The sequence below is a fragment of the Athene noctua genome, chromosome Z (assembly GCF_965140245.1).
Source record: "Athene noctua chromosome Z, bAthNoc1.hap1.1, whole genome shotgun sequence".
NCBI classification, from domain to species: domain Eukaryota; kingdom Metazoa; phylum Chordata; class Aves; order Strigiformes; family Strigidae; genus Athene; species Athene noctua.
Window position 1 is genome coordinate 73918100 of NC_134077.1, and position 288358 is coordinate 74206457.

Consider the following 288358-nt stretch of genomic DNA (forward strand, 5'->3'; position numbering starts at 1 on the left):
GCACCATATTGGAACATGCCTGTTCCAGCTGTATCTGGATCGATGTGCTTTGAATTGACATGAAATTAAGACTTTTACAGCATCCTACCTGTCTGCACATCAGCATATGTTCTGTTGTCCTCAAGCTCAGTCACTTCTGCCTCCAGCTGCTCCCACACTTGCTGCTCAGCCAGAGCTCTTCTGTGGTTTTCTCCGTGCCTTGGAGTCTGAGGACAGTGATGTGGAATACTCTGTGCAGGTGGGAAGAAAAAAAAAATCCATTCCAGATTACTTTCTGTATGTAAATGGTACTCCTTCTCCCCACAGGTAAATGAAGATGATCACCTCTCACCCCACAGACTCGCAGTTCAGGGCCCTGACCCTGATGAGGCAGTCGTGGGCTCTGTGCCCCATGGGGGTGTTTGCTCCCAAGACTTGTGCTGCACTCAGCTCCTCGGGACCTGCCCCACAGGGCACTGCCCCAGCACCCTTCTCGGCTGCTGGGTGGTCCAGAAAAGCCACAGCCAGGCACAGAGCACCGGAGTGGAACACAGGGAACACAGGCTGCTCCTCTGTGCTCTCCACCACAGCACTGGAGATTTCTGTCCCAACTCCTCTACGGAGAAAGAGGTCTGTGTCTTGATGGAGTCCCATCCCAGAAAGGCCAACCTGACTCTCCCACCCATATACAATGCCAAGATGGAGAAATGTAGCCACTGCTTACTTTTGCCTGGCACACTGAACCAAATCCTGGATGGTCTGGGCAGTTAATATCACTGGCTAGAAAAGACAACAAAGGCCAAGTGGGAGAAACTCCTCTGATGGTCTGTGCTAGAAAGCAGAGTCACTGCCTTGACCCAGCTGGAATAACAAAGACACTTACAGATCCACTGAGGCCCAAGATGTTCACAAGGAGATGAATTGAGGGCAATGGGGTCACTTGCATTTCCTGGGCTCTGCTCCTTTGCCTGTGCACAGGGAATGGACAAAGAGCTCTGTATCAGTGAACCTGGCTTTGCTCTCTCCCCTGCCAGTCCATCCATTTACATCAGAAGTAGTCCAGGCACAAAAGGATCAAGTGGTGACAGAAGAACTGTCCCTGGTGGCAGAAGAACTGTCCCTGGAAGAACTGGCGAGGAGAGCTGCGGGGATTGCTGGGACATGGGAGATGGACATGCATGCTGACGTCAGGAGTGCTTGATCTGCTTGGGTTAGAAAAGCAAGTGGAAGAAGAGTGGGGTGACTCCTGTAAATGCTGAAGAGGGAAATACCACTTAGGGAGGACAGCTACTAAGATTGAAGGATGTGGGCACCAGAAAAAATGTGTACTGCCTGGCCCTGAGTAACTTTAAGCTGCAAACTGGAAGAAAACTCTTTAATGCTTAGAAGATTTGGGTTCTGCAACAGCCTTCCAAGGGAAATAAAGAAAGGAGAAAGCAACCGGCCAACCCCTCATTGCTTACTATGGACCTCAGAAAGCTTTTCATGGGCCTGGAGATCTCTTCCAATCTCTCCTTCCTCCACATTATCTGCTTCTTCAGGCATTGCCTTTCAAGATACATGTTCCCTCTTCACTTTTTAATTGCTCTGATGTCATCTTGTTTAAAACACTGAACTGTTTCTGATCAAGTCTTTTGATGGCAAAAAGTGCTATGCTGATGGTATCATTTTTCATATAGAAAGAATTATACTTTTTAACCAGTTAACAAGCACGGGAAGGACTTTACCATGTTTGAACTCCTCTCCCATTACTGGCGTTGATGCAGATCCCTTGTGTGTAGAGTTCTGCTGTGGAGAGGCTGGGGCGAGGATCTACATTACATGGTATCGGTCTAAGGGGTTCACCTGTGATGTTAAAACAATGGTGCTTAGCATCAATTTAGGCTAGAAAATAGTTTAAAGACTTCTGAATTCAACGTTTACACACCCTAGGGTCTTACACTGGTAAATTAAGATTGCTGTCTTTGGGTTGTTTCAGCAATACAGGATTTGGCCATTCCCTATATAAGAAAAGCCAGCAACCATCCATCTAAAACTCTGCCCTGTAATTCATGGTAGGACTGAATGCTGTCAATGTAAATCTTATATAAAGAACTACCTCTAAAAGTGTTACTTCTTGATGCAAATTAAAATAAACAATAGCTCTTACGTTTTGGGAAAAAAACAAAACAAAACAAAACCAAGAAGAACTTGTTCACAAGAGCAGAAGCCAAGGCATTTGGACAGAGTGGACATGTTCGTGCTACCAGCACTGCCCAGGAAACCCCACCAAGAAACCCCAGCAGGTTGGAGTAAATGCCATGTCCTAGAGTGGATACACTGCAGTTAGCCTGCAATACCCAAGAATATTCCTTCAAATCTGCAGCACCAACCTCACAATCTATAGAATACTCAGTACACTTCAGCCTCAAAGGTCAGTTGCTACTGCAGTGCAATGAGGCCAAAACAGTTGGTCCTTAACAGCAATGACAGAAAGAATCATTACCACACCACTTCTCAAAGTACTGCTACTCTGAAATTTGCCTACACTGCTACAGCTATTGCTTCACTCCAACTCCCTTAGGAAAAAAATTCTGCCATTCTTCTAGTACTTGCTCTAGCCATGCGCACAAACACTACTTTCTTATACTTTATGTATCAAGCTTTTATACTTGACTTGGCTTTTTTATCATCTGTAGTCAGGTTCCTGATAAGCAGTAAAGCACCTTGTCTTGTAGGCCCTCCCCTCTTCTCCCCACTCTACCCCCATTAAGAAACACATCACTCTACCCCATGGATAGACCTTGAATCTAAACTGAAAAACAGGGTTTTGTTTGAAAACTCATTGAAACGGCTATCCAAAGCTGAAGTACTTCTAATGGTCTTATTTTTTCAGCATAAGGTATCTCTGAAAAGCTTAAAGATTATGAACAATCACCTTACGTTTTGCCCACAGTTTAATTGCACGGAGCGTGAGCCGGAAGTTCTCTTCCTTTGGCACTAGATGTAGCATTTCATTGGTAACTCTGAGAGAAAAGTTGAAGTACAGAAGTTCCTAGTAAGAAGTACTGGTCTGGTTTTTGCTACTCTGGATCAAAGCTTATAGTTTATCGTTCAAATCTATGAAAACAAGTTTGCATTACCCGATTTGTAGTACGTTAAAAATTAGAGATTACACATAACATTCAGTATCCCTTCAGGTAACTGGTGCCCTCAACAGCTTTGTCATAGTTTATAGACTATCACCAACCATTTTTAATAGGGCCTGTCTAGAGGATTCTGAAAGCTAGGTTTCTTTTGACAGTCAGTCACTGTTAAACAGTGAGCAAGTTAGGCTTCAGGTATTTTAAATATTTTTTATTTTTTTTTTAAATGAACTACCACACGTTCTTCTCTATCAAGTGCTCTACCTATTCATGCGAAGCAGTCTCTGTGGCAAACTGGAACAACACACACACCCTGATCAAAGAAACACGAAATACAGGTCTATCTAAACACACAACTCCTTGAAACATCTACATTTAAGCCCACTCGCCACCTCCTGAGACCTCAAGTATACAGGAGATCAGTCTATGCACCTTGTACAGAAACTGGAGTTGTGTAATGTGCATTCTATATCAATATCAGTAACACTTTCGTTTTAAAAATGTTTAAATATACTCACCATTTAAGCTCCGCATATATCTTGTATCCAGGCTTCTCAGATGCCAGTCATCTCCGAGACCAAGATTAGCAGAAACAGTTTGCACAGGGGGTCTTGCAAACACCAGATCAATCTTAAAGAGGAAAAAAAGTGCCAACCCTGAGTTAGAATGCTGCACCATTTGCAAAGAGCAAACTAGTGGGGGACAGTTAGTCAAGTCTAAAAAAGAGTGGTTAATATTTGTATTTAGAACTATCTCCCAAGAGATTTATTTGCCAAAAAAATCAAGAAAACTGGTAGAAGTTCCATATTTTATTTATAAGACTTTCATTGTATGCCCCCCTTCTTTTTAAGCTAGGGAAAGGAAGGGTTTTTTAATTGAAAAAAATTACTCTAAACTTAAAATTTCCATTAAAAGGGAACTTAAAATTAATCACAGAATTATAAATCCAACCACCTCAGCTACACTTCAGCAAAGGAGAGAGCATTTTCTCTATGCAGTACGCCCTTTTGATCCTGAAGCGTCTGGTTCATAGTACAGTCTGAGGCAAGAAAGTCATTCTGTGAATGTCTGCACCAGAAAAAGGCCACAAGAAGGTCCCGGAATATGTGTCTTCATGAGAGCGGTACCAAGCAGTAACATGCTTAGGTACTATAGCATGCAGTTCTTCATTCACTGTTTAAGAGGTAGTCAAGATACAAGGATTCCTGCAGCTGACAAACCTAGGCAGGAGACAAATTACTATTTTACTTTTCATTTTCCAGATTGCTTGTGTCATGACCATTTCATTTTTGATTCACAACAAAACATTTAGTTTGCTGACATGATTCACACAGTGAACTACACCATACCCATCCCTCTGTAGAAAGCCAGCTTGTCAGAGCCAGGAGGAGTTAGCAAGGCCACTGCCTCTATTCCCATTCTGCACAGTCCTTGTGAGATAAATGCTGCTCAAGTACACTACCCTGCTCTACAGCACAGGTTTAGAAAGGGGTATCCCTGACGTTCCCATGCCTGCCAGGCTTCCTAGGGGCTTATTTAACTCATAAACTCCCATTTTACTGCAGCGTCTTCTCCTGGGATAGGCTGTGGTCAGGCCATTCAACTACAGTTTCCTAAATACACTATAAGGTACCAATAACCTTGTAAAATAGCATGGTTACAGGTCCCTGGAGGAGTTATCCTATTCCAAAGGAAGAAAAAAGTATTTCTCACAAAGAAAAAAAGCAAAATGCTTAGCTCAACACCATCAAACTCAAACTTGACAACTGGTACACACGCAGCTTCAACTGCCTGTAAAGGAACAGATAACTGTGTAAGAAAATATTTTTTCCTATTTCATGTTTTTCCTAAACTGTGATAAACTACAGAATTTACACTGCTAAACTACTTAGTATAAAGACTGAATTGCTTCTGAACAAAAAAAAAAATTGTTAGTAAGCTGCAAGCAGTAAGGCACTAATACAGTCTAATACTGGCTTTAAAAAGTTACTTAGCCAAGAGATTCAGAGGCTGATCCTGTGCTGTAATGAGCACAATGAGCCATCAGTGTCAGTGCTTGTAAGGTACTTACCTTGGCAGTGAGGAAGAAAAGCAAGAGATATCTGTAGCTATCTTACAACTGGCTAACATCCAGAGAAATCTAAAAAGTTCTGTCCACATCTAACAGCGTGCACTAGCCCTCCTTATTTTGATTTTCTACCGTGCCTGAGGGGCTGTCAGGTGGGACAGTTTTCAGTGCTGCAGACCCCTTGTCAGAACTGTGCCACAGCCCACTGAGAGGCTGTTCTCAGGTGACAGTCATTTCAGCAAAGGCTCATTCGCTGTGCACATGAAGTCTTTCAAATGCCTGCACGAGGAAGACCAGGCTAAGAGGAACACTTCTCAGGAGCTCAGTTTCACATGCAAAGTGCGAAATACATCACCTGAGGGTGATTTTACAAAGCAGTTCTGTGCGTTCACAGTGCAGCCCCTACTCACTTCATGTAAAGCTGACAGCGTGTGTCCCTTCCGCAACATCTCAGGCTGAGTGGCCAGAGAGGAACAGGCCCAGGGAAGAATGAACTAGAGGTTCTAAAGTACATCCAGAGGTACACCACTGTTACTGACTGTTACTGATTTGTTATTGATGATTTTTGGTGATTTTGATAAGAAATGATTAGGACAAATCAATTAAATGGAATCTCACGGAAATACTGGGTTTTATAAAGATAGTGGTGTAATGTTTTAAGTAGTCATAGAGATGTTGTATTTAGTTTAAAGTTACCCTACAACCAGTTACTCTGCTAGATGAGGTACCATTGTTAGACTGTCTGGTGAGGATGATTTATTGCCCTGTAGACCAGGTGTTTTAAAAGTTGTATTGTGAAAGGGCCTTGAGGCATATTAAAATTGCAATGTGAGCCAAAGTCCTTGAGTCAAGGACACTGGAGACTCTTTTAGGTCCGTAGACTGTGGTTGTCGCAAAAGCAGCCCCCCGACTCATTTCAGGACTCAAGTGTGCATGACCAGAAAGAGGTGGGAATATGAAAATGAGTTACGGGAATGATCATGAATTCTTGTATGTACCAGAATGTCCGAATGACCCTTGTTGGGAAGGGATTTGTTGTGCAAATTAAATGCACAAATTGCTTTTGAAGAAGGCAAACTGTTCCTAAAAATACCTGAGTCAAAGACAGGAGAAATCCTGATGATACAAGAAAGAATAACAGAAGAAGAAATTCTACAGGAAGTAGATGTACCAGTAATCCCTATAGCAGGGGAAAGTGATAAACCTGGTAAAATTAGCATTAGCTGTGAAAATACAATTGAAGGGGGGTGCAAGACCAGTAAGGATTAAACAGCACCCGATGAAATCAGAAGTTAGACAGGGAATTAAGAAATGAATGACAAATTTTTGGAGTATAAAATCCTTCAGGAATGTGAATCTGAATACAATACTCCAATTTTTCCAGTTAGGAAATCTTCAGGTGAATAAAGTTTAGTACAAGACTTAAGAGCAGTGAATCAGATAGTTAAGGACACTTATTTTGTAGTGGCAAATCCATATATATCGTTGATAGCAGTAAAAGAGACCCATCAATGGTTTACAGTACTTGACTCGAAGAATGCTTTCTTTTGCGTACCTCTGGAGAAGGGAAGCAGAAAATTGTTTGCCATTGAGTAGCAAAATCCACAAACGGCACGAAAAAAAATGCAATTGACATGGACAAGACTACCCTGAGGATTTTAAAATAGTCCAACAATTTTGGAAACCAGTTGGCAAAGGAACCTGAGATATGGAAACAGGATGATTCACAGCCAAATCCTGGGCACTTACTTTTGCAATGTGTGGATGACATACTGATTGATACAGAAGAAAGATCCACCTGCATAAAGGTAACTACAGAACTTTTAAAATTTTTTTTTGGACTAAACGGCTACAAGGTATCCAGAAATAAAGCCCAAATAGCCAAGCCACTGTATGAAACTCAAAAGAACTTTCCCTTTGTATGGGGCCCACATCAGAAAAAGGCCTTTAAAAATTTTAAATGAGCTCTAATGTCTGCACCTGCCCTGGGACTTCCAGATTTAACCAAAGATTTCCAGTTGTTTGTTTATGAAAGACAACATCTTGCACTAAGTCTGCTGACCCAGAGAATGGGACACTGGAAGAGACCAGCTGGATGCTTTTCCAAACAGTTGGACACTGTGAGTAGAGGATGGCCTACTTGCCTTCAAGCAGTTGCTACAGTGATGCTTATTCTCTTGAATTCTCTTGGCCCAGAAATTGACTTTGGGAAGAACAATAACAGTATACATCCCACACATGGTGATAACTGTTTTAGAACAAAATGGGGTACTTTGGTTATTCCTGAGCAGAATGATGAAGTACGAGGTGGTCCTGACTGAACAAGATTATGTGGTTTTAAAACCAACTAACCTGGTAAACCCTGCGGTTTTTCTGAGTTCTACACAGGAAGAAGGGCAGCTGGAGCATGACTGCCTGACTACCACGGAACATGTGTATGCGTCAAGAGGATCTGAAGGACACACCGTTGGAAGATCCTGACTGGGAGTTATACACAGATGGCAGAAGCTTTGTGGAACATGGAGTTCAATACTCTGGATATGCTGTAACAACAGACAACTCCATCACAGCGGCAAATGCATTGTCCAGCACCACTTCAGCTCGAAAGGCAGAAACTCATTGCCTTAGCTAGAGCTCTTGAACTAAGTAAAAAGAAGAAAGTAAATATTTGGACTGACTCAAAGCATGCTTTGGGGGTAGTACATGTCCATAGACTTTTGTAGAAAGAGCGAGGATTATTGTTCTCCCAGGGATCAAATATTAAACATCAGGACGAAATTTTGCAATTATTGCAAGCAGTTCAGAAAACTTGGGTGGCAATCATGCACTGTAAAGCACATTAGTTGGTAATACAAAAGACCTTGGAGAAAATAACTTAGCAGATAGGGCTGCCAGAAAAGCAGACAAAGAAATAACATTACAAATGGCATTGACTCCAACCAAGACAGTAATTCTCCCAAGGGAGAAACCTAAATATTCAGAAGAAGATGATAAATTGGGGCAGTTACTGAACACTAAGAAAAATTTAGCTGGATGGTGGGTGACATCCAAGGGACAAGGTGGTCCTGCCTCTCTTGATGAGAGAGATAATTCAGACAAAACACCAAGAATGTCACTGGGGCATAGATGCCTTAAAAACCCTTTTAAGAAGACAAGTCATACCAGTCAAAATACTAGGATTAGCCAAAATGATAACTGCAAAATGTGATGTGTGTTTGAAAAATAATTCAGTAATAGAGAAGAGGGTCCAAATGGGTAAGCTCAAATCTGGAACAGAACCAGGAGACTATCGGCAAGTAGGCTTTTCAGAGTTACCTATACAAAATGGGTATCAATACATTCTGGTGGGGATTGATACTTTTACAGGATGGCCAGAAGCCTCTCCTTGTCATACCACTCAAGCAAAAGAAGTGGTAAAGTGGTTACTATGAGAAATAATCCCTAGATTTGGAGTCCCTACTGGGGACTGAATATTTTTGAATTTGAACAAATACCAACTATTTGTTGCTGAAATACTACAAAGTGATTGTAAAATTCTTGGAATTACTTGGGATTTACATACACCATGGAGGCCACAATCCAGTGGAAAGGTACAAAGAATGAATCAGACTCTAAAAAGGCAACTCAGTAAAATATGTCAAGAAACTAATTTAAAATGGCCTCAGGCACTTCCATTGGCATTGTTGTGTGTTGTGGGAGGATATCAGACTTGCACAACTCTATGAGAATTATATCCAGCAAAGCCATTTATTTTTCTAATAGTACATACTTATGCTCTCGCCAAAGCTCTTACTTCGTAATTAGCAAATCAGCAATTAGACAGCTATCAACCTTTTCTATCAGCATAAGACCACTCTAACACGCGCTGTGCAGACCAATCAACTTCTTGTTCACGCACTGTTCACACGGCATTAACTCCTCACAGTTCAGTACTTCTCCACAGTTCAGTGTTGCAGCTGTCTGTTGTTTTTCCCTGCCACCTTGGCACAACTCAGCAGCTTCTTATCTTTCTCCCACGGCCTCTTTCTCATCAAAGCCTAGCTGCTTCTGAGAGGCTGTGCAAGGCTGACAGGCCAATGTCTCCCACAGCTGCAAATCAGAGTACAACCAAAAAGTGGCAGATTATGTCCTGGGCTCGGAGGCGCCCTCCCTTTCTGGCACTTACATGGCCAGGGCCCTGGTACTGAGCCCTCCTCACAGCCCCATTTCTGCTTCAGCCCTGCCCCAGGAGCACGTAAGTCTGGCGGTCATATACTGGAGCACAGCCCAGCTCCGCAGCCACGGTGGTGTTCGTCTGGGCTGGTTTTGGACACCCACATCTGTCACCCCCCGGGCAAGGAGGTGGCTGACAGGCTGTGAGATGGTTGGCCCAGAGCCTGAGGCTGAAGGCCAGGCTGCAGCTGGGGAGCAGCAGAGCTCACAGCCCATCTTCCCTGATGTCTCTAGGAAATTGTCTTCTCTGATCATTCTGAACTTGTAAATAGAAGAATGGCAAGGGCAGTTTCTGATTTAAGACTGTTGCAGTGAAAAGAAGGAACCAGGAGAGAGTTACTCCAACTCTGCATAAACAATGCGTGCCTTCGCTAACAACTCTACCTTTGAAGAGCAGCTACAAGAGTGGTAAGAGGGGAACATCCTGCCCCAGAAGGTGCCAGATGCTTGGATGACTGTCTGAGAAGCATGAATTCAGTGAGAATCAGCAATAACTGGGGGGTACAGTAAAGGTATTGGGGGGGTGGGGGTGGGAGGGGTAGGCAGGGGGGGCAGGGGCTGGGAGACCGTGACCACTGACTCAATTCAAGACTAAAAAGACTTGGCCCCCCCATGCCTGTAAGGAGCATGCGTGCTAATTTACACAGCAAGCGAGGGTAATTTAAATAGAACTAATCAACAGAAGATGGAATAGTAATTACGGACCCACGAGCGTAATCTTTGATAGGTTTTTTTCTAATCATGTAACAAGATAAATAAGCTGCAGTTCCTTTGTGTAGCATGCTAGCTTTGTGGAATTACCACCTAGCCCCAGTGTTTGCACAAATACGGATTAAACTGATATCTCAGCTCCGTGTGTAAGATTGGCTTTTTTGCACACAGGGTAATGAAGCCTGTTTGAAGGAGAACAAAAAGCCTGTAAGAGTTAACAGGTGAACACACTACTCCTATTACTGTAGCAACTAAACATGCTGGGGCGGCTCAGGGGAGCTCTGGGAGTCGGGGTGCCCAGTGCCTGTGCCCGGGGGGGTCTGTCTCCTTCCCCCTGCCCTCCCCAGCTCTCACTTTACACCCGGGCCTGCCCTGGCCGGGCCCAGCTCCAACTGACCAGGAGCGCAACCCCCTGTCCCCAACGCCAGGCATCCAGCAGGCAGGAGAAACCCCGACACCCTTCCCAAGGGCCTCACTCCTCACGGGTGACCCCAGTACTCACCTCAGCCGGGCCGCAGCTAGAGCAGAGGCTGCACCTCCCGAGACCAACATGGCCGCCCGGCAGCACCTGCCCCAGGACTGCAGCTCCCAGCATGCCCCGGGGCGCCGGTTCTTGCGGTCTGACCCTGCGGGGACACCGTCCCCCGGCCCGGCCCCGCCCCCCAGCCCCGTGGCTGCTGCTCTGGGCCGGCCGCTGGTGGAGGGACGGGTGGGGGCCAGACAGACAGACAGAGCGAGCAGCAGAGAGAGGCGGGACAGGGAGTTGGGCTGGCTGGAGAGGGACAGGAGGTGGACAGAGGGATGGGAAATGGGCAGTGGGGAAATAGGCAGTGGGATGAGGAGAGTGGGGGGAGCGGGGCAGGGAGTGGGGGAAGGAAAAATACTGGTGAGGAGCGGGGCAGAGCTGGAAGGGGATGGAGGGGAAGGGGACAGTGGGTGCAGGAAGAAAGAACGTGATAAGCATCAGGACAGAGGGACAGAGAGAGGAAAAGGGCAGGAAGGAGGACAGAGGGAGGGACAGACACAGGCAGTGCAAGTGAGTGGGACAGGGGACGAGAGGCAGCAAAGGCACCAGGAGCGCAGAGTGACAGAGACATGGGACAGGGAGCAGGAGAGAGGGATGGAGGGGAAAGGGTGAGAGGGAAGAAGGAACGGAAAGGGAAGGGGAGAGGCAGGGACAAAGAGCAGGAACAGAGCAAGAGAAGGATGGGAAACAGTCCCGAGAGACTGACAAACAGAGGGTGTGGATCAGGACAAGGAGGAGAAGGACAGAACAGGGATAGCCTCCAGGATGGAGATGGAGGAAGAGCAAAAGGAGATGGGGAGCAGGACAGAGGCCCAGAGAAAAGACCCAGCCAGCTGAGCAGGGGAGACAGGCAAGAGAGGGAAAAGGCTACAGGAGAGAGAGGAAAATTCCACTGTACATTTCCACCTGATTGGCTTTTTTAAAAATAAATAAATAAAGAAATAAAAATCCTGATTGCTCACTTAAGCCTGAAATAGTCACATTCCTTGTCCAAAAGCTACTGTGTGCATGGCTGAGGACAGACACAATCCACACAGAGACCAGTCCAAGCTCAACCCTGTACTTCCTTTGATCACATTTCCTTAGAATACTTCTCTGCTGGCTTGTTTAAAAACCTGCAACTTCAACAGCCAGGAAGGACAGAACTTCCCAGCTGTGGTGAAACCATCCGCCCTCAGTACCCCCATTTCCCAAAAGCTGGCAGCACAGCCTGGGTGGGGGAAGGCACAAATCAGGGGCCAAAAGAGGGGAACAAGCATCTGCCAAGGGAGCTGCATCCAACAGGATCACTCCCCACTTGCTTCTCTGACAGCAAAGCCCTGGTGCGTGCGCCCACCCGGCAGGAGAAGCAACTTCCATGTCTCCAAATTGCTGTTTAGGAAAGGCTGTCAACAGAGATGGGGCTGTCTATGACCCCAGACCCACATGAGGGCCTGGGGACAGCAGAGGCACCTGGTCTGTCCCCACCAGAGCACACCTGCTCCAACACTTGCAGCCTCCTGTGGGAGAGGAGGCAACTCCACCTTCCCCTGCCCTGCTGGTATCCAACACCGGTTTGCGGATGTCAGGGCTCGGGCTGGTGATGCTTGGGGCAGCAGCAGGAACACTTTGGCGTACGGGCAAAGTGTTCCCAGAGCTTTCTGCTGGCATCCGCACAGCTCACGGCCCAGGACAGGAGTGTCTGTGGCACATGCTTTTCAGTTTGCCTTCCCAGAACAAGCCAGGCTGGGATACAAGAGCTTTGGTCCTCCCTGTCTCCCACAGAAAGCTACAAATGGCATCACCATTGAGCTCCCGGGGGATATAAAGAAAACTTGCCAGGCAGCAGTTTTGTCCTGCTGCATAGGCTTTGAAATAGTCCTGGTGTAAAAGCTGATCAGCAGACTGTGGTACATAAGAAACAGCTCCTATGTAAAGACAGCTTTGAAGACATGTGCAGGAGAACTTGGCCAACTGTGACACAGCCTATACAAGTCGGTCTATTGTTAGAAGAAAGCAGATGGAAACCACTGGAAGTGGCAAAGATGCAACAAAACAGTGCAAACTGAGCTAACATGCATTAGGCATGCTTGCATGGGGGTTATGTGGACAAATACTGAAAAGTGAACGGTAACAAGCGATGTCATGGCTGAAGCCAATAGATTTTTTACACTGTAAAAATGAACATGTGAGTAGCCTTAAGACTGCATATAAGCAATCAAGAATAGTAACACAGGGTCCTTCTTGGGCTCCCAGCCGAGAGGGACCTTTATGGCTGGCAATAAAAAAGGGTTTTAGGCTTTGTGTACATCTGCTGCCTTCTTTCCTGTACCTACACACAAACTAGAAGAGAAGTACAAGCAAATCCATTTTGGTGAAAGCTCAGGTCAACATTTAAACAGTCAAAACTCTGAATAGCTACTCTGGCAATTACTTAGATACTTATTTTATCTTCCTTTGGTATGTAACTAGGCCCATTCCCTCCTACCCAGAGTCTTTCCTCCTAGCCTCACAACTCTCCTACAAAAGAAACATAAGCTACGCAAGCTACAAAAGAAAAAAACTCCTTTAGTGAATACCCATGACTTTCGTCATTGGTCACTTGTACTGCAGCCACTGGGGATTTTGCAGACTGTGATGGAATGGAACCCATGATGGTAGTTGCAGTTCTGGCTTTCGTCCCGATCTGATATCGGGGAGGGTTCTTAAACAATCCCGAGAGCGAGATTAAGACACAAACGAGGTCAGATGCTGCATAACCTTATAAACTTTATTTTCTATAACAACTGATAAGAGCAATAGGACAGAAAGGAAAAGAAAGGAAAAGGTCGGAATTCCTAAGCAAGAACACGGTAGAGGCGCAACTAATTACCACCGCCACGATGGGGGATCCGGCGATGTTCTGTCGGCCCGATGACGCTCCACGTTCCTGGCTCTGAGCTGGTTCTCCTCTCCAAAGGAGTACGCAGTCTGTCCTTTTTATAGTCCCCGTCCCCACAGTTTGTCCGCCCATTTCCACGGGGCTCATTGTTGTAGGTGCCACCCCGTGGTCCTCCGTGCGTGCATGCCCGAGTGTCCATGGTGGTCGTGCTGGCGAGGGGCCGATCTGTCTCGCCGTGATTTCCCCTCCACCCGGCTCACGCGTAGGCACAGCTCGATGGGTGACTGCTGAGACTGCTGATGTTCTCGTCTCGGGCGGATGTGGTTTTCATCGGGGACTATGTGTCTCCTTCAAGATGTGCTCCTTCATGCTGAGTGAGGAAGTGGTCGTCGTGGAGACAGCGATGTTGAGACATACTAAAAGTCCAAAAAGTTCCTTACAGCTTTGCACAAAAATACTGCTGTCGCTCAGACCCTCAGCATACACTCCCCACCAACATAACAGAGATGAGCACCTTTGCCAATATGCCACCTAGTGTTCTCAGTGGTGGCATTGCGGTTAATGTTCGAGAGCAGCCCCAAGTAAAATCTGTTCTTACTGTTTGAAGGGTCAGTGAAGCCATCCACCAAGATGCTGGTGGAAGAAGCATAGAATGCCTCCCTGATGCGATTATTCAGCTCATAGTAGACAATGGAGCACCAGTGCTTTGGCTCTTCGTAAGCAACTGCCTGAACATCTCTTCTGTGTACGTCAGGGGGAATTGCAGGTGCCATCATGTTGGTATCCATTAGCTGGGATGTATCATGTGTCATCTGACCTTCCAGAGGCAGATAAGCAGGAGGGAGAGCATCAGCTGGCATCTGGAAATGATTTCCCGTGTTTGAGCTGGTTGGAGAATGTGGGTAGGTGCTGCTGCTGCTTCCAGGCGAGTTTGGACAGCTGCTGTTGGGTGAGTGAGGGAACAAGTGACTATCGGGTTGCTGGAAAGAGTCTGGGGAAGCAGCATTGTGCAGCACGTGGGGTTTGTTTTGTCCCAGGTTGCAGAACTGGGTCAATAGGCTGTGCTGGGGATTGTACTCACTGTGTCTCGGGACCAGCACCAGAGGAAGGACAGGACTCTCTACCTGCTCGTAGTAGTAGGGATTGATGCAAACCTCCTTCTGTTTTGAACCAAAGGGGAACTCGCAGCACTCCAGTGATTTCAGTTTGTGATGGCTCTGCAGGTCCGGCCAGCGCCACACTACAGTAAATGACATGTGGGAGTACTTTCCGGTGTGACACCTGAAGCCTGCCATCCGAGGGACGAGGAATTGTGACACAGTTGCTGGGCTGACCAGAACAGCTTAAGGCTTTTTCTGGCTCCTCCATAGCACCCTTTTTCTTCTTCAGTTTTTTCAGTAGTGCATCAACAGCTTTCTCTGCCCATTTTTCTTCTTCATCGCCCTGTCTCCATCCCAACAGCCTCTTCATTGCTGGGCTGGTAAAGGAGAATAAACTGGTCATATTCATGGTGACCCACCGCAGTGATATCCCAGAACCGAGCAGGAGAGTCTGTTCTGTTCTCCCACCATCACCAGCAGACTGTGTCAGCAGTCAAAAGCAACCTGTATCAAATGATTCGGGCTCCTCTTTCTTTTCAGTCCTCCAGTCCAGGAAGGCAGCACCGATATCCCCTCTTGACGGACACGACCCTCTCATCATTTTAAACCCTTCTGGCTGAGAACCTCTTCTGAGGACATCTGCCAAGGCTGGAGTCTTAGTTGAGTTTGATGGGTGAGGTCTCCGAGGTGTCTTCATCGTCTCCAGAGGATGCGCTCCTCTCTGGTGGACATGCAGCACGGGTAAAACGACTTGGTACCCACAGTGGCCCTTCACCTGTTGAGACACACATATACCCTCGACCATTAAACAGAACTGGAGCTGGTCCCTCCCATCTTCCAGGGCGTGGGTGATTATAATGCACAAAGAAACCACGTAAAGAGTGAGGTCGGCCAGCTTTTACTGTCACATGGTGATTAACGACAGGAGGCTCTTCTCTTCCTTCTGTAATACAAAGATAGTTCAAGGTAAACAACACTTTGTTTAGTCTTTGCATTGGGTCAAGCTCATCATTATTCTTTGGTATCTCTAGGTGTTCCTTTACAATCCTGTTAGTCCGTTCCACCACGGCTTGTCCCGTGGGGGAATTGGGTATTCCTGTGCTATGTTTGATATTCCATGTTTGCATAAAGGCTTTAACACGTTGGCTAGTGTATGCCAGGCCGTTAGCAGTTTTTATTTGTTCTGGAGCACCCGTAACCGCAAAACATGCTGTTAAAATGTTTCTTCACATGCAATGCTTTTTCTCCAGGTTGGGCAATGGCCCAAACAATCTTAGACAAGGTATCTACGGACACATGGACATATTTTAATCTCCCAAACTCAGACACATGGGTTACGTCCAATGGCAGAGGCAATCATCGCCACATGTGCATTTTGTTTGGCTCTAGACACTCGCAAAAGCATCTCATCAACTGGAGCTCCATTTGGTAGGCCAGCTAAGATCATTTTTGTGCAAGCATTTGCATTCTCGAAAGCTAATAAGTGAAACATATAGCCCTTCATCTCCTCTGGTAACTCCGGTTGCTCCTCAATTGCGTGAGACAACCGGTCAATAAAGGAGTTGTATGGTTCAGTAATTCCTTGTCTAATGGCTGCAAATGGTAATGGCTGTTTTCATTCTGGAATGTGTTGGAAGGCTTGATGGGCTAATTGTTGTGACAACTGATGAAATGTCGGAGGAAAGGCAATTTGTACAGCTGTGGTTGCATAGGCACCTTATCCTGTTAATATCCACTGTAACTGCATAAAGGGTGTCATTGGGATCTTGCTGATGTTTATTCAATTCCACAATGGCAAGCTGTTTCCACATTCTTTCCCATAGTAAACACTGCGATGGTGTCAACAAAAGAGTAGCTACATTTTGGCAGTCAGCAGAAGCCATTAAATCGGCAGTAAAGAAATATTTTATAATGTTTCTGGCTGCTTCAGACCTTAAACCATAAGTGACAACTGCTTGTTTAGCTTGTTGCAAGATTTTCCAATCATGTGGCTCCCATTTTCCAATGCCATTCTGGATGATCACCGGGCAGGCAAGTGTTCCAGCCGTGTGCCAGTCCCCTTCTAACAGCACGTCTTTCATCACTCTGGACCATCGGTGTTGTAAAGGATCAGCTCCAGAGGCTTGAGAAGAGTTTGGTGTACTGCACGGAAGGGGGCGCTGTTCTGCCGCAGCTGGTGGGGGCTGAGGAGGCGCTGAGGGGTGTGACAAAGGATCTTCATGTGTGTTCCTAGGGCCCCACCATGGGATAGAAACAGGAGGGTTTGTATCCGCATGTGACGGTCCAAGCAACTCTTCAAGTCTTTTTATCAACAGATGTATGGTTTTGTCAGTCTCTAAATTGCTGTTCAGTGGCACCTTCATGGGCGTATTACGTTCTGACGTGGGCTTAGATGATGTAGAGGAGGAAGTAAGCGGACACAAGGCAGGAAGGGGCGGAAACAACTTGGGGCGGCGACCCAATGCTCCAGTCCCAGCCTCCTTTCCCTCAGAAACAAGCCCCTCCTTGGCCACTTCTACAGTCTGTACTTCCCATCTCGCTTCAGTCAGCTCTTGGACTTCACAGCGTTCACACCCACCCTCTACTTGTGCAGCGATCTCAGCCGCGGACGCTGCTACCAGACCCAACATCCCACGAACAGGAAACGCTGCTGAAGTAAGCCCACAAACCCTCGCAGCACGCCCCGGTCTCACTTTAGATAAGTCATTATCTAAATTGCAGTTTCTGGCTGCAACGCCTCCACGGCGGCTGCGGCAACCTTGCATCCCACTTCCATTTCGTTTAATGCATTAATGACCTCCCACCACACGGGTCCCAGTTCTTTTGCCTTTATGCCGGCTTTTCCGCCTTCTATGGTACTCTGCCACAACGCATCTCCCACTTCTCTCCATTCTTTGGGTCTGAACAGCAAGTCAGAGCTAAGGCAAAATTCTTGCTTCTGAGCCCAATGAACTAAGTCCATTAAATTAACTCAACTCACATTGCTCCCTCTCTTAGAGACAATACTAGCAAGGAGTTGAATTGCCACGTCAGTTTCTAATGCCATCGCAGCTTACCTTTGCAGAGGACAACCTGGCCAGCGTTGTCTCCTACTCCAGAAGTACATCTTTCCATCCCGCTCCTGGATTACTCTGCACCGCTTCTACCCTGTCTGCCTTCTAGCACCGCCGATTCCCTGGTCAATGTGTAGTTAAAAAGGGAGGCGTCACTGTTTGCCTTCCAGAACCACCAATCCCCTGGTCAATGCAGAGTTAAAAAGGGAGGCGTCCCTGTTTGGGCGCCATTTGTCACGGCAGGAGTAGAGCCCAAGTAACAAGCGTACACACCAATAAGATTTACCAACTTGTTCCAACTTTATGAGGCAGCTGGCCGGTATATATAACATAAATGTAGTACATGTGATGATCACGCACGCAATAACAACTCGTGACTGGTCCCTGAGCTCAGTTCACACGCCACAACTGACTCCTCATTGGCACAGCGTAAGCATCCCACGAGGCAACTTTGTCTGAGGGCAGTCCCCATTGTGGCTGCAGCATCCCGTTCTACATGCTGCTAACACTGTTGTTTAATTAAGGGTTTTGCCTTAAGTGGCTTCAAAGGTGACTTCAAAGATAACTGTAGTTCAGCAAGCCAGTCAGGATTGTCCAACTTGTCTAGCAATACTGTATGACCATTTTCCTTCATAAATTTCCCTACATTAACTCTTGGAGGAGGAGAGGGAAAACCTGCTGTTTGATTTTATAGATGGTGCTGTGTATGCTGCTGTGCTTCCCTGTTCTGTGACAGGGTCATCACAGCCTGGCCTGTAAAGATGGAAGATGTCATCCTGGTGCCCAGGAACCTTAAGGCTGATAAGGAAGGGGAGGACAAATCTGCCTGGTGCACAGGACCTGGTGAGGAGGGGGAAGGGGACTGACACATGACCAGCTTGGTCACAGAGCATGGCCATTTGCCTCAGAAAATGGCATTGGTTGTGATGACCATATTACCAGGGATCAGGAGTACACGGTATCCATCACAAGTGCAATTGTTAATTGCCTTTCTTAAGTACTGGGATGGCAGCAATACTTTCTGGGATGGCAGCGATACTTAACACGCTGTCATGGTTTAACCCCAGCCACCAACTAAGCACCATGCAGCCCCTCACTTACTCCTCTCCCCTGCCACTGGGATGGGGAGGAGAATCAAAAAAAAGTAAAACTCGTGGGTTGAGAGAAGAACAGTTTAATAATTTTTTTCTTTTTTCTTTTTTTTTTTTTAATGAAAAGGAATATAACAAAGACAGAAATAAAACCCAAGAAAAGACAAGTGATGTACAATGCAATTGCTCACCACCCACTGACCAATGCCTGAGGAGTGATCCACTCCTCCTGGCCGCCACCCACCCCACCCCCTAGTTTATATACTGAGCATGACATCCTCCTATGGTATGGAATAGCTCTTGGGGTAGTTCGAGTGAGCTCTCCTGGCCACGCTCCTGTCACATCCTGTTCAGATGAGGGAGACAAGTGACTCTGACTCACAAATCCCCAGCAGAGTGGACAACAGTGAGACAGGTCTCAAAGTCCAAACATTTATTAACTTCACACAAGCTACTAATTGGATACGTGATAATTGGCTAAGTATATAATGAGTTGTGATGACCAGTACAGTATGCCTTGCATTTCTTAATGGTAGTGAAGGAAAAGGGGAAAAAGGAAAGGAGGGAGATGGAGGGAATAGAGGAATAGAGACCACCGGTCTGGGTTCCTGCGTCGATCCCACCAATGAGGGTTCCAGGAGGCAGCCGTCTTCTTGGCTTCACTGCACTCTCCAGGCCCTCCCAGCCCCGTTTTCCTCCCTCTCAAGTTATACACACTTCCCTTGAGTCCGTCCCCTAGGTCGACCCACATACCTACATATCCCATGGATGGGGAGGGGTAAGGTGCTTCATGGGATGATGTAATTAGCAGGATCTTGTTAGCCTTCGTTATCATATTCAGGGTGTTAACTTTAATATGCATTTTGTGGATAATGAAGCAAAGGTCATTCACCAGACAGATGGCCCTTGAAACTTGCCCAGGTGCTCCAGAGCAGAGCCATCCTGTCTCCACAGGGGTCACCCCTCCAGTTGCATCCTGTGTTATTGGGGCAGCCTTATCAGCTTTGATCTCCAGAGAATTCACCCCGCGACTATAGTTTCGTTACTTGCAAGTGTTTGAGACATTCCTTAGCTCAGAGGGCCTATACTCCCCTGCTAAATTTTACCTCTTTCCCAGGCTATTTTTCTTGGTCCTCGTTTATTGCAGGCCTGTTCTTTCAGGAAAGGCCTGTTTCTTACAAGTCATCTCTCACAGCTCCCTCGCACCTTCTTGTGCACCTGCTTGCTGACAGAACAAGGAAAACAGAAAAATCCTTAATTTAGGATAAGCACTACTTAGCAACAACTAAAACATCAGTGTGTTATTAACATTATTCTCACACTAAATCCAGAGCACAGCACTGTAGCAGCTACTAGGAAGAAAATTAACTCTATCCGGGCCAAAAGCAGGACACACACATAACATACTGCTGTTTTACAAAGCAACTCCAATTCTGTGGCATCATCATCCATCTGCTTCTTTCCTGATGTAGAGGTCCCTGGAGTCGATCTTGCTGCAGTTCCTTATCTCTGATGCCAGATGAGGGGAGGGTTTCACCAAGGTGTCAGAGGGGCTGGGATGCTGCCACGATCTGGATACCCAGGGGTATCCTTTCTTCCTCAGGGCGGGGGCTGACCTTCTCCTTGAAATGAGCCAGGGTCCTTTAGTCATGCTGACTGAACCATGGCTATGCAGTATACTATGTAAACTATATATATTTCTTCAGAAAGTTCATACAGTTTCATACTCTAAAGACTAATTGGTACATTAGTTAAGAAATAAGATTTTCCTAACACTCCCTCCTTTTCTTTTGACCGTCAGGGTCACACTATTCTCTCCATTATTTTAGTCGCGAGTCAAGCACATAAGGTAATACAACTCTGTAAACACACATACATAATTGCAAAGCAAAGCAAGTGCAAAGCAAAACAAAAGCGTGAATACAACCACCCAAATCCTTTTAGTTCCCCGGAGTCTGAGAGGCAAGAGGTTAACCATCCAAACAGATTTAGTGGACCTCCCTGCCTTACTTCATGTAATACTTGTAAATGAGTCTTTATTTTGTTTCTGTCAATCAGTTTCATTTTTCTGGTCTTGATTGTCATAAAAAGCCATCAGCTGTTATTCAATGCTGCACATACTCTGTCCTGTACTTCTGAAAGGTGGTCTAGAGCTAATCGATTCTGTATCACCATTTGTGATAATCGTGATTTCTTCCTGTAAGGCGGTAATACTGTCTGTGCTTTCATTAATGGCTTTTTCTAATTCTCTTGGCATATTTGCAATAGCTCTTTCTAGATTTGCAACCCCTAGCTGTGGGATAAAAGCTGTTACAGACAGGTGGAACTAGTTCCACGTTCTGTCAGAGCGCCGTAACAGTCTCCCCCCAGGTATCAGTAGTTAGGAGCTACAGAGGCAGAAGAGGTCCTGGTTCTAACCTGTGGATGGTATTAATGCACTTAGAATGCACTTTTCAGCTCAGGTTGAGGGTAAATCCTTGCATGCCATTTCTCCACCTACCCAGTATTACTCTGGTTGATGTGTCAGTAAGTACTACAATCTTCATAGAAATCTGAATCATGTCAACTATTTCCTGTAAAAGGGTTAGCGTGTGCCGGGTTTGGTTGTTCAGGTAAACCAGTAAGGGTCAGACCCAGGGTGGATGACCCAGCACAATCAGGATCCTCGAGGCCTATAGTGAAAACAAAAATTATGTCGTTATCTTTAGTTTGATTATGGCTTCCTGCAGAATACCCAGTTAATCTATCTGCAAATATTCACATAATGTCAGAGTCTTCAGGGCCTGATAAACTCCATCCAGGAACAAATGTACAGCGTGATGGCCCATTAGAACAGGTCTTATGTAAGGGCTTCTGCAGACTGTCCTGTCCACCGCCCCCACCCCCTGTGCCTCACCTGCCTCAGCACGTGTAGACAAAAGTCCCCGTCACAGCGTGGGCCTGTCCCTGCCCAGTGTCCCGTCACACCCCCAGCTCTGTGGTGTCCCTCCTGTCACCCCCTGGGCCTGTCACTGCCCACTTTCCTGCTAACTCCTGAGCCTGTGGAGTCCATCCTGTCACACTTCTACAGAATAATATGTTCACTGCAGTAACTGTAACTTCAGCCCTAGCCTTTAAAGTGATTGGATCTAAAGCTCACCGTTTCTCTACAGATATTTAAATTATTTCCAGGAGAATGTCTGTGAAGACACTTAACAGCATAATGTTAGGCATCTTAGGGGTGCCACTGGATTGTGTGACACGTGTAGGTAGAGATGCATTTCAGCAGTCTTGAAATTTTTTAGTAGTATTGAATAAATTTGCCAAGAGCTTTTGAAAATTGTATAATTAGCTTTAAGGGCTTTGCTGCAGAAGGCTCTCTGCATTTTGTCTTCAGTTGCTAATGTACTTTCAGCTTCACAAATGCTAGCAGGCTGAGTGGCCAGCTGGCTGACGTCACTCCTGTAATAGTTGGGTCTGTATAAAACAGAGCCTTAAAAACAGAATGTTGGACGTTAATAAACTGTGATGGAGCCTGATAAGTATCACCAGAAGGAAAAATGTTTTGAAATAGGCCAAGCACATGGATTCTGTTACAGTACATGAGGAACAGAAAGCAGAGTTTCAGAAGAAAAATTTATGTTCATAGACTTGTTACCCCATAAAGTGTTACTCAATAGATGTAACGCCAGTTTCACAGTGTGTTGCTTTGATTTCATTCAGAATCCAGTGAAGAAAAAGCTTCTGCTTCACTAGGTTCTGTTAAATGTGGTGTTGCCCAAAGGTGAACTTACATAAGGAATATCTTTCATACTTTAAAGAGCATCACTTATTTAACGGTGACAAGATCCTCCTCTAGGTATGTTGTGTTGTACTTTGGCCTTTGTAAAATGAGTCTAAAATTTTAAACTTGGTATATTAGTGTCACAGATGCTTTTTGAAGCTCTTGTAAGGGTGTTTTCCATGTGAAAATGCAAAAATCCCCCAGTGGTTTTCAGAGCAAAGCTAGGGAATACATTTTGGTGTAATATATGTGTATGCTGTTTTGTGTTGCAGTGCTAGTGTAGGGGAGTTACTTTGGTTACATCTCAGAGTGCAACGAATTCTTGGGCTGCCATGCAGCATTATTGCATGGAGCTTTCAGACAGGGGATGGAGTTCCCTGTTTCCCTGGCTGAGGTTCACAAAATATGCGGTTACAGTGGAGCTCATGCACTGCCTGTCTGGGAGTCAGATGCTTTGACTCTGTCACCAGCGGGTTGGGACCTCTCCGGGGTATGCTGTCAGCTTGGGTCGCGTCCCCTGGCCAGGTGCTCAGGCCAGGCTCAGTTTGGTTCATTACCACGTTGTCTCCAGCATTGCTTTTGCTTTCCCAGTCACATGCTGAAGTGGCAAGCAGGGCCAATAAGACATTCAGGCATCAGGTGGTTTGTATAATCAGATTAATGACTGAAAGTATGTTATATTTTATTGACTCATCCTTTCAAAGCAATATAGGTGATCTTTTGGAGCACAGCACTGTATGATAATAATGCAAATGAACTGTTCAGCCTACTGAACTCACTAATTCAAGAAATGATGATACAGAAGTTGGAGATCAGATCATTGGTACCTATTCTGGTGGGAGCTGAAAATCCAGCAATAATAGCCCAGTCTATTAATCAGGATGTTTTGAGGCAGTGCTTTCAGTGCCAGCTGCATAGATGATTTCTTTGTCAACAAGTGATGTTAATTAGAACAGAGATAAAAAATCACCTAATGAGAAAGCACATTTTTAAGCGTGAGGGAAAAATGTGTTCTTGGGAGTTCCCCTGTTTTCTGGTAGAGGCAGTCTGGCAAATTAGTAGTCATTTTCATCTCATACTCTGCAAATCCTTCCCCCAGCAGCATAACAGCTGGTTAGCAAAGCACCTAAGCCTAATAAATCTTTTCACTGTCATTTCACATACAGGCTTGTCTTCTGATGACTTCTTCTCTGATGAGCTTCTGTACTTTTGTCCTGGTTCAGCTAGGATAGGGTTAGGTTTCCCCAGCAGAGAGAGAGGGGGAAGGGATCTCCAGCCGGGTTATTCATACCATGCTGGCATCAGGTCCAGGGGCAGAACCTTTTTACCGGGCTCTTTGGCGGGCTCAGTGGCGGGAACCTTTTTCCGTGACCATTTAGCAGTATTTCTCTGTATATCGTTTGTCTTGTTCACTGTTATTGCTGTTTATTGTTGTTACCATTGCTACTGTTGTTGTTCACATTGTTCTATCACTCTGTTGTATTAAATTTCTTCTTATTTCAGCCTGGGGTCTGTGCTTAACTTCCAGCCTGACTGGCTGAGGGTGGGGGAGGGGCAACAGCAACGTGCTCTCCAGTCCGGCAGGGCTTAAACCTGCACAACTTTATCTGGGTGAAAATACTTCTCTGCATAGTGCTCAGAGAGATCTTTTTGCCATGTTGTCAGACTCAAAATAGTGGACTGAAGCAGACCATAAAATAAAGTAGGAACTTTTCTCTGTAACTGGGTTATAGCACACATATGACACGAATTTTTAAAACTAGCAGATTTTCAGAATTATACTTAAAAATAGGGTTATTAAAGTGTTCGTTAAATGGGAAGCCGTATAACTTCAGAGCATAACCTCAGCTGTTTGTACTTTTTTGCAGAAAGAAGGCTGTGGAGACTAATGCACCGCTGATTTAAAATTTCTAAGTCGGTATGAGGCAGCAAAGCAGCCATTGTTTAACTCATCTTGAGACGGGGAGTCTGAACAATCTTAGATTGATGGTGCAAGGCCTGCACAAAAACAAGGGGAGGCGTATGGGACTGTTCGAAAAAGACATACCAGGTACTGATAACGTTGCTAGGCAACTACCTCCTAGCCCAAAGAGAAGTCTCCCCTAGTCCTTGAAGTTGTGGGTATCAGCAACAGACTACCCAGACACCAGCATAAACTGGCCTGGCAATCTGGATAAAAGCCAAAAAACAACTGAGACTGCGCAGAGCGACAGGGTGAAAAGTTCATCAGCAAGGAAGAAGAGGTACTTCATCTTTATGACCCCTCCCCAGGAGGTTGCGACCCCAGCGCGGAGCTTGAAGACCTCATCGCGCAGGCGCAAGAGGAGGAGACTTGATTACCATGAGAAGCGAGGGGAGGCGGAGGCAGACTATGTATATGTATAGGTGTTCTATGAATATGCACTATTTTGTAACATATAAGCCGGACGGGAGCTGCAAATGATGCGCATGCTTGTGGTGGAGCGATCCCCCATGCGCCCAGCACTGAATAAACATACCCACTTTATAACTCCAAAGTTATAGAATGATTTCTCCACAAATCAGTCTGCCTCCATTCATTCCTTGAAATACTTCTTCCCCTTGACTCTTTCAAGCACACTGTTTTTTGTAGAATAGATATCAAGTTTTAGACTGTTCTCTTTCTTCTGCTCTGTAATAAACATCTAAATCTTCCTTTGCTTTTGCACGCTTTCTGAGTTAATCGAATCCTTATTTTGAATCACAGGTCAGATTGGCAAAAGCCCAGTAGCCACTTACTGGCCATCACTGTCAGCAAAACAACCTTTGTGCTGTAAGGGAATGGGAATCAACAATGTTGTTACCTCCAGCTTTGTGGAACATTTCTGTTGGAGTTCTGCTTGGACAACTGTGAAAAGTAGCCCCATTGAGCATGATGTCACTGCTCAATCTGCAGATGTGGAGTCATGGCGAGGCAGAGTGACACTGCTTCGCAGGTCCTGGTAGCTGCCAAGTCTCTGCTAGGGGATGTTGCTGCTTGAGAGGAACAGGCTCCTGCTGGGAGATGCCAGTTTAGTCTGAGAGCTGTTAGATGAAGCTGGCATCTGTTGAATTCAACGCGAGCAAACAGAAATTCCCAGGGACTTCAGGAATAACACTCCAGCTTTAGTCCTTTCCTATTTAAAACAAAAAAGTTAGCTTTTTAGTCTAGGTTGTTTGACTTCACCTCTAATAGAATTTAATCACCAACATTATTTCAATTAATTGAGATGAAGGAAAAAGAAATTTATTAAAGCCAACTGGTATCAGGTCCCTTCACAGAACTAGCTCAGCAATGTATGTAAACCCTCTTCCACAAATTCTCTGCCTCAGTGACCAAGCAAGTGGGATACTTCAAGTCCCGCATACAAATGTGTGCCATGTTAAGTGTTCTGTACAAATAAAGCCTCTCCTTCACCAAGCTATTGTCACGCTTCAGCTGATCCACCTAAATGTGTAGTGATTGACTTTTAAGGTGAATTAATTTTTCTGTCAATCTGTTACTAGATGGCTGGATCTCTCTTCACTGTGTGCTTCACAAGCAGATTGAAAGCAAGTATATCTCTATATATACATGTAAGGACAGTCCATTCAGAAGGCAGATGTCAATGCTTCTCTTCTAATGGTCAATGAATTGTTACAAAGTACTAAAAGAGGACTTATTCCTCTTTCTGCATTGTATACCTGCTGTGCGTGTTCCAACTGACCCTTGCAGGCTTGCAGAATTGGTGAATAAGTTCACTAGTTGCTGTCCTTATATACACAGCTTCGCTCTAGGAGAGGTGCTGCCCCCTGCAATCTGCAGACCTACCACAACCCTCAGCTGGGCACGGGCATAGCAAACTCCTGTCTTCTGTGGAGCCACTGTTGCTTATCCTGTCCTCTGAAATCTCAGTCCATTGGTTTGTGATCTGGACCAGAAAGAACACACTGTATGACTCCGTTCAGCAGGTGGAAACCGCTGCTTTGGGCTTCCAGAGCTGCCACTGGCATCATCTCCCAGTTGCTTGTCTGGGCCTCAGTGCTGTCTGAGCTCCTTCGCCATCAGAAAGTCCCAGCTCAGGCCTTTCTGTATAGGTGGCTGTATAAGACTTAGATTTTCCTTTTGAGAAGAGCTCTAGGCATTGGTTTCAGGATTTGACTTCTATAAAAGCTTCTGTTTTCATCATTAGTAGTCCTTTTTCCTGCAGTTTGAAACTAGTCAAGTTCAGAGGATGCTTACTGTTCTGTTCCCTGAGGGGAAAGATCAGGAATTAGTTTCAGCTAAATGACTTCTCAGTTTTCTAAAGAAGCATTCTGTCACTTGAAAATTGAAGTAAAATTTTAATTTCGCTATTGAAATAATGTCTTCTGGTAGGTGTGTTTTGGTCTAAGAGAGGTTCCTGCCTGTAGGAATAATATACTGATAAATGGAGCATAAATTGTGAAAGGCTCCTATTTTGTGTGAGATCACTGAGCAAAGCCACCCTGACAGAGCTTGACTAGATACACAGCATCTTTCATTTTCAGACCATCATTCTGATTCAGACTGCAAAGGTAAGGGCTTTAATAATTAAAACTGTAGCACATTACAGGGAATGGCTGCTGATAAATGGTGCTTTAAAATATTTAGTCATATCCAAGTTGTGTTAAGTACAATATAAAAACCATTCTCATGGAGAGATCTTTGCATTTTATCATCAGTTTGCATCATCATCATCAGTCAAAGTGTCTCAGGTAGTTGCATTTTCTGTTTGGGCCTCATGTAAAAGGTCAGAAGGTTTTCCTCCTCTTCAGAAGGCTAACATGGTGTAAGCCAAGGCAAAGCATGGAGAGCTTCAGGCACACACTTGTCTAAAGGCTTTTCAAGGCTTTCTTCATGCATAATTTTGTTTGAGTCTCTCTATTCTGCAAAAAGTGAGTTATAAGGATTCACATCTCTGGTCAATTCAAACCAGATGATTAGCTTGAGAGGGGAAATACCACTTTAGTTTGAGCCAATTCTGCCCTACTTGTGAAAGCAAGCTCAAAAACACCCCAGATTTCTGTGATCCAAAATCTAGCACTGCCATCTTCATTTCCATTTAAGTGTAAAGCAGTAAGCAGCTGACAGGGGTGGCTGTTGATGGATGAAGCTTCAAGAAATAGAGATGGTGGCTCTCTTCTGTCAGTCTCGAGCACTCTGCATAGGCGAATTGTTTTTACTTAATAGCTTGGAAAGCAATGGGGCAGAGTTTTCATGCTTAAGTCAAGTGCAGTTTTGTTGCAGGGCAAGCCAGTCAGACTTTAGAATCTGGTTTATGCAGGTGAGATTTTGCTGTGGCTTGTTTCTCTCCAAAGATCTCTTGGATGTGCAGCCTAACAGGAGCAAAAGCAACTTAAACTAAGTCAGGAAAGAACCTCATGCATTAGCAGGCTCTGAAACCATTTTGCATTCAAGCTATCAGAAAAAGGATAAAGATTTTGCTGCTTGTGTTTAATTCTCAAACCTGAAGATTTCCCGAAAGGTACTGTTAGTGGGTTGAGACAATACAAGCACTACATTACTATAAAATTTTGCTTTTACATCTGTAAAGGAGTTCTCTGAAGTGCTATGTAATTACATATTAATATACATTCCTACGAACTGACTAATGTTTTCTTCTGTACTGGTGTTGTTTTCAGAATACTCAGCTGATAATGCCCCGATTCCTAAGAACTAATCAGTAATTGTTTGAAGAATCCCTGCTGGAGGAGTTGAAGCTAACAGCAAAACATGTGTTATGTAAGTACCCATGAAACATGTTCTTTGTGAGGGTTTTCAGTGTGTTAACTTTTTAAATGGATATTAGTTTACAGGGGCATTTGGAGTGCATCTTCCTTATTAGAGCTGTGTGGGGTGAGATTTTAATAGCCCTGCTGGGACATGGGGTTCAAACTCCCACAATGGTGACTTTTAAAATGATTCTATTGGTTTAGTTCTTGGGGCTGATTTTTCTGAGAGCCAGGTTGTAGGTCCTGTTTCCTCTGTGTGAAGAGATTCCTTATTATATGGGGGGGGGTTTATTGCTTTAATAGTAAAGACATCTACACATTGTAGTGTAAATATATAAATTGTTCCCTTCTCAGAAGAGTTTGATTCTCACAAGAATCAGAAGCAGCTAGTATCAGTTATAAAATATCAGCAGGATGACTTGCAGAACATATTACAGCCCAGTTACGTCACTTTTTGTTTACAATAAAATTTTTTCAGTGAACTCTCCAATGTGATGAGATTTCCAGTGATATCTGGAGATTAGCAGAGAAAAGACTAGTGATAGAAAGAAGCTACCAGTAAAAGCTTGCTGATAGTTAACGTGTATAAAAATTATCAGTGGGTTTAATTTTGAAAAGACAGGTAGAACATTAAATCTTTGGAACTGATGCAATGTGGGGAGGTACTGATACAGTATACTTCATATTTACTAAATTTCATGGTCAGTGATTATGCTAAGAGCTATAGTTACTGCACACCTGGGGATAATTGTAAAATTGATCAGGTGAGACACTGAAATTTATAAAGAATAGGCTTTGTTCTTCATTCATACCCTAGAAAATAACTAGAACGTCCTGGAACATAAAGACAATGTATAGAGTTGTGTTGAGAATGAGTTATTTGACAACCTGACAAAGTGATCCATCAGTTAATTGGCAATGAAACCAACTTTGGGGTGTCCTGAGAGTGAACTGTCTTCATTATAATACTAAAAAACACACCTGCCAGTCAAAAAGACCTCTGCCTGTGTCAAGACCCTTGCCCCGAACATGCATAGTAGTAGATGCATTAGGTAAGCCGTATTATAATTATATGTTAATCAGTAACCAATCAGTACCTAATAGGCGTGTTATGGAAAAGTACTAACTTATGATTTTTGTGTATAAAAGGAGCATGAAAACCTACTGTTGGTGTGCTTGATTTGTGGAAAAGTCCACTGAGCACCCAGGTCTGAATAAATACAGTAAATACAGGCCTGAATAAATACTTCTCATTGTGCATTAAGGGCATAACATCTGGTAATGATTGAACTCCGTAGTGAAAGTCCTTGATTGTTTGGCTATGGGATTTGCCCCAAAAGCATTCTGTTTGAAAGTACTCTAAATTAAAGCAGCCTTTTAGGGCGTCCTTCTTGCAGAGAGTATTTTGTTCAAAAAGTGCCGTTGTTTATAGGTACTATTGCTGGAGTATTTAACAGTACAGAGATAGTAAATAGTAATAGTAATAATTCACCTTGGTTTTCAGTGGAGGTGACTATCACATTTTAAATACTGTGTTAGAGCTTGATCATCCTGTACTTCTGATGGTTAAAACAAGAACAAACCAAAATTAGTATTGGATTTCACTTCCTGTGCATGTCAAGGTGTTCTTGGTGGACTTCAGGAGTTTTTCTGCACAAGGTAAAACACGCTTTCCAATTAAGGCACTCAGATGTTTACTTCCCAGAGTCAAAGAGCACAGGTCTGTAATAGTCATGAAATGTGCTCATCTAGCATTTTCTAAGCGTGGTCCAGGGAACTTACTTAGGTTAGAGCCTGTTTGATAAGACAAATACTGAAATTGGCCTGAACTGCCTCTGGCAAAATGCAGTAGTGAAAACACACACCACCTTATTCAGTATGACTTATGTCAATCTATCACATGTCAGAACCTTCTAGAATAACCATAAGGCTGCTTGTGTGTTGTGGTAAGGCATTAGCTGTCTTTTTCCATCTGCTAAGCCACAGAAATGCAGCATTCAGATCACAGCTAACCCTTGCAGGAGGTTAACCTTCGCGGGAACGAAAGCACAAACACCAATATGGTGGATGCTATCTGTTCGGTTTATTAACTGCGCAACTGCTTTATATACGCCTTTCCGTGCATCGCGAGATCTTTTCATGTGCCTCTATTGTACCCGTACATCGCGAGATCTTCCGAGCGCCTCTCCCTACACTTGTGCTTCATTTTCTTTCGTCTGCACTATAGATACCTGATAGTTTTCTATCATATGGGGCCTTGCATGCCTGTAGGAAGTTGTATGCCGTGGGAAACGTCACTTTGAAAAATAAGAGGAAAGACACCATTTTGCATATGTTTATACTGTCAGGGAGTTTCGGATGGATGTTTTTGTTGTTTTTAATATATTGACAGCTGAAGCATAGCTTGGTTGGGGAAAAAAACGGTTTTCTTATGGATTATCTTACACACACAGGATTAGAATCATGGCAGAGTGACTCTTTTGGGTCTAATCCTCTTGCATGTGCCCTTTTAAGTAGTTCAGCTGCAAGGCTTCCTCACTTAGTTTTTACTTTCTCTCAGCCTTGCGTGCCTGACAGGGTGGGCTGCTGATCGGCATCAAGGTTTCTCATGCCATGTTGCAATTGTTTCTTTGTTGTTTCAGAATTATGTCTCCTGGAGTAGCTGCCTTCTGAGATTTCTATTTCTTCTGATATAGAAGAAGGAGAAATTCTGAGGTTTCTCCTTCTGAGACTTCTTTTCTAGCTCTGTAGTAGCAGGAGAAGAAAACATGCCCCGTCTGATTTTTATCATTCTTCCCTTGATGAATTTCCGTAGTAGCTTTATTAAAAACCTTGGGAAACGTCTAATATAAATAGCACAACCTTACAATGACAGAGCCCTCTGGGCTGCTGGAAAGCACAGAGAGAAGGAGAGAGGTTTCTGCCATGAAGTTAGTCGTGAAAGAAAGACTTGCATTTCTGAGTTCATCTCTAAGTGTGCTGTACACAGGCAGATTGGTTGCTGATTCCCTGCAATAAAGCATGTCTAACTCTCTGAGATCACACAGTCAATATGAAACCAAGGCCTCAAGCTACAGCATCTTCAAATTGAGTCTTTCTCACTGCTCGCTGCCTCCACGAGGTGTTTTAATCTCCTTTTTGGGTATTTGTACCCTCTCCCAAGTCAACCAAACAGGAAGGCAGTATATGTGTAAATAAATAAGACATCTCATACTTCCTTTCTGATATCTTTTTAAACTCAGCCTTCTGTTTGTTAGTGTGCCTTCCACATTAGATTGAAAGTTAATTTCTGTCTTATGTCCTGTTTCCACCTCAGTGAAGGAGCTGGAATTTGGAGGGGCTCTCTGGGAGCAGCCTGAAATCTGTCACAGGGCAGGGCTGCAGCTGAGCTCTTGTGAGTGCACCCCTGCAAGGGGACCCTGACTCGGCTGTGGAAAGGATCTTGCCTTATACCCACTTGGAACAGGAAGGGATCTGAGCTGCTGGGTTGGGTGGCTTCTTGTTGCCTTCCATATTTATCTTCTCCTAATTAATCCACAGGATCTCTTCCAGAGCTGAACAGCTGGTCTTCCCATAGAGCCCTCCTATGTCAGGAAATAACTTTCCATAATGATGGAGTCATCTTTATAAGAGATTTTAACAAAATAGGCATCTGGAGTCTGTCTGTAAACTGTTCCAGTTAAAGATGCTCACTAAGGATGAGCTAACTGAACATGGCTTCCCTCGAGGTGTCTGGCAACAAGGATCTCTTTCTAGTGATGCTCATGCTTTTTAGAAAGTTCTTGAAGTTTGGCAACTCCCTGAAAGGAGATTCAGCCTTTTCTCTCCCGAAATACTTAGCACTAAGCCCAAGAGTCTGGAATTCCCCTTAGCACTGAGATCATCTGTATATCAGTAAAACATCTTTTGGCAAGTGAAGCCAGGAGGTGCTTGTGTGCTGTGTTTCCAGTCGGGATTTTAGCAGTTTTCACAGCCTGGCTTCTCACTGCAGATACTTCTACTGTTCCCAGTGAAGAAACTGAATAATCAGGCTAGTTCTGCAACAATGGAACAAACACAGTCAGAAAAGATGGTCTGCAATAAATGCTTGCAGGATATTCAAAGTATATGCCTGATGCATACTGTATCTGTAGAGATCAATTGCAGAGGGGACAGGAAGGAGAAAATTTCTATCTGAAAGGTTAATAAATATGATAACATATTATTAGATCAAAATAACTCTAGGCCATGCCTAGCAATTAGATATCTAAAGCACCCTCTTTCCCACCACCACCAGTGGGAGAGAGTGACCAGTATTTTGCAGCCTGAGAGTTAGAAGGAGAAGCTGGCTGCCTTACTGGATGTTCCTGTCTGTCTCACAACTACAGATTCCTTTTAACTGAGAGAAGGAGAGACGGTGAATGAGGTGACAGGGAGAGATTCAGGAGTGAACATGTTCTCATCTAGTTCTCTTCACCTTTCTTGGTGATGAAGCAGTTGGTTGTCAGGACAGTTCTGAACTGCCACTTGAAGGAAATCCAAAGAATTAAAGAAGAAAAGTGACTTCTAGACCACCAAATCTACTAGCTGTGATCCTTAGGATATGTGATGTACTACTGATGGTTTGGGCCCAAAACCCCAATGCTCTCACACTAGTGAATGCCAAAGTACTATAATGTTTGCATTCCCTGTGCAATGCATGCTGTACAAAGCAGTCTCATGGAAATCGGTGGGACCAGCCTGCAAGAACAAATGTCATTTTCAGTCCCATTTCAACAGAGATGCTCTATCATGAAAAGATGAAGGAAAGAAGAAAACACGCCAGCAAAGGAGAGTACCCTCTTCTGTCCTCAGGACAGATTAAAAAATCTTCAATTACTTTCTCAAATTAATAAAACATGGTCCCACCAGCGGCAGGAACAAAATAATTTTGGCTCCATTGAGAAAGACAAGATCTGATGATTGCCTGCCAATTCATATGGCATGTGCAGAGGAGGAAGAGTAAGGTGGAGGAAAAGAAAAATGGGTGAGGAGAGGGGCAACGCAGGAGAGCTGAGCACGCACATGACCAATGTGATCAATCAATGCCCGTTCATTACAACTAAGAAAGCCCTTTTATAATGTTCTCCCGCACACGTGAGTAACATGCAGTACAAGTCCTCGAGATTGGACAGTTAACTTAGCCCGTGCTTTAAACCTTCTTATGATTGGATAAAAGGTGCCACATCAGCCTTGCCAGGCTTCCTGCCTCGTGTAACTTCCTCTTCCACCCCAACCCCTTCCGGAAGTTGTTTGTCTTGTCAAGTTTCTCCCCCCTCATTCAGGGTCACATCCTTATCGCATTCTTGCTCAGGCTGAGGCTCTTATCAGTCTTGTTTTCACGCAGGATTGCTCATGTCCATTCTCTCACAGAAAGTCCTCTTGAATCCCAACAGGGCAAGAAATAATAAAGGCAGAAAGTATTTCAGTGAGTTGTCATTTTAAGCAGCATGATTTTCTGAATCCAACATAGAGATGTCTGCCTTTGTGGGTGTGTAGGAAAACGTTTTAAGAATCCCGTCCATGTTCTTTACACTGACTACGGAAAACATGCATCTAGCTTAAACAGGTTTGAGATAATGAGCTGAAATATTATGAGCAGGAGGAGAAGTTTCTTTCTGGGTAACCTCTAAGAACTCTTATCTGAAGTTTTTTTTTGTGCAGCCATAAATACATGCATTCCTGCATTTCTGATACAAACCACGGATGTATTTGACTCTGAATTTGAACTGATATTCTTAATCAAGAGTGTCAGAGAAAAGGTGAAGAAGAATTAGTCGAAGGTTGGATGTTTTAATTGTCCACAATCCCTCCTTGTTTCTTTGATTCCTCTCCTATCCATTTGCAGGTCAAATTACCATTGTGCTTCCATCATATTCATTGTGATCCCACATAAGATTTATTTAAGCTGTTGATGCATATGACTTGTGTACTTATGATACCTTTTGAAAACTGACTATATAAACAAGCCACAGCTTTGAATTGAAAGCTGACTGGAAGTCTTGAAAACATCAAGGTACTCAACTGTGAATCACGATGTATAATTTAACATTTTGCAGTTATTAGATATGCTTGAAAAACTCAAGTAACACTTATTCAGAATAAATCTCTGCAAAGTATTATTGTCATTTATGAACTGCAAGATCCTACAAAGTTGAAATACTTGTGACTAATTTTCTAAAGTGAGAAGTTTATTTTGAGCTTAAACTTCATTTGTGTGCAACAGGTCAAAAGCTCAGAGCCATGTTGTTAGGACAGCTAGATAGCAAAAGGCACCAAATCCAATTAAAATAAGGTATTGTAGGACAGAAGTGGGCCTAGTAACTTTTGAAATAAGATCAAGCCTCTAAATTACCAGGGCTTTTATTGAAAAATTACATTGGAACTATAATCTATTTTATGGAATAAAATGAACAGAGCACCACTATCATAATACCTGTGTTTTCTAATGAATGCAGCGGATTCTGAGATGAGACATATGACTAGGGCAATCCTGAGGGGGCCGGCTCCTGACCACAGCCTTCCAGCTTGCTCTGTAGGCAGAATTATATTGTTCGAGCTGGTTCATATTTTCATCAGTAGCAGATATTTTTCCTGACATTCTAAAGGAGTAATTAGCAGAAAGGAAGGCTGAGTAATGATGAACTATAAATGATGAATACTGCTATTGGGTTGTATTGCTCAATGATATTGCCGCTCGGTCCTGTTTCTTCATTTGCAAGATTGGGATCAGTTCTTAGGAAACAAACCCTGGCTCCTTAAGAAAGCAGAAAATGTTTCAAGATGGGCTTCTCACTAGAGTACAATTTTCAGTCTTTCCACTTCTTGCCTGTGCTGAAAAAAATAGAAAAAAAAAATTTTTTTAAAAAATTAACTCAATTACCTGTCATAGCTTCAGCAAAATATTCTGTTCAGTTTCAAACTGGTAAAACTTTCAATTCAGTGTAGAGATATTATAATGAAAATAATGCAGGAAAATGCAAACTGCCATATTAATCCTTTCAAAATGTTGTGCTTAAAATAGGAAAATACAGAGCTTTCGATTGAAAAAGAATGTAATTTGTAATTCCATGTCATCTACGTTGACTCGGTGACAGTTTTGGTGTGGATGAGTTTCTGCTGGTGAAGCAGAGGTTTCTTGCAAACAGTCCAGCCTATCCTAGAATCTAAACTTTTCCTTACTTGTAATACATTTTGCATTTACTTAAGCTCATTTTTATTAATTTTGTAAATAATTGCAAGGCCAGTTTTCAGAGATTTGCTCCTTTTTCTATGGACTTCGGCTATGTGTTTGCTTGGTCAGTGTCCTGGTTCAACTGGGATAGGGCTAAGTTTCCCCAGCAGTGGGGAGAGGGCTCTAGCCGGGTTATTCAATCCCATGCTGAAGTCAGGTCCATGTGCTAAGCATGGGAACAGTTTCCTGTGGGCTTTTGTCTGGGGAAGCACGCGCAGCGGGCTGGCTGTGTCCCTTGTGGTATATCTCTGAATATCTTTTGTCTTGTTTACTGTTATTACTGTTTATTGTTGTTGTTATTGCTATTGTTGTTGTTCAGTTTAATATTTCTCACACTGTTGTATTAAACTTTTCCTTATTTCAACCCTGGGCTTTGTGCCTCACTCCCAGCTCTGCCTGGTCCGAGGGTGGGGGAGGGACAACGGCAATGTGGTCTCTGTGATGAGATGCCCTCATCTTCATCGACTCCTCCCTTTCCCCGCCCTTACCTCCTCTCACACAAGGGACCCACCTGTGGTTGGTTTTCCCCCTTGCTCCCAGGTTTGCTCCATCTGTGAACAGATCTGGTGTTTCAGGTGCTGTTAGCTAGGTCACCTTGGACTTCCATGGCATTCCTCATGTGGTTTCCTGGGTACTGCTGTCCCTGCCACATTCCTCTCCCTAAAATGATCCCATCTCTTCCTTCAATTATCTGTGAAGTGTGGCCATCTCCCACACCATTCTCCCTAAACCACCTGCAAAATCTGGTGCTGGAATAGCAGAGGATCCACAGAAGACAAGATGCCTTCTCTCAGGCCGCATTCTGCCTGCTCTAAACGGATCTGGGGCACCACCTCCAGGTCAATTTTCAGAAACCGAAGCAGCTTTGAGACCCAGTCCTGGTGCCTCTGAAGCCATGCTACTCCTCAAGGGCCCTGAGAGCAGCTGTTCCACTTTCAGACAGAGACTGCCCTGGCATCCTAGGGACCAGGTTGGATGTTCAGCTGTGTGCCTTATGTCTATCCACACGAGTCAGGATGCCAGCAGGAAGCTCCCCACCTTTCATGAGCTTTGAGGCTCCACTCTGTGCAAGTTTAGCTCCTGCCGGGATCGGAGAGCACGTTGCCGTTGCCCCTCCCACACCCGCAGCCGGTCGGGCTGGAAGTGAGGCACAGACCCGGGCTAAAGTAACAAGGAATTTAATACAACAGAGTGATAGAACAATCTGAACAACAACAGTAGCGATGATAATAACAATAAACAGCAATAACAGTGAACAAAACAAAAGATATACAGACAAATACCGCTAAATGGTCAAGGAGCAAGCCCGCCGTGTGTATGGCAACCCCCAAAACCAGAAGCGAAAGTAAAAAGGCTCCGCCCCTGGACCTGACGTCAGCATGGTATGAATAACCCGGCTGAAGATCCCTTCCCCCTCTCTCTCTGCTGGGGAAAAACTTGACTCTATCCTAGCTGAACCAGGACACACTCTTCAAGCCACAGCCTCCAGGGACCCAGCCCTGCTCAGCAAATGCAACGCGGGCGCAGCTGGCCGCTACTTTTCTTCCTGTGATTTCCATTTACTGACAAACCAAACACTGAACTGTAATAAGGACATCTGTGCTTGGTGAATGCAAACTGTCATTTGATACTCTCACTGACTTGGGATGTTTAGATAGAGCCCAGAAGAGCTTTTGTCATACGATGATAATGATAAATCTCTCCATCCTTGCATACCTATGGTGCATACTGACATAGCCCAAATTCCCAGTAAGCAAAAAAGACAAAAAGTAGTTCTGATATCATAACAAAAACCCTCGGAGACCAGGGCTAGCCTGGTACTCGGACCATCTGGATGTGCCTCCTCCTGTGCAGGCCCTGATCCCTCAAGGATGCTTGCCATGGCACACAAGAGCCATCCACGGCCACTGAACTCCTAGGAACATGGCAAGACAGAAACAGGGACTACCTGGATCACTAAATCTCAACTCCTGCAGATGCATCAACCACGAAATGAGCATATATTCCAGAAGAGGTCAAAGGACATTCTCCAGCCACTACAGAGGGTGCCTTCAGCACTCAATAGCAGATGAAAGGCCTGTCATAAAAGAAAAGCTGCCAAGTCTCAGTGAACCTTACCCAGGCAGCAGACACAGGAAAACCCTCAGCAGATCTGAGACAAGTCAGTGACAGAAGATAAAGGGGAAGATAAAAGGAATTCTGAAAGACTCTGAGCCATCTGTGAGAGACGAGAAACCAGGCCTGTGAGAAACTAAGACAAACAACCTGGGAAAGCAAAAGTTGAGGCTGATTGAAGAAATGCCTCAAACACTCGCAAGACAAAACTATGAGTCACAGGGTGCATTCTGTGGAGGCCCAAGCTGATAACGCTGCCCGATGTAGCTGGGGGAGAGAGCCCTGTGGAGACAGGACGGCTCTGCCCTGGGGCACCTGGGCAAATTTCAAGGGCCATGTGTCCGGTGAATGAACTTTGCTTCATTATCCACAAAATGCATATTAAAGTTGACACCCCTCAATATGCTAACGAGGGCTGTCATGATCATGCTAATGACATCATCCCATGAAACACCTTACCCCTCCCTGTACATGGGATACGTAGCTATGTGGGTCGACCTAGGGGACGGACCCAAGGAAAATGGGTATAAATCAAAGGGGGGAAGAAAGGGCTCTCTCTCTCTCTGCCCCCCCCCCCCCCCCCCCCCCCCGACCGTCTGGAGAAAGCAGTGAAGGGAAGAAGACGAATGCCAGCGAAGAAGACGGCCGCCTCCTGGAACCCTTGCCGGCAGGATCAGCGCAGGAACCCAGACCGGTGATCTGTATCCCCCCATTCCCTCTATCTCCCTCTTTTCCTTTTTCTATTAAGAAATGCAAAGCATATTATATTGCTCACCACAACTTGCTCTGTACTTAGCCAATTATCATGTGTTCAATTAGTACATTGTAGGTAGTTAATAAATGCTTGAACTTGGAGACTTGTTGTCCGCTCCAATTGGGGATTTGCGAATCTGAGTCACTTGTCCCCCTCGTCGGAGCGGGACGTGACACCATCACACACACAGATGCACCCAGGTACCTGTTTGGTGTCCCATCACAGCTCTGCACACAGATTCGATCCTCTGTGCTTGCTTTGAAGGGCATTTCGGGGCTGTCCTCACAATTGGTTTTGGCTGAAACCAAGGAAGCTCTATAGCAGGTGCCGTTCCTTGTCTCTAACTCCCACGAGAGTAGGAGCAATGCCAAGACAAGCCCTGGATCTTAGGATGCACCAAGAAGATCTTATAATTGAAGAATGGTTTTCACATGATGTAGCAAGTCTTCAGGTTGATGAAAAGGTATTAAACACCCAGATGGTGGTATCAGATGGGGAAAGGAAACAGCTGCATTTGAACAGGCATCTAATTTCCACATAGCAAACAGTATCTCCTTTGATGTGGCTTTGAAGCAAGAAAGGTTCCTTTTTCCCTTTTTACAGACAAGGCAGTGGACCAGAGGAGGGCAGATCCTTCTGTCACAAGTCCCTCCATGAGCTTGGGGAAGGGGCTCCAAGCGATACATGTGTCGGGCTATGGAGCAAGGCTGTCTCAACTTCACCTCAGCTTCCAGATCCCAGGACAGCACTGCAACCCTCCTACCTACTTGTGAAACCTAAAAACCCTCAAACTTGGTGTTGTTCAATTTTCAGCCCACACAGATCTGCATGGCTGGTATAGAATCATAGAATCGTTTAGATTGAAAAAGACCCTTAAGACCATTGAATCCAACCATAAGCTGATACAGAGAAATGATTACTTGTTTTGAGACTTATTTACTTACTTAAAGAAAACTGCTTAGCAACTTATTTACTTATAGCAAGTTATAGTATTACTTGTAGTATTTTTAATATTGCTAAGAATCCTGCTTGCCCAGACTGTTCTGTGGAATTTTACCAAAGACTACTTACTAAAGACTACTAACTAAAATTGTTACTAAATGGCTTATGCACCTAGATTTTTGAGATAACACAGCTTAATAGTCAACTCCTGAGGCTGGGTAGTGAAGTGCTGAGGCTTGGACAACTGGCCCAAGCCAGATTTGACCTATAGATGAATCCTGTATATTTTATAACTGATAACCACTGTGCTAAATACTAAGTTATAACGAACTACCTATTCTGATGTGTATTGAAGCCTGAACAACAGGCCCTGAGCTTAAGCTGCTAACTCAGTATGTAATCATTAATGTATGGAAGACGTAGCTATCTTGAATGTATCTTTTATCTTTCTCTGTGTGTGGATAAAATAACAGGGTCATGGAGGCAGTTGTCCGGCATCGTGGCCTGATGTGTCACCTTGCGCATAATCCAATTAGATAAGCAGGGAAACTCCCTTTGCTTCTCCCTTGAGCCCTGGCCAGGCTCTGGGGGAATCTAATGTGAGATTGAAACCAGGTATTTCTGCTTAAAACAAAGGTGCCAGCTATTCTGGCTTGCTGATTTTGGGGTATATAAGGCTGGACTTGCTTGCAGAGACTCTGGATGCCTCATCTCTGGGTGGACGCACTGCATTAAGACTTCCCACTTGCCAGGAAATCCTCACTGTAATCAGGGCTGCCCAGCAACTGTGGGTCTGGATGATGGTAAAGTATGCAAGTGGCGATGTACCTTTCTTAAGCACTATTTTCTCTCATGAAGTAATGATTTGATGCATTACCCTGTATTTTCCTATTTGATCGAGTGCACTATTCTGTCTTTTCTTACTGTATGTTTTCTGTATTATTCTGTTACATTATTTAGTTATTTCCAGTAAAATACACCTACTCTTTTCACTCTGGTGTCTGAGTTTCACTGGTATCCCTAATCAGCAAAACAGGTAGACAGGTACTTTGAGTATATGTTTTCTAGGCTGATAAATAATGCTTAGCGTGCTCTGTCAGGCACTCTGAGTAAAGATGAGATCCCACACTTTTTATGTACCTCTGACTTCAAGCTCCACTTGTGCTCCCTTGCTCTTCCTCCTCAGGACCGGTGTATATGTTGAAGTTGGCTTGCGTGTTTCCAAACTCCATTGCCCTAATTCATGCCTGCTCTGTGGCTGGGCTTTGAGACTTCTGTTGAGAGGCGATTGATCTTACACATAGAGAAAGAAAAAGAAATCCAGCCTCGAAGAACCTGCAGTCTAACTGGCATAAAATCAAGGACTTGGAGGCGGCACACTCGTTCCCACTGTGCAGGCAGGAATAAAAATGCAGTATTTAAGAACTGAATACATACAATTATTTAAGGGCTTCATATTCACGAACAGAAGTCAGCATCATCTTCCTTTGAAGTCTGGTGGTTATCATAAGGCCAAGTGCAGGGAGGGAAACAGCAGCTGAAGAGAGACTGACCCTCAACTGCCTTTCCCCAGATGTCTTGTAGGACAGCATTTTCTCCTTCAGGATGCTGTCCTAGTTTCGTCCAGGATAGAGTTAACTTTCCTGAGAGGGAGGACAGCTGGAGAGCCAGGCCCGGATTGGTCGCTGGAGTATTCCATATCATGTGATGTCATGCTCAGTATATAAAAGAGGTGCTGTCTCATACCTGCTTCCAGTTGGCAAGGCAGGATTTTTTCATGCGGTCGGGATCGCTGCTGGGGGTGGGCTGCGTGCCTGTCGCTGGGTGGTAAGCACCTGCATTGTGTATTGCACTTTTGGACTTCCTAGTGTTACTGTTGTTTTGCTCCTATTTCTAAACTGTTTGGGGTTTTTTTTATTCAGTGTACAAATTCTCCTTTTTTTTGTCCATGACTGGCTGCATGATGATTGGCTACTGGCTGAGTTCAAACCACAACAATGCACAGTAGGGAGACTTAGCAAATGTGCTAAGTAGGTGTGCTAAATGTGTGTTTGCCACCACAGATCAGCATGCTTCTTGTTCCTCCATGGAACTCAACAGGAGCAACCTCTGCTCTGTGTAAACCACATGAGCAAGATGATACCCCAGTTTGTTCTCCTTGCCCATGGCAATTTTCTGGTCTCATGGCATAAAATTCTCGTTAAAAACTCTGGCAGTTTGACTTGGACATCAGAAATAGAAGAAGAACAATAATAACAACAATAATAACAATAAGGAAAATAGTTTTCTTCTGATTTTGTGGCGTTCAGTTTTAGCACTGCTTCTTCCAAATGGAGCTATCACTATTAGGCATGCAGAGGAGGATGAGCTGGTTGGCAGCACAGTCACACTGCAGAGAAGTGACAGGAAGGTAGAGGAGAAGTTGCAAAAAAAGAGGGTATTTGGACAGGGATGTATTAGAGTTTTTTGCTGCACTTTTGAGTAAATATCCATAGCAACCAAAAAATATGTTGTCCTCTATATAAAAATTGAAGGTATAGAAGAGAAATGGATTGAGTGAATTTGTTTCATAAGAAAAGAGTTTGTCTGCAATGTGTTAAACTTTTATTTCGGTGTTCATAATCCCTTGCAGCAGTATGCTTAGTAAAACTTCCTAATTTCATGTCTGTAGTTTACCATTTATGCTTATAGTGTGATCGATAAAATACAGCTTTGTAGACTTTTACTGTAGGTTTAAAATTAGCAACACATTTTTTTTTGTAAACTCTGAGTGAATCAACTCTTTCCATTTTCATTGTTGCTCAGAAATAAGGATTGATGATGAAAACCTACTGAACATTTATGGTACAAACAGGTAGAAGAGGAGGACGTAGTCTTTTTAGCACTATGGGCGTGCTCTGTAAGTCCAGACTGGTTTTGAAAAGGGGTCAGATCTGAGCTGAGTGACAGATGGGAACAGGCTGTCCTTGCAAATTTGCCAGAGAGGGACTGACGAAAGCGAGAAGGAATCACCCATCATTGCACAGTACTACACAAGGAGTACATTAGAGCAGGTATCTCTGTTGCAAATTCAAAAGGAAAGTAGTATTATTGAGAGGTTACTTGCCCTGAAGGAGACTTATTCGGAATGTTCGGCAAGTGGAAATGGACAGTTGAACCATATCCAAGTGCAGTGATGGAGACTGCTATCAAATCTGTTGGCAGTTTCATCCCTGCAATGGCCAGATGCCCAAGCGAAACATCACAGGGAAGGCTTAAATCATCCTAATGAAACAGAAACAGTTACTGAATAAGTTTATCCCAGCATATTCAACTGCAGATCTTTTATCAGTAGTTTGAAAGTAACGAATTTATAGTAAGAAAAATGTGTCAATTTCTAGTGAGATTTAAACATATGCAGTTTTATCCATTCATTTAAGAACTGGTGTAGTCCCCATGACATATTATCTGAACTCAGCCCTGGTATTTAGAAACATTTCTGTCACAGATTCACAGATTGTTTTTACCTTCGCATGTAGGTGAAGTATTTCAGAATTACTTCAGTGGGGGGAGAGTCAATGATAACAGGATTATCCCTAACTATTCAGAGAACTCCCCAAACCACTAAAAATCTACAGTGGGATGGAAAATGACATTCTGGCATGGTTCCCAATAGCTTTAGTTTCATGCAGTGTATGATGAAGCAGAGCCCAGTACAGCTGGGTAAATAAAGGAATAAAGCCTGAAAGAGAAAGAGCTAATAAGGTGTGATTTTTCTCAGTCTCTCTGAACTTGCACAGAATTTCTGGGAAACGAATGCATTCGCACAGGCAAGTTGAACGAGATGCAGTTCTGCTACTGCTTCAGTGAAGTGTAATGTAATAGAAACTCTTGTCATTATGTGCAAAAAGATGCACCTGAACACAGCTTTGGCATGGGTAAGAGGGGAACAGATCCCTACTCCAGGATATTTCATGCAAAATTATTCTACTATTAGTAGGGTTTGTATGGTTTGGGTGGTTTTTTTCCTTTTCTATGCAAAAATACACTTCAGAAATTGCTCAGGGCACTGCCGAGATGAAAACATGGGAAACCCTATTAAAAAGGTCACTATCAAGTAACAGCAACTGTTACAACAAAGATTTTCACCAAAGTCTTTGGTATGACAAGTTCTTAACTGAAACCATAAAAATCTGCAGAGTGAGAACAGATGAAGGTCCCTCCAAAGTAAGACCATCACAGTTTTACGCCCAGACATGATCCTCTTCGTGAGTCTGCACACTTCCTATCTGTGAAGTTCAATGTAAAATAAAATGCACCGAGAAAAGCAAACAGCCCATGTGTGTGTGTGTAAGTGTTCATAAATGGGAGTCCCCAGGCTAGTTTTACACACACAGAGGGAGGGATGTGTGTATGCGGGGGTGTATACACACATGAATGTATATATATACCTGTGTGTATAAATGTGTGTTATATGCATACAAAAGGCTGTGTGTGTAAAGTTTCAGTTATACATATGTCCTGGTTCAGCTAGGATAGGGTTAAGTTTCCCCAGCAGAGAGGGGGAAGGGATCTCCAGCCAGGTTATTCATACCATGCTGATGTCAGGCAGCGTGGGAAGCTTTTTCCTTTGTGGCTTTGGTCATGGGCTGGCTGTGTTGACTGCAGTATTTCTCTGTATATCTTTTGTCTTGTTTACTGTTATTACTGTTTATTGTTGTTATGATTGCTACTGTTGTTGTTCAGATTGTTTATCACACTGTTGTATTAAATCTCTTCTTATTTCAACCCCAAGGTTTGTGCCCTACTTGTGTCTGAGGGTGGGGGAGGGACAACGGCAACGTGGTCTCCGGTCCCGGCAGGGCCTAAACCACCACAGCCTTTGTGGAGCACCAACGTGGGGCACAAGAGGGCTGAAATAAGAATCAAAAAGAGACAGACCCTGACCAGAGTGTGTTAGAGCAATCTGTTGGGTGTAATTTTTCTGTTTGTAGTTGTATTGTTTGATAAGAAAATGTTTGCAATGCTGGCCCACTTGCTTGCGTGGTGGGGCTGGATTAATCCTTATATCCAGTGTATGATCCCAGTGCTGGTGTTTGTTATCGGTGGAAAATGTGTAAAGGGTCTCTTTTTGCTCTACTGGCTCCTCACTGCTTATACTGTGTTTGTATCACTGTGTGGGGGGGTGGGCCAGGCTGGTACCTGTTTGCTGCCTGGGCTTTTGTTAGGGGTCTCACCCCCTCTATGGGTGAGCCAGGGGAAGAGATCCTCTCGGTTTTTGGAGTTTCAATTATCCTTGGGGCATTCAGGCCAGTATATTTGCGGCACAATGTTTTCTGGGTGTCTGCCAGATCTTGTTCTGAGCCATACGGCACTTCTCTAACAATGGCAGTGCCCGGAAACCTGCCCTGAGATCAGATAACAGTGAGGGGCAAGGGGTGTGGGAAAAGATGGGCAAAGGCCTGAGTCGGTGGGCACCTCCAATGCTCTGGAATTTCACTCCCGAACAAATGCAGAGCCCTGATAAGCTGATAGAGTGCTTAGAAAGGGTGTGTTACCAAGCTGGCAAAACCCAGAGATACAAATCGCTGCAATGTGTTGGGGACTTGCCCATGCCTACCGTGTCCTCTTAATACCACCCACTGCCCTCAAGGGGGAAAAAGGGCTGCAGGACTTGAGAGTGAACTTACTGGTACAGCAGCTGGGCCGGGGGAACAGGCAGAGCCAGTCTCAGTCGCCTCCACCAGCACAGCAGCTGAGCCAGAGCCAGCCAGTGCCGGTATCAGTCACCCCGATACAGAAAACAAAATATACCAGAAAGTCAGCTCGCAAAGTGGGGGATGGGGATGAGCCAGGCCCATCACAGGAACAGGAGGAAGGGCCAGTGGTGATCGTCCGATCTCTATCCCCGACTGAGCTGCGAGATATGCGGATATATTCAGCCACCTGGAAGGCGAGCAGATTTGCACCTGGCTGCTCCGATGCTGGGACAATGGAGCCAGTGCTTTTGTGATGGAGGGGAGAGAGGCCAAGCAGCTGGGATCTTTGGCCAAGGATGCTGGCATTGATAGGGAAATAGGGAAACAGACTCAAACCCTCAGCCTTTGGAGGCGACTCCTGCTCAGTGTAAGGGAGAGGCACCCCTACAAGGATGATATCCTATGTCAGCTAAGCCAATGGACCAGCATTGAGAAAGGCATCCAGAACCTCAGGGAACTGGCTGTGTTTGAGATGATCTATGGTGATCTGAATGATGAGCAGTCACCCATGGACCCAGATCAGGCCCCTTGCACACACCTGATGTGGCGAAAGTTCCCGAAGAGCGCACCAGAAGCACACTCGAAAGCATTGGCAATAGTGTCCTGGTGGACAGACACACAGACTCTGACAGTGGATGGAGTGGTTGGCAAGCTCTGGCAATAGGAGGGAAATCTCCCTTCATCTCAACATTCCTGGGTCTCAGTTGTGGAGGAACTGTCTCAGAGGATCCAGAAAATGGAAGAGGACATGTCCTATGTTTCACCTGCAGGGGCCGATGTCTCAGCCATTAGAAGTAAATGTTTCCCCACCCAAGAGAAAGGCAGCAGAAGGCACACACCATGAGGCACCCTGTGGTTTTTCCTCCGCAACCATGGAGAAAACATGAGGAGGTGGGATGGACAGCCCACTGCTCCCCTAGCTGCACGAGTAGAGCAGCTGAAAGGGAAGATCATCACAAAAGGGGAGTCCTCCAAGAGGAGCGCAGATCCAGTGTCCAGTCAGAAATCCCCCAGACAGAACAGAATGGCCAACGTTATGTCTGACCGTCTGGAGGGGACCAGTAAATCATTCTTACAAGAAGTGAGTGATGATGAGCAGGATTAGAGGGGCCCTGCCTCCAGCCAGGTGGAGGAAAGGGATAATGGGATTTACTGGACAGTGTGGATCCGATGGCCTGGCACGTCAGACCCACAAGAGTATAAGGCTTTGGTGGACACTGGCGCACAGTGCACCCTGATGCCATCGAGCTACAGTGGGGTTGAATCCATCTGCATCTCCGGAGTGACAGGGGGATCCCAACAGCTGACCCTACTGGAAGCTGAAGTGAGCCTGACTGGGAAGGACTGGCACAAGCACCCCACTGTGACTGGCCCAGATGCCCCGTGCACCCTGGGCATAGACTACCTCAGGAGAGGGTACTTCAGAGACCCAAAAGGGTACCGGTGGGCTTTTGGTGTAGCTGCCCTGGAGGAGGTTGAACAGTTGTCCACCTTACCCGGCCTCTCAGAGGATCCCTCAGTGGTGGGGCGGCTTAAGGTTGAGGAGCAGTGAGTGCCGATTGCTACCAGGACGGTGCACCGGCGGCAGTACCACACCGACCGAGATTCCCTGGTCCCCATCCATCAGCTGATCCGTCAACTAGAAAGCCAGAAGGTGATCAGCAAAACTCACTCACCCTTCAACAGCCCTATATGGCCAGTGAGAAAGCCTAATGGCGAATGGAGGCTGACTGTGGACTACCGTGGCCTGAATGAAGTTACGCCAGCAATGAGTGCTGCAGTGCCGGACATGCTGGAGCTCCAGTATGAACTGGAGTCGAAGGCAGCCAAGTGGTACGCCACGACTGACATTGCTAACGCGTTCTTCTCCATTCCGATAGCACCAGAGTGCAGGCCACAGTTTGCGTTCACTTGGAGAGGCATCCAGTACACCTGGAATCGATTGCCCCAGGGGTGGAACCACAGCTCCATTTGCCATGGACTGGTCCATACTGCACTGGAGAAAGGTGGGGCTCCAGAACACCTGCAGCACATTGATGACTTCATTGTATGGGGGGACACAGCTGAGGAAGTCTTTGAGAGAGGGAAGAAGATAATTGAAATCCTCCTGAAGGCCGGCTTTGCCATTAAGCAAAAGAAAGTCAAGGGGCCTGCAAGGGAAATTCAATTCCTAGGAGTAAAATGGCAAGATGGGCGTCGCCACATCCCAATGGAAGTGATAAACAAGACAACAGCCATGGCCCCACCAACCTCTAAAAAGGAGACTCAGTCTTTCCTGGGCGCTGTGGGCTTCTGGAGGATGCACATCCCCAACTACAGCCTGATTGTGAGCCCTCTCTACCACATAACCCATAAGAAGAACGATTTTGAATGGGGCCCTCAGCAACAACAATCCTTTGAACAGATTAAGTGGGAGATTGCCCAAGCAGTAGCCCTCGGGCCAGTCCGGGAAGGGCAGGAGGTTAAGAACATGCTCTACACCACAGCCGGGGAGAACGGCCCTACCTGGAGCCTCTGGCAGAGAGCACCTGGGGAAGCCCGAGGCCGACCTCCAGGCTTTTGGAGCCGGGGATACAAAGGCTCTGAAGCTAATTACACACCAACTGAGAAGGAGATACTGGCAGCGTACGAAGGAGTTCGGGCTGCCTCAGAAGTGGTCGGCACTGAAACACAGCTCCTCCTGGCACCCCGACTGCCCGTGCTGGGGTGGATGTTCAAAGGAAAGGCCTCCTCCACACATCATGCAACAGATGCCACGTGGAGTAAATGGGTTGTGTTGATAACACAACGGGCTCGAATAGGGAACCCCAGCCGCCCAGGGATACTAGAGGTGATTACGAACTGGCCAGAGAGCAAAGATTCCGAGATGTCACCAGAACAGGAGGTGACACGTGCTAAGGAGGCCCCACCATATAATGAGCTGCCGGATGAGGAGAAGCGATATGCCCTGTTCACTGACGGGTCTTGTCGCATTGTGGGAAAACATCGATGATGGAAGGCTGCTGTGTGGAGTCCCACACGACGGGTCAATGAAGCTGCTGAGGGACAGGGTGAATCGAGCCAGTTCACAGAGGTGAAAACCATCCAGCTTGCTCTAGATATTGCTGAGCGGGAAAAGTGGCCGAGGCTCTACCTCTACACCGACTTGTGGGCAGTGGAAAATACCCTGTGGAAATGGCTGCAGCAATGGAAACAGAACAACTGGCAACGTAAGGGTAAAACCGTCTGGGCTGCTGAAGTATGGCAGGACATTGCAGCCCGTGTGGAAAACCTCGTTGTGAAGGTGCGCCATGTGGATGCCCATGTACCCAAGAGTCGGGCCACTGATGAACATGGACACAACCAGCAGGCAGACCAAGCTGCTAAGATCAGAGTGGCTCAGGTGGACTTGGACTGGCAGCACCAAGGTGAACTGTTCATAGCCCGGTGGGCCCACGAGACCTCGGGCCACCAAGGTAGAGATGCAACATACAGGTGGGCTCGAGATCGAGGGGTGGACCTCACCATTGACACCATTGCAGAGGTCATCCACGGATGTGAGACGTGCGCTGCAATCAAACATGCCAAGCGGGTGAAGCCCCAGCGGAATGGAGAGTGATGGCTGAAATACAGATATGGAGAGGCCTGGCAGATCGACTACATCACACTACCACAGACCAGCCACAGGAAGCGCCACGTGCTCACAATGGTGGAAGTAACCACTGGATGGCTGGAAACTTACCCAGCGCCCCACGCCACCACCCGGAACACCATCCTGGGCCTTGAGACCCAAGTCCTGTGGCGACACGGCACCCCAGTGAGAACTGAGTCAGACAGCGGGACCCACTTCCGAAACAACCTCAAAAATACCTGGGCAGAGGAACATGGCATTGAGTGGGTCTACCATATCCTATGTCCTGGGTTGCAGTATTACCATCCTCATGATCTGTTGAAATCAGGTGGGGCAGTGTTTCCTTGCCTCCTCCCCCCAGACTATCTTTCTGCTAATGGCCCATCAATGCCATGCAGCATAACTCAGAGATAACTCCCTCTGGACCATCTTCTGTTAATGAGCTTAATTTGGTCTCATGACTCATTATCCCATTGTGAGATGCTCCACCCAATGGGAGGAACCAAGCATTCCATCCTGGATATAACCTGAGATTCTGAATACCAGAGACCCTCCTTTTCCACTGGATTTCCAGAGGACAGGAGCTACTTAGCCACCACTGGACTTTTCTGAGGAAGAGCAGACCTTCTTTCTACAGGATCACCGCTTCAGGGGGACTGCAGCCACCATTCTACTGGACTTCTACCACCACCCTTATTAACAGGGTGTCAGGTTGTATCCTGACTCTGTCAGTTTAACCCAGTGTTATCTGCCCTTATATTTTTTTTCCTCTTTTTATTTCCCTATTAAATTGTTATTCTGACTTGGTGTCTCCCACTAGTTTGTTTTCAAACTAGTACACCCCTACCACGCACCAGCCTCTGGGAAGATCGAGCACTACAATGGACTGTTAAAAACCACACTGAAAGCACTGGGAGGTGGGACCTTCAAAGACTGGGACATGCATCTAGCAAAGGCCACCTGGCTAGTCAACACAAGAGGATCTGCCCGTCGAGCTGGCCCGGCTCAGTCAAAACCTCCACGTGCTGCAGATGGGGATAAAGTCCCTGTGGTGCGCATGAGGAATATATTAGGAAAAATGGTCTGGTTTAGTCCTGCGCCAGGCAAAGGCAAAGGCAAACCCATCCACGGGATTGCTTTTGCCCAAGGACCTGGGTGTACCTGGTGGGTGATGCAGGACAATGGAGAGGTCCGATGCGTACCACAGGGGGACTTGATTCTGGGTGAGAACATGCCGTGAACTATGCTGTGACTTTGTTAATTGTTATCTTCTTGTTATTAACTGCTAAATGGCAGCTGGACATGACACAGATGGTATAGAATAAAGGAGTGGATTATGTCCTGGTTCAGCTAGGATAGGGTTAAGTTTCCCCAGCAGAGAGGCGGAAGGGATCTCCAGCCAGGTTATTCATACCATGCTGATGTCAGGTCCGGCGCGGCAGAGTGGGAAGCTTTTTCCATTGTGGCTTTGGTGGCGGGGAGCACACGGTGGGTTGGTTGTGTTCATTGCGGTATTTCTCTGTATGTCTTTTGTCTTGTTTACTGTTATTACTGTTTATTGTTGTTATTATTGCTACTGTTGTTGTTCAGATTGTTATTTATCACACTGTTGTATTAAATCTCTTCTTATTTTAGCCCCAGGATTTGTGTCTGCTTCCAGCCTGTCTGGTCTGAGAGTGGGGGAGGGACAACGGCATGGTCTCCGGTCCTTGCAGGGCCTAAACCACCACAACATACCACTGTATGTCATTATGAATGTCTTCTTTCTTACAGACACTTGCAGTAAGGTCTGGCAGGTGTGAGGAAACGACTGCATGATTGCTACGTAGACTCTCAATGATACTGTCCCAGCAACCTGCCAGAAGGGTTACAGGAGGATAAGTATGCTGAGCTACAGTAAGAGACAAGGTAGAACCTGACAGGACCAGTGTCCACGTCATGCCATTATGCCATGCAATAGACACTTGTTTCTGTTGATGCCACCACTGCTGTAGGCATTGCCTTAGTGGGAAGGGATTCCTTCTACAGTAAACACAGAGTCACTTAGAGAAATTGCCATGGAAACAGATGCTCTCCTTGTCACTCGCAAAATACCAAAATTCAGCTTTCAAGAAAAAGGGAAGGCAGTAAAGCAAGTACACACGTAATGCCAGTGACCTGTCTCTGAGATGGGCCCTTCAGGCTGCCTGCTAAATGGGTCAGTGGCAACACCTCAGGCACAACAGCTCCACAAGCTGCACATCGATGGGTGTCTGCCAGTCAGCGGAGGAAACAAAGAAAGCAAGCAGACCATATTGCTGCATTTTAGTCAGTATGACCCTCCAATTCACAGCCGAAAATCTCAGTCACTCTTGCATTCTGCCAGGTACATTTCTGAAGACAACATGGGTCTGTCTCCAGCCATTCTCCCACAGCTCCCACTGTTGATCTCCCTCTCACTTAACCACTGGCAAACCCTAAATCCTACCTAGAAGATGAGATCTTTAATCTTGGACCAAGTGAAGCATCCTTGAACTGCCCTGAAGTCAGCCTCTGCCTGCTGCAGCTCATCATTGAGGAAGAGGAATTAAAAACAAAGGAATAGGATAGCAACACAATATCACAGAATATCAAGCAATGACTCACCAGAACAGGTAATATGCTACAACAGCCTTTGTTAAATAGAGCACAGTTTGCACAAAAGTCACCTTCTAGGTGAGCTAGAAGGCCAAGCCAGCACCAAGACAAGTTTCCTCAGCTTCTCCTTAACTTTGTAAGTTCAGACCTAGGCTGAATCCTAAATCACAACCCATTCCCTGCCTGATCTGAGCTGTAAAAGTTAGCTGTATTTATAAAGAGAGGTAACAACAAATTAAGACTAGTAGAGCTAGAAAGAGACTGTACATGGTTAGTGTCACTCTTAACATTTTTATTTACTCTGCATCTGTACAGCATGTTTCAGGTATCCACCTTTCATAAGTTGTCAGCATTTGAAAGTTTTATTAAAATTTATACCTTAAAAAAACTGCTGTTTCAAAGTTTGAACTTTCTGAAAGACGAGACTGAAGCGTGTATATAAAAAATTTAATATCCCACACTGACAGTGTAAATAAAATTTCTCCTGCATCAATGTTGTTTTGTACTCTGTCACAAATTATTTATGTGAACATAATTTTTTTTTTTTTTTTAATAATGTAACCTGGACACATGTTGGATGGCATTGTTTTGGACTCCTTTTCTGAAAACCATTTCCCCAATTTATCAGTGGGAAAATCTAACAGTCAAGCAGAAGTCCCCGTGTTCTCTGCGTTCTGTACAAGTTCACAGTGCAGCATGCCGGTTTCCTCCTTAAACTGCAGTTTTGCAGGGGGAAAGAATAATCCCGTGTTTGAGGTATGACACGAAAAAGCGGTTTTCATTTGTCCGAACAGGTTTCGCTGTGAGCGGGGCGCCCCCCCCCCCCAAGTCACCAGGCGCAGCTCTCCCCGCGGCGCGCAGCTCTCCCCGCGGCGCGCAGCTCTCCCCGCGGCGCGCAGCTCTCCCCGCGGCGCGCAGCTCTCCCCGCGGCGCGCAGCTCTCCCCGCGGCGCGCAGCTCTCCCCGCGGCGCGCAGCAGGCCGGCCGGTGCCGCCTCGGGAAGGCCCGCCGCTGGCCGCCACGGCCGCCCGCCCGGAAGCTCCCGCCGGAGCGGGAGGCGGAGGCGCCTGGGCCGCCGCAGGTGAGGCCGCCCGGGCGGGGCGGGGCGGGGCGGCGCGGCGCGGCGCAGGTGGGGGTGCCGGCGCGCAGGACGCGGAGCGGCGCGGCGGGTGCGCCCGGGCCGGGTCTCGCCAGGCGCTCTGCGGCGGGATCGTCCGTTTTCCTCCACCCGGCGCGGCGCCGGCCGCACTTTGGCGTCCGCAGCAGTTTCCTTCTGTCGGGGGCACGAGAGGCGGCCGAGCGGGGCCGGGCGGCGCCGGTCCGGGCGCCAGCCATGTCGAGGAGCGCCAGCTCGGGGGGCGGGCGGTCCAGCAGGTCCCCGCTGTCCCGCGGGGCCGGCCCCGGCCCCGGCTGCCAGCTCCCGCGGGACGCGGAGCTGGGGGCCGCCGCCGCCCCCTTGCCGCCGCCCCCGCTGCCGCTGCAGCCCCCCTGCGGCCCTGACGCCAGCCCCGGGGAGGGCAGTCCCGGCCCGAGCGGGCCGGCCGAGCTCAAGCCGGTCCGGCGGTTCATCCCGGACTCGTGGAAGAACTTTTTCAGAGGGAAGCGCAACAACGGCTCCAGCTGGGACAGCGCGGCCTCCGACATCAGGTACGTCTCGGACGGGGTCGAGTGCTCGCCGCCGCCCTCCCCGGGCCCTGTGCAGCCGGAGCCCCGGTCGGTGCCCGGCTCCTACAAGGATCCTTACGGAGGATCGGGCGGGAGCTACCACTCGCGGAAGGAGGCCGAGGCCATGCTGCCCGCGGACCCCTTCGGCTCGCTGGAGAGGCGCGCTGCCAGCGGCCGGGCGTACAGCGAGCGGGTGGAGGCCTACAACCAGCGCTACGCCTACATGAAGTCCTGGGCCGGCCTGCTCAGAATCCTCTGCGTGGCGGAGCTGCTGCTGGGCGCCGCCGTCTTCGCCTGTGTTACGGCCTACGTGCACAAGGACAACGAGTGGTACAACGTGTTCGGGTACTCGCAGCCCTACGGCTACGGGCCCGGCGGCGCCTATGGAGGCTACTCCTACAGCGGACCCAAAACGCCCTTCATCCTGGTGGTGGCGGGAATGGCGTGGATAGTCACGATCGTGCTGCTGGTGCTGGGCATGTCGATGTACTACCGGACTATCCTTCTCGATTCCAACTGGTGGCCTTTGACCGAGTTCGGCATTAACGTCGCCTTGTTCTTTCTGTACATGTCGGCTGCCATAGTGTACGTAAACGACACCAACCGAGGTGGGCTCTGCTATTACCAGTTGTTTAAGACGCCGATAAATGCATCTTTTTGCCGTGTAGAGGGAGGTCAGACAGCAGCGATCATCTTCTTGTTTGTCACCGTAATCATCTATCTAATCAGTGCTGTGGTTTCTCTAAAGCTATGGAGGCATGAAGGAGCCAGGAGGCACAGGGAACTAATGGAACAGGAGGTGAGTCCCGAGTTACTATTCTGTGTCTACTGGGTATGCTGTGATGGGGAGCACTTGGAAGATCTTTTCATGCCGTAGACACAGTCCTGACAGGTGTCTTATCAGCAGCAGGTCTTGGAGGGTGAACTTCCACCAGTCTTAACAGTTTTTGATATCACCAAGTGAAAGGCATTTTTAACATGCCTGATATAAATTTTTGGATTTTTTTTTTAATTCACTTTGGTAAGGATCTGGTTCTGTTCTGTTTTTAATGCTCAGCTCTTCCTGTATCAGCTGATGAACTACTTCCTGGTGTGATTTTCCAAACAAAGGAAGAAGTGAACAATATGTTTGTTCATCCGTTCGGTAGAGTTAACCTTAAGGCCACCTAGCATTTATTTGAAGGCTAGACTTTCAGCACATTAAGTGCTAGTGTGAATGACTGTAAGAACATGAAATACTGATTTTTACTTTGCAAGCAAAACTCCAAGCTACTACTTTATTTTTATTTTTCAGCTTTCTTTACAATAGTTACCAGAAAATAATAGTAATAACACAGAGTTGACTAGATTTTTGTGTCTCAGATTTCAGTCAATATCTGTATCACATCAGGTATTTTGCATTGCTGATGGCCTTGACCTTATTAGAAGTGTTCAATACTCCGCTGGTTAATGATAAACTGTAATTGCTCTTAGCTTGAGAGCTCAGTCATTTGTGTAAAACCTCCTTCATGCGAAAAGACCACCAAAAAATCTTAAAAAAATTAATAAAACTTAATATAGCGTAAAAATGAACGTATGTGAAGCCTACGTAAACCTAATTTAAGGAGCAGTCAGCATTTAAGTGATTTTTAGTAGGAGAGTGACTTCAGACTGCAGTCACAGAGCAGAGGAAATGCAACTTTGATTTGCAGCATTCTCATTTAACACTGGTTTCCATTCCACCATCTGATACAAAACTGAGACTCCCCATTTGAAAAGTATGTTGCAGCTCTTTGACAAAAGTTTTTTAATCTAACTTTTAATATATCCAGCAAGAATGAAATGATTGCTGGAATTATACGGAAAGTGTCTGATTGCTCTTCCCTATTAGTAACCACGTCCATTTATTCCAGTCACATAACATTTCTAAAGGGAATACTTGTATAATACAGTTTAGGCTCTGGAGAGTGCTGTGCAAAACAGCTGCTGTTGAGCTACTGGTTAGTGAACTGTTGTCTTTTCAAGGCAATGAATTAGCCTGCAGAGTGTCAGTGAGTTAATACGGACTGGAATGTGAAATAATGAAGGAGACTGGGAGGTGAATGGAGTATTTCCTGCAAGCTGTTCGTTACAGCTATGCTCTGGGAGATCGTGTTGTTGTTCTGCATTTTGGGTAGTTGTTTTCGTTCCACCATTCTTAAACAGTCTTTACATCAATTAATCTGTAAATATTCCTTATGCTAAATTTCTTTAAACCTAATTATAATGTAATTCTCTGTGCAGCGTGATTTTGAAAATTTTTAGATTAAGAGTGTGTCCCTTAGCATACTATTTTTGCTGAAAACAACAAAACTTACAGTTCTTTCCATTTTTTTGACAGATGAAAACACAGTCCTCTTTTCCAGAAAAGAAGGTAGGAAACAGGAGTTTATTTTTCTGTTTACTGGTATTGAAAAATGGTGGTTAATTTTCTTGTGACTGTTTTGATTGACTTATCTCTTTATTTTCTTACTTGGCTTGGAAGAGATCAGGTTTAATTCTTTATTGTAGTCCAAACAACATTCTCCTAGCTAGAAGATTCAGAAGAAGCTTGCTAAAAAGTTAACTATTAGTTAGGCTAGGTTATAAAATCTACTGTAAATAGCAAATCTGATGACTGCCTCTGTGCGTTCTTACCCTCTTTTATGAAGTGACAAGTTCTGTAGCATTTGTCACAGAGTTTGGCAGATGTGGCTAGATGCACTGTAGGTTTTGGAGACTTTCCTGCAGGCTGGCTGCTTAATTTGGAGGAAAGCCAGTGGAAGCAAGTGGTATGTGCTCTGTGAGTTGAGCTTGTTCCTGTGTCTCTGAGACTTCTCCCTCCTCCATCCCTCCAAAGACCACCTTGCTGGTTTTGAAGTATCAGCGGTGTTAGTGCTTCTGCTGCACAAAGGTACAGTTGCGTAAAGACTGTATAGAATCTTAACAGCAGATGTTGATGATTCCTAAAGAATTTATGGTCTTTTTATTTCACTCTTAAATGTCTCCTGTTAGATACTGCGAATTTCCCCAGTTGCTTCAGTACTGCATCAGGATCTTTTTTTATGTGTCCTAACAAGACTCCACATGCTTTTATTTCCGGATCAGGAAATAAATTGTGCAAGTGGAAAAGGAAACTCTGGAGAACTGACTGATTCCTGTTCATTCACAAATTAGATGGATATCTGAGGAAACTTCCTTAAATTGTTTTTTTAAGACATACAAGACAAATCTTTCCAAGCCCCAAGAAGTATTTAGCTGTCAGTGGTACTGCTGTTAGGACAAACTGAAGACAGATACTGTGTGAGAAGCATTACTGTAACTCTTTACTAATTTCCTAATTGCAATAAGGATTGTAAGAAATAGCTATGATTTGCTTCTACTGCTGCTCAATACTTGTATCACCGTCTTCAAATGAGTTGGGTATTTTGTGGTTTATGTATATTGCGTTTGAAGTAAAACCATTAAGAACTATTTTTTTTTTCTTTTAAAACAGTATGAAAGTGATGACAGACCAAGAGAAGAGGTCACTTACAGGCAGCTTAAATCAGTGGAAAGAAAACCGGAACTACTTAATGGTCATATACCTGCAGGCCACATTCCTAAGCCTATTGTGATGCCAGACTACTTAGCGTAAGTGACTTGATTTTGATGAACAAACCTAATGGAGAATATTTGAATGATGTTTTTCACTCAGCATTTCTCATACGCACACTCAACGGTTTCTCTGCCATGCATGTGCTATGGGAACTCACAGTTCTTATCAAGTTAATGTTACAGATAGAGAGGATGGGGGCTGGTATCAATGGCATAGAACCAGTTATATAAGTAAAGGATCTTAAATCTAAAAAACCCCATCCAAACCTCGTCATGAAGCAAAATGTTATAATCTGTCAGGTGCAAAAACTGCCAAAGGAATAGGAGACCACCACACAGACAGTTTAGAAAAAAATAAAATACTTGGGAAATTACTTGTCTTTTTAGCCCCTGAAATTTTACTGGTTTTGTACTTTCTAAGTGCTAAATATGTAACGTGCTTCCTTTCAAAGGGTAGGCCTTTCCACGGTGAAGTATGAGATCATACTTTTTTATACTACTTGCTGTAGATTAGGGTACAAACGAACACAAGAAGTTTCATCTGGATATTAGGAAAATCTATTTCACTGTGAGGGTTAACACAGGTTGCCCAGAGAGCTTAAGGAGTTTCCACCCTTGGAGATACTCAAAAACCATCTGGACGCAATCCTGGGCAAGACCAGATGACCTCCAGACATCCCTTCCAACCTCAACCATGGTCATTCTGTGATTTCAGTGCTTCGTATATATGCAAATTTCATCAGGTTACGAGATTAGCAAACAGTACAGAAATATACTATCAAGATGAAGGGTCCATGTGTTTGTTGAATTCCTATCTCTAAGACTAGTCCTTGAAAATTTTTTTTAAGGAAATACCCAGCAATTCAAACAAATGAAATGCGAGACCGGTACAAAGCAGTATTCAATGACCAGTTTGCTGAGTATAAAGAACTGTCTGTGGAAGTTCATGCTGTATTAAAAAAGTTTGATGAGCTGGACGCATTGCTGAGACAGCTGCCTCACCATCCTGAAAACATATATGTAAGTACCTGTGAAGTGGGCTTGTGGAAAACAAGCGTGGTATTAGACAGTTTCTGACTGTCTTCAGCTAGGGCACAGTGTCTTGTAGTGCTGGAGGTGACTTGGTGGGAGAGAAAGTTACCCTGAATATGTTACTCCTTGTTTGGTCATCAGCCTAGGTACCAAGTTGCAATTAAGTTGTATAGATGATTTTTTTCGGGTTTTGTGGGCTTTTTTCATGCTAGTAGCTTTCGAGTGAGTTACAATTAGTGTACTTTCGTTGTTTTTCAACTACAAGATTTACAACTAAAATGTTACAACTAGAATGGATTGATTAAATAAAAATTCTACTTCTGATTAGTATTTTGTACAATTTACATGAACAAATGGAGCACACTGAAGGCGTTTAAAAATGTGTGGTCTCTCTCATTAGGAACAGGAAAGGATATCGAAAGTTCTGCAAGAATACAAGAAGAAGAAAAATGTGAGTGTTTTCAGCTTTACATTGCTAGTGAATCTAATGAATAGCAGGGTGTAAATAGCCAGCATGTCTGACACTAGATACAGTGCACTGGCTCAGGGTATCTGTAGCTCCTACAGGTCTTTGTATTTTGTCTTATAAAACTTCAGCAAAGTTAGGACACAACCCACTCCACTCATGCCAGCAACCTTTTTTGGGAATAATGATTCCATTAGCCGGGGGGGGGGGGGGGGGCAAGCTGACCCAACAGTTAAACGTTTTCATCTTCTGAGAGTATGTCTCATGTTTTAGCATTCTGTATTTAGAAGACTGGTTATTTGAGGGGATCCAGTTCATTTATATACACTGACTGACAGAGCCAATAGATAAGTTAAAAACAGAAAACAGTCTTACCCTTGAATAGAAGTTCAGTATTTTCTTTGTGGTATGCAACTTGGACAGACACTCAAAAAGTAACTTTCAGTGTAATACAAGAGGTTTCGCTTTGTATTTTTAAATGTGGGCAGTAAATGAGTACCTGTGTTCCATTGAAAACGTAATACGTTACAAGTGCCTTTTTTCTCCATGGAAGTCAAATTTTGTGTCCATTTTTGTTAAACTTCATTGCATTTTTTGGAGGAAGGGTTTTATTAGACATACCGCAAGACACGTATAAAATCTAAATTATGTAGTGGGATGTCATTTATATTTGCAGATTTCTGTTTACTAAGTAACTACAGCATATAAGAGCAGAACCTCCTTTTCCAGCCTTTCATGAAGGAAGGGGAAGCAGGGAATAAGACCAAGAAAACAGAGTGCCAGGGAAAGAGAGTATGATTTTGGAGAATATTTATATATTGTCCTTAATCAAGAACATAACTGATAATAGACTATTCTTTGAAGAGTCTGAAAGTGTAATATATTAATGTAAAGGTTTTTGTATTTTTGGCAGGATCCTGCATTTCTGGAGAAGAAGGAGCGTTGCGAATACCTAAAGAATAAGCTTTCTCACATAAAACAAAGAATTCAGGACTATGATAAAGTTATGAATTGGAATGTACAAACTTAGCTGTGCCTTCACTTTGTGGATACTATTTTCTATTTTTTAAATCAATATGCATATTTTAAACTATTTATTTACTCTCGGAACAGTACACCTATGGGGATTGCTTAATCGCTTTGTTGCTTACTTAGGTGTTGTACATTAGTAGTAGGTTTTGTTGATTTTAAATCAGTGTAATGAAGTTATCAGGTTTATAAAACGTATACTAACATTCTGCTTTTATTAGACAGTATACAGCCTGGCCTCTTAAATATGAATACTTTATTTGAAAATGCTGTATTTGTGAACTTGCAAAGCCCACCAGAGAAAGGAGTTCTAAATACCATGTCAAAAGTTTGCACAGAAATGCTGTTAACCATTTCAGATTTTATTTATAGGTTACATCTTAATGATACCAGAAAGAGTTGAGCTGTTCTTTCTGGCTGGGTTTTGGCAGAATGTTTAATCATATTGAATGATTTTGGCAAGTTGAAAATTAGTTTAATAAGACTTTGTGTTTTATTTCCAAATGCTCTGCTGTATGTCAGAAATTATTTGGAATTTCACCCAACAAGAGATGCAAAATAACTTTCTATTTAAACAGCCATAGTTGGGGGAGGATGGTGGTGTTGCTGTTTGGTTTTGTTTGGGGTTTTTTGTTTATTCCCCTCTTTAGAGGTGATGCAACAAATTTATACACGGTGTTAAAGAAATAGAGATACAGGATGAAACTCATTTTAGTGTTCCATTAGTGCTGCTATAGGCCAATAAGCTCTGCATACCTTTTCTGGGTCATTTTATTAGGAATCCATGGATTTAATTTTATTCTTCATCAGCAAGTAACAGGACTTTTTGTCTAGGCAGCAGCTGTTTGTGAACTTGGCATTCAGAGAGTAAGTACTGCAAAATTAATTCTCATTCAAAGTATAAATTATTAGTATCCTTTATAAGGCTAGGCAAACTGTTTTAATAGGCAGACTTTCCAGAGCATATCTGCATAATTTCAATATATATTTTTATATTTTATCTTGGGGATAGGTTTGTATATGCAGATGTTTTCATAAGCCAGTATATTTTCTCTTTGTATACTTTTCCACATCTTTATTTACTTTTTTTACTTTCTAAAATTGTTAGAAGCATTGATAGTTTCTTTGTACAGTTTTCTACAACTGCAATTTGTCCGTTCTGAAATATATTTTAATTTGAAAGAAAACCCACCAGTGTAGCCATGTTATTCTATTGCTTATAAAGGCAGTTTGTTAGAAGAAGGTTGCTCTGATTAAGGTTATTTCAAATTTTTGTTAGCAATCATCTTTTTCTTTAAAAGAAAGTTTTCAACTTTTGCCTTAATTTAAAGGCAAGATATCAGGAAAGCTGTTTCCAGTTTAGAACAGTGATGGTAGCACCACCTCTGTTCTTCAGTACTGGAAATGCATTAATATACCTCACTCTGGCAGTTCTATCCCTTCTGATTTTTGAGCCCTTATCTTTCACACAGCAATCCTGATGGCTTCATATTTATAAAGTTGACATTCCAATTTTAACAGCCACTTAATGCCAGGTGTGTTAGTGGATTAAGTAAATAAGACACCATAAGAACACTTGGAGAATTTGAGAACTTGGCACATCTTCATTTGAAAGCCTGCAGTCTCATCTATCTGGAAGGTGTCTCAATATTTTCGTCAGTCTGAAATCAGATAGCCACTGATATCCCTTGTTGTCCCTCTCTTATCAGGTGTATCTCTCTAGTTCAGGTTTCTGTTCTTTTCAAAGAGGAAATCTTTCTACTTTATAAAGGAACTGGGCCAAGTTTTATACCTATTGTGCTGTATACTTGTTAAACTTGTAAGAGAGGTCCTTGTCCAGGTGCCTTCAATGACCTCCCACTGTACACCCAGGTTTTTCATTTTTTCTTAGTGGGAGTTCTGATTAATGCAAATTAAGGATCAGCTGATGTCTATAAAGTGGTAAAAAGAAGCTGAGTCGTGTTTTCTTTGGAAGAGTGACTATCTGCATCCTTAGTAGGTCTTCCTCCTGTAGGGCACTGAGACACAGTTCCAGTCTGCCTTTGACAGTGGTCTGTTTTGGTCTCTGAGAAGCTGTCTCCTGGTCCCTCAGACAGTGTCTGCATAGCCTCCACAGAACCATTGCACTTTTCCTTTTCTGCAGTTCCCAACAAATGGGTTGGGAAGAGGCGATACTGTGCCTGTGGCTGGAAGGAGGAAATAAAACATGCGGAGACAGCTGTATGTGGATTACTCCACATTTCCCAGCAAGGTGCCACAGATGTGTCCAGTGGATTTTCCAAAAGCTGCTAAGAGAGGATATGTAGGAATATTCCTGTCTGCCAGCCCTTTTGGGTTTCAAATAGGGTTAGTGCAGTCATGGCACTGGGGTGTGCTGAGCACGGCGCCCCAGGAGAAGGCATTTACCTTCACAGTTTAGGAAGTCCCGCAGGGCAACATGTTGCAGCCATTACAGGATGTTACTTGCTTGGTCCTGGATCTGTTAGGACCTCACTGTAACAGGCACTTTTGGTGCATACAGCTGATGAGCTGGTTTTGCTCTAACCTGTCAATGGAGGACTGAAAACGGTCTTGTCAACAGTGTGCTGAACATGCCAAAGAAAAGTATTAGTCTAAGAAACTTTTTTATCTCTCAGAAATTGAGATTAATGAAATAACAGTTAATGGCTGGGAGTTGAAGCCAACAAAATAAGATAGAAATTAGGAGGAAATTGAGTGAGAAATGGTTACAATCAGAATTATTAGGGAAAGTGGTCTCTTGATATCCTTAAAGAATAGAAGGTATACTTCAGATAAAACTAAAGTTACTAGATGATTATCTCCTTGGTCTCTCTAGTCTTAGTCTCTCTAATCTAAATTTTGTGAATCTACATTGCTGCATGTGTGTGTAAACAGTCTGCTATGCAGTCTTAACTTGTGTGACTGGGTCTTTGCAGAAGGTAGTTAACATTTATTTGAGTATTACCAAGTAATACTGCCCTCCATGAGTGGGCATACAGTGTCCTCTTTCAATTACAGACAGTTCTCAGACACGGGGTGTACCCACCTGGCTCCATAGATCTACAAAGGGAAATAAATGTCAAAGAGACTTACAGTTTCGGGGAATGTCATAGTTTTTAAACTGGACTTGAATAAATCAATAAAAGGGTGCTCTTTTTTTTGTTTGTCTTGATAAACAGCTGGATATCCTTGATCAAGATAACTGTAGCAACATCTGCGTCTTTTCTAATCTGTACATTTTTACAGGGCAGATAAAGCAGCACCTAACAATTGTCACCAAAAGATTGTATCGCATAGTAGGGTGGACTGGCTTTCATGACAGCATATCAACTAAAAATACTTCTGGCAATGAAAAATCTAATTGATTTGAAATTGTAGAAGCTATCCAGTGATTAGTTTTATTAATCTCAAAATTGTGGTGGGATTTGAAGCATATGGACAATCATAATATACAGAATTATTGTATATCCTGCGTTCCTGTCCAGCGTTTAAGTTCTTGACCTTGACAATAAAAAATATCCCTGTTCTGAAAGAAGTCCCATTTGTCTCTTCTATTAAAATTGTCAGCTTGCACCCATTTTTCCATTTTCACATTTTGTAAATTGGACTTCTTCCTACTTGAGAAAGGATGGCATGTGATCTAGTGGGAGTAGATCAAACTACAACTTTGTTTTGGTTCCTAGAAGCAAATCTTGATTTCTTAAACTAAAGAATTCCACTTTTTCCACCTTCAGTAGTTTTCATTGCTTTCCTTCAAAATATCTTAGATTTTTCCCAGCTTTGGTTTCATTGAAAGCTAATTCATTTCTCCTCTGTTTCCCCTTTATTGAAGCATACAGAGGCAGTAAGTTTTTCCCCACTGCTACTTAAGGAAATGTTAATACTCTTTAAATATTTTCTTCCTCGTTTAGTGTCTTACTTGGATGCAGAGTGACACCCCTTAAAAACGGATGCTTGGCAACTTTCCTGTAATTCAAGAGGTCGAACCCAGCCTTGGCATACTTCCACTGTATCCAGTAAAGTTATGATTGCTTTGCAGAGAAACTGGCTAAAACTATTTCTAGATTGATTGAGGTAATCCTCACTGTGATGCTTATGAAATGGAAACTCCTCATGACATGAGATGGATCAGTGCTGCTCAGAATTATTTTAGGTAGAAGCAAAACATAATCACGTAACATCAAAATACCTATAACTAATTTGTTATCTCTTTTTGTATTTTGATGTTACCTGAAAAGATCTCAAATTCTTTCTGCACATGAAGAGTATACTTTTGCGTAACTGCATTTTATGCCTTCTTGTGGTAACTGCATTGTGTTACGGGAAAGCAAACATTTGCAAGCTTTTAAAACTAATTTGAGACATTCATACAGTTCTAGAATATGCACTGTAGTCCTGTTCAAGTATAGATAAAGACCTTGTGGAATTCCCAGAACATGAAAAGTGGCTGTGATGTATTCTTTCATCCTGAAAGACTGCTTATTCCCTATTATTCCTAAAATATGTACACTCTCTGGATGTCACTGGGTTTCTTCCTCTTTGCCTGTAATTGAATAGGTACCGTAATTTTCCTTTTCTACCACTGTGTGTCGTAGTCTGTTCTGGAGATACAAAAAAATTATGTATCAGCATGTATAAATTACACGCAAATAAATTTTTCCTTTTTCACAGCACATTTCATATCTTGGTAGTTTTGCATGTTTCATAGTTCTGATCCTGTTTTTCTAATAGCAAGTTTGTTCTGCTAACAAATCTGTCCCTCTATTCCCTTATACTCTGTGGTTTTTTCCCTGCTGCATCATTCTCACAAAGGCCAATCCATCCTCTGGCAACATTTTGTCACTATGTCATCTTCTCAGGTACTCTCAAGTATACTTGAGTATGCTTTTCTTGTGTTTAAAGAAATCATTCTCTAGGTTTAACAACATTTAACAACTTTCTGGTTTAAATTCCTGAATGTAGGGACCATGTAGTGCTTCATTTGGCATCAACTGATGTGGTATTACTACAGAATTGTCAATTTCTGAGCATAGCAAAGTAAGGGTAATAGAAGGTTACTGTTACATAGTTAAATGTAGTTTTGTAATATTTACTACAGTAGTTGTGAAAGGTGATTAGTTAACATCTGTAAGTTTAACAATGCATTTTCAGTGTGACAAGCACAACCTGTTTTCTGCCTGCATATGAAGATAATCACTATTACAAGTGCTTTCATATTTCTTGGAGAGAACAATAAAAGGCCCTCCTGGATCTATGTACCATCTGAACACCCACTGTTTCTACTGGGTGTTAAAACTGTGACTGATTTTCTTCCTGATGCTTTCTTTTAGTGACTGGTCAGAGTTTAGTGTGTGCAAACAAAATAGCCTGTTGCCCTATTTTGAAAAGCAAGTGAAAAGGAAATGCTGTAGCTTCAGGAAGTTTTTGTCTCCAAGAAATCCCTACATTACATCTTCTAGTCTAGACTTGTGCTGTTTTATAGACCAGAAATAAACTTTTTCAAAGTTGCATCAGCATGTATGGGTAAAACTCATCCAGCCCAGTATCTCAACCAGGCACCATTCTACTACATTCGTATTTCAAAATCTTGTGCTCTAATCTGTAATGCTAAAAGCTGCTGGATGTGAACTAGTCCTTCTTGTATCTTTCTGGCCACCTTTAAAAATAAACGGTATGCTTGCAAAGGAGTCAAACAGTCAACTTGAAGATACTGGAAAGTGGAATGTACACAAGATTTAGTGAAAAATAACTTCTTTTGGTCAGAGCAATTCGCACACTCACTTAATGGCATACAGAGCACCACCACCCACTTTTTAAATACAAGTGCTAGTTAACTGTTCACAGTTTTGTAGGGATAGCTTATTAAGAGAAAACCCCAAAGAAAGCTATCACAGTGAAACAAGAATGAAGCCTAAAGGGGGTAATTCTGAGTATGGTGAGATTATTCTGTGCATTTGCAAAAACTTGTATTATTCCACTACTTGGTTTGCTCCTGTGTGCACATTAAAATCACAGGAAATATGCCTTAAACTTCACAGCAATTAATGTATTCCAAATTCTGTATCTTAGAACAAAGTTAAAGTAGCACTTTGGCTGCCAGAATAGGCAGTTATTTTCATTAAGTAACCGATGAGCGTAATAATGCATTGAAATTCAGTGCTACAGTATATGTAAATAACAGCCTTTTTCCAGGCTCCTGGATTCTTCTGTTAATTACTGAAATTACTTCACATAATTACAGAAATGCCATGTAAACCCAGATAGTGCCTTAATTCTGTTAACTGGTCCGTGAAAAGTGAACGAGGGCCAGTTTGGCCTGACTACATTTACCGTGGGTCCCTGCCCATGCTAGTGATGTGCCCACAACATGTTTTAGCTACGCTACCATCCTTTTAATAATTTAATTGGTGTATTTTGATGCTGTCGTGGAAAAAAAATCTTGTATTTAACTGTAGCGGCAGCAAAATTTTCCTCAGTTTGAGATGCTGAGGGTCGTCCGTTCACAGGAGCCGCCGACGGGCCGGGTAGCCGCGCTCCGGCCTCCCCCGAGGGTCTGTTTCCCGCCTGGCGGTGAGGCTGGGCCGGGCGGGTGCGGTCGCAGAGCGTTCTGAAGCCCAGAGCAAGTTAAACCCGGCATTACCGGTGACCGCCACTGGGCCTCGCCTCGCTCCCTGTGAGGGGACCTCGGGCCCCGGGCTGCCGGCCGCTGCCGCCCCTCCTATCCGGAACGCTCGCTCCGCGGCCCGAGCGGCGGCCGGGCGGGGTTGGCGGCGCAGCGAAGCGGAAGAGGGTGGGCGCTGGCGTTTCCGGGTCGGCGCCGCGGGCTGGCTGGCACTGTCGGCGGACGCGGGCGGAGCGCGGCTCCGGTTCCCCTCAGCCCTCCCTGCCGCCCGCTGGGGGCCGGTCCCTCCTCATAGCGCTTTCACCCGTCCTGCGGCACCGTAACGGGGTTTCCCTTCAGGCGGGTGTTGCGGCTCCGCGGCCGGGGCCGGTGGCTGTCGGTGCAGCGAGGAGCGCGGCCGTCGTTGCCCTCCGCAGCGGCAGAGCGAAGCCGCGGAGATGGATGAGGAACCGGAACGGACCAAGCGCTGGGAAGGAGGCTACGAAAGAACATGGTAGGCTCTCCTTTTCCTTCCTCACCTTCTTCTTGGTGAAAGACGAGAAGAACCTCCCTTCCGCGTGGTAACAGTCTGTTTCGCGTAGGGAAATTCTTAAAGAAGATGAATCCGGATCGCTGAAGGCGACCATCGAGAACATACTTTTCAAGGCAAAGAGGAAAAGGTATTGTGTGTGTTGCCACGAGCCTGCTAATAATACTGTTTGGGTCGGTTATAAGGACTTAATCGTTCTGAAACTGGGTCCTCTTGGTTGAGTAAAACTATCGGCACGACTCCAATATTTTTTTATGTACCCCTTCAGAGCTCCAGATACATGCTTCTTTCCCACTACTTATTAATTGTGCCAGGGGAAAAAAAAACATTTTTATCTTTAATCTTAAGACTGAAAGCATATAAGCTAGATACCCCAGGTGAATGCTAGCCAGAGGGATGCGGTCTTGATTCGATGAAACACGGTGCAAAGCACTGCAATTGCAATTAGCACTGTTCAGAGAAAATCCTTCAACGTTTTTTAAATATGCGAATCGTGCTTTGAGCTGAGTTTTGTTATGATGGCACCAGGTTTGTGTTTCAGATTGTCAGAAAAATTGCTAGATAAAAACTAGATTTTGTTTTATTTCTGATTATGTAAAATGTTCAAAATTTGGATAAAGTTCCATTAAACCTGGTAGTAAGAAATAGTTTTTGTTTGTTTTCTGAGACATAAAATCTGTTATCGAATTGTCTTTTTTTCAGTGTATTTACACTGAAAAGTTCCTGTGCTTTGTTACTGCCTCATATTTACCAGAAGTCTAGTACCAGATTCGTTCCAGACTTTTGTTTTAGGAACTCTTTATTCTTTTGCATCTTACTTAAATCCTCTTGTGTTTTATTAGACTCTGCGAACACCATGGACAAGTTCGGCTTGGAATGGTATGTTAATGTTTTAACCCTTGTCTGTCCTGAGTCCAAAACTACTGTGCCTAAAGCTTAAAATACACTTTTGCTGACTTAATGTGCTTGAGACTAAAGCTTGCGTTTTTACACCAAACTTTTTTTTTCTAAAACATTCTTTGTTCATAGTCAGTGTGGGATGTGAAGCATGAGTATTCAGAGGTGGAGGTTTGGCATGTTCACTGTATCAGGGTGTGTTCTGCATAGCAGTCAAATCATACACACTTGCACTGTCAATTTTTCTTCACGTGAAAAATGTGCATAACTTAAATGTAAATAACAATGTTACTTTATACAACACAGCTCTTCTGAAGAAGAGGTGAAGGTGTAAACTATGCATATTTTATAGCTTACTATGGGAGGAAAAGAACAGTGCATTTTTCAAGACAGTCTTTTTTTTTCATTTTGAAGGAAAAGTGGAAAAAACGTATTACTCTTTCAGTTGCTGTTGGTTACATAGCCCAGTGTACTGAATTTTCCCAGTTTGAGAGAGGAAGTAGTTACTTCTTTAGTAAATGGGATAATAAACAGTTAATTTAAATATGTGTTCTGTGAGTGATTATCACTTCTGGTGAAATTGCAGATGCGTCACCTTTATGTGGTTGTTGATGGATCAAGAACTATGGAGGACCAGGATTTAAAACCAAACAGACTTACCAGCACTTTAAAGGTATTTCTGTACTCAAAAGTTTTCTCTTCTTAATCCACAGTTTGTCCATAAACCAGTCTGATTCTGCATTTAAAAGAATGTCAGTCTCTTGTTATTAGAGTACATGCATAGCCTCATCTGTCTTGTCTCTACTTTTTTCCCTTATTTCTGTTGCTAGTCTGTAGTCTTACTGTTTTTTGTATAGTAAAATCTGTGTGACATGAGTTTGCTTTGGATTAGTACTTCAGTATAGTAAAAGCACTTTGTAAGGATGTGTTATGTAAAGGCACTTTATGAAAAGTATGTGGAAATTAAGCTAAATGTTCACTGTAATAAGGGATGAAAGAACATGCTTTTGTTACACATCTAGAATTTTTTTTTTGTTTACAGTTGTGTTTTGATGAATTCTGGTTTGAATGGATTCTAGGCAGGAGTTAAATTGGATTGCTGCTTCAGGCTGGAGGACTTGAACTGTACATCTTGTACTATATGGTCTTCTCTAAGCAGAAGCAAAGCATTGAAATCCTGAGTTTTGATGATTTTGTACAGATTACTGTTCGTTCAAATTAAAGTTTACAATACACCAAGAAACAGTAATCTAGAACTTTAACATATGAAATGAATAAGGGGTGGCTAGTTTCTGAAATTTACATTGAATTGGTAACATGGGAGAAAGGAGAAAGAAAAAGGGAAGGAAGGGATCATTCCCTTTTTTTAAATTATACTGGATGTTTTTCAAGTACCATCTACTTAATGCATGTGGAATAAAACTATTCCGTTTTTAACAGTCTTAACTTTTCTTTGTAGTTATTGGAATATTTTGTTGAAGAGTACTTTGACCAAAATCCTATTAGTCAGGTATGTATAACTACACAAGAAACAAGTAATTGATAACTATTTTAACAGTTAGTTTTAGTTTTAACATATCTAGTAAACTGTTCTCAAATGATATTTTCCTTCCCATCCCTTCCTCAACAGTCTGGTAAAATTCTTGTTTCTGCCTGAAGTAATAAGAACCCACCTATTCCTTTTTCCCTAAACATAAATTCTAACACAGAAGACCTGGTTATATTTTTTTTTAAGCACTTGGAATTTTAGATTTCTTTTTATACCCTGTGGCAAAAGTACTGGAGAAACATTAATGTATGTTAACTGATGCATAGTCTTTTACTGCTGTTGTTAAACTTAAAAGTAAACCTGCATAGTTAAGTAATTCTGGTCCATAAAGAAGTATTGGGCAAAATACAGCAAAAATGTAAGCCAGTTTATTTTTAAACTTGCTAAGAAAAGTTTTGCCTTTTTTTTTTTTTTTTTTTTTCCCTCCCCCAGATTGGCTTAATTGTAACCAAGAGTAAAAGAGCTGAAAAAATGACAGAACTTTCAGGTAGGGAGGTGTTTTTTTTTTTAATTGGAGATGTTCTCATCTGTTACGTTGATGATGCAAGTGCTACCTGAATGATGCTGCTGAAAGTGAAATAGTGTTAACATAATATTTTTAATTTAAAAGAGTAGTTATTGCAAGTTGTCTGAAACCAGTCTTTACTTTGATCTGTTTTGGTCTAGAATTGTCAGCGTGTGCTTGTTCATGATCAAATCTTACCCACATAGCAACTAAAGTTTGTTTTGTTTCCCCTATAGTTGATTTCTCACCCAGCTTGTTAATTTAGTATTTTATAGTATCTGTGAGATCTGATCATATGTTAAGAAGCAAGGTTTCTGCGGTTCCTGCCTTCTCTCGCTAGCAACCCATGTGGCTTTAGAGAGGTCTTAATTTTTTGTCTTGATTCACCTGTTTCTGCTGAAACACTTTGTGAGACACTTCACACTCGTGTTAAGCACTTAATGATACACTACACAACTGATTTTATTCTTTTTGACTTCCTGAAGTGTCTGACAGTGGAATGCCTGCAGAATAAATGTCTTTCTGTTAATATATTGGGTTTTTGTTTTCTACATTCTGAAGAAGAGGTCAATTTCTAAGGAGAAACATCAAGTTACAAGTCACAGTTTAAAAACTATTGTTGTACGAGTACACTTCATTAAATATATAGTTTAAATATTTCAATTCTTTTAACACGTTATTTCAGGTGAATTGGTTTTTTCCCTTACAGGTAACTCAAAAAAGCACATAACTGCTCTGAAGAAAGCAGTGGATATGAACTGCAGTGGAGAGCCATCTCTATATAATTCCTTAAATTTGGCCATGCAGACCTTAAAGTTAGTATATACATGGAGGTGGTTTTGTTTTCTTTGTTTTCCATAATGAGTATAATGCTGATTGTGAATTTTTGGAGGGGCAGAGACAGTATTTTTAACAAGTAGCATCTTGCATCATGCTGACCTAAGTCTTTAAAAGACAGTTTTATGTTCTCTTACAATACAAACTGTTAAGAAGTTAATATGCTAGTAGTGCTGAATTTAATTTTCTAACATGAAATGCTTCTATTTAGAGGTGTGCTGCTTATAAAAACCAACACTATTTTAAAACAAAGTAGGTGATTTTATGTTGTGTGTGAATATGGTGACAAAAGACTGCAATTTTTTACTAGAGGGCTAAGTATGAGAGAGCACAGAGTTGGGGGTTAATAATGGTAAGAACAGGAAAAGAAACAGCATTGAATCACAGTAATCTGGTGAGAGTTCTAGCATACTTTAGAAAGGTTAGTTTTCGGGTAGCATAGATGGCAAAAAAGTTTTTATATGTGAAGTATTGAGAGGGGATAAACATTTGTGGAAGACTTTGTCTTAACAAATAATTATAGCAAGAAACACCAATAGAACAAAACTAGTAGTCAAATAATTAAATTATTTGAATGACTAACTGGAAGAGTTTTCCACTAAGAACTAAAAACCAGTAGTTAGCAGTAATGGATTTACACCAATGAGATTTTTATTTTAAGAAGTCAGAAAGACTTACTGCAGTGTTGCTAGTTTGAAGTGAATTTTACCTGTGAGAGTAAGGATAAGGTACAGGGATAACTTAAGCATTAGAGCAAACAATCTGATAATAACTACACAATCAGATACTGTATTTTAGATACTAGAAGGGTTTAGCTTTTGGAAGGTGAAATTCTGGTGCTCAGAGAAGGATCTTACAACAGTCTTTTATGATTTGTAAGACACTTCTTATCATGTTGTCTCCTGACTTTAGTACATTAAAGTCCTTGGAAACTTTAGCATACAAATACCTTACTGTACAGAAGTAAATTAACTATGTACTTTCTTTAGGCACATGCCAGGACATACAAGCAGAGAGGTTTTGGTAGTCTTCAGCAGTCTGACAACGTGTGATCCAGCCAACATCTATGATCTAATAAAGGTACAGAAGTGATGTTTGACTACTACATTGAATATCCAAGCTATTAGAATAAAACTGGACGGTTGCAGTGTCACCACCAATTCATTTTAATTTAAAACTTTGAATCTTTTTTCTGTTCTGCATATGAATTTGAGTATGCTTTCTTTTTCCATTTGAAGTGTTTAAAAGCAGTTAAGATCAGAGTATCTGTCATCGGCCTAAGTGCTGAAGTTCGAGTTTGTACAGTACTTGCCCAAGAAACTGGTGGTATGTATCCGAAGTTCGGTAATGATACTACTAAGTATACTACAAGTTTAATATCGAAATTAACTAACTAATCTTTCATATATTCATTAATGCATTTTGATACTTAAGGACAAATATTCTGTTACGCTGGCAGAAAATTTAAGGGTTTTCCAAATACACAAAATACACAGTATTGAGTAAAATTGTTATCACCTGGTAGCTGTGTCTTTAGAGAGAAGAAATACAAATATATTTTAAAACCTAGTGTTCCACATATAAAGCTGAGTGATGTGAAACTTGATTAATGTAACACATTAATAGCGATTACTACTACAGTGGTAACTCTTACAATTTCATTACTACAGTTGGAGAAATAGGTATTAGCCTTCATATCTAATAAAAACATTCTGGTGTTACTAGTTTTAAAATGTCATTTTCAGTAGCATTAACAGGAATGCTTTTTAGGAACAGGGTTGGCTAAATTATTTTTTTTACTTAAGTTGGTTTATATTATTTGGAGAATATGTTTGTATTCTTATCTGCCCATAATCTGAGAGTAAGGCATTTCTTTCTTTGTGACAGGAACATATCATGTTATTTTAGATGAAAGTCATTATAAGGAGCTGCTGATGCGTCATGTTAGTCCTCCACCTGCCAGTTCAAGTTCTGAATGCTCTCTTATTCGAATGGGTAAGGTATAGTTTTGCTGAAGTCCTAGCACAAGGTTTTCAAATTCATCTTTTTTTTTCTTTGCATATTCTGTGTTAGAGCCATAGAAGTAGCTAGAAGCATAATAAAGACATTGCACAGATCTTTTTTAACTTCTATTTTGCAAAATAGATAGTAATTTTCTTCATGTTGTTCCTGCAAAATAGTGAGCTATGAAATAAAGTTAAGAATTAAAACAAGTAAGACAAATAACTGCAGTTGGAAACAATAAAGTGGAATGATTGCTTGTACAGTAATTGGTATAAATATAATACTTAGTGAAATGAAGGATGAGAACCTATTTTGTTTGTCCCTCTTTTTTTTTCCCTGCAGAAGGCAACTATTATAAGCTTAATTGACTGTAAGAGCCATCAGTTTGGTCATGTAGTACCTGTTTGTCAGGAGCACTTTTGTCGTGTTCTTTCAACAAATGGATTAGGTACCTTCTCCTGATAAATTTATTGAGAAATGTAAGACAGGAGTTAAACCAGAATAGAAACTCCAATGCCACAAATAAGAGCACTGATTTCTTGCTGTCATCCACCTGTTTTCACAGATAAGAATGTATGTATTTTTATGTGTAGGTTTAAATATTGAAGAGATTTACTTGTTATAGGTAAAGCTTGAGCAGCAGTTGGAAAAATTATCTGCCCACTTGACATGAGTTGTAAAAAATAAGTTGCAGAAGGAATGGTATCTGTTACAGTTTCCATAAAGTGCTATACTTTCATCTGTCATATACTGCACTTGGAAGGTGAATATACACTTGGTGTTTGCATATAAAAATATTTCCCCCTTAATTAGAAACTGTTGTTCAAGTGAACATTCATGTGGTGCTCTTTATGCTTTCCTACCATTACACATAATTTTCTTTTTAGCTGTTCCTCAAAAATGAAATTCCACTGAACTTCAGTTAACATGAAGTATATGAGATGATTTTTTTCAGTTGGGGGAAATACAGTGAGGTATTTGTTGGTGTATGTAGGTGGAGACCTTTAGGAAGAATTTGATACCTAGTAAGAGTGTGTCATGGTTTATATCTGGCCAACAGCCAAACACCAAGCAGCCACTTGCTCACCATCCCCCACCCCAGAGGACAGGGAGGAGAATTGTAGAGGTAAAGGTAATGAGACTCGTAGGTTGAGATAAAAACAATTTGATAAATGAAATTTTTAAAATAATTATTATAACAGTAATAATAAAATATACAAACAAGTGATGCACAGTGAGATTGTTCACCACCTACCCACCGATGCCCAGCCTGTTCCCTAGAGGAGGGAAAGTCCTGAAACTGCAATCCCAAATGAGAGAGAGCCCCAGTTTCCTGGATAAACTTTATATGCTGAGCAGGATGTTATATGATAGGGAATATTCCATTGACAGTTTGGGTCCTTTGCTCTGGCTCTGCTCCCTCCCAGTTTCTTGTGCATCTACACACTAGCAGGACATGGAAGTTGAAAAGTCGTTGATTTCTTATCAACAGATCAACATTCTTCTCAACAAATTCCATACTGAATTCAAAACAGCACCATTCTAGCTACTAAGAAGGAAGATTAGCTCTATCCCAGCTAAAACCAGGACAAAATGTATTACTTCTCCTGTAATAACTAACAAACAAACAAACAAAGAGATATGTCTTAATGTTTAGAATAATCTTTGAACTTATTCATTGAAGTAAGAAACTGAAAGATTACTTGCATGTTTAAAATTAGTAATATAGGTTATTTTTCTCTTCAGGTTTTCCTCAGCATACCATTGCTTCTCTGTCTGATCAAGATGCAAAGCCATCCTTTAGCATGGCGTAAGTAAAGTTGATTAGAGTTCAATAATAATTAGTCATACTGTATGTCATTGAAAATGTTGCAAAATAACGTAAAAATAAGTACTAATATCTTGTGACTTTGCAATAGAAATTTGACTTCTGTTTGCACATCCAGTTTGTGTTGTGCAGTGATTAGAACACAAGGGTGCTGCAAGGTATTAATTACTACCAATTCTACTTGCATTCCTTGAGTCAAGTATTTTTATCACTATACAGAATGATGAGGATGAAGGGTATTATCTGGAATAAAGTATTTTTTATCTGTCTACTAGTGTGATTTTAAAGGGAAGCTTAAAATGGAGGCCTGATTTGATTAGTATACCAGTGCTTTTCTCAGTGGAAGGAATCACAGTTTTCAGGGATGATAGGGAAGTCTGAATTTTCGGAAGGAAACAGTGTCTGCTGTTTGAAAGAGTTAGTACTAATAAGCATCTTAAAAGTTAATACAGAATATTTTTGTGTGTAAATAGAAATACTAATGCTGTTACCTTTCATAACTTTATTTTTTAAAGATATATTGGCTCCTTTTTGTGGGAAGATTTGGTCTTTGTTCTGGTTTTTTGGGGAAAATGTGGTTACTGATATCTCACCCTCTCATCTGCTTTATGACACTTCCATACATGTGGAACTGCTGCATGGAAGATACTGAAACTTCTTAAACTATTTCTTGTGACAGCTATGTAGTATTTGTAATTGTGTAGTATTATGGTGTTATCTCTTGGATATTAAATTGTCTTTCTCTACTCTAGGCAATTGGAAAACAACAGTGAGCCAAGTCTTACACTGGGTGGGTATTTCTGTCCCCAGTGCAGAGCCAAATACTGTGAACTTCCAGTGGAATGTAAAATCTGTGGTGAGTAGCAAGAGGAGATGAGCCAATTAATTACGAGTTAGTGGTAAGGGTGTTAAGGAGTAGAAAAATTCAACTATACTTAGGAGTTAAAAGCCAGCTTTACTTTAAGAAGCCTGTATTCCTGTGTCCTGGGGTGTCAGCTTACTACAAGGGACTTTCAGGACTATACCTGTAACAGTAAAGCTCTATCCTGTTCCCTAGTATAATGTTATAAACTAAAAGCCCTAAAGTAGAGTGGGAAAGAAGGGTGATTCGTGTGTGAATGGTAATCATTTCCTCAAGAATCCTGATTTACCAGACACACCAATGTTTTCAGACTCCTCAGTGCAAGGCCATGAAGGTAAAGAGTGCTTTGGAGTAAAAGGTCAGAAGTACCCCTTTGCCTCTGGGAGTGTGTATATGAAAGCTTTCAAAGTTGAACCCGAGGGCAGTGACACTTGAAAGGCTATAGAGTTGTAAATTGAATCCCCTCAGGTCTTGCAAATGATAATGGACCGTGCAACCAATGGTGTCTCTCCCACCCTTAATGAGAATGGGAGGGAAGATTATAATTTCTTGTAGTACTAATATTGTGTGAGCAACAGCTGTCCTCCTGTTTCCTTCTACAGGCATATGACTAGAATGTGATAGGTATTACCAAGATGTATGCATTTGGCAAGAGGATGAAATCTAGTTTTGTGTTGCTTTGTCCTAGTTTCACATCAGGGTTTTCAAATCAGCATGAGTTTTGTTTCAGAGAGGTCATAGTGAAACAGATTCTCCACAGCTGCAGTTGTCAGCAGAACAAGAGCTCAAAGTTTACACTGCACATATGTGAGTGAGCAGTGGAGAAGTCTGTGCCAGCCCATGCCCCAGCTAACCTGTTGTCATGGTTTAACACCAGCCAGCAACTAAGCCCCACACAGCCAGTCGCTCACTTCAACCAGGTGGAATGGGGAAGAGAATTGGAAGGGTAAAAGTGAGAAAACTTGTGGGTTGAGATAAAGGCAGTCAAGTAGTTAGAGCAAAAGCCACACACACAAGCCGAACAAAGGAAGGAATTCATTCAGAACTTCCCATCAGCAGCCATCTCAAGGGGAGCAGGACTCCATCATGCATAACGGTTACTTGAGAAGACAGATGCTGTAACTCAGAACTCTCTTCTGCCTTCTTCCCCCAGTTTTTATTGCAGAGCACAGCATCATATGGTATGAAATATCCCCTTGGTCAGCTGTCCCAGCTGTATCCCCTCCCAACTCCTTGTGCACCCCCAGCCTCCTCGCTGGTGGGTGGTGTGAGGAGCAGAAAAGGCCCTGACTGTGTGAGCACTGCTTGGCAGTAGCAAATGCCCCTGTATTATCAACACTGTTACCAGCATGAATCCAAAATGTAACCCCGCACAAGCTACTATGAAGAAAATTTATTCTATCCTAGTCAAAATCAGCAGACTTGTGTTAGGTGAAACAGAGCTATGGCGTGACTTCAACAATGTTAGAACAGGCTGCAGGAGAGCTTTGTAGTTGGGCACCGTTTTAATAGTGATATGAAACAACAGAACCATCTTTGCCAAAGAGGAGTTGTACATTTAGATTTAACCGGAAGACTCTTCTATCGTTGCGTTTTGTTTATGGCATGAGGATGAAAAACTTGCTAACTGTACAACTGCATTGTAAATGTATTTCCAAAAGACAGAGTTAAACCGTTTAATTAGCAGCTTGGTCAATTTGCTTGTTCTTTATATTTGGATTTAATTCTGGAAAGGATTACTGGTTTGGATTATGGAACCTTAGTAAACAAATAATTTTATGGTTTTTAATTTTTAAAAGAATCTTTTTCCTTTTTGCTTTAACACAGAAAAGCTTTTCAGTAAGACCTCTCTTGTAATAATTTTGATGTCTGTTTATTTGCAGGTCTTACATTAGTGTCTGCACCTCACCTGGCTCGGTCTTACCATCACTTATTTCCTTTGGATGCCTTTCAGGAAGTTCCCCTGGAAGAATATCAGGGGGAACGGTATGCAAATCATATTTGTGATGATGAGTGTATTTGTGGACCCTGTAATTTCTTATCACAAAAGTAAGAATAGCCAGGAGCAGCTTCTTTGCTGCTGCAGAGGCACTGTTAAATGTTTGGATGATTTTGGGTATCTCTGTCAATAACAAGTATTTGTAGTTCCTATTAGAAGTTATCCTCCGTGTTCAGTAGAGTAGCTGAAATAGTTGCCATAAAATGTTACTACGTATGAGTTGTTTTTTAAACATCATTTTACACAATCTTGACTCTTTTTTTCAGTTAAAATACACAATTTTGTTTTTAGGTGTTGTCAGGGCTGCCAGGGAGAAATGAAAGATCAAAATGTAAGTACGTTGAACTGCATTGGAATTTGCATTGAGGGGTGTCAGCAGTAGAGATCCATTCGTGTGGTCTTCTAAAGACCAGAAAAATATTTGTGGAAGTTTATCTCATGGTTAACTGGAGTTCTCTGTTACAGAGTCACACCTTTTAGACTACAAGTCTGTAACAGCATGGGAAGGGGTTTCCTAGAGAGTTGCATAAGTAAGCTTCCACTCTTAGCCATTTGGAACTATCTACAGTGACTTGAGCTCAGCCCTTCGGACCTACTTGCTGTTAGAAACTTTCAGTTGGGTTTCTGTGATGTTAGCAATCCAGTGTGTTTACACTGTCTTGATGACACAACTGTTGCTCTGCTGTAGTGCTATGATGGTGATATTTTTTTCCTAATTTGACTTATTTCTCTATCTTTTCCACACAGGTTTACATATGTAAAGCGTGTCAGAATGCATTTTGCGTGGAATGCGATTTGTTTGTTCATGATTCTCTGCACTGCTGTCCTGGCTGTATTCACAAGCACACTGCTCCTGTATCTGTATGATGTCATCACTTTTTAGAAATTGTCTTATATATGTCATTCTTGCATAAATCTATTTTGTTTATTCAGCTATAGCTTTCACTGAGGCACCTCAAAACTAGACAATTACACAAAGATGAACACTGGCTTGGGAGCAAATTTTAATTTTTACCTAATGTATTGATGATTTTGTTACTGTTAATATATTCTTGGATTATCTGTATCTGATTTATTCTTGTCTGAAAAGTTCTGACTTCTTCTGAATGTTACTGTAACATGTATATTTGTAAATGTCAAAGTGATAAACTAGTTTGTATGATAATGTGATTCATCTCTGTTTCATTATTTGTTCAGAAAAGAAGCCCTGAAACTATATTTTATGTATCAGTTGTCATAAGCTCTTGCTTTTGGTGGATGAGGGAGTTCTATAGATCAAAATATTTTTTGATCTGTAGAAAATATCTATAGAAAATATTCTGAGAAAATAACAAAGAAGGTTTTGATCAACTAGTTGGGAGACCTTTCAAGTGTTGTGGCTATTCACCTTGTCCTTCAGTAAGGCAGCTCAAGTACAGTTCTCACAAATGTGCTGAAAACACATTTTAGGTTTTAATGGTACAACTCAAAATTAACTGAATTCTATTGCTGCGTGTCTGTAGTTGTGTGGTTTAAGTTTCACTTTCTTACAGGAGTGTAAGGTTACTGAAAGACAAGGAATTTTCAAAGATGTGAGACCAGAGTTCATACAAACTATTGTTTGATGGTCGCAGTATTGAACGTGATGCTATTTTGATTCTGAGGCTAGAATGAATTGCCAGAATTGCAAGTTTATCTCCCCTTGGCTGAACTTCCGAGTGACAGAAACTAAGTTTTGGGGAGAAGCAGGAGTATACGTCCTTTTCTGAACAATTGAAGAATGGAAATTGAGACAAATGCAAGACAGTCTTTGCCATTTTACAGTGTCTGTTCAAAGTGTGATTGCAGTTTGAACTTGTGACAATGTAACGTGCTCCACCTCGGTAAGAGGAGGTTGTGATGGTTTTCTGAAGTCATCCTAAGACGTTTGAAGTAAATCCAGAGTAACTCAGTTGCTGATGTAGCTGACGTAATTTTTAAAACTGAGCTGTGTTATCAGATTAGGAACAAAAGCAATCTAACCAAACCACTGAATCTTAGAAGTGCAAACAAAAAAGCAAACCCCTGTCTTAAATTAGTTCCCTGTTTTTCAGCTTACCACATACATGCTACTTTTCAGTCTTCACAGGCAGTTTTCAAGACCTTTAAATATGTAAATTCTCACTTGTTAACATAGCTCTTTCTTTGCTTTTTCTCCTGTTCATGGCTGCAGGCTGGCTAGAATGCAGTAATTCTACTGTGTTGGCAGAAAAATTACTGTTTTGGCGTCTGTGTTTCATTTTGTGCCGAGTCAAACAATCCAGATAAACTCTTTGTGCTATCGGGTGATAGCAGTGCCTGTTAATGTAAGGGTGTGCTAAAAACAAGCAGAAAAATGACATACTGGTTTTGGTGTGGTCTAGTACATCATTCCAACCCAAAGGAGTGCACTACCCATCTGGCTCTTAGATATTCTCATACTGATTACAGTATCTTGATATGGTTGTTTTCTGATAATATTTTCATTGACGTAATCATAATTTTGTAATGGAAAAGAAAGTTTTCTCAAAACATTTTAAATCCGTGCTAGCTTTTTCTCTTGCTAGATACCAAAATAACATACTTAGAAGTAGAGCCTCAGTAGAAGTTACATACTCCATTATCTACTTATGGTCTGAGTAATAATTTGGCTTGTCCTATTCCACCCTTCTCACTGGACAGGAAGAGCAGTTCAAACTAGGTCCTGAAAGATCCTGTCAGAGCAACATTTCTCTAATGTGTAAAGAATTCCAGCAGTGGCCTTTGTATTGAAAGCAGCAAGGAAGAAATCCTTCATCTGTACTCTGACTGGAATTTACTGGATCTCAGGTCTCCTTTGCTTGCTGGAAGCTACAATTTGCTTAATTCTTGTTCTTGTGTTCTCTTACTCGATCTGCCACAAGATTGGTCGACTGGTGAGTTTACTAGCAGGCCTGTGAGAAATTCTTAGACTTCCTGAAAACGTTGCTTGATATGGTTTGGACATAAAGTCTTGAAGGAAGAGACAAAAAGACAAACATCCTGTGGTGGTGTTGAGAACACAGCTGTGGCAAGAAGTTTGAGGCTGAAAGGCACAGTGACTAGAGAGCACGCTGCCTTGTGGAGTGAAGGAGACTGGAAAAGGCAGAGTGAGTGCCCTTGCTTTCCTTCCACTTTATACTTTTCTTTCAGGAATAAAAGTTGCCATCTGTATTAATGGTCATAACTAATTTCCAAGACTAGAAGTGCTGCAAATACATTAAAACATAAATAAAAGAAATGTCTGGGTTTAGTTCTGCATAACAACAGCAGCTTCTGAAGAACTTAGATGGCATCCTGCTCTGTCTTATGCAATATGAGGAACAGTTTTAATTGTAGGTTGTGATGTAGCTTATGGATAAAAAAATGCCATAAAATAATAACTCTGAAGCATTACTGGATTGTGCAGACTGCTGGTTGAAGGAATGAGAGTAGATTAAGTCATCAAATTTGAATGAGAATCACATATCCATATTTAAGAAAAATGTGTCCATAGTGCAATGCATGAAAGTATTTTTTCAAAATATAATAGAACTTGAAGACTTTTACAAGTTTTTTAGCACTTTTTGCCTTGGGATTCGAAAATGCTTAAATTGTTGAGCACACATTTTCCTATGAGAGAGGAATGTGATTTTTATAGCTAGTGAAAAGGAGTAGAAGCAGGTTGAAGATTGTGGATTTAGAATCACTTTCTTAAGGATTAATTTGTTTGGTAAATGTTGTAAATCTCTTAAAATCCCTCAGTTATTTGAGAAAACAAAGCTCTTTGGAGTTGGAGGGAGCAAAATTTGACTGTATGGAGCTGAACTGTAGGCACATTTGCTGGGTTCTGAACCATCACATAGCAAAATATTTCCTACAGTTGTCTTACCACAGTACTAAAACCAACAAAAATTCGTTACTTCTACAGATAAGGTATATTTGAGAAGCCTAGAGTGAATACCAAACATTTAATAAAACTTTCTTGGACAGAAGTATTGACGGTATGAGTTTGTCAATAAATTTAATTACCAAATTAATTTTGTTTTCTGATGATGAAATCCCTGTTCCTTTTCATGGAGGATTATGTAATTCCTGCCAGTAACTACTTATATTGAAACCAGTTGAAATTTAAAAATACTGCAATAATTGCTTGGTTTTATTCTTTTTTTTCTATTGCTCACTTCTATTTTCTCTCTTCCATTTGGCATTGCATGTTTTGCCACCAGGTTTTTTCCTAATTTAAGGAGAAATTCAAAATGTGCTAGCAACATTCAGTCATGGCTTTGAGATGGAAGTATAGAGGCATGCCGGTTTACTGGCACGCTCCTAGGTTTTTAAGCTACAGGATGAAGTGCTTGGGATCTGCCAGTCACCAGTGTCATCTTGCTCAGATCTCTGTTTATGTCTTCCTTCCCTCCATTTTGGCTGTAAAGGCTTCAGGATACTTGCTATTGCCATTATAAGGGCAGTGGTCAATGAGAGAAGTCTCAACTGGCTGGTCAGATTTAATAATACATCTGTTTATACCAACTCTACAGTTACCTTATCTCTTCTTAGTGAAATAAAATGTTTATAACCTGTGGAAACCATGTTAAGGTAACAGAGGTGATGACTGTTATCTAAAAGATGCAGGTAATATAATTTGGTAGTCATCTTTGGTTTTTTAGAGAATGTCTATCAAAGAGGACCCTATATTAGAGACCAATGACAATAAAATACATGAACTATTCTTCAGCGCTGCAAGCTTGTTTCCCACATGTTGCCTTTGATTTTCACAAATTTGCCAAAGATATAGAGGCAGAATTCCAAGAAGTCCATAAACAGCTGCAGAAAAGTTACAACCCTACCATGAGAAATGAACACAATAAAGTCCTTCTTGTCCTATACATCTCATTCATCATGGTCTTTGACGGAAATGGCAGCTGCTGGGTTTTATCACACACTTGTTAAATCCAGTGTGCAGTGGTTTTGCTGCGGATTAGTTTTATTTACCATAAAGGTTAGATGTACCCTGTACAAACAGCACAAGAAATTTTGGCCCACTTGTGGATTTGTCCTGGGCAAAGAGGTGGGTACTATTTCAAAGTACAGCATATGTGTTCAGAAGTTGGAGAGAAACCAGCAGGGTATGCCTACAGGTACAGCACCGGGGATGTGAACGAATGGCCGTTCTATGCCAGAGGGACAAATTCCAATTCACTTGCCAGAGCTGGGTTTTTCTTCACAGGTAATTGGAAGTGATGTTTGGAGGGATTTCTGGTTTGATTTATAAAATAGTGTAAATCTACTTAAAATACTTGGATGGATATAACTTTTTTTTTCTTGCCACTCATCATTTTGCAATGTATTGTATGCCCCATAAATGTATTCTTTCCTAGGCTGAAAAACATAGGCAACTCAACTGTTCCTCATATGGAAAGTGTTCCATATTTTTACCATCCTTGCTGCTGTTCCCTACCTTTTCCTATTCCAATTTTTTGATTTGAGGGGACCTCAATCACATGCACTGTTTAAGATGTGGATTAATCGTGGGTTTGTATGGTGGCATAATTATACTTTTTTTTCTGCTTATTTGACTGTAACAGATGCTAGACTTACAGATCTGATGTCTTTTCCTCTCCCCGAAAGGTGCAGACTGCTTTTTAAAGACTGGCGTTGGGTTTTCCCCACTCAGCCATAATCTACTGCACAATTGTTTGGATTTTGGATCCACTTTCTGCTGTATGGCCCCCTGAATACTCCTGAATTCTTCTGCTGTGAGCATTACCAAGTCCTTTGCAATTTCATTGTCCTTTGAATGGATCTTTTACAGCCTTGTTAACAGTTGACACTAGCAGTTGTCTTCACTCCTTTTTATTCCTGCGATCTGGAAGAAGGTTTAGATTCCTTTAGCTTGTTACTCTTGGACTTTGGTTTTTTTTTTTCCAGCCTGTCTGATTTTATTTTCACACTTCATCTGCCAGAGCTTTTGAGCCTTCGGTTTTCTTTGCTCAAAAGCTTAATCTTTTTGAATTATAACCTTCTTAATTCTCGTAATCTGATTTATTTTCATATTAGTCACACTCTTTTCCTGTAACTTTTCGTAAGAGTTTTCTAATAAATAGCACATGCTGGTATTGCACTTCCAGTAAAACACCTTTCTGAAAACTTTCAAATTCCTGTTAGACAGTTGTTGGGGAGTTTTGGTTTGGTTTGGTTTTGTTTGTTGTTTTGTTTTGTTTTTTTTTTTGGGGGGGGGGGGGGGGAAGGACTGTTATTTAGTCAACCATTCAGTTTCCTTACCTTTACATGATTAACACTGGTATAGTCGTGATCACGTGCCTAGAGTGTGAGCAAGTATAAAACACACAAGTGTGATTGTCTCCGAGATCTCTAACTTTTTATATGCAGGCAAGAAAGACACAGTGTAGTGTTTATTTGTGGTGGATGTGTGGGAAATTGGAACGATGGTGGTGATCCATGGAGAGAACGTGTTAAATGATTTCCCAGGTAAGTTAACTGACTGTCCTATAAATATTTCTATATGAACAAAAAGGTTGATTTGTTTTGATATCTCTTTTTTTCCTCAGCAACGATGCTGGAAAGCAAACAATCCACACACACACCTTTTTGTCTTCAAGGTGTTATATTCAGACAATTGATTTCAGCAGATCTTTATTTCTGAGAACTGCACAGTATAAGTCTGCTACTCCAACCTTACAATTATTCTAGATATGTATTGTTTTACATACTTTCTAGATATCTCCCATGGGCTTTTCACTGAGTGAAAGCCAGCTGATTATTCCCTCAGATAAGTCACCATGTTGCATGAACAATGCTGACGGCACCAAAAAGTTTGTCTTTGTTTCATTGTCCTTCTGTTGTGAAAAATCCTGAGTATGCACCTCTTAATAACTGAAACACTGCTTTCACAATTTTAATTGGAATTAATGCTTAGGAATAACGTTTTGGGTTTTTTTTATAGATGTGAATTCCGTCAAAGTAAGAAATAAAGTGAGGAAATTAAAAACTACATTGAAACCTACAGTGGATTTGTTGGAGTGGTGGTTATCTTACAATCTATTCCAAGTCTTCCTTTATCATGGAATACACTCCAAGGAGGCACTATCTGGGACTTGAAGATAGGCAAATTGGGAAATTCATCCTGATTTCCACCCTTTTTCTCCTAAAAAAATAAAACCAGCAACCCAAAAGCTGTATATAATTGTGTATGTAATTAACACTATGCGCTCTAGGTGGAATTTGTTTCATGTAAGTTTATTTTGATGTGTGCATCCAAGCTGCTAGGCTAGGCAGTACTTAAGCAGTCCATTGATAAAAATGGACTGTAACTCATCTTCATGTTCCCACCTCTTTCCAGTCATGCACACCTGAGTCCTGAAATGAGTCGGGGGGCAGCTTTGGCAACCACCACGGACTACTGACCTAAAAGAAAGACCCCCAAATACCCTTGACTCAAGGATTTTGGCTCACATTGTGATTTTAACATGCTTTTAGACCCTTTCACAATGTAACTTCTAGAACACCTGGTTTACAGGGCAATGTTGTCCTTACTGCTGTTCATTGTTATTATCATTGCTACTGTTGTTGTTCAGATTGTTCTATCACTCTGTTGTATTAAATTCCTTGTTACTTTAGCCCGGGTCTGTGCCTAACTTCCAGCCCGACCGGCCGTGGGTGGGGGAGGGGCAACAGCAACGTGCTCTCAGATCCCGGCAGGAATTAAACCTGCACACACAGTGCTGCATCTAAGCTAATTATTCTTTCCAGACCTTGGAAGGCCAGGGATTGTTGCACTGAGACACCAGCATGTCTCTGCACAGAGCTAGGTCAGGTCCATCAAAGCTTTTTAACTCAAATATATCACTTGATTATTTGCTACACACAAACTAACCCCACATTAAACAACATGGGTGCAAACCCAACTGAGTGGAACAAAGAGAAACTGGGAATTTGATTTATACAGAAGTTACACCATTTTTTTCCATTATCTAGGAAATCTCAGGTTCTTATTACTCCAATTTAATGGACAGCTGACTGTATTTGACTTTTGTGTACAGAGTCAATTTTTCACTTATTTTTATTACTTAATGTCATCCTTTTTGCAGACAGGACACTTGTTGAAAGTCAGTGTCTTCAAGAAGCAAAGAACTTGGCCGAACAACTTACAGAGGTTCACAGTGATTACAGCTTCAGTAAATAGTTTTCCTTTGGGAACTCAAACCATTTGGCTATTGACTTGAAATTACTCTGTAGGATCTTATCAGTTGTCTCAAAGGATATTAATGATCACTCACTACAGCAGCTCTTTCTTCATGAAATCCTTGCAAACCTTAACTCTGCCATTGTGCTGGAAGGTGCAGCAGGAAGTGAAAAACCAGCATTGTTCAGGAAGATAGCTCTTCTTTGAGCTTCAGGCTGCTGCCCCATTTTGAACAGGTTTAAGTTCGTATTTTATCTTTCCCTGAGTAACGCAAGGTCAGATGAGAGCATGGTTGATATTATATGCAATCTTCCAGTAGGATTTGTGGGACCATTAACAGCAACAACTCTAAGAGATGTAATTCAGCCACTGAAAAAACAGGTCTTAGTTCTATTGGATGAGTATAGTAAGATGAATTCAGTGCCCCACATTGTAAAAGAACTTTGCTACGACCACTTTAAGCATTGCAGAATTCCCTCTGTCCAGCACTGGGTATGTACTAAAGAAATTTCTCCTACAATATTGACCTTGTGGAGCAGCTTCTCTTTCAGCTGGTTGGTACTTGAAAAGTCTATGCAGACCATTGAAAAGACACCACTTTTTATGGAGTCTCTCGCTGCGTATTGGGTACAGCACCCAAAGCATAACATAATCAGTTATAAGGCTATTTTTAAAGCCTATCATCTGCTCTGTCACTTACTAAAATGCAGTGAAGAAAGAGAACATATACCGGCTATGTTTTCCTCATGTGATGAGCTTGCCTTAACCAGTCTTTCTAAGCCATCCTTTGACTTCACTGAGTGTGATCTCTCTGAAGCAGGAGTTGATGGAGATGAAGCTGTTAGGCTGGGTTTACTGAGCAAATTTACTGCTCAAAGGGTTCATCCAGTTTATAAATTCTTTCACCTCTTGTTCCAGGAGTTTGTTGCAGGGAGAAGACTCAGTGAACTCCTGGTTTCTGATGAAAAAGAAAAACTGGAGTGAGGGCTTCAGTACTTGCAGCAAGTCAACACATTTAGACTAGAGCTGGGTGCTATAGCTTTTTTATAGGTCTACACTTGCAGCTTTTCTCCAAAGCAGTCCCCAAAATTATATCATATTTATTTAAACTGATAGACTGCAAGGAGTCATTGGAAAGCTAGTCAGAAAATTAACATCTGCAGAACCATTCAGCCCTTCCCATAAGTATGTTCTTCATTGACCAGTTAAGTTTTATTGATCCAAAACTGCTTCTTCCAGTTTTCATTCAGTATTTACTGGACTTTACTAGTTCTGTAGTTTATGAGAGTAGTACTGTTACTCTGTGTCCCCCAATAATTTTTCTGTTCCTAAGAAGCAAAGGTATTTTTTTAAGTCCATTTTTATCACCACAAAAATCTAAGTTGTGGTTTTTTTCAACATTACCCAGAATCACTGTCTCTACTCAGTAGATTTCAGGTTGCAGGACAGGGAAGTGAACACAAACAAGAATTTAATATATATGAAATAGGTCCTAGCTATTTTTCATTGGAGATGCCAACAATTGACAGGGATTATGCTCCTGCTTTTACACATTTTAATGACATAGCACAAAGTTGGACTGGATGATTTTCAAGGTCTTTTCCAACCTAGACAATTCTGTGATTCTGTGAAAAAGTGAAAGAAGATGAAAAAAACTAACAGCTTTTTTTCACAGGTGCAAGAACATCTACCAGATTCCATTGTGTGTCCTCTCCTACTTACAACAGGGAAGATGCTGCTTTTAAAATGTACGTTCAGCAACATCAGTTCCTTTCAGGAAGCTGACCTCAGAAATTTGATGTTTTCTGTTTTGGGCTATATTGAACTTCAGCTGCAGAAGAGTCCTGGATTTGTAGAAGTTATCCAACCTGCTATTGAACAGTTCAAGGAACATTTTTAAAAAATTTAATTTACATCCTCTTAACTTGAGGATAACAGAGCAAGAATTAGTTCTTTTAATGTCTTTTGTGGAGTGTCTTGAGATACATGAAAAAGAGATGCCAGATACAGCATACTGAATTTTGGCAGAATGTAACTTTTCTTTCTAGTTCCTCTTTTCTTCCTCTCTGCTTAGTGCCTGACATCTGAACAGCTCCATATCCATGAATAATAAAGCTGTCTTCTACCATATGCATTTCAGAGGATAGGCAGCCGTTATGCGTTAATGGATTTCCATCCTGGCCCCTAATTTCAGACTATGACCTCAGTACTGGCTTTTGATCTAAGAGGTGTTTGTCACTACAGGGGCCGAACTGCACTTTATCAGTTCTCTGTGCAATACAGAGGGCAAGCTAGGAGGCACCAACAAACATGCGCTTTCTGCTTGGAGCAATCTGAATAGGTCTGCACTGGGCTTTCAAAACAGAATATTGGGCAGTACATGAGCATTTATGGGATCCTAGCAGATGTATGCTCAGGCTGCAAGCAGCAGAAGTCTCAGTGAAGAATCAGTTGGCAGGGAAAGGCAGTGGTACAAAGAGGATAGGAAGAAGCAGTCAAGAGAAGGGAAGCCAAAGATGTTAGGATGTGAGATAGTGAAGTTCAGATACAGAAACCTTGGCAAATTGTCAGAAGAACAGAGGGATTAAGCAGATCAACACAATTTCATTGTACATTTGTCTGGCTTCGTTGCAGAAATTCTTTTTTCAAAACTGGAAAAATTCATCTGCCTGGAGAAACTGTCAGTGAGTGTGCTAGGTTTGTGTGGTGGTGTTTTTGGTAGCCAGGGAGGGAGCTACAGCAGCGGCCCCTATGAGAAGCTTCTTGAAGCTCCCCTGGCTCCAAGTCAGACCTGCCTCTGGCCAAGGACAAGACAATTAACGATGATGGCTATGCCTCTGTGATAACACAGAAAGGAGCAGGGGGACTTTACGAAGGAGTTTCAAGGAGGACACCTATGCAAACATCAAGGACAGTGGAAGGAAGGAGAAGGAAGGGGGGGGAGGTGCACTGGTGCAGATGTAAGCCAAAACGTCTTGCTAACATTTTTTCTTTTTTTTCTTGATCTTGTTTTTTGTCTTGCTAAATTATTTTTTTTGAGAATGAAGTAGGTCAATGTCAATGTAGCTTCTGGAATGTGCAGCTGAAGGTTGGTGCTTTTGTGAAGAAGAAAGGGGTTTGAAGGTAAGACAGAAATAAATAAGACAGTTGGGGCCTATTCTTGAAGATAACAGGAACAAGCTCAGGACAAATTAAACCAAACCAGCTCAAGATACAACACAGCTGCCCAACTCCTCCTAAACAGACCTTTGTGAGCTTGTGTGAGCACTGAGGTCAACCAGCAGACACGGTGAGGAAGATTACCGATGACCACCAGGGACCCCTCGAGATCACCACCCAGCAAGGAAGCGCATGTGTAATTAGGTTGCAGATATTGCAATTAATTCCAGGAAATCTAATGTAACTAATTTCTTGGAAAAATTATGAGCATGTATAATCTGACTGTATATTAACTGCCACTTACAGATACAGGGGTGCACTCACCTTTGGGAAGCTATGTGCGTGTGCACCCAGCGCTGCAATAAAGAATGCTGCTTTCTAACGCTCCAAAACGAGTCTTAGAGAGTTCCTCTGACAGCTTTTAGAGTAACACAGATTCCCCCTGTATCCCATGGTGAGATGGCAGTGTCACCAAAATGGGATAGAAGAACTGATTGACACCAATGTGATGTAGATAAGCAGACAGTCCTTTATTAATGGCCGGGTGCGCAGGGGAATCGTCTCGTCAACAATGCACACCTAACTCCTGTAGCATGCTGATTATATAGGATACACTAATACATATTAATCAAGATCTCATACATAAACATGCTAATTCCTGTAACTCATCTTCATGTTCCCACCTCTTTCCAGTCATGCACACCTGAGTCCTGAAATGAGTCGGGGGGCAGCTTTGGCAACCACCACGGACTACTGACCTAAAAGAAAGACCCCCAAATACCCTTGACTCAAGGATTTTGGCTCACATTGTGATTTTAACATGCTTTTAGACCCTTTCACAATGTAACTTCTAGAACACCTGGTTTACAGGGCAATGTTGTCCTTACTGAACAGTCTAACAATGGTACCTCATCATGAATCTTATTTGAACAGAAATCTGGTTAATGATTATTACCAGCCTATGTGGCCTTAGCCTGGGACTTTACAAAGGACTGTATAGCAGCATAACTCATTGTATGGTTACTCTAAATCTTTTCTTATTTAAATCCAAATCATTAAAATCAGCTCAAATTAATAACAAAACAGTAACAGCAGGGCCACCTCCCTGCCAACCATGAAGGTCACGGGAAGAGCAGAGCTTCGCTTGCAGCCTGTAGAGGACCCCTGGGACTCTGTGGGTAGAAGAAGCCCGCATTGTTGTAGTTGGGCACTGGAAGGACTGCAACACGTGGAGGCAATCCATGCTGGAATGGTACCTGAAATAAAGACTCTGGAAACCAAGGTTAGTTTAGAGAGGAGATACTGCTTGATTCTGTGCAGGGTGCTAGGTGGAAAGCATCCACAAATCAAGCACACCACACAAAAGAACTTCAAAATATTTATACATTCCAAACTACAGGATTACATATTTACTATAATGATTATTGGTTAATTACTTATTACTTCTATCCCTTGTTGTTTAGTAACATACTCGCTCCAATTTTCTGTGCAAGCTTAAAGGGTGAGGGTCTTTCTTTGGGCCAGGATCTTAAACTGCTGATTTACACAAAAAATTTTAACAAACTTCCATGGTCCAGGATGTTTCTCTTCTTCAAGGACAGTAGCTTCTGATTAGATCCTTGTTAATTATTGTTGATCATTTGAAGAACAGACTGACCTATCTGATCCATCCAGTCTGTTCTTGTATTTGATGAGAAACATTTGTATGGACGATAATATACACTATGTGTCCTTGTGTACAATGAGAAACATTTGTGGGGCCTGCAATGTGTAATGAGAAACAGTTTTGCAGCCTACGATTCCCAGTAAACAATACATTATTTCCTATGGATAGTAAGCACATGAAATTTAAGCAACTCTGGACAAAGTCCTTTGTTCAGGGTAACAGGAGCATCTGGAGAAGAATGCACCCCGTGGGGAGGACTCATCGCAGAGAAAGTTTGTAGAGGCCTGTCTCTCATCACAGGGATGCCACGTGGGGTGGCAGGAAGAATGCAGAGGAGTGCTTCCTCCTGACCTTGGAAGTCAGACTGAATGCACCCCTCATCCCCTCCCCCTGTGCCACTGGGGAAGAAAGTAGAAATATCAGGAAAAAAAGCTGGGCCCAGGAAGAAGGGAGAGGTGGAGTGAGATGTTTTTAAGATATAGTAATTTTTCTCACTGTCCCATTCTGTCAAGTGTTGGTTTTGTTAGTGTTTGAATTAAAGTGATGTTCTTGTTTTCTTCCCCTGACGAGTCTGTCTTTTGCCTGCGGCTGTTTAAATGGGTGAGTAACACCTCTCTGTCCTGATCTTCATTCCTGAGACTTTTTTTGTTTCATTTTCTCCTTCCCAGCGCTGGGACTAAAGGAGTGAGTGAATGGCTGCTTGGTGCTCATTTGCCCTCTGGGCCTAAACCATGATAGTGAGTCAATATGAGAACTGCAGCATATTTGATACAATACCTGCTGACTTCATAAACCTCTGTAACATGAAGAAATTGTTGATGAGCAGAATGAAGCTTGAAAACTGTTCTAGGCTAAGGTGCACTTCAAAACTTCAAGTACTGTATTTCACTAGAACTTGTTAATACCAAGTAGCAGTTTTAATTTCTCCTTTAACAGGCATGTAGCTTCTCTGTGTTGTCTTCCCATTGCTTCTGCCCTACAGCTTCTACTTTGAGTTTACTACCCCAATAAAAAAAGAGGAGATGAATCTTTCAGTGCTGTAAATTCATTGACCTCCATAAGTTAGTATGGAGGAGTGAGCACGACTGTATTCTTTGTTTTCCTGGTGTGAATATTTTTCCTTCTTGATACTCACAATCTGCTGTGAGGGAAAAGGAGCACAACTGGCAACTGAGTCCAGATCATGTGCATAGCTGTTCTGACAGGTCAGTGAGTGGGTTGTGCCCTCTGTTTTAGTGGCCTTAATCCAGGAAGACGCTTACTTTTCAGTCTGAGGCCCCTAGATAACAGATTTTTTGTACACTATGATAATAATTACCCAGCTCTACTTCAATATAAACATACAGTATAAACCAACAGCATTCAGTGAACTCTACCCTCAATATCTCAATAGCATTTTACAATGTACCTAAAACTAATAATTTTAGGGGAAAGGTGTCCTGCTAAATGTCAAGAAATATTTTTTCACATGTGAAAGAGACCAGAAATGCATCTGTAGCAAATCATGCTTGCATTTTGGCCAGAATGATCCATTATGGTTCTAATTACAAAATAAAACACAGGCCATCTGATTTTAACATTTAAACTGAGGAATCAATTTGCTGCTCCCACTCATCTTTTTATCTGTCCCATTTGCTTTTGTTATGATATGAGACGCTTCCCTCTACAGTCAAATTCACAGGTGGAGCTAGGAGACCCTTCTTGATTTTTGACCTTTGTTCACTAAATTTCCACTGTTGCAACACTTTGTTTTGTGGTTGAATTTATTAAGCACTTCCAAGATAGCTCTGTTTTTCACCTGGACTTCTCCAGCTACTTCAGTTCTGAATTCCTTCTGGCAGGAATTTCTTCATGCAAGAAATCAACATAACTGCGTCATTTTTGAGAGATCAAGATTTTCTTTTTTCAGGTGTGATTTTTTTTTTTTTAATACAGAAAACTCACTTTAAAAAACTTAGTAGTTGAGAGAAACTTCTAACTTTCAGGTCCAAGAATGAAAATGTATACTTTCCTCCTAGTTGCTGCTCTGCCCAATTTTGTCTCTCTCAAAGGCTGGATCTTAAAAGCCAATATTTTGATGCCAAGGAAGCTTGTGAAATAATTGGTTTGTACATAGCTTTCATTTTGGCTGATCTAATTTGTGGCACTTGACAGAATTATTTTGTTTCAGGTTCTTTTGAAGATCTTAAGAAATAACTTGAACAGCCTAAATGCCATCTGAGATACTGGAGAGTATCTAGAACTAGAATGTTAAATCAGGTATCACAAAGCAGTTTGTGATGAAGGGCATGCATTCATGTTCTTCTGAAGGATGAGTTGAGTGAGGTGGGTGGCTGTCATAAACTATGGAATCAGAGATGTTCAGCACCTCTGAAAGCCAGGATGGTCCTCCTGCAAAAGCCATGTCTATAGGGAACAGGGAAATGTTGAAAAGGCTTGAATTTTAGGAAGAGAGGATTACCCTAATTTGTTTTTCTTTCCTCTGGATCCTTTGAGTTTGGCAACATGGAGGATTCCTTTTATCTTTAGAGGACTCAGTGAGACCCCTTAGACCCTTTCTGAAGAAGTTCTGCCTTATCTGTTGACAACCTTTACAAGATCTTCAGTTACAGAGTGAAGTGACCTTTGGAATAATGGGAGCAGCAAACCTGAGGAAGGAAAGCTGATAGAATCTAAATTTAACTGGTTGGTTTTTGGTTTGTTTTTTTGTTTTTTTTTTTTTTTTTGGCTCTGCTGCTGTCAGTCATTAACATTACAAGGTTTAGGAAACATATACTTGTTTAAGGTGCACATCTGTGGGACCTGATGAGATGCATCTGTGGGTCCTGAGGGGGTTGGTGGATGAAGTGGCTGAGTCACTATCCATCATATTTGAGAAGTTGTGGCAGTCCGGCAAAGGTCCCGCTGACTGTTAAAGGCAAAATATAATTTCCCCATTTTAATTAAATGAAGAGGACGCGGGGAACTACAGGCCTGTCAGTCTCACCTCTGTGTCTGACCAGATCATGGAGTGGATCCTCCTGGAAACTATGCTCAGGTACATGGAAAATAAGGATGTGATTGGTGACAGCCAACATGGCTTCACTAAGGACAAATTGTGCCTGACAAATCTGGTGGCCTTCTATGATGAGGTTACAGAATTCATGGCTAAGGGTAGAGCAACCCGTGTCATCTACCTGGACTTGGGCAAAGCATTTGACACTGTCCCACATGACATCCTTGTCTCTAAATTGGAGAGACATGGGTTTGATTGTTGGACCACTTGGCAAGGAAGGAATTGGCTGGATGGTTCCAATCAAAGAGTTGCTGTCAACAGCTCGATGTCCAAGTGAAGAGCAGTGGCAAGTGGTGTTCCTCAGGGTTCGATGTTTGGACCAGTGCTGTTTAACATCCTCGTAGGAGACATGGGCATTGAGTGCACCCTCAGCAGGTTTGCCAATGACCCCAAGCTGTGTGATGCTGTTGACATTGTGGAACTAAGGGATGTGCCATCTAGAGGGACCTTGACAGGCTTGAGAGATGGGCCTGTGCAAACCTCATGAAGTTCAACAAGGGCAAGTGCAAGGTCCTGCACATGGGTTGAGGCAATCCCAAGCACAAATACAGGCTGGGTGAAGAGTGGATTGAGAGCAGCCCTGCTGAGAAGGATTTTGGGGGATATTAGTTGATGGTAAACTATGAGTCAGCAACGGGCACTTGCAGCCCAGAAAGCCAACTGTATCCTGGGCTGCATCAAGAGGTGTGGCCAGCAGGTCAAAGGGAGGTGATTCTCCCCCTCTACTCTGCTCTTGGGAGACCCCCCCTGCAGTGCTGTGTCCAGCTCTGGGGGCACCAACATAAGAAGGAGATGGACCTGCTCAAGTAAGTCCAGAGGAGGGCTTCAAAGATGATGGGGCGCTGGAGCACCTCCCTTATGAGGACAGGCTGAGAGTGTTGGGGTTGTTCAGCCTGGAGAAGGCTCTGGGGAGACCTTACAAAGGCCTTCCAGTACTTAAAGGGGGCTACAGAAAAGATGGGGAGGAACTATTTATCGGGGAGTGTAGGGATAGGACGAGGGTTAATGGTTTTAAACTAAAAGATGGTAGATTTAGATTAGATCTAAGGAAGAAATTCTTCAGTGAGAGGGTGGAGAGGCACTGGAACAGGCTGCCCAGAGAAGCTGTGGCTGCCCCCTCCCTGGCAGTGTTCAAGGCCAGGTTGGACGGGGCTTTGAGCAACCTGGTCTGGTGGAAGGTGTGCCTGCCCATGGCAGGGGGGTTGAAACTAGATGATCTTTAAGGTCCCTTCCAACCCAAACCATTCTGTGATTCCATGAATCTTAACAGCAAAGGTTGTCTTCTTTCTGCAGCATACAATTTAGGTGTTCTTAATTTGGAGGAGCTCATGCTTCCTGCAGGGAAGGAAATGAAGCCTGCAGCCAAACTGAGTGTTGAGTGGTGTCTACACGTGCTGCACCTCAGATGCTTCTCATTTATCCTATGTCTGGATGATGACAGCTTATTAGAAATAGTTGAGTTTACAGGAGAGCTCTTCAAACATGAATTAACAGAGAAGTTACTGCTTCAGGATTAATTAATCTTATGTATTTATACATTAAAATTGCAAATTATTTGTAATTTTTAATGGGTATAATTTCTTCCTGTTTGTTATATACATAGCCCAAAATATTTCTTGCATATCAAAGTGTAATCAGATTGCTTATATACTAGACTTTGCTGAAACCTCTTTTGGAATGTCTCCAGAGTTCCCCTTGTCTTCTACAAAGCGATGTAAATTACAAGAAAAATAACTGGGGAAAATAAGTGTGACAAAATAGAGCTTCATCACTTCATTGTTCATTATATTAGCTTATATGTCCTAGCTGTTAAAACTGTGTATTACCATATTTATTGAATTTAATACTTATTTAGTATAGTCTTAAAACTACCATCTCATATATAGGCCAGGGAAAATGTCTTCTTTTGTAAGCAAATGCTAAGTATGTCATATCATCTTCCTTCATTTTTGACAAACATTTTAGTATATATTGAGTCCCATCCTGTAAGTAGGCTGACCATAAGGCAAGAGTGAAGAGCATTATGTGATGGTGCACAGGCATGGAGGAGATTGTTACACTCAGTATCTTGTATCTGTGCAAAGCTGATCTGGTGTCTGACTTCAAGTGGTTGCATAAGCTGGCACTGTATTTGCTGTGTCTGGAAGAGTGGTATTCAACACACCGGTATCTTATTCTGCTAGGCATTAATGTGCCTGCTAAAGTATCCCCTATTTAGTCTCCTCAGTCTGAGGTATTAAAATGCTTAAATAAGTTGAGTTTGAAGTTCTACTTTTTCAACCTAATAGCAACAACTTTGTTTTATTTTTCATGTACAGTACCTTAGCTTCACTGTATATTCATCCATGTTCCCTATGGGTTTGGAGCATCTTTAAATCCTTATTGATGTCTCTTTATTTTTGCAGCAAAAGTTGCAAACTGTGGAGGTTTCCAGGAGCTTGAAAGGCTCTCACTGTTATTACAGTAAATCATGATGTTACAGAAACTGGTTAGATAAACTTCTTTAGAACACTTAATAACATGCCTGCTTTAAAAGAGCTGGACAGTAGCCGTATATTCATACAAAACAAAGCCAGTGACAGCTTTTCTCCCTTGCCTTTCTCGATTGCCTGATCTTGTGACAATGGTCGGTTGGCTCCTTGATGCAGAGAACCTTAAAATATTTGATATCATGAAGGAGCAGCATCCCTAGTCTAGGAGTTTAAAATTATCTTGGCAATGGGTTTTGCCACTTGCACTGATTTTTCCACACTAGAATAGTTTGAAAGTGTTAGGATTTTGGGGTTTTTTCTTTCTTGATTTAGGAATTATATACCTGCATTGCAAGTAAACATACACTGTAAAATTTTCACCAAGATGAACCACGCCTGCTTCTTCTACAGCAGGGTTAGGTTAATGTAAAAGGACCAAGGGATAAAAGATAGGATTAACATAACTCTAAAAACCTGACTTGCTTTGCAAATATTGTTACAGTTTGTAACTAAGTGATATCTTCCAAAGAAAAATGTAGAATTTTGCTTAAAGCCTCTTTAAAATAAATTATTTCTATTCAGTTGTTTTACCTGCAATGAGATCAATTACATGAATCACTTAGGAAATAAAAATCAGAAAACCCTTTATGGTCAGGAATACACTAAGAATAGTGGATGCTAGATTTTACCAGCATTAAAAACTGTTAAAGGCCACTTTTTCTAATGCAATGCCAGATACTAACAGAGGACTAGCTGACTGAGGCAGATGGCGGTTGTGCCTCTTTAGCAATGAACAGTTGCTGAACAGCTGATGTAGAAGCTTTGTGTCACTGCAAGCAGTCTTAATTTATTTCAGCTAGACAATTGGAAAAAAAAGCCTTCAATGTGGTTTAGTGAAATTAAGATTATGTCTTTCTCTTTTTGCTCAATTATTTGTGGGAAAACTGATTTTCTGACACTTGACCACAGTAGGAAATGGAATTGAATGCAGCAAAGTTCAGGCATGTATTTGGCTAGTTTTCAGAAAACCACTAGCGTTAACTAAATTGCTGTCTAGATTTGTGGCTGCAGCCTCTATTCCACAAGTTAAGACTGTAACGGCTGAAATCTAAGTCCATATGCTATTACCCTCTCACAGTCTCCTTTTTCTAATTTGCTTTTAGCAATGGCACTCAGAAACACTGGTGTATTTCAGCCATTCATCCAACATAGATGTCTATTGAAGCTAAAAACTAAAAATCACCGCAAACACATCACCCCCCTAGAAATTTATTAAGGCTAATTTTTTGTTTAAAATACTTTCTAAATCCAGCTCATGTTAAGGATTTTAATCAGACCCTGTCCTGGTTTCAGCCAAGACAGAATTACGTTTTTTTCTTAGTATCTAGAGTGATGCTGATTTGGTTTCAGTAGGGATTTGGTACGAGACGAATGCTGATAACACACTGATGTTTTCGGTTGTTGCTGAGAGATCATGGACTCCAACTCCCCATGTCCTGCCCATGCTCAGGTGTACAAGGAGCTGGGGGGGGAGCACGGCCAGAGCACTGGACCCAAACTGGCCAATGGAATATTCCATATGATGTAACATCATGCTCAGTATGTAGAGAAGGGTCAGCTGGGAAGGAGGGGGTTCTGTCTCTCTTCTGGGATTGCAACGGTGGGGGTCTTGGTATTTCACAATTGCTAGCCAGGAGTGGGCTGGGTATTGGGCCAGAGGTGGTGAGCAATCGCATTGTGCATTACCCCTTTGTACCTTCTAGTATTGTTTTATTTCAGTTATGAAACTGTTTTTATCTCAACCTACAAGTCTCCCTTCACCCCTCCAATCGAAATTTCTCATTCCCCAGGCAGGGGACAGTGAGCAAGTGGCCGCATGGTGTCTGCCTGTCAGCCAGGTTTAAACCACGACAGACCTATATGATATATTTCTTAATATGATGATATACCACTTTCCTGGCCCCTGCCAGTGGTGGCCACTGTAACATATACTGCTGCCACAGCAGCCTCCTAAAAAAAGTATACTGTAACTGCTAGTTCTGGTGTTTGTCATTCAGATACAAAGTCTGACGAATACAAGAGATGTTAAAATGGGAGAGAAATCTACCATGTGGGGTTAAAAGACTTAAATCTATCATGTGGTAAAGAGACTTACAATTGTTTCAGCAAAGTAAAAAATACTTTATTGCTGCAGTGCTTTCTAAATACATTTTGACTAGAGGTTTTCAAGAAATAGCCTGTTTCAATGCACATATAATTAGTAGTGCCAAGTTATTTGTTTACTTATCAGGGACAGCTCAATGTTAAGAAAATATTAACTGTCTTGAGAAAATTCTCATCTTCACCATCTACCATCACTGTATGATACACACCTCTCAGGGGGAAAGATTTGTACCTGGATTTTAAAAAGAAGCAAAAGTTAGTATACAAGAGCTTTTTGTTTTTAAAGAAACAAACAAGAATTGCTCAACTGCACAGAAATTGTATTTTGTCACAGAAAATAAGAAAACAAGTCCCCAGGAGAATATAGTTTTTGTTCTATAAGGAACTGAGCAACATACTGGAGAATTCTAAACAAAGGATTTCAAATAAAACCACAGGCACCGAAGTAATGAGAACAGAATTGCTCAACAATATCAAACTGAAATGTTGATCTTGTCCTGAAAAAAAGAGTTTAGCTACACATCCTTCTATTCCATCTGTATAAAGAAGCAGTTGCTTCTGAAGGTGTGTACGTAGACGAAAAAAATGCATATCACTTAAAAACCTTTTATTTTTAAAATAGACCATAAAAAATAAGGTAATTCTTAGTAATCCAAGTAAGATGCACTGTTAATCCTGATGCAGAGATGCTGCAGTTAAAAGAGCAATAAAATATTTTTCCTTCATTTTAGCCAAGAAAATACTATTCCATGGCTACTAAGCAACAAAGGGATTAATAGTGGCAGAAGTGGTCTTTGTAAGAGCACCATAAGAGCAGGTGGAAGTCCCAAAGCTCACAATTTTTGCACAGAATTAAAAACTTCTTTAGAGCTTGTGAAATGAACTGTGGTTTCAAACAAAATCAGTCAAACAGTGTATCTTCATTTAGCACAAAACTACAATACTTACAATCCGTCAAAACAACGATGTATATTCATTTATTTTGCATGCATTTCTCTCTCCAGCGCTGCTTCCATTCGACTTTGTTTTAAACCCTACAGGAAACAATTTAGCAAAATCTTATTTTTATTAACATGGAAACGAACGCTTTAGTCACAGAAAAAAATATTTTTGGACAACTTTTTTTAGTCCTCTACAAATCAAGAATGGCTTTTAACAGTTTGGGGAAATCAGAATGGGCAGTTTAAAAAGGACAAAAGCCAAACTACATCTTCTTTATAATTAGTGGCTTTAGATAATAAATAATTTTAAATCTATATTTCTTGTTTAATTTAAAGTAAATTAAAGCAATCCACAATTATACATAATCTGAAGCAAGGAATTCCAAAAGTAGTCTTCTGAAGATACTCAATGGCACCAAATCCCTCCTTTCCAACTTCCCCAATGCAAAGAGTTTAATTCCTCATTCTTCATAAGTGTACAAAGGAAAACAGAAATCAATACTCTGTCACAGATTTTTCACAACTATGCTGTCAGCTTCTGCTGGACCTTCACCATCACATGAGACAATTACTGATGAGTAACCCCTGCAAAAATGCCAAATCTGATCCTAAATGTGACACTACCATCATACTCAAAGAAAATACATAAAAGGCTACTTAAAAATAAGCATATTCAAATTTACTCTGATCCTAAATGTGATACTACCACTTACACTCGAAGAAAACACATAAAGTCTACTGATAGATATATTCAGATTTACTTCACCTGTCTACATAGACAGAACTGGTTATTTCAGAATGGCTATGAAACACTGGCTATAAAAGTACCTCATGGGACTACTCCAGCGGAACAAAGAACTAAAGCAACATCAACTATACAGATATGCTGGCTCATGTGATTCTGAGTCAAGGACAAGAATACTTACACAATACAAAAATACCCTTAAATTTGGCTATAATAAATTAGAATAAGAGATCTAGAAAACAGCCCTCCCTGTCTTAACTTCTTGCTGAGAACAGCAGTAGCAACACAAAAGCAAAGTTACAAAGACACTTCAAGACAAAAGTGGCACATACCAGATAATACCCAGTGTGATAACCACTCATGTACCAGGCTATCAACATGCTCCCCAGTGCTTCATCATCCTCAGGATAATCTGGCCTCATAGGTGGTGGAGGAGGAATCAACTAAGAAATCACAAAGCAAATGTCTGTGTTTGAACAGGATATATCCCAGGTTAGATAGCAAACAATTCTAAAAGATCAAAAGATAAAACTGTAAAATAGGAACATATCCTCAATGCATTCTCTGAAAAGGAGTCAAATAAGATGGTATTTTCTGAAAACACTGATTTCCAAAGCCTGGGAGAAAGAGGATTCCTGTAGATTAACTCTACAGAAAAGGTTTTATTAGGGGAAAATATTTATCTGCATCAGTAAAATGCTGTTAATCAAATCTAAGATGTAGTTTCTTCAAATATTTTTTCTCTTGATACTCTTATCCACAGCTTCACTGTCACAAAAATAAGTGCAGATGACACCTTGTGCATTAGATTCTTGTGATATTTGTAACTGAGTTATCAAATACCTGGAAAATACAGACTAACACAGAAATGTGTTCTAAAAACACAGGCGGCAAGCACATTTAGTTAGAAAACTTGAGATCTCCAATACTGATATCTGACACTTTTTTCCTCATTCTCCATCACTTACCGGTGGTCTTGCTGGGAAGGGTGGGGGCCAGCAAGATAAAAAGGATGGAGATGACCTGAGTTTTGATCCAGGCTACATTGAAAAAAATGAATAGTGCAAATTAAAAAGAAATTTCAGGCATTAGGATTTTATTCAAGAGAATTATTTGAAGCAATATGCATACCTGAAACTAAAGGCAACATGCCAGCAATTTAATGAAACTGCAGTAACAACACACAGTGGCTATTTCTATGGAGCATTCCATGACTAGAAAAGTAAAACTTACATTACTTGTGCCACTGAGGTAAACAGTACTGAAACAGGGCTCTAATTAATACAAGCATTTAAAAAAGTTTTTTCTAAATAGAGATCAGTGGTTGCACTCTCACATGAAGAAACATATCCAATACTGCCCACAGGCAAACAGATAATTTCTCTCCTTCTGTGTGGCTGGAGGCACGTGCTGACTAAATTCCATTATGCTTTTGAATGTCTTTAAAATGAGCTTAGATACAAATCTATTAATACGGAAGAAAAAAAAAGAAAACCTTATGAAGAAATCTTGCACAAACAGTAAGAGAAAACATAATGCTGCATTCAGCTGTTCTATTAGACTCCTACACAAGAGAAAAACTGAAGAGCATGTCAACATCCAAGTCCTCATAATTCAATAGAGAAGCTACAACTGAGAGCATCTGTGACATCTGAACATAACTTTTTCTGCCTTCAGTGTCCTTTATAGTGAAATGTATCAACTGGCTAGAAAAAGTGCAATCTTAAAACATCAACAGTGCTATTACTAACAGCATTATCACAGTCCAGGGAACAACATGCCTCTTTTAAATTACAAGGCAATTGCAACCAACTGTTAGCTGGGGAGAAGGCTTTCCTCGCTAGGCAGCAGCACTGCAAAAGGGCTACACTGTGGCCAGATTATTATGAAATGACATACCAACAGGTTCTAACATGCATATCTGTATATCCATTCTCAAAATGCCTTTATTTTGTTTCTAGACAATATCATCCTATTGTGTCAGAATTTATAATAATAGGCTTACGGTGGTATATGAATTATTTCAGATAAGGCTGAGCTTACCCTTCCCAGGCCTCCAGCTGCTGGCGCTGCAGGAAAACGTAGGTATTGAGGGGAGAATCTTGCTCTTGTGTAGTTGTTTTTGTTTTGATATGACTGGAAAGATTTTTCACTTTCATCGGTTGAATACAGAGTCTCATCTTCATTCTAGAAGACCAATCCATTTTTATGAGGTGCACTGAACAGGAGTTTACAGCAAGCAATTTTAGTGTGAAAAAGCCTGGAAAGCCCCATTCACATCCTTACCTCGCTCTAGCCCTTCCAGTCCTACTCAGGAAAGATCTTATAACCTCATAATCTTATCTGCTCAACTTTTTAGCTATGTAATCTTTCACTTGTGAATTTCTTGTTGTCCCCTTTCTTCCATGCTGGGTTCAAGAAGGGGACACTTTCCTTCCCACCATCAGCTTGTGTCCATTCACAACAGAATCAGGTATCAATTCTCACTTTGAAAAGCACAGTGGTACCACAAATACTGAAAAAGCTGGTTCTCCCATTTTCTCTTTTCTTTTCAGAAGAATGAAAAAAAGTGTCCCTCACCTCCCCAGAACTCCCCATCCCATTTACTGTTTCATCGCTGGCTGGAGGAAGTAGATCAGACAGGTTCTGCTCCTCCTGATTTCCATATCCTGTGTAAGTAACAACACATGTGCCTCTCTTCTGATTGATGGCAGCAATAGTTGCTAGGTACAGATTACCATCCTCAGACCAAACAGCGTTACAGCTGTCACCAACTTTCCACTACAATAAAAGCAAGAGAGGGAAGTAAATACCCACCACAGTCATCAGAAAGATGTCTTTTTGTAAGCTACTTCTTGTCCCAGCCACGAGAAAGATTACTCCCACCCATAAAATTTTTTTTTGTATTTAGCAAAACTGCTCAGCATAACCTATAAATAAGGTTTATAACGTTATCATCCCCCTGACCCAGAATGCTACTCTCAAGGCGACAGAGAAGTACAACATACAGTACGAGTACCACTAGCACTTACGGGCGAAGTGATCTGTCTCGAAGGCACTATGTTGCTCCTTTTTCTATTTCTGTTCCTTTTATTGTTTTTTCTCCTCATCCCCAGGCGCTGCTCCTGTCTGTCCGAATGCTCGGAACACTCTTCGTTCTTTAAAGCATTCTTCGTGAAAAGAAAGGAGAAAGAGTAAAAGGCAATGCAGCGGGCCCCGGCGGGGCCCAGCTACCCGCGGGCCGTCCCCCTTACCTTGAAGGAGGCCACCGCCTTGTCGTACGCCTTGATGAGGGCCGTGTCGTCCCACACGTCCGAGTCGTCGCTCTGCGGAGGCCACAGACCGCTTTATCGCCGCTCCAAAGCCCCGCTCCCGCCCTCCCGCCCCCGGACGAGCGCCCACCTGCCCGGTCCCGCGCCGGAACAGCACCCGGTCCGCCATGGCCAACCGCGGCCCCGCGCGGCCCAAAACTGCGCACGCGCCGCACCTTCATTTCCGGCGCGCGGCGGCCCCGCCCCGTGGCAGTGACGGCGGGCGTCAGCTGACCCCGCGGCGCGGGGCGGGGCCCGGGGCCCGCCGGGCGGGGCCAGCGCTCAGCCGGGGCGTCTCCTGCCGCCGCGCCGTCCCTGCCTTTGGGGACGCTGTCGCTGAGACGCCGCGCAATAGGCTAGTAGGGTGCTTGACTTCGGCTTTAGCAATGCCGGTAAAATGATTGATTTCAGTTTTAACAATGCCTTAGGATGTGACAACGTTTCCTCAAAGACTTCGGCTGAGCCAAATGTGTGTCAGAGAGGGACCCGGGCGTGTTGACAGCCGGCTGAACAGGAGCCAGCAGTGTGCCCAGGGGGCCAAGAAGGCCAATGGCATCCTGGCTTGTGTCAGCAATAGCGTGGCCAGCAGGGACAGGGAAGGGATCTTACCCCTGTACTGGGCACTGGTGAGGCCGCACCTCGATGACTGGGTTCAGTTTTGGGCCCCTCACTCCAGAAAGGACATTGAATGACTCGAGCGTGTCCAGAGAAGGGCAACGGAGCTGGTGCAGGGTCTGGAGCACAGGTCGTAGGAGGAGCGGCTGAGGGAACTGGGGGGGTTTAGTCTGGAGAAGAGGAGGCTGAGGGGAGACCTCATCACCCTCTACAGCTCCCTGAAAGGAGGGTGCAGAGACCTGGGGATGAGTCTCTTTAACCAAGTAACAAGCAATAGGACAAGAGGGAATGGCCTCAAGTTGCACCAGGGAAGGTTTAGACTGGATATTAGGAAGCATTTTTTTACAGAACAGGCTGTTGGGCGTTGGAATGGGCTGCCCAGGGGGCTGGTGGAGTCCCCATCCCTGGAGGGGTTTAAGAGTCACATTGATAGAGTGCTGAGGGATATGGCAGAGTTAAGAATGTTCAGTGTTAGGTTAATGGTTGGACTAGATGACCTTAAAGGTCTTTTCCAACCTGGATGTTTTCGTGATTCTGTAAGTGCCACTGAACTCACATCCTTGAAAAACCTGGCAAACTTGAAAGCAGGAACCAAGACTGAGCCAACTGAGAGCTAGCAAAAAAATATGCTTGATTTCTCACCAGTTACAGCTATTAAATTGCTAAAACCAGCTACATCTTCCTCCTCAAACTGTGCCAGTGGCCCATTAACAGTATAAATGCACTTAGGTCCATTAGAGCTTATACAAGCCAAGGCTTCAAAGCTCTCTCTTTCCAGAGATTTATAAGTCTTTTACCTCCATCAGTACACTACACACTCAAGCATGTTGGTAAAGCCACCACTGTGTTTTCTCACACCAAATTTTATTCTTGAGGCTAGCTGAAGCAGCAATTTCAAGATCTGCTTACACATACAACTCACTAATTTCAAGCTTGCAGCTTCTCTGAAGTAGATTCACACCAAGGGAGACTGCAACTTGACAGGCATCTTCTATAGTGTGGACTTAACCACTGCATATTATATTGCTGTTACTGATTTTATTATCAACTGAAATTAAATTGTTTGATTTTAATATAAGTATAAAGAGATCTTTTAGTAAAAATCATTTTACATTCATTGTACTTTGAATCTAGCAACCAACTGTTACTCTAAAATCCCCTGTACAGCGCTGTACCAAGGCCAAAGGGATTGGTCATAATTGTCTAGTAGGAACGGTTAGAACCTAGGTAACAAAACACAAGATGATTTGTAAACTGATTTATAATACATACATAGGACTAGAAGAATGCAAGTAGTTGTCAAGGTCCAAGATTAATGGGAACTGAGGGAAGTGACCGTAACAGCTAGCAAGTACCTGCCAAGAAAACAATGTCCTTAAGCAAAAGGTAATTCCGGCAGGGGGAGATCACAACCATTGACTCATGGACCACCTACTCATGTTACACCCCAGACCCATTTCTAGACATTTCTAGCTTTAAGTGTGCATAACCAGAAATAGGAGAATGTGTTAATGATTTCTTAGAAATTGTATGTTTATGTATGAAGACTTAATGAATATGTATGAGTAAGTTCTATATAAGGTGTATGATTCTGGTGCCTGGCATGTGTTGTTGGTGAGAGCACTCCCCTACACGTCTGGCTGTCAATAAAGTAGTGTCTGCTTATCTGCATCAAATTGGTGTTGGTAAGTTCTTATTCCAGATTTTTGGTAACATTGCTTGTAACAAACATTTCTTATTTGTTACAAGCTGCTATACCTTCATACTTACATTGCATTTTTCCACAATTCTATCTATTCTTTATGTTCTCTGTAATTTCTTAGAAATCAACTGATTATCCAGCATAACCATTTCAGAATAGACAGTATTTCTCATGCAACATTTTATTGTAAAAATAATTTGAGATTTACAGTTCAGATCTCTTTAACCTTAAGCACATTCTACAAGTTTGTTCCATTCTGGATGAAGCTGTACTTCAAGAATTAAGACAAGAATATCCAGTCTCACTGTAGATTCAGAAATTCATTTTCACTAGAACCATCAAGTGAAGCCAACAAATGCAGCAAAAGCTGGAGTAAAGCTATGGCTTGATACTTTTATTCATACACATGCAGAAGAGTGTAGGCAGTTTTGAAACAGCACTCCAGACAACTAAACCTATGCTAATCAGAAAAATACTCTAATGCTAGTTGAACCACTCTGCAAGATAGACATTTGGTCATTTAATGGCCAGAGACTTTTATGAATGATCTTCTAGGTCCTTCTGCTTCATGGGTTCACTTCTCCATGCAGGCAGCTCATTTTACTTCTGCCTGCAGAGACTTCCTTTCATTAGCCGCTTTTTGTTTTTGCTGCATAATTTCAGAGTCTCTGTGAAGAAAAAAAGTTGCATTTCATATACTGGCTCTCTGTTTTTCGAAGTAGAGTCTCCTCCAGCTTGGTTTTGCCCTTTAACAACCCCCATTTCAAGGGAAAAAGATTAGTATAAAACTTCTCAGTTAGCCACGAGCACACTGTTTCTATTATCCTGTTGCTTCCAGTACAGTACTCCATGAGGTAGACAAGTTACTTGGTTAGTAGACTTTATATAATTCTTTCGATTTTAGAAGGACAATGGGTTAAACACCTTCAAGAAAGTATTACACAATATTTTCATGTTCATACTAGGCAAAAAGCTGCTCAAAGGAAATAAAAGCTTTACAGGTCTTACCAAAAATAAATCTATTTAACAACAGATACTGTAAAACCTACATCCACTGTTTATGCTCTGATATATGAATGGACTGTGAATCAAAGCAAAGCAATTAAATGCTGTTTCAGCTGAAACACTGGGTTCCTTCTGACCCGTTTTATTATATCACAGAATCACAGAATGGTTTGGGTTGGAAGGGACCTTAAAGATCATCTAGTTCCAAGCCCCTTGCCATGAGCAGGGACACCTTCCACCAGACCAGGTTGCTCAGAGCCCCGTCCAAAATGGCCTTGAACACTGCCAGGGAGGGGGCAGCCACAGCTTCTCTGGGCAGCCTGTTCCAGTGCCTCACCACCCTCTCACTAAAGAATTTCTTCCTTATATCTAATCTAAATCTACCTTCTTTCAGTTTATAACCATTATGCGTCATCCTATCCCTACACTCCCTGATAAAGGGTCCCTTCCCATCTTTCCTGTAGCCCCCTTTAAGTACCGGAAGGCCGCTATACGGTCTCCCCAGAGCCTTCTCCAGGCTGAACAACCCCAACACTCTCAGACTGTCCTCACAAGGGAGGTGCTCCAGCGCCCGATCATCTTTGAAGCCCTCCTCTGGACTTACTTGAGCAGGTCCATCCCCTTCTTATGTTGGTGCCCCCAGAGCTGGACACAGAACTGCAGGGGGGGTCTCCCAAGAGCAGAGTAGAGGGGGAGAATCACCTCCCTTCGACCTGCTGGTCACACTTCTCTTGATGCAGCCCAGGATATGGTTGGCTTTTCCCTCCTATTATGCCCAACCATTTCACTCAACTTTACTAGATCTTACCTCTGTTTTCTCTGAGAAGCAGACAAGCTATCTTCTTTCCTTTTCCCTTTGTGAATCTCCTGAGTCTTCTTCAGGTTCTTTTGGCGGGCAAGTTCACGCTGGTTCCCACCTGTAAGATAACATACGGTTTACAAAGGTACCACATTTTATACATGGTTTGCATGTGTAGAAATCCATTATAGAGGTGGTAAGGCTTGGCTCAATCTGTAGAGCTGGTATGGCAGTATCTTCTGTAGTTGGTGGTATCTTCCATCTGTCTCTCCCTCCAGTGCATAATGGAAGGCAAGAAAGCCTGTTAGTTCTCACATTTACATTTGTACAGGTCCCATGCAAAGGATCACCAAAATCCATTCCAACATTCCTTCCAGAAACACAATTCAGATTCACATAAAAGACTGAAGGCCCCTCAATAGCCCAGGCAAAATGACGACAGTAACTCATCCCAAGAAGAGCCATCCTCTCCTTCTCAAGATTCCAGCATCCAATATAGCTTACAAATCAATTTTAGACTGAAAGAATAGCATTAAAATGAGGGCAGCCTGAGAGAGTTTATAGGCTTAGAGAGTTTATAGGCTTCCTCAAACTCTTTCCATGGCCCTCTAAGAAATAAAAAAGCAATTGGCTGTATCTGGGTCCAGAAACTTCTACTTCCTTTCAGTCTGTAGTGTGTGCTGGGTTTGATTGAGTGGCAGAGTTTTTGGTAGTGGGGGAGGGGGCTACAGCAGTAGCCCCTGTGAGAAGCTTCTCAAAAGCTCCCCTGGCTCCAAGTCAGACCTGCCTCTGACCAAGGCCAAGCCAATGAGCAATGGTGGCTGTGCCTCTGTGATAACATTTGAGTGATAATATTTAAGGAGAAAAACCTGAGAGGGGGTTGAGACTTGTGAGGAAGAATTGTGAGGCATGCACCTATGCGAACACCAAAGTCAGTGGAAGGAAGGAGAAGTGGTGAAGATGCACCAGAGCAGAGGACCCCTCTGTATCCTGTGGTGAGACAGCAGGGCCACCCTCCTGCCACCCATGGAGGTTCACAGTGAAGCAAAAGGTCACCCTGCAGCCTGTGGAGAATCCCACACTGGAGCAGGCAGCTGCACCCAAGGGAGGCCAGGACTCTGTGGGAAGGCCCCGCTGTTGCAGTTCAGCACTGGGAGGACTGAAACACGCAGGAGTGACCTATGCCAGAGCAACACAGGAATGGCTGCAGCCCGTGGGAAGAACTCATGTCAGAGAAAGTTCATGGAGGGCTGTCTCCTGTGAGAGGGACCCCACAGCAGAGCAGGGGAAGAGTGTGCAGTCATCTCCACCCCTCCCGAGGAGGAAGAAGTGTCGAACTGACTGCACGTCCCTCACGCTGCTGCAGGGTGGGGAGAAGGTAGAGAGATCAGGAGCAGAGGTGAGCCTGGGAACAAGGAGGGGCCAGTGTGTTTTTAAGATGTGGTAATGCTTCTCACTGTCCCACTCTTAAGTGTTGTTTGTCTTTGTTTGAACTGATGTTCTTTTTCTTCCCCTAATGAGTCAGTCTTTTGCACATGACTAACTGGTGAGCTAGCCCTCCCTATCTTAATTCCTGAGTATTTTTCTTCATTTTCTCCTTCCCAATCCTGAGGGAGAAGTGAGTGAATGGCTGTGGTGCTCAGTTGCCCTCTGGGATAAACCACAAGCATTGCCATACAAAATCAGATGGATTCCATAACATCCCATGGTCAAGCACCATGAACTTTTTTAAAGTCTTGCTCATAACCAAGCATATAACTAGCAGTTATGGGCCTCACATGTATTTGTAGAAAGAATACACTTCTGCAGATGCCACTTAGAAGATGACTTAGAAGATGACAGTTAACATATATGGGAACCCTGGTGTGGGGAATACAATGGAAGATTGGCAAGAAGGATTGTAAACATACTCAAGTGACTTGCAGCTGGGGTGCTAAAAAACACATATATCACACTAACTGTTGCTTAGCCCTGTGTGTTTGATGGGTAAAATGTGTGTTTAGATAACACAGGACTGTGAGAAACTCAGAGGCACCTTACTGAACATCCTTGAGATCCCTGCCCTGCTATGGGAAAGATCAAAGCAGTGGAAAAGTACACCTGTGAAAATCCCAGATATATATACACAAAAGCAGCAAGCCCGAGATCTTTTTCTCTCTTCGCCTTTTTCTGGCCAGCAAGGACTGAGCTCCATGATGCCTGCATCCCCACTTGCATGCCTCTGCCTGAGATCCACCAGGTCACAAGGTAACAGGAATGAATTTGCTATCTGCACTTGTTTTGTGGTTGTTCCTGTGTCCTGCCTGTGCTCACACACTTGGCTTTACTATTTACTGGATAAAGTCCCCCAAACTATTTAACACAGGATTCATAATGTATTATTGGGCTCTCGTAACCCAGAAGCTCAGCCTTACTATAGGAACCATGAAAGCAGACAAGACCACACAGTACACAAGTAGCTCTATGTAGGCTTAATAAATTTTTGCTCCAAGGCAGCTGACATGTATGCAGTAGGAGGCTATGCCAGCTATAGAGCTTCAGCCCAAGATTTTGTTTACCTACCAGAGCCCCCTTCAAAGAAATGGGACTAACAAAGCTCAAGACACAACTAAAACTCCAGTTCCTCAATAAGATGCCTTGTTTAGAATAAAACGACTTACTACTTCCCCAGAACAGGTGAATGTATATGTCCCTGCACAGAGTGGGTAACCCTGATGCTCTTCACCTGCAGGATTATTTTCATGCTACTGAAGGAATTAGCAAACAAGCATTCAGAAGTGTCCCGTCCATGCGCTATTATGGGTTTCTGTTCACAGCTTTCTTTCCTGTGCATGCTTTTTAGATTTCATTGTAAACCAACATCTGTATTTTTCAATCTTCCTTATTTTATGAGTTCCTCTGTGTAGGTGTTTCCTTAACTTGGCAGCAAGGGCACAGTTATAGTTGTTCTACCTCCTTTGTCTGTGATGGACCATTAGTCCATTCAATTAATTACACTCAAATACTATCTGTCCCCAAAGTCCATGTAGAAGAAGGACCACTATGTGTTCAGAAACTTAGGTAAAACAGCTAACTATATCTAACAGTACTGGTGTTGATTAGAACTTGATGACTCATGAGCAGATGATACATTCCAGGCTATAAATGGTTCTTGAGTTTCATGGTGCTCCGGAAGCATTAATGTCATATGAAGACAATGACCTGTCAGCAATGAGCATGTCTTCTGCAGTGCTTAAGGAAATTAAGTAATTTTTATTATGAAAAGAGAGGCAGGAAGTCGAAACACACTGCTCTAGTAAGAATTCACATAGCAGTTACCCTCCACTGCACTTCCCTGTCCAAGCAAACATTGTGCAGGGTGTCTGCAGAGTTATTCCACACACATGGTAATGTTAAGAACATATTAGTTGTTTAACCTTAAATAAGTAAGTTCTAAATAGAATGAACCGCTTAGACTTGTAAGGGTGTGTGGTGTGTGATTTAGTATGCTGTTCACTTAGCGTAAGTAGCTAAGCTTGTCAAAGCCTTAGGCCAGCAAGCTGTAAACTTTTGCTTAGATTTACTGAACTTGTATTGAACTTGCACCTACTCAAGCAAAATGAGGCCTTCAGAGCCAGCACAAACCAGAAAAAGGATACAAGTGTCAACAGCAGCTGTAACTAGACAAGGTAACAACCTGCCTGGAGACAGTGAAGAAATCCAATAAGGAATCAGAAGGTGTTGGAAGATTTCAGGCCAGAATCACCACTGGACCAAAGGGCACATGAAAGATGCATGGAGAATGTGTGAAGGGGGGGATGCACAATCTGTAAGGGTATAATTGTGCAGGGATTTCTTTGTTTGGGGTTCCTCCCCAGAGACACCCAGCTCGAGCTGATCCTGCTGCTGTACTACTATTAATTATTTTTTATGAGATTCGATATCTAAGGCTCTGCTTCAGGAAACCTAGAGTCTGAACTACAGAGCAACTAACACCGGACTGATCTGTTGCTTCTTTAACAGATGGTAAATTTAAGAACCAAACTGAATGGCATCACTGAAAAGCTTGTCTGCCACTTCTGCACAGCAAAGCAGAGAAGGTAGAAGAGCACTGCAATACACACACACGGCATACAGAGCCAAACAACTCTTTGAAAATAAACTTACTTGTACCACCCTTACTTCCAAGTAAACATTGCCAAGGCCTGTTTGGCCCCATTACTTCACCTGGGTATCCCTAGCTCCCAGGAACATGGTGCTGCTTTCTACATTCTGCAAGATCAACCTACATCTTCTATGAAGCATGCTTCAGTCCTGAGAGAAGGCAATTCAGCTTCCTCTAATGGGAAATTCAAGCATACAGGTCAATACACCCTTCCTGTTTATACCTATGTCTGAACACTTCCATCCCTGCCTGACTCTGCAAGACACAGGCCTTACTTCAACCTGTCCCCGCTCTTCCAACTTCAAGATCTGGCTATTCATCAAAAGGAAGATAAGCGAATGACCTTGAATAGCACTAGAACAAGTAGTAATTATCTCTACTGTAAAGAGGTCAAAGAGAATGGCAGTAAGGATTGGCTACTGAGGTCATCATCCCTAGGGTACTTTCTAAGCAGCAAAGGATCTAACCACATGGTAGATCTTCAGGCAGAAGAAAAGCGCCTGCCACAGTGTCCCAAAAATAAAAAGCAAAAGTAAGTAGAGCCATGTGATGCAAGAACAAAGCAATAATGGAAGACAAGTGACAAAAGAACCCTCCAATTCATCTAGTCATCACCATCTTCAAAAATACATTCAGTTTTCAGGTACCCTGAAATATGGCACAGCAACAAGTACCATGAATTTATGAATTCAGAGGCACAGTAAGTAGTTGTTAATAAGCAATCAATTTTTATTGTTTTACTGTATGTCCATTTGAAATCACAGCATCTAGCCCAAGTCTGATTGGCAAGAAAGCGCTGAACTCTGAAAACATGTACTAAAGCTAAGACTAAAGCTAGCACACCACAGCTTTATGTCTATTATTTCAGATACTCTGTTAAACCAGGTCATCCTAAAATTAAATGTTATCCTTTTGCTATGCTCAGCTGGGGGAGATGCTGTGCCTCTTTTTAACCTTAAGCTGTTTATTCTAGCATCATACAGAATAGGGGAAAAAATATCAACAAAAGCCATAAACCTGTCTCTTCCTCACATTCAAGATCTGATCGATGCACAAACTGTTTATGATCCAGGTCTTCATCTGCACTTTCAGCAGTACAGTAGCTTCCAAGCTATGTATTTTTAAGTGTGAATGTAAAAGCAACTCCTCAGTTAAACACAGGCGGTTTCTGTACTGTCAAGTACAATACTCAGAAGCCAAAACAGTAACCTCACGAGTTAAATGAGCCAGACTATTCTAGTTCACAGCTCTCCGCCATTTTAGAGTAGATACACCAACGTTACTTTTGAATAAGGTGGTGATTAGCAAGGCCCGTTGCCCTTTCAACGACAGCCTCAACAACCACCATTTAAACAATGTCGTATAAAGTGTTCGGCAGCGATGTAAAAGCCCTTTATTTACAAACTGGACGGTAGCCAGGACTGAAACTGAGCGTATGTTCCAGCATAGCACCACCTTTCTTGCCCTCTCCCGCCCTCAAACACAGCTACGCCAGGGAACGGAGTGAGAATGTTTTTCCTCCAAGCCTAGTGAGGTGGCAGGATGTGGGAAGCCTCAGCCCCACCGGCCCAAGCACTCACCGCGGATTTCCCCACGGGGGCCATAAGAACCAAAACCCGACGGCAGCACCACACCACGGCCGCCCCGCCGGACCGGCTGCCGGGCAGCCCTCGGCGTCGCGCCCTAGCCGCACTTCTCCACCGGCCCGGAGCCGACCGGCCCGCCGCCGTGCCGGTGGGGCGGCCAAAGGCCCACCGCCCGCTCACCCGACAGGGCCCCGGAGCAGCCCCCCTGAGGACTGCCGGCACTCACGTGTCATCGCGAGACGCTCAGGCCACGCAGCCCCGCTGCTGCCACAAACCCGCAGGGCAGCCTCCCCGCCCGCAGCCGCCGCCGCCCGCCTCCCCGACTGTCCCTGACGCCCCTTATAAGGCCTCGGCTGCCCCCTGACGTCATTGCGGGGCGCGACACGCCGGCCAAGGGCCTGGCCCAATCAGCGGGCCGCGGCCGGGCGGGGGCGGGCGGAGCAAAGGGCGGAGACGCCCTCGGGGTAGTTGGGTGCGTCGCTACGACCCCGACCGCTTCCGCGGGGTGCGGCCGCGCGCGGCGCGCGGTGGGCTCTGGGAGCGCCGGGCTGCCGTAAAGTGAGGGGAAGCGTCGTGGCGGGTGGCAGGGCTGCGCTCGGCCTTGGGGTGAGCGAGGGCGGCACAAGCTGGCTGGGCTCTGGCCAGGGGCGGGAGGCTTCAGAGGAGGCTGTGGTTATACGAGTGGAGGAAAATGGGGTTTTGAACCGCCGTTGTATAAGAGTACGTGCGTTTTGATCAAGTGGAAAAAGAAATCCGTACAGAGCATTGTTTGTTAAAATCACCAGATATAGTCAGAAAAAACCAAACCCAAAACAGTTGGTTGCTGCTTTCTTTGGGCACTACTCGCCTTTTCTAGTTTTGCCCGCTGAGAGCGAAAACGTAATTTACCCGAGTATGTGGGGGTTTTTTAATGCTGCCCAAGCTCTCCCACAGAAAAACATTTACAGCTGCAGAATGTCGCAAAAGGATAAAAGAGAAGAAATTTAGCAAAAGGTAAACCGCGATGTTTCTCATACAATCGGCAGCTCAGAATCTTGTTTTGTTTTGTAGCCAGAATCACTAGCTATAAACATGGTTGCATAGTTCTGGGATAGAATTACTGTTAAGATTTATGACCGACAGAATGCTGATCTGAAACCATGCTTTGGAAAATTCCTATTTTTGTGTCCTTTAGGTGAATATAGCTGATTATAATATGAAAACCACACTTTTACAACTTGCTACCTCTTCATGAAGCCCCTCACTCTTTGAGCATGAGTACATTAATAGGTAGATACTGTGACTTTAAATGAAAGTTGTGATAAGTGATCAAGGGTAATTTGCAGATCAAACGGGGTTTTTAATAAAAGGAATGATCTTGCTGCCACAGATCTGAGAACGTCCTGTCTGTCTGGCAAGGGAGAAAGGACTTAAGTACGAGGTTGCAAGATGTACTGTCTCAAGGCAACTGTTAAACTGCAATCTTACGTTACCATGACAACTGTTGAACTTTTGTCTTTAAGTTTAGACCTTAGTGTAAAAAAGATGTTTTGTAATTTACAACTTCACAGCTCCTTGTTAACAAATGCACAGCTCCCATTGTTATGTGACTGAAAGCCTATTTGCTCAAACCGACAAACCAACCTTGAATCTAGCGCCAGCCTTAAAAATGTTATAATAAGAAAAAGAAGCTGAGAGGCGTGCTAAAGATGCGACCTCCGTGAGGATAAAAAGGCTGTGTTACTTGTTGGAATTTGCGAGCCTTGGGTAGAGCTGCGACTCCCCGGCCGTCCAGCGCGCTGTTTTTTGCTTTCCTACCTTAATAAATGTTTAGTGAATTTATTTCAGACTCTAGTGATTTAATTCAACTATAACAAAAGTGAGTCATAAAACTAGCCAATAGATGATACTGTGGTAAAATGCTAACCAATAGTTATGTATAGAGGCGTGTGCTTGTGTGTTCAGCATCAAATAAACACGGTGTGTGTTTGTAACTCAGTGTGCTGGCCACTTGGAATGCCCAGCACCCTTTTCTGTGCTGCACTGTAATAAACACAGGTATCTCAACTCTGCGTTAACTGGCTCTTTGCAGACGGTGTGACGAACCCTGTTTTGGGACAGGAGCCTCCCTTGTTTGCTTAAAATTGATCATCGTGTGGAAAACTAACGCTTGGCCAGCCGTTTACCAGGTGCCTGAATTAAGAAAAAAAATACCGAAACAAAAAGTCTCCCGGGCGGCTGAGGAACCACCCCCCAACCCGCGCAGACGCCCCGCCGCCCCGCCCCGCCCCTTCCTGCCGCCGCACGCCGGTGCGTTGCGGGGCGCGGCGGCCCGGGCGGGGGGATGCCGTGAGGCCGTGGAGCTGCCGCCGCACCGGAGCGCGCGCCGCTGCCGCCGGGTTCGCGGGCGGGCGGGCGCGCGCGCGCCTCTAACGAGCGTCAGGAGCGAGCTGACGGCGCCATGTTCCGCCGCGCCCGCCTCAACGTGCGGCCCAATGTGCGGCCCGCGGGCAGGGTCGCCGGCGGAGCGGCGGAGCCGGACCCTCACGGCTTGGGCTCCCCGGCGGCGGTCAGAGCAGGGGCTGCGACGGGAGAGGCGGCCGAGCCGGCGGCGGCCGTGCGGCAGGCCGAGAGGTGAGTCCCAGCGAGGGGGGAGGGCGGATGGGCCGTGCCGCGGGCTTCCCCCGGTGGGGTCGTGCATGGACCGCTGCCACCGCCCGGCCGTGGATCCCCGGGAGTGGGACGGGCCTGGGGAGGTGATGGGGCTGCCCCCGCCGCCCTTCGGAAGCCCCTGTGGATGTAGCGGTGGCTGGCTCTCCAGTAACGCGTTCTGTCGCGGCCTGTCGGCTCCCGGCTGTCCCTGACTTGGGTGGGAGTTGTCTCGTCTTGAAGACCTCCTGAAATAGGGGCTGCGCTGCCCGCCGGTGGGTGCCGAGGGGCAGTTGTGTATGTGGTGATCGCGCAGCGACTTCTGGGTGTTTGATGCATTTGCAACCTAAGCAAAACGTGCATTTCTTTGCCGCCGTTGCACTGGAGGTGCTTGAAATAATATAGAAGTTAAGACTGCAAAGGAGGGGCCTAGTGTTGTCCGATACTCAGTTTTTCTGGCACTGCAACAATAGGGAGCTCCAGTTTGCTGTGTACAGCAAAAATGCTTTGCGCTCCGTAGCTGAATGATTTTGCATTCTTACAGCATTTCCTGTTTTTTATTTACTTCATGCGTTAGCGAAGGAGAACTTTCTGGGTTTTTTCTTTTTGATTTTTTAAGTGCTCTTCATTGCAATGGAAATGAATAGTAAGGTTGGTCCTATCCTTCAGGACATCCCTGTTGTGGATTATCCCGGGCTGACCGCTAAACCCTGAACAGCCTCTTTCCTGCCCCGCCCCCCCCCCCCCCCCCCCCCCCCCCAGTTCCGCGGTGGGATGGGCAGGGAATCGAAAGGGCAAAAGTAAGAAAACTCGTGGGTTGAGATAAAGACAGTTTAACAGGTAAAGCAAAAGCCATCCACACTAGCAAAGCAAAACTGGGAATTCATTCACCACTTTCCATCCACAGGCAGGTGTTCAGCCATCCACAGGAAAGCAGGGCTTCATGCATGTAGTGGTTACTTGGAAACTCAAACGTCATCACTCTGAATGTCCTCCTTTCTTCATTCTTCCCCCAGCTTTTACTGCTGAGCATGACACCAGGTGATATGGAATATCCCTTTGGTCAGTTGGGGTCGGCTGCCCTGACTGTATCCGCTCCCAGCTTCTTGTGCGCTCCCAGCCTACTCACTGACAGGGCAGCGTGAAAAAAGGCCTTGATGCTACGTAAGCATTGCTCAGCAATAGCTGAAACATGCGTGTGCTGTCTGCCTTGGTTTGGTCACCGATCTGAAACATAGCACTGTATGAGCTACTGCAAAGAAAATTAACTCTCTCCCTGCCAAAAGCAGTACAGACCAGTTCTTCGGGACATTTCCCAGTCTGATAATTGCTCTTCAGAACAACATTCTCACTTCTTTTAACTAGCTGGCTTTGCCTCTTACATGAATGCTTTTGTTCTTTTAGTTGAAATTTGTCCTTTATGGCATATTAAAATGTCTTCTTACAGTCTTCTCTGTCCTGTGACTAGAAATTCAGGTACCAGACTAGTTGGTGTGGTGTGTCTTTAATAAACTCATGCTGCCTTTTATTCAACTTGTGTCTTACATCCCTTATATTTATTATTTTGATATTTAAACTTGTTTATCATTGTGCTGTAGGGATGTCTTTCTTTAGGAATTTATTTATAAAATTTGTGTGTTACAGAGATCAGGTTACTGAATCTTTTGTTACTCAATAGTTTTTTCTTAAATGAAGATAAAGTTGCTATTTTAATTATGTGGTACTGTTGCTGATTTATTACAGACTTTTGTGTTTGTAATTTAATGGGTGCCTCAGTGTAACGTAATTATAAGTTTCAAAACTAGACACCAATGCTTCTCTGAAAGGAAGAGTATTCATGTGGCTTGAAAAATAGACTTTTGCTATATAATAAGTAACAAGCTTATAAAATATTTTCCTCAATACATGTGGAAAATATCCAAGTGTACGAATCCACAAAACCACATCCTGCTGTTTTAAAGTGGAGCAGTTATAAGAAATTTAACACTGTGATGGAAGAAGTTTGCATTGAATACAGTGTACAAACCTCTTCAGTTTACCAGTGTAGTGAAATGTGTGGGATGTGGCTAGGAACAAGCTTCTTCCAAGGTACAGGTTTGGGAAATGTTGCACTTAGAAGAACAGATGTGGACTGCTGGAGCGCTGTGGTAGATTCCATAGCTCAGCTGAGACTCTTGGGGGAACTTTTAGTTCTGGGAGCAAGTAGAAAAGGCACAATTGAGAGTGCTCCCTTCTTGCCTCTGTCACCCTAAATTCCACTGAATAGCTTCTTCAATTTTTTTGGTTGCTTTTGGAGGTGTACAGCAACGAGATAGGAGGGAGTAGGCCTAGGAATTTATTGCAGAGTCGGCAGTATTAGCTTCTTGGGGAGGTGTCTCTCTAGATGATGCATTTTAAAGATTGGCCACCTGGGTGTCTCTGAAGATTCAGGAAGAGTGGATTTGGGGGGAAGTCACACAGTTTGATTTGTTTTGTAATTGGTAGAATTGGTGACATACAGCACAGCCTGTTCGTTGTGTGGTCTGCAAGAAAAGGCAAATGTGAAAGTATCTTGCATATTTATCCTTTCAACCTAAGGCGTTCCCTTATAGCTGCTCAAACCTCTATCTGTAGTGTTAGTTGCTTTGTTTTGTTTTCAAAATGCTGAGTAGGTTTTGTTGATTATCAGGGAAGTGAAAATTCTCGGAGTGTAAGATTTATTTTTTTAAACGCAGTTTCTGCGAAGTTATATTTAACTGTTTAGAAACCTGGTGTGGCACTGATTAAAAACTCTACAAAGCACAGGTATGGGGAAGACAAAGAATTACTTTCCACTGTCTCTTGTTGTACAAAAACCGGAGGATGTTGAATGGAACGTGCAAGGAAGGACCTCATTCGAAACACACAGACAGGCATCGTGTAGTAAGGCTCCTGAACTCATTGCTGAGGGATGTTCTGTGTACTAGAAATGTATATGAACTTGCAGTGTGGGACAAAATGATTCAGCCGTTTAACAGAGGCTGTTAAATGCTGCAGGTGATGTTTCTGTATTTGCCTGAGTCACAGACAGTAGCTGGAGAGGATTTGGAAAAGTTTTGCTGTATTTTTTGCTCTTCTATTCCTTCAAAGGCATTTGCTTCTGACTGTTTTTGAAGATGGCTAAGTGAACCACGGGTGTGGTTGTCCTTCTCTACAGACAGAAGGCATAGTTCCAATGTGAAATTAAAAAAACTCTTCATGACTCAGTTAAAATTGTGCTGCAGTCTTACTGTTAGCCACAGCCAAGGAGCTAAAGGAGGAGTGTGTAGATTTAGAAAGATCACATGTTTGGTAATTTTGCTTGCACTTTGAAAATTATTTCTGCGTAAGGGATAGAGAAAATACTTAAATAAGAAAGCTTTCCAAGGACGCTAAAAGTTGTTGCCTCTGAAAGGCTACTTTTGATGTGTTAAGTATGAGCAGTAGAAGCACAGCAGCCAGTTTGACTGCTGAAGTTGTTTTGGACTTAGCAGTTTACATATCATCTACTTGCAAATGTATAAGAGGAATGTTTAGACTGATTGTAAGACAAGTCATGAAACTGCTTGTTGCATATAGCTCTATTAAAATGTTAATATGTCACCTATGTTATGTGAGTTATTTTATGTTATGGTGTTTGGTATTCTCAGCTGAAAGTAGAGAGCCTTCTAAAAAAAGGGGAGGGGAGGGAAGGAACATCTAAGTTTAGTGTTATTGGTCAACTAGCTTGTAGCAGTAACATTAATATTAGAAAATAAAATACTAGCTTACAGTGATTAGTTTGAGGAAATACTAGCTACAGGTTTGGTCTAGTTTGGCTTCTTATATATAACTGCATTTTTTGTAGAACTGTGTTTATACTAATTGACAGATAAACATATCTTGAAAGTAAGAGTTACAAATCTGTCACTGTAAAGTATTTCAGAATACTCTTTTAAAAATTTTCCAGTGATGACAAGGCTGATAGCTCAAATGACGCTGGAGAAGCTAGTAAACCTGCAGAGATGCCTGTGCAGAGAAGAAAACGGATCTCCACCATGCCCAATCTTGTCAAACCCAGAGCTGGACCTTCATCTGTTCAGCATTCTGCATCAAAAGCACCGAGGCGAGCATCACAGACTCCTGATGTCAGTGCTTCATTTCGGAAGGATTCCTCTCCATCAGAAAAGACTAATGTTGAAAGCTCTTCAAAGTCTCCCATGCTGCCTGAAAAGAAAACACCTGTGCCACAGGTGCCACAGTTTTCCCCACTAAAAAAATTGGTGAACAAAGAGCAAACTGTAGGTATAGCTGCTCAAAAAAATGATGATACTTTGCAGAAGAATGTACCCTCCCCACTCAAGGAGAGACCAACACAGGAAAGATCAGGAATGCAGGAGGAAAAGCTGCCTATGCAACCTGCTCCTGTGAAAGAGAAACATGTGTGTTCTGACCGTGAAAGGATCCTCAAAGCTCGGAAGTTAAGGGAAATGCTTAAAGAGGAGTTGAAGAAAGAGCGGATGGTAGGCTTCTTTGTTGAGCAGTGTTGATCTGTGAAGAGCAAAGATGTGTGATTCACCTGACATACATTTTCTCTCTGTAGTAGTGTTTTCTGATGATCATCAGCTGCTTACTGCTAATAGTCTGTGATTGTCATGTAACTCTGTATGGGTTTAGTCTTTCTATAAGCATTAGAAGCACATTGTTCCCTCATAATACAGATTTCTTGTGAAATTGTGTATGCTTTCATTTGATTGGACCCACAAGCCTTTTTGGCATGATATTACATTATAGTCAGTATTGCATTTTTGAAAGTTTTGCAGTTGGTAATACAATGGACAGGTGTGCTGTAGGAAGCTTGGGATTTGGGGTTTTTCATATCCTTTCCATTTGATCATTGCCTGAATTCTGTAATTTTTAATAACTTTTCACTTGTACCAAGTATTGAATTTCTCCGAGAGGGTAAGTCACTTAAGGGTCTGTGGTGTCCTCTCTGACAAAGGTACACTTTTAAGATAAACTTACTTGAGTTGTTGGGGGCAGGGGAGGGAAACGATCAAATGCACCGAATGGGGTACTTTGTAAACAAATACTCATTTGTGTAATCTAAAGTACTTTCAGGGTGACTTTAAGGTTGTTTTTTCTTTTCATATGGAAACAGTTGAAACACAGGCCTCCAATAATTGAAGGACATTCTCCACTAGATCGTTCGAAAATGACCATGAGAGACTTGATATACTATCTGCCAGAAAACAATCCTATGAAGTAAGTATGTTTCTTTCTCTCTCCTTAGCTTAAATTATTTTTCTTTTTCTACGAATTTAATAATTGTGAAAAGCAGAGCTCTTGAATCTGCAATATTAACACAGATGGAGTATTGTTGCAATGGTAATGAAAGCTTCCAGACATGTTCACATCTGCTCAGTCTTTATACAAAAATGAGAATGGAGATCAGTGTACTTGTTGAAATATAAAAACACGAACTTCTCCCTAGTGTTGATTTATCTCTGTACACATGCAGAATAATAGAAAATAATTTTTTTTTCCTAGTGACTGTTAAATTTTTAGTTATGGGTGCTAGGGATGTTACAACTGCCTGCCAAATCTAGTGGACCACGGGAAGCTAAACATTTCTCCCTCCTGGGTGCTGAAGTGCAAAATACACTGCAAGACCCATGAGGTCTCTCCATTCCAGCTTGATGGATGTAGCTGCTACTGTTCCCTTTGCGGGTTTTGTCAATAGCAGGGCTGAGTGAGCGTCCCAGAGGAGCATGGATGCAGGGAACACTTATGCAGCTGGCTGCACAGACTACCGCAGACAGAGCAGGGCCTTTTCCTGCAACTACCAAAAAAAAAAATCACATGAACACAAGTACAGCTATCCAAGTCCTATGCTTCCGTTCAGTAATGAGTTTTCTGTTATCACCTGCTTATTAATGTTTGTGTGCTTATGTGTTCTATTTATCACTTTCCTTGTTATTTTTTCTTTTAAGTTGAATAGTCCGAAGCAAGTAATGAACCAAATGCCCTCAAATTCTCTGTACTCGTACAACGGATTACTGCATTAAATCATATAAATATTTGTCCTTTGTTTATACAAAAAACCAAGTAAAATTAATTAAGAAGTGGTGGTGGTTCATTTAGACTCAAATCTAGATGTGGTAACAAAGAAATGCAAACAAGCTTTGCTTCTTTGTCCACTAAAAGCAGGTTTTGTGGAGTGAAGCAGAAATGTATCTGTACAAACATTCATGTCTAGCTTTTTGTAAAATTCTAGGTCTTCATTGGCAGAAGAAAAAAGAACAGAAAAAAATTCTGCACTGGGTCAAATGAAAGAGTAAGTTTTGGTGATGGAAGTACTAACAGTTAAAAAGTTTTCTGATGTTGGGGGAAAGAAACATGTTTCTGTGGTAATACTAACTGGCAGTCTGTTTTGACTATTCCAATATCACAGCCCTTTTTTATAAAAAATCATGATTTAGGAGGGGAGAGTGGTTAAAGAACATTTTGCTTCCAGTATTACGGTTTTGGATTTGTCCATTTTACAATAGAATGAAAAGCAGATTCCAGAGTTTATGTATTGACTAACTTGCTGGTGGGTTGCATTGCTGCGTGGTTCATTAAATCATTGAATGTCTGGCATACGGAGCAGCAATTCAAAATACTAACAAAAGTAATATTTTTGCTTGATCTCTTAAAATTGTAGACATGAAGAAAAAAGCATTCCTGATCATGAAGAGGAAGATGAGGAGAAAGAAGCAGAGAATGGGGAGGACAGTCAGGATGGTCCACTTCTAGTTCCTCGTGTCAAAGTAGCAGAAGATGGTTCAATTATTCTGGATGAAGAAAGGTAGCAAATTCTGTGCATGACTCACAGACAATATATACTACATTGCTGCTTAGTTTGTGGATAGAAAACAGTTACTTTGGACAGGGACAAATGTGAGTTTATTTGTGTTGAGAGTTGAGCTTACCCTAACTTAGGAAACAGTGCAAATATGTGTCAAAATATGAGCAGCAAGTTATTTGCATCTCAGTAGTGGCAGACTCTCCGAGAAATGTTTCTGAGGAAGAAGATAGATGGGAATAGGTCATATTTTATTACAGTGAATGAATACTGATTATTTGTCAAACTTCCAAATGTTTTCTATTTAGTTAACTTGTTTCTCACAGTTACCAGTGTCTGCTGACTGTTATTCAGTTGTCAGTATGATCTACTCCAGCTTTGCATCCTGCTTGTTGCTGCTTTTTCCAGCTGTCAGTGTTTTCATTAACTTTGCTTAGAATATGGCTTTTCAGAATAAGATTAGCAAAATATTGAATTTCCTGAATGTATTATTAGAATGAGATTTAGGCCAAGGTGTAAGGATAGATCAGTCCTGGTAGAAGAATTTGAAAGTATTCTGAAAGCGTATGGAGGGGCTTTTGTGGTTTTGCAAAATAATCTTCTTGAATGTTAAAAAGACAGGGTTTTTTTAAAGGATATTTAATTATGTCTGTACTATATCTTATAAAAAGGAAAAAGCAAGTTGCACATGCTTAGTAGGATAATGGTTTCTTGCCGCACTGTCCCATTAAAATACATATCAATGTATGTAATGATTAAGCCTGATTACATAGTACAAACTCTGATTTGTGGCAGGAAAATAGCTAGCTTATAAACATCTACTATGTGTCTTGTTAGCAATATTTTCAAATAAGTCTCTTTGTGTCTTTGGTTTTCCAGTTTAACTGTAGAAGTTCTAAGAACAAAAGGTCCATGTGTTGTAGAAGAAAATGATCCCATCTTTGAGCGTGGCTCTACAACTACATATTCCAGCTTCAGAAAAAGTTTTTACACAAAACCATGGTCAAATAAAGGTGAGTATATTTTTGGTTTCAAGTTTTGAATCTGCAGAAAATTCTTAGTTTTCCATGTATGCTTTGTACTCAACAATTTTTATTTCCAGTGGAGTAAATGAATCTACTTATATGTGATGTAGTCTCAATCCTCCAGACTTTTACAACAGGCAGAGCTCTGATGTTTACTGTGAAAATTGTCATATTTAGAAAAATTCCAGTGCCTTATGATATGCAGGCTACCTGTGAATTTTTTCTGCCATGGAAGTTTAGATGCTGTAGAAATGCTAGTCTGACTTATCAGAACCATAATTTTGGATTATGGTGTCAAGATATTTGAGCTCTATATGGAACAGGTAGCACTTCTTAACATCATCTTCACTTGGTTCTTCCAGCATGGGCATGAATAAATTGTATAAGCCATATCTATGTGGGCTGATTTCAGTGCACGTGGGCAGCTGTGTCTTTATGAGTGGGTAGGGGTTTTTTTTTAATACATGCTTTGAATTACCTCTAGGCCAACAACACTGTGCAAGACTTTTTACAATTGGAACTGTTTTTCTACAACTGTAGATAAAAAAAGTAACTTCAGAATTCACTGTTGTCCTGGTTTTGGCTGGGATAGAGTTAATTTTTCTTAGTATCTAGAGTGATGCTGTGTTTTGGATTCAGTAGGGATTTGGTACGAGAAGAATGCTGATAACACACTGATGTTTTCGGTTGTTGCTGAGAGATCATGGACTCCAACTCCCCATGTCCTGCCCATGCTCAGGTGTACAAGGAGCTGGGGGGGGAGCACGGCCAGAGCACTGGACCCAAACTGGCCAATGGAATGTTCCATATGATGTAACATCATGCTCAGTATGTAGAGAAGGGTCAGCTGGGAAGGAGGGGGTTCTGTCTCTCTTCTGGGATTGCAACGGTGGGGGTCTTGGTATTTCACAATTGCTAGCCAGGAGTGGGCTGGGTATTGGGCCAGAGGTGGTGAGCAATCGCATTGTGCATTACCCCTTTGTACCTTCTAGTATTGTTTTATTTCAGTTATGAAACTGTTTTTATCTCAACCTACAAGTCTCCCTTCACCCCTCCAATCCAACCCCCCACCTCCCGGACAGGGGAGTGTGAGAGTGGCTGCATGGTGTTTGGTTGCTAGCTGGATTTAAACCATGACAACTGCACTGCTCTTGGAATGCACTCTTTTCCTCTTAACCAGTAATAATGGAGATCGAAGAAAGAATGTGTAAAAATGCTGTTTTCTGTTTGTGGCTGTGTTCATAAAAAGCATTTACAATTTGGAATTGGCTAGCTTTGATTTACTAGGTTTACAAAACGTATTTCTCATTCTTCAGTTCTGTAATAGATTAGACAATTCTTTCTATTAATAGTTTATTCAGCAAATGTTATTACAGTTACTTAGGTGAAATAAAACACACTCCAGCTCAGCTGAACTTGGCAGCCACAGTATATAGCCTTGAAGTTGTTGATCTCATTCCATTAAGTTTGAAAGGTGTTTTTCAGTTTAGGCAGCAAGAAGGAAAGTTAATAGAGTACTTAAGTGTGTGTATCTTCTTTTATTTATTTTTTTTCCTCCAGAAACAGACATGTTCTTTTATGCTATCAGTATGGTAGGAACAGACTTCTCCTTGATTGGACGGCTGTTTCCTCATAGAGCCAGAGCAGAAATTAAGGTAAAAATTAAAGCACTTAATAAAGCAATTAAACATCTGTTTTCACTCTTCTCATTTGCTATTCCTATGCTTCTTTTATTAACATTGATAATTCTGAAGTTAATTGGCTCTGTAGCAGTGCTTCTTTAAATACTTACTACCTCTTGGGAATGGGTATCTGAAACATTAATATGCTGTATTGAATTCTGATCAACATATCTAGTAAATCTAACATACCTAGACACAGTTTGTTTCCATTTTAATTGAAGAATGCTGATAAGCATAAGTGAATGTTTGGTGAGGGCCTTTTGTGTTGCCTCTTTTATGGTATCCAGCTGGGAGAATCTTTGATATTTCAAAGCTTGCTTAGATTGGAAGTAAGGACAAAGATGTTGAAAATAATAAAAAATTATGACTGTTGATAAATACTGGGGATAGATTTTATATTTAAAAATTAATTACAAACTTGTGTTCTGTGACTGTGCTTGTAAGTTTTAACAGCTTTAGTTGGTAGAAAATTTTGTTACATTGAAGAATTGCTTATCTTGATCTGCAATTTTGAACAATCTATTGTTGCATTTCTTGCTTGCTGAAAAAGATAAATATCTTTGCTTTTAGAACAAGTTCAAGCGTGAGGAAAAAGCTAATGGATGGAGGATAGACAAAGCTTTCAGTAAGTAAAGTAAACATATACCATCCTATGAGTCATTAAATGGTAGTCTTTTTTAATGCTAATTTTTGTGCTTTGCCTTGCTTGAATTAATTATAAGAAAAAGTGTTTGCTCATAGGTGAGTTAAGAAGCTGGGGAATCTTAGGTTTTTATAACAGTCGTGGTTCACAGTAAAGATTTTTAGGTTTAATTTCTGGCTTTCCTATATGTATCATAAACAAGATTAATCTTTCCTGTGTATATGCAGTTGAAGATTACTCTGATTCATGGGTATTTCTAGCACAGTTACTTATTGTAAACTGCTTTGTGCATTATTTGAATAAGCTACATAAGTCCTAAAGCAGTGTGTTAATATGTTGTTTGATATTATGGTACAATTCATGATTTGTCACTACTTAAATTTTGTAAACTGCTGCGTACTGTAACTTTTTTTACTGTTTGTTTTTCAAAACCAAACTACCGTAATCCATATATATGTCACGTCTAGTACCTGCTCAAGTGATACAGACAGTAGTGTCAAAAAGAATTCTCTATTTAAATTTATATAACCATCACTTTTTAATACCATAACGTACTTTTTAATATCATAACATGTTTATAACATGTTATAACATGCTATAACACTTATTATAATTAACAAGTTGTTAACATTATTATCAACATTATTATATTATTAACATGTTGTGTTATAACATGTTATAACACTTTTTAATGCACTTTTTAATATCATAACATGTTTAATATCATAACATGATTATTTTATGGAGCAGAAATTTGAAAAGTATACCAACTCTGAAGTCTTTCCTATTTCTTTGCTTTAATCCGATAGAAGAAAAGCGTCCATTTGATCTTGAATTCTTTGCTCAGCTGCTTGAGAAGGTCTTAGCAGATGAGGAAAAGAAGAAGCAAAAGACTGTTAAAAGCCAGAAGCCAAAGGGAAAGAAGCCATCACAGCCTCAGAAGAAGCTAAAAGGTACTTCAAAAGAATGCTTGAGATAACATTGCAGAGCAGTGGTCAGTAATGTGTTGCTAATAGAGGAAAAATCACATAAGAAATACTTTCCTTCCCTGTTCTGGAGAGGACAAGAGGATCCTGGCTTCATAACATAACTTTTTCAGATGTAGGTTACTGATGTGCAGGATGCTATTAATTGATAATAGCTGGTTTCCTGAGGTGCTTTTTCTCTGGGCAGGAATGCGAGACCACACTGAGATTAGTGCTCTGCCACAGTCTGAAGCACTGATATTCTAAATGGCATATTCTAATTTAACAGTTGATAACTATCTCTCTGTGTTGCTAATGAATTCACTTCTAGAATCCTTGGGCCAAAACCATATTTTTGGCAAGCTCTTCTATTACTTTTTAATTTAAATTTTTCTGGCATTTAAAACACCTCCTCACTTAGGGGTTCTGGTTCTCCTTTAATTATAATTTAACTCCCTAAGTTTGAAGGGTATGATTCTTTTCAGGGAGTCTTGTAAAAGTTGTTTCAGTTTTCTGGCCTATTCAAAATAAAGGGTAAAGGTTATGTTTTGTTACTGTTGATTACCATTTAGTGTCATCTTACCTCAGTACCTGTTAAAGGCCTTTCTTAGATGTACTTAAGTTTAAAACAGTTCTATTGACACAATTTCATAAATTCCCTGCTAATTCTGTGGGGTTGCTCAGTTGGTTGTGCCACAAGGACCCATTTTCTTTTAAGTAGTATTGTGGAACAAACAAGTGAACAACATTTTTAAAGGGGATGCTAGCCAGGAAGCAACATTGCTGTTTAATTCTTAAAAATGACATAGTTTCTGCTTTGCCATAGACTTGATTTCAGATTTTTTAGGTAGAATGTCTCACCTGTTAGGACTTACAGCCACATACAGAAATTCTGTTCGTAGACTTCAGTGGTAGATTAAAGGTACTTTATGTGTAAAGCAATGTGAATATGCTTTTCTGCTCCTCTTGCATTTTTGGATTTCTTGATTACAGGGGAGCAAGTTTGTGGAAGAATAATAAAAAGGCCAAGGAAAGGCTCTTAGTGGTTGATATTCTGAATAAATACAAGATCAAGACAAAATGTCCTGAAAAGGGGAGGGGGAGAATTCTAGAAACTCATTAAACCCAGAAGAAACTTGTGAATTATTAGCAATATAATAATTCAGCTTTCTTATATAAATAAGAAGAATGAACTAAAATACACTTACTGATCAAAATTGCTTTTTCATGGCATACTCTCTGCAACCATCATCACCTCTTTGTGCAGAGATGTAATTCTTTTCAGGAATAGCAACGCCTATTTTTCATGGATCCAAAAATGACTATATAACCTTCTAAAAACATTTACATTGACTTTACATCCTATATTGACTTTACCCCAGTGTTGTCCCATGTACAGAATATGTTTTGCATTTAGTGTTGAAGTTCATCTATGCTGAAGCTTTTCTGCTGAGTCAGTAACTGACTTTTCATGGTCCTGCTCATACACCTGGCAGTATATTGGCAGTGATGTATGAATTCACAGGATGTTGCTAGTGGAAATATCTTTGCGATTTGTGGTTCCTGATACTCTACTAGGCTATTAACGAGGAACCATATTCTCTCAATAGGAAAAGCTGCCAGCACAGAAGCTGCTAATGATCAAGATGATCTTCAGGAAGCCAGAATTTCAGATGCAGAAACAGAAGCAGATTCTGTGATGGCTGAGAAAGAAAATGAGGAATCTTTAGGCATTTCTGAACAGGCAGAAGAACAGGTGGCATTAGAGCCAACATTAGCAAAAAAGAAGAGAAAGAAGAAGAGAAAAGATGATCCTGAACAGGAATTAGAGAATCTTCCAGAAGAAATGGCTGTCCCTTCAAAAATTGCAGAAGGGAAATCCTCTAAGAAAAGTAAGAGGCAAAAAAGCTCACTTTCAAACATAAAGACACTTCAAACTTAAAAACGAGAACTTGGGTTTTGGTTTGTATCACTGATCTGCCTTGGGAGGTAATAGAACAATGCCTTTCAAAATCAGCTTTCATACTAAATCTAAACATTTTATTTTATTTGAGAACAGTTCTCTTAAATCTTAATACTTTGGAATTTTCTACTGGGGGTTTTTTGTCTTAAATTAAATCTTGCTTCACTGTAGCTAGAATTTGAGAATTGGAATTCTTAAGATGATGCCCAGAATGTCCAAATTGGTTTCATTCTTATTCATTGGCAGGGAAAAATGTGGTATGTGGTGCACACACTGATGGTCATACTACCTGTAGAGAAGAATTGGATAGTGTTACTGAAGAAAAACAAGATGAGACTGCTGCTACAGAGGGAGAGAGATCAGAGTCCTGTTTACCAGTGGATGACATAATGGAGAGAGAAAGTGATGTCAATTTATGCGGGTAATGCTTACAATGGAAAACTTAGGCAGAATAAAAAATAGTAAACTGGTTTTATTTGCTCATGCTAACTGGCACAGAATGGGCAGGTTTTTGGTTTCTGAGGACTGTGCTGTGTTTTAGTAACCTGTTTTTAATTTATACTCTCAGTATGTTTTCTGCCCTGATGGGCTGCCATTGCAAAATTAGTTTGCATTAATACTAAAATCCTACGCAAAAGTGCTTTCACTTTTTTTTTTTTTAGAGTGTTCATAGACTATTGGCTTATCCTAACTCCTAAGATTTCTCTCAAAGCACTGCTTGGTAATGCTGCTATAGTGTTGCTATACACTTGGAATTTGTATCTGTTTTTAATAAAATGGTTCTTGTGGGAAAGGAAAGTTGCTTGGGAGGCAAGCTTTGGTTTCAATTTTGGGCATTCTTTTACTAGAAAGTGAATGTTTTATTAAACTTGTTATATAAGAAAGCGGTAAATCTAAAAAGTCATTATGAAGCTGTTACGCTTCTTCAGAATTTTGGGTGTTGTTGTATTTAGCTGTATTGTAATTGTTTGTTATTCCATACAGATTTCCAGAAACTTTCATGTGCTTTAAACCTCATTGGAAGCATATAAAGGAACTATATTTGTCGTTGAACGCAACACAGATTGTTACAGAAGATTAGGGGGGAAAAGCTTCTCCATACAGTGTTTATGTTAGTAAAGTCTGTTTTAAAAAGCTATATAGTCTTTTAAATGGGATTTTAATGTCATCTTGTAATAGCCTTGTAAAAGTACAAAAGTTGTTTTAAAGCTCATCCTGCAAATATCACTGAACTTGTCAGATTCTTTCAAACACATGTAATTATTTAATGTCAAAATTGCATAATTATTCTGATCTATCTGTAAATAATAGCTTTTTCCTTACAATACACTGATAGAATTTTTTGTGTGCTTTTGTTGATTTCAGCTTTGAAGATAGCAATTATGTTGTACTAGAAATAGAATCTGCTAAACTGAGAACCCTAGATATTGGAGATGATACATCACAGGAGAGCCAGATTTCAGAGTTACTGGTTTCAAAGATTAGAAGCAAGGGACAACCTGAAGAAACTAGAGAAACCAAGGTATTTTTATTTTTTATGTAGTTCTTACTTCTTAAGATCTTCCTCTTTACCATTAAAAGTGTTTTTGTAGATCAAAGCTGGGTTTTGATTGGTTTTATGATGTTTTTACCACTGGGTGAAAAAAAAGTAACAAGCCTGAGAACCTCACCAAAATTTAAATACTATTACTTTGTCTGGCTTTTATGGGTTGTCTGTTATACTAAATTTAATCAGAGAGTATACTGTGCATGCCTGGCTTATGTCACAGTTTTAACAGCTGAACGATTTTAGGCATTCAAAAGTGAAACAATACAATATCAACAGTAAAATCTTGGAACAAGATTTGCTGGCGTACATTTACTAGCATGATGTTGGAAACTTATTTAAGAAGGATGAGCACTGGGTTGGTTGTGTTGCCTCAGAATGAAAACCTGTATAAAGTCTTGTCCACTGTTACTGGCTGCCATGAGGTGTTTCAGGAAAGATATAAGAAACCGGACCAAGATTAAATCGTCTTTCTTTTGGGTGTGTTCTAATCAGGTCCAGCAGTTTAGAAGCTTCCTGAGATTGTCTGGTTTCTTTTGAAGTCTTTGATGTACCTCTCACGAGTTTGTCTAGCTGATTTTTGCATCTGTCTGTATCTTTGTGGTAAATTGTGTACTACAGCTGAGAGTTCATTCCTTTAATTATTCATTTAATATGAAAAATGTATTCTTTGGATTGTTTTAAGCCTGATGCCTGATAGTTTAATAGGCACTGTACTTCCATTGTTATGTTCCTGTTCATCGTCTCCAAGCTACTCTTGTTTATAATGCCACTTTTTCTTCTCTCCAGTGATTTTCAAACCAAAGAATCCTAATCTTACATTTCTCCTCATATAGAGAAAGTTCCATTCCTATGATCATCCTTCTATCCTTGCATCATTGTCATTTTTGGAACTTAGTATCATACTCTTTAAAGACTTATGCTGAGGGGGAATGAATTACTTTATCTTGTGCTTTCTGAGATGAAGAGTGATCTTACGGCTAAAGTCTGTGGTGAGAGGTTAGGAAATTCTAAGTGTTGGTGATTCCCTAATGTGATGGGTAAATTACTTGTCCTTTGGCCTTTATTTTAGATACTGTTACCTAAAATTTTGTCTTAATGGAAAATCATCTCTACTTAAGGTCTTTGAAAATACTAAAAGCCTGTACTTAGAAATGTTGTAACACAGTTTCCTGATATTAGTTAGAAGAATATATATAAAAATCAGTGAGCTGGACAGGGCAATGTGCTACATACACCAGCCTGTTATAGTGGTGTTGGTAGCCTGGGTAGCTAAGGTCTCTGCCTGATTAATTATGGCTGTTTGACAAGAGAAAAAGGCATAATAACCTCTAAAACTAATAATTTCAAAAGAGCTTTTATGTCAGTTCTAATTCTCTCTGCTGTGGTTAAGTTACTTTAAAAGTATGTAAACAATCACTGACTATTTCTACAACTAGAAATATTCAGCCAACCAGTGATGTGAAACATAATTCTATAAACATTATTGAAGAGGTAAATCAAATAGAGAAATAATGTTTTTATGCAGTGGGCTTTTACCTTAATTCACTAAATAGATTCCATAAAATCTTTGCTGTGATTGTGATTAGTTTGATATATTGTTCAAATTGGTTTTTTTTCATTTTGAGTGATGGTCAGTGCTCTCTAGGAAAATAATTTAAATACTAGACCTGCAGGTAGTGATAGCTGATAATAAGGAGTCTGTTGTCACCTTTGCACAATGAATAAAGAAAGAAATGAGTTAACAGGAACCTGATGAACTTTAACAATGGGAAGAGCAAAGTCCTGCACCTGGGGAGGAAAAATCCCAGGCTCTGGGGGCCACCCAGCTGGAAAGCAGCTTTGCAGAGAAGAACCTTGACATCCCGGTGGACACCAAGTTGAACATGAACCAGCAATGTGCCCTGGCTGCAAAACAGGCTTACAGTATCCTGAGCTGCATTAGGAGAAGCATTGCCAGCAGGACGAGGGAGGGGATCTCTATCCCCTATTCAGTGCTGGTGAGGCCACACCTGGAGTACTGTACCAGAGCAGCCCAAACTGGCCACAAGAGAAGCATGGACATACTGAATGGAGTCCAGAAAAGGGCTATCAAAGATGAAGAGACAGAAGCATCTCACCTATGATAAAAGGCTGAAAAGAGTGGGGACAGTTCAGCCTAGAGAAAGAGAAGACGTGGTGAGAGTGAGTGAGGAAATCTCAATGTATATCAGTACCTGAAGGGAAGGTGTAAAGATAGATGGAGCCAGATTCTTGTCAGTGGTGCCCAGTGACAGGACAAGAGGCAATGGGAACAAAATGAAACACAGGTTACCTAAAGAGACTCTGGAGACTCCATCCTTGGCAATATGGAGAAGCCATCTGGACATGGTATTAGGCACCCAGTTCTAGGTGACCCTGCTTGAGCAGGTGGCTTGGACCAGATGACCTCCAGATGTCCCTTTCAACATCAACCATTCTGTGAATCTTGTTCTTTCTGCTTTTCTTTATAATACAGCAAAGAGTTCTTCTGTGTTTATTGTTTCTTTTGTATAGCATTATTTTATTTTCCTTGCTCAGAACAAGGACACGCATGACTTACGTAGACCAGATGAAAAACAGTGTGCATCAGAAAGTGATTCTCAGTCTGTAATCATGTAAGTAGAATTATTTTACCTTGCAGTGGTACTTGAGCTAAACCTGCATTTACTTAATTTGGATATAATTCTGATTGGCTGTAGCAGGTTGGGCTAGATGGTAGATCACAATAAATTTTTTTCCATATTCAGTGAAGTTTTTTGATAGAAATTTTGATCCCTGTGGAAGAATGCTTTAAGATTTAAAACATTAGATGGGAATGAAGAAGACTTAACTAAGCTTAGAAAAAAGCTAGCCCCTCTACAGTCAACAAGAGCAAGACATTTCTCTGAAATTCTGCCATTCTGTGGGTGAACCTTGGTTGTGAAACTTGATTTTTTTATTTTAGTAAAAGGGCCTCATTGTATTTTTTGAAATTCACAGTTGTCCATCAGAGCTTATTTGTACACATCATGTGTATGGTATATTAATACCTTCATAATTGGAAATTGTTGCTATTTGGATGTCAGGGCAGGAGTCAGGCTGGGACACATCTCTTTAAAAGATACTCCCAGGTGTTTCTGTCTTACCTGTGCTCCTTTATCAATTTAATCATTGTGACTGTTTCTTATAGTTACTGCTGTAACTGAGCATGTGTTTAAATGAGTTGTGCCTAAACTTTCATTTTTTTTGCAATCAGTGACTTTCTTTTCCATGATACAATTTTTCAAAAGTGATTTAGGGATAGCCTACTAGTTAATTCTAAATTTTTCATGCTTCTGTCTTTCCCTTATTGAAGGGCAGCTTGCTCTTATGGTGAAGGTTGTCAAAGTTTTTTCTGTCTTGTCCTAGGAAGAATTTAAGAAAAGATAGTAGTCCCAATCTGAAGGGGAGTGATAAGCTGTAGGTCTGTCTCAAACAGTGTGTGAATCCTGGGACATACTATTGCAATGGTTAAGGGTACAGAGATTGATGTATGTACCCCATTTTTCAATAATGTATGGATGTTGGTAGTAGGACAGGGTATTTGAAAACAGTGGTTCGTAGCCTGTGAGTGAGATTTGAAAGAAGATGGAAGGACAGGAGAGACAGATTAAAAATTTTGTATAAAAAGCAAATCTGCTGAACTTGGGAGCAGATTTCTATTGTTTCTATTGAAATCGATATGCATGTTCACATTGACATCAATTATGAACCTCTGGAAGAGGTATTCCTATTTATTTAGCATCAAGAAACACTTCAAATATTCTAAGTATATTCCACTGGAAGCCAGCAAAGTTATTAAGGTTTATTTGACACTCTTTGCATTAAGTAGTAGCATCTCTTCTAATACCAGAAAGATGTAATTATTATTTTTTTTTTTAATTTACTGTCTTGTTGCATTGTCCACTCAGTCTGTGGTGCTCTTGAAATACATGTTGGACCATATAGAATAAGTTTCTCTTTGGCAATAATATCTTATATCTTAAGGAAAACTGAGAAGCCAGCAGACAGAGGGCGCTTGCAAAGACCTAAACCCAATTTAATGAGATCATCTGCAAGGAGAGAAGCAGCAACCCAAGAGAAAAAGGTCAAATCTTCCTCTCCAGACTTCGTGAACACAGATGAAAAGGTTAGAAAAGTGAAACATAGGTTGATATGGTATGGACTTGCTGCTGTATTTGTTTTTATTAATGCTGATACTGTGGACCAGCTACAATCTAATAAGTAGTATTCTGAGAATTGCTTCTGAGGTATCTGCACACTTGTCCAAGAGTAATATTCTTTGCCTCAATTACAGTGCTCTGAGGAAGACAGTAGAAGAAGTAGAAATGAAACCACAGAGGTAGAGAACACAGATTTGGATACTAAATCTGAGTAAGTATTGAGATTGCTTCTCCAGTCTCCTGAATTAACCAACTATAATTGTTAATTTATTCTTTATAGCACTCTTATAAGAAGACAACAATATTTTTGAAGTTTTAATATAAACCTTAAATTTGACTTTGGCATTTTCTTGGGTGATGTCAAGTGATACTATGGTAGAATGTATGTGCTGCTTTTCTGGGAAGCTGAGGAAAGCATTACATTATGAAATACCAACTATGCTTGGAATTTGTGAGGGGGAAGGATGGGCGAGTGATAACTATGGCTTTGCCTACCTTCCACCCTCAGTTGCCAGTTAATGTCTCTGCTTCTGACACTTGCAGAAACAGCTGTGGTATGCAGTCTAGTTAAGTTCCTCCCCTGTGTGGTAACTTCATACCTTTTTAATAGGAAAATAAATTGAGTTTCCACACTCTGTAAGACTAAAAGTTTGGCTCTCATGTGAGGTAAGAGAACCCGATTCTAGTAAAGAAAGCTGTGCAAGTTACTGGATATTACATGGACTTGAGTATTATGGAGTAAATGTCACTGTTGTGGATCCTTTGTACAGAGAACCTGAAAAATCTTTAACTGGAAAAGCAATAGTTAGAGGATGTCGACAGAGATTTAAGCCTAATGTTACAGGAGCATCTGGAAGGAAGGAGCTTGAAAAAGATGCAGGAAATGATCAACAGCCTAAGGAGAAATCCAAAAAGGTAACTGGAGATAATATATTAGCTAAAAAGCTGCTGGATGCAACAGCAATTTTTTTTTTCTTTGTTTTTCCCTGAGTATGACTGGGAATCAGTCACTTAACCTGCAGTGACACTGTGATTTTGTGACAGTGAGGCCTCAGCTAAGCTGTGAGCTTCTCATACAAACAGTAGATGCCAGTTATCTTTCATGTCCTGCAGTGAATGCAACTTCAGTTGTTTGATCTAGATTTTACTGCACCTTTCTGACTATGTGAAATGTACTCTGTAATTGGTTGTGTCTGTTGTAAACAATCCATGTTGTATCCTGTTATGCACAGTTATGTTGTCTGTAATGTTGTACTTAGAGAGTTAATGTCTTAATGTTCTGTTCCATTTCAGAACACTGACCAAAGTAGTAGTTCTGATGCTACCAGTGAAGAAGCTGCAGAAAGAGATGATAAAGTCCTGGAGACAGTCTCTCAGTAAGTATGTGAAAAATGAAGACATGTGCTGCTTTCCAGCAATTTGCCATCCTTTTCACTTCTGGTAGTATTACATTGTGTGGTACTTACAGATGTTTCTTCAGAAACTTGGCAGAGAGACAGAAATTGGGAGAAGAATATAAGAATCTTTTTTAATGCATGAAACAGTTTAAAAATTTTTAGTTTTAAAGCAGTACTTTTAAATAGGATGTCATGATAAATGCTAAAAAATCCCCTGAAAAATTAAGACCCTTGAAAACTAAAACAAGCCTTCCCCACTAGCTTTAGTACTGAAATGCATCAGCTTCACTGGTTAGGTATTTAAACTATAGGAATAAGTGTTTGTTTCTAAAGTGTAGTTAAGTTATAGGAGTCTAGTATTAGGAGAAAAAATTCCAGTGTGGGCAGTTTAATGCACATGCTAATTAAGAATTGTTTCTTTTATTTCTGTTCAGTGGAAAAAAGGCAGCTGTAGGGTAAAAGGGGGACTACATTTTACAGGAGGGATGGTTAAAAAAAAAACCCATCCAAAACAAAAGAAACCCACACCCAAAAGAAAAAAAAACGCCCAAACTTTTGTTTGTAAAGGGGAGGTGGATGAAGAGGATGGACAGAGATAATCTGGGTTAAGGGTAAAAAAGCATAGAAGCATCTGACAGTTGTAATAATGTGTATCTGATACTTTTCTTCAGTAAGATTATGAAATTACGTATTTTCTGAATGTGATTTTTGACCCTTCATCAAATTCTGGCTTTAGACCAGATAGGAATACTATAACCATTATGGGTAAGAAAAAGGTCTGTCTAATGTGGTATCCTGTCTCCAGTGTGAAAAGAACAGGGCAAACATAAGTATAAACTCGACAGGTACCTTTTCAGTCTTCAGCAGATACACTTCTAACTATTGCTTCATGAAGTTATTAATGCACAGCTCCATTTTAGGTAAGTGTATGTTAATAACTGTTAAAAAAAAACAAACCACAAAATCACTTCTCCGAGACTCCTTCCCCTCTCAGATGTGGTGTGTACTTATGGATCTTATGTATTTTTCCAGCTGTAATAAAACATCTAGTTTACAAGAAGACAGGAAACAGAGTGTGCTGAAGCCAACATCTCTAAAGAGAGGCAGAGTGCAGAGACCAAAACCAAATCTGGAAAGAACTGTTGCAAGGCAAAAAGACCTGACAGATGAAAAGGATCCTGAAGAGAAGACTGAAGATGAAGTAGAGAAAGGTGTGATACACCATACAGATGAAAACGATGATCCAAGCCTCAAAAAAGTAAGTTTCTTGAGCAGTTGCTTACGTACCTTATTTTGCTGGATCCAAAGTAGAAGCCTTTAACAAAAATACAGGTACATACCACATAACTTGTAACTGTAGCCTTTCCATGATTTGTTTATTCTTTCAGAATGAGCTGAATTGTCATAAAATTTCCTCATGCTTTCACTTGGGTTCTGTTTTCCATGGATAGATGGATTATATCTCACTTTGTTGTGTTATTTGTGAGATATCTGAAAAGAGAAGTGCAGATTAAAAAGGTCTCTTGGAAAAGAGATCACTGTAGATAGTATATAAAAAACAATAAATTTTTACTTTTAAAGTACCTACTGATATTAGTTGGATGCACAGTAAGCAAGAGAGATCTTTGCAAAAGGTACTAAAACTTTTATTTTCCCCTTGCTCTTCTAAAAGAAGGGTTGAGCAAATCTTTCATCTTAATAGAGTGAAATTTTTATTCCTTTTAGGATGTGACTGTTCATGAAGACATTCAGCAATGCAGTGTGATATTAGAAGAGGATGTTTCTACAAATTCTGAGATGAACTCAGTACATACAAGGCAGTGTTCCCAAAACAAGTCCTTGGAAGCAGGAAGCTATGAAAATGAAAAGGGATTGTCAGATATCTTGAAACAGGTTTCAGATTTCAGTACACGGTAAGGTTATTTTTTTTAAATGGAGAGAAGGGATGTGTCAAAATCATCGATATCCCTAGCTATTCTACACTTCTACGTAATGCTACTCCAGCATTAATAATGAGTTTTATATCCATAATGAAATGTTTAATCGACAGTACTAGACTTATACAAACAAAACCCCAAGAGCTTGAAAGCACTAAATTTATATGCTGTTGGATGTTAATTTGATCTTTAGACTGTGAGCCCAGTTTTCAAATAAAAACATTTTTCTGATGCTTAGTTCCTGTGGCTATCTTCTCCATGTTGGTCCCAACAGTGCATCCATATATGCTTATGTAAATCCTTGAGTATAGGGTTTGGTTTTCTGTTAGTATCCTTTAAAAAAACCCGACAACTGCACTGCAAGTCTTCTGGATAGTTTTAAACACAATTAGACAGAGACATTTGTAAAATGTTTGTATTTCTCATAGAGTGTGACTGGAAGTTGCAGTTCTGAAATGGCACCTTTTTTAAACTTTTCTCACCTGTTTATAAGGTACACAGATTTTTAATGATGATCAATGTCCTTTATTGGATCTTTTTTCACAGTGTCAGTAACTCTGTTATTGCTCTTAAGAAAGATAAGGATTTTTATACTTGGCTATTGTATTGGAGAGCTACATACAAGTATGACGTGTGTGACATATTGGAGGACCACTGTTGTCCCATGCCTTTGATTGTTCTTTTATTTGTTTTTGTAGGGAGTCTGATCCTCGAAAGGAAGAGGAGAAAACTGTTGTATCATCATGTCCATCTCGACTGCTGAGGAGTCGATTCCAGAGACCCAAGCCAAATTTAAGAATGACAACTAATAGAAAGGAAGTGCTGGATGTAAACAATAAAGGTGTATCACAGAAAGATACCAACGAGGAAGAAAGTTTGACACAGCATGACAGTGAATGTAGCATCCTTCCTGATACAGACGTGAGGCACTTTTTTCTTTAGTTATATTTGAGCTTTTGGTTTGTGAAATGAAATACTGATGTTTTAAAAACTACAAAGTTAATAATTTTTAATTTTTTTTTTCAAAAGCTGCAATTTTCTACCTGAAATCTCCTGTTCATGTAAGAGCAAAAATTACATCCATTTGATATCTCTTATGTATCCAGTGTGGTTTTGAGCTGAGGTGGCCTTGTAGAATTGACAGTGAAGAAAGAAAAGTATTGATAGACAATGGCAAAGAAGAAATCTAGATTTCAAGCTACTTTGTTTAAAAGAAACAAATGTGTGTTTGTCCTGGAAAGACGGAAATTATTAGTGAGCAGTGATGGAGGGGTTTTTACAGGAAACACTTCAGAGAGTGATTAATACTGAACTTTGTGGACATCATAGTGTCTCCTTTTGGTTTAGCATCATGACCTTTTCTGGTTCTTTTGTTTACATTTTTTTAGAAAGCAGAAAAGTATGAAGTCCAGCAACCATTGGAATCCTTAGGAAAGGAGAAGTCACTTGGCTCTCATCAGGTTTCTGAAAGACCAAGTTGTAAGTCCTCAGAGACATTTTCAAGACCAAAGGATGGTGAACTCAAGTTTTGTCTGCCTGAAATTAACCAAGATGACACTTCAACTACTAATGCAGGGTAAGGGCTTATCTACTTCTGTTTCTTGACTGTAACAATGAAAGTATTTTAAAAGGAAGTCATTGTGCCAATGGATTGCTAACTGACAAAATTTAATAAAAATACTGAACAAAATCTCAGTTCTCTTTTGACACTTGTGCTACTAAAATTCCAGTTACTTTCATGCCAAGCATTACTGAGCATTCATTCATCATCTGAAACACTAGTTTAATTTCATGTAAGCAGAGCAATACTAGTTTGCTTATCAGAGAAAAATTGCTGTATAGTAATAAGCAGACAGTAAATGCTAATGTTAGTTGTGTTGTGGAAATAGTTAGGAGACCAGTGCTTTGAAATTTTTGCTTAAACAAAGTTTTGTGTTTGTAACTTAAACTCAGCAGAACTTTACCTTTACATGGTTTCTTTTAAAAATTCAGTTGTTTTTCATGTGAAAATATAATGAACCTGTGTTTGTTAATGGCATGCTTTTGTATTAAGTTTCAGATTAATTTTTTTCTGTCTGATTTAGCATTGCTAGCAAGAATGCCACTGAAGAAGAAAGTAAACAAACATCTCTTCAACCTGTCCAGTTAGTGCGGAGCAGGTTCCAGAGGTACAAGCCAAACTTGTTAAGAGCTGTTGGAAAGAAGGAATTACACACATCAGAAAATGAGAGGGAGAAAAAGCCTGAAACAAAGCAGTTGTTATTGCAAAAAGATGAGTCTGCCAATACTGTCATCGTAAGTCTTAGTGCTTCGGCTTCATTTGGTTCCTAGATATATGTTCTATTTTATGAAGTTAAACTAGAACATTTAAGTTGCATTTCTTGAAGCTGAGATACGATATTAGATGATGAAGTTTCCCAGACCCTGGTATGTTGAGGTGTTGCAGGTATGACATCAGTGAAGTCTACAACTTGTACTGTTAACCTCGTCTGGAAAATCAAGATGTGATTTTGATTGAATTGCATGATAGAAAAAAAGGATTATGCACATTTAAGATAAACTCTAGATTAAAAATGTGGTTTAGATTGCAATACATAGAAATTAGCTTATTTGCTCATCTTTTCTGTTTGGATGAATCAAGTCTGTGTTGAGGAATCTAGTATATAGTATCAAGAGAAGGCAGGAGATTAGCTATTTTTCTGTAAGAAAGTAAGTTCTTATTACTTTGAACTTTGACTGGCTTCACCACTGCAGTGCCTGACACTCCTCTACTTTGCACATGTAAATTGAGTCATTCACCTACACTGTGTATCCCCACAGATACTTTACTAGGCATTGTAAAAAGTACTGAAATCTTTGAAAGTCATTGTAGTATGACAAACTCTTTACAACCCTTTTGTAGGTTGTTAATGAGTCATGTCGTGATTGTAGGTATGTCTCTGTAGACTTACCTTAGATCTCAAGCATGGCTAAGCTTTGTAAGAGTGACTCATCTTTCTTGGAGTGGTTATAGCTGGTTTTGTTCTTGAACGTCTGTAGAGCTAGCTGGGAGTACTTGTGTGATACACTCTGAGAGGAGTACTAGTGCACTACATCTGTAGTCTCCCTCTGTGCCACAGTGTCAACTCACCCTTACCTGAAATGATTGCTTCTGGTTCAGCTTTGGCTATTTGAGACCTGTGGCCTGTAGATGACGCATGTACATCTGCTGTGTGCTGTGCAAATCTGTAGAACCACAGCAGGTCTGATGATCCTCTGTACTAATAAAGCTGTCAGACCTGAAGTGAGGGATGTGTTTGAGTGGCTTCTTTGTGGAACCAGAGTGGCAAATATAGAAGTAAAACTAACGAGCCTTTCTGAATCTGAGGTTATGTTACAGTAGCTTGGGTGTGTCCGTGCAAGTGTCCAGTTTTCAAAGATTTTTCCATTTGCCAAAGTATTTTGTTCCCATAGTGCTCCATGTAATAGAGAGTTGATTGAATGCTAAATAGGTGTTACCCATAGTGCTGAGGTGCATATAGTATTTAAGAGCCTGCCTCTAAGTAGCCCAGGACTAAGAAGGCTTATGTTCTTGCTTGCCTATAAATTGATTTATGTGCCCAGGGAGATTGCCCTCAATAAATATAAGGTGATTCTTTTCTTGGTTCAGATTGGGAAAATAGCGCAGAGACCAGTCAATTATACTTTTTTATAAAATACACAGTTGTTTTTAAAACTTGCTTGATTCTTTTTTTCTTCATGCTTTTTTAATTGCAAATTAAAGGGTGAAAATGAAGCTGTATTGTGTCAAGCAGATGTATTGAGCAAAGAGGAGCAGGAACCACAAGAGGCACCTCAGGTGCCCTGTATTTCTGAAAACATATTGTGTGAACAAAGCAGGTGAGGTTACAGTTTAGCAAAATTGCATTTGAAAAGCTTGCATCTGGTGCATAATGAGATACGATTGCAAGTGTCTTTGTTTTCTTGTTCCTTGTTACCTGTCTTTCCCCAGTGTTTAATTTTCAGTGCCTACAGACAGCTTCTTCCTGTGCTTTCAGAGCACATTTTTAGTTGAGCTGAACTACTTGTCATTGTTTATCTGGTATATACTTGATCTGTATGAGCTCATAGAAATTTTTGATCAAGTTTTTATTTTACTTGGTTTGTATTTGTGTAAACAGCAATCATACATGTAACAGATACAGGTTTTACAAAATGTCAGAGATTTGTCTTTTATTGATCCCAGTGTGCTCTTCTATTTTACTGCTGCTCTTGTTAAAATAAGATCTTAAGCATGTATTAGACTGCAGATACTTTGTTGGTATGGTTATCAGCACAACTTTTTCCTTGATGTTAAAAATGCCTTGACAAATCTTGTTATTCCTTCTCACATGTTTAACATAATGTCCAAAATGAGAAATATGTATTTGAAAAGATAGTTTTCTTGATTTTTAAACAGAACAGTATATAACAGTCTCTAACCCTCTTGTATAAGTGTTGATTCAAGACTTAAGGAATGTAGAATTGCTTTCCCCCCACCTCAACCAAAGTCAAGTGATTTTTTTTTTTAATTTTTGTTTTTGTTTGTTTGGTTTGGTTGTTTGCTTTGAATTCACTAGTGCTGAAAAAAACACTTCCCAAGAAAGCATGCTGAGTGCTCTGAAACCAGGACAATTCATAAGGGATGGATCTCTGAGAACTAGACCAAACCTAGAGAGAGCATATAGTGAAAAAGAAGTGGCACAACAACTTGCTACTCCAGATGAGGAAGAAGCAAATAAAGGAGAGAATCTGCCTGTGGCAGAAGAATCTGATGAATGTCTTTACTCAAAAGTGAGAATTCTGTTCAGATATTTCTGACTATACTTTCTGATGCTTTGTTCTGTACCAGCTGTTTTTAAGACATCTAAATAAGCTGTTTTAAATGCATAAATTAATTTTGGACTAGTAAGAATTACATTCTTATTTGATATTTGTATCCTAATATGAGATCTTCTAAAATTCTGTTAATGACACATTGATAATACATAGACATCTGTTAACAAATCTAAAGTCTTAATGTAAACTTTGAAATTTCAGTCACGTTCATGATACATTGAACCAGCATGCCATACTTCTGTTTCTGGATTTCTTTCAAACTCCTTAGTGGTTGCTAATGGAATACTGTACTGGTTATAGTATCTGTTTTCATGAGATAAATACCTTCTCTAAAGGAACAAGGAACAGTCATGGGTGCCATAAACTACTTGAAAGCTTTTAAGCAAAGTTTTGTCTCAGGTTAACATCTTGATTAGCTTGCAGTGCTTCATTTTACAGGTGATATATTTTGTGCTAATGTTGGGTTTTTCTTCCCTCAAACTTAAGGATAACATGGAAATATTGTTGTCTGTGGGGAATTTGGCCAAGAATGACCACCTAGACATAAATCTGAAAAGTATGAAGTCAGAAACATTCTGTTCCTCTAAAAAATCACCTAACTGCCACAGCAAGGGAGAACAAGAAGAACATCGATCTACAGATGCTACAGGAAGCATTCAGGATACCACAGAAAGGTAAAGCTCCCTGTTGACAAAGTAAAAAAGCTCTTTTAAAACTTGGTGTATTTGTCCAGTTGTTTTCATACAGCACTTGCTTTTTGAAGTGTAGGCTTTGAGCTGTGCTAGTTGTTACATTTTACATGCTGTGAAGGTCACTAGGTGGCATCCTTAGGTAATAGAAGGGTTTTTAAGAGGCGTTTTTTTTTCTCGTTTGTTTTCTTTTTCAGAAGGTATCTTGCAGGTGAGGGTAGAAGCAAGTAATCAGAGTTTAGCTTTCTGCATTTCTCAGTAATAGTGCACTGTACCCTAAGAATGTATGAATGTAGACCACTGGAAGGAAGACTGAGCAATGCTATTTGCACTCACTTATAATTGAGAAGTGGTAGGTGGAGTAACATAAAATGAATTTGCTGTCCAAGATGTCTTCTGAGTCTCTTCACTTTTTCTTTCCAGTGGAAGTTCATACAATAACCTGCAATGTCCAGGTTCTTTGGTGGAAGGGATGCTTTTAAGGTATATGCAGTATGAGGCAGATTAGTGCCATTTACATGTAACAGTTCTGGGTTATGATATAAGCTACTTTTTTGCTCAATTTTAGCTAATAGACAGCAGCCTCAAATCAAGTTACATCTGCTGTTTTCTGAAATTAGCTTCTGATTCCCATCTGTCTCTGAGCCTCTGTTTAAAATCTGTTCCATGACTTATATTGAAATCATATCCCAGAGTCTTTGTGCTAATGTGACAAGGGCCTTACAGTCTTCTTGGCTTCTGTGATGATGGAATTTCACAAAACCACAGAATGGTTGATGTTGAAAGGGACATCTGGAGGTCATCTGGTCCAAGCCACCTGCTCAAGCAGGGTCACCTAGAACTGGGTGCCTAATACCATGTCCAGATGGCTTCTCCATATTGCCAAGGATGGAGTCTCCAGAGTCTCTTTAGGTAACCTGTGTTTCATTTTGTTCCCATTGCCTCTTGTCCTGTCACTGGGCACCACTGACAAGAATCTGGCTCCATCTATCTTTACACCTTCCCTTCAGGTACTGATATACATTGAGATTTCCTCACTCACTCTCACCACGTCTTCTCTTTCTCTAGGCTGAACTGTCCCCACTCTTTTCAGCCTTTTATCATAGGTGAGATGCTTCTGTCTCTTCATCTTTGATAGCCCTTTTCTGGACTCCATTCAGTATGTCCATGCTTCTCTTGTGGCCAGTTTGGGCTGCTCTGGTACAGTACTCCAGGTGTGGCCTCACCAGCACTGAATAGGGGATAGAGATCCCCTCCCTCGTCCTGCTGGCAATGCTTCTCCTAATGCAGCTCAGGATACTGTAAGCCTGTTTTGCAGCCAGGGCACATTGCTGGTTCATGTTCAACTTGGTGTCCACCGGGATGTCAAGGTTCTTCTCTGCAAAGCTGCTTTCCAGCTGGGTGGCCCCCAGAGCCTGGGATTTTTCCTCCCCAGGTGCAGGACTTTGCTCTTCCCATTGTTAAAGTTCAGGAGGTTCCTGTTAGCCAGTTTCTTCAGCCTGTCCAAGTCCCTCAGGATAGCAGCGTGATGCTCTGGTGTATCAGCCACTCCCAGTTTTCTGTCATTTGTGAACTTGCTGAGGGTGCAACCTGCCCCATCATCCAGAGCATTAACTCAGATGTTGAACAGGATTGGACACAGTACTGACTTCTAGGGTATTCTCCTAGTTACTAGCCTCCAGCTAAAGTTTGTGACACTGATCACCAACCTCCGAGCTTGGCCATTCAGTTTTCAGTGGACTTCTAAAGTATGGTCATCCAGCCCATATTTCATTAGATTCTCTGTGAGGATGTTGGGGGGAGTATTACAAGCCTCACTGAAGTCAACGTAGATGCTATCTACTGCTCTCCATTTATCGAACCAGTCCTTTCACTGTAAAAAGCTATCAAGTTGATTAAGCATGACTTTCCCATTGTGAATCCATGCTCAAGTCACCTTGTTTTTCATGTGTCTGGAAGTGGTTTCCAGGATTGGTTGTTCCATTACGGTCCCAGGGACTGAGGTGAGGCTGATTGGCCTGTAGTTCCCTGGATTGTCCTTCTTGCCTTTTCCCGAGACAGGACTTAAGACTTTTAAAGATTTCTGTCTTACTGATCTGAATGTAAGAATTTTCATCCTGTTCAAAAGCAGTAGTACCTTTAGTGCTGGAATTAATGAATACAATGTTCCTATGGTTGCTTAATTTGGGGAACCTATGGTAGTACAGCTGAAACTTTCTGTTCTACCTGACATCGTAATGTTGTTTTCCTTCCAAAAAATTTTTCCAAAAGTGATCAGAAAAGTCTGCTACTGCAGAAAAGTAAATTTCTCCTTTTCACATTTTTTTATGTTTTCACATTTCTTGATTTTTTTTTTTTTTTTTAAATTCACCAACTAAACAAATAAAAATGCAGGACACTTCAGTACTTCCAGGTAGAAATGAACTTGGTACTTGATAGTAAGCCAAGCTTGTAGAGTGTATTTTGTAGTTCCTGAGAAGTAAAAGTTAAAAAATATTTTTGTAGGTCCAATGATAAATTAAGTTCTGGCGAAGAAATTAAAGAGAGTGATACAAAGGCTTTGCATCAAGTGAGGGAACCCCACTGGGACTCAAAGCCAAACCTAATGAGAGTTACTAGAAAAAGAGATTATCCTGAAGAAGGTGAAAGCAGAGAAGAGGACAAGGCTGAGAATAAAAATGCAGAAGAATGTTTGGTGTTAGAAAAAACAGGTGTATCAATGGTAAGTGCTGATCATGTGGTTTGAGCCAATTTATACCTCAGTTCTTGTGTTTAGAAACATAGAGGGCACAGAAATCCACTGTATGGCTGGTAAAGGTTAATGTGATTCTTTTAATTTCTTTTCACTATTCGAAATGATGCTGGATAAATGGACTTAGAATCTAAAAACATACTTAATGTACACTGTTGTCTTACAGTTTACATGGTCAGAAGTCTGCATTATCATAAATGCACGTTAACATTGTTACCAATTAATTTAATGTCTGTTATTCATTGAACAATGGAAATTAAGGCAGCTGTCTATATATAACATCATATACTACCTAAAATCCATATAAGTATACTTGAAAGTTGAAATATAGGTGAACAGAGTTCAGATGTTCTTCTTAAATTAGCTCAACAGGCCTAACTTAGCCCAGGTTAATGATAGTTGCAATACCTGAATCAACTTTATCTGGTGTTCCTTATTTTCTAGATGGATAAGTGCTTTAAGTTAACATGTTTTAGCCAGTATGTTCTGGGATATGTTTCTGGGTCTGTGTCTGTTTTAAATAATATTGAAAGGTTGCTCTGTAAACTATGGTGTTTTTTTCCTCCTAGTTTGTTCCCAGGGCAGAAAAATTATTTTTTTTCCTTAAAATTATTCTTTAAATTAATATTTAGTTTTAGAAAATTAATTCATCTTTCCAGCTTCTGAAGAGCTGCTGCTCTTGATAAGTTCAGCATGGTCATGGTCTATTAACTAGCAGCAACATTGGAAAGTTAAGCATCATAGATAATACTATCTAATGACACTTCTGCTGGAAGGCCCAAAATTCAGGAAAATGGGGGAAAATGTTCTAAGCTGTCAGAGATGATAGCTGAGCATGTTTTCAAGAACCTTAAACATAGTTTTTTAAATCTTGTCACCAAAACCAGTTAAAAATGTATGGTGCTTAATACGGTAGCAATATCTCCTCTGTTCAGCAAAACTCTAGTAACACAGTGGAAGCTGCATCCTCCTCAGAGGCTACAAGAAAACACAATTTTACAGACTCTGTTGAAGAACCATCTTATAAAAGAATCAGGCAGGATAGTAGACTCCATTCTCCAGAGATACCGTCAGAGAGTCAAGTAGAAGATGATTCTCAGCTTTCTACCTCTCAGGAAAAGAATTCAGACAGTCTCACAAGGTAAAACAATTAATTTTGGCTTCTAAGCTTGACTAATTGGTTTTAACTCTTGTTTTAAAAACTAATTATTAACCATAGCTCTGCAATACATGAGTGCATGCAGGATGTCAGTCCTTGTGTCTTCCATTTGAACTCTAACAGATCCATGCAGATATCCATCCCTATGTCTCTCACCCTGCCTGCACTCTCATAAAATGAACACAGCCAGCACTACCAGTGACCCGTCCCAGGGTCCACCTTTGATTTAAACAGGAATTCCTATTTTAAAGGGGAGGACTTTGAAGTACCCCTGTTGGGGGTACAAGGATTGTGGGATTAACCTAAACAAACTCTGTGCTGGTAGTGTTGTCTGCTGCTATTTGTTTCCCCTCCCCACCAGTTTACCAAGGATGTTTTTGAGGGGAAGTTTGGAATCACTTTTGATACCCAGAGTGGTCATGCTCATCATTTTGAGGATGGAAGCAGTAAGCAGCTGATTATTGAAGACTGCTGTCTGAGAAACCAGAGCAGATAACTAATTACAATCTAGCAGTTTTAGTTTCTAGACATTAGTCTGATCAACTAAAGTGTCATAGCTCAGGGCTCCTAGTATACCTTTAGCAAAAGACAACTGTAAATGTTCACATGACATCAAAAGTGTGTGACTCCCACATCCCTCAAAATGGAAATTAATTCATGCTTTTCTAGTCAAAGAATTCTTTATCTTAAATCTAATTGTGCAGCTTTCCAATACTCTTAAAACTGCTTAATTCATATTTACAATCAGTACTTTGTGCATGCATACATGAAGAAATTAGGATTTCTGATTAAATGGTATTTTTGTTACTATACATTAGGCAGTAAATAGATTGTTTTGTTGGTCACAGTGATCTGTTTTCATTCATTGAGTTTGTTTTGATTTGCAGTACCCCTTTGTTTGGAATGCATTGGACTTCATTGTTTTTTAATCATGTTTTTGTTCTGTACTTTAGAAGGCAGTCCAGAAGGTTATCAAAACGGATAGCACTGCCAAAACATACCTTGGAGCTAAGAACTGCTGCTTCTTCTGCCTCTGAGTGTGAGGCTGATTGCAGTGATAAGGGGAATCAAAGGCAAGAAGTTAAAGTGAATGTTACTAGAGGCAAAAGTTTGAAAACTACACATAAAAAGAAATCTGAGAAGGAGCACAGAAGTTCAAAGATAACCTTGGTGACCCTCCGGGCTTCTCAAGAGGAGGAGGAGGAGGAGGAGGCAGATGACTTTCAGCCTGATGATGAAGATCAGTGCTTTGCACCGGATGAAGTAAACAAAGCTCCAGTGTTTGTTCCTATAGGTCTTCGATCTCCAAAGCCTACACCTGTTCAGATAGAGGAAACCATGGAGGAGGTATCATGTAGCTAGCTTCTGCATATGTACTTTTGTTACAATTGTTTAAACAGCTTTTGTTATAATTCCATCTCCCAGTACTTGGGTTTTATCCCAGTTCGTTAAGAATGGCATTGCGAGTAGCAGGGAGGTTAATTGGCACATACACTTGATTTTGAACAGAATATGACCTCAGTCTAAGGTCTGGTTATATTTACAAACTATATAGGTCTGCAGGGTGCTCACCAGCTTGTTGGGATTGAATGTAGGCACAGTCTGTTATTCTTACTGTGTGTTTTGGGGCCCAAGGTAGCACAAATGGAGCATTTCAATTTTGCATTTGAATATTAGGAAATAAGGGAGTGAGGGAGATGTTTCTGAGTGTTGTATCCCTCTCACCAAGAAACTTTCAACAGGACGATGGACTGACCCTGACCCGCAGGCACACACAGAGCTGCTTGCTCACTCCCATCTCCTCATGGACAAGGAGAAAATAGAAGGACGATAAGAAGACTTTCAGATTGATATAAAGACAGGTCAATAGGTGAAGCAGAAGCTGCATGTGAAAGCAAGGCAAAATAAGGAGTTTGTTCACTGCTTTCCATGGGCAGGTCACTTCCTGGAAAGCAGGGCCTCAGTCTGCGTAAGACTTACTCTAGAAAACAAATGCTACAACCACAAATGCCTTCCTCTTCCTTCCCCTGAGCTTTGTTTGATGAACATGACATGAAATATCCTGTAGTTCCGTTTGGGTCAGCTGTCCCAGCTGTGTGCTCTTGTGGCATCTTGCCCATCTCCAGCCTCCTTGCTGGGGCAGAGTAGCAAAGCAAAAGCTTTGGCATTGTGCAAGCACTGTTCAGAAATAGCAAAACCACTGGTGTATTATCAACACTATTGTAGTCATCAATCCAAAACACAGCACCATGTGGGCTGCTATGAAGAAAACTGAGTTTATCCCAGACATGCCCAGTACACTCTTCACTCTTTATTTCATGCTCTTTGTCATGCTCAGGCCCTACACTATCCAGTACATCCTTATTAACCACAACTTCTCTTCCTGTCCTTTGATATATACATGGATGTCTTTCCCTTGGTCTGTGGACCACTCCTTTACAATGTCCACCAGATGTCCTTTGGGTGAAGTCCATGCATTGGGCTCCATGTATTATGTGGTTGCTAAGGAGAGGTGGTATTTTGTTTTGAGTTTTTGGGAACCAAAGCCAGCTCAGTTTGGTCACCTCTAGACTTGCCTGGTTTCTTGAGGCTTGTCTTCACTTGATTTATATTGTTCTTGCTATAGTACTTACTATAGCATAGAACTGAAATAATGGGTTAAAAAAAGTTTAAACATATATCCATTAAAAACTCCATCCCTTGTCCTTTTGATTCAGGCTGTGGAATTTGACATTACAGTGGACTTCACTCCTTGCCCATGCTCCATTGTGGGTCCTCCATGGGCTGCAGTCCATTCAGGGATATTCCTGCTCTGTCTGACATGGACATATCCATGGGCCTTGGTCCCTGCTGCTGTCAGTGAGAGACCATCTACATCTTTGTTAATTTTTTTCAAAAGCTATATGTTTTGACTCCTCCACAGGCCATTGGTAGAGTTGGAAAGCCTAGAGTGCAGGCCTATGTTTTAATTGTATTCTTAAACTACAATAAAAGCTGAGAATGTAAAACTATAGCAAGACTTGGCATCATACCTACTAAGACCAGTCAGTAGAGAGGAAAAGGCATCTTTTTTTGTCATCAGGCAACTGTTGAGGTTTGGGAACAGTGGACTCTTCAAGGGCTTGGAAAGGATTGTGCTCAAAGGTTTAAATATTTTTCTGTTTTTTTCCCCCCTTATCAATCAACATGACTTACTTGCTTTTTTTGTCCTTTTCTATCCTGTCTTAAGATATGTCTTCACAGCTCTTTATTTCTTTTTTTTCTTTGTTCCAAATCTGTTTATCTGACCTGATCTATTCATGCCTTAGATCTTCATCGCTACTTTTCCCACTTACTGCAGTTCTTTTTGTTTACTACTAGTCATCTTTCTCTCTTTTCCCATTGAAATGATGCTTTTTTGTCTCCTGAATTAATCACACTGTTTCTTTCTCTGAGAAACAGCAAGAGAATGTAAAGCTCAGTCAAAACACCAGGGGAGACTCTAGAACAATAATGAACAGCAAGGTAGTTGTACAGAAAGTTTTGCTGAATCCCTTAATTTCAAAGATGTGAAATACTTTATGTGTGGGGGTGATGATAAAGCCATGAGTACTTGTAAGGGATACGGTTAGATACCAGAGGAGTTGGTTGTTCAGCTGTTGTCAAATTTAAATAGATCAGTGGAAAGCATCTGTAGAAGTGCAAGCCTTTAAAAGCTACCCAGATTAAGCAGTCTTTTTCATAGGAACGTGACTGGAAATATTGTAACCTTTCTGCCAAATTTCATGTCCTTGTTTCTGAAGATGTCAAATGTCTGAAGTTCTCAGTGAAAAGACAGTGTTGAAGAAGAAAAAGAAATGTAGATAAAATGGTGGGTGACTGTGTGTCTGTGTGTGGATGGATTTATTCCCTAGTCATACTTTGTAAAAAGGCGGAGCAGTTTTTCTCTTGTGAAGACTTAAAAAGCAAAAGAAATGTGAAAACTATCAACACCCATTTGACATAGACAGCCACCATGAGAGATCTCAGCCACATAACTTGGTTTGGTGAAGTAATAAGCAACTAAAACCAAGATTCTGGGTTGTCTGATGCTTCCAGTTAGTTACAAGCAGCACTACCAGTTCTGCTTCCAGTTCATATAACTGCTGCCTTCTTAAATCAGAAGGTATGTAACTTAAGACTTGATTTTTGGGAAGGATCCCATTACATGTTCAGTATCTGGTGCGTATATGTAGTTTATAAAAATTTGCATTTGACAGATTTTCTTGGTGGGCTGATGAACTGAAGTACTTTAAAAATTATTTTACAGCTGGAAATACCTGTGAACATACCAGATGCACAGGTGGCTACTGATGTTGAAAATCTCTCTTGTGCATCTGTCCAGTTGGTGGTACAGAGGGAGGAAAAAGTAAGCATCACAACAGCTGTAAGAATGTCTGTTTTTCTTTGTTTTGTTTCATAGCATGGACAAAGCTATGTGGACAGTGTATGGTTGCCATGTGTGCTTGTAACAGTATAGCTTAATAGACTCTTAACCTGTCCCACATAGGTATGAGGGACACAGGTATGGGAAAACTATGTAAGTAAATATTGTCAGCCTTTAAAATACCCTTTGAAACCCAGGGTAACCTTTGGGCAGGAAATTTACCCAGAAGCATTAAATCAAAAGTGTGGACTCATTTTATGTAGAACTTTGATACTGTTTTTCTTTTTATTTAAGGAAACTGTACATGAGAATTCAGAGGTGGACAAAGGTAGGTATGCAACAATCATGTTCATATCTTCACTGTTAACTTGCTACCAATATGTAGTTATTCTTCCTGAAAATTTGGAGATTTATATATCTTACAAAAAAACCTGCTTATGAGATACTGGATGCTTTCATGTTTTGGAGGAGATTTAAATCATTTTCTTTCTTAACTGTTCTCAATAAAGTATGGGGACCAAGTGTTGCAGTGTTCTGTTGCCAGGGTCAGAATATGCCTTTGTGTGTTCCATAGCTTTCCTGTGCTATGGTTAATTGTACTGGGAGAAGAGGAAACCTTGCACGTGCTTACAGCTTGATTGATGTGTGACTGAGTAATAAGAAAGAGTGGGTGGTTTCATAGGTTTGTCATCTCTGAGGTCTCTGGCTTTTAGTATCCTAAACTGGTAAAATAGCATGTGTGACAGACTACGGTCAGAGTCTTCCAGAAACAAATACTCCTTCCATGTGAGATATGTTACAAACTCTTATGGATCTATTAATTTTTAAAATAGCTTCCACTTTTAATTACATTCTCAATACATTTTCCTAGGAAGCACTGGAAATTGAGTGGAAACTGCCTTAGCTGAAGGAGAGGAAACCTAATTTGTTTTTTCAATTTATTTCAGTACGATAGCTTTGGAAGATGGAAATGTTTTATTGAACATGACCAGTTAATGATAGGCAAGGGGATGAATTCTGGATAGAGATTAGGAATTAGGAGTCTGAAGTGGAATATGGATCCAACACTACAGGTTATAGATTACTGTGATTCAATTGTTACCTCTTTCTTTTCCATTTGTGTTGGGCTGACCTTGGCTGACTGCAAGATGCCAACCCAGCTGCTCTGCCACTCCTCTTCCTCAACAGGATGAGGGGAGAAAATAAAATGGAAATGCTTCTGGGTTGAGGTGAAGACAACACCATTTACCAAAACAAGACTCAACTTGGGAAACCCTAATTTAACCTATTGCCAAATGAACTAGGTGGCATTGTGAGAAACAAAGCAAAAAATAAAACATCTTCCCCTCCCCACCTTCTTCAGCTCAACTTCACACCTTCATTTCCCACTCCCCTGCCTCTTCTCCCCAAGTGACAGGAATGGGGGTTGCAGTCACTTCCTATCACTTAATCTCTGCTGCTTCTTCCACTTCATGTGCTTCACCTGCTCCAGCATGGGACCCTTCCCCTGGGATACAGTTCTTCAAAAACTGTTCCAATATGGGGTCCTTCCTGTGGGGTACAGTCCTTCAGGCCAAGTCTGGTCCATCATGGGTCCTCTACAGGGCGCAGTTGCTTCAGGGAATATCTGCCTGCTCTGCCAAGGTCTCCTCCATAGGTTGCAGAGGAAATCTCTGCTCTCACCAATGTAGCACCTCCTCCCCCTCCTTCCTTAACAACTTTGCTGTTTGTGGGGTTGTTTCTGATACTTTATCCCTTCACTCTTCACTGCTGTGGAACATTTCCCCCTTCCTTAAATATGTTTTCCAAAGATGCCACCATCATAGCTGCTAGGATCAGCTTTGTCCTGCTGTGGGTCAGTTGGAACTGACTGTATCCAGGGCACGCCCCTGGCTGCCAACACCTTGCCACCTGTACTGAGTACAGCATTAAAGGGAATAATGTTGTTGCTTAGTGTTTTTACAGTGGTTTGAATTTAGTGGATGAGAACTGCTGTCTGTCTACAAGCATCTTGATCTGTGAATGGCAACAATTCAAAAAAATATGTGCTTCACTATATTGATGGTGTTAAATGCTTTTTGTATGTGGATAAATGGTTAATTCTGGTTAATGTGCTTGTGACTTTTAATGTGTGTGAATGACTTTGCAGGAATTAATGATGGAAGCACCGAAGCTGCTATGACTTTACTTGCAATGGGTGATCCAACGTTCCAGTTAAAAACAAGCACTGAAGGTATGATCTGATTTATGGAACAAAGCCTTGCATGTACTTTCTGGGTCAATCTAAGGAGAGATGGAGCAGTGGCTACAAAGCTCTTCCATGTGCTGCTGCATAGCAGGAAGTCAAGAGTCTTTTATGCTTTTAGTCCTGCTGAATTTTAATGAATAGTAAGACTAGGCAGTGGAGGTTGGCTGGAAAAAGGAAGGCATCTTACTGGATACTGCCAGCTGCATCACTGGGCTAGAAAGATGTTTGAGACCTGTTTTAGGAAGGACATGTTTCATCTGGTCACAGATTGGACAAAATAAAGGAATCTGGCTTAAATGACCATAACTCTCAATGGTCTTTTCAGGCCTTTAATGTGAAGCATAGCTTTTTCCACCTAACTATCTACAACCTGAAATTACCTGGGTTTAGTCTAGTATTTTATAGACTTACTTACAATTTATTATCTGCTTTCATTGGCTGAATGCTAGTGTCTGCATTCTTACTATGAGAAGTATGATTTTAGGACTGCATTTACCTGGGATTTGAATCTGCATCTGTGAAATAGCTTTAGGTACATGGCAAACCTGAGTTTTTTATATTATGCTTTTCTATTCTATTTATTGTTCTAACCAGAATGGACACACATGTTACCCGCTCAAGAAGAACTGGACATGGCCAATAGCCTTGTAACCCACACCTACTCCAAACAAAATAGAGCTGCTTGTCAGTATTTACTTTCTTCTACCAAGGAACTGTTCCCCTCTGAGGATGGAAGAAACATTAATGTAAAGGATCAAAGCACTGGCACAAGAATAGGTGTTGAAGAATATTTTGAGAAAAATGCTACAGATACCAGGTTAAATTACTACTTCATTTCCTTTAGGGAGAGGGATCCTTTGACACTGCTTACTTTTGCTAGGTTCTTTTTGGCATTTTTATTAAATTACAAGCAGTCTTGCTTTAGCAAAGGTTTCTCAGTTTTTGTAATTGTTATGTAATTTGGAAAACACTTCTTGCCTCGTTCGGACTTTTGTGAGATGTTGGCATATAATTTGGGGGATGTAGAATTGTTCTTCACTCCTGAAGTTAAGTTTACTCTGATGGGGGAGAAAAGAGTATTTGAACTTAATCGGTATGGATTACCCTTAAAATACCAGGCTCATTTTCCCAAAGTACTTTACAACTAATCAGGCCAAGGCAAATGGCTTAAGTGTCACTGCTGCTGTGGAATGTAGATCAAAGATTTAGAGCAAAGGGATGTCAAGGAACCAGTTGATATTCTGTCATTATGGTTGTTAATGCTTTATGGTTTTTAATTTTGTTCAAGTATTTGTGAATGTGGAAAATGTTGATGGAACATCTTTTCAGAAAAAATCTGCTGGTGATCATGTTGTATTACTTGAAAGGCTTTAACTTGTCAATTGCTTGAAGAAACTATCAGATTATACTCTGAAAAATTATAATTGAAGATATTTTGTGATTATTAACAAGAATTTACTACCATGTGATCAGTGTTAGATTTCAGATCTTCTCATGTTTAAATATTTCAATTACTGATCTTTTCTGTAGGTAGGGACCCATTTTAGCTTGAAAAATACCTACCTGTTTCGATTCCCAGATGATCTTTATTTTTTGTTTTGCCGAATTGTCTCATCTGCCATCTGCAGCCTGTATTTCAGGTCTTAATTGTCTCATCTACTCCATCTCTCTCTTCTCTGCACTAACTGTCAAAAATCAAAAGCTATATTGATGGCCTTTTTTTGTTTTTACTTGCAGTGATAACTCTTTGCCTACAGTGAGTAGTATGAGACTGACAACAGGCAGACTACTGAAGCCTGAGCCACCCTTTGGAGTATTGAGGTCCAATGAAAACATAATTCAGAAGTCACTTAATACAGCTGTACTTGTGGAACAACTAGAGCAAGTTCAAAGTGGTAAGCCTGTTTCTTACCCTGTAGTTCTGAAAATGGTTTCTTCTGATGGTTTCACATCTCTTTATGAAATGAAACTAAGATGAAAGTCTTCACTTTCTGTTTAGATTCACAAATGATGCATCACCACTGTAATGTAGGGTATCTATTTATGGTATAGTTTTATACATAAATATACCTTTCAGCATAAAATTAAATCTGAATAGCATTTTTCTCTGCAGGTCTTAAATCACCCAGAAAGCCCTTAAATTACTGGACTGTCTGTTACAGAAATACAGTACAGTACAGTGTTTTCTTTTACTAATGTTTTTCCCTTCTGTTAAAACTAGAAGGAGAGGTATGCAGATTTTATATCCTTAAAGTTACAAAAAAAGGTTGTCTTCAATCTCTTTATTATCTTCATATCACTGGCAAAATGCCCAACATATGAAAGGCGAGATATGTGTATATGTCTTACATAAAAAAACACATATACACATACATATACAGCAAAATTGTTAATGATTTTGTAGTGTGTTTGTATATACACATCTAGATATATATACATTTTATGTGCATATATATAAAAGTAACACGCATATACATACACACATGCACAAATTTATTTTAATTATTTTTCTTATATATTTTAGAGTCTACAGTCCTGAGAGGTACTGTGGAAATGCAGAAGGTGGAACTAGAACAGGTCAGACGAGCTGCACATGATTCTTCAGTTCTTCATGATTTTGCAACTAGCAGTCTGGAACTTACTAAGCAAGTAGACAAAACTGAGAGGTAGGAAGAATCATCAGTTAATTTTGACTTCATTCCTGAAGTCTCTTAAAATATGCAGCTGAAGTGCATGTATAGTACATATCTGTGATGGAAACAGCGTGCTAACAGATACTGTGTGTGTTTATGCACCTAAATGTACAGTTTAGACTTTTTAAGGTTTTTTCTCATGCTTAGTGTCCTATCGCTTTTGGAGATAACTTATGTTTGCTGTGTCAGAACTTAGTAAACACCTTGCTGCTTAATTGTCTCCCATGAAACTGCATCTGAAAGGAATTGTTAAGGAGTTGATCAATTTGGAAATGTTGATGAGCTTGTAAGGCTTCCTGTTTGGTCATGCTTTTAGTAGTAAAGTCTCCATTAGTGGTCTTTTGAAATACTTTATGTAGACTTCTTTGCAGATCATGCATTCTGTTTTCTCTGTAACTACATAAGCTTCATATTAAATAAATAATTATACAGAATTTAGCCCACGCACAGGTTATCTTCAGTTGGTTTAAAATTAACTAGATATGTACCTTACAGAACAGAAAAAGATACGAGAGATGCTTGTAGCAATTCAGAAGACTTAAGACCTGTAACTGCATCACCAAAACCTGAAGAATCTCACCTTGGACTAGAGGATTGTCCAAATCAGAGTTCTGTGGGTGGACTTCCTCAGGCAAATCCTTGTCCTCCTGAGCACAATATATGCACAATCAACCTTACTCAGGTAAAGAGCTTAATTTAATTACAGTCTAGATGTTCTCAGTTTCTGAAATTCTGTAAAGGAAGAGGTTTTCAGTGCAAATGTACTCACTCATTTTAAAGATTTGGTACTTCAGCTGGTAAATGAAACCTTTTTTGCATGGGCATAACCAAACTTAGTATTTCAGACAAACTTAATCTTTGCACGCCTCAGTTTATAGCATTTCAGCAGTAAGTTATATATATAGATAAGCAAAATTTTGAGCAATTTTTTTTAAGAGTCTTGATGGAGGAATTTACCTAGGACTTGTATTCATTCAGTCTGACCTCTTACTGTTCTATTTATTAAAACTAAAATTAAGATGTCACTGCTGGACACATTTTCATTGTCAACTTCACTTGCTTTGTTTAAAACAGACTTTATCCTTTGCTGTGCTCTCTCCCATTTATTTCAAAGCCCAATTGTAAGGTTTACACGTGTATTATGGACAAACTATGTCTTTCATATCCATTCCTTGGCAGTGGTTTGTGTATCCCTTTCCAGTATAGACTAGAAGTATCTTATTTCTTCGTGAGAGAAAGGTTCATTCTCAGTTCCCTCAGGTTTTCCAGTGTTGCTTGAGAACAGTGTACGTGCAATTACAGTGGAACAGCTGTTGGATAGAGCTTGTTTCCTCAGTGCAACCTGTTGATATGTCAAGGCTGATCTCATGTTGGAACAAGGTGCAAGAATGATTTGGCTCTTACAGGTCTGGCAGTGTGAGAAGAGCCAACTTGCAGTAGAGTATGCCTGTTTCTAGCAAAAGTACATGCCATAAAAGTGAATGGATAGCTGAGTTGAAGAGCTTGGTGCTTTTCTTTGCCACTCAGTGGTTTTATAACTTTTGAGGGAGTTTGTTTTCTTAATGCCACTGAGCAATTTATTGTGTGAGTCATCTCTGACAGAGTTATGCTCTAGGAAGTATAAACTTGTTTTGACAAAACATCAATATAGACAATGAGCTGCATATAAATTTTACGTTGCCCAAGTGTCTTTTGTCTTTGTCAGGCTAATATCCTTCAGCCTAAAATAGCTAGAAGTAAAAGCTTACAAATGCAATTATGATGATGTAATTAGATTTTTTTTTTTGTCTCTTCAGCATCTGAAATGCTTTGTTTCTTTCCTGCTTTCTGGAGTTATTTCTCAGATTTATTAAGCTGTTTTATTTCAAATGTGTTATTTCTAGAATGCAACTTGGGCTCAGGACGCTCAGCAACAATGTGTAAGCAGCACAGAAGAGACTTCAGGTATAATGTGCTAATATTATAAGTTAGCAAAAGCCCACACTTGTTTATCTTGTGGTTATGCAAAAAGGAATATAAAAAATTTAAAATGTTTTCATTGACATTATTGATTAGTCTATTTCATTAACAAAACCAATGACCTGCAGCACAGTGCCATTCCCTTCCCTAGCCTCTTATTACATTTCATTAACACAAACTAACTTGGGAACTTTTTGAATGACACTTCATTAAGTTTAAATATCAGTAGAAACAAAACTACTTGTTCTCTTCCTCCCTTCTGTGAACTACTGCTCCATACCTCTTGCTTGGTTAGAGCCCTTCATGAGCCCCTGACTTACTTCTCTGTCAAAAGTTGAACGTAACAGAGGGAGAGAACCTGTGTAGTTTTCCACTGGCTTAATGAGCTATGGTGGCTCATGAAGTTGTGGGGTTAATGCCAGTGTCAGAGTTGTGTAAGTAGAAGGTCTGGACTGTGCAAGTCTGGAGCAGGGGAGAAAGAAGAGGGGAAGAAAAGGAAAGACTACAACCAGCCTTCTCTCTTTAGCTGTAGTGAGTCAGCAGATAAATTCCTAACTGATAAGATGTGATGAAAGATATAAAGGTGACTGCTTTTCTCTAAAACAAATTGAAATGGAGCTGGTTTGGAACAAATACTTCTGTAAGGTATGGGAAAATCACTGTGTCAGAAGCCCAGAATACTTACTTCACATGGAAACAGCACTCCAAAGTTGAAACTCCTGAGCATGTGTAAAAGCTAATACTTCTTTGTAAACATCTGTTGTTATGCTCTGTTACTGCAAGGATCTTGGGATGGGGCATTTTAAATCATCTTTAATGAGATAAAGAACCAAAGTGAGTTGAGGTTGGAATAACAGTAGCTTTACATCATCAAGAACAAGAACTGTCTTAAGTAATGGAGCAGCACTGTTGTTTTCTATCTTTTGAAAACTTTACAAATGTTCTCTCCATAAATTCATTCTAATGGATGGCAGTTGGCAGTTATTTGTTAATGTCCCTGTCCTGGTTTTGGCTGGGATAGAGTTTATTTTCCTTCTCAGTAGCTAGAATAGTCCTGTGCTTTGGATTCAGTATGGGATTTGATATGAGAAGAATGTTGATAATACACTGATATTTTTAGTTGTTGCTAACAAATCAAGGACTTCCATCTTCCCATATCTCACTAGTGTGCAGGTGCACAAGGGAGCAGAGCCAGAGCAATGGACCCAAATTGGCCAATGAAATATTCTGTATGATATAATGTCCTGCTCAGTTTATAGATAAAGTTTGTTCAGGAAGCTGGGGCACTCTTTTTTTCCGGGATTACAGTTTCAGGATCTCTTGTTTGTACAATCTATTATTATTGTTACGGTTATTACTGTTATTTTATTGCAATTAGTAAATTGTTTTAGCTCGACCTATGAATCTCTTTACCCCTCCAATTATCTCCCCCATCCCCTGGGGTGGGGGAGGGTGAGCGAGTGGTGGTATTTGGCTGCTTGTGGCATTTAAACCATGACAGTCCATCTGTTGACTAGGTTTTTATATTTTTCATTTATTAAACTCAAGACTATACTTCTCATGTCCTCTTCTGCAAGTCCACAGTGAGGGGAAAAATCCTTGAGTTTGCTGTCAAAACAGCAGAGTCCTGCCATTTAAAGAACTAACTCTTAATATCTGACAGGTGCAATTAAAGAAGGTCATTTGACCACTATTACACAAGTTCAGTTAAACTGCAAATTGTTCTTTAATGGAACACCCATTAAAAAAGCTCCATCCCCACTAGGCTTTTAAATATTCTCTGTTCTGAATGGTAATCAGGACTCCATTGCAATGAATAGGCTCCAGGGGGTGATGATGTGTATCTCGTCTAAGAATAAAGGAGGCATATTGTCTCAAAAGTATCCCCAGTGCCTTTTTCCATGGAGAAATGAGTGCCCAAAATTTAATTAGTCAGGGTGGGGAGGGCATGAAGAGAACAGTGTAATTTCAAACTTGAATAATAGATTTTTGTTCTTTATTTCCCAGAAAAAAATAAAGTAGTCAACAATGATCACAGATGTCCAGAGGAGGAACAGACATTCATTTTAACATTGGTGGAAATCCCAGCTGACTCAAAAGAGTTTGATGCATCTACATTGCTGGAACAAACTTCAGAACCATTACTACCAGCCCCAATACTTATCAGCCCAATAAATGCAAGTGAAACAAGTGTGACTGAAGTGGAGAGGTAAATGCTCTGTTTTGAGCGAAGTGAAAGAAACACTTTTTGTGAGCCTTGATTGTTTCCTGAATGTGGATTGGAGACTAGAGCTTCTCAAAAGAAGAAATGTGAGAGGAAATAATTTTGGCAGACCAGTGAGAGAATTAAGCAGGCAAAAAGGCCTCTCATCAGATTTGAGAAAGATGTCATCAGTGGTTTAAAGTTAGTGTTTTAGTCAGCTGCGATTTTAGTGTCCACCTTAATTTTGTTTTATTCTTTAGGGCAAGTCTTCCTTTTTAGTAGAAGTCATTTGTTCATCCTGAGTCTATTCTGCCATGGATAGTTAGAATAGAAAGTAATTGAAATGAAAAACCTAAGCATGTTTCATTTTTACAGTACTTCGCTTTGTAAAGTAACTGTTTATTAATTGCTTTTCCAGATTTTTAGTGTAGATGGTCTTCTGGATAACATGATAAACAGTGGACATAAATTCAGATAGTCTCGTGAGTTTGTGCCGTGTTCAAAAGGCAGAAGAGCTGGAAAAGCAAACATTAATTAGTCAACAAAACAATAGCTGGTTTGAAGTACTACAATACAAAGGGGTTGGTTTTTTTTTACAAGGAGTACTCCTCAGTTCACTGTAACAAAAGTGTTATTTCAGTGTTACAGTTAAGCTTAATCTCCTGGTCAGTTTGGGAGCAAAAACCCAACATCAAAGGAAAAAGACATTCTGAAGAATAAGAAAGTTTGCAAAGTTGTAAAAACACCTATTACTATATTAATGTAAGTCCTCCGATCATAACTAGAGATGTGATGCAGTTCCACATCATTATGGAGAACCTTGCCCTGTGACATCAGGTGTTAATGTCACTCACATAGTTATTGAAAGGATAGGTCTTTGGAGTTAATTTTGTCTACACAATTTAAGAATTCTAACTCCTGTGGAACTACTGATGATAGACAGAATTCTGACAGGCGGAGTTAAAGTAAGTACATCTTCTGTCTCACTGTTCCCTTACTGCTGTACCCTACTTCACTAGCCTCTGCTGCTTGCCTAGATGTCTTGCTGTCTTCAGAGATTATACTGGAAGGTGTGGGGGGGTGTGTGGATGAAGTTTCAACTGTGCATATAAGTAATACTGTATTTCAGGATTTTCTAGGGCAGTTAATTAGTTGTCATATTTTTACATTTTATGAAAATATCAAGTGGAGTTCAAATAGAACAGCTTCTAAAATAACTAGATTAAATTGTGACTAGAAGAACTAAATTCTCTAATTCAGGATAGCACAGCAAAATGTTTCTTGGTACTAAATAGTACATTTGCAGTTAATATTTGCATTAAGAAAGAGTATCACCATAAATCTGTGTGTAATTTCCATACAGAAATGTTATACAAAGTAAATTTTGGCTTCTTGTATGGTCACAATAATGACTTCATATATAAACAGCACTGGATCCTTGACAACTGCAGATGGTGAATTTGCTGCACCTTTAAACAGCAGTATGAGAACCAAACTACTAGAGAGTGCATCAGTAGAGCCTGTTCCAAATTTGCAGACAGCTCAGAAAAGGTCAGCTGCTGAACTTGAAGAGAATGATTTTCCTCCTGCCAAGAAAACTCTGTCTACTGTTGTTGTGGAATGTAACTCAGAAACCACTCATAAGGTGAGAACATAACTTGGTAAGTGAGTCTTTATGCATAGTGTAGATGCATAATATGTTATAGAACATTTTAATTATGTTCATTGCTTAAGTGTCACTTGCTTAAAAATGTTTTGTCTGTACAACTTTAAAGGAAAATCAACACCACTAGATTGTTTTTTATTTTGAACTCTACAACAGTTTTGGAGCTGTTGATTTAGTATTAAGTTTTTGGAGAATCTATAAGTCTAAACCTGTCAAGGTTTTTTTTATTAGGCTTCCAGGTAGGCAGACTAATATGGTGTCTTATTTGGTTCATTCACCACAGTCTTCCTGACAATGACATTGCAGGATGGAAAACTCTGGATGTATATTGGATGACTGGCAGACTATCTAGGTTTACTGAACAATGTTGTTATTCCTCATGGTGTCTGTTGCATGAAGAATTTGTTAGACATGTTCCTACCGTTTTCTGACAACATTATTTTAAAAGAACAAGCTGCAAATAGAAACTGGCCAGCGTGTTTCCAGCTTCCCTCTGTGCTTTTAGAGTATGACCAAGCTTATGGCAGTGACTACCACAGTTTTTTGTGAGTAGGCTAAGATTGTGCAGTGTATCTAGGTGAGGGAATGGGCAATAATTTCCCACATGATTCAGACAGCTTTTCTAGGAAGGACTGGATAACAATTCTCTTCCTTTTTTGATCTCTCATCTTGACATGCTTGTCTTGAGTCATTTGTCAAAAGAACATCTTGAAAAGCCTGCTCAGGAAATGAGTTAAGTGATGAATGATACGGTACTGAAGATGTAGTCTTCAGTATCACTCCTGTTCTTAGAACTGTACATGAGTGAAACAACTTAGTGAACTTTTTATTGCCTCTTCTATATTGAGAGAAATGGAGAAATAACTTTTTTTTTTTTCTTTTTTAAATACAGGGTTTTTCAATTAAATCCACAAATGCTGCAAGAATAGCTTCTGGTAGGTAAACTTGTAAAAAAAAATAATATAATGAATGTAAATGCTTACAGTTTACCTCACTATTTAATACTGGTTGTTGTGCTAAGTAGTCCTGTCTGAAGCTATCCTAACATAAAAGTAGAAACAAATTTTCCCAGTAATACCCTAATACCACCATTCCATGTTTTCTGCTATAAACTAGATGTGTGAATTAAATAACTGGCTGTTAATTTAATAATGGTTCTAAAAACATTGCTAGCTAGTCTGTGAAATTTGGGAGATTTTTTTTGACTAAAACTGATACCGTAAACAAATATTTGCACTTATTGGAGAGCACTAATAACCAAAGGTATTAACTGATATTTTAACCATACTTTTTCAAAATAATTTATTTTTATTTTGTCTTAAAAAAAAAAAGTATAATATAATTGTTTGAAAGCGTAATCTGCCTCTGAAGAATCAGAAGGAAAGCAGAATTGCTGACAAAGCAGTCTTTAGCAATCTGAGCCTGTAAAGGGTTTGGAGAACTACTTTTTGGCCCTGAAAGACTTAAAGGGAAATTGTAGAAGCTTAAACAGCTGGATGACTTGACTAAATTCTGTGGTGTGCTGTAAAGGATGGGGTGGGGAAGTGGTGCTGTAAAAACCACACTTCTACCTGCTTTTCCCCATAAGATCTGTAAGATCTGACAGACTTTAAAATAGGCTGTGAACTTTAAATACTTAGTGGTGACTTCAAAAAATAAAACTGAAAAACTGACAAAAAAGCTGAACAAAAATTCAGCCCTTTGCTTGTAATGGTGCAAGCCATCTTAAAATCACACACATCTTTTAGGCTGTTGTGTTATCACTGAAGTAAAGTAACTGAAGTGCTTGAATGATTCTCAACTCGTTTTACAGAGAATCCTTTTCAAAACGCAGAGGCTTCAGCAAAGGAAAAAGTAGTTACCTCTGTGTTGGTGTCTGAGTCTCTGTTGCCACTGGCTGAGAGAAGCCATCCTGAGACTTTGAAGAACTTAGGGAAAGCACCACTTGAGAATTCAACATCCAAACAGCAAGACGAGGTGATGTCTAGATTACCCTCTAAAAGAAAAGCAGAAATAAGTGGACAAGGAAAGCAGGGGGATGTGCATGAATCTGGACAGTTGCAACATTCTGGAAGCCTAGCATCATCTTCAAAAAATCCATTACTCAGGTATTTATGCAGTTTTGTCAGCCTGTTATGTTAAAAAGACCTTGTTTCCATATTGAGTTATTTATATCCTTTTCTGACTTAGTACAAGGGCAGTACCACTGTTTGTGACCTCCATGGCTAAGAGTTACAGTATCTATCTTCTTCAGCGAATTAGAAAGGATCAAAGTGTTTGCTTTGAAATTTGAATGATTTTATTGATTAGGTGATCAGATTGACGAGGAGACCCTACTGATGTAAGTTATGTCTGTTTAGACACTGACAGATGTCTCTTGTGAGGCACACATCTGTTGGCTATGATACGGATTTAGGATAATTGTTACTTTCCTTAGTTCAGTCTAATGTTCTGATATATACACCCATCCACTCCTTTGGTTTTTGTCCTTCTGTCAAGTAAGACACATTACTGGTATAGTACTCAGTACACTGGATTTCTAGGACTAATTTAGGATGTGTCATTTCCTCAAAGGAATTTTACTCCTGACAGCTCAGAGATTATTCCTCTTATCTATCTGACTGTGGCTTTTTAAATACACCTTTCTATAATATTTGTTTAAGTGTTTGAGTTCCTGCTCTCTATTGATTTTGCAGTCACTGATTTTGATTGTGGTGGTCCACTGGTCTCTTCTGATCTTGTCTGCTCTTTCATTATGCTTCTCTGAGTACCAAAACTGATTTTTTATACCACAGAAATTGGGTAATGATGCATTAACATCAGAATCCTTGCCTGAAAGTTTATTTTCTAAGTTGTAAACTCTAAACAACATGAAAAGCTGATACTCTGTGTACCTCCTTCATCACTGTGACTTCTGTAAGTTTACTGGTACTAGATATGATGCTGTTAACAGGCTGAAACCCTGCAACAGGTAGTCTGCTGTGGCCCCATCCTTGGGAATAGGGTTCTTTTTTGCACTGATTACATGAAGAATGTGCTTTTCAGTTTGTTCTTTAGGAATATGTCTCCAGTCCATCTTGGAATCTCTTCCTGAATATCTGGTAGCTTGTTACAGGCTCTGGTTCAGTAGCAAAATAGGTTCTTGTTTTCAGGGTTGGAGATTGTCAAGAGTCTCTGTAACTCTTTGGAGAACTCTTGTGCTGGAATACTCAGTAATAAAAAAGCTTCTCAGAAATACTTTTTTTCTTAAAATTTTCATAGATCTCAGAGGTGTGTTTGTTTCCTCTGTAATGAATTGGACTCCTGTAATACTTACTTATATCTTCCTTTTATGGAGCAATCCTGACACCCCTGTGTTTGTTTTGAACAGGGGTGGACGAAAACCATTGGGATTTTTATCTTTAATTTGCAAAAAGAATAGTTCTGAATCTGCAGAAGATACCAAAGTGAATAGAGGGAAGATCCAAAAACCTCGGATTGTGACTCCAAAACGAAGTCTCAAAAAATCCAGTCCATCCACTAAGGATGATAGGGAATCTTGTTCCCTTCCCTCTACAAGCACATCATCATCGATGGAGTATGAGAATGTAGCTGCTGATGCTGCCGTTAGGGTATGTGTTTACTTTTGAATGCTCTTGCATTTCTGAGGTGTGAAGAACAGTGAATTAGTTGTTCCAGGAGCGGGTAGGTGGGATTGTAGCCTTTATGTTGAGGGATATATCTGCTCCAGTGAATAAACCCTGACTTGTGCATGTCTAGGAAACTTAAAAGGAAACTAAGGTGGTTTGTTTTTTTTTCCTTCTGCACATGTATATACTTGTTTCCCATTTTCAGTAAACTCTGGGGGTTTTTTTGTCTATACTTCCTGTCTAAATTGGAAACTCAAGTGCATATATGTACACACATACACGTATATACACACACACACAAACAGATTACGACTGTTAAGGGCAGCCTTTTCTTTTTCTATTAGATTCCAAGCAACAAGCCATCTGAGAAGTCACCCCTTTGTGCTAAAGATCAAGAGAAGGAAGAAGAGCCAACCAGAATCTCTGAGTACTTTTTCAGTGACATCTTTATGGAAGTTGATGATTCAGAATAGCAAAATGGCTTTATAAAAACCTAGAATCTGAGAGTATAATGCAACAAGAGAAGAGTATTTTTAAAAAGTTCTGGTTTGTTCTGATATTTATTATCCCATGCTTACAGTCAGCCAAGCTGTTAGTGAATTCCATAAAGATGAAATGGATTCCTTCTGAAGCAACCTCGATAATTTTAAAATGTTGAAATAATCTAAAGCACTACATTGACGTCATTGGACCAGACCAGCAGCTGCTGGCTTAGTTTCACTTGTTTAGATGCTGATAATGGGGGCATGACTCTCTTCCCAGAAAAGTGCAATGAAAAAATGCTTCATCTTGTGACAAGTATCCCTTTGAATTTTAATGCTAAAGCTTGTGGTACTGGCTATACAATTTCTTTACTTCTTTTTGTGAAGTATGTTACATTAGTATGTTAGAAGGAGGAATTAATTTTTTATGTATAGTGTAATCTCTGTAGATCAGTATGCAAATACTAGAAGTAGTGTAGTAAACACATAGATATATTGAGCACTTCAGGTATTTTTATTAGCATCTCCAAATTAAGTATTTTTAAAGAGTTTTTAATTATATAAATGAAAAGATCCTAACCTGAAAAGCCAGATGGGTTTAGTTCCTTAAAAACATTGAGAACAACTGGAACAACAATTTACTAAAAGATGCTATGCAGTGTTAATCTTTGCAACTGTCCTATTGAAGTGGGAAGAAGAGGTTATTGTTTCCTAGTATAAATGCTAATTTCCTTCTTAATTTGAAAACAAGGGGATAGATACCATTACTTTTCCTTGGGTTTTGTGTAGGTGTTGGTCTATCTGCTGCCTTCCTTGGTTTTCCTTGTGCAAAGTAGCACAAAGAGATTGTATTGAAACCACGACTATACAGTGTGGTTGCTATGAGGATTTGCTACTTTGAAGCAGTTGAATTTGAATGGTTTTCTTTGTTGCATGTCTTGTACTGTAACTTGATATAAAATGCTGTTGTAGCTTTAGATTTTAGTGTAATTTTACTTCATCAGGAAGATTGTCTTGATGAGGCAACAAGATTTATGCAGTCTAAAAAAAGGTGATCACAGAAAGATTCAGTATTTATTCTGAAACTCCTTACAGAAAAATGAGTGTGTAAATTTAAGTAGTCTTAAATATTTATCCTCTTAATACTACCAGGTACTTTTGCAAAACAAATTATTTATTATGAAAGTGAAATGTTTGAATACACTCTCTGAAGAAATGTCCAGGCCAAAGCTGAAGATACTATGATTTACTGGCAAATATTTTCATATAGTTATAGTTAACTTTAAAATACTTGATGAAATTTGAGAATGTTTGCCTTTTTGTAAGTTACTGGCAAGGCTTTTGAAGGAGCCTTTAAAGTTTTGTCAATAAGGAAGAATACACAGAAAAGCTACTGTTACTGCAAATTGCCTACATTAGCAGGCCTCTGTCAATCAAATATCGTTTGCAGCAGTATCTTCTTGAGGCAATGGGAAAGGGACTGAGTCCTTGTGTAAAGTAACTTACTTGAAAGCATACTGTCAGCTCCCCCACCCTCCCACCCCCTGGGGAAAAAAACCAAACCCACCACCACCAGTTTCTGTTGAGACAGTATCTTGTGCTTTGCCTAATACATTTAACTTGAAATGTTTATTTAAATATTGTCTTACTGTAAACATTATTAAATAGATTAATCTATACATAAAGCTCTGTGTATTGTATATCCTGTAGATACTATTTTAAGTATGCAAGTGTTTAGTTCCTGATACATGTGGCATGTTTAAATCACTTGCACGGATAGAGCCTACAAATAGATTTATGGAGAGTGCATATAAAATAATTGCCCAAAGTACTTTCTGAGGCGATAATCATTCTGCATTTAGTTGTGTACATTTTAGCTTGCATTCATATTACAAGGGGAAAAAAACAACCACCTATTTCAATACTAAGATTTAAGGTGCCTTATCTACCTTGTTAACTGGGGCTACACCCTTTTCCCTGCAGTAAATTGTGCACTTTGTTAGAGGATATTTTTTTTTAAGGAACAAATTAAATTTTAATAAAGATAAGAAACTTTGTGGTGTTTCTTGTAGGAAAGTTTTATAATGCTGAAGCATGTAAGAAAAGATTGCTGAAATCTCAATGCCTATTAGTTTAGCATTTTTACAAAGATTTGGCTTAAGACTGCTTTGCTTGGAGTTGTCTAACACCCTGTATCATCACATACAAGCTTTTCTTTGAAAAGTAGTCATAATCTGTATGTAAATTATGTGAATAAATTATTTTATATTACCTGTGTTTCCATTTCTTATATTATCAGCTGCCATTTAAAAATGTTCACAGGTATAGTAAGTGGGGGCTAAATGAACGGCTGAAGTTCTGGCTGCAGCCCTGGCATGTGTACAGGCCTGCTTCTATGGTGGTAACAGACTGAATACACCTTTAATGGGGGCTTTGTGTGGTTTTTGGTTTTGTTTTACAATAGAGCTCAGTGTTTTCAGTGTCTGGCTTCCCAGTGTTCCCTCTGTAAATACCATAGCCTCTTCAAAAACAAAATGAAACTGGAATGCTGGAAAACAACAAAGCTTTCAAACAAATAAATTAGCGAAGAGATTAGATTTTTATTTTTAAAAAATCTGCCACTCTTACTGTAGCATCTCGGCAGTTCTGCAGTTAATAACAACCTCCCATTATTTCTAGGACCGGCAAGGGCTTTTCCGTGTTGCACAAGTATGTAAGCCTGTCTGCAAGTGGAGCGTACAGAATTCTTTCACAGGGCGTTCGTTCTTTAGCGTCATCCTGCACCTGGGCCCACGGGGACCGAATGGCGCACCTCGTCGGGCTGTACTGACGCCGATCGGTGGAGGGGAAGACTTGCGCTCTTCCCCACCTTAATTCTCGAAGTACCAGCACCCCCCCGAGCGGCAGGACGGGGCTGGCCGGGTCGGGGCGCCGCACCCATCCCCGACGGGGCCTCGCTCTGCCCATTGGCTGCGGCGGGGGGAGTGGCGGCGGCGGCGGGCCTGGGACGGGCGGCTCGGCGCGGCTGGGCCTGCCTCGGCTCGGCTCGGCGCGGCTCGGGCGCCATGCTGCTGCGCCCCCGGCGGCTGCTGCGCCCATGGCGGCTGCTGCGCCGCGCCGCCGCCTCGCCGGCCCGCTCCTACCGCGGCGAGGCGGTGGCGGCGGTGGGCTCGCGCCCCGACACGGGCTCCGCGCTCTACCAGGTAGGCCGGCCCGGGCGGGCCCGGCTCTCTCCGCCCGACGGGCCGCGGAGGGGAAGCTGCGGCCACCGGCGCCCGCCTCCCCCTGCAGCGAGGGCTGGGGGCGGGCAGCCGCGGCGACCCGCGGGAGGCGGGGGCTGGTCGGGCCGCGACAGGGCCGTGCCCACCCCTGCCCGAGACGGCCGGGCTGGCAGCGGGCCGGGGCGCGGCCAGCGCCGACCCCGCCGCCCCCCGGCCCGGCCCGGCCCGCGGCTCGGGCCGCTCTCCGCTTCCGCGCCGTGGTTGTGACAGACACGCCGCTGTGGAGGGGGGCGCGGGCCTGCGAGCGGCGCCCCGGGGCTGCGGGGGCTCGGGGTGCGTGTGGGCAGGGCGGGCTCTGCCCGGCGCCGTCGGCGGGAGATCAGCAACGAAACGGGGGGACGTGGGCTCTGAGGGAAGCGCGGCGGTGCCGGTTGGTCCGCGGGAAGCGTGCACTTGCGTGGGCCGGCCCCGGGTCACCCTGCGCGCAGGCCGGGTGCTAGAGCGCTGCTCCCCGTAACTGCCGAGTTCAGGCTGAGTACAGAGGTACCATATAAACGGGACGTGGGTTTGTACCACTGTCTGCCTCATTATGGATTTTTTTACACTTTTTTTTTTTTTTAATCAGAATGCCAGCCTCTTACTGCATTTTCAGTGTTGGAGAGAGCTGATCGATACCGTACTAATGGAAGTGGAGACAGGGCATTTGTACGCCATCGAAGGTGGTGTCTCATGATTCAAAGTAGGAAATTTTTTTGTGTTTGCAAATTGATTCCTGAGTGGAAGACAGGTGGAACAGACTTACAAAGTCGTGGGGGCATGTCTCCAGAAGACAGGACACCAGCAGAAAGAATAATCTTTTGAGGAGGGATAGACTCTTTTGAGGAGTTCTAGATAGAACTAGAATTCCAGTTGTCTTTATGATGAGAACAGCACTTGTATCTGGTGTAAATTGTATATTTTTAATGGGGTGTTATTAACATCATCATGTTCAAAATAAAAATCCTGTTTACTGTTAGTCTGAGAGAAAATTTTGGGTGTTGGATCCAAACTGGTAGGAGGACATGCATTTGTTTTCAAATTTCCAAGTATGACATCAAACAGCAGGTGAAGCAACATATGATATAGTGTTACCGAAATAGTTCCTTTGATTCTGTGTTTGGTTTTGCAGAAAATAAATTTTGGGACAGAAGTTAGATGACTGAAACATGTGAAATTGCAGTATGTGTACATATACATACATACAAAGCTTGTGTATATGGTGTGTATATATATATTAATACTTTTTGTACAAAAAAAGTAATAAATCTGTTTACTTAGACAAGCTGTCTAGATTTCCATTTGTGTGTGTGTACCTTTCGATCTCAAAAGCAAGGCTTGGTAAAACATCTGGTAGTGTTTGTATTTGGTAGAAATAATTTACACAGCACTGTGTGCAAGTAGTGCTTCACAGACACGAAGAACTGAAGTCACTGCTGTGAGGCACTTAACCATCTGAAATAAAAGTAATAAAGGGAATAACAGTGCAAACACAAGAAGATGTAACAATATGTGATGAAGGTCTTGCCTTCTTTAGCTAATGTTTGCCTTTCTGGCTGTGAATTCAGCTAGACATAATGTAAACTGTCTTTCAAACCAGACAGCTAAAAATGTAATTTTAAAATGAGTGAATCCAAATTCTAGAAAATAAAAGAAAAATCTATGTAAAGATTCCATGGTTTAGCTCTTACAGATGCTTCGCTGTGTAACAGTAATTCATGTAGCTCGTGCAGTAACTGTGGGATTAGTCTGTAATTTTGCTTTAAAGTTTGTAGAGGCCCTTTTATTAACAGCAGATTTTTATAGAATTTACTGGGACTGCAAGGCCAGTTTCCAGAAAGAACTTGTGTCGCTTCACTGGCCCTTCTGTCATTAATTAATGAACAGCCCACAAATATATAGTAGAACTAGCACGTTTGATTCTGAGAGGAGCCTTTGCTGTGCATATTCACAACCTACAGTAAGATTTCAAGGCATCTTTTGTAAAGTGTAATGTTGATGGGTTCTGGTTAAAGGCATGAAAGATAAGGATAGAAATTAAGTGAATTTAAGCAACTAAATATTTGAGTTCAATATTTTTTGCAGATTATCTGGAAAGTCCTTTCACAATTTTTCTTCTAGATTAACTAAGGTAGCCACAGTGAGTTAATTCAGAATGTAATAAGCCTATGATTGTGTTTGTTGTGCCCCTTTTAATTTCCTCTGCTATTTTTAGCTGCCTTTTTTTCCTATTGTTAAAAGGTGAGTTTTTAAGCTCAGTATTATGTGCAAAAGATGAGTGTATCTAGAGAAAACCATTTTTTATGGTGAAAATATTTTAAGTGTAATGCTGTGAAATGTGACAGCTGGACAAGCTGAATGCTCACACATACAATAAAATTGTGTGTTGTGATGACAACTGCAGATTTCTGAAAGTATGGAATTAAAATGGTTGTTTTACAGATTTTCCACAGGGGAACTAAATTAACTTGTAAACAGAGTCTTGTGGAAAGGATTAAAAGCAGGTTTTGTTTTATTCAGTGCTGCATGCGGTTGTGTGGCTGCAGTTACTGTCAGTAGTCTCTCCTAGGAGTGGCAGGATCAAATTAACAAGACGTGCCTTGTTTTTGTGATTCTCTGACAGTGGTAAAACTTGAGTAGGTCACTGCAGTGTGACTTTACAGGTTAGAAGGAAGAAAAACAGTTGCAGGTGTTTGAGCTCTGCTGTGGGTGGGACAGGGAGACGAAGGATTAAAGTATCAAAAGAAATAGACTGAAATGAAAATAATGTGGTGGACATAGTGATACAGCCTTACAAGGGAGGGAGGAGATGCAGAAGTCTGGTGATCTCCTGTGTCCTCAGTAGTCAGGGGGCTGCAGGGTGGCACCACATATCTTGAGATGCATAAGGTGTGGGCTAGCGATTGGGTGGTGCAAAATACACACCAGTGCAGGCTGTGAGCCATGTCACAGATGGCACTTTGTTAGAACATGGGGAATTCTTCCCAAGAGCCAACAAAGGCTCAGGAGTTGGGTTTAGTGTTTCAGCATGTCATCTTGATCTTGATGGACAATCTCTAAATGGTGACCTTAGGTATTAACTGTGTATGTAAGCTGATAAAATTGCAAAGACCTGTTTTTACCTGATATATTTTTACCTTTCAGTAGAGTATTTTTAGCAATTACAAAGGGGGACAACTGTGTTCTTTTGAAAGACTTCCTATGCATCTAAACCAGTTTGAATGTGAGGTGTCTGTGTATGTGTTTTTATTCCTGCTTTGCATCTTGGTGCCTTTCAGTGACTAAGAGCTGAACAAACTTAACTGCACCACTTGTTGCTTCTAGGGGAAACCTTAATTCTGAGTGTTCAGGTCTGAATAGAAAGAGTTACCAGATTGTTTTTTATATCAAAGTAGACTAAACATCTTCTAATTGAGAAATAGACAAGGCAGTATATTTTTTTTATGCAGCAGTTATTGTGTTCTTTTGCAGTTACACATTTCAAAGAGATAACATATCTCTTAATATGTCTGAAAAAATCCCAAATTAAGCTTGACTAATACCATTTAATTCCTAAGAAATTGTAAAAAACTGCTGTAATGAGCACACAGAGTTTTGGATAATTCTGGCTGAAATGGTGAGCTCAGTACTAGATCACTCACATTCCAAACTAAGAGTCATTGTTTTTCTGTGAGGGATATTGGCAGGAAGACCAAACTTTTCGTTTTTTAAAAGCTTTGTTTTATCTTTATATTCTTTCTAAACAACAAGAATGTAAAAAGTATGTACCAAGTTCTGCTTAGTCTAGGTCATTCATCTTTTGGTACAAGAGATGTAGCAGCACCTAATTTGAATCCACGAGATGTTTTTACAAAATTAGATTACAAAGGAAAAAAAAAAAACCACCCTGTAACAAAAAAAAAAAAAAAAAAAGAAAACGCAAAAAACAGTACTTCAACTCTGTAACGACTAAGTCTGGTTTTGTTTATTAAATTTGGGACTAGTCTTTTACAATCCTAATGCACTCAGAGGTTTTTTGAAGCGTGTTTGTTAAATGTTTTGAGATTCTTGAGGAAAACCAATACATAGGTAGAAATGTTATTATTTTAAAGATAATACAGAGCCAGTATTTAATAAAGTAAAATGAAATTTGGAAGATAAATAAATCTTTGTGTTTATTAAAAAATAATACTGTCATTCTTGGTTAAACTTAAAATGTTGGTTTGTTCCCCACTTAGGAAAACTATGAACGAATGAAAGCACTGGTAACTGAACTCCAAATGCAAGCAGAAAAAATCAGATTAGGTAAGTATGATAGTCTAGATTTTAGAACGCTTGTTTAATTTGGTCCAAAACCCAGTTACATTCTTTAGATTTTTTTCCCCTATAGGGAAAAATATATATAATAAACATATATGTTTATTAATCAGTTCATTCACATACAGTATATTTGCTGGATTATAGTAGCCATGTTGAAATTATAGCTCATCTGTTTAAATCTAGATTTAGCATCTTCTGTCAGCTGAAAAAACGTTTATGTCCAAGCTAATCTGGTTCAAAATTCAGTGGTTTTTGTAATTAACTCAGGCTAGCTAAGAAAAATGGCCTACATTTGAACTTATTTGTTTATCACAATATCTAGCGTGTTAACATTTTTTTGTTTGCCAGTTGACTATCAGAGCAATATCCTAATGCAAGCAAATCTATAAATTATTGGAAGCACATATGTATGAAAGCAAGGCTGAGTTAGTCAAGCAGAAGATTAGTTTCATTGCCAGAGATACAAAAAGTAAGCAAGTAGATAGTGAAAACTGGAAGTTTAGAGTTGGTTAATTTTTAATTAGTTAAGATCTTAGTAATCATAGAATCACAGAATGGTTTGGGTTGGAAGGGACCTGAAAGATCGTCTGCTTCCAACCCCCTGCCATGGGCAGGGACACCTTCCACCAGCCCAGGTTGCTCAAAGCCCCGTCCAAAATGGCCTTGAACACTGCCAGGGAGGGGGCAGCCACAGCTTCTCTGGGCAACCTGTGCCAGTGTCTCATCACCCTCACAGGGAAGAATTTCTTCCTTTTATTTAATCTTAATCTATCCTCTTTAAAACTGTTACCCCTCATCCTGTCATACACTCCCTGATAGAGTCCCTCCCCATCTTTCCCGTAGCCCCCTTTAAGCACTGGAAGGCCGCTATAAGGTCTCCCTGGAGTCTTCTCTTCTCCAGGCTGAACAACCCCAGCTCTCTCAGCCTGTCCTCACAGGGGAGGTGCTCCAGTTCCCGGATCATCTTTGTGGCCTCCTCTGGACCCGCTCCAACAGGTCCATGTCTTTCTGATGTTGGTGCCCCCAGAGCTGGACACAGCACTGCAGGTGGGGTCTCGTGAGAGCTGCTGGCCACACTTCTCTTGCTGCAGCCCAGGATGCGATTGGTTTTTTGGACTGTGAGCACACATTACTGACTCATAGTCAGTTTCCCATCCAGGTACCCCCAAGTCCTTCTCGTCAGGGCTGCTCTCAGTCCACTCTTCACCCAGCCTGTATTTGTGCTTGGCATTGCCTTGACCCATGTGCAGTACCTTGCACTTGGATTTGTTAAAAGTTTCTGTCATAACGTTCAATCAGTTTCCATTGTTCCACTGTAATCAATGGAATGTATATTTCTAACGACAATATTTAAAAAAAATAGATAGGATTTTTAATGGAAGTCTTTTACTGATACACTTTCCACTCACCTGCTTTCTTGCTTCATCCACTGCTGCCTGCTTTTGTAACAAATTGGTTTGGCAAATGTGCTTCTGTTCAAGTTGCATGTTAGTCTCTTCATGTGCCAAGAATGCAAAGACCCTCATTGTAGTTGTGCTGGCAAACAAAAGCAGGTCTGTAATAGTTTAAAAGATTGAAATCTGTGTTTCATCTTCTTGGCTTGTAAGACTACTTGAATTAATTACTGTTGACTATAATTAACGGGGATGATAGGGTTTATAAATGGTTTATGAATGCTTAACTGGGCTGCCAGAGGTTGAGCACACAGCTTAAATTCTCCCCTTTTATCTGTCATGATACTGTTTGTCTCTTCCTATACTGTTTCTTACATAATGTAGTTTCTTTTACATCTTTTGAATGGAGCACAGTTAAGATTTTATGCCTAGTGTTTTCTCTTGCTGTGAAACAAAGCTCCAGGATTTCCTTTGGAAATGCTGAAACCCATGGACTACCTCTGTCTTTTTTGGGTGTAGAGACTGTTCAGCAATTCCCTATGGTGCTCAGGAACTAATAGCCTTCTTCTCTGCTGCACGTTTTCCTGTTACATGCCTGTTACATGACAACAAGACAAGAACATGGCCCTCATCTTTTCTCCATCTTGGGAAGCTCTACCAGGATGTTAATACACCATTTTGAGTGACATGAACTAAGATTGCTTTGCCTATCATTTAAGTATATGAAAAGAATTATGTACTTATACTGAATACTTCTGAAAGATAAGTGCAATATCTTTTTCTTTGTAAAAGCTGCTTTTCAGAGTCTGAGCTCTGGCTTGAGGTCTTTGTAATGAATGCTTCATTCTTTATCTGTTACTTCAGTGGGTAGGGCTTTTGTGAACCCATATTCAGTTCTACTGAGTAATCCCCTACTCTGCAACAGGTAGATGGTCCTTGCCCCAAAGAATTTACAGGCTGTGAGAAATTGAAATAGACAGATTTCTGATAGCAAGCACAGGAAGTAACTGAGATACTTCTAGTCTCTGACTGGCAGCAATCATAGTACATCAGCAATCACAGTGAAGTTCTCATAGACATTAGAGTAAAGGAGAAATTAAAGAAGGGATTTAAAATTAAATGCCTCCAAGTTTGTTTCATTGTCTGGGATGCCATTTCTCAGAGTCTACAGAATCCAGACTAGCATAGGGTAGAACAAATATCTTGATCTTGGAAGAGAAGTGTTTGGTAGAATGACTCCAGGCCTGGAGAACAAGCAGTTATGATTAGCGTGTGAAGAGGGAGTGTACACAGAGATGACAAAAATCACAGGATGGTAAATTGTTTTTGCAGCATCACTCTGGGTGTAAATGAGATAGACAAGATGGAGGTTGGAGAAAATAGTTGTTATGATGTAGGATATTAAGAACTTGGAAGAGAGTATTAGCTCTGTGGGTGGATGTAAGAATACATATAATGAGATAACATATCTTAAGAAACTTGTATGGAAAGAATTTACAAGACTTAGCTTAGGATATACAGATATAATGCATAGGCTAAACCAGAAATAAATTGTGAGCTTTCTGGCATGCCTAACAGGTAGGAAATTATGTGCAGTGATCAAGGAAGGAAGTGAGAGAAAAGTCTTGAAAGGTAGGCTTAAAAGCTCAGTTTCAGTGATGCTTGGCTGACAAATCTTGAAGTCTCAGGAGAAATGTTAGCAAAATAGCACCTTCTTTATTTTGGATGGAGGAGACAGTTTTAGAGTGATGAGATGGATCAGTGATGTGTCTACATAGAGAGACAGTGTTTGTATAAGCTGTTGTTATAGAGAGGCTGAGGTGTGTCAACAAATCTTAAGTATTGCATGACACAAAGCTCTAGAGAGCAAAAAATATGATTTAGGATGACCTCGAGTAAAGGATTGAAATGAAAAAGAGATAAACTTGATAGTAATTGCTGTGTGTCTGAACTCTGCTTGCAGTTTTGGAGTGATCTAAGGAAATTAATCCAGATAGTGTTGTGTCTTTAATAGCTATTCTGAAAAAATTTTGAGGAATAGTATTTTTTGTAGTTCTTACTGCTTTTCTTTTTGTCTCTGTGTTTGTGTTCTCAGCCGTTCCATTCATTGCCAAGCAGTCGGGGAGACTTTCAGACTATGTTAATTAAAATCTTTACTTCAAGACTAACTATAAAAAATGAGGGGGAAGATGGAATAGATTCTGAAAAGCAAGGACTTTTATCAGTATGTTTAATCTTTTTGAAGTGGAAAACATTATTTATTAAATTCATTATTAGGGTCCATACTTCAAAAACTGGGAGCTCATCAGTTCTTCCATTCTGAGTTTTAATATAAGTGATGATTTATTTGTGTCCATAGTAAATCTAACAATTTATTATTGTGTCACAGGAGGTGGAGAAAAAGCTCGTAAGCTTCACACATCAAGAGGAAAGCTGTTACCCAGAGAGAGAATTGACAGGCTTATTGATCCCGGGTAGGTACTTTCTTTTTTTAAAAAACACTTCAGGTTCTCTTTTGCGGGTAAGTACTGCAACAGCCTTGTTTTCTTTTTGGTTTCCATAAACACTGGCATGTAACACAGTTGAAATTTTGCAGAAATGTTCTTTGAAATACTCATCTCATTTTTTAAAAAAACCCCTCATTTTAAAAAATTTAACCTTTTAAGTGAGATTCAATGGCAAATATGGCCAATTCCTTTTTAAAATTGTGTTACATTTGTCATTATTCAGGTCTCCGTTCTTGGAGTTCTCCCAGTTTGCAGGTTACCAGTTGTATGGTAATGAAGAGGTTCCAGCAGGAGGCATTATCACAGGCATTGGACGAGTATCTGGGTGAGAGATGCCAGTGGTTTAGATTATTATGATATGAAAAGGAAGAAGGTATAATTTTGTTCAGTTTTCAGTGTTAAGCTATTAACATTTTTAGTGTTTCGTTTCTGATACCCAGAAAATCAATGAAGTTGGTATCTTAATTTGTTTAGTCTTAGCTAAAAGGAAGTGTTTTCTTTTTTTTTTTTTTTAGTTAGTGTATCCCATATTAAAGCAGAACACACATAGAGTTTCTGGTGTCTTCTGAAGAAAATAAATTATTGCATTAGTAAGGCAATTTTTTAAAAACAGGGCAGTATTCTTAGGCTAAGAGTTAGTTTTGCTCACTGAAAGTACTTCCAAGACTGTTGCTGAAATTAAATGTGATGCTATACAGTATTATTTTAGAGAGTTAAGGGACTGAAACAGGACATCATAGTGCTGAGACTGGTGTAACAATGTACATTTGAGGGAATGCAGGTGAGGAGGGCTCTTTTTGAGCATCAGGGCTTTGAGAATCTTTGTCTTGTTGCAGTTAACCAACAAAGATACTTACTCATTAGAAATATTTTTCTCATAAATTTATTTTTAGGGTGGAATGCTTGATTGTTGCTAACGATGCAACTGTCAAAGGTGGTACCTATTATCCCATCACAGTTAAGAAACATTTACGTGCTCAAGAAATTGCAATGCAAAATCATCTCCCTTGCCTATATTTGGGTAAGTTCCATTGCAGGAACAGCAAATGTCCTTTGTTAAGGGCAGCTCAGGATCTCTACATGAGATACTACTTCTTTAAATAAGTGTTGCTGAGACTGATGTGTCCCCAGATTATTTGGCTAACCAGGTATGTATTTTAGACACACATATTCAAATGTATTTTCATCAACACTGTGTTATCTCTACAGATTGGTGGCAAGCCTTAACCGAAGGGTACCCATAGCTTCTGAGCACTGTCTCCTGCACTGCTGTAGGGCTGGATTCATAAGATATAACTATAACTATGCCACTGTATCACTTCTTTCTCATTTCTTTTCCTTCTGTCATGCTTGAGCAATCCATTCTGTAGTCTCATCCAGTCTTAATTCAAATTACAGTTTAAAAAAAAAAAAACTTCTTTGCCTTTTGGTGGAGCATGTAGCTGTATGGGAGAACATACTAAAGAAATAAAAAAAGTGTTAGTGCTAAAAGTGTCAATAATAGTTTGGATCAACAGATTTTTACAATTTGGGATAAATTTTACTGAAGCAGAGATTTGATTGTATATTATTTTGCATTTTGAATTTGGTTTGTTAAATCAGTATTTAGCTAAACCTTCATGTAAGTTTTACTTATGTTTACATTTAGTAAAGATTAAGATGCCAGAGTCTTTAGTGTATTACAGGTAGTGTTTTATTGGCCTGGTTTTGTACAAATACAAGAGTGTTCTGCCGGTGTTTGTCTTTCAGCCTCAATTCCCAATCTAATAACTTTCAAACCCATTAGCCAATTTCAGACAATTTTGACAGAGAGATTTAAGAGAGTGTGTATTCCTGTGGATTTTGTGTGTCAGCATCAGAGGAGAAAGACAATTTTACCATCTCCATTTAAAAAATAGGGTGGGTTACACCTTGTCTGTTCTGCTTGGCTTTGCTTGCATGGCAGCTGAGAGGCATTAAGTGGTTTGCCAATTGGGATGCTTGTATTAGTTAGGTAGTCAACATAAATGTAGATCTGGACAACATAAGTATTTGTCATTTCTTGGCCTGCTGACAGGCCAAACATGCAAAGAATACGAAGAGAAGCATTAGGACAAAAGTGAACTTGAAAGGGTGGACACAGGGTCGAGTGGGGACTCAGTGGGATTGACATACTGCAATGGAAAGAATCTTGGAGGCAAGGGGATTACTAAATTTTATATTAGTCATAAAAAACAGAATACATTTAGATTTGCTGTTTGCAAAACAACTGCACAGTTTTTTAGTCTGAATTATCAACAAATTCTATGTGTTCAGACAACTTGTTCACTGATGATTCACTAAAAAATTATGGTTTAAGATCCTGTGGAATGAGGAACTGTGAGACACAGATATGCCTTTGAAAGTTTAATTCTTTTATTCCAGCTTTGAGATGTATAGTCCCTGTATATATACTGCTCATCACTCAAACCCGGTGAATTATTTTACCTTTTCAATTTCTATACCTGGGCTTTTTTCAGTTCATTTCAGTCACATGATCAAGAGGGAGTGCTTGATAAACAGTCAGCCCTTTGCTGATCATGTAATTTCCATGCCATTTGAACTGCCTTTCGCCTCAGTGGTAGCCTCCTACACGTTAATTCTGATGTGCACATCTGGTGCCATTTGTCACTGAGGCAGTCACTGGTGTGGGCATTTTCTTTTGTGTTCAGGGATGGCCCATTTCACAACACTGGTGTGTTGACCAGGTTGGAGTTGATGCTGGTTTGGGAGAGTGGTTTTGCAAGGGCAGGAGAGAGAACCAAAACCTTGCTTCATGGTAAAGCTGAGTGTAGGGCATTACCGACTGCAGTCATACGACATGAGAATGTGCATGTGGACTGTTGCTCATAGGTAAAAATAAATTACCAGGAGCAAGAGTTCTCAGAGATGCTTGGCCTCCCAATGCATTTTCTTTTAGTCTTCTATCTTTCTTAAGAGTCTCATGACATGGTGTGTATTCATTATTTAGGAGTGAAACAGTAGCTACATTTGGAGACCTGTAAGCTGGAAGGCACATTATGAGGCAAGGACACATAATATATGAAGGTTCCTAAACTTAGTATAAAGTCTTCGGTATGTCTGTATAGTCAAGTTATGAAAGTACACGTGCTATACCTCTTGAACTCAGTGGTGGTTAGTCTTGCCCTTTTCTGGGACTTGTGACAGAATTGCAATAGAATAATTGATTTAAAATTGTACATTTAAAGTGTTCTCAGTTTAAATATCTTGCAGTAAGAGGAATTAAGAAGTTTCTGTAGGGAAGTACAGTTACATCTCTAAGCACATCTGAATTTATTTTCCTTTCGAATTATTGGGATGGATGTTACTTGGGGAGAGGAATGTTACTATTTTTCCTTTTTCTCCAAGAATATCCTAATACCTAATATCCTAAATTTCCTAGATTCATGGAAATACAGATAGTGTTAGTGATAGTAGTTGCTGCATATTTTAAATAACATGCAGCTACTTTACCAACGACTTAAGTATATAACACTGTTCAAAGTCATGTTAACATATTTTCATTCACTCTAGTTGATTCAGGAGGAGCAAATTTACCTCGGCAAGCAGAAGTATTTCCAGATCGAGATCATTTTGGCCGTATTTTCTATAATCAAGCAGTCATGTCCTCACAAGGAATTCCCCAGGTAATTTACTTTTACTTAAGAATGAAATGTACTAATTAGTTTTTATACTTTCTGTCTTTACCTGGTTTCAAGGCTTGCACCCATACTTTGTTTTTGACAGCACTGTATTGTGCTGACCTGATGGCCCAGTCTGGGAATTGGAAACACTGTAAACACAGTAACTGTCCACAAAAAGTCATTATAGTTTTGAAGAAGTTGTCTTCTTTCTTGGCCTTAGCGTTAATGACATGACCTACCTGCTCCTGTCTTGGAGTGGGAGAAGAAACTTGACAACATGGCTATAGGGCCATGTAATGAAGCACTAGGAAATCTCTTGGAACAGTTGGTGATTCTGCATTAATGCTGTAAAGGTGAGGACCCCTTTGATGATGGCTAATAAATGAGACACGCTTTTTACTAACAGGGTATGCATATATTTATATATCCATTTTATACACTGATGTGCTGTATGATAAAATTGCCCTAACAATGAGGTTATTTTCTAATGTATTAATGATGCATAGAATTACTGTTAGTCACAGTTCCTGGATTTAGAAGTGGTTTTGTGTCATGGGTGTTTCAGGAGTGCGTTGGGGTCAGTTTTTTGACGCAGGTGGTGTGCTAGGGGAAGTGCTCTTCTGGATCTGTTACTCATGAAGAATGTAGAGCTGTTTGAGGATGTGATTGCTGATGGCAGCCTTGGCTCCAGTGGAAGTGGAAGACAGAGTATAAGGTCCCAATGGAAGTGAGAAAGGCAGGTAGCAGGATAAAGACCCTGGACTTCAGGAGAATAGTCTTGGACTTGTTAAGGGGATTGTCAGCAGGGACCTCTGAGAAGCTGCCAGAGAAGGCAGAGGAGTCTGTAGTCTTTGAAGATAACCTCCTCCAAATAGAGGATTACACCGGGAAGGCAGAAGACCAGGTCTTTCCTGCAAAGTTGCTGTCTATTCAGTCAGCTGTCAGCCTCTTCATATGGTTGTGTATGCCTCTAATACACCTACCTCTTACTCTTCTTTACAGGCCAAAGAATTCAAGCTTACTTAGCTGTTCTTCCTACAGAAAATGTTCCATACCTTTGGTAGTCCTAGTTTATCTTGTGTAAACCTTTTCCCAGGTGTCATATCTTTTCTGAGTTGAAGGAGCCAGACTGCACTTGTCAATATGTCAACTAATGATGGGTGTATATATATATGTGATAGCGTAATCATATATACTGTTCTCTCTTCTATTCCTTTGCCAGTAGTTCCTAACATACTTGATTTTTTTTGACTGCTGAACAGTGAGTTGGTATTTTCACTGAGTTACCTTAATTTCAAGAGCACACTCCTAGGCATAGTTGTCAGTTCAATGCCGATCACTGTATATTGGCTGGATGAAAGAACGTGAAGGAAATTTTCAGGATATTCCACCTGAGAGGAAAAATTGGTTTAGAACGTTAGGCTTAGAAATAGGTGTTGGAACCTCAAGCAGAGTAAATGTTTAGCTGACTTGCTGTTTCATCTGAATACTGCCATGGAAGTATTTCACCACCGTATTGTTTTGACATATTTGACTCTTGAACTCATCATTAATGTAAAGTGGAAATAGGACTTTATTTTCTTCATTCTTGCCAACATACATCATTAAGAGGTGTAGTTGGGCTGGAACCATTTTTATTTATTGTCTGTGAGAAGCTGTGTTTGTTTAATCTGCTAGTCTAAAAGGAGGAAATAGAAGCTAGTACTTCCTTCAAGGATACAGTATTCCATCTGACTCCCTTACATGGCAGACATTGACTTTGCATGGTTTCTGAGGAAAGTACATTTCTTACTTTGTTACCTTTTGGGCACATTTTGGAAGCAAGTCAGACTTCAGATCTTCAACCATCTTTTCCTCTACTAAAGAATCCTGAAATCCATTGCCTCCAGAGAAATCCAAGGCTGACAATTCCAACAACACACTAAATCTTTTTACAAAGGTTGACATAATTTAACATCTGCAGTTCTTTTCTTAGAAACAATAAAAGTGGAGCAATTGTAGTGATTAGCTAGGTCTCCAAAGGAAAAGCACTCTTTAGTTAGAGCAAAAATATTTTGGAAGAAAGACAGTTTACAAGCTGGCCATCCTGTGGATGTAGGTCTGGGTTGTACTTTAGATTTATACATGTGAATAAAATTGGTCCCAGCATTGTTGTGGAACAGCAGGTGTCAAAAGAGACAGTTGCAGGGCTGTTTTGCTGAACTGTCTTTTTAGGAGAAGTTTTGGTAAACTCCAGTCATAATCTGGTACAGGAGTAGGGATTTTTAGATGTTATGTCAAAGATGCATATATAAAGCCTGTTTTCAGGGCTGAAATTACTGATGTAGAACCTTTTTAGAAATGCCTGCCCTAAAATTACGCTGAAGTTTTCCTGAATATCTTGAAACAACTTTATTGTATTTCCTTATAAAGTTGAATTTGTTTTTATTTTAATTACCATATAGTGTTGTACTAAGAGTATCACTGTACTCCTGTACAATAAAAACTAAGTATAGGAAAGATTTACCTTTTAATATAATACATTTCTGTTTGGTATGACACTGATAAAAGTTTAACTTTCTTGAAATATTTATGGAAGATCAAGAAAAATGGTTTACTGAAGTGCTTCCTTCATTTAAAGGATGTCCTATGGGTGTATCTTGTTTGGGAGATGTTTCTATCCTTTGTTTAATTTCAAAAAGGCACTGTTAACATTAGTAAAATTGCTTTTGATTCTGTCCTAACAGACTGTGGTAACTAGAATCATCTTCCATATCTCGGAGGATGTTTCCTTAGGAAATGGTGTTAGGAAATTACGCTCCCTCTAATTTCCATTCTGGTTAATTCTTCTGACATGGAGTCTGGATGTTGTTAGTTTTCTACCTGGTGTTCTTTGTTGTGGCCTGCCCGAATGTCCATTTCATCAGTTCATCAGCCTTTCTCAATTTTGCCCTTAAAGTGCTTGCTTTTTTTTTGGTTGGGTTCAGTTGCCTATGGTGCTTTTCATTTCCCCCTCCACTTTTACCTGTGACTAATTTATTATACTCCTACTGCAGCTTTAAATTACATTGATGTCTGTATGGCTGTGAATCAGGAAGCTGTGATTAACTTCTCATTAACTGCTTCCTAAACTCTCTCAGATGCTGCATGGATACAGTGGGGAGCTGATCAGTGGATATGAAATACTGTGTGTACATTCAGAACTGTTGATTGTTATTTTGATCTTAAGTAATTTCCCATGCAGTAAAGTCAGAAAGTAGCACATTAGTTGGGGATTTGAAGTTGTGTTATTTGACAGGTAAATTTTTATTTTTTCCAATACATACATATTCCAGATTATGTATTGGAAAAAGTAACATAATTAAATTAAATTAAATGCAGGCACATTTTTCAGCATAACCATGGTAGAATGAAGAGTTGGGGAAAAAACAGAAGTCCTGGGGAAAAAATCAAATTGAACTTTTTCCCCATGTTTCTCCCATTTCTAGAGGCTTATGTTATCTTTGTATTTATGAGGAGCTATTTATTAAATGCACAGTAGAAGCACTGCAGATTAATTATGTGACTGAATATATTTTAAGATACTGAAAACTACTGGAAAAGCTGTTTAATCTGATGATAGCAGGTTGACATAGTTCATCTACTTCTGCTTTAGACACAAGTAATGTGATTTTGAAGTTTTATTTCTGTGTGCTCTTTTCTTTTAAGAGCAAACATTAAATTATTGTTTAATACAGAACACTATTTGATCTTGCTTTATAAGTATTTCCAAACAAAGTTAACACAAAATATCATTACTTTGTGGTTTGTGGGGTTTTTGTGGTTGTGAAAAAAAGCATTTCTTATTGTCTGCCTTTTTCATATTAGTATTCCATTTCTTCTACGTTACAAGCTGTTTTGAAAAGTTTTTTGGAGGAGCTCCCCTGAAGGAGAAGTGAGACACTTCACTTTCATGATCCTATGCTGCTACGCTATTCATCATATCGGGTGAATTCAGTTTTGTAAAAGTGTCACCAAAATACTACTGGTAGAAAATGTTCATTGAGTAGAAGTTCATCTCAAAATTAAGCAAAAACATGAAGCAGAGATTATTCATGCTAAAGCCTGTAATGAGATGTATTCAACACGCCTTGAAGGGGCAGATTTAGTCAGTTGATCCATTGAAGAACTGAAGTTACATACTCATAGATGTGAGGAATTTTCTTCAAAGGATGTTGATATTGGTGAAATTATGCCAGTAAGCAACAACTGAAGCTCTGACTTAAGCATAAATACTGGGAGAAACTTATAGGTTTCAGTGTTTTACCATTCATTGGTAAAAAAATTACCTGGTAGAACGTGTGCCTCTTCAAACATTTCACATACAAAGCTCACGGAACATCACATGTGAATTTTCCTGCAGGGTGGCCTGAAGATCATAGTTTAAGAGACTGTTGAAAACTAGAGAGAGTCCCTATTGTTTTGAAGAAAAGCTAAAACATAAATAAAAAGTTCTCTGTGCCAGGTAAAAATAATCTTGCAGTGCTGTCCCAGAACCTGTATTAAAATCAGTACAATATATAATAGTACTGTGTGCATTTGCTGTTTTTAAGGGTTGGACAATTCATTAACTTGTGGTTTTTGTTTTCCCAATAGATAGCAGTAGTAATGGGATCCTGTACAGCAGGAGGAGCATATGTACCTGCAATGGCTGATGAAAGTATTATTGTTGGCAAACAGGGAACAATATTCTTGGGAGGGCCACCACTGGTAAGGATAATAAAGTTTCTAGTAACAGTTACTAGAAAATACTGTGCTGCTGACAATTGTACAGCTTAAACTATTGAGACCTGTCTTGGTGAGGTACTTCCAGATATCTGTAGATTAATTTGCATTTTTAAGTATATCTGAATGTTTATATCCTGAATTAAATCTCTTCTGTCTGTTAGAGGTGTATATATATAAACCAGACTTTAAGTTGTTTTTATAATACTGCTTTTACATTGCCATGCACATTTTAAATGATAAAAGATGCCTTCTGTATTCAGTTATGTAGTCTCTAGGTTTGACGTGAAATTTAAAAAAAAAATTCCAAGCATGTACGTTATATCTCAGAGTCAAGATCAGAGAACTTCAGAAGCAGGACTGATCTGCTGTATTTTATGTCAATTTACAGACAGAAGAGATGCACTTATGATGGAGTTTGTCATCATTTCCTTACTTTCTTAGTAAGGGAATTGTTTCCAAGGAAACTGACCTGAAGAACTCCTGTGAATTAAAACTGCTTTATTGTGGAACTCATGATGGAATTTGTGACTGTGCAAACTATTGTAACATAAGACAGCTTTAAAATTACAGAAGCTTGTCTCCCAACAGGAAGGGGAATGCTTGAGTGGGGTTTATTGTTTTATAAAACAGTTGTACCAGTGTATGTTGTAGTGTAGGCTCAGTTTTATACTGATACAAACAATCTTTGCTAACAAAGATTATTTTACTTAACACAAGCTTTATGAGAAGAAAGGAATTTCCAGTAGTAAATGTTACGTTAGTGCTAGAACTACCAGGTAGGGCAGCACCCAGCACAACTATTCCAGTCTGACTGGGTAAATTTGCTTTTTTGAAATAGTCAAATATTTGTCTCATTGAACAAACTGGTCTGAGGTAGCACCTTGGCTCTGCTTTGGTTATGGTCTTTTGGGAACTTTTAGGCATGCTTCCTGTGACAAAGCCAAGTGCAAACCAGTTGTCAAACATCCTTCCAACTTGAACAGGCCTAAATGGAGAAATCACTTTGTAACAGCATTGCTAGTGAAGATACTGCTCCACTCAGTTCCTTTACTAACAGGGGAGGGGGAGTCTGCTTGAAGTCACTTCTTTCCACCACCTTCCATTGGGAAAATGTAGCAGGTCCCATAAACTATGGAAAGGCAATGACTGACAGATTTTTTTTTTTTGTTGACCAGTTCCTAAGGCATGATTATGTTAATTTCCTTAAAAGCACGAAGAAGTTAGCTGTAATGTCATTTAATGTTTACTTGTACAGCACTGTTCTCATTTCCACAGTATGTTTTTGCATTTCATTCTTTTCCTTTACTTTAGGGTGTTTTTTCCCTCACTGTGTCATCTTGATGCTGAAAATGGATTTAGCATTTTATACCCATTTTTCTTCCAAAGTTAATTGTATAGCTGGATTTTAAATTTTTGTGCAGCTTAAAAAAAAAAAAAAAAGTCTTATAATTTATACAGACATACTTTGCTATGGCTGGTATATGCTAATTACTGTTCCAGAACATCTTGAATAAATTCAGAATGTAACTGAAATCTTGAAAGCAGTGGGGACACACACACATACCCTCCTATAAGTGCAAGGATACTTTGTTGTCTACCATAATAAAATAATGCATTTAGCTTGAAGCATTTTATTGTTTCAGTGGAGGCTTTCCAAGTTGACAAGAACAACAAAGTAATCAGCAAAAGCAGATGAAGTAATTAATAGCAAATATTTAACAGTAATTTATTTGCTGCTCATTAGCATTTAAAATTCTATAATTTCTGTGTTGGAATTTCTTTGGCAGTAATTGTTTGAAATGTCTTCTTACCTAGGTCTCTGTTCCTTTTTATCTTGTATAAGTCTCTTTCGGCTTGTTGTTTATGAGTAAACAGAGACGAATCCTCCCTCAAAATTAAGCAATTTTCTGTAAATTTATCACTATGGTTTAGGTGTTAGGAGTTTCTTGGTGAAAAGTGGAATAAATATGTATAAAGATATTAGTTGGGTGAGTAACATTGGATGATTCATACATCTTTTTATTGGGATAAGGAAGTTAGTGCAATGAAAGAAATGAACTTTTTACCTCAGGCTGTGCAGGAACACCTGAGCTGTGTAACCCTTTCTAGATCCAGCACAGTTCATTAGCTTAGAGCCTGTGGCACATACAGTGGCTGTACTGCCTCTGAGGCTTGCTCAGGTTCAGAGTAATTTGTTGCAGAAGCTCAGGTAGTAAATATGAAAGACCTGAGCAAACTCAGCTCTTCTGACATAGCATTTTCATTGGCAGGAGCACCTTGCTGTGCACCTTGAATGATTCTGCTTGGAGCTATGTTAGAGCTGGGAAGGTTCATCAGACTCTGGGAGGCCCATTGCAGGCACTGAGTAATGTGTCCTGGAGAGTTTATTTAAAGCTAGCTTCTTTACAGCTCCAGGAGTTACAAAATAAGACAACTAATATCCAGTACTAGCCAGGCAGCTGGCTATGAAGCTGAAAAAAAAGGGAACCAGACACTCTTGTTTTAAGAAGATAGTAATCATATAACATCACAAGGGAATTTAGGTCACAGATGTGTATCAATAAGATGTAGCCCAGGAGACTTGCCAGGATAGGCAGCTGAAAAAGGATGGCCTGAGTCAGGTCTCAAAGGGAACATGTCGGGAGACAAGTCAGTGACTGCAAGGATGTTGTGAAGTTAGAAAGGATGAAAATTCTCACCACTTCCAGAGAAAGATTTCACCACTGTTACACCAATTTAATTTGTTCCTTAGCAACCTGTAGATGTAATGATCCTTATCTTTGTGTGTATAGATCAAACTTCAATATCATTACCTGTCAGCTTTTCTGTTTGGTAGAGCTTTTCATATTCTCGCTGAAAATATTTTGCTTGCCTTTCTCTAAGCATCAAAATTACTTCAGACTCCTGTAGAAACTTCCATTCCATGTTGTAGCAGATATTGTAGCCATTACTGTGCATGCTTTATTCCCCAAAATATCTTTCCTATGTGAAGAAAACTGGATTGCATTTTATCGCTCAACTCCTTAAAACAAAACATCATAAGGAAGAAAAAGAAAATCCTTGATATTAGTTACAATTAATCTGGGGATGTGTATGCTAAAACTAAGTGAATTGAAGGTACAGTGCAAAATGTAAAGTGCAAGTTTCCTTGGCCTTCTTTTTAGGAAGATGAGGAGTAATGACTTAACGAATAGGTAGATCTCAGTAGTGAGAGGAGAGGTGTTACAGTAGTGGTAATATCTAGGGTCATTCTCCTGAACTCCCCCAAGCTGAAGAATCTATATCCCCAACCCTGGCAATACTGCTCAATAGCTCAGAATGCTGTGTTGACTTCTCCATCCTATTCCCGAAACTTCTGATTCTTCCTTCTTCAGGGAAAATTTGCTACTTTCTGTGCTCAGCAGGAAAGGAAAGTCTAGTAAAAAGGGATTAAGTTTGTCAACTTCGTGTATATTTATGCATTGGGTACTCTTCTACATGTCAGCCTGTTCTATTGTGGGAGATGCACTTTTAGCTAAAGTTTGTGTTTGTTTCTCCTGATGATTGCTAGCTGAAATAGCTTGAACAGGAATTTCTTTGAAAATCCCCACATACCTTGTCACGGCTCTATTTGCAGTCTGTTTGAATGTTATGAACTTTAAGAAAGTACTATTTAAACTGCAATTCATAGAATGCTTTATTGCAGTGCATAAAGTTTGTAGAATGCTTTATTGCACTGCATTGCACTGGGAAGGTGGTGGAACAAATAATCCTAGAAGCTATTTCCAAAAGCACTATGGACAAGAAGGTGACTGTGAGTAGTCAGCATGGATTTAGAGTGGGGAAATCAGGCCTGACCAAACTGGTAGACTTCTATGCTCAGATAACTGGCTTAGTGGAAACAGAGAGCAGTGGATGTTGTTTATGCTGACTTTGTCAAGGCTTTTGACACTCTTCCGTAACATCCAGTACAGACTGGGTAAATGGGCAGTGAGGTCGTCTGAGAACTGATTGAACTGCTGGGCTCAAGCTGGAGGTCAGTCACTAGTGGTGTACCCAAGAGGTCACTACTGGAACCAATACCATTCAGCATCTTCATTGATGACCTGTACAGTGGTTCAGAGTTCACCATCAGCAAATTTGCAGGTGACAGAAACCTGTGAGGAGTAGTTAATAGAGCAGATTATTGTGCTGCTTTTCAGAGGGACCTCAGCAGGCTGGAGAAAGAGACTTGAATTGAAACTTTGGAAGTTAAACACAGCAGGCAAATGCTCCTTGGAAGGAATAAACCTGGGCACCAGAGCAGGCTGGGGATCAACCAGTTAGGAAGATGCTTGGCAGAAAAGGCATTGTAGGTCTTGATGAACACCAAGTTGAACATGAGCCAGCAATGTGACCTTGCAACAAAGACAGCCAGCAACATCCTGGGCATGCATTAGAGAGTTTCCAGCAAGTCAAGGCTGGCAATCTTTACCATCTGATGGGACTGGAGCATCTGTGATATGAAGAGGAGCTGAGAGAGCTAGGATCTTTCAGACTGGTGTAAAGATGGCTCAGGGGGAATCTGTCCATGTGTATGAACACTTTGCAGTGGGAAATAAAGATAGTATAGCCAGACTTCTCATTGGTGCCCAGTGACAGGTCAGGAGGCACAAACTGAAATACAGGAAATTCTATTTAGATGTAAGAAAACAGGTTTTTACTGCAAGGGTGATCATGCTGAACCAAGTTGTCCAGAGAAGTTGTAGTGTCTCCATCGCTGGAGATACTCAGAACTTGACTGTACATGGTCATGAGCAACCTTCTCAGGTTGACTCTGCTTTGAGCGGGGGAGTTAAACTAGACCATCTCCCAGGGTGGCTGACAGACTCCACAACTCCAATTCTGTGATTTGGAGAAGGAGAACTTCACCTCTGTGCAAGAAGAAAAAAGACATTTTTTTAAAGTTTGTTGAAATCAGCATCTAGATTTCTGCACTCATAGACATCAGTGCTGTGATCAGATTTGTTCAAAGTTCTGCAGTTGTCACAGAATCACAGTATGTTGTTATAACTGCATGCTGTGTCAGATGTGTAAAGAGAGATGTATAGAATTATTTCATACAGTAGAATCGTTTAGATTAAAGTAGACCATTAAGATAATCGAGTCCAACTGTAAACCTAACACTTCCAAGTCTGCCACTAAACTGTGTCCCTAAGTGCCACAGGCTACATGCCTTTTAAATACCTCCAGGGATGCTGACTCAAGCACTGCCCTGGGCAGTCTGGCCCAGTGTTTGCTAACCCATTCCAGGAAGAATTTTTTCTTAATTTCTCTTAAAAGTATGTTCTTCTGTTTGTTGTTTAATGAAGACTCAAATTAATTATGCCTCCAACAGAAGCTTTTCGTTAATTAGTATCAGAATGTCACACCTTCATATTATATGGGTAGCCATTCAAATTTAAAAGCAAAAACCCTACTAGTGAAGAAATTATGTATACTTAATTTTATAAACATGACAGTTTGAAATATATGTGGGTGTGTGTATATATATTTATATATTTAGTGTGCTTTGGTTTTAGGTACGGAACTTGGAAACAGATGTGTTTTGGAAGTGATGATAGTTTTCCCTTGTGTCTTTAACGCTACTTCTGTATTCTCCATTCATGATGAATAGTGGTTTCACCAGCTTGCAAGGAATCCTTTTCAAAGAGTTATGGTAGAGTGGAAATGCATTAGATAGAAAGGGGCTTTTTACCATGCGGTAAAGGATACTGCCTTTTTTCAAGGAGTTCGCTCACTCTCAAATAATCCTGTCAGGTCTAAGATTTGACAGAACTAGGATTTGTGTTGTGCATTCCAGGTATTTTTACGGAGATACCGTACTTGATCCAAACATTTTTATTTCAGTGATAGTATTTTTTAAGGAAATTGTTCTCACTAAGTTCTTGTGTGTTTATTGGAAGAGTTAGAAAATGAAAACCGCTAATGATTGTTTTATGGTTAATATTTAAGTAAATAACTTAAAATTCACAGAAGAGTTTGTGTAGACAAAACAAAGTCGAAGAATGCTAAGTTTCAACCGAGGTATTGTTTTTTTGAAACAATGCAGGAAAGTATCACATTTGAAATTGCTTGTTAAGTGACAGAAATTTTTGTGAAAATGCATGTTCATAAACCTAAAGGGCATGTAAGTGTACTCACTAATAATGGACACAGCAGTAAGTACAACAATAAGTGGAGAATTGTTCTCAGTAAAAACTACACACTAATGCTAGAATAAGGATACAAAGTCTAAGAAATTAAGTAATTTTGACAGGATTCGGTGTTGTCACATTTTAAATGCTCTGAGGCAGATTAACTGAGGAAATATTATTAATGAAGGAGCATTTTGCAGAGATCTGTTTTATTGCTATAACTAAGCCCGTGTAAATATTATTGCATGACAAGTGTCAACTCTAAAGATCATTCTCCTTTTCTTGTGGTAGGTTAAAGCAGCAACAGGTGAAGAGGTATCAGCAGAGGACCTTGGAGGGGCAGATCTTCACTGCAGGTTTAAAGAAATATTTGTCCAGAGCTCATCCATCCTTTACACTTTAGTGGGGTGTTTTGTTTTATTTTATTTTATTTTATTTTATTTTATTTTATTTTATTTTATTTTATTTTATTTTATTTTATTTTATTTTATTTTATTTTATTTTATTTTATTTTATTTTATTTTATTTTGATGTTTTCAAAACTATAACCAAATTTTGAAAATTAAGATTTTCTTTGTCCTTATCTGGTGCTGATGAATCATTTTCTTGTTGGAGTAGCATAGTTAGCCTATGGAGTAGCAGAGTTACTCTAGTTCAGATCTTGTTTCCTTCACTGACTACTTTAAAATACTTACGTGTCTAATGTACTGCAGCAGCATGCATAATATGGAAGACTTTTCTATACTGTTTAATACTGTGTGTTAATAGAGTAGTACACATTGAGAAAGATAATGTATTTTGCAGATTATGTCTTTCTTACTTAAGAAAGTAAGTAGTTCTTACTGTCAGAACTACTACAAACAAGATGAAAATAGCTTGTGTTTTTGTAAAAGAATACTTGTTATCAAAACAAAGAATTCTATGTGCTTTCCAGTTCTAGTATGGAAAGAATAGTAAAGTTAGGTATTACTCTACAATAAGTTAAGTATTACTGTACAATAAATGATTTGGTTTTACTTCAGTTTTCTGAAGTGAATAAAGAGTTATTCTTAAGGGCAGTTCATAACATTTCTGTAAACATGTTTGCTTTATAATTTCAATTTAATTTTGCAAATTAATTATCATTTCAAATTAATTTTCGTTTGAACAATGTCATCTTTTATATTGTCATTTAGAGTTTTTACTTCATAGAGTTACTATATTATGTCATATCTGATAACCTGAATGTGTTGTTTCAAAGAAAAGTCCAGGCATGTGTTTTATTTTGAAAGTAATTTCATAACAAAACATGGAGTGCTGTATTGTAGCATCTATATTTTGAAGAGAAATATAAAACTTTTAAAGTCTTAAAAGTTTTTAAAACCTTACATTTTCAGTGTCAGATTTGTTTTTTTAAGTCTTCATATTGCTATTGTTATTTATATACAGAAAATCTGGTGTAACAGATCATTATGCTTTGGATGACAATCATGCACTTCATCTAGCAAGGAAGGCTGTAAGAAGTTTAAATCTCCAAAAGAAAGTAGACGTAAGTGTGTAAATCTTGACAGCACCGCATTATTTAAATTAGGAATACTTTTCTTTGCCTGATTTGTACAACACATTTTCTGTCTTTGACTTTAGACACTTTGAAAATGGAAGTTATGTTTCTTGTCTTTAAAGATTTCTTTAACGTTTCAATTCCGTAATTACATCCTTGTCACATTATTCCCAGTAAGATCACTGGGATTATATGCAAAAGTGAAGCAACTAGAACAGTGCTTCAGAGTCACAGAATTGTGCTCTAAGATTAATCTAGTCTTGCAGGGTGCTTAATTTAAAGCCCACATGATCATTCCCATGGGCCTTAAGTTAGATACCTGCTAAAGCATCTTCTTGAATATGCATTTTCTATGATTATTAATGAAAAGATATAAAATTGAGGGGTTAGACCTAAACCATGTAATTGTCTTGCATTGATTTGAAAATTCCTTGTAGAAAACAGGATTGATAGCATATGGGGGATGAATTGCCTTAACTTATTTTGGCAGAAGATGCAAGAGAGTGAATTGAAGATCAAAGCTCAGCAGCTGAAGGAAGGCAAGATATTGTTCTCAGTTGTGTGACAAAAATCTTTATTGGTTTTTCAGAATACTGCCTGCTTCACAGGGCACAGGGGAGAAGTAAGCAAATGGAGGACATGCTTAATTTTTGATAACATGGAAGAAGTGGAGCACGTATGGTATAGGCAGGAGTAGAAACAATGGTAACAGTAAGTGAGAAAGGATTATCAACCTTCAGTTTAAGAAACTTGATCTTTATGCAAAATAAGCACAAGCCAGTGCAGGCATTTTGATGTGGTTGATGAAGAGAAGACTGTATTCAAAGCAGTTAGGAAATTAATTGTTGTTTGCTTTTTTAAGTCATAATGTGGACTAATAATTCCTTTTTTATATGCACTGTTTTGTTAAATTGCTGCAGGTGATTATAGAACCATCAGAAGACCCTTTATTTCCTGCTGATGAAATATATGGAATAGTTGGTGACCAGCTAAAAAGAAACTTTGATGTCAAAGAGGTATGAATATAAATGCAAGATCCATACATGCATGCACTCAGTTTCTTGCAGGAAATCACTCTATATCATTATAGTTTTTCTACAGAAACCTGATTTGGGGTATATAGTGAATATTTAAATGTCATAAAATCTTGTAATGCATTTTTTTATATTTTTTGTCCGGCAAATCCATTGCAATGGCAATGACATATTGAAAATAAAATGCTTTTTGGTTTTACTTTCAGGAAGGATGAGCAAGGATGAGAGATTGATAACATTTTTGAAAAAGCTGCCAGAAAATGGGGAACTTTGTATTGTTCCCCATTGTAACATTATTGTAACAAATCATTTGATAGACTTGATGAGTGATGTGATAGCTTCTCTTTTTCTGTTAATCCTGTGAAGTAGTGTTCAAATATTAAAAAATCTGTGGAATATAAGCACCCCAAACAATTCAGTGCTCTCCCAACCACAGATGGAGACTATTATACTCTGCTGCAGGTCTTCTGTTATTATTTACCTCAATAACAACAAAGTATTATTTTAGGAAGTGTCTTAGTATGTACCTTTCTTAAAATACTTTTTCAAAAATTACTGGGATTTGCTTTGCATTAAGGGAAAAAAGATGTCTCACTACACTCAAAAGTTGTAATAGCTTGTTCTTTTAAAGTTGAAATAAGTATCTTCTGGCAAATGTCTTGCTAGCAGTGGATCTATATTTATTTAAAATTACTCCTTTGCATCTCAGAGAAACCTCAGATCAGATCTTCATTATTTTTGTATGTCACAAATTTAAGCAAAGCTGAAAATAAACTTATCTCTAAGAAAGTGACTTATGGCTGTGTATGTTTTTCTCTTTATAAATGTGAGTCTTGATTAATGTTTAATATAACCAGAGGTAGCACTTTTTCTTTGAAATTTAACTAATCAGAAAAACTTTGTTCCTATATAATTTAAACTATTCAGTTAGAATATTCTTAATCTTGAAACTCCAATTTTTATAAATATGTAGATAAATCACACTTTAAAAAAGTAAATGGGCTTTCCTGGCATCCAGACTATTTATATGATGGGCTACTTGATGTTCTTTAAATGGAAAGTGTTTAATTGCAACTTGTATGTTAGCATGGTCTTTCTTTCTAAGGAAATTAAAAACTATGAAAGATAGGAATTTCATTATATTTTTCTATTTTTTCTTAAGGTCATTGCTAGAATTGTAGACGGAAGTAAGTTTGATGAATTCAAAGCCTTATATGGGGATACTTTAATTACAGGTATTTAGAAATATAATTATTCTGTATGTGTTCTCACTGGATTTATAACTGGATTTATTCTATTTGGCTCACCCACCAGTAATAGTCTTTAGTAACACTTTCTTCAAAAGAATAGCAGTTTCTGTTGCCAAGAGAAAGTGTTACCTTTATATGCTATGGTAAAATAAATATATGTGAAAATTTACAAATTTATCTTTCTCCTTCAGGATTTGCGAGAATATTTGGTTATCCAGTAGGAATTATTGGAAACAATGGAGTTCTTTTCTCAGAGTCAGCAAAAAAGGTAAATAAATTATTAGCTTTGTTGCCATTGAGAAACAAAAGTTCTGGTGGACAGCTTGCTCTTGAAATGTGGAACTTCTTTAAATAATTAAACTGGTCCACATTTTTAATGTAAACATGAATAGCTTGATAAGCTGTAAAAATAATTGACCATATTTTAGAAACAGTTTAAATAGTATATCCTGAAACTTACAGCTACTACAAGAAAAGTCCATGCTGGTTGCATAAAATACCCTATTGGTTACAATTCCTAACCTCTAGAATGTTAAGTACTACAATAAATGACATCATTGTTTTTGTAATAACTGGAAAGTTTTAAGTTGTGTGACAGCTCCTGGCTTAGACTAATGAGTGATAATATATGCAGTCTCATAAAATTGTGAACTAAAATTCATGTTTGTGAACTGAAGGGCATCTTTGATGGAATATTGTGATTGTATTATAGTTAACAGTACTTTACAGATGGGCTTGTGGGATTGGTGATGATAAAGAGTTTCTGAGTACAGCAGAGTGGTTACTTACCTTGTTCCATGTTGTTTGGTTTAGTTATTTTTTCAAGAAGCTACTTTTGGTAGAATTTTTTGTAATAGCAACTATATATGGTAGTTTTGTTCTAGCACGCTCCTCAAACTAATGGTGAGGAAATCAGTATTCAAAATCTATAGGAAAAAGGAAGCTTTGATGAGAGATTTGGAGAAAGAAACTAATTTTACTTGATTTATTGCTGTGATAAAATAATACATGGAATTGAGTTTCGTATACTGAATGCTTTCAACTTGGAGCAGTGCAGTGAATGACATTGTTTTCAGCTAGCCTTTGTTTTAACACAGTAATTTCCAAGTTGAAAATAACTCTTTCAGTATTTGTAATACTTTCAATATTTTTCTGATAACTTAGTGCTTCAACTTTCTTCCTACCAATGAAGAAAATGTGAGGAATCTTCCTCTGCTGACTTTTGCTAGCATATTAGTACTGTGAGAACAGAGGGTCAAGTTCCACTTGTTTCACATATAGAAAGACCTTTGTCAATGATACTGCTTCTGTAAAGCATCATAATTTAACAATATTATTTTTGTTTTCCATTTTTGTAATGTGTTGTGACACATCTCTTTTTCTGTGATCATCCCTATGCTTTTTGAGTGCTGAAGAAGCCAGCTAAAGATTATGCTTCATGATTTTTCTCTCTTTCTTGTTTTCGTAAATTTTGCTGGTTTTGTATTGTGAAGAGGTTAGAGGTTTTTTCAGTTGCTGTGCTACATACCTGTTTGTTACTTTACCAGCAGTGTGTAAATAACCTGAGGAACTTCATTGATTTAGATTATTTCTAATAGTTGAAACAGAAGCTTGGAATCTACTATAAGCTTGGAATCTACTATTTCTATCTTTGCTAGGAAAATGGTCCTGTCCTAGAAAATGGGGAGAGCGCTTTTGCTCTTAATAAAAGGAAAGAGTGTTACAGTAATTGGCAGGGCCGTGAGCAGATAGTGTATGTGGCCTTTCCCAATTTCAGCCGCAGTTTTGTACTGCAAATGGGGAGGGTTTTTTTTCTGACTGGCTGTTGTGATTTCCATGACACAGTCTTTCTTACAAGACTCGATGTCAGATGCCACACTGTGAAACTAGCTGTCTGTGGTTTAACAACATATTGACTGAGTCAAAACAGTTGAGCTTTTCAGTATGAGCAGTAATGCTTTTTAAGGATGTTATCTCTGCTTTACCCTTGGAGTCATGCATTTTTGGCATTTTCTAGTGTTAAGAGTGAATGCATGTTTTGTAGTTGACTTTGGATGAAGCAGTAGTACAGCACTTCATGATGCAAATACTCCCATGGACTTCAGTGGAAGGAGATCTGACACAGACTTCAGAGTGCTGGTAGTGATAGCTTCACTGATCCAACTTTTAATGGCTTACTTTTTTTTTTTTCTTTCCCCTTCACAGGGTACACATTTTATCCAGTTGTGTTGCCAGAGAAACATTCCCATTGTGTTTTTGCAGAATATTACAGGTGAATAAGCTCAATGTTTTGTAGTTACACAATGTTGTTAGCTGTTGAGGCTATGACTTCTGGATAGCATCTTTGTGCTTTGTTGTACCTACATCTCCAGCCTGTTCTGAAATCAGCCTGACAGCATCTGGTGAAGGCCTTGCCTTACGATCTGTTCTTCATCTTTTTCTGCATGTGCCATAAAGCACATAGTATGATGTATAGCACAGTGTAATAATATAAAGTTAGTGAGCTTTTTTTTCATGTTGTAATTCTTTAGGTTTCATGGTTGGTAGAGAATATGAAGCTGGAGGGATAGCAAAAGATGGTGCCAAGATGGTAACCGCTGTAGCTTGTGCCAATGTACCTAAAATAACAGTGATTATCGGTGGTTCTTATGGAGCTGGAAACTATGGGATGTGTGGAAGAGCATATAGGTAAGTGTTACTTCAAATTAGGACAGAAGATAAGACTAAGTTAAGACAACATAACCTTGAAGTCCTTGTGTGAAAAATTATTTAAACTCTTGCAGAAGGTGTGCTGTTGGAAAACAAAGCCGTTCTCAGTGAATATGGTCATAAGTAAATAACAACCTGACAAACCTGTAGAGATAGGCTCATGATTAACCTTGAATTAGGTGACAGAGGAGATCTTCTAACATATAAATGTGCTAACATACTTTTCTCCCATTTTACCTCTTGGAGGAAAAATTGTAGAGTCCAAAACAATCATTAGGCAGTATGGGCTGCTCTTTTATTCTGCATTCGTATGAAGAGCACCAGCTTGTGTAAAAAACCCTAATTCACTTTAATGAGTCTGTTTTTATGAGTAATGTTTGCATAACCCCTAAGGATTTTTTTTTTTTGACCCTTTGGACATGACTAATTTTTTTTTTTTTTTCAAGGTCCCAGATACCATTGAAATTGTGGGTGATATTTTTAAAGAGAAAAATTCCGGGGGGTGGGTGAGGGTAGGTGTAAGATGAAGAGATTCAAGAAAAAAAGAAATAAATGTTTAAGGTGCTTGAACATAGGAAATGAGCAGAGTTTTCACATTTTCAAACATAAAGCTGCAAGCGTTGAAGAACATGAATTTGCATTCTTTAAAAACGAATGCACTGTAAGATTGTCATGCACAAAAATGAATTCTTAGCTGAGTAAGAATTAGTTCTTTATTTGGAAATAAGGCAATGTCTTATTTTAATATTTAATATATCTTTTCAGTCCAAGATTTCTTTATGTGTGGCCAAATGCTCGCATATCTGTGATGGGAGGAGAACAAGCTGCAACTGTTCTAGCTACAATAGCTAAGGACCAAAAGGCAAGGGAGGGAAAACAGGTACAGCTTTCTTCTTTCATTTGCAGTAATGTCATTATCTTTTTCTCCTTCACTGGAGTTGCTCACTTTATGAGCTAGGAAAGGATGTTAGATTGAGACACCAGTAACTATCATTCTCCTAGTCCCACCTAGTGCATTGACAAACGTGAAGCATTTGTGAAATGTTATTGTTTACATCTTCTAAATATGAAAATCATTCAGGACATTTCTTGTCGTTGGTTAAAAAGAGTATTATTTCTCATCCCATCATCTTTTTATACTTTGTGCACAAGATCATTAATTCTGCCCAAGATGAGCAGCCAGGAATCCTCCCTGGTTTGGAAGTATGAGGAGGAATATGTAGGAATAAAGTAACTTTCCAATTATTTTTGAAGTAAGCAGTTCTATAGAAATCTGATCTTCAGATTATTCAGTGACTGAGAATTATGAAACTTTATGAAAATTATGAAACAGCAGAAGTCTGTAGAAGTTTGGAAAAGTTTTTGACTCATTTCAACATTTTAATTGAAAATTAGTTCTATTTTGTTTAATAATCTTTGTAGTTTTTCTGTACACTCTTCTGCTGTGTTTTTAAATTACATGGTTTATGCTTATACTGGTGCCTTGATCCCATAAGAAGTAATTTTATTGCAATGTCTTAAAATTGCTTGTATTTAACATGAGTAGTTATTCAGAATTATGAAGCAGTATGTACATGTTATCTCAACAGTTCTGTTTTCTACACTTTACTTGGGCTTTCTGTGGGTAGAACATATTGACCCTGATCTATCTCTGTCTTAATTTCCCAGATCTCTAAAACGGTCACATTGATACCCAGTAAGAAGTTTGAGAAAAGTAATTCTAGTTAATGTCAGTAAAATGTGTTAGAAACTTGGAAATTTTCCGAATTACAGTGATAACCACTTCAGACCATAGAAAAAGGCAGTGTTAGAATAGCATAGACTTGTTTTATTAAAAAATCTTGCCAAAGGCAACTCAGCATGGTATTTATATTCAGTACAGTAACTTCAATAATTTTTCAGATGCTAATCCACAGTTATTCTTAGTTAAGTATATTTTTACTGTCCTTTTCCCACCCCCCACCATTTTGAAAAGTAGTATTTTACTTTCATTGTCGAATATGCTAAATTGTTAATTGTGTGTAAAAAGGGGGAGAAACTTTGGGGAGATGAATTAGGCAGTTTCTTCAAGTTTAATGCTACATATAAAGCTCTACTGTCATTGTGAAAGAAAATATTAAAGAACGTCTTATCAGTGTTTTTTATTTGCCTGGTTTTAGTTATCTGAGGCAGATGAAGCAGCTTTGAAGGAGCCAATCATTAGGAGGTTTGAGGAGGAAGGAAACCCGTATTATTCCAGTGCAAGGTAACGTATAAATGACTTCTCCAAAATTTAACTGTAATCATGTGGCATAAAAATAACGTCTAAATCTTGGTGTTCAAGAACAGCAGAACAGAGCAATCTGGAATAAAGATTGTGTTTGATGTTCTGGAGTACAATGCAACAAGCTTCAATTCAAAGTTTTATCTCTCTTGTCCCTGAGACTGTAGTATGTGTTGTTTCAGAAGAAGGCATGCTCTTACAGGAATTATTCTGCTGGTTCTGTAAGTAATGATATGGTGGCATGGAGTTTATATTCTATGTGTTTTATTCTGGATAAGTTTTATACCGTTCTCCCCAGTGTAGTATCTGGTCTCCTTTCTGCCCATTGAACAGTAGTGACTGGGTGCATGTGTGTTAGGAAGGATTCATTTTAGTAGGATTCTGCAAGTAGAAGAGGCCAGTGGTAAAGAAGTTGTGTCAGGAACACCTGAAGCCATTTATAAATCTCAAGTCATGATCTTGGTAGGTGACTGTATTGGGTGATAGCAATTTGGATAGACCATTAGCTGATGGGTACAACTTATTTATGTTTGTTGAGAAGTCTTTTGCAGCATTTTGTGCTCAGGTTCATGGAATATTAGTAAATGCCCAGGATCTAGTTAGACTAATGAAGCAAGGTGGCATCCTGCAGTGTTACCTCTGGAAACTAGCTTGGAGGCTTTCTTGGCCTCTGATTGTTACTCTGCAAGAGTTTCATCCTGTCTGAACTAACCTTCCTGCACATTTTTCTCCTTGTGGTATCCAAAGCTAATACTCCACAGACTCTCAGCTGCTAATGATGGTAGAGGGTAGCATATAATAACGTAGAGGCTTTACTGTGCCTCTATGGCTTCTCATTTTGCAGAAAGAATATTAGTCTCACACAACTGTGGAGTCTGCTGTATGTATGCTTTTGTATAGCTGAATTAAAATTACTGATAGTTTTCTTATCTGGAAGCTGGGAAGTCTGGAAACAAACTGAGTACACAGTGGCTTGATTATAATAAATTTTGATGTGGACATCATGAGCAGAAATTATGTGAACAAGTGGGTGCAAGATACTCTGTTAATGTCATACGGATGCCAATAAGAGAAGGAGTTTGGGGGCTTTTATCTAACTTGATACCTGCTTAATCTGATGTACGACAAATGTGACACAGCAGCAACAGAGGCAGCATAGCATCAGTGAGCTCCTTTATGAATTGTTTCTCATGATCTGAAGGAAGATATAAAAGTAATGGTAACTTTTACACTGTTTTCTGTGGGACAGTGGAATGATCTTAACTGAAATAATTGCACCCAGGGGATTCATACTCATTTTAATGTTTAGTTAAATGAGTGCCTTTATCTAATGGAAGCTCTTGCCATTTTGCCCTGACTGGTGCTGTGACAGAATAAGTATTCTCAGTAGGATATGTAACACAAGGTTTGTAGTGTCATCTAGTGGTGCGGTCACATAGCGTGTGGGTCATGGATTTAGGGAGGGTTTAGTCTCATTACTTTTTGGTCTCTGCTTCTGCCAGAGGCCTATGTGGTAGTGTTGCAGAGTCATAGATATGCTCAACTTCTTAAGGTTTTATGCATGTGTACAACCCCCCACTGCTACTAAGTTACAGTTCATTGGAGTTTTTACATAAAACCAATGAGAATACTTTTGTGAAAACCTGAATTCTTATTAACATGGACTTTCTGGTAACACACTGGTTTTGATTTTTTTTTTACATTTTTTTAGTTGATTTAAACTTCATAGCGTTTTCCCCAAATTGAGAGATGTTGTCAGCTGTTAAAAACTTTTGTGCTATCTTTTAGCAGCACTTAAAGATCAAGCCTAGTACCTGTGTCACAGAACCTTGTGCCTTGAGGCAAGAAGGAAAAAATAAAACACATATTATCATCTTTTATAACTGGATTTTAAGGTGAATTTTCCACTGATACAATAACATTTAAAAAATGAGTCAAACTGTATTTAAAATTAATCCCTACCATGGAGGGGAAGATGAATGGTGTAATTAATTTTTTTCTTACATTTGCTTTTTTTTATATGTTCACTGGAAACACAGTCATAGCCTCTTTGTACTCGTGATTGAAAATAATTTGATTTATTTGACATTCAATACATTCAGTATATTAGCAATATAAAAACTTGTCCTCTCCCAGAAACCAACAGACCATTTTCAACATTTACAACAGTAAGCAGCTAATCTGCAAGGAAGTAGTTGTACATATAAGATTAAGGTCAGAATTTTTAAAAGTCAGATTCTAAATTTTTAATAATGTCTAGTGATTTTTAGATGTGAAATTTGAGTATTTAACTCCAGTTTTGTGCTCTCTACTAGCAACTTTTACCAGTTTGTTTCCAGAATATCAGGCTGTTTTGTGAATTGAGGTTTCAAATCCAGAAGGCACCTCAGTAAATAGCCTGTTTGCCTAGCCAAGGGGTCAGGAAGTGCTCTTAATGTTAGGCATCCCGTCCTTCATTTAAAAAAGCAGAGTAGTTACCTACTTCTTACTGTGCCTGTGTGCCTGTAGCTTGGAAGGGAAACTTAACGTGCATAGATGTGAGCTGGCGGAGAACCAGTATGGGTCTGGGTTACATGTAGTTGGGTTTGTGTGATGCTGGACTCAAGCTAATAAGCCCAGCTGAGACATGAAGTCAAATGTCTAAGCTGAATCCCACTGAGATTCATCTGGCTAAAAGCAATGAAAATTAAATGCCCCTTTTCACTGAGGAGTGCTTGTGAGAACAGTGTGTGACTGGCTCAGGTCAAGACAGTCCAGGATGTTTTCTCTCTCTCTTCAGTCCCTGAAGGTACAGTCTGCATTGTCTAGGAGCTCTTAATTGCTCTCTGCTGTCTTGTGGAGATAATTCAGTATATCAGTAGATATTCTTGTGTTTTCTGCCCTAGTTTCATGCTTTCCTAACAAAATTGCCACATGTGTGCCTTCTTTCGCTTTACTTATTGTTAATTCCTAAGCAAGATCTCAGACCAAAAGTTTTCATTACTGTGAAGTAGGCTGCCCAAGCATAAACGATGAGATGAAGTAGGATTACAGTTTTTGCAGCAAGTAGTTACCTGAGGGAGGGATTTAGCCACCTTGTACTGTGGAGCCAACCCGTTTGTCAGCCAACATCTGCAGCTGCTTCTTGACGAACATTCACCATAGGTCAGGGAGAAGTAATCTGTTCCCTTTACTCTGAAAGATGCTTTCTGTTTGGTCCCAAGGATGGTAAAAAAACCAGTTGACCGTCAACCTGATGTCAAGGTGCTGTATTGAAATTGAATCTGCACAGCCTTGATTTTGTCCGATGCTAACTAGATCCCTCCACCAGAAGGACCAACAAGAAAACTGCAATAAACAGCATTGCATTACCAAAAGAACAACAGATAAGCAAAAAGACTGATGCACAGGTGTAGCTGCTCAGGTGCAGCCAGTTTGGAGGCTCCCTCACAGTGTCCTGTTGCTAAGATACGGGGATCAGTGTACCTCACCCTTAATGTCCATTGAGATTGATGTGACCCTTCCCGTTGACTTCATTAGGCTTTGAATCAAGCTTTTAGCAATAAGAATGAGAGGCAAGGAAGAAGCCCTAATGATCTTAAATACAAGCAGATTTTGCTATATACTCTGCTTATATAATTTTGCTTATGAATTATAACTTGTTTACACATACAGGATGTCAGTACTATACCCCGAAGTTGTATTTTCTAATCAAAATTTAATCAATTATTTGATTAGAACCTTTCACAGTGAGCAGTCGTAATTAACAGGAGTCATTAGGCAGCACCCTTTTTAATGAGTTACATTAATCTGCTTACAGGCTTCTAAAAGGATTTCAGCGGTTTGCATCTTAACAAATTACATGAATATTTTACTTTTGGGGGCTTCATTTCTTTTACTCACAGTGTCTTGGTTACAAATATTTTATGTGTAGTTGTGACTCATGTTCTAGCAATGGGATTTTAATAGATAGTTTAATTATTAATGCTACATCCCAGTAGAGAATGTAGCTTTCTTTAAACAAAAGAGAAGCAGAAGACAGGGGTGACCATATGTAAGCAGCTTGACTTCCATGCAACATAAAATCTTTGCGGTTGTTAATATAAGTTAATTTTATTTGGTCTTACAAAAAAACACAAATCTTCCATTAAAATGTGCTCCAGTGTTTATTACAGTAGTAGTCACTATAAAGTTGCAGCTTGGAAGGTACTGCATTAAGTTGGTGATTCTTTCTGATTCATTTAATCCCTGCCCTTCCCAGGCCCTTTGCAGATTTATTAAACACTTTTAAGAAGTATGAATTCCTTCATTCATTTTCAATGTGTTTCATAAATAAAAAGTTAATTGCAAGTGTTCATTTTAAAAAGTTGATATGCAGAGCAAACAAATGTGTAACAGCCAAAAAACCCCAAATTTGCTTAAAAACAGAAGTTACTGTATTTGAGATTGTTCTTACAGTTGTTTTACATGTTCACAGTCCCAAGAAAACAAAGGGGCTGTTTTTGATTTGACCTCACAAAACTACTTTGCTTTTCACTGTTAATAGGGATTTTCTCCATCCATTTGGTGATTAATCCGACTGTATTCATCAAAACTAAATCAAGATCTAAAATACAAGAAGGAAAGAGAAGCATATGCATTAAACTTTGATGATGCATGCTTCAGGATGTTGAAAGTATAGGAGATAACCTAACTTGGCCATTCTGTCATGTTAGATTATATGAACAGGTAAAACCACTGTCTTAGGGAAACACAAGAGAATTCAAACAGCTCTTAAGTATGTCTCAGCAAAACCAAGTTTGGTTATTTTGAACAAAAAGGCTTCTAATTGTTTTTGCTGTATGGTAAGAAGCACTTACTCTGAGTCTTTTTTTCAATGGAGTATTTGTTAAATATGCCAAAATAATGAGTCATTATTTACAATTTAAAGCTACAATTAAGAAATGAGTTATTCACAGAAGCCATACTGCAATACCATACTCTTTATCCAGAATATAATATAGATAATTCTCGTGTGTCTTCTGCAACAGAATTTGCTGGTTAGTACCACTTTGGTGCAGATGGAATATTCAAAAGTTAGAGTATTCCAATGCATGGCTTACTAGCCTCCTAGAAGGGAGATACTCACTGAGAATCCTAAAATGAGAACAGTTTAGATAGAGCTATGGTTTCCTTATATTTGTAGTTTAGATTTATAGATTATTTTTTTTTTTTACTTTGAAAAAAGTTCTTTTTTTTTTTAACAGACTTCTTTCTATGCTGACTGGGACCTGTTGGTCAGGTCAGTGAGTGCCACAGCTACTGTGTTGTAAAATTTATTTAATCAAGCTTTTGTTTTCAGTCACAAAAAAAGAAGCAGCATAAATTTGCCAAATTAACAGCAGAGTCTTTCCTTCTCCAAATCCCTTTTTCCTTTTGTACTTCAGCTTTGCTCTTGTGCCACATTTAGGGTAAGTCTTTTCTACTTTGGGAGCTGCACCATGATAAAATGTATTTGTAGTAGAAGGTTGTTTCTGAGTTGGATATCTTTTTTATTCTCTCTCTGCTAGTTGGAGAACAGGCTTCTAAGATGAGTCTGAACCCTTTTGCTTCATCTTGTTACGGGTGTCCTTTTTTGCAATTCCACTTGTGCATCCTAGGATAGATACACGCACTTATTGTAAAATAAAAAACATACATTGTCAGCCTCTTAATATTTTTTACCTGGTTTGATGAATATTGCTTTTACAAGAAATGGCAATACAAAGATGGAAAACAGAAGTGTCTGCTGCTGCCTTGAGCTTACCAGCATTTATTTATGTACAGTTTGCAGTCCTCTTTCTTTTGGGGGTGAGGTTAGCACATTTAGTATTGAGAGTGCAAAATACATTGTTTCCTGTCTAGTAATTAATCATCAGACAATTGGAAATTTGCAGCTGGAAGCTTCAGTTAGAAAGTATGGCTGTGCTTTCTCTTGGTAGAGTCAGTCTTAGCTCTCTATTCATGACAAATAATTAAAAATTAGCCAACACTGAAGTTCAAAAGGATTGCAAAATAAGTCTCTAGGACAAATAGGATGAAGGAGAAGCATTACTGTCTTAACCAAAGTTACTGTGCATATGTTTTGTAGACCCTGATTAAAATGCATGCTTATTTAAATGAGACTGGGTTACAGTAATCAGTGTGGTATCTTGTTTAAATATCTTACTGGGGAGGTAGTACGTAGATGTAAAATTTTGTGGCCTGCTGGGGTTTTGACGTGGATTTTATTTTGGGTAGGATGTCATTGAGAACTGATGCCACAAGTACTTTAATTTGTGGATAATATCAAAGAGACTAGTTATAAGTATTTGTGATTTTGGGGACTGGGGAATTTGGTAATCGCTCACTCTTAATTGCCTTCAGGCTAGGTTAAGAAGGGTATTGACTTAGAGTTGTTTAGAAGTGGACTTCAGAAAAAATAAATACAACCATTACTGGAAATAACTTGAAATTTCCTCTGGCTCTTTTAATAATGAAAGAATAAACACTTGTATAATCCTCATCTGGCAGCTGAACTAACCTGAATAACGTATATAATGATGTGACATAGTCCTTAAAATATAAGCATTCTTAATAAAATAGATCATTGACAAAAGGTCATTTTCCATGTGAATATTAAAAACAAAGAGGGTCTGTTTTCTCTACAGTGATGACTTCATACTAAAAGTAAGTATGAAGAATCTCATTTGAAATATATAAACCTGATGTTTTTCATTTATCTAAAATTTATACTTTGTTCTAGAAGACAAATTCCACAAAGTAATGCCCACCAGTCTGTTGCATTGATGGTTAAGGTGATTTAACTCCATGACTTATATATATAATATATATAATTTAGCTCCTTAGTCCACTTTCTTTAGTATAAGTATTTCCAGTTTCATGTGCTTGAAAATCTACCGTGTATCTTAATTTCCTTTAATTATTATTGTTTGATTATTTTTTTTTTCCCCCTAGATTATGGGATGATGGAATTATTGATCCAGCTGACACAAGACTGGTTTTGGGCCTCAGTCTCAGCGCAGCATTAAATGCACCTACAAAGAAGACAGAATTCGGGGTTTTCCGGATGTAAACTAAAACGTGTGCTCATCATATATCTATGTATATTTTATTTGAGGCTGGAGAGCAAACTAACTACAGTGTTGACGTGATTAAAAAAATAAAGATTTGTACAATGCTGTTTTTAATGGAAATATTATAGTTACTTATTTTTACTGAGTAATCTCACAGTGCTTCAGTGTTTTGATAGTGGTTTGAGATCAGTCACTTACAGTGCTTGTATAGCTGCATTGCATGAATAAACTGCAACTTCTAGCGTTATGTTTAAAGTTTGACAAGAGACCATTAAATAAATCTGCAAAATAAGATACATATTTGGGGCTTAACAGATCCTTTATTTCTTTAAATTCTTCTCTGTATGTCTCCTATAAATGCAAATATTTTTGAAAAAAAGAATGCACATTTGCTAGTAAACAGTTTTTGCAAAAGAGAAGTGCTGTAAGAGCAGCCAAGAGGTTCAGCACAGCATAAAATTATAGATTTCACGTAGTTGTTAGCGTTTTGACCTTTCTCTGGCTTTCATCCAAAAAACATTGCTCTTCTGTATGATTCCCTTTAGTCAAAACAACAAGAGAAACTGGTGTATGTGTAGTGTTTTCTGGAAGAGTTGAGGAGCATATGCTGATATCTGTGGGAGCTGCAGGCTGCTGAGAGCACTTCTGAGGACAGGGGTTGGCTGTGAATGTGTTTCAACATCTTGCTTTGTGATCCTTCTGGCAATTCTAGTTTAACAAAGACAGAGCATTCTCCTGACATGGATCAGTGCTTCAGCCTGAACACATGCCTAAATCCCACTGGCTTTAGGGCTATCGAGATGCTGAAATGCTTTGGTTAATCTTATTTATCGTCGTTTGTTGCAGTGTAATGTTTTTCAAGAATTCAAGAATGTCTGTCATTTCATTTGTTCTCTTTAGAAATATTTGCACCTTGTGGAAACTAAATGCTTGGCCTGTAGTGTGCCTAGAATAAGGAGGCAAATACTGTGCTATGTGGGAGTAGGAAAATGATTTTACCTAGCTTTGCCCTACAGGTGCCCAGATAACCATTGCAGAAATATTCTTGGATTGAATCAAATCCAGGGAGAGTTAAATGTACGTTAACATATGGAGGTCCTATCCTGTGCTGGCCTGTGGGGAGAAGAAAGATTGCTAATAGGAGTAATTGTCCTGGGTAACATGCTAGCTATAGTCTTCCCAGACTTGTGTGGCAGAGGACTTCCCCTCTGACCCAGAAGTGGTGGGGAAGTCTGCTAGCTACTAGCCCTCTCAGTTTTGTCTCAGGCAAGCAACTGCAAAAGTGAAAATGAAATAATTATTTGGAATGGGGATTTTCAGTCTGGATTACAGACAGCACAACGTATGTTGAGCTGTGGGGACTCTGGTACACTTCTACATTGCAGTAAAGTACTGGTTTTCTGTCTCATTTTATAGATAAGAAATCTATCCAAAGCCTGGTGTGTTCTACACCACAAGAAAGACTACTTCTGTAGGTCTGCACACCTGTAATATCACTGTTGTGCTCACATGCATGTTCTTGGATATTAAATATATATTTAGCAGTGAGTAATATTTTAAAAGACTGCAGTAAATGACAGCTAGGCACAGAGCTGTGCTTTTGTGACAGTGATTCTTGTTCTTGTCTCACTACATGAATTTGTAAACTTGTTGGGCATGGCCCCAGGATTTCTTTATCCTAAAAGTACAGTGACGTTATTTATGGTCGCTAGACTTCTGAAATGCCTTTAAAAATACCCTACTTCTAAATACATATACATAAAATATAGCAAGGATGAACAAAGGTTTCAGACATTGAAATGATTGCTTTTAATGGCTTCCAATAAAAAGAAACACTTTATTATCTCCTACTACAGTTATCAGTTCAGGCATCTATTGTCTTTCTGCTCTAAATTACTGGGGTCACTTTCCCCAGTCTGTTAGTCCCAAAGCCATAAGGAGTACTGATTTTTTCTGCTAAGAAAATTGATCACACTGGAATCTTATTTTTGCTTTGAATGTGTTTTTTCAATGAGACTGGTAATGAAACCATTTTATGTTGGAGACAGTAAAGATAATCCTGGGATACAGGTAATGGAAGTAGATATGTTTCGGAGAATTCATTCTTCTGAAAATGACAAGTCCCTATCATTTTTTACATCTGAAAGGTTATTATTTAGAGTTATCAAAATTTCTTCCTCTAAATATGTGTGCAAATATGTCTCTGAATAAATAAGAATGTTCTGCCTTAATAACACTTACCTTTAGAAACTTGTTAAATTAAATTCATCAGCATGGGCTTAGCATTCTATCAGCATGTTCTGGTTAGGGGAGGACCTGGTTAAGGAGCAGGACCTTCACTGCAGGGGAATGAAAGGAATCACTAGAAATTGTCACTCCTCCACCGCATAGCAGACTATTTTGGAAAAGCTTTTGCAGGTTAATGTGCTGTGCTCTGTATGTAGGCACTGGCTGTACACAATGCACATTGTGTGTGGTGACATTCCGATGGCAGATGTGGCCTCTTGCCGCCCAGAAATTTGCTAAAAAGAAGTTTGTTTGTTCTCTGTGGATCCACCAGGAGTGAGGAGTTGAACCACATGCTTGTACTACACTTGGTGATGTTGGTAGATAGTTCCTTTCATTAAAGATCCAAAGGGGTAGAGCAACGGCAGTGGGAAGCCAGAATGACTCTGTCATAGAGTTCATGTTAAACAAACCTGAATAAAAGGCAGCTGCCACCACAAGGGCGCAAGATTCCTGATGACAGAGGCAATGTAAGAGCTGTGAGTGACTATTTTGAGACTTGTCCTACTCATCTCCAGTATGTGTCACCTATTCACTGTAGTGTTGGAGCAGCTCACAACCGTTAATTTCTTTACTTACTGACTGGAAAGAATGATATTTAGGATGACACTGATTTTTCAGATGGAAGTTGAGGAACAAGGGAAATGGTTTTGCCATATCACGCACACAGCAGTGGTGGACCAGGACCTTGAACGCAGTGCTCTAGGCTTCCAGGGAACCCTTCTGCTCCCATCTGGTCTTGCTTCAGGGACCCCTCTTCTAATCTGTATGCCTCTCTCCTGCCTCAGAGCAGTGGCAAGGCCAAGAGGTTTCCTAGTTCCAGCTCTCTTTGATAGATGGATATGGCCTACCTAAGAGATGTCAACATCTGAGCACAAGTAGTTTACAAAGGCCAATACTGTGACCTTCAGGGTGCTTTCAAATGCCTCTGTAGAAGGCAGTGGAAAGCTTTCGTGTCCCTAGGGACTGTTACAGTAACCAAGGGTGTTTCTCAGATTACCTGGGCTGAGAAGGTAAAATTCAGGAATGATCATAAAGACCTACCCATTGCCATTTTCGTTTTTATCTCATGGCAACTAGGAAGGTGCTGGGAAATGCTGAGAGCTACTATGTGGTCACCAACCAAAATCAGTGACAGTTCGTGTAACAAATGTCAAAGGCAGAGCCTCTGGCACACACACAGTCATTGTGAGGCTTATGTGCCTGTTTCCAAGGCTGAAACTAGGTGTGGCTAGTGCACAGCCTCTGTAATCGCTCTTCCTGCAGAAATGGAGAAGCTAGAAATGCAATTTCTGAGAAGCCACTGGGTGCCTGTTCCCACCCCTCTTCCACTCATTTTGGGGTTAGTTTAATGGGGAATTTGCAGCCTCAGTGTTTGTGTTGGCATTTGTGTATGTGCTGTTCTTGTGAGAACCCATCTTTTATTTAGATGGCATTTTTCCAATCTGTTACTCATCAAGATGAATTGGTATCTCCTGCTGAAACAGATGTTATCTTTCAAGTATGCTTCTGGACTATTATTGCTTCAACTATGGCAGAACCTTGATTTATCTTAGAGCTTCTTCACTGTTCCAGATTTCAGCCAAAGAAATGTCTTGATTCAGAAAACCAACAATGGTATATTGTATTAACCTTTTCTCTTTTTTTAAACTGAGGTTTATAAATTAAAGCAATTCAACAAAGCACTTATAAAAGCCTGCTGCTTTTCAGCAAAGCCTTAAAGTATCCACTTAAAGCCAGATGTCCAGTTTCATGGCTCTGATTCAGTACAGCACTTGAACAAATGCTTCACACTAATCTCTATGGTCTAGTAGTCATAAAATCCATCCAACTCTGTGTCTACGTCAAGCCAGAACTAGAACATATAAATGCATCAGAACTGCTCAACAGATACTCCATTATTTTGACACCAGCATCAACAGAAACCTCCATTATTTTCCCGCTTTTAGAATTATATTCAATTAATTGATAATGATGGAGAAGTGTGATTATGAAAATCATATACCATGTACAACTTCAAAAATTATCCACTTGGTATACAGATGTTAATGCACATTGGTTGTATCCTGTTTGCACCTCATCTGCAATAGCATTCCTGTGGAGAAAGTGAGTTAACTTTGAGAAGCTTGAATTAATGCATAGCTACAACAGAGCTGCCTGCCTCTGAAATCTGACGGCATTTCATGTAGATTATCTGGAGCTGAGCTCTGTACTGGCACAGACTCCCCTAATTTTGTAGCCAGTTGTCTTATGACTGGCTACTGATGCTATTAAAAAGTATCTGCCTTTTCACAGCTGTGAACAGTGATTTTGCATTTTTATACCTTGACCCTGTTCTGCTCCTTGACATGGTAGCTTCTGACACTCTTACGTAATATTCAGTTATCCTACATCCTATGACTTTTTTTAACCCCCGTTGCTGGAGACAAAGTCTGCAAGAACAGCTGAATAGGGAGCAGAAGATAGTGACATTTGCAGAGACAGTGTGATACAGACAGTAGCAGGCACAGAAACATACAGTTCTGTGGGTGTCTGTAGCCAGACAGATACAACGACTTTTGGAAATAGAAATGTGTAATTGCCTCCACATTCAACAATAATTTTACTGGGGGGACTAAAAAATTCAGCTTTTTACTGGAAGTGCAAGTTGGAAAGAGAGGAGCGATGTTTTCTAAGCATCTCTGTGGTGTTTTCAACCCTCATACTGTAAAATATGGCTTGAAATTTTGGTCAGGCTTCACAGATGCTGCTTTTGAACTTGAATAGGCCATATATCTGCCTCTCCATATGAAGTGTTGCATTTTTCTTACTCTGTTATTTCTCTGCTCTAAGAAACTTTGCTTCAGCAAGCCCATCATTTCCAGTACTTCACATAGCTGAATTTTCACTCCAGGCTGGGACGTGGGATTTGCTATGCATTGTTCACCATTAGCCTGATGTCTGACATCTTAGCCTTCCCTGTATCAAAATGAGACTGGAGGATTCATGAAAACACAGAGGATCTCTACTCTGAACAGCAATTACAAGTGAGACTTTCACTGGATGTGATGATCAATAGCAGTGTGTGGGAGGAGGTAGCAGCAAGAGGTGAACACACAGCTCTGGAGGCAAGAAACATGATAGAGAGACTGGAGTCTTTTAAATGCCTCAAACAAAATGGTGCTGTTGGAAATTACTTGTTAAGCCACACTCCTCCTGGTACCTTTAAAAACTGCCTTCCTGTTTGGAAAAAACTTGTCCCTGGGCCTCTTTAATTTTCTTTAAACAACCTCTTTGTTAGCTTACATTGCTTTGCCTTTTCAGACTGTTCCTAACACCCCTACAAATGCCCAACTAGGAGAGTTTTGTTAATGAGGTTTTCCAAATTCCTCCTTCTCGAGATGATCCTCCCTCCACCTAGGGAGACCCAGCCCATCTCCTGCTGCCACTGGCTGGAGGGCAGGAACATCCTCATGCTGGGAGCTGGGAGTGGAGCCACCTCAAGGGCTGGCCCTGCTGCTGCCTCATCCCCACAACCATCATTCCAGAGGGCCAAATGTTCCATTCCAGCAAAGCTGCCGCTCAGCTTCCCCCTGCTGTGACCCAACCCTGGCCTGGAGGTGTGAGTCTGGAGAGGGCTGAGAACCACTCCTCATCTTGCATGCTCTCCTTGGCATGCCACTGCTTTTCTTAGTAGAGGAAGCTGCTCCTGCCTTCTTCCTGCCCATACCATGCCCATGAGGCTTGGGCGAGTTTGGGCCTGCCAGGGAACTTTTTGGCCATGATGTAGACAGACATTAGGCCACCAAGTGTCAGGAGGAAGGTCTGAATGGAGATGACTCGAGTGCATTGATGCTAAGTCTTTTGGTGACTGTGCTTCTCACCAAAAGGAGGTGGCCTCATTTCACACACAGGATGAATGATGCTCACTGAGTACCTGCTCAGTAAGATGATATTTGGCCTCAAGCACTGTCTCACACTTTACCAGCAATTAGTTTTATCGTGGGCCTTCTGATGCTCGTTCTTACCTTGCTCTCCATGGCCCTGAGCCCCGTCACCCTGCCACCCTGTTGGCAGTCCTACCTGTCCTCATTCAAGCATCCCATCCCTCACTGGTTGCTCACCATCTTTATCTTCCCTCCCTCCCTGACTCTTTATGGTTAATCCTGTCATCCCGAATCTTCCTCCCATCACACTGTGCTCCTTCCTCTCACATCCCTGTGTTGATTTCCAAGCTTGGTCTCCCTGGTGGCCCAACCTCCACTTACTTCTCCAGGTGTCCACCAGCTTCCCTCTCCCTTCTCCCTCCTGAACCCCACAGCCGAGGCATGAGCTTGCCACTCTTCTTGTACAACATGGGGGTGACCCGGTCCTTCACTGCGGACAAGCCACAGGGTGTGCAGGCAGGCCACTTTCCCCTTGTTTGCTCTCAGAGATGGCTCCGCTGTTTGCTCGAAGCCTAGTTGGACAGAGGGCAAGCTGTGCCAGGGGATGACTTCTGCTGGGGAAGCTGGCTTTGGGGCAAAAGCTTGGGCATTCAAGCTGAACCAAGCTGAGCTGAGCCATGCAGAGCTGAGCCGAGCTGTGTGGAGCCAAGCCTGACTGGGCTGACCAGAGCCGGGCCATGCCAAGTTGTGCCCAGCTGAGTCTGGCTGAACCTGGCTGAGATGAGCCTGACCAGGCTGAGCTGAGCCCGGCCGAGCCAGGCTGAGCCTGGCCAAGCCAAGCCAGGCCGAACCAGGCTGAGCCAGGCCAAGCCTGGCCGAGCCAAGCCAGGCTGAACCAGGCCAAGCCTGGCCGAGCTGGGCCGAGCTGAGCTGAGCCAGGCCAAGCCTGGCCGAGCCTGGCCGAGCCGAGCCTGGCCGAGCCAGGCCGAGCCTGGCTGAGCCTGGCCGAGCCGAGCCTGGCCGAGCCGAACCTGGCCGAGCCTGGCCGAGCCGAGCCTGGCCGAGCCTGGCCGAGCCTGGCCGAGCCGAGCCTGGCCGAGCCTGGCCGAGCCTGGCCGAGCCGAGCCTGGCCGAGGCGCGGCGCGGCGGCGGGGGGCGCTGACGCACGGCGGGGCGGGCGCGGCGCTATAAAGGCGGCGGCGCGGCGGTGGCGGGGCGGCAGCACCATGGAGAGCTGCCGGGCGCTGGCGCTCTGCGCCGTGGCGGCCGCGCTGCTGCTGGGCGCCCGCGGGCAGGGGCCGACCCCGCCGCGCCGCGCCCGCGACCTGGGGTCCCCCGGAGGCGGCGGCACCTCCCGAGAGAAGGAGCTGGTGGGACGGGGGACCGGGCCGGGGGCCGGGGCCGGGGCGGGGGGCGCTGCCCGGCCGGGCGCGGCCTGACGGGGGCTGTGGGGTGTCTCTTGGCAGATCGAGGCGCTGCAGGAGGTGCTGGAGAAGCTGAAGAGCAAGCGGGTCCCGCACTACGAGAAGAAGTTCGGGCAGGTGCCCATGGTGAGTGCCGGGACGGGACGGGACGGGACGGGACAGGGCGGCCGCCGGCGGTGCCCCCCTCACCGCCTGCCGCTGCCCGCAGTGCGACGCCGGGGAGCAATGTGCCGTGAGGAAGGGGGCCCGCATCGGGAAGCTCTGCGACTGCCCCCGGGGGACTTCGTGCAATTCCTTCCTCCTCAAGTGCCTGTAAGCGGGGCCGCCTCGGGATAAACCGCCGGGAGCGCAGGCACCGACGCCTCCCCGCCCCGACGTGTCGGTCCGGGGCGGCGGCGGCGACTTCCCGCGGCTCGTCCGCCCGAGAAACGCAGCGAGAAGCCACCGCGTCGCCCGTGTAACGCCGTCCGTGCATCCGACATCCGTGGAGTTGTTTTCTTTCTCTCCCCGCCCCCGGCCCCTTCCTCTCCCTGCCCTCCTTCCCCGTTTGATCTTGTCCGACCAGGAAAAACCCAGCCCGTGCCTTGCCCAGTAGAGGCGGCAGTGCCGGGAGTTGCAGTGTCGTACCGGTGTAGAGCTGAGCGGTGCCGACCCGTGGCCGGGAGCAGGGCTGGCCCCGTGCCGCACCCCGGGTTGCCCGGCTCCTTCCCGAGGCGGGGAACGGTCCACCCGCTGCCGGCCAGAGGGGCCGGGGCCAGGGGATCCCCTGGCTGATTGGGGATGGCTGTGGGGGGGCGCGAATGTGCTCCAAGCACCCTGACCCGCTTTCTCTTGCCCTGCAGCTGAGAGGGCCCAGCTCGGCACACCCCAGAGGGACTGGCGCGCAGCTGGTGGCAGGGTTTCACCCGCACCGACGGGTTCAGGCTGAGTCCAGCCGCGCTCACCCTGCACTGGAGAAAGTCCTGCATGAGATACCGGTGGCGTTTGGGGGTCCAGCGCTAGCCTAGCTGGGGTGGGTCTGGGGGGAAATTGGTTGCTTTACGGGGGCCACAATGGAGAGAAAGCTGTTCGGATCCATTACAAACTACCAGGGGATATCCTAGTCATCTAGACCTAATTGCTCACGTTTCTACAATGAACTGACGAATGTAAATACGTCTGTCCTCCACAGGTACACTGTGTGTTTCAGCAGACTCATAACGTGTTTTAATCCTTTGTTTGTCTCTGATAATAAAGTCACTGTTCCGATGACAGTGTTTTGCCCGAAGTTTTAATTTCACGCATGGGAATCCCTAGCACTCAGAGGAAGAGGCTGAGGGTTACTCCAAAATTACTGAAAATAGCTGCATTACTGTGTGCTTTTGCCAGGTGGTCAGCTGAGTCAGGGCTGGAAACAGACTCATGTCTTCTAGCAGTGGCTCTACTCATGGCTGCTCCCTGCCCCATGGGCACCCAGAGCGACCATGAGGAGTACAGACACTTTGGACCTCAGGTTTTCCTTTGAGAGAGTGCAGTGTTCATCCCAGCTGCAGGGACTGGGCTGGGGAGGCAATGCAGGGGCGGGCAGCCTTGGTCATCTTTGCTGCTTTTTGTTTTATTCCCATACAAGAGGAAACACTGAAGGAACTTCTCACCTCTCCCTGGGTCCCAATTCATCTGTGAGTGACTGTGCCAGAATCGGCTCTTCTTTCTGGCAGCAGGGAGATGAGGGGCTGCATGGACCAAGGCAGAGAGGGGAAAAGCCATCCTCCAAACAGGTCTCATATCTGGTGCTGAAGAGAGCACAAATTTAGGTGAGAAACCCGGAGACTTGTGAGGAAAAAAAAGATTTTACTCCTGAAGAGTAAGAGCACATGAGCAAGCCTGGCTTAAACAGGTACAGAAAAGCTGACTGCAAAAAGAGACATGCCGCTGATTGTTTTATTATTATTATTTTTATTATTACTATAGTTATTGTTATTTTCCAGGACAGCGATGAGATTTTCCTAGCCCAGAGAAAGAGAAAATAAATGGCAGCTGGAAACACCCAGAGGGTGTGAAGGCTGGTGGAGTGGATGGGGCCACAGGCTGGGGAATGCCATGCACAGGCAAGGTAGTACTGCTCTGAGGGGCTGTGTATGTTGTGGAAGAGCAGGAGGGGCATGTTAAAGTGAGGCAGGAGCCATGGTGCAAATGGTGGGAACGCTGTTCAGGGGGGACTTTGCAAAGAGAAAGTGGTATGAAGTGAACAGGGGTGGAGCAGTGGGATTTTTCAGGCAGGGGTGGCAACCGGCTGTGACTGCAATTTTTGTGCTGGTGGGTGGGTGCTGGCCTGTGCGGGAGAGGTGTGATAGTGCATTTGCAGGGCTGGAGGCTTGTGTTAGGTTTTGTAAATCAGTAACTGTGCTTGTGGATGTCCTTATGGTATTTCCCAGAGACACTGTAGAGGCATTTACTCTTGTTTTCTTGTGGAATAATTCAATAATTCTTGTAACATCTGGGTTTGGTACACACACACACACACACACACTGAAAAGGATTTATATTTAGGTGCTGGATGCTTTCAGGCATGGAGCATGTAGACTGGCTGTTCGGTGGTCCCCTCAGCACCAAGTCCAGCCCTGGGTAACACAGCCATCTCAGTGAACTGAATCCCATGCAGATCATCTCAGCATGTAGCATTTTTACTGAAGGTTTATTTAGACAAAATTGGACTGAAACATGAAATACTGGCCTAAAATACATCAAGAATGATTCAGCTTGTGTGTTGATTTATAGTTCTTGTTTTGTCTGATTATAATGCTCCAAATTATAAGCATGGTTTAAATAAAGATCTGAATTATAAATATAAAGCCTAACTTAAGGAAACTGGGATTTATGGTTCACTTGCATGATACTGTCGTTATGAGAATACTCTCTGCAATATTGTGTGCACCAGCTTGAGGGCTCTTATGTTGGCTATCCTCATGACCACTTACATTATATTACAGTTATTTCTACCGTACAGATTGAAAAAAGCAGGTGAGGAGGGAAACCTGTGGTATAACAGTCAGGATAGAGTTGGTATTTCCATATTTTTCACTTCTAAAATCAATGATGTGAGATGACACCATTTTTCATTTGAAAGATCTCTTGATTTCACCTTTCCTTTTGAGGGGTTGGGACACACTGTCATGGTGTTTTAGGAGCAGGAGTGTGCCTATACCTCCGGGAGTTCTTCAAACAGGAGGTTTTAATGTCCCCAAAGGCAACCATGAGCCTCAATGGCCATTCCTGCCTGCTCAGGTCTTCTTCACACCATGCCCATCACCCAGGACCCCCTTTCAGCCCTGCCTGGGGCCTCAGCCCATGCCCCACTGATGCCATAGGGTGCTGGTCTCCAGGTCCCCACAGCACTCTCCTGCTCAGCCATGGGCCCTGTGGGCTGATGTGCCAGCCTGGCCTTGGCCCATTCCCATCCCCATGCCTGGGGAGATGCCTTATGCCCCCTGGCCTGCCCTGCTCCCTCTCAGCGGGGTGGGATGGGTCTGGCTGGTCTCTGCCCTACCACTCTGGGGGCAGCCCTTAAATTCCCAGCCCCCATCAGCCCCTGCAGGATGCTGCCCAGCACCCAACAGAATGCACCACAGGTTCTGTGGGAGATGGACAGCTGGACAGTGGTGTACCCCAGGGGCAACACTGGTGTCAATACCGTTCAACATCTTCATTAATGACCTGGACAATGGTCCAAAGTGAACGATGCAGTTCAAGTCAGGGAAATGACCCCTGGAGGAATACCCCACGCACCAGGACAGGTTCTCTTGGCCCAAGTGAGAGAGTTGGACCCTACCACACAGCTGAGGACCATGCAGTGCAATTCAAGGGGGCCTCGGAGCAGTCTCAGCTTCACTTCTTTGCAAAGGGTCTTGTTTCTGCAGGTATCACTTTTTTACCCACCAAGAAGAAAGAGGGAAGGGGTAGAGCAGCTCTTACCCACTTCTCTGTGGGCACTGATCCAGAGTACAAGGTCAGTGATAAGATCATCATCAAGGACACATTCATCAACAGACTGGTGGATGAAAGAGGATAACAGTATTGCAGACAGCAGAAAGGGGGACAGCTCCAAGAGCAGCTTGTGGAGAGACCAAATGCTTATTGCCATGGTTCTGACCTGTTGTGGAAAGACTATTCAGGATTAAACCCTTCCTGGACTATCCCATGTCTCTGCAGATTCTAGAGTCTGCAGAAAAGCTAATGGAGCCCTGTGGCTGGATTGAGGCACCTATGAGAAGAGAAAGTGAGGCTGTCTTAGTTCACATCAGTGAGGGAGCCAAGGAACATACTAACACTTCCAAGGTGGGCCCTACACACATCTTAGCTGAGCATCAAAACCAAGCATCACAGCTTTTGAGGGTTCATCTTGGGTTTAGACAGTAGAGAGGGCTGCAAGAAAGTTTGTTCCTAATCCTATGGTTCAGAAACTATGTGTTTAGTGGGTATGAAGTAAAAAAAAAAAACACAACAAAACAAACAGACGCCTATTAGGACTCAACCATGGTAAATTTTCTTTACTGCTGGCAACTCCATTTCAAGATCATTGTTTTCTTTTTGATTGGATCTTCCAGCTGGAAAGAGATGTGAAGAGAAAACTACTCCCGATAGACTGGTTGGCAGGTCCCTTTTTCCCATGTGGTAGATTGACCAGGGGTCACTGTTGTGGGCCTCATCAGCTTCTGGGGTTTCTAGCAGTGCCAAGGGGCCTGGGTCTGACTAAACACATTACACCCCTTCTCAACTACTGTACACATGAAGACTGAAATAAAGTGGCATCATGAAAAAGTACAGCAAAAAAGTGTTAATTCAAGGTGGTGTTATTTATAACTGATCTCTAAGTCCACCTGAAAGAAATAAAAATTAAATATAGTGCCACAGATCAAAGAACCCATGCAGAAAACCCATCTCTGTCAGTAGTCTGACCCCAGCCAAATGGCCTAGTTGAATGGCAAGCGCTGGATTGTGTTGTTTGTCTCTTCTTGCTTTCTGTGGACTTTCCCCATGTTGTACCTGTCAGCACAGAGTGTGATCCACCTTCTTCTGGTCCGCCTTCTTCCATGGCATGCTGAACCTCTTCCCAGAAACTACCTAGTCAGAAACTCAAAGAGATGATCAGTTTACATTGTCAAGTCTTCTCCAGGAGGTTTCCACACAATTCACAGACTTGGTGTCCCTGGTGGAGGCAAAACAGGCACTGCTCTTCATCAACAAGCATCAGGAAAATGTATGCCTTTGAGTGGCAGCCTCTGAGATAGAAGATGAGGAAAGTACTGAGAGGACAGAAGAAGACACAGAGTTTGGAGATAACATTTCATGGACACAGTACATTTCACACTCCCCGGCAAAATCCCAGAACATTTTCTGCTGGGATGGATTTTCCTGCTACTTGGCTTCTGGTTGTTGGTTTGTGGATTGTTTTTTTTTTTTTTGGGGGGGGGGTTCTCCCCCTGTCCTCTTCTCTCAATACTTCATTCTTTAAGAGAAAACAGTTACGTACCAGTTAAGACTGATACAACATGTCTGTGGATGTTTTCTACCTGTTTGTAAGTTGTATGGAAGTACACGATGTTGCATCTACTCAGTTGCATCTACACCATCTATTCCTTGTAAGGTTTCAGTTTAATAGAAGTAGTGGGGGCTTTATGCCTTTGTGCTGGTGGTAGCTCTGCCACAGGCTGGTGCTGAGCAAAATAAAATCTGCAGATGAACAAGAGGTGGCAGTGTTGTAATGGAATAAAATTCTCAGCAAGCAGCTGTCTCCGGTCTAAATGAGTGTGTTAGCTAAATTGTGATGAACGGGAGGCTGGACTATTCAATCTTTGGGATTTTTTTTTTTTTTTTTTTTTTTAAATAAAGCAAGCTAGAGCACACAGCTATACTTTGTCTGGCTGCAGGGTCTGTGACCCCTTACAACCCACAGCAAGTCACCTTTAAACCTAGATCTCTGCAAGATGTGATGACACCCCTTGCTGGGCAGAGAAGCTGCACAAAAATGGACTCAGGAGCCTGAGCAGCCTTATCTGAGGTCTTTACTCCCCCTCCCGCGATCTCTCTCCCCACCCGTGTGAGCCCCATTACAGCTCAGGTGTGGGCCTTCATTTCCCAGCCCTGTCTCCTGGAGGCAGCTTGAACCTATGCTGTAGGCATCTTGTCTCCCACATGGAGCCTTCATCTGCATGTTGTAGCTTGTCTCCAATCCCATCTCCCCCAGCTGCACTCCCCAGATGGATTCTGGACCTGATTCATCACTTGCCTTCTCTGGGACTGGTGATGGACCCTGTTATGAGCACCCAGCTGCACCCCACTGGCAAGGGCACTGCCTGTGTTGGGGTCCGCCTTGGCCCCCAGCTCACCTTCCCTTGGGGAGCAGACATCCCTTGCTGTGATAATGTTTGGGCACAGCACTTACGCACAGAAGTGGTCCTGCAGCCATGAGAGACTTGAGGCTGCTCAGCTTTAAGTCTCACTTCTGTTGAGTAAGCAACAAGTTATCCCCGCGCCATGGCAAGCACAGGCTTGGGGACCCTGCTATGCCACGGCTGGTGGGGATGGTCATTTGTTGAGGAGCCAAAAGGCAAGGCCATGCATGCCTAGGGGAACTCAGTGCTTCTCACACAAAGTCTCTACCTGGAAAATAGCCTGGCAGCCCTGGATAGGCAGTTGGAGGAGATGCTCATTTGTGTCCTTCCTCTTGCAGCTGGTGGCTGTACCCATGATTTTAGCAAGATTGTGCAGAAGGGGTGTGGGACCTGCCTGGAGTTCTTCCATGTGATCTGTTTGCAGGGGCAGCTATAGCAAGATCAGAAATGAAAACATAAATACTGATTAAGCGTTCAAGTACTGCCCTTTTAATTCCTCCCTAGTAAATGGCTAAATCTGTTTTGTATGTGGTAACTGACTTGATGAAAGGTTGGAGATCCTGCTGTTTTGCATGGGGGGGAATGCCTTCTCCTCTGCAGGCACTATTGAGAGAAACAGAAGGACCATGCAGCAGCCAGACTTTGTCCCAGAAGTCCCTTCACTCTCCTGGTCTACTGTGATTGGCTGACAGGACCCTACAGGATTCCCAAAAAAGCTCATGACAATCCAGAGAACCAGCTGGTGGGTCTTTGAACCACAAATTACATTTCAAGGTGTGGCACAGACAGGGCAGATGGTGGCAGGGAGCTCCCTTTGCCAGTAGTTCTGGTGGATCTTACAGCAACCTGTAAGACCATGAAAGGGGGCAAGCTGGTACTATATGTGCGTCCTATAATGTCTGTAAGGTCGTTGACCCTACTGAACATTTAAAAAAACTCTGGCTGACAGTCTGAGCATAAGAACTCAGAAGGATGCTGTGACCTGCTTGTGTGCCTGTCCAAGCCAGCAGCAGCCAAAGAAAAAGAACAGGTATGGAAGTGACAGTAAGTTCAATGGCAAAAAAGGAAAAAGTTTGGAGAGTCCTGAACATCAACCAACTCCCCTCACACCCTGTTAATAAACTTTCTCTGTATCTGTGTTAAAGTTATAGTCCAGTGTTATATTTTGTACATGTGTTTAATAGTGGAGTGTCAGTAGACATGTCAAAATCACCACTTCTGTTAAAACAAATTTATGATGCTCCTGAGAAGGTAGGAAGCTGTGTGGGTATAAATGCCCTTTCTGAAGCTGCTAAAAGGTGAACTGAAGAGAAGCCTGGCTTGCAAACCAGAACTCGTACAGCTTATACAAGGCAGCAAGCAAACACTTTAAAAGAAATAAGGTGATTGTGGCAGAGGTGGATGCACATGGCAGGCTGACTTGATGGACATAAAACCAGTCTTCTGTCCTGGTAGAGACGGTCAAGCGATAATCAATAATCAAGTTAGAAGCAAAAGAAGTGGAAGATTTATTGTTTTCTACATACTTTATATATCTTTTACAACTACTGCAAGCTCTAACATAATTGGCTAAACCCATAGCAATGGTACACCCATAGCAACGGTACATGATTGGATAGCTTTCTTAAAGTTTTACTTCTGAACATAATTCACACAGTTCCTTATCTGTGCTCAACAGTTTCATGTTTCTTGCAGCAGATGTTCACTGCTTGCTCCTTATCTGTGGTATGCCCTCCTGCATGCAGGCTTCTCACGGGTATGGGACGATCTGGCCAAGGTCGAATTCCATCTGCTCTGCCAGGCGTTCAGCAGACCCGCTGCCTACCCCGACAATTCCCCCTTTTTGTATTTATGCTACAAATATTGCATGAACAGCCCTCTGCAGGGCCCTCCCTTTGCAGGAGACTGAAAAGACATAGCAACATTAAAGCACAGTTATGATGACTAACAGGATCATTCCAGTGGTTCTGATTAAAGAGATCAGCCAGCCCGATAACCCCCATCCTTTAAACAACTTTGCTAGCCAGTCGAGACCATCATCTTCTGTTAAACGCTTAACACCATCTTTTAACTGTTGTATGCTCTTATGGATCGATTCAGAATGATCTGCAGTTGCTGGGGAAACCTGGTTGCAGCGAGGATTTAGAGTACCTTTCCTTATAAGTTGGAAATCCTACGCGATGCGTCCATCCATAGGTGAGGCATCCAACATCGCTGCAAGCAGGTCCAGCCTCTAAATCAACAGGCCAAAATAACTGGCAATTTTCTTTGCACAGAAGCATCTGATTTCATTCTCCTGTTGGGTTCCACCCAGAGACTGGCCATCACTCAAGAGGGAAAACCAAGGGAGTTTTTAATAAGGTTAAACACTTGAGTTCTTAATTCTTGATACTGCTAAACAAAGTGAGTCGAAAACACACATTCTTATAGCATTTCATCCTTATTAATAACTACATTCCATCTAAACTACATCTTTCACTAGTGACTAGTAAGCCTATATATCTCATTAAGGAGTTGCAATTACTGTTAGAATTTTCTCTTAAAAGAATTGGCAACTGCGGTGTAGTTTGTTTTGTTGCAGTAGCAAACATTACCCAGACATTCTGCTTAAATTATCAGTCGAAGAGATCACAAACTGTCGGCACAGGGGCACTCACAGCACCCACAGCTGGATCCTGAGTGCTGGCTGCCTCTCACGCCTCAGGTATGGTCGCACACACCCTGCTGGTAACCATCGGGAGCCGTGACCTGTGGAAACACAAGCATAACCTCTTCCCCAGGTTAATAACTTACATGGTCCACTACACTGGCCAGTAACTAAATGTTTAACATGTACTTTGATGCCCTTTTGCAAATTCTGTTTTGAAAAAGGAGAGGAAAAATGTTGCAATATAGGAGGTGTAGAAGCAACGTCCCCATAATGAAGAAAATTAAGAACATAAACTGCTATATCTGAACACGCCTGAGGTGGTTCCCCAATCATTCCCCCTTTCTGTTTTTGAAGCTGCCGCTTCAGCATGCCATGTGCACGCTTGACAATTGCTTGTCCTGTTGGGGAATGGGGAATCCCTGCAACATGAGTAACACCCCATAAATTAAAGAATGTTTGAACTTTCTGTGAAGATATGCTGGACCATTATCTGTTTTAATTTGACGTGGCACCCCAAGGACAGAAAAAACTTTCTGTAAATGTTGGATTACATCCTTACTTGTTTCTCCATTATGTGGTGTTGCTACCAAAGCATGTGAATAAGTATCAACAGAAACATGAACATATTTCTGTCGACCAGACTCAGGTATATGAGTAATATCAGTTTGCCAAATCTGTAAAGCTTGAATACCTCTGGGATTAGTACTGAAATACGCTGGAGTGTGAGTTCCTTGACAATCAGGACAAGCAGCAACAACAGACTGACCTTCAGAATGAGACAAACCAAACTGCTGTCATAGAGCTCGAAAACCTTGATGAAAAAATTGAGGTGATAAAACAGCTTGTTGTTTCAGATTAGGAACAGTACTCAAAGCCATCGCAGAGACAAGAGCATCCACTCTGTCATTACCTTCCATATAAAATCCAGGTAAAGTGGTATGACTACGTATGTGCATGATAAAATAGGGTTCTGTGCGTGACTGAATAGTTTTCCAAAGTTCTAACAAAATCTCAAATAACATTAGATTGTTTGACCAAGTTAAGACTACTTTGTCCAGTCAGGAAACTAAGTTAGCCACATAAGCCGAATCAGTTACAATATTAATAGGAGTAGGAAAGGTAGAAAAAACAAGGGTCATCGCACTTAATTCAACAATTTGTGGAGAACCCTTTTGGTAAACAACCTTGTTATCCCAGACATTATTCTCGTACTACACCACTGCTGCTTTACCAGTTTTTCCTGATTCATCCGTGAATACGGTAAGGCCTTTAACAGGTTCTGGCTGGCTCAAGTGCTTCTGACCGAATGGTATTTCTGGAGCGAATTTCAGTAGCGGGTGTGATGGAAGACGATAAGACACTTGTCCCTGAAAGTCTGCTAAGGCCGCTTGTAACTCATACTTGTTTGCAAGGCACCACTCAAAGTACCAGTTCTGAACAGGTAAAACAATTGTACCTGGATCACGCCCTGTTAACTCCAAACAGCGTTTTCTAGCTTTTATGATCACATCAGCAATTAACTCAATCGAGGAGCAGTTTTCCGTGGTCTGAATGATAAAAACATCCATTCTAAAATGTGTAAGGGGTCACTCCATTCAGGATTCCACTGCACCAAGGCACCAAATGGCACAATTTGATCAATTAGTACAAAGAATTGTACTAATTGAGACAGATCTGTTCAAGAAACAAATTTTTTTTGTGTATAGATTGCTCCACAATATGGATTGCACTTAATGCTTCCTTATTTAATGTTCTGGGTTCTGTCGGATCACTGGAATTACTTAACAATTCCAGCAATTGTTGCAGCTGCGAATCGGTCAGCCCGAGGTAAGGTCTGATCCAATTCAAAGATCCCATTAATTTCTGTACATCATTGAGTGTTTTAACCTCAAGATCAAGTTTCACAGGTTGGGGAATGACCTGCTTGTTCATAACTGTCATCCCCAAATATTTCCAGGGCTCTGTTTTTTGCATTTTTTTAGGGGCAATAATCAATCCATATTGTTGCAATGAGTCTTTAGTGAAATTTTCCGTGTCACTCAACTGCTCCTTGCTATTTGATGCCAAGAAAATGTCATTCATATAATGATAACAATAATTGGTGGGAAATTTTTCCCGTACAGGTGACAATGCTTGTGCCACGAACCACTGGCATATTGTTGGAGAATTTTTCATGCCCTGCGGTAACACCTTCCAGTGGTATCTTTGTACAGGTTCTGCATGATTAACAGAAGGCACAGAGAATGCAAATTTTCCTTTGTCCTGAGAAGCTAACAGTATTGTAAAGAAACAGTCTTTCAAATCTATAACTATGATTTCCCAATTGTGAGGGATCATGGCAGGTGAGGGCATACCTGGCTGCAGAGCCCCCATTGTGGCCATAACAGCATTAACTTGCCGCAGGTCATGTAAAAACCTCCATTTACCTGATTTCTTTTTGATTACAAATACAGGAGTGTTCCAGGGGCTCTGAGAGGGTTCAATGTGTCCGGCAACCAACTGTTCTTGTACCAATTCTTGTAGGGCCTTTAACTTTTCAGTTGGCAGGGGCCACTGATCTACCCACACAGGGTCAGTTGTTAACCAGGTTAATTCCAGTGTAGGCCGTTTAATGCCCTGCAGAACAGTGAGCCCCGTTAAAAATCCGTAGTAATCTTCACACCTTACTGTAACAAGCAGTCCCTTCCCCACAGATTCGGGGGGGGGGGGGGGGGGCTGTCGTCATATGGGATTTGACAGTCACCTGTTGACCCTCAGGGTCCTACTACTCCCATTTCCATATTTTCTGTTGGCCAGGAATAATGAGATATAATTGTTACATCAGCTCCTGTGTCCAGAAGTCCGATAAGCATTACTGTCACTGGCAATTCTCTTCTGTTGGATAGTGTACAGGTCATCTGTGGTCTTGATGAAACAATTTGTGACTAAAAGACTTGCGAAGGTCCTGTGGAGTCAAATCCTCCATCATGTCGCAACTGTTTTTCTGTCTTAGGAACACAACTCAAAAAAGGTACAAGTCGAGCAATGCAAGTGTCTTTTGGAATGGTTACTGGTGGGTAAGGAGTAGAAATCAGAGCACAAATTTGTCCAGTAAAATCAGCATCAATAATCATGCACAATTAATTTAAAACGCTACCCAAGTAAGCTGACAATATCCCCCTCAGGTAGATGGTACAGAGATGCCCTCTCCCCACAGAGTACACACCAAAATTCAAGACAACAATTAACACAGAATTAGTGTCTCCTGCTAGAGGAGATATTTCACCTGTGCCACTTAAAACACTGAGCATGAATAAACAGGCAGCACCTGTGACCCAGCGGGCGGGCACTAGGGCTCTGCACTAGGGAATGTTCACTTGTCCTGCACTCCCCCCGTACAGAGTCTGCCCTGCGCTTCGTTCCTCCCCAGCCGCTTCCCTGGGGGGATAACGGAACCACGGGTCAGAGGACTCCGCCCTGCGCAGCTGCATCTGGGCTGCACCTCACACACGCAGAACAACCACACAAACACACGAAGAGGCCTCTTACACTTGTCACTCACACAACATAAAATGACAAATCCTACAAACAGCAAAACACCGTTAAGAATACGTAAAGCCATTGCTTGTTGATGATGTGGTGCTGACAGACAAGGGACGGTGCATCACGGTGTCACACCTGCTGTGCAAACTGCCGCTTTCGGTGTTGGGGGGGGTGGCCGCGGGCCGAGAGTGTGGGGCCAGAGGCCGCAGGCGCTCGCCCCATGGCAGGGGGGCTCGGGGAAGCCCCTGGGCCGCCGCCACGGACTCCGCGCTTGCAGGTGGGGGGCGCGAATGCTGAGTACAGCCGTGAGCGATCGCCTCCAGTATACCTGTTGTAAATGAGTTTTTAAGTCCGTCCTCATTAATGCTTTTCTGTAGTTCTTTAATAACAGGAAAATGCCGTCCTTATCAGCAGATAGTGGACGTGTGGAAGGGGCTGGCGGCTTTTCTGGAGGTGTTTCAGCCACAGCTGGAGGATCCGTCGGAGAGCCGGACCCACTAGGTGACCTGGCATTGGCTGCAGCTGATGTGGCAGTCCCATCACTTTTTAACTGTTTCGGGGGTTGATGTACCAGTTGCCATGCAGTTGAAGATGACACAGCGATGGCATTCTTCCTTACGGCTGCCTCGAATAAGGCGATCCCTGCCTCTTTCCATGTTTCGAGATCAAAAGCAGACCGTGCATCAGCAGGGACCCCATTCCTTTTGCACCAGATAAACAAAGTGCGCGGGGCTTTTTCCTCATCAGAGGGAGCTGGCAGAACAGAGGGCTCCAGGATGGAAGGTGGAGGGGGCACTGCCTGAGGGGCTTTCTGCTCATTCGGTCTTTGTGGAGGAAACAACTCATCTTGTGCTTCTTCATCAGAGACCTCATACAATCCCCTCACCCTCAACCGTGGTCTACGTTTAGGACAGGCTACCCCCGCTCTTTTTGATGTAGGTTTATCAGAGCAGTGCAAAGTTTACATAGCAGCACTTAATTCTCCTTCTTCATCACTCTCATTATCACTCTCACCCTCCCAAAACTGCTCTGGGGACCTGGGAAGGACAGTCACAGTGGCTGGAGGGAGCGTCCATGGCGTAGCTTTTTGTTCTGTCTGTTTATCAGCCAGATTCAATGCTTGCAAACTGTCAGTAAGTTCTTTAGTGTCGGGTTCACCACCCTCAGAGTCTCTGTCAGACTCACTACACACTGCTGGCTCCTCTGGAGGAGCTGATGGTGTTAGGTTTGGCGTATCAGAATCCTGCGAGGGAGAAGCCCCTCCAGGGTCTTCCTGTATCGGCACAGGGGGAGGTGGACGAGAATGCCCCCTGCTTTTTCCTGTCAATGGTTTTCGTCCCGCCACTGCAGACAGTGTGGGATCACCATAACTGAGCCCAGGACCAAATGAACTAGAGGCAGGAGTGGATTCTTTCTTTCCTTCAGCATCATGTTCCTTTTCCCACTCCTTCAGCGTCTCAGTTAGCACGCGCCATGTAGTTGCTAGCTCACATGCTTCTTTTTGTCCTTTTGAAACTTCATCCCACAGCTTTTCACCTATTCTCTGCCACACAGTCACACTAAATGCAGTAGTTACATTAGCTTCAAAGTCTTGCATCTTACTCCATATTAACATCTTCTTCAGGCTTTGTTCTGGGGTTTTAACCCCTTTTCTTTTTAACAGGGCTTTCCAGGCAGACAAAATTGTCTCCTCCTCTTTAGATAGTTGCTGCCCCATATTATATCTTAGTAAGTTTTCCCTGGTGGCTCACATTGTACACAGGTGTCAAAAATGTCAGGTCCAGACCAGGCAGAATCCCCTCTGCTCTCAGCTTTACCGGTCTCCGTCTCCGCTGCAGCTCATAAAAAATCCCCTATGTTCCACTTGTATCATATCACGTCGGGGTCACCAATTGTCGTGGTAGAGACGGTCAAGCGACAATCAATAATCAAGTTAGAAGCAAAAGAAGTGGAAGATTTATTGTTTTCTACATACTTTATATATCTTTTACAACTACTGCAAGCTCTAACATAATTGGCTAAACCCATAGCAATGGTACACCCATAGCAACGGTACATGATTGGATAGCTTTCTTAAAGTTTTACTTCTGAACATAATTCACACAGTTCCTTATCTGTGCTCAACAGTTTCATGTTTCTTGCAGCAGATGTTCACTGCTTGCTCCTTATCTGTGGTATGCCCTCCTGCATGCAGGCTTCTCACGGGTACGGGACTGTTACTGATTTTATTATCAATTTAAATTAAATTGTGTTTGATTTTAATATAAATATAGAATTAAGGGATATTTTAGTAAAAATAATTTTACATTTACTGTATTTTGAATCTAGCAACCGACTGCTACTCTAAAATCCCCTGTACAGCCCCATACAAAGGTGAAGGGATTGGTCATAATGGTTTAGTAGGAATGGTTAGAACCTAGGTAACAAAACATGAGGTGATTTGTAAACTGATTTATAATACATATATAGGACTAGAAGAATGCAAGTAGTTGTCAAGGTCCAGGATTAATGGGAACTGAGGGAAGTGACCGTAACAGCTAGCAAGTACCTGCCAAGAAAACAATGTCCTTAAGCAAAAGGTAATTCCGGCAGGGGGAGATCACAACCATTGACTCATGGACCACCTACTCACGTTACACCCCAGACCCATTTCTAGACATTTCTAAACTTTACTGAGCAGAATCGGAAGTAGGAGGAGAATATGTTAATGATTTCTTGGAAGTTGTATGCTTATGTATGAAGACTTAATGAATATGTATGAGTAAGTTCTATATAAGGTGTATGATTCTGGTGCCTGGCACGTGTTGGTGGTGAGAGCACTCCCCTACACGTCCGGCCGTCAATAAAGTAGTGTCTGCTTATCTGCATCAAATTGGTGTCGATAAGTTATTTTTATCCCGGATTTTGGTGACAGGACGATCTGGCCAAGGTCGAATTCCATCTGCTCTGCCAGGCGTTCAGCAGACCCGCTGCCTACCCCGACAGTCTTCCACATACAACAGTGGTGCAAACTAATGGTGACAGACATCCAAGCATGCCTGGGCCAATGGTCTACAAGGCAAAAGAGGTTCTGAAATAGCTAGGGCTTTTACAACAACTTTTATCAGGGAGCACATGCCTCGGAAATTACAGACCAACTCAACACAAGAATTTTTAAAGCAACCTTTAAATAAGCTGTTAAAGCAGCGTAATATTCACCTTTTTTTTTTTTTTTTTTCTTTTTGGCAAATAATGAGGTAAAAGCTCATCATGGGTGCTCAAAAACAAGTGGACATATTTTACAGCACGCAACACTTTTTGCTGCATTGATGTGTTGTCAGCATTTATAAAGAATGACCGTAATATCTTCTGCAGAGTGATCAGAGTCCAACATGTGGACACAAAACTCTGCAAACCCTCTGAGGGTTTGGAAAACCTTCTATGGGGGTGTGTTTAAAATCAAAGAATCTGTGCCTCTGCTCAAAAAGGGATCCTAGAATGAGAGAAAGATCTGAGAAAGGTCTTGACCCAACCATGCACGTGGATTATTAACCCAAGATGGCTGTGGTTTCCTTGGTTTTCAAGGCATCCCTGTGGTGTATGGTGCAGGTGTTGGAGGTATATTCTGTAGCTTGTGTCAAAATTCTCAAAAATAACTTTCGGGTGCCAATAGGGTATTGTTTTGTTGATGAAGGAATAGAGGCTAGTAAAATGACAGTAATACAGCTTTTCATTGGAGGCTGCTTTGTAACACAGACAAATGGTATTTATGCTGCTGCCTGGGGATCCACAGCGTAGACAGTTTGGTCCTGGCTAAGCACTCTGCAAGCTCCCCATCTCATTTTGTCACAGCAACCCACTCATGTGCCCCTAATGTGTTGAAACACATTCTCTTTTGGTGGTCCTTAGTAGTTTTGAAAAAAATAGGGTAAATAACCTTTGCAGCTCTCAATACACAAAGTGTGAGGAAGACTGCTTGGTTTTATAGATAAACAATTTAAAGACTCTGTGAAACATATATGCAGGCTGGATATGTGTATACACGAGTTCACCACCTGGTCTGATTAATTAACTAATTAACTTCATTCAATTAACTTAAAGTAATTAAAGTAGCCATCAAAGCCTTTGGCACTGTGCACTAGAGAAGTACAGCCCCAAACTCTGTGGCAATAAACAACTGAATAAAGTGCATGAGATATGTCCCCTTTAAACTCCCATTTTCTTTCAGTTTACTTTTCTGCCCCTTTTTCAGCTGAAGGGTCATCTAGGGTTATTTCCATGTAAAAATGTAGTTTGGGAAATGTGTCCCAGTTCCCTGCATATGTTCTATGTCATAGACAATATAACCCTGCCCTACTTCTGGGGTTTTGATTCATGGTCTTAATTTACAGCTGGACTTGATGACCTTAAATGTCTTTTGCAAACTGAACAATTCTGTGATTCTATGATTCTGAATTTTGATCACCAGTGCTTGTTTATGTTACAGATTTGTTCCTAGCATGTTGCACACTTCCAGCCTTTACATGCATGTTGGTTTTTTTACAGATATCTCACAGAAAACCATAGCCAAAGAATCAGTTTGGTTTTTAATAGCCAGGGCCTTGTGCCTCTGTAAAAAATCCCCAGACCTGCAGAGCAGCCTGCAGCCAGAGCACCTTATCATTGTCCCCAGGTTAACTGCAAAGCCGTGTGATAACAGAGACAGCCATAATATTTACAGCTATGGCCAAAGTTATACAATGTATGACAAAGCCCACAAAATTTTCTTAGCCCAAGTACCTTCCTGACATCCTTAACACCATAATAATGTTCATTGTGTAAAAGGAGGAAACTGCTCTTGGCATATCCAAGACTGTTATTTGGCTTAAAGATTACCCAACCCTTTTACCCCTGGTATAGAAGGGTGATGCATATGTATTAACTCCTGGGGTCATGTTCTGCCCCAGTGTGAGACATTCACTGGCCCACCATGTGGGCAAGTCTGCAGTAAAAGACCCTTTTGTACCTGTAACCCCCTTTGCAAACAAGATGCTTGAAGCAATGTAAAATCCATTTACCTTTCCTAATTAACACTTTGTTGTAATGGTTTTTCCTATTTTGCTAGCAGGTAAGCCAAGGCCCCAGAAATAATAGCCCCACCAACCCCATGATCACCACCATCCTACCTGCTGCTCCTCTGTGTCACAAAATAATCATGATCTGATCTGAAAAGCTCTGCAACACCCCAGTGCTCCTACTGATCCACAGTGTCCTCTTGGGTGGCTTTTTGGAGGAGTCCATGCTCCCTCTCCCTATGTCCCCTGACATGTGTGGGTTCTACAGCCACACAGTGTGTGTAGCAAAGATGACTTTTATTCAGTTACTTTTATTCATTATAAAACTTTATTATTTGTCCCATTAGCTGTTAGTAAAAGATGTTTTAGATACTTCATACCTATGCTTGTACAGATATTTAATTTTTGCATCCTTATTAATGCAGATATACATATACCAACACATAATATATAAATGTAGATGTAGATACATATAAAAAACTACTGTATCTATGTATAAATATATATATATTTATACATATATGTACACTCCTTTATATATACTATATTACAAGTATTGTAAATTAATGTATATATTTCCATATCTGAAGAAGTCCCTAAACACAGGAGAGGATGTTGACCATGAAAGCCAAACTGCATCTGCTGGCAGCGATTGTGAAGGTGAGTTCATTTCATTTTGGGCTGAAAGAGTTCCCTGCTACACTGCAGGTTCCACTTTAGTGACTGACTGGCTTTGACCTAGCTGGGAGCCCATGCTAAAGCCATAATGTGGCCAAACTCTTTCTCAGACTTACAATTCCCAGTTTGGTGTTTTTCTTCTGTCTCTTTTTCTGTTCCTCTTGTGCTGCTCCAGGTTTCTGGCATGCCAATGGGAACTCACTTCACGGTTTTCCTGAGGGTTCTCCTCAGGGAGGCAGAGATTTAGGGGAGGGAAGAGAAAAGCGTGGAGTCCTGTTAGCAGGCTAGTATGACTTAGCTTGATCCGTACCCCGGCAGCTGCCTGCTCTGTCAGAGTTGATGGGTTGCTCTGGGAGAAGGTTGCTGAAACCAACCTTCCTCCTCCAAGACAGGGTCACTGGGATGTTCCCTGTGATATCAGGAGTATTCAAAGCCTTATCTGAAGCACTTGGCATTGCAGCACTTCTTCTGAAAATCCCCTTGAAACTCTTGCTGGCTAACCTCTATCAAGGACTGGATGAGACCCTTTGGAGAAGCTGAGCAAGGAGGAGAGATTGGAAGAACAGAAGGGGTAAGTTTTGTGAGTAGTGCTACTGGTATGGAGGGACTGGTAGAGGCCTGGGACTTTTCTGTAAATCAAATTTCCTGTAAAATCCTGTTCTGACAGCTGTTTATTGCTGCTGTGGAGTGGGATTTAGGGGGAAAGTGGCACAGAAAAGCATTTTTTCCATCAGAACACTTCCTTAAGACAGTTGAGATTGCTCCACAGAATGACTCTCATAAGGAGTGGCCAGCAGTTGCAGTGTCATAATGCAAGTAGTCCCTCTGCTGTCACTCAGGCATGGACAGCAAGTCTTCCTTTGAGCAGCCTTGAGTGAAACCAAGAGCTGGCAAACACTACCATGCTTCCTTCCTGAAAAGTAGATTTGAAAGCTGGCTTAGAGTACCTTGAAAGCTACACAACACAACTGCAGTCTTTCATCTGCCTCAGCAAAGCATGCAGTGATTTCTCTTAACAACATATGATTTATTAATGTTGTTGATCTCCTCAAAGACATGGGCTTCAGTAATGCTAGCATGTCAGTGCAGATCTTACACTTAACCCACTACTGAACTACTGTTGGTGATATTTGAAAGACAGTGTTACTAAGTAATGGAAAAAGCACATGCTTTCCTCTCTTTAGAAGTCATGTCATTTCTGCGAGTTTCACAAAATGCACACTTCCAAAGAAGCAGCAGCCACCAAAGTGGGGTTACATTATGTTCATGTTCCCTTAGGGTAGCTGACAAATTGCCTGGAGCCAGTCTCCTCATCCTCAAGTGGTTTCTGTCTCTGCCGCACCACATCAGGCAAAACTCATCAACAAGCAAGAGGGACTCCATCTGTCTGCACTGGACCAAATGAGTGAGAACCTGCTCCCATTGGAGGTGCTAATGGACGTAAAAGACAAGATATGCTGAATTTACCAACCAGCTACACCACTCTGAGCCAATCAGAGCATTCTTGTTGGAAGGTACCTTGCTGTGTCCCCTCTTGAATGCTTGTGGAGGAACTTTTCATTAGAGTAGTGACATGGTGTGCTGGTTTAAGCCCTGCGGGGACCGGAGAGCACGTTGCTGTTGCCCCTCCCCCACCTGAAGCCGGTCGGGCTGGAAATTAGGCACAAACACCAGGCTAAAATAAGAAGAAATTTAATACAAGAGAGTGATAAAACAATCTGAACAACAACAGTAACAATGATAACAACAATAAACAGCAATAACAATGAACAAGACAAACGATATACAGAGGAATACTGCTGACTGGTCATGGAAACAGGTTCCTGCGACCAAGCCTACCAAAGAGCAAGATAAAAAGGTTCCGCCCCTGGACCTGACGCCAGCATGGTAAGAATAACCCGGCTGGAGATCCCTTCCCCCTCTCTCTCTGCTGGGGAAACTTAACCCTATCCTAGCTGAACCAGGACATAATCCACCCCTTTATTCTATCCCATCTGCGGCATCTCCAGCTGCCATTCAGCAGTTAGCAATAACAAAATAACAATTTACAAAGGCACAGCATAGTTCACGGCATGTTCTCACCCAGAATCAAGTTCCCCTGTGGTACGCATCGGACCTCTCCATTGTCCTGCATCACCCACCAGGTGCACCCAGGTCCTTGGGCAAAAGCAATCCCGTGGATGGGTTTGCCTTTACCTTTGCCTGGTGCAGGACTAAACCAGACCATTTTTCCCAATATATTCCTCATGCGCACCACAGGGACTTTATCCCCATCTACAGCATGTGGAGGTTTTGACTGAGCGGGGCCAGCTCGACTGGCAGATCCTCTTGTGTTGACTAGCCAGGCGGCCTTTGCTAGATGCATGTCCCAGTCTTTGAAGGTCCCACCTCCCAGTGCTTTCAGTGTGGTTTTTAACAGTCCGTTGTAGCGCTCGATCTTCCCAGAGGCTGGTGTGTGGTAGGGGATATGGCAGACCCACTCGATGCCGTGTTCTTCTGCCCAGGCATTTTTGAGGTTGTTTCGGAAGTGGGTCCCGCTGTCTGACTCAGTTCTCTCTGGGGTGCCGTGTCGCCACAGGACTTGGGTCTCAAGGCCCAGGATGGTGTTCTGGGTGGTGGCGTGGGGCGCTGGGTAAGTTTCCAGCCATCCAGTGGTTACTTCCACCATTGTGAGCACGTGGCGCTTCCTGTGGCGGGTCTGTGGCAGTGTGATGTAGTCGATCTGCCAGGCCTCTCCATATCTGTATTTCAGCCATTGCTCTCCATTTCGCTGGGGCTTCACCCGCTTGGCATGTTTGATTGCAGCACACGTCTCACATCCGTGGATGACCTCTGCAATGGTGTCAATGGTGAGGTCCACCCCTCGATCTCGAGCCCACCTGTATGTTGCATCTCTACCTTGGTGGCTCAAGGTCTCGTGTACCCACTGGGCTATGAACAGTTCACCTTTGCGCTGCCAGTCCAAGTCCACCTGAGCCACTCTGATCTTAGCAGCTTGGTCTGCCTGCTGGTTGTGTCCATGTTCATCAGTGGCCCGACTCTTGGGTACATGGGCATCCACACGGCGCACCTTCACAATGAGGTTTCCCACACGGGCTGCAATGTCCTGCCATACTTCAGCAGCCCAGACGGTTTTACCCTTACATTGCCAGTTGTTCTGCTTCCATTGCTGCAGCCATTTCCACAGGGTATTCGCCACTGCCCACGAGTCGGTGTAGAGGTAGAGCCTCGGCCACTTTTCCTGCTCAGCAATATCCAGAGCAAGCTGGATGGCTTTCACCTCTGCCAACTGGCTCAATTCACCCTGTCCCTCAGCAGCTTCAGTGACCCGTCGTGTGGGACTCCACACAGCAGCCTTCCACCGTCGATGTTTTCCCACAATGCAACAAGACCCATCAGTGAACAGAGCATATCGCTTCTCCTCATCCGGCAGCTCGTTACATGGTGGGGCCTCCTTAGCACGTGTCACCTCCTGTTCTGGTGACATCCCGGAATCTTTGCTCTCTGGCCAGTTTGTAATCACCTCTAGTATCCCTGGGCGGCTGGGGTTCCCTATTCGAGCCCGTTGTGTTACCAACACAACCCATTTACTCCACGTGGCATCGGTTGCATGATGCGTGGAGGAGACCTTTCCTTTGAACATCCACCCCAGCACCGGCAGTCGGGGTGCCAGGAGGAGCTGTGTTTCAGTGCCGACCACTTCTGAGGCAGCCCGAACTCCTTCGTACGCTGCCAGTATCTCCTTCTCAGTTGGTGTGTAATTAGCTTCAGAGCCTTTGTATCCCCGGCTCCAAAAGCCCAGAGGTTGGCCTCGGGTTTCCCCAGGTGCTCTCTGCCAGAGGCTCCAGGTAGGGCCGTTCTCCCCGGCTGCGGTGTAGAGCATGTTCTTAACCTCCTGCCCTTCCCGGACTGGCCCGAGGGCTACTGCTTGGGCAATCTCCGGCTTAATCTGTTCAAAGGATTGTTGTTGCTCAGGGCCCCATTCAAAATCACGGGTTACGTGGTAGAGAGGGCTCACAATCAGGCTGTAGTTGGGGATGTGCATCCTCCAGAACCCCACAGCGCCCAGGAAAGACTGAGTCTCCTTTTTAGAGGTTGGTGGGGCCATGGCTGTTGTCTTGTTTATCACCTCCATTGGGATGTGGCGACGCCCATCTTGCCATTTTATTCCTAGGAATTGAATTTCCCTTGCAGGCCCCTTGACTTTCTTTTCTTAATGGCAAAGCCGGCCTTCAGGAGGATTTCAATTATCTTCTTCCCTTTCTCAAAGACTTCCTTGGCTGTGTCCCCCCATACAATGATGTCACCAATGTGCTTCAGGTGTTCTGGAGCCCCACCTTTCTCCAGTGCAGTATGGACCAGTCCATGGCAAATGGTGGAGCTGTGGTTCCACCCCTGGGGCAATCGATTCCAGGTGTACTGGATGCCTCTCCAAGTGAACGCAAACTGTGGCCTGCACTCTGGCGCTATCGGAATGGAGAAGAACGCGTTAGCAATGTCAATCGTGGCGTACCACTTGGCTGCCTTCGACTCCAGTTCATACTGGAGCTCCAGCATGTCCGGCACTGCAGCACTCATTGCTGGCGTAACTTCATTCAGGCCACGGTAGTCCACAGTCAGCCTCCATTCGCCATTAGGCTTTCTCACTGGCCATATAGGGCTGTTGAAGGGTGAGTGAGTTTTGCTGATCACCTTCTGGCTTTCTAGTTGACGCATCAGCCGATGGATGGGGACCAGGGAATCTCGGTCGGTGCGGTACTGCCGCCGGTGTACCGTCCTGGTAGCAATCGGCACTCGCTGCTCCTCAACCTTAAGCCGCCCCACCACTGAGGGATCCTCTGAGAGGCCGGGTAAGGTGGGCAACTGTTCAACCTCCTCCAGGGCAGCTACACCAAAAGCCCACCGGTACCCTTTTGGGTCTCTGAAGTACCCTCTCCTGAGATAGTCTATGCCCAGGATGCACAGGGCATCTGGGCCAGTCACAGTGGGGTGCTTGTGCCAGTCCTTCCCAGTCAGGCTCACTTCAGCTTCCAGTAGGGTCAGCTGTTGGGATCCCCCTGTCACTCCGGAGATGCAGATGGATTCAACCCCACTGTAGCTCGATGGCATCAGGGTGCACTGTGCGCCAGTGTCCACCAAAGCCTTATCCTCTTGTGGGTCTGATGTGCCAGGCCATTGCAGTAAATCCGATTATCCCTTTCCTCCACCTGGCTGGAGGCAGGGCCCCTCTAATCCTGCTCATCATCACTCACTTCTTGTGAGAATGATTTACTGGTCCCCTCCAGAGGGTCAGACATAACGTTGGCCATTCTGTTCTGTCTGGGGGATTTCTGACTGGACACTGGAGCTGCGCTCCTCTTGGAGGACTCCCCTTTTGTGATGATCTTCCCTTTCAGCTGCTCTACTCGTGCAGCTAGGGGAGCAGTGGGCTGTCCATCCCACCTCCTCATGTTTTCTCCATGGTCGCGGAGTTAAAACCACAGGGTGCCTCGTGGTGTGTGCCTTCTGCTGCCATTCTCTTGGATGGGGAAACGTTTACTTCTAATGGCTGAGACATTAGCCCGTGTAGGTGGAATGTAGGACATGTCCTCTTCCATTTTCTGGAGCCTCTGAGACAGTTCCTCCACAGCTGAGACCCAGGAATGTTGAGATGAAGGGAGATTTCCCTCATATTGCCGGAGCTTGCCAACCACTCCATCCACTGTTAGAGTGTGGGTGTCTGTCCACCAGGACACTATTGCCAATGCTTTTGAGTGTGCTTCTGGTGCGCTCTTCAGGAACTTTCGCTACATCAGGTGTGTGCAGGGGGCCTGATCTGGGTCCATGGGTGACTGCTCATCATTCAGATCACCATAGATCATCTCAAACACAGCCAGTTCCCTGAGGTTCTGGATGCCTTTCTCAATGCTGGTCCATTTGCCTAGCTGACATAGGATATCATCCTTGTAGGGGTGCCTCTCCCTTACACTGAGCAGGAGTCGCTTCCAAAGGCTGAGGGTTTGAGTCTGTTTCCCTATTTCCCTATCAGTGCCAGCATCCTTGGCCAAAGATACCAGCTGCTTGGCCTCTCTCCCCTCCATTTCAAAAGCACTGGCTCCACTGTCCCAGCATCGGAGCAGACAGGTGCAAATCTGCTCGCCACCCAGGTGGCTTAAATTTCTCTGCATATCTCGCAGCTCAGTCGGGGATAGAGATCGGACGATCACCACTGGCCATTTCTCCTGTTCCCCTGATGGGCCTGGCTCATCCTCATCCCTCACTCTGCGCACTGACTTTCTGGTATATTTTGTTTTCTGTATCGGGGCGACTGACACTGGCACTGGCTGGCTCTGGCTCAGTCGCTGTGCTGGTGGAGGCAATTGAGACTGGCTCTGCCTGTGCCCCTGGTTCAGATACTGTTTCAGCTTCTGTGGCTTTTTCTCCCCCTTGAGGGCAGTGGGTGGTATTAAGAGGACACGGTAGGCATGGGCAAGTCCCCAACACATTGCAGCGATTTGTGTCTCCTGGGTTTTGCCAGTTTGGTAACACACCCTTTCTAAGCACTCCATCAGCTTCTCAGGGCTCTGCACTTGCTCAGGAGTGAAATTCCAAAGCATTGGAGGTGCCCACCGACTCAGGCCTTTGCCCATCTTTTCCCACACCCCTTGCCACTCACTGTTATCTGACCTCGGGGCAGGTTTCCGGGCACTGTTACTGTTAGAGAAATACCACATGGCCAAAACCGAAATCAGGCAGAAGTTCAGAAAGCATTGTGCCACAATCACACTGGCCTGCAGGCTCCAAAGATAATTGAAACTCCCAAAAACCGAGAGGATCTCTTCCCCTGGCTCACCCATAGAGGGGGTGAGACCCCTAACAAAAGCCCATAGAGCAAACAGGTACCGGCCCGCCCCCCACCCCCAGCGATACAAAGGCAGCATAAGCAGTCAATAGCCTGTATAAAAATGTAAGACCCTTTATATATTTTCCACCGATAACAAACTCCACCACAGGGATCATAAACTGGATATAAGGAGTAATCCAGCCCCACCACGCAAACAAGTGGGCCAGCATTGCAAACATTTTCTTATCAAACAAATACAAACAGAAAAATTACACCCAACAGATTGCACTATCACATTTTGGTCAGGGTCTGTCCCTTTTTATTCTTATTTCGTGCCCCAAGTTGGGCACCAATTAAGGCTGCGTTGGTTTAAGCCCTGCCGGGACCGGAGAGCACGTTGCCATTGCCCCTCTCCCACCTGCAGCCGGTTGGGCTGGAAGTTAGGCACAAACCCGGGCTAAAATAATAAGAAATTTAATACAACAGAGTGATAAAACAATCTGAACAACAACAGTAGCAATGATAATAACAATAACAATGAACAAGACAAACGATATACAGAGAAATACCGCTGACTGGCCACAGAAACAGGTTCCTGCCACCGAGCCCACCAAAGAGCAGGGTAAAAAGGTTCCGCCCCTGGACCTGATGCCAGCATGGTATGAACAACCCGGCTGGAGATCCCTTCCCCCTCTCTCTCTGCTGGGGAAACCTAACCCTATCCCAGTTGAACCAGGACACATGGATGCAGTTTTCTGCACGTCAGAGAGTCAGGAGTCAAAGGCTGTTTGATGCACTTTCTGCCCCTTGGACTGAAATTAGTGGGTTTGTGTGTACAGGTGAAAGTGCTGGTGGAGTTCCTTATTAACAACTGCACCCAAGTATCTGTATCCCTCAGCTAAGAAGTCACCAGCGCCCATAGACACCTCCACAGGTACGAAGATGGATAGAGGATCATCACAGGCTGGGGCTGCTGATCCTTCTTCCTTCATGTGTTACTGCATCTGAGTCCTCAAGACACTATGGCAGTGTTTTCCTACTGGAATTCTTCCTAAAAGTTCAGTAACAAAATTCACAAAATAAAATTCACAGCAGATGTTAACCACCTGCCCTTCACATGCACATTAAGCACAGGCTCTGAGACTGATGCTGTTATCTCAAGGGCATTTCTGTTAGGACTGGAAACAACATTGCCTGGTCAACCCAGTCCATCCTGCAGTCTGTGTTTTGCCATGACCTCTCAGGACAAACATGCAACAAAGAAAGATGCTTTTCAGTAACAGCTGATAGTGGTAACTCTGTCATTGTTGCATTTTGCACTTGTGTTATCACAGTTAGCTCTACCCAAGAACTGCTGACTCTTCGAGGTGAGCTGAGGCCTGATAGTCTAGACCCTGACTTCTAAAACATGCTGACATGTAATTTTCCAAAGCATTTCCCATCAGTGCAGCAGACACTACAGAGGACAAGGCATCAGAACAGGCCTAGAAGAAAACTGGTAGGGGTTTAAGGTGGATTTTGCTTCTGGTTTTATTACCTCTGAGAAGTCATTTCATTTTCTTTCTAGAGTTGTGTTCACAAGACTGTAGGAACCACAAAATAGAGGCAGATAGAGAGTGCCCAACAGATGCATTTCTGGACAGATCACCCTCTCTGCTCTTACTCCTCAGAGGCAGATATGGTCATGGAAATGGAAAAAAGACAGGTATGTCAGGTCCACAAACACTTTAGTGAAGTGTGTCATGTAAGAAGGAGTGTCCTGATGCAAAACTCGGGCAAAAGAAGGAGAGGATGAATCTCCTGTCTCTGTCTCTATTGTGAGGTTAACTGTGAAATGAAGGCAAGTGCTTGCTTCTCTATAAGCTATGGTTCTCCTTCTTTCAGCTACTAATTTCAATTTTGAAGAAATAATTCCCCACTGCAAGCACAGGATCCAGCCTGAGAAAGGTGGGGAACATGGATGTGAGCCATGGCCACTCCCTGGCAGGCCCCAACATGTCTGTGATGGGACTATGCCATGGATGGGGTCATGGCCCCTGTGAGCAGTGAGCTGAGCAGGGAACAGCCTTGTGCCCTGGCAGGAACAAGGGCCAGCAGAACCTGGGACAGTGTGAATAGGGCTCAGACCAGAAATCAAGAGGAGGGATTATCCCCCTCTGCTCAGTGTATGTCAGACCTCACCTGGGTATGGTGTCCACTTTGGGCCCTCCACACAGGAAGGACACTGACAAACCGGAGTTATTTCAGGGGAGGCCACCAAGACAGTGAGGGCTGGAGATGAGCATCCCCAGTCACTAGGTAGGAATACGTGGGCTGAAGCCAGTCCAAACCCATTGTACTCTTAAAAGTTCACCCCTTCATACCAATACATTGCTGTATTCCAGATACACATTAGATGACAGAAATTTGGAATATGTCATGCCCTCATTTGAGCTGATCTAGCAGTTTATAGTATGTAATATTTCACCCTTGTATACATAAGGCACACTGTGGTTCAGGACACAAAGCTTGTTTTTTGAAGTGCTTTAATTACTTTTCATGGTAATTGTGAGACAGTGTCAAGTCCAGAAATTTCACTGAAGTGTTTTCCCTGGTGCTGAATTAATTATTGTGGCCAGAAGTATTATTTTCTTTAAATATATCTTCATGAGTGCATTCAGCACTACTGTTGCTTCTAGTACTTTTTTCTCATACATTTTATATGTATTCAATTAACCTACTACAAACTCTTATACATCTTTTTATATCTGGCACTTTGCGAATTTAAATTGGATTCAAATTTACATAGTGTTACTAATATCCTGTGGAAAAGTTATTCAAGACTCAGCTAGCAAAACCGATGAAAATCTACAAAGATAAGCATAATACAAGCCTGATAAACTATGGTTATATCCATGTGTAAAATAATGGGACTGGCTTCTTTATGAATCACTGCTGTGCAATAACAGTATATGCTACATAATTCTGTAGGATTTTGAGAAAACATGCAGTTATCTTATTAAACTCTATAGCTGTTGAGTAGTTTCTACAGAGAACTCTTTACAAACCATATGCAATTCTGACTTTCTGTTTGAAGTAACCTGAAAAGAAAAAAATCTTCAATTTATGGGAAGTTTAGGGGCTGGAAGTCCTCTTCATTTTTGAAGAGAACTGATTCACTGATAGTTGCATCAATTGTGCTTTTATTTAGATATCAGTGCTGTACCCTTAGCCAAACTGTACTTGTTCTGCTTTGGATCTATATATGTAATTTCACTGCTATTGCACTATTTCTTGTACAATTTATATGTCATAAATCCTTAACAAACTAAAGTGTCGGAGATCTGAAGAGCCCATTGAGGACTTTCTGCCATCTGTTGAGGTCATGGTGTAAACTAATTTCTGAGAAACTTCTATGCTTCCTGGAAAGGTGGTAGGAGCTCCAAAGAAATATTGGCACAAAAGTTGCTCAGATCAAAGATTTCTGATGGTGTTTGCACAAATTAACATTTGAAGTACATGTAGCTGTGCTAATTACTGCCCTCCTGTCCGGACAATAGCCAGCTATTGGAGGAACGTGTGAGCCTTCAGGTTTCTGCTGTCACTTCAGATCTGGGGCAGGGGAAGGTGCACTGAGCAGTGAATGAGGCGCCGGAGTTACGCGGCGCAGGGCTTGGCCTCTGCGCACTATGAACACAAGAGGGTGCTGGTTACTCTGTGGAAACTTTTGCTTTTGAAAATTGTCCCAGTTTTGGAATGGAAAAACTAGAGGGAAATATGCAGCCCTGAAGAGCTATATGCCGGGAACTGAAGAGACATGATCAAGGGAAGCAGTGTGCGTGAAATCAGTTACTCAAATAAGCTTCCTTAACAGTACTGAAGTTATGAATATGACATCATTACTGTTTGCATCCTTCTTCATCCATTCTTCACCTTGTCTAAAGTCAAAGATAGTAGTGTAAAAAAGGGATGCAATCTTGCAGTATCATTACAGCAGGTCTGGACATCTGGATAAAGCAGTTGTAGAGCTCTCCCAGATGAGGCTTTTGCAGTCACCCCTGCTCAGAGGTAACACTGCACTGGAGACCTTTCATGCCACCCAAATTCTGGATGGGCTTTTCTACTTCCTTTGACCTGCTTTACAACCTCATTATGAGAATATGCTCATCCAAGCACTGTTAAATATATATACAGAGGAATTCTTGCACCCTATTCTATAAACTCAGCAGAAAATGGAAACAGTGGAGTGTACATAGTGTTTGTTGGGATACTGGAGAATAGTTGAGCAACTTGTAGAGAAATTATCACATCAGTTTGCTGCATCATGTATATTACGCCTGGCAATGGGGTATCTGTGTGAGTAGCCAGGAGCCCAGATTAGCAACCATTCAGCTGATGGTTACTTCAGTAAAACCAGTACATTGTCTGAAGAGGTATTAAAGTCTTAATTAAAATTAGTCCAGATACATACTTCCACAACAATAGACAGAAGCATTTTCTTGTGCTGTTAATGTTAATTTCTTATGAATGATATGAATTTATTTACCAGATTTTTGACTGCAAACCAGGGGTGTAAGAAGTGTTGACTTTACACACAGAAACCGTAGCTGATCCTTTTTGTGCTGCATAAGGGAATGCAAGAGAAGTTTATTTGTGCTTGTGCTTTTTTGTGTTTATTGTGGTTCAAGAAAGACTCATTTTGAGGTGAGAAAGTTAACTGAAGAATGATTAGTGCTGTGTTAACTTTAAAATAAGTAGATCTTTACCAAGATATTTCAGAATTGCTACTGTGCACACCTACTTACTCATCTACCTATGAATCAATCAGTAAACCTTTCTGTATACACACATACACACAGGTCAGCAGCAGATACAAGCGTGTTTCATCAGGTGATGGAAAAGAAGGGAAAAGCTTTGAAATAGTTTTCCTTCTGTACATGCCAACTTTCTTCCAGCTCCTTCTTGTTCTTGAGCAAACAGCACTACTTTCTTTAGTACCATTACTAAAGTTGTCTTGTCTTTCCTAAGTAAGCTTCTTTTTCCTCCTTGAATGGCAATAAGTAGGCAGTTTCATTCCATTTCCTATTCAATTATGTCCATTTTCCTTCTCCTTACTCTCCAGTTAGGCATGTATTTCAGCACTGGAAAACTTTCCAGCTCTAAAAGGTCACAAACGCAGCAGTGTATACAAAAAGTGACCTCCCACAACTTCAATAGGTAACTAATCTTAATAACCAGTTAATAGTGTAGAAACCATCTATCAGAAATAAAGCAGTTTATCCCTGAATGAATAAAGATCAGACGTGCTCTACAGAGCTGGCAGAAGTCATGAATGAAACTGCTTTTAAGCACATTCAAAATACCTAACGCTAGGGAACATTTGTCAATGGAGCTATCGAAAACCAAGTATTCTTCAAGTGCTAGCACGAGTATGCTTTTGGAAACAATCTGAGAAACTGCTTGGTTATGAAAGATAGTATTTTAAGAAATTGTTACCATCTATCGGTTACACGTGATTATACTTCCAGTTGTACTAATTATGGCAGGCCAGCAAAATATTTTGTTATTTACTGAAAAAAATTGCAAGGTAAGAAGCAAACAAGGGATAACAAACAGCTTTCAATACAGTGCTTCACTGGAGGACTATTTCTTGGTTTGACTTATGTGCTAGGTCTGCGTGTGTTATGAGAGAACAGGGAAAACCTCCGACCAGAAAAGAAGCTTTGCAGTTGATCTGGATGAGGACAGGCCTTTGTCTTCCAGAACAATTTTGACAGCTACTCTTCACACAAGTCAACAGACTGAAACAAGTAATTTGTTGTTTGTGGCATGATCACAAAAGTATGAAACAACAGAAACCTTTGTGTTGTGTCTTTTTTTTTTTCTTCACTGCGTGTCTCAATTGTGGTAGCAACTATCAGGTAGCAGAGGAGAGTAAAATAAATGCTGTATACAACATGTAGTCACATGAAGACAGTGCAGAGGATAATGGATCACTGGAGATTCCAAGTCTCTCTGCTTCCTCTCCACCTATTTCTGAAGATACTTTGTATTACTAGTTTTCAGTTACTCCCCCCCTCCCCACCCCCGCTATTTTCCTATTTTGGATAACCTTTGTGCTATATTTACAGTATATTTCCATGCTCACAAGAGTCGAGCTTGCCAACTGCTGTTGAATCTTGATGACTAATGAAGGTCACCCACTGGTCTGCCTGGTGGAGTGCTTACGTGTTGCATTTCCAGCTCCCTCCTGGAAGAATTCTCTTTGGCAACACAAGGAGGCCTCCAAGTTCCCTCTACTGATGTGTCAAAAGGGGAGTATATAAGCACTAGCCACAAGGAATATCTGTTAGGATGAGAAGTGAAGCACAGTACCTGAGCATTTCTAAGGATTGTAGTTCATAAAAGAGTAGTTCTAAAACAGACCTCATTAACAGCGAACTTAATTCCACTGCTGTATCTTCATCCCAAACAAGGATGGAACAGTAGTTATGCTGACACCAGCAAGGTCAGAATCTCACCCCGGGCCTTCCCCTTCCTTATAATTCTGCCCAGTCTTGTATTTGGCAAGAAAGATATGGATCATTTTCTTTGTTCTTGTTCAGCTCTTTTCTGTACCGTTTATCATTCTTCTGAACATATCAGACCACCTTTAGCATAAATTTTAAAACTATACACACACAAACCAAGTAAAGCAGTTATCTTTACTCAAAGTTCACTTACTGAGAATATATTTCTTATGATATAGTTGATGTGATTTACAGTATCTATAGTATAGTAGACATATTGTTCCTACAGCACAGTTGTTTCCTACAGAAATAAGATTTTGCCATAATTAATCTCTCTTCACAGAATATGCGTGTTTCTATTAAGTTTGTTGAGCATAAAGCTCAGTATTGTTTAGGCTTTTTAGGGTCTACAGGTGTATTATTAAAACATTGTATTGTGTAAAGTTGGAGCTGAAACAAAATGATTGAGTGCAGCTGAAATGCAATTTTTAGAAATGCCAGGTCAAAACTTTTCAGCATATTTTAAAAAACTTGTAACTTCTTGGCCCAGTTCAGCAAACCTCAAAAAATTCTGAACACTTCACAAAATGCCAGTTTTGGTTTCCAATCCGTTCTTACTTGAATGAAATCCAGTTTAAAGCAACAGACAAAAGGAAATGCCTAACACACTAAAATAAATACCTAAACAGTTGCCTCTTCTGATAAACTGTGAACTTTTACTATTATACAATGTCAAATTATCAGCAAAAGCATCCTATAAATGCTGCCTTTTGTAATGAATGCTGCTACATTCCATCTTGTTAACTGGTTAAGGCTTTAGTCTGTTCAGTCAACAACCGCACCAAAACTTCACGATCTGCTGTTGACATGCCTTCTTTTTCAGAGTGAAGGGTGTAAGAACACTAGTCTGCATGTCAGTACAGATCCAAGTATGTCTTCTCTGGGTCGTTTTACCTGGAATCATCTTTTTCTAACATCCTGAAGTGACGAGGTAGGAGTAGCATGTTTGCATTATGACAGTGACATTTACTGGGAGGGGGGTCAGACAATGCGTATTTGATTTATGGAGTGTTTTTTTCTAAAGCATGACTCCAAATCTGAAAAGAAAAACCTCACCCGTCTTTCTTTGGTTTGTTACTAAACACTTGAGGATTCTCAAATGGAATTACATTAATTTTTTCCTTTTAAATTTGGAGTCACAATTTTCTGGGGTTTTGGGCTTGGCTGGGTTTCTTTGAGACCTATTCTAGATTAATTGGTTCATGAGGCGACACACAACAGACTTAAGGCTCTGTAGTAGTTTCGAGATGAAAGAAAGCTGCCTGCTCACAATTGCAAGACTATTCTTGGGGTCATCACTTTATCATAATACCGACTATACAATTAAGCAACAAAATCATAAACAGAGCTCAAAAAGAAAGAGCTGCCTTGAAACATCTATGAAATATTAGGATGCAATGTGTAAAATAACTCCTTCCTTAATAAATACAAAGGAAGGGTAACGAAAGGAACTACTGTCTTAAATGGTGCTATGAGTTTTAAAGACTTTTATCTGTGCCTAAATTGAGACAAAAAATACAAAAACCATTCCAGTGTCACATGTTTAGTGAACATAAGTTGAAAAAAAACACAGACAGCTTTTGAAAATCTTGTGAATTTAGAGGAGAAGAGGGAAAGGAAAAATATTGTGAGTATATTTCACACCTAAGAATTGTGACCAAAACTCTCTCAGGACATGCCAACTATCCTTTAGAAAGAACCTTTTCTTTTGCAAGCCCCAGGACCTGTTATTTAGATGGTTACTCAAAAACTGGGCTTTCCTGGTACTTGTATTGCATTCTATATCCACCACTTATTAGGAACAAAAACTAAAAGGTATTGTCTAGAAATGCATCAGCAAAGAAGTATATTCCCTGCAAAACTGCAATTGCCAAACATACAGATAGTTGTATCCTGGCTTAAGACAAGAGTCAACAGCGCCATGCTGCGTTAGTATGCTACTCTTCTAAGCTGTAACAGTTGTGAAAAGCACGGAAAAAGTGTTTTCTAAACAGAGGAGCTGTTTGGTTTTGATGAATGCTGGAAAAAATAATTTATGTTTTAAATTTAAAAAGCTTAAGCTGTTAAACATTAGCAGAACTACCAAAAAGATCAGAAATTTTGGGTTAGATGATAAAATACCAAGCCTAAATTCTAGTAAATCTATTGAAAGCAGCAGGAGTGCAATTTTACTTTTAAAGTGTGCACTGTCTGTTTAATAACATCCTTTACGTTTATGGTAATGCAATTTTCAAATAGGTATATTTTACCTGAACTTGAAAGAATTTCTGTAAAAAGTAATGCAACTGGCAAACATCAGGTCTGTGGTATTGGACAAGCAAGTAAAACCTGCATTGGTAAGTACAAACTGTGATCCATTCTGTTATAATATTTTTGGAGTTAAGATGACCCTGAGGCAATGAAAGAGAAATGCAGAACCAGTTCCACTGTTAGCATTCAGATATCACACTAGTGGTGTAATTTGCTTAGGAATGGAATATTGTGTACACATGCTTTAAACTTGTTCCCTTGAAAGTAATGAACAATGGTACTCTAGCAGATTTCACTAAGCTCCAGCCAAAACATAGTATTTAAAAAGACAGAAATACAGAGCTCTGAGTTCTCTTTTAAAGTTTGAGAAAGATTTGTTACTCTGCAGAAACAAGCATTTTGTCATTTCTGCTTGTGAGGGGCTAGAGAGAACACTGGTTCTACAGCAGTTACTTGAAGACTTGATTGCCACTAAAATGAAAACCAGATCATTATAATTTTCCTATATCAAACACCTTTCTCTATTTCTCTTTAATTTATTCTAACAAGTTAGATAATGGGATGCTACTTGTTGTTAGAGAGCAAGAAGTCATTTTGTCACAAGAAAGATGACAGCTTCTCTGAGGACCCATGGTAGGCTTGTGGAAGGAGGGTAGCTAAATTTTTAGTTGTGTCTGCATCCTGCTTTAAGAACAAGTAATGTGTTTTGGCCTTCAGACCTTGTTGTTTATATATGGGATTAATTTCAGCATGGATCAGGAGAGAATTCTGTATATTTGCAAGAATGGTGGCATTTTCTACAACTATATTTAGTGCACTGCTCTATGTTTGTGATCATGAGTGCATTAGAATACTGAGAAGTTCATAGATTACCTGTGTGACCTCTTAGTGCAGATACATGGCTTAAATGTAGATTAAATAAAATTTAATACTAGACAGCTGAAAGTGATAGCAACATTTAACTTATAATCCTTTTGTTATGGTGGATGCAGATACTAACTTAAAGTTAGGTTTGGCAACAACACAACCTAGACATAACAGCTTTTATCTTTTTTTTCATATACAGGTCAAACTCAGTATCTGTTTGACAGGAAGAGTTGCAAATGTAAAAGGACTATTGCAAATGTACACAACCTGGAATCAAGTTCTGCTTTATTATGGGTTTTTTAGGTAGCACTACTACTCCTGGTCAAGAGTCTAATTTTAGATTCTCCAAGCAAAAGCCCAGTTTATTAAGTAACATCTTATGTAGAATAAGTACATGTATCAATTTCATCATTCATGTAATCTACATTTTTCTTGAGGTTTCCTATACAACAATCATGAGACCTTCTTCAAGATCAAGTTTTACCGTTTTTTTATTTTTATTTAAGTACTGGAAAAGATCAGTGAAATGCAGTTACATTTCTTTAGTGGGTGCTCATTCTTTTTTTTACTGCTACTGTATTCTCATTGCTCAAAACCCTTTACTAGGTGGCTCTTAGCAGAAAGTACAAACATTAAAAGTACATAGGGAAGGGGTATATAATCAGGTTCAGGGAAAAAATATGTAAACTGAATTACTGCTATGCAGGCTGCTATCTGGCAACTCATAATCTCTCTGCAAACATGTACAGGTCAGGCAATTCTTGTTCTGTCCCCTGACAGCCTCCCCAAGCCTCCTCAGCCCCTTTCTTACTGCATCTCTGCACTGATTTTTTCAGTGCATGTTAAGCTGTTTGTCGTTTGAGTAACAAAAAAGTCTTTCAGTTCTGTCCCTCCTTTGGTAGCTATACAATAAACACTTGCCACGTTGACTTAAAAGTGATGCCAGAAAAATGGCATTTCAACTCATCTATAAAGACTAAAGCTTTTCCAAATGCCCATTACAATGTAGAATTTCCCTCTGCTGCAAACAGACAGGAAAGATGACAATATGTTGGCATAGCAGGTTTTTAGGTCAACAGCTATGCCAACATCTTGCCTCCTCTCCACCTCTGCATAAAGGAACTTCTTGTAAAGGCATCTGTGGGACTTGTATAATCTTTTACTGCGATTTGCTTCATCTGAAATAGAAAACCAAAATTTAGGTAGAAGCTTCACACTGTTACGTAAAACATCTGAATATCATTCTCACAGTACAGTGTACAGTAATTAATGTGGCTTGGTTTTTAACCCTTAGGCTATGAGATCTAAAAAAAACAACCCTGACAAAGGGCCCAGTTTTTAATTTTGTGCCTATAACAGTTGTGATCAGAGACAGTGTTTGCTTAACTATTTTACATAAAGCGATAATATATTCAGGACTTTCCTTACCAATGGATCAACAAAATCCAAGAGGGAGGATGGTTCTAGAGATGTATCCTATATACCATAGCAGAAGCATATTCTCAAGTGACTTTATTTTAAATACTCATTTTCTGGATTTGGTCAGTCTTTTTGTCCTAGATTCACCCAAACAAAAAAGTGATGTCAAAGGAAAAGATTTAAAAACAAACATACGCAACCTCATTCATACTTAGAAGTCACACTGCCACCTTCTTGTGATCTATTTCCATTTGCACAAATATTTACAGGGGAGTATTTTGGGCAGCAGATCTGCCAACAAGAGATTCTCAGGAAGAAAGTAGTAGTCATTACAAAACCCCTCATGCAATTCACTTTGCTCACAGTGCCACACTTCTGCTGTTTGGTGCTTTATGGCTTTTGGGTTTTTTGTCTTTTGTTTTTTTATTATTTTAAACAAAAAAGGGGGGGGATATATTTGAACATAATTTCTGTTACCATGTACCTGGTGCTGTACAGTAACCAAAACAGCAAGGCTGAAACGTTAAGAGTCTAACTAGTTTTATAACATTTTATAATAGTATATTTATAATAGTATATAATAGTATCTATAACGTATTGACTCGGTCAGTCATTCACAGCACCATTCACGACACTGTTAGTGAACAGACAATGTTGTCAACTGTGGGAACTGTTAATTGTACCTTTAATTTTCATGTCCAAAGTCTGAATTAATGCTCTATCAGCACTGGGGCTTTTTTTTAGATTACTACAGGATTTTTGGGGATGAGGAGAAAAGCAAAGGAAAAGTTAATTATTTACACTGGCTACAACATCTTTAATAAAAGACATGTGCATTCACGGTCACCAGACACCAGCGTAGCATAACATTTTATAAGTAATCTTTGAAGAAGCTGTGTTCTGGTAAACCCTTTCAAAGCCGTGGTTGTTGCACAAAGTAGCCTCCTTCACGTGTTACTGTGCTATCAACGATCAAGTCACTTAACACTATATAACCCAGAACTGCCGGAAAAGGGGAGTGAAAACAGGAAACATTTCAAAATACCACGGGAGAGCATCTTTTGCTGTCTTTGTTAACACTTGTGTCTTTAATTAACATTACAATTAGCATGCAAACTGTCGTTGTTTTACACAATTGAAAGTCTGTGTTTCCACCATTATTCTCGCATAAGAAATCAGTGCAGAGTTGGAAGACATGTGAATGACACTACATTTTTAAAGAGTCTCTTCGATTTATTTTAAAATCTGGTTTAAGGAAAAGCTCTTAAATCTATCACTTGGAAATATTATCAGTGAATTCCATGAGAATTTTCCATTCGGGTTACTGTATCTCAGAATGGGAAAAAGATTTAATTCTTCAAAATGGGAACCGATTTGTAAGTTCAAAATGCTTATTTCATAAAAATTGTGGATATACAGAAAAAAACATGTTTACTTGCCTATTTTGTGTTTGCTAGGCCTTTCTGCCTTTAAAATGTTAGTTATAAATATATTTAAAGCTGGTATGTTCATACACAACTTTTCTTTACCATAACCTTATATATCTCTTATAAATTATATAGTTATCATAATTTTTTTGCAATACCTCCGCATTTGCTTAAGCTAACAACTTTTCCAATACTTTTTAAAATTGAAAACTGCCTATATTTGGAACCTAATTCTGCAGAATGTTTGCGTGTAAGTGTACTCACATCACTAGAGGGTTTTTATACTCTGACATGACATATAATAAACAAGAATTAAATTAAACAGCAGTGTCAGCAGACAAGATCAGGGTGTGTTAACACTGATGTTCTCTGACCTGCCAATCTGATGTCTCATACAATCCCTTCTGTCCTAACAAAGCCTGTTGTTTTGGAGGGCAGTGTATGAACTGCAGCTTTGTCTGGATTTAGGCCAAGGGAGGTATTATTTCAAAGCTGCATATCCTAGCTGTGCCACTAACCCGAAGAGTCAGGATTTGGCATGCTGTGATAACCCAAAATCTAATCAGTTCAAACGACTGGCAAGGCTATGCTTTGCAGCAGTGACGGGCTGCTGCTGGAAGTTAACATCCCATCTGAAAAACCCATTGCTGAAACTGAAAGTAGAGCTGTGTACAGCTTGCAGAACTGCCATGAGTAGCTTGCGGGACAGGACAATTCTAACAATCTGCTGATAAAGTACCATTACTGCCACTGCTCATTTTAGACAAAGTTTATTGTGATAGACTAAAGGAAGCTGTAAATAATTTAATTAATGTTTTCTGTAGATTTTGTAGATTCCTCCACACACCCTACCTAGCTAACAAGGTGAACAGATTAACTACTTGGCAATACATCAAATGCTACCAAATGCACAAAGCAAACCAGCTGTTCAATCATTTTCTGATTAAGTAGAAAATTCATCTGTAACTGATAAAAACAGAGGTGGGATGGGGGAATGCAGACAGTGCATTTTTCTTAACGACTTGCCAACTCCATCTGTTATCTCTGTTAAAAAGTTCAGTAGCAGTACACAACTTCTCTTTAGTATGGCTAGATAAGAATATGAGAGGGGAAAGCAAACAGGCTACCGGCTGACTTCATTTGATGCATTGAAGACTCTCCCACTCTCAGACTGCTCTTGGTTTTCAAACATGCTGCAACAGGGAAGCAGGGAAGAGAGACAGCAAAAGGGGTTGAATCAGATGAAAAATCAGCACCTCACAGAAGCAAAGCCATAGGTATAAAAGGATCTTGAAACAAAAGCAAAACTCCACATGAACATTTGCAGGCTAAGCTTTTGGCATGGGAGAAAGGAAGGGATAAATAACCATTGTTGATACTGATTCACTGGGAACCTTGCAGTATAGAACACAAAGATGCCTTCCAACCCCCAGCACCACCTGTTTATTGTGTATAGACCTGCTCTGAGCAGGTTTAGACAAACAATATTTAAACTCCTGGCAGCTGCCTTAGAGCTCCTTCTATGATAGGGCTCCCACTATCAGAACCAGTAGCTGCACTGGCACTAGCAGTGTGTATGTGAGGAAAAGCATCAGGAGAAAACAGGCAGCCTTAGGGCAGTTTAATCCCTGTAATTATGCAGGCCTAGTAATGTAAAGGTCTGCAAACAGATTCTGAGGCTCCATAAAACAGGGAGTTTGGGACATTCCCTGCAGGATCTTTGTTTTAAAAAACAAGTATTTTGGCAGCCTCTGACATGCATTACCCATTTCAGTATATTTTCTCACTAATTATAGAGAGACTATGTCTAATTTCCTCAGAATAACAGCCTGAAATTTCTAAAGATAAGAGTCTGTCATAAATTGACTTAATTGCATTTTAACTAATTTTCATTTATTGCAGTGGCTAAAATATTTTTTCCCATTAAATGCAGAATAAGCACATTTTTCAAGGAAAGACAGACTTTACTTCAAGGAGATCAACCCAACATATGCACAAACAACACTGCTGAGGAGTCACTCTTAATCCCACAGGACTGGTGAACAATCATGAGGTGCTCTAAATTGTAGGGAAACTGAAGCCAAAGACATGGCAGCTCTCCTGTGGACTGGGTTCCTAAAGAACGTTTGGTAGATTTCTGAAAATCTGAAACCATTCTGCACAAAGAAGAAGATGAAAGGAATGAGCAGGCAACCACTTTCTAGCAGATTGTGCAATCACAGTTCGCATGAAAAATTTTCAGCTGGGAATGCATTGACAATAGAAAAGCAGCAGTTAGAAACAGAAAAACACACAGCTGATTGGAATACTCATTGAGGAAAATCTTAAGTGTTGTCATATTTCTTTAAACAAGATTCATACATATTCCTCCCTAACAGCAAATTACTGCGCCATAAAGAATTTTATAAATTATTCATCCAGAAATATTAATTCACTTACTGCAGTATGAAACATTATTAGTTCTAATTGGATTTGACTGCATAGAACAGTACTCTTCCTGCAATTGCAGGATTCTTTCATACTAAGTTTGCCATGGGTATTCTTCAAGCTAATTTAAAAGATTCCTGGTTTCTCTCCCCTGCTCCCAACTACCTATGAGATCACTTCAGAGCCTAATCCACATCATCTGCCTGCAGAGCCTCAAAAACCTCACCAGATTATAAAACCTGCTGAAAAGTTTCCAGTTAATTTCCATGGGTGCTGAATTGAGCCTATTAGGTCTACATGTACTGCTTTTTTGTTTGTTTTTTAAGGTATGTCTTGATTTTGAATCTATGAAATTTTTTAAAATGTGCAATTTTTTGTGGATCTTTACATTTCCATGTTGAAGTTGGCTAAGGTATGACTGATTCTCATCTTCTCCCACAAATGAATATATACATCCCTCTGATAATTTTCTAGTTCAAGCTAAAAAAAATTTTACTTTTAAAAAAATTAGCCTGACTGCCTTTGATCTTTGCAATGGACATGATTTCAAGAGCTGAACTAACCTTTTATAAATTGTAATTTTTGTCCTTAAAAATACCTGATTTTTTGCAGGTGGCTGTGGGAATAAGAGAGATACATAGTATAGACAATGTCTTTTAAGAAATCTTCTTTTTCTCTGGATCCCGAAAAATGTGAAGTTTCCAAAGGAGAAATAATTTTAGCAGACTGAAGCATCCCATGGAGGGCTGGTTTCTCAGACTTTGCTGAATTCTAAGCCTCTGGAAGAATTAGCAGTCTTAGAAGTGGCCCCTAGAACCAAGGAATTGAGGTGTGTGAGTTGGATGGGTTTGTCTGAGCATTTAACTGAACTTTTGATAGGCTAGCGCCCCTGACTTCACCAGGTAATGAATAAACTGTACCTTACTCAGGCTGTCTGATTCTAACTATTCACTTTCAAAAAATACTGACCTGTGAGTTTGTTTAAAGACAGTGTAAGTTCAGTTTAACTTCATTCACTTACATTCATATTTATGCAGATGTAAACAAAACAACTCATTTTATCAATATTTGAGTTAAGCAATACACTTGGCATGTTCCAATGGTAAAGTCTGCAACATGAAGAACAACTTTGAACCACACTGTTTATGAGTTAGATGTAAAGAAAAACTATTTCAATGGAATCAGATAGAACTGGATATTATCACATATAACTAGCCAAAATATCTGATGCTACAAACACAACGATAGTTTTGTAGTCCTTATGTATAAAAGAAATCGCCGTGGTTTTAATGTCAGCCCTTGCTTTAAAAAATACTTGGACTAAAGCCATGGGTTTTAAACTTCACTGCAGGTGATGGATGCAGCTCCTCAAATAACTTTTCAACTTCTCTATCTGTAAAGTTCATTCATTATGTCAACTTTTAAGAGTGATGGTACACTTTCAGATATTTAATTTTGTTTAGCTAGAAAGTCATCACACCTCTTATCCAAAACTGAACTACAAACTTATAGGCGATACCAGTAATGTAAGTCACCTGACTAAGCAGGAAAGTAGGCATAAAAAATATTTTTCTCAAAAATTGAATCAGTAATTTTAAAAGATCAAACACAATGCTGACTGACATGGGTAAAACTGGTAAAGATGTTCATCACAATTATGTTAAACTTCTTACCTGTCTTTAAGATTAAAAAAATTATACAGTAGGAAGACTTTTGGAATGCAGGGTCCTTGATTTTCTCAAACCTGTACTTGAATTCCAAACTGATGTTATGTAAGTATCTCTTCTCCTCACAGGGTATGAAAACTCCAAACATACAAATTATTTAGCAGCTGACAACTCAGCTTTCTGGGTAAATGGGATTTTGCCACTGACTGCATAGAAGCAGGGACAGACTAATGCTTCTGTTTGAAAGTCAGGACGTGAATGAAATCAGTATTCCACACGCCTGTACGAATTCTGCCCTTCCAGCACACTGTGTGAGGCATTAGTATGTTATGGGAAATAACAGGTTGCCACCAAAAAACCAGAAATATGAAGTAGCTCCGATTCTCTGTGTATCTCTTTCTCCAGTGAGAACTGATTAAGTCAGTTAGCTAATGTGTAGCCAAATGCAATAAAACATATCTTAAATAAATAGCTAGAATTGAGGTCAGTGATGATGGGAAATTCTACAATCTTTAAACAGGAACAGAGTGTTCTATAAGCTAATATTAAATTTAGCTTTGTCCTTGGAAGACTCATTTTAATAGTATTTTAATAATAAAAATAATGGTTGTGATTTTTTTTCAGGAGTATCCTGTATACTGGTGGTATATACTTCCACAGTGGAGATCTAATGGATACTTCTCTACCCCTTGTTTGACAAGATAATCATCTTTCCTTTCACCTCAGAACGGTTTGATATAAATGACAGATAACACTCTCAAGTGGAATGACAATGGTAAATGCTGTTTTGTGAAAATGTAAGCCAGTTACATACTTGTATATTCTACATTGGCAAAGAAACAGCCTTGGCTACTTCCTTTATTTGTTCAAAAAGACTAAGATGAAGTGGTTCTCAAGGCACAATAGAAAAATTCAAATGCACTGTAGCAACACTGAAGTGTTATTCACATTGTCCTGTTCATCCAAACAATTGTTACTACAGCTGTTCTAAAAAGAAAATCCCCACTTTATATGTGCAAGTGTAGGATGCATATGCTGAATGGCCACGGGATATTTTAAGATACTTGACAATGGCTTTGGTGCGTAAAATTATATTTAAGTGCACCATGATGTATCACCACTGAACTAAGGGCTCAGCTGGGTCTGAACAATAAATCAAATATGGAACAAAACCACTCTCTCATCAATATGTTATGATAATTCACAAAAGATGTATAAAGCCAATAAGAAGAACAGAGTGATTTGCTAAGAATGTCTAAGCCTTTTATTATTTTTACATTGTAGGTTGCACTTGGACTGCACGGTAAGGCATTAATCAAAGACTTGAATGCATATAGTGGCATTAGTTACTGACCTTCTGCTCCTCCCCAGTTTAACAATTGAACCACTAAATCTGGAAATATAAATCAGGTACATCAAGGTATAAATTATTCTGCAGCTCACAAGCTGTCAGTTGTCCAAATTATTTGGCCCATTTTTTTCCACTTGGTGTAGAAACCAGAAACCGGTTCCTGAACACAGGAAAGCACTGAAGTTGTCAGCAAAGTTACGGCAGCGCAGTCCCCAGGCAAGTATACAACATGCATCAAGTTACCTTTGCATTATGATGAGTTTGCATTAGCCATAACATTTGTGAAACATGTTTGTATTACCCACCATATAAATTAGTGTTGTTACCTTTTCTAGTTCACAAACTGGGACTTCCAGAACTGCACCCTGTTACAAATGAATGCAAAGATGGCACAGACATCCATCCATCTGTCTTATAAGGAGTCAGAGCTTTGAAAACACATCATTATTCATCAGCGATTTTGCAGCCAACATTTTTTAAAAAATCTAGTTATTAAATCAATTATTCTGCATACTTTTTGTTTTACTGTTCCTAAACCTATCTATCTGAAATTCTCTGTTGCACTTCAAGGAAAGGTGTTAATTACTATTCATGGGTAACTTCTTACAGGGGCAGGTGTCTTGCAAATGTGTTTTTGCCATATAAAATGTTCTTAAAATAGCTGCTGTGGGCAGCATGTTCCTAAGTAGGTCTAAGAAACACTGATTAAGTAAAGCTCCCTACTGTGTCAAGAACATCTTTATTGGAAAGAAATCTGCAAATTAACTGGGGGTGATATGGATTTCTCTGATTTTTAAAAATGGTTTAATCCTGCTCCAGGCTAATCATGGAAGTGGTTTTTGTTTGGTTTTTTTTTTCAGTTTTGGGCTCAGACCTTTTCAGTTCACTGCATAGAAATCTGTCCAATGTCTACTGCAGCACTGCCTTTCTTCCCACTCATACCTACATTTCAGACACTGCCAGTAAAGATAGGACTGGCTATTGGAACCTTCAGTGAATTCGTGACGATACGCTGGGAACACAGAAATTGTTGCGGGAATTATGCATTCTCTTGTATTTTCTGTTTCTTTACTGTGAAGTTTTTAAAGAAAATAGCTGAAGCAGAATCGTAGGGAAAAGGAAAGTTTTACCACGATTATCCAATAAAAATTGGATAGCACACGGGAATTACTCTTCTTCATGCAGAATAGGTTAAAGAACCAATCCCTCTGTACAACTGGTTAAACCCAGCAGCCTCTAAAGAGTATGTTTCTGGGGAAGTAGTGTGGCTGGTGGATACATACAGAGAATCCTGTCTATGACACAACAGGCATCACTACAGAAGAATTTCCAGAGGGAATGATTGTTTCTGCTGGAGGATTTCTCAGGCAATCATTGCTGGAGAAGACCCACTGAACTGGTCTCTGAGAGGTGAGTGATGTCAAAACCAACACAGTAATGGAAGAAAACTGATTTTTTTGCCTGACCTATTCAGAAACATGACAAGATTTTTATGCTCAGTATTTCCAGATAGCTGAGCATGACTAATTTTGCCAGAGTAATGTTTTAGCATAAAGTCTGTGCAGTTATTGAATTGCTTTATGTGTTGCAACCAGTCACAGAAAGATTCACCTAAGACAGTATCCCATTGGAGAAAGTCTACATAGCTACTGCCAGGGAATGTTAACCTCTAAATGGATTTTGAAAATAATCCTATGGCTTTCTATTGCTTATATGGAGCTAGTGTCTCTTTTTAGGTCTACTTGAGTAAATCTACAGAAAACATACTGGCTTAGTCCTTGTTTGGTTCTTCGGAAATTAAGGGAGTTACTATTATCTGAATTTTTACTTCTAAGATAAAAGAATTAAACCTACAAAAGAGGCATTCTAGACAGATATTTTATATTAAAAAACCCCAAACCTACAATGGATTGAAATTTTCTCACTAATTTTATCATATATTGAAGTGGGTTATATACATGTACACAGCTACTGGAAGACATAGCTTTTCTTTTTCTAAATTATACTTGTTAATTAAACCAGGATTTGGTGGTTCTAAGATCTCCAGCAACAGATTTCTAAACACCCCTTTTGTGTTGTAGTCATTAAATCAAGGAAAAAAAGGTATCTTACTGGTAACCATCAATACTGCATCTATTTAAAATAGTATAAATATTGACATTAGACCCTGACGGGTTTGATTTTTTTCTTCTTCACTATGTTAAGTGCCATTGTATGATGGCTTGTGCAAAGAAGCTTTAAAATGCATTCAGAGAGTTTACTGCTTGTTTGCTCCATTTTAAAAATCTGACCTTACTTTTTTTACCCTCTGTAATTTTCATCTCCTGGTTATCTTGGATATTCGTGACTACTATTTTTAAGAACCACTGCTGCTAATATTTTGCCACATGATATATTGGCTTAATTCCTCTGAATGTCAGTGCTCATTTGGACAACCAAGGCTGTGGAAGTGACTGGTGCATAGTATTTTACCAGATCAGATCTCAACAAATAATTATTTACTGCCAAATATGAACTTAGTTTTTTAATTCGCCGATTTTCAGAAAGAAATTTGGATTTGTACTAACAATAGTTCCTAGCTACATGCTCATATATTTTCAAAAGTTTTCTACCTTGTACAATCCACTCAAAAGACTATGTTCTGGGAAATCAGTAAGCATGGCACATGAAAGGACAGACTTTGCTCTGCTTCTTGCAGAAGTTGCAGGGTATATGCGAATTAAATATAAGGGCGGGAGAAAGGAAAAGAGTTATTTTGCTGTACAGACATTGAAAGCCCTCTTAGCAAACTGAATTCCTTCTCAAGTCTACATTTCCTATGCAAAGCTGGGGCCTGACTACTTTCAAAGCTTTCACAAATGCCTACTAATTGTTAGCACTTTGTTTTCTGAATAGCCAGGATGGAATACACAGAGACAGACCAACAGATGTGAGGAGAAGCTCTCTTTTGCTTCAAGAACAGTCACTGTAAGGATTTCAAACCCAGCTAGGATACCCAGAACTAGCAGGCTTCTGACGGTATTTGCCCTAGTACCTACCCAAGATTTGCAGGTCTTGTGAAATTAGTACGAGACACTCAGAAATAACACACAATACTTGTACTAAACAGACATTTCAGAAGAAATTTAAAGAATGTGTTTTGGTGCACAATAGATAAAATTAAATAAATCCAGGACGTGATTAAATAAATCAGGTGAGGGATATGAAAAAGTAGAGAGTAACTACCTCAGCAAGTGAAGGTGGGACACTAACAGGAGAAAAAAAAAAGTCAATTTGTAGCAACGTCAAGCGTGCCAACACATACGCAGGCTCATAATGCACATACACGGGTCCAGGGCAGAAAGAAAATGAGTTTGCCTGTGCCACCAAAGCTGCTATTTCTTAACAGGAGCTCTTGCCTTTGCAAGTTGAAATTTCCTTCTTCTTTTTTTGTCACAACAGAGATATGTAATTTTTTTTAAACGATAACGGCATCTGACTTACATTATTTTAAAACTTGTACCAGTGCATCTACTAATACTGAAAACAGGCAGCAAAAGACAAAATCCAGAGAAGGAGGATTTACTGATAACACAATTCTATCTTTTAGCATCATGTCTGTCCTAAAAAAAAAAAAAAAAAAAAAAAAAAAGGCAAACTTTAAAAACTCATTCATCTGCCCTATTCTCAAATTTTTCATAGCTCCTTCCCATACAGACATTCCTCCTACCACTAACCTTTCGTCTGATGGAAAGTTCTCACAGCATCTGTTCATCTGCCAACTGTGCAGCATCACTAACAAGTGAGGGAAGACCCAGACGCAGAAGAAACAGCCAGAGCTTCTCTGAGCTAAGTACAACATTAAATTCACCTATATTGTAAAGGAGAATTCCTTTGTCTTCTTCCCTCAGCCCCCTCAAAGAACACAGTATTATTCTACACTGAACTGTACTTTTATTGTGGGTTTTGAGTTGCCAAGAATAAAACTTTGCTTAGATTCTTTAATTCTTCCCATTCTTAAACTCTGCCACCCTCCAGACATGTTACTTGTTACATCATGGGAGGGGAAGCAGTGCCTTGTTGCTCTGGCCAGAACTTGACTGTCCTCCTTACTGATTTTTAAGGAGAATTAGTGCTGCTTAATTAGTGGTTTCCTGAGGAGACACAACGATAGCCACATGGATTGCTCAGATAAATGGAAATAACACAACAGAAGGAACCCCTAAGACAATAATTAGGACTTATACAAGGATTTATTTTTTACTCATAAATTTAATTTTTCATTTCTTCCAGCCCTGTGCTTTTTCCTTCTGTTCACAGTGCCTTCATGCAATACTCTTGCACTAATAAAAATATAAAATTGCACATACTAGAACAAACATCATTCCCATATATGAGATTTTAGAGTTATAAGAAGTCTAAAAAGAGGACAGCTTTCTTCATTTCTTGGAATAATTTTGGTCAAACACGAAGAAAGAGAAACTTCAAGACAAGAGATTGATGAAAACTAAGCAAGGACAGGGCTGCTTCCCATAGCTCAGGATAACAGCAGCTCATTCTTTGCTGTGTGGCCAAGCATCCCAATACACCGACACACACCACCTTAAAGCAAAAATCATTACTCTATTCCCAGGACCGAAACTCTTCTGTAACTGCAGAATGTGCTGCAAATATTTAAAGCAGCCTGTTTGCTTTTCAATGTTAGAAAAAAAAAAGAAAAAAAAAAAAAGGCACAAAACCCCTGCTGCAACTACTTGCACAAAGTCCAAAATCTGAGGTCAATCATTGTGCTAATGCACTTCCTTTTAACTTTAAGGTTGTATCCAGCTAAGATTGTATGCTGCTAAGATACTTAAAGATTTCCCTGGTTTTGCATATTGTTACACGGAGTGGACTACTGCCTTGAAAACAACACTTACCTTGTTTCACTTGATAGTGAAATTCCACTCTCGACTTTAAAGGTGTAAAACTCATTCCCTATGAAGCAGTTTTGTTTAAATCAGTGATTCAGTCATAAACTGGGCTAATTCTAATTGCCTATCTAATTTATCTTTGCTCCTCCCCAGACCAAATGCAGGAAGCATTTAAAAAAAAATATCCATGGCTACATACAACCATGACACCTGGTTTAGAGTCAAGATGTCAAATTCCAAAGAATTAAAGATTATGCCTGTTCAGAAAAGACTTTGGCTAGTCAAGTGGTGTAGAAGTTATGAAATATTTTTCTCTCCTATTTGTACCTAATCCCACTGCACATGGGCTCAGATGCGCCTCAGCATTAAAAGTTACAGAAATTCTTTATTTTTACAAATGTATTGAGAAGGTACTTTATTCATCACTAGCACAAGTTCTATCTTGAAATAATCTGTAAATAAATCCTCTCGTAAAACTGTGTGTCCCTGAGTACACATGCAGGGCAAACAATTCTGTCTCAGTGCTACTGTTCTAAGAAGTTTTCTGAAAAACTAAGCTAAGTGGACTTAAACTGATGTACTGCCAAAGGGAAGTTGGATGATGAGATTACACTGCAATAGTCTTCAGGGGTTCCTTCTTAATACAAAAAATGAAAATCAGAGATTTCAGCAAACAATGGGCTGCAGGTCTAGAGTCTCCACCACTGTTTTGCTAAGTTAGGGGTCTCATCTGATGAAGATGTCAGCGGCAGTCTGTATCAGAAACGGCTCAAACACACCAGCACATAATAATTACTGACTAGCAAAAAACCAGCACATTGAAAACATATTTCTAAAGTAGCTCATAGACAAAGAAAGTGTATATACAGAGAAAGAACAGCAGGGAATCACACAGTTATATAGTGTTTATAAGTTTTTGCTTACTGAGATCATAGCCTTCAGAAATGTATTGTACTATGGCCTCAACTCCAGTCATAAGAATGAAAGGATCTAGGTAAGTATCATGAAGGACTCCTCATGAACGTAAAATGCTATATGTTTTACAGTATCTGTAGGAAGAGATACTTCAGAGATACGCACAGGGCTGAACGTAAGTACATACGAAGTGAAACTGTACACCTTACAAGAACCTAGCCGTAAAATGCAGTGGCTGCCTATGAAAGCATTTACCTTAAACCTCACCTGAGAATCAGACTGGCTATGGCTTTATCGCTTTGCCCACTATTTGGGTGAGAGACATTTATTCTTTAATCCCTACCGACTCCTTCAGCACATTCGAGCTAACCCGATACCCGTTTCACGTCAGCGCAGTTAGTGTTGATCAGGAATACCACTTTCAGCACTCGGACTCCCCGCCCGGTAAGAGGGACCGGCCCCGCGGCCGGGGACGCTGGCGGGAGGGGCCCGAATGCCGCTGCCGCCGGCGGGCCCGGGAGACCCGCGTCCTTCCCCACGCACCTCCACCCCGCCGGAGAAGCCGGTTATCGAGGCAGCGACCTTCCCGCCGGCTGCCCGCACCGACAAGAGGCTGCGGGACTGGGAAGGCTCGACTGGAGCCGCCTCCGTCCGCGGGTGTTAGCAAGGGGCGCTCTGGTCTCGGTCCTCCTCCGGGGAATACCGCGCTCCTCGCCTCCACACCCCAGCGACCCCGGCGAGGCCGGGCCGCCCGATGGGAGGGCTCCCCGCCGCGGGTCGCCTCCGGCCGCAGAAGGCGAGGCCGGTCCCGCCCGCGGCGGCTGCGCCCCCGGCGCAGCCCCCGGACCTCTCAGCGGACCCCAGCGGTCGCCCCGCCCCGGCCCCGCGGCGCGGCCCCGTCCGTACCTGCGGCGGCGGGCGGGAGAGCTGGGCGCGCTGCGTCGCGGCGGGCGGCTCTCCGCGCCGCCCCACACCTGCGGCCGCCGCGCAGGAGCGGCCGCCCCCGGCCCCGCCGGCTGCCCGCGCCCGCGGGGGGACACGCCTCGCCCTGCCGGGGCGGGCGGACGGGCGCCGCCGTCAGGCGGGAAGGGGCGGGGGCGCGGCGGGCATCGCGGCCGGCGCTGGGCCGGGGTCTCTGCCCAGACGGCGGAGTCCGCCGAGGGGCTTCCTCGGCCGCCTGCTCGCCGCCTCCCGGTCCGGTTCCCCGCCGTGCCCTGTCTCCCCGGTCGGTTCCCGGTGTCGCTTTTGTTCGCCTTTCCCTTTCAAGCCGCCGGTACGGCCCAGGGGCCGTTTCTCGTGCGCGGTGCCAAGCCCCCCCACGCAGGGCTAAAGCGGGGTCCCGGAGAAGACTCGCCTTGGCAGCACCTTCTCCCGGAGCCGGCGGCCGCCCGGCACCCGGGCTCCCTCCCGCAGGGCCCGGCTGCGCACCTGTCCTTCGCTTCCAGACCTGCCGGCACGTCCCCCGGGGGCACCCAGCGAGGAGCGGCCCAGGCCGCGGGTCGTTCGGGACCGCGGGCAGAGGCGAACGCGCTCGGGCCTCAGGGGTGGCGCTGGGGCCCGGTGCGGCACGCTGTCGCGACAGCAGCTGCCGACGGGGAGAGCAGATTCCCCGGTGCGGTTTTACAGACTGTTAAAATAGCCGGTATACATGTGCACACAAGAATACGCACGCAGTCAACTGTATGTGCAATCCCAAATACATGCGTCTCCGATGCCATCTTCCCCGTGTTGAGTGTTCATCAGCTTTTGCCACTCAACAGTTTATTTTAGGGCAACCAGCAAGATATTGCAGCCTACATAGAATATCAACACCACTGCTCCTTTCTGCAGTTCTTACGGTAGTAAAGGCAATCACATCTTTATTTTTTGTTCCATACAAATGTTTTAGGTTTTGTGTGTGTGGAAAAAACATTGCTTGTCAAACCTCAGTACAGCTGGGAAATTCAGACAAATTTTTGGACTTTAGAACTACAAACTTCAGACCTAGTTTCTTGTCACGGCTCAAAACGAGCAGCAAAATGCAAGATTAAAAACAAAGAAAAGGTTAGGTGCAATTGTTTAAGTAATCTATTGCGTTGCTTAAAAATAAAGGTAGTGAACACCTGCGGAACGGAGCAGAGGGTTAGGTGGGTTTTGTATCCTGTTACTCATGGAAAGAGAACCCTCATGATTTCTCTCTGTTGGTGTTTTACTCGCAGTTCGAGTTGGAAAGTTTGGGCTAGGAGCTGCAATACAGAAAAACTAAAAGATTTTAAACTGTGACCTTCAAAGTTACACTTCCCTATGAAGTAGTTAGCTCAGAGCTTTCATTTCAGGAAGTACACTGGCATACACCATGGAGAAGCATGCTGCTAATTAAAAATCATACCAATTTCTAAATTCAATTACACTTACTTCCAGTACATGCTATTACAAAGCAGTGATTAGGCAAATATATCTTTATTCCCTTTCTGGTTAGTACACTTATCAAATCTTTGCATATAGCAATTTTCAATATTTCCTTCTATGCTCAGTTAATTGCATAGAACCTGCTTTGTTCTACATTGTTCTCAAGGCAATCTGAAACATTCTTCTGAAATTAAAAGAAGGCAATTGTAAACCCACAAAACTGACAGAGCCGCTGATGAGATAAAATCTTCAGGTGCCTTGGTAAGAGGATTTTCAGTCATGCCACATGTGGACTGCCTTTCCTTAATACCCTTTGTAACAGGTGGCTCAGTGGTCTTCCAGACGAATGTTTGCTGACTCAGGGCAGGCATTAGTTCCCTGCTTTTTGCCTTGCAAAACAACTGGCCACAGATTTTTTTACCAACTGTAAAATTATGCCAGTTTTAATCACCTTCTGCTTTAGTGAGGGAGGGAAGCAACATATGCTACACAAGCAGTCCCTCACCGGTTTACTCCATGACCAAGCAAGGCTTGGATAGACCACCCAGCACAGGCAAAATCCCTTTTTACACTTTGCAACTCAGTTCAATCTGGTATGAGACTAGTGCTGACATTTCTGGCTGTGGGAGCTGTTGCTCAGGTTGTTTTCCACAGCATGGGCAATACTCGTGTGTTGAGCAGGCTTCCTCTGTTCCCAACCATGATCAATGCAGCTTAACTTTGTGAGAAACACAGCAATTGCTTTCTTTAAAAGTAATGTTAGAGGAGTATTCTATAAATATGCTAGTTGTAAATGTAGAGCTGTTTGTCCTTCAGCAATTTTTTTTCTTTTTTTTCTGAAAGAATGAAGAGTAGGAACAACCAAAGAGAACAGTTGGAGAAAGGGACCACCAAACCAGACTGACTTATTGCCAGCTCTCTGCTGACTACCGAGCACTGTTCTGCAATGCTTACCGATGCCAGACTGTCTTCTAACCTTAAGGGTAGTTAGTTTCTGCAAGGATGATTGAGTATACTCAGCTTATTGCAGAGTCAGGCCCCAAGCAGAAGGGGCACTGTAATTATTTCAGTGACTAAATTGTAGTCATACCTTTTAAATATCAATAGGATTATTCAGAAGAGAAAAGCAGTAACAACCATGCAAGGCTGAAAAATGGGGTGTATCAAGAGTTGATCTTAAATTTCCCACGGCTTTGTTTATGCTTAGTGAATTGGATATGTCAGGAGCTGACTACAGATTTCATGGGATTACAAAGTAGCGTATGTATTAATTTTACACTTTATATTGTCCATGCATACTGTGATACTAATACCTAGTCCAGTCAAACCTACTCCTTACCTTGTAGTACAATTGGAGTTACATGTGCTTGTTGACTCACAATATATGATAATGTATTAGGGATTCTGAAGTGCTTTGCAGATATCAGCTAAATATTTTTTAAAAAACAGTTATTCTGACATTTCTGTTGAGCAGGAGTGCTTTTATTTTTTGTTCTGGATTTGTTTCAGAAGCTTGTGACAGCACAGCTTTCTTACCTTTCAAATGTTTTAAAAATGAAACCTCAGACTAAAACTATGGTCAGTTCTGTATGTCTATCTCCCCATTTGGCAAAATTTGAAAGCAGACTACTGATAATTGTAGATTACATGAGAAAGAACAAAAGGAGTACACTAAAAGGATAACTACACTTTTAGGTTGAAAACCTGCATTTTGTTTCAACAAGTGTCAATAAACTGAATGCCATGTATGTCCACCTAATATTTCAAACCGTAATTGTCCAAACTACTATTTTTAGAAGCACCTACAAATCCACTGCAGAAGCTTTCATCTTGATATAGATTGTGCAGCTTGAAATACTGCACATAGTTCGTTCTGCCTGTTAAGAGCTTGAGTGTTAAAGCTCTTAACACTTAAATTCCAATCTTCAGGTTTGGTTAGTGTGTACTAAGGCAACTTTTTTCACCCGTGGAACTGTTTTTACTCAAGGACATAACCACTGAAGCAAACATTTGTTTGAAATGTCCCCCATTACCTGTTTTTTTCCAAGTAGGAAACAGAGGTCAGTGAGCTGGCTAAAGTCATGTTGCAAGTCAGGAGTGCAGCTGAGCAAGGAACTCCAATTCTGTTGTCACTTGTCAGAAACAAAGAGAGCAGCTACGGAGAGAGGGACAGCTCAGCTCACATAGCTGTGTTCCCTGTATGCTGACCTCCTTCCAAGACAGAAAAGTTCCCTGGGAATTTTGAAACTTCCAGGTGGTAAGGACAGCAGAGGGGATGATGTCTTAAATTACATCTCTCTCCCTTCGTTGCCTGAATTCTCTGCAGCATGCCATCTCCTATGCACCAAGATCTGAGATGGTCCAGGGGAAGCCACTCACATGGTCAGCCATATATATCTTGTCTTCTCAGGGAGTTTTGCACAGTTCTGGCCCTTCCCATAAACATTACCATGTGAGAGTACAGATAAGGATCTCACTCAGAATTCATAAATCTAGTTTATGTCCCATGTGTAAGGCAGACATAAAGGAGGTGGGAGAATTTCTCCAGTCACCTTTCTGGCAGTTTGTAAATAGTTATTTTACCAATATACTACATAAAGTGAACTTTTAATCTGACTTTATTTTATGCATTACCTTTAAAGAAAGAAGGCAGCCCAGAATGGTACAGAAAGCCTATACAAAGTTTAGCAGCTCCATGACAACTGCCTTGTTCCCCAGTTTTATCCGCTCTGGTCAGGTCTGACTTCACCTTACAATTTGATAGAAAATTCAGTATGTGAATAAATTATATTTTTCATTAAAATTATCTATTTGTCTGGAACTTCTGATTAGTTTTATCAGAGGATAAAAAAATCCTATTGATTTAGAGTTTTGATTCATTTTTTTTTAAGAGCATCTTTCTTCTTCTTTTGACTTGGCAATTCTACTATTTTTCTAGCCAACTCTGCTTCTATATTTAAGGATTTAAAAAGCACTAATGTACGGGAACTAAAAATTACTGAGAACTTTTCTTCAGAATTAAAAAACAGTGTTTCTTTAATCTTGTGTGAGCTTTTTTAATCTAACTCCATGACTTGGAGCGGGAAAGGAAAACTGACAGGATTTTTGAAAGCCTTGGGTTAGCAAAAATATGTAGGAGATTGTGTGTTTACAATTCTTGGTTTATGGCACTTTTCTCTTAGATCTCACTTTTTTTTTTTTTTTTTCTATTTATTGGGAAGAGTAGCAAGTGATAAAAAGCATAATATAGGCATAACATTAATAAGTCTCCAATATATACCAGAAATCTTGACTTCTGTGGAAATGCTAGTCCAATCTGAGGCAATAGTAGGTCTTTGTGAGTGATAAGAACCAGCATGAAGCATCCTGTCTGACATCTTACCTACCCTATTCCTTTGCCCCAACCCATCTCCCTTCTTCACTACCTTTAGACAGACCACAGAGGCTGCAGACATGCCAAAAAGAAGAAGTGAGTTGAAGACAAAGTGAGTAACTTTCAAACTCCTGATCTTCATTGGGAAATCGGGAAGATGCACACAGAGGCACAGAGAACATGAAAGAGCTACTCAACCGTATATGGTCTGGTTTGGTAATTGTTTGGCTGTGGCTTTCTGATACTCTTTTCTCCTTCCTTTCTGGGTAAAAGAGACATGCTTTGTGAAATTAATTAATCCACCTGTAAGATAAAGGCGTGAATAGCACATACCAGCTACCTCTCAATGACCAATGTTCCATTTAGTTAATTACCACAGTAACAATACTAAAACAATGAAAGCTTGAAATGAACCTGCTGCCAGCCTGCAGTGGCAGGAGATTTCTTAAAAGTTGCTTTTCAATGAAACTGAAGAGCCTCTTACCCAAGGAACAGCTAATTGAACCAGTTTCCCACAGTGTCTCTTAATATACAAGCAATTCATTGTATTGCATGTACCATTTCACACAGGTTTAGGGTGGAACAGCACTTAAGCTGTTCTCTCGAAGCTGGAAGTTAATTCTGCTTATTTCTTTTAAATACAAAATGCAGCTGAACAGCTTCACAATGAACTCACTAAACACAGAGCAGTTTGTCGCTGCTCCCCCCCCCCCCCCCCCCCCTTTAAACGGGTGTAAAGGAGTTCTCTTGTCAACAGCTAAGCACTGTTAACAGTCAGACCACTAAATTTTGCATGGCAGAAGAAATGCAGTGAAGCTTTTCCTTTCTTTTTTAGTGTATACCTGAAATAGAGAAAGTTTCTAATGCTCTAAAATATCACAAGACCTAGAAAGCCTTGTAGATAGAAGAACAAAAGTTGCTAAAATGAAAGTATTTCCTTTATGTAGGAAATTGTGATTTAAATCCAGTCGGCAGCTAAACACTATGCAGTTGCTCTCTCACCCACACCTGCCCCTGGGGAACAGGGGAGGGACTTTTAGGCGCAAAGTTAAGGACACTCATAGGTTGAGATAAAAACAATTTAATAATTGAAATAAAATAAAATTAAAATAATAATGATAGTAATAATAGAAAATACAAACAAGTAATACACAATGTGATGGCTCACCACCTGCTGACTGATGCCCAGCCCATTCCTGTCTAGTGATCCCAGAGAAGAGAGAATCCTGAAACCACAATCCTGGAAGCCAGAGTGATCTTCCCCATCAACCCTTATCTATATACTGAGCAGTGCGTTATGGAATATTCCATTAGCCAGTCTGGGTCTGTTGCTTTGGCTCTGCTCCCTCACAGCTTCTTGTATACCTGCGCAGTAGCAGGACATATGAAGTTGGAACATCCTTGATTTCTTAGCAACAACTAAAAACATCAGTACATTATCAACATTCTTCTCACATCATGAGACACAGCACAATTCTAGCTACTAAGAAGGAAGGAAAAAAAAACCTTAGCTCTATCCCAGACAAAACCAGGACAGAAATAAATTCCTCAGAAAGCTCTCCAAACTTAATTAGCAACCTGTGGATCCTGGAATTTTGGGTGTGTTTGCAGAAGCATTGATCAATGTTGTGTTTGCTTTGAATGAGTTCTTGCTTCAAACCGAGGGCAGATTCCAGCTCAGACGATGACTCATATGGACCTGTCTGGTCCCTCAGGTGGGTCACAAAGCTGCCCTGAACAGGTATCAGTGCTTTCACCACTGTGGGCAGACCACTGGGTGGAACAGCTGTCAGCTCTGCCTCTGTAGAGATGGCCAAAGAGGGACATGCACTTTCTTACTGCGTAGCAATTCTCTCTCTAGCATAGCTGGCAGGCACTGCTGGCTGACCCGAAGGAGGAGAGAAGTGCCTGGTTTGGCACTTTTGACCTCTGTGAGGTCAAAAAATAAGCGTTTTCCAGTTAGGCTTTGTGGGGAAAATGGCAGTGTTAATCATCTGAGGGAACAGGACAGAAGGCTAGCAGGCCAGCTGGCTGCTTGTCTGCTCTTTTCATCCCTGCTTCTGTGTTCACAGGGGAGCTGGAGACCTGGTGTCACTCAAAGTCACGATTAAATCCTGTAGATATTAGGCTGATAATATGCATATCGACCAATGCCCTCCGTTAGGTGTTTTTCCTCTTCTAAGGGCTGCTATGTTTAACATTTATTGGTTTTACTCTGCTTTACTTTAAAAGGTGAGGACTTCAGTGAAGGCAAAACAAGCTGTGCAGTTATTTGTATTGACAGTGGCAGGTGTTTTTCCTTCACAACTACCAGCTACTTCTTCACTTTTGAGTTTAAAATCCTCATAAATACATATTTCATTCTACCCCTGCAGAAGAATTATGAGAGACTACAGATATGTCAAATGTAGTTACAGTATGTATGAGGCTGACCACTAAAAAAGGAAATTCTCCCACAAAGCAAGGCTAGATTAGCTTCCTCACACTTCAGTGAGGAACTTGTGGGTTACCATTTCCACAGGCTTACTTCATAAGAGCACCAGCTCTGTGCTTACTCATTTTTTCTGACCATAGTTTGATAAGTTCTTAGTATGTTGTGTGTAGAATAGGTAAGTTAGAGCACAGTATGTCATGAAAGAAAGATAATGTATATGTAAATGTACGTATTTGTGTTTATAAATATCTGTCCATACAGGCTTGACAAGAGTAGCTATTGAAGTACTGGACAGATAATCAAACAGCTCCATATATCTAAGTCTTCATTATCCAGGTCTTTGTAAAATTCCAGTATCAGTTTTCTACAATTTCAGAAAATTAAGTTGCTATAAGTTCCAGTGCCCGGAGTGTGAAGGTAGGAATCAGAAGCAACAGCATTTCTCTTTCACCTGTAGTACTGACTGGCCTTAGTACTTTGCACTCACAAAGTGCTTGATAACTGTCATTAAGTAGATAGGTATTATGACCTCATTTTACTGATGAGGAAGCTTAGAGTCAGAGAACACAGTTAATTCAGGTGATGACATACAGTGTCATAAAAAGTTCTCTTCTATTTTCTGCATTAAAACAGAAATCCCAGTCTTGCTCTCTTAAGGGACAGAAGTTTTGGGGTGGGGTGAGTCATGTTTGACCCTGCTATGTATGGTGTGATTTTCACAGCTGCTGTGAACTTGTATCTGCACTCAATGACCACTGAAGATGAGCAACAGGATAAGAACAATGACTGAATAAGACTGATAGGTCAGTGATTTTTTTAGGTTGTACAGAGGTGAAACTGAGGTTTAGAAGAGATGTCCCTTATTTGAGCAACATTGTTATGTGGGTTACACACACAGAGAGAGTTTTTTTTGAGGCCCCTACTGGTGTTAGGCAAACTATGAGACATCTACAGAATTGCTCTGATTTGTGCAAAAACCCCCAATGCTAGATTTTGAGACAAATCACTCAGTTTAACTGCATGGGCTTCATCAGCATGTCAGCACCCCCCATTTGGGAAGCCTTGTTTGTGTTTAATCAGGAAAAGATTCTTCCTAGAAGGATATCATGCAAGATTCTCCTATTTCTTCAACCAAATCAGTTACAGAGCAGAATTGCCAAAAAAATTTCCAAAATTTCCAAAAATTACCAAAATTTCTTATGTTAGACTTTGTTTTTAAAGGTCTGAGCATAGTACCCATGCTTTATTGGTCTCCCTTTTCCCTCCATACCTATGCAGTGAGTCTGACAGAATAAAAGCTGTTCATCTTTACATCTCATGGCTGACCCCCTTTGGGGGCTTTTATGCAGATGGTGTTACAAGGAAGCAGCAAAGTCAGAAAGGAATGAAGAGAGCTAGGCTTTACACCACAGCTGCTACTAATCTGCTGGGATGATGGAGCTATGCAGTGGCAGCGTGTCTTATAAGGGTTCCACATATTGTAGAAAGAAGGGAGCAGAGTGATGGAATGGCTGTTGGATTTGGCAAATGGTTGCCCATGGATGCAGTGTTGCTTCCTTCTGGGGATCCCCAGGGTTTGTACAGGTGGCAGCATTTATTCCTCTCAACTCTGTCGTCAAAGGAGCAATGAGAGGGGACATTCATGAGGAGTAACACACATGATTGCATTTACCTTTGTGTTTTGTGGGTTGCACAGAAGCAGGTAAGATACTTTGCAGCATTGGAGGGGAATTTTTGTTGCTTTTCCACCATGTTTGAATAACTGTTGTGTGCTTCTAGAGCTCTCCTTTTTCAGCCTGAGGTGGAAAAGGATGTGTGATTTAAGTTAAGATCATGACAGCTAATTAAGCATAAATTGATTTTCCTTCTATACCGATCTCCGGTAGATTGGAATGGTAACTGTTTTATCCCTAAACTTCCAGTATGAGTGTCTTGTATATTTTTACCTAATGGTTTTTATGCTTGGAACCCTTGCTTTAACGCATTGAGTTAACTCTCATCTTTTGATGAGGATTTTCTCTGTTTAGTCAGCTATTAGCCATTCTTGGTGAAGCAGAGCTATTTTACTGTGGCATGGAAAGGTTATGTAAACCACAAGCACCCAGTGAAAATGCATTTGGAAACTGCTATTTACTCTCCATGACTGAACTCAATTCATACAGAGAAGGATGTTTGAAGACCACCTACTATAAAAAACAGATCTATCATTTATCTTATAAATTTGTTATATATTTGCACATTCAATTTAAGTCTGGTTTTGAAAACTCATTCTAAATTTTATCTGTCTAATACACATATCACATCTGATAAAACATATTGAGATATATAAAGCTTCTAATCAGATGCATCTGAGAAATAGTTTAAACACACTTTTTGGAGAACAACACCCTGTAAGGGGCAAATCAGTTAGTCTTCAATACACAATACCTCTAGGCACTGGGGAGAGGAGTAGGAGAGGGCTATTTTACAGTACTCTATTGTCATCATGTGAAGCCAGTGCAAAAGCACCATATGCATTTAATTGAATGTTGATTAGGCTTTCTAGAAGCAATTCATGATCACATACTAGTCAATTCATTACTTCAATTAATGTTAAGCTCCCCTTTTCCCCCAAGATTTTTTTAATTGCTGTTGATAGGAATAATTCATTTCCAAATAGCTGAGGCATCTTCTCTTGGCCCTACATTAAAAGAACACAGCAGCTCTGTGAGGTCCCCCCATTGTCAATAATGTACTGTTCAGTCCCTCCCTAGGCATCAGTTCTTGGTTAAACTTTATCAGAGAGAAATAAAAGGGAGAAAATTTTCTGTTTATTTGTACTAAATTTTCCTGGATAGTTCTTTAAAACAGAAATAATATTATTTATTTTGAAACAACTTATTATCTTTCATAATATGAGTATTGAATGAAAATGAAAAATAACTTGTTTGCTTAAGAAAATGGTATTCACTTCAAACTATTGACAGGCTTGTCTGTAAGAATGAATAGAAGACAAATAGTCTGAGATCCCTGAACTGTGACATCTAAAGCAGATTCTTTTTGTCAGTGTCAGAATTTGGTATCCATGAATGACAAAGATTATTCTCAACAGGGTCTCTATATATCTGTAAGTTATACCGATATAAGGTCATATGTAAAGTATGCATGAAGTGTGTGTATATATATATAATTTTTGTTGTTTAATTTAGCAGCATTGCAAAGGATCATGGAGGCAAAGCTCTTGCTACAAGGAATAAAATGCTCACACTTTAAAATATGGCAGAATCTTTTTCTTCAAGCAGGTAGTGTTGTGTCAGATCACTTTACCTCATTTGCACTGCTTTAGAATTATCCTTTACTTACTCTCCAGGGTGTTGGTGGTGTTGGAGAGCTCAGATTGTCTCATCTCATTTAGAGTACTCTTGGCCTGTTGTATTATTATTGTATTTTCTTTTAATACTGGTTGGCTACAAGACAGGACAGTTAGGATTGCATGCTTGAGCCACAATTTTCCTTTTTCTTTACCCACTTGAAAGTTTTCTTTTTATGGCTGTGAACAAGTGATTGGTTCCTGTCTTATCTCATATATTTTTAATAAGGGTACTGAATTAAGTCAGAGCTGAATGAAAATGTAGAGTGCTGCTGACCGAAATGAGATTTCAGGTTTCACAGACTGGGTTTTAATTGGGACAGTTGGCATTAGGGGGTTCAAATTTTATTTTTGGTGCTGGAACGTTCCTTGGACTTGTTCATGCTTCCTGACCTGATCTCAAGTGTCCCTGCTATGAGAGTTGTCATAACAAATGTCTCCAAGCATCCCTGCCAATTTAAAGTATTCTGTGTTTATACAGAAAGGGAAGGCGGCCATGGCTGGAAACAGCTTAAGGTCTGTGCAGGCAAACCTGAAACTTCTTTCAGAGGCTAAGGTCACTTAGCAGTTTGTTGTGAAGACTTGGCAGTCTGAACTACCAGAATCAGCCCTATAGCCATATTTACCCCTGCAGTAACTTCACAGACTTGAGCTGTGGTGGTGTTAGGTCAGCTTTGTTAGTTGCTTGTGTTTACACATAGATTTCCTCATAGCATATTTAATAAAATTTGATGTGCGTAACAGAACAAACATTGGATGAGACCCTGTTGCTGCTTGGAGGGTTGGAGAACTGGCATACAAACAAGGAGGTACTTTCTGAAAGCCCTACAAAGGCACTAAGTCAGGAGGGTTATTTAATCTTCTTGTTTTCACTCTATAATTAATAACTTCAATAGGAGCATGGTATCAAAAGTATGATGCTTTAAAAAAGCAAGAAATTAGAAAGCCTTTAAAATTTATTTTCATAAAATAGAAAACAGATTATTTCCCTCTCCTTCATTTCCCCCTCTGTGTATACTTGTGGTTCTTGTCTTAAAATCTTTGGTGTCTGGAGCAACAGACCTATACTAGTTCTGATGCATTTAGTTTGTCTCTTCAGAGAGTTAGGATTTTACCAAAGTCTGTGGAGTTTATTAGTCTGCAGTAGTTCAGTTACACATTTAAATTCTAATATAGGTCTTTAGATGAGAGACTTTAATGCAAAAAGGCACACAATATCAGCCCAGAGTCTCTTCATAATTCCGTTAATTATGTCCCTTATGCTGTAAAGTCGTCTGGTACAGAAAGCTTTTTGAATTATAAAATGCAGGAGATTAGATGGTATGACTATAGTAAATCTCTAATGTTAGAAGTAGACAGGAAAGGATTTAGTTCATATAAACTAGTTTGGTTTGGTTTTGGTTGTTTTTTCTTTTTTTTTAATTTAGTGCCTTAATAATATCCTGTATCTGGATGGTCAAAACCAGAACTAGTGCTGCCGTGTCTGTTTACACTATTCTAGGGTTCTTTTGATGGATTCTGTATTTCAAAATTGTATTGTTTAAGCATACAATTAATTTAATTGGACTACATACATCCATGTAGCTAGCCATATGCATATGTATTTTCTGGATTAGAGCCTTTAAGAAAACTTTGGAATTAGGTAATAAGAATGACCGGAATAAGATTTTATTATAGTGGGAGAGCTTTTGCCATTATACGTGAAGGAAGATTTTTGATTTCAGTGATACAACTTTGTTGGGATAGGAGGGCTCCATTTATAAGGCAATAGGGATACTGTATCTGTTTAGATTATCCTGTAAGTCTTAAAGCGATAGCAGTTTTGAGGATATTGCCTTAATAAAACGTGACTCTGGTTTTAAAAGTCTAGAGAAAAAAAGGCAGGGCCTGAATATTATGTGCATATGCATGCAGAAGGCATCTGCAACCAGCATCCTTAAGAAAGCTTATAGTAAACACAATGGTCATATGCTTCAGTGTGCAATTTGGTTTGCTTCAGATTGAGTTTGTCAATCAGTTCAGTGAAAGTGGAATTTTTTGAAGAGCTGGTGGGTGTGTTTACACTGCTGTCACTGCAACTTCTAAAGACACACCTGAGTTAAGTTTCCTAACTGGATGCCGCTGGAAAAGTCACTGTTGCAGCGTGGAGTGTGGTGCAGGCCACTGCATGAATATTTACACAGCTATCGGAGAGCAGGATTTGCAGTCTGCTGAGTCTCATGCTATTACTGGCATTGGTATGCAGATGTTTTAAGGGATGCAGATGCACAGACCCTGTCCATCACAACTGTTCCTGGTGTCCTTTGCAGGCTGTGGAGATGCTGAAACAGTGCATTAACAGGAGTTACAAAGATCCTCCATGTGGCACTGAATGAACAAGTTTCAGAACCCCTCAGGCATAGAGCTACCTCCATGGGGCACAGAACTTTCGACAGTTATTCTGAGAGATGGAATCAATTGGCTGGGCATAACAATGGTAAATGGAACAATATGGCTTCTGAGACCTGAGTTAGTGCCTATTCTCAAGGACTAATTATACTATTGATCTGGCTGGTTAGCTTGCTTCCCATGACAGGCTGAAGTACAATTTTACGGAGGATAGCTGCAAACTACCTGAGCACTCCTGAAAATGTGCCTTTATAACTTTTTTGAAAGTGGCTACTTTTCTGTACTGGTAACATCTGTCACGAAGAATTTAAATCATAATGAAATCTACCAGATTTAAGTTTTACAGTGAAATTGATCAAAGTTTCTGCCACTTTCTCATAGCCTTCATCATGACTGTAAATGACAGACAATAGTATTTTGTAATCTCTTTTAACAGGTGTCTACTGATCTCATGAAGTCCACACCCATTCTGGGAGCAAGTAATTCAATTTTTTCATCATCAGTGTGACTTCCACAGGTGAATGCCAAAACAAACATTCATAGAACTGGATTGCTGAATGGAGACATTACATTTGGAGGATTGTAACCACTCCTAAGTTTGGTGTCAGAAATAATTATTAGTGTGCCACATAGGCACCTCTTATTCTTTAAACGGTTTTGTTTTTAGAGCATTTTAGAGGTGTAAGAAGAGCAGAACTGCTTGTCATAGCAAGATTACCCCTGTATCATTGGTACTTAGGTAAAAGGTAGTCTTTTTCTTAATCAATAGTCCTTATGAAATCTGAGATCTGTTTCAATTGATTGAGGTATCACTTTATTCTGAAATATACTTTTTGGACATCCTTTTATCTGTATTCCATGTTGTCATTATACAGCTTTGGATTCTCAATTGCAGCATGGAAGAAATAAAAAAGCATGTTTACTGTGGAGTCCATTTACAGAGGTACATGCTGGATGAAGGTCTGGTGCGTAAACATCAGCTAGGTTGCTTTCAGGAGCTGTTTCAAACAGTGGCCCAGGGTGACACTCTAAGAATAAAACAAACTAATTCACTGGTAGTCAAGATGTATCTTAAATATAAATGTGTTGTAGATGCTTAGGTAGGCACATTTCATAAGCTAGAAAATATTTTGGTTTACCTTCATTTCATAGTAGCTATGAGAATTGAATAGATGGACTTCACAGATAATTTTAAAAGATAATTGGAATATGCTATATATAACAAACTTTTCCTTTATGAATTTTGTTTTGTTTGTAAATCTTGGAAGATGGGGGCATCTGGTGGTTTGATGCTTCCACAGTATGTCATACCTTTAGGAACCAAAGAACCCTTGGTTAAGATGCTCATGGCTTATTCTATTTGTAGTAAATCTGTGTGAACCTTCTAGAAAACACTGGAGTCTGACACCATCCTATATATTTGTTGCCACTGACCTGCTTTCATTTAGATATAGCTGGAAGGAGTCCATGCCAAGTATCAGATTTCTCTTAGATAAGCAGAACTACTAAAGTAGCGAGGTTTTTATTTGGAAAAGTATTGGGGCTTTATATGCCGTTCTTGCTTTAGTAGGTGTTCAGGGACAATTAGAGGTACACTGATCCATCATGAGAATTGTTTAACTGTTCTGATGACAAATCAAACTCAGGGTTTCTTTTGTATTAATAAATAGAGACAATCCTGTGTGAAACAGCACAAGAATTTCTTTAATAAGAAAGCCTGTAGAATGTAGATTAAATTACTCCAAAGAAAAGAAGCCAGAAGTATTTTCTGAAAGCATGAAAGCCAATATTAATATACATACATACACTTAATATTATCCTAGTAATTTCTCATGGTTTGTGCAACATGTTCTCTGTTTCCAAATAACCTGATTTTTCTATCTTATTTCATTTTCTTGTCTTTTTAACCAACCACTATCTCTGATACTAATTATAAATAACCTTTTCTTCTTCATCCATGATCCCTATGATCTTGTTTTTGTTGGAATGACTAAATACCCAGGTGTGCTTACTTCCACCTGGCTTCTTATTTTAAAGCCCCACTCAAAATTTCTAACTGCATGTTGATTTGTTCAGTTTTATTTTCAGCATCCCAAGATCTCCCATTATTAGAGATCAAAATGATAAGTAAACACAGTTTGTATTATCAATAGCACTTGAGTTGCAATGAGTTGCAGATTAGAGAAAATAAATTAAAAGATTTCATTAATTCACAATTTATTGTACTGTTTTAACAAATTGCTATGGTAAGCAGTTGCTGTATGTGTTTGTGAGTGAGATCAGGGTTTGCAATAATTGCTGATGTCTGCTACTGAATTTTGGTCGTTTATTTCTTAACATATTTCTAGACTTGCAGCTCCCTATAAAAAGAAGAATGTAACAAGAAAATCAGATTTTTGTAGTTTTGGAGATTTACAGACCTGAGCAATGCTACCCTGGGTCCTCTCCCTGTGTTTTCTAGGTGTTCCTACAATCTCAAGACAGTCAGTGATGGATGTTGGGAAGAAGTGGTGTAATAGATTGATCATCTGTAATTGTTCTCATTAAGAGTGATCCTGCAGGACCACAGTGGGCATTCCTGTAGTTCCTCTCACTCCAGTTTTTTTGCACCATGCCTGTTGTCCACTTACAAACCTCTGTGAGCAGATGGACAAAGATGAGAAACTATTTCCTTCAAAACCGGGGAAGAAAAACCCTTAAAGCTTTTCTCCTTATGCAATAATAAAGGTGTATAAATAAGTTTGAACAAGTTTTGGAGTGCAAAACTAAGAAGCAAGAGAAAGGAGTGGAGCGGAACAGTCTGGAGCTGAAGAAAACTCTTGCGTTTAGCAGCAGATACATTGCGTGTGAGAGAAGCAGCTGGCTTCCTCAATCGCTCCCTTGAAGATTGCAAATTAGAGTAAATTAGATCAAGGGTCTAGTTTTGACTTTCTTCCAGTGTAACAGTTTTTCCCTACGAGCTGGCCACAAGGGCACCCATCAATCTCCTGTTATAAGCCAACTGTAATGGTGGGCTGAGCTTAACCTTACTGAGAGCTGTTCCAGAGTAAATTGGTAGGGAAACAATTAAATACATGCAGAGTGCACCCTGCTTTATTTTGTAACAGGTTCCTCATGCAGGCAAGCTGTTACTTGTGCTTCCAAACAGGATGTATAGCCAAGCCCCCTAGGGTGACTTCAGTTGGTGGCACTGTGCACAGTTCGTGCTCTTAACAGTATGGCTCTGCTCTCATGCTCCTCTGTATGGAGGAATGGAGTTGTCGCATTTACAATTTTTTGCTCTTTCTACTTAGCCCTTTCTGATGGTAACTAATAAAAAAGTTCACTGTCTTTTTCTTCTGGTAATACTGAACTATCGGACACAGTTAGAGGTAATAAATGAAGTCTTCTGTGCTTCCAGGGGATAGGCTTTCCTGTGGAATATTTTAAATATGTATTTAGAACTTACTCAATTATCAGTTGTCCCCACTCTCAGTTCAGTTATCATCATCTAGAAAACATGGCAGTTAGTAGAAAGACTAGATTCTCTCCTCTATTTAAGTCCTCACTTCTGTATTATATAAAGTGGCTGATACATACATACATATATATATATATATATTCTCAGTGTTGTGTTATGTATGGGTTACAACACATGCTTGCTTATTACAGAAAGCATGGTGTAGTTCTTGTCTTGCCTGAACTTGCTGCCATTTTTCATTTATAACCCTGATTTTTTAGGGTAACAAATATTGTTCCAAGTTGTCTAAATACTATTGAAGGACATAATCACTCTTTCAATTACAGTAGCTATGAGAAAAGGCTTGTTTAGGTATGATTATTTTAACATATCAAGTTTATGCTTAGAATCTGGAAAATACTTATCTGCATATCTGTTGGTGTATTTGCCCTTCATAATAATAAACATTGTATATTTGATAACATGTTGTCAGAAGTATTTTCAGTTTAGGGTTTTCTGTTTCCTTCCTGCTTTCTCCAGAGGCAAGTTTATCTGAGATTTAAAGCTATTGTTAGTATCATATCCCATAGGAAATATGCATGTTATCAGTAGTGTCTGAAATATTTCAGTAGAGAAACAGATCAAGCCCTGCATATCTTTCCCCTGTAACTACTTAGTCATAGAATCTCTAGAGCTGTCAATGCATGATGAGGAATATTATTATAAAGACTACAGCTTTTGGATCTATATATTTCAAGTTGTAGATACTATATCTAAGTGATTTAAATTACCTGAGGAAAGTGAATTATTTTGTTCCCACCATGCAACAGTAATGTATTTTCTTACTAATACAAATTATACAAGAAAGGATTTAGAGTTTAGAATCTACCCTGCATGTCAATAAATTTTTTGAGTTATATACATATCATTTGTGTGTCCTGCAGAAACAGTAAAATATTGGAAACAAACTTTAATAGATTGATAGTAAGGCTGCCTTTGCTGTTTGGTTTAGCTTTTACCCTCTGTTATAATTTTTAGCAGTAAATTCCTTTATGCAGCACCCAGCACAATGATTCAGTAGTGATATTCAGATTAGTGATTCAGCATTTTTTAATTAATTAGTGTATCTAAATGATCTAGATTGCCCTGAAAATAATCTGAAATTTGTTTGGTGGTTTTTTTTTGACATCAAGTTCTTTTCATTTAGTCCTTAGTTTGAGTTAGATGTGGGTTTTGTTCTGTTTACAACAGAATGCCTTTACGCCTCTCAACACAGAAAAGGACTTTAAAGTAACAGCAGATGAATGTTGTGAATCTCCCTTTAACTGCTAAGCATAATGCATAAAAGAGAATTGGATTCATAGAGAATGCATAAAGCAGAATTAGATTTATAGAGGTCTTTGTGATTATATCTGAGACTTCTTATGTACAAAGACATTTTCCTGCGTCTTTTGGGCATGTTTTGTGCTTTTCTATCAAATAAATTGTTGGTTAAAACTGGTATTTTAATAGTGATATTAATTTTGAAATTTAAGAGCCTCAACGTGTTAGACTTCACAGCGCTTCTTGGGATCTGGAGGATATGAATGAAGAAATTCTTGGCTTAGAAAATCTAGGGCAAGTGTGGTCATAAATAAGCCATCTCTGAGAAAACTTTGTAGACAAATAGATGACAAAGCTTCAGAAGAAACATCATAAGGAATAAAGGGCTGTCAGTGCTTTTACAGTCCTTCTGAAGAGAAATATTTGCTCCAAGACATTAACTAATGATTAACCTGTATTCAGGAAGTTTTTCACCATTTTGAGCTGGAGATGTGGCTCGCCAAAAATTTTTTTTTTTTTTTTTTTTTCTAGACCAGATATTTGGACCCTCCACGCTTCTGAAGAGAGGCTTCCCTTGAGAAATGGTCATTTTTTTATTTGAGGAACAAATCCAGTGTTTTTCTCAAAATTGATCTCCTAAATGGGTCTTGTCCCCTTGTAACAAAAACTTGGAAATCACCTATCATGTGGGAACCCTGGCTGAGTTTACAAGTATTTCTGTGCTATCAGAAGTGCACTTTTCGGTACAGAAGGGGCATTCTAATGACTTGCTTTTATGAACCTCTGACTGAAAACATGTTTAAGAGACAGCATCATACAATTTAGGATACTAGATTACTAACATTTGTCATTCCTCTGCCCTCCCAAAACACAGTGTTGTTTTGTTCTAAACGGCTAAGAGAACAAAATGAATATTTTACCATATAAGTGTATCTCAGAAAGTGACTTGAGTGGCAAAATATTTTAAAACCTTTAATCCTCATGTCAGCAATCTTTGGACAGCTGTGGAGCTGCTGAGACTGAACAGTGAGTGAAATGCTTCTATTAAAACACATCAGTGAAAACACTGCTGACCATTGAGACTCATCATCCTACAGGGGTGCTGAGATGCCCTGCTCTTCTGGTTCTTCCTAATGCTTCCATCTGATCATGGGCTATGCCTGAATTTGCTTGGTGGAGGAGAGTTAAAATCAATGAATAAACTGCAGTTTGTAGTGCCTGTTTTGCAAATGTGATACTAACGAATATTTTAAAAATTTTTAGCTGTTCGTACTGTTATATGAGGCACTGTTTTGCTTCTTATTTTTACCAGCAAGTCCTGGATTAAGCTACCTATTGCCTGCAAGTAATCTGACATAATTTTCTTGCTCTAGCAGTGAAGGGAGCAAGGTTCCTTGTGTATTCTGCTCCCTGCATTTACCGGTATGCTTTCTCAAAATACTTCTGATTGGAAGTCCCATCTGGCTTTAACTGTATTGCTGAAAGGCAGATGTCAACTCATACTGCTTTTCTTTCTTTCGTATTTTATTCATTTCCCTTTGCTAAGTCCCTCTATGTTAGATAGGCAATAATTTTTATGGTATGGATGCTTCTCCTTTCACCCTGTAGCAGGACAAAAGCACTTTAGAGGCAGTGGTGTCCTCAAGGTAAATTTTTCTTGTAACATTTTAAGATTCGCCTTTGGAGGAAATTTGGAAAGTACCATGTTCTTTGTGGTGCTGTAGGAGGCAAGGGAGCTTTTCTCCCAGCTTCAGGTGCAGAATGACTGACACGTGCTGCAATAGCAATTACCACAGTGAGTTACCCTAGGGTTGAGCACCTGGACTGCTAAAAAAAAAAAAGTCCTAAACAAATCTTCTGCTGATAGATGCAGGCTAGATAAGCCTATTTATCTATTTTTAAAATCTGAACGCAGTAGTTAACATATATCGCTCAGTTCCAGTTTTAAGCTTTGAACAGCTACTCATTGTGGCTTTCCTTTGCAGGTATCAGCTGTGATGTCTACATCTTTTGTAAAACTGATTGTAATTGATTCAGTAGGCTGTGACTTACTTCCAAAATCTGCCCATTCTGTAAGACTGAGTTTATTAAAACCAAGCAAGGCATCTGCAGGGTATGTTCAAAGACATGAAGAGTAACAAGGTGTCCCTGTTCCAACTGTCTTAAGACTTATTGTATTGACTTGCTGTTATTATGTACATGACTGTCATAAGAAAAGTCCCCTTAAGACTGGAGGTGACTATAAGCCATATAGAGTCACTAAATATATCTTTTTATTACACCTCCACTGGTCTCCTGATTATTGTTATCTGGAACATAACAACAATGACCCAGCCTATCTGCTGTTTCACTGGTAAAGACTGGCAGAATTGATCAGGTGGCATCCACTACAAAAAGCAAGGAAAAGCTTGCGTTATACTCCTAGATCTATTGTGCAGACACGGTATGAACAATTATATGAACTCATAATTAATAGAGAAAGGTGATAATGTCCTGAAATTCTAAGATAAAGCAGAGGTCTACAGTAGTACCACTTACTGTAATTAGGTTACTTAGATATAAAATATCGAATAAGAATATTTTCAAGTTGTCTGCAGTATTTTGAAAAATGCCATTTGCTAAATTGATAAATCAGGGTGTAACAGCACAGGTAAAAGCACTGCATTAGCAGAGAAAATAATTTTGCTGTATAACAACTTTAAAAGAGATTTGCAGCTTTTAAAAATGGTTGGTTTCTTTTGTATTATTACTTCTGTGTTATTTTTGTAGTAAAAAAAAAGTGTTAGTAACTTTTCTAAAGAATGGTATGAAGCTATGCTTTTCAGAACTTGTGGCATACTGCAACATTTATTTCCTTTATGTGTACTGAAGTTTCTGTTCCAAACTCAAACCCAAAAATTTATAAAGATGCAACACATGAACAGTTGTGGAGGTTTTATTTTCATATTATTTTTTTCTCCTGAAAGGGAATCAACTGCTGGATTGGGAACTTTTGTACTCTATGTGTTGCTCAATGCAGAAAAAAGAGTGGCTTTTTTCAGGTAAATTTTTCATTCTTCAGCTGGTGAAGGTAGTTTCTCATGGACTCTTAATATTGGTTTATTTTGAAGTTTAATTTTTTAAAAAAGATGTTTTTTTCCCTTTTTATTAAGCAGTCTTTGACCATGGAAGGACTTCTGCAAGTGTTAACTTCATACATGTGAATACTTCTACTGATATTGAGCAATGTTCATTCTTAATGTAAAGCACTTAATTCTTTTAGAAAAATTCATAGGATCCATAGTGGGTTTAAAGGTACAAATTCATGTTATTTCAAAAATAAATGCCAGAGTAATTTCAAAAGCCATCAGCAGAATTTTAAAAGTCCCTCCTTTTGTGCATAAAAGAAGTCACCATCAGTGATATGAAGGCTAATGGAGCTGGAGCTGAACGAGCATGAAGTACATAGACATCACAACACACAGAGGCATTTATTTGCACAAGTAAATAATTTGTATTGTTAAATTCAGTACGATTTATCTTAGGTGGCCAACAGCAGTAAACAGTGCCTTAAAAGCACCTATCTTAATTTGTAACCAGAATCACACTATACCCAAATCATGGAATATCCCTGAAGGTTTTCTAAATCTGGGTAGCCTTGTGTTAGAAATGAGATTACAAGCTAACTGCATAATTGGACTATATCACAAAAGGTAATATCCTACCTAAAAAAGGAAATATTTCTGGTACGTGTTTTATACTAAAGGAGAGGGGGTGAAATGACCAGTGAAAAAAATATAATTATTTTGAATGTGTTTACAAATTTGATGTTTTCTGGATGCCATCCTAGCCTCTGGATTTAAACCTGGTTTAAGAGGTAAAGCAGATAGATCTTACATCCTGTAACTGGCGTGAATGGGGAAGGGGAGGAAGTTGCTATCATCCTTTAAAAAAATACTGCAGACCAAGAGTATTTGCTGTCTGATCAAGTGATACTAATTTTTACATTAACCTGTTATTTTTTTAAAATCTCTACTGTCTAGATGACCTGTTTGAAGTTTAGAAGGAACCATTAGCCAGCAGTTTAGGATGTTACATGAGGATAAATTGAGAGTGGACTGGCCTATAGCACTGTGTTTTAGAAAAATCCACCCCAAAAGGCTTGAAATGGTGGATAAATGGATAGATAATTCAAAATTAATTCAAAGTATATGTGTTTTCCCATGTCATAGAAGATTTCAGAGTGATACCATGATGTATATTAAATTTTGGTCAAGTAAAAACCAGTTTGTTCTAACATGGCTGCAATCTCTGTTTACTGGCACTGCCCAGAATCTTTCCATCACCAGACATACTCACATAAAGTCAACAGTAATGCCCACATGCAAATATATATAATATCAATATTACTATTTTAAGAGTTGCACAAAATGCGCATCAGTGCAGTTGAAAAAAAAAAAAAAAAGCCCAACAATTAAAAATCACTGAAATGTTGCCCTTACCTTCTAGTGCCTGGCATCTGAGTGTCTTTCGAGGTGACAGCATTATTAATGCTGCTAGTTCCTAAAACATGCAATACACATTTCTCAGCTTTGTTTCTCTTTCGTGCTCACATTTCAGCTGACCAGACAAATACGAACCAGAGATAAATCTGTTCAGTTAAGTTTGAAATTGAGCAGAATGAGTCCTGCTATCCACAGAGAGAACTTTTGAGCCATGGTCTCTGGAGACACGTAATTCTTAGTCAACATCACTGACGAATGATTTAATGTGATCCTTCTCACTAATCCTTTTTGTGATTCTTCTAATTAATTGATGAAGGAGATTAGTCTGAGTGTTTATGGACAAAGGGAAAACCCAACCTTAAGGGAATATATTTCCACCCTTTTCTTTTGCCCTTTCTTTTTTTTCCTCTCTTTCATGTAATTACTACGTAGGAAGAAAATATTGCAAATATCGGCTAAAATGACTCATATCCTGGGTTTGCCAGTACACTTCGCTGTTCTATTCTTTTACACCTACATCTAAATGTGATCTTAAGAATTACAAATTCAGAACCTACTGTCTAAGGAAGCAGAGATGTTTTCATGTCAGTGTGTCATCAGGTCCAGTTGAAACACAATCAAACAAAGCCAAGCCCAATGCCTTTGGAAGTAATCATGAGCTTTTCTCCCTGTTCCAAGGTCTTTGAATGTATTCCTATTATCATTCTAGAGCTGATAAAAAATATTCTTGGGCACACAACTGCATTTCTGTGGGATTGCTAGTCAATACCGTACCTCAGCTTTATGCATGATTAATAATACCTGACCCCATGTAAAATTGGAATTGTGCAGATTGACCATACTTGATCTTGACTGCAGCCTTTCATACAAAACTAAAGCTTCAAAATTTTCTGAACTAATTTGAACCAGCAGAACGACTGTATAGTAGATCAGCACTTTGCCACATGTGGCTATACTGTTTTTCATGTGGTAAGAGAAAAACCTTAAAGGCACATTTATTTCTTTACAAAACCACAGTCTTAACTGAAGCTGTTACACCTGTATTTTTCAAAGAGAGAAACTTCAGCATACAAGGTACGTAGTTGATCACAGTTCTTA

The 288358-nt window shown here is 41.0% G+C and overlaps 8 protein-coding genes and 1 pseudogene across 19 annotated transcripts; 6 read left to right on the forward strand and 3 right to left on the reverse strand.

The window, feature by feature from the left end:
• Nucleotides 1-13191: 13191 nt before the first annotated feature.
• On the reverse strand, nt 13192-14990 carry LOC141973802 (mothers against decapentaplegic homolog 1-like; annotated as a pseudogene).
• Nucleotides 14991-52468: 37478 nt separating this feature from the next.
• Nucleotides 52469-63693, forward strand: MARVELD2 (MARVEL domain containing 2). Of its 2 annotated transcripts, XR_012635565.1 has the most exons (7): nt 52469-53708; nt 55269-55301; nt 56403-56539; nt 57352-57523; nt 57936-57986; nt 58915-59897; nt 62942-63693. XR_012635565.1 is itself a non-coding variant. In XM_074932397.1 (6 exons), the coding sequence occupies exons 1-6, from the start codon at nt 52578-52580 to the stop codon at nt 59029-59031; spliced, it is 1641 nt and encodes a 546-aa protein (XP_074788498.1). In that variant the 5' UTR covers nt 52469-52577; the 3' UTR covers nt 59032-63693. The 2 variants fall into 2 exon arrangements, 1 of the variants encoding a protein (XP_074788498.1); XM_074932397.1 differs by having other exon boundaries at nt 58915-63693.
• Nucleotides 63694-65846: 2153 nt separating this feature from the next.
• Nucleotides 65847-77827, forward strand: GTF2H2 (general transcription factor IIH subunit 2). 7 transcript variants are annotated; one of them, XM_074931412.1, is made up of 15 exons: nt 65847-66145; nt 66234-66311; nt 67024-67060; nt 67665-67751; nt 68538-68588; nt 69060-69114; nt 69842-69947; nt 70959-71049; nt 71208-71295; nt 71857-71964; nt 73720-73783; nt 74554-74657; nt 76547-76649; nt 76954-76993; nt 77410-77827. In XM_074931412.1, the coding sequence occupies exons 1-15, from the start codon at nt 66090-66092 to the stop codon at nt 77527-77529; spliced, it is 1188 nt and encodes a 395-aa protein (XP_074787513.1). In that variant the 5' UTR covers nt 65847-66089; the 3' UTR covers nt 77530-77827. The 7 variants fall into 7 exon arrangements, with proteins under 7 accessions (XP_074787513.1, XP_074787514.1, XP_074787515.1 ...); XM_074931413.1 differs by having other exon boundaries at nt 71878-71964; XM_074931414.1 differs by having other exon boundaries at nt 71208-71292.
• A 3502-nt stretch (nt 77828-81329) lies between these two features.
• NAIP (NLR family apoptosis inhibitory protein) lies at nt 81330-94259 on the forward strand. Its single transcript, XM_074932716.1, is given in 21 exon segments — nt 81330-81385; nt 81387-81524; nt 81526-81767; nt 81770-81896; nt 83065-83148; nt 83624-83784; nt 84720-85305; nt 85307-85369; nt 85371-85413; nt 85415-85928; nt 85931-86231; nt 86233-86433; nt 86492-86753; nt 86755-86863; nt 87494-87550; nt 90426-90539; nt 91442-91546; nt 91549-91596; nt 91706-91735; nt 91738-91791; nt 94036-94259. Coding segments are annotated over 21 exon segments (3519 nt in total).
• A 3117-nt stretch (nt 94260-97376) lies between these two features.
• On the reverse strand, nt 97377-102581 carry SMN1 (survival of motor neuron 1, telomeric). Of its 2 annotated transcripts, none has more exons than XM_074931878.1 (9): nt 102465-102581; nt 102317-102388; nt 102095-102232; nt 101670-101843; nt 101106-101249; nt 100031-100102; nt 99395-99505; nt 98325-98410; nt 97377-97608 (listed from the first exon to the last, which is right to left on the reverse strand). In XM_074931878.1, the coding sequence occupies exons 1-8, from the start codon at nt 102501-102503 to the stop codon at nt 98354-98356; spliced, it is 807 nt and encodes a 268-aa protein (XP_074787979.1). In that variant the 5' UTR covers nt 102504-102581; the 3' UTR covers nt 97377-97608; nt 98325-98353. The 2 variants fall into 2 exon arrangements, with proteins under 2 accessions (XP_074787979.1, XP_074787978.1); XM_074931877.1 differs by having other exon boundaries at nt 101643-101843.
• Nucleotides 102582-104855: 2274 nt separating this feature from the next.
• LOC141973804 (small EDRK-rich factor 1-like) lies at nt 104856-106616 on the reverse strand (the record flags this gene model as incomplete). Its single annotated transcript, XM_074932718.1, has 2 exons — nt 104856-105358; nt 106504-106616. Coding segments are annotated over 2 exons (186 nt in total), but the record flags the coding sequence as incomplete, so codon positions are not given.
• Nucleotides 106617-114548: 7932 nt separating this feature from the next.
• Nucleotides 114549-168046, forward strand: BDP1 (BDP1 general transcription factor IIIB subunit). 3 transcript variants are annotated; one of them, XM_074931557.1, is made up of 44 exons: nt 114549-114837; nt 118799-119351; nt 119990-120093; nt 121106-121165; nt 121535-121678; nt 122555-122688; nt 124261-124355; nt 124953-125007; nt 125835-125978; nt 126675-126677; nt 127601-127882; nt 128200-128374; nt 129319-129475; nt 132059-132135; nt 133526-133667; nt 133836-133912; nt 134472-134616; nt 134995-135077; nt 136131-136356; nt 136824-137011; nt 137734-137956; nt 138424-138611; nt 139129-139330; nt 140799-140914; nt 141634-141847; nt 142379-142566; nt 145087-145303; nt 146269-146474; nt 147446-147839; nt 150781-150897; nt 151192-151225; nt 153047-153130; nt 153740-153962; nt 154883-155040; nt 155670-155811; nt 156334-156385; nt 156446-156520; nt 157722-157782; nt 159817-160006; nt 161429-161645; nt 162559-162601; nt 163480-163774; nt 165037-165277; nt 165640-168046. In XM_074931557.1, exons 1-44 carry the CDS (start codon nt 114665-114667, stop codon nt 165766-165768), a joined length of 7026 nt encoding a protein of 2341 aa, XP_074787658.1. In that variant the 5' UTR covers nt 114549-114664; the 3' UTR covers nt 165769-168046. The 3 variants fall into 3 exon arrangements, with proteins under 3 accessions (XP_074787658.1, XP_074787656.1, XP_074787657.1); XM_074931555.1 differs by lacking the exon at nt 126675-126677 and having other exon boundaries at nt 139120-139330; nt 150781-150879; nt 156334-156520; nt 159805-160006; XM_074931556.1 differs by lacking the exons at nt 121106-121165; nt 126675-126677 and having other exon boundaries at nt 139120-139330; nt 150781-150879; nt 156334-156520; nt 159805-160006.
• Nucleotides 168047-168785: 739 nt separating this feature from the next.
• On the forward strand, nt 168786-207966 carry MCCC2 (methylcrotonyl-CoA carboxylase subunit 2). Of its 2 annotated transcripts, XM_074931892.1 has the most exons (17): nt 168787-168980; nt 173252-173318; nt 177117-177201; nt 177458-177559; nt 178128-178255; nt 180787-180899; nt 185511-185624; nt 192089-192153; nt 193226-193325; nt 194258-194353; nt 195534-195606; nt 195813-195889; nt 197827-197893; nt 198153-198309; nt 199096-199210; nt 200490-200575; nt 207548-207966. In XM_074931892.1, the coding sequence occupies exons 1-17, from the start codon at nt 168843-168845 to the stop codon at nt 207663-207665; spliced, it is 1701 nt and encodes a 566-aa protein (XP_074787993.1). In that variant the 5' UTR covers nt 168787-168842; the 3' UTR covers nt 207666-207966. The 2 variants fall into 2 exon arrangements, with proteins under 2 accessions (XP_074787994.1, XP_074787993.1); XM_074931893.1 differs by lacking the exon at nt 185511-185624 and having other exon boundaries at nt 168786-168980.
• A 7078-nt stretch (nt 207967-215044) lies between these two features.
• On the forward strand, nt 215045-216476 carry CARTPT (CART prepropeptide). Its single transcript, XM_074932390.1, has 3 exons — nt 215045-215188; nt 215285-215368; nt 215451-216476. Exons 1-3 carry the CDS (start codon nt 215045-215047, stop codon nt 215556-215558), a joined length of 336 nt encoding a protein of 111 aa, XP_074788491.1. The 3' UTR covers nt 215559-216476.
• Nucleotides 216477-288358: the final 71882 nt, after the last annotated feature.

Bases quoted from the DNA above. Each gene is read 5' to 3' on its own strand.
- MCCC2 (XM_074931892.1), top strand. From the start codon at position 168,843: ATGCTGCTGCGCCCCCGGCGGCTGCTGCGCCCATGGCGGCTGCTGCGC. The intron at 177,202-177,457 runs GTAGGTACTTTC...GTCATTATTCAG, and splicing joins GACAGGCTTATTGATCCCGG to GTCTCCGTTCTTGGAGTTCT. The intron at 194,354-195,533 runs GTATGAATATAA...TTTTTTCTTAAG, and splicing joins GAAACTTTGATGTCAAAGAG to GTCATTGCTAGAATTGTAGA.
- BDP1 (XM_074931555.1), top strand. From the start codon at position 114,665: ATGTTCCGCCGCGCCCGCCTCAACGTGCGGCCCAATGTGCGGCCCGCG. The intron at 122,689-124,260 runs GTGAGTATATTT...TTTTTCCTCCAG, and splicing joins AAAACCATGGTCAAATAAAG to AAACAGACATGTTCTTTTAT. The intron at 137,012-137,733 runs GTAAGGTTATTT...TTGTTTTTGTAG, and splicing joins GTTTCAGATTTCAGTACACG to GGAGTCTGATCCTCGAAAGG.
- SMN1 (XM_074931877.1), bottom strand. From the start codon at position 102,503: ATGGCGGACCGGGTGCTGTTCCGGCGCGGGACCGGGCAG. The intron at 101,250-101,642 runs GTGAGGGACACT...TTGGTCTTCTAG, and splicing joins GGATGGGGAGTTCTGGGGAG to AATGAAGATGAGACTCTGTA. The intron at 98,411-99,394 runs GTATGTGCCACT...TGTTTCCTGTAG, and splicing joins ATCACACTGGGTATTATCTG to GGTTTAAAACAAAGTCGAAT.
- GTF2H2 (XM_074931412.1), top strand. From the start codon at position 66,090: ATGGATGAGGAACCGGAACGGACCAAGCGCTGGGAAGGAGGCTACGAA. The intron at 69,115-69,841 runs GTAGGGAGGTGT...TTTCCCTTACAG, and splicing joins AAAAATGACAGAACTTTCAG to GTAACTCAAAAAAGCACATA. The intron at 76,650-76,953 runs GTATGCAAATCA...TTTTGTTTTTAG, and splicing joins GAAGAATATCAGGGGGAACG to GTGTTGTCAGGGCTGCCAGG.
- MARVELD2 (XM_074932397.1), top strand. From the start codon at position 52,578: ATGTCGAGGAGCGCCAGCTCGGGGGGCGGGCGGTCCAGCAGGTCCCCG. The intron at 56,540-57,351 runs GTAAGTGACTTG...ATTTTTTTTAAG, and splicing joins GTGATGCCAGACTACTTAGC to GAAATACCCAGCAATTCAAA. The intron at 57,524-57,935 runs GTAAGTACCTGT...CTCTCTCATTAG, and splicing joins ACCATCCTGAAAACATATAT to GAACAGGAAAGGATATCGAA.
- CARTPT (XM_074932390.1), top strand. From the start codon at position 215,045: ATGGAGAGCTGCCGGGCGCTGGCGCTCTGCGCCGTGGCGGCCGCGCTG. The intron at 215,189-215,284 runs GTGGGACGGGGG...GTCTCTTGGCAG, and splicing joins CCTCCCGAGAGAAGGAGCTG to ATCGAGGCGCTGCAGGAGGT. The intron at 215,369-215,450 runs GTGAGTGCCGGG...CGCTGCCCGCAG, and splicing joins AGTTCGGGCAGGTGCCCATG to TGCGACGCCGGGGAGCAATG.